At 38.3% G+C, this 288,358-nt stretch overlaps 1 protein-coding gene and 1 long non-coding RNA gene across 3 annotated transcripts; both read left to right on the top strand.

Annotated features, from left to right (window-relative positions):
* The first annotated feature begins 61,934 nt into the window (after nucleotides 1-61,934).
* On the top strand, nucleotides 61,935-283,795 carry LOC109429072 (uncharacterized). 2 transcript variants are annotated; one of them, XM_019704909.3, is made up of 5 exons: nucleotides 61,940-62,685; nucleotides 244,134-244,189; nucleotides 271,422-271,858; nucleotides 271,930-272,157; nucleotides 282,350-283,795. In XM_019704909.3, exons 1-5 carry the CDS (start codon nucleotides 62,668-62,670, stop codon nucleotides 283,201-283,203), a joined length of 1,593 nt encoding a protein of 530 aa, XP_019560454.3. In that variant the 5' UTR covers nucleotides 61,940-62,667; the 3' UTR covers nucleotides 283,204-283,795. The 2 variants fall into 2 exon arrangements, with proteins under 2 accessions (XP_062710118.1, XP_019560454.3); XM_062854134.1 differs by lacking the exons at nucleotides 271,422-271,858; nucleotides 271,930-272,157; nucleotides 282,350-283,795 and adding an exon at nucleotides 267,960-269,574 and having other exon boundaries at nucleotides 61,935-62,685.
* Nucleotides 165,783-166,404, top strand: LOC134288659 (uncharacterized). The gene is made up of 2 exons (XR_009998085.1): nucleotides 165,783-166,002; nucleotides 166,068-166,404. It is a non-coding gene; the product is annotated as an uncharacterized LOC134288659 (long non-coding RNA).
* Nucleotides 283,796-288,358: the final 4,563 nt, after the last annotated feature.

Genomic DNA, 288,358 nt, shown 5'->3' with positions numbered 1-288,358 from the left:
CTAGCCGACGGAGTCAATATTGCCACCAGCAACACACAAAAAAAATTTTTGATAAAAAAAATAATTGCACCTGGAATCAAACAACGAGCCTCTAGATTACCAATCCAGCACTCTTACCAACTTAGCTAATGAGGTTTCACACCAACGTAAGTGCCGAAACGCCAATAAAAGCTATTCCCAGTTGGCGTTCGCTTGGCTCGTCGTCGCTCGTTTTCAGGCAACAAAGAGGACGGCGAAAAAGTTGGTGGGTGACTATTCTTCATTACACCAACAAAGTTAGCCATGAAAATGATTGACAATTCTCAGGTCATTTTGACAGACCACACGCATGCACGAGAAAGACGGATAATATATTCTACTTTATCGATCTTGTTGCCGTCCTTTTCATGCTCATGTTACATCTGTCAAAATGACCTCAGAATTGTCAGTCATTTTGAGGTTAGGTTCGTTGGTGTAACAAAGAATTTATGATTGAGCTTCGTCGTGAAGCCCGCAGTCGGCGACGAAAAGGCTAATCGTCACCGTTGTTCTTTCGGACGAAGATTGTTTTGTTGTTATCTTCACGCAGTGGTGACGAGAAGGACGATTGTCAACCCTGCTCAAATTTTTCCTGCCAGTTGCACAACTTTACATGAAATTGGAGCAACTCTAATAAAGTAGTTCATATTTGAGTGTTCTTCGTTTAATTGCTATATCTCTGGATCAAGTGAACCGAATGAAATGAAATGTCGCACAATTATGACTAATACATTGCTCTTTGAAAAACCCTTGTCTTGACATAGACACGTTCAAAGAAAACAAACTTACAGCTTGTTGATTGCTTCACGAAAAAAAATTCAATCATTTGAATGATTTTGCAAATGTGGAACTAGCGCCGCCTAGTGACGAAATTTCGAAACAAGTGGACCATTAACTGTAAGCCCTTGACTCACTTAACAACGTTGTCGAAGACACCAACTTTCTAAGTGGTGAGAGTCCTGAGATATATGAAATTTAAAATTTACTTGACCTCTGGCGCCGCTTATTGGTGGAATTTCTAATTAAACGATCCATCACCATCCATCATGAAATAGCAAATAAAATTATTAGAAAGCAGATTTTTGAATTAGTTTAACCAGACGAACCACCCCAACAAACAATTATGAGAATAGGGTCAACAATGGATCACTAAAATAACTAAAACGGCCGCTATGAAATGAACAGATACCGCCACCGTAGCGTTGTGTGTTTGACGTAACTCGACTGCTGTCACTGTGTTATAGTTCATATACGGTGGCGCTTTTGTTTTGATGCGGTGAGTAGCGGAAAAGTTGGCTTCAATGATCCATTGAACATAAACTTTCTAAAACACAATATGTGTCTAAAAACTTCAAGCTTAAGCTTAAACAGTTTTGTCTTCGCAAATACGGCTCTGGACCCATTCTTCATTACACCAACAAAGCTAGCCATGAAAATGTTTGACAATAGGGCACCGCACTGTTTTGAATTTGTATGGGATTTTGACGTTTCTTGGCCTTGTTGTTTACAAAATTTCTGTTAGAGTGAAAGAGAAGGAGAGAATTTCATGCAGTGCCCTATTCACAGGTCATTTTGACAGACCACACACATGCATGAAAAAGACGGATAACATATTCTACTTTATCGATCTTGTAGCCGTCCTTTTCATGCTCATGTTGCATCTGTCAAAATGACCTGAGATTTGTCAGTCATTTTGAGGTTAGGTTCGTTGGTGTAATGAAGAATTGTGCAGTGTGGCGGCTGTATCACTTCCATCACCAAGCCACGTTTGTGTTGATGCTGATGGCTTTCAGCCTCTCTTCCATTCATGTGCAGTTATAGCCGTGCTGGTTAGAGCGCAGGATACCATCTATAACTATGATGGTATCTCGGTTCGATTCCCGCCGCCGCCCGTATTTCTTTTTAAACATGTATTGGTATTTGATGCCGCCGCTGCTGCCATGATCAGTCTAAAAATAGAACAAATAATGAGAAACCTGTGCGACAGAGCGAGAGAGCACACGTGCGAAATTTTCCTTTTCCAGATTCTAGGAAGCCAATACAATTTTTGGTATACTGCCACCTACCAATTTTTGTATTTGCATGGCCCTAATACAATATTTGTATATGTTTCATACCACATTGTATTGGAATCTGCCAATCTCTGGTTGCGTGCATGGTTTCCCCTGTTGTCTTTCTCAGTACTCTCTACCAGAATTGGTATAGTCATCGGATCTGAAGAAGAATCACTGACGAGAACAGATAATAAAAAGTTTGCGTCACTTAAGGCCCCTTAGCGTGTCAGCTCAAATTTTGCTCTTCTTATTTGATTCTTATTCCAAACAATCATCAAGCACGGTAGTAGTTGTGTAGCCTTTCTATACCAATTCCATAAACAAACAAACAAAAATAGCACCTCTTTGTCTCGGTACCTCCAATGTAAACATTTCGAGAATATGAATCATTTGAAAGCAACTCAAGCAGTAAACTACTCTACTTCAATGAATAACAAGGAAACATATCCAAATGTCACGAAAAATGTTAGATTTTTTGTGTAACAAGCTAGAAATGATCGAATTATTTTAGTACGCTCTCTCACTGTTTATGTTTGCTGCAACAGCAGTGCTAGCGGACCGCTTGGTGAAGATTTCGTAAATTATAATGCTTTGCTTATTTCACTAACAATTGTGGTAAAAAAGTAAAAAAATAATAACCCCACAAATTATTTTTGATTTTATAACACATAACCAATGTGTTTGATTGGATTTTTTAATTGATTTCGATCAATTTCATTGATGCTTTGGCCAGCAGGATCGACATCACTGCGTGCAATGATCGATGATTGTGCGCGCCAAAAGACATCACCGCGCTGCCGTCGTCGTCGTCGGTACTGCGGTGGGTGGTAAACACCGCCAACCACATTTTAGTGCGGTCGAAACAAATCGTTAAAAATGTCTACTTTCGAGTGAACTAATGCTTAGTAATCGTGATTACTTGGAAAGAGGCTTGTATTTGAAGTAGTGTGAATACATTTTTATGCCGAATATCTCGCGTGAAATTGATTGTTTTATAGAATAAGATAAGTGTCGATTTTTTACAAACATGTATTGGTGCAATGTTGTGTAAAGTTAATTTCGGTCAATGATTTTGAAGAAGCCATTTTGCGATGACACGCTAAGGGGCCTTAACCAGCAGCGCTTGAATATTTTCGTTCCTACATCGTCAGTCAGTTTGCTAGACGCGACGAAAAAGTTTTGCAGTTTCACTTTGTCAGCATCACGAGAATGGCTAACCGAAAAAAGAAAATGCAAAAAGAAACCCTCTGCTTGATTCGGAATCGAATCCAAAACTTTCGGATTGGCAACGCACCAAGCATATCAGCAGAGCTAATTCAGCAAATCGTATATCGAAGGCTGAATCACCAATAAAAGGCGTGACTGGTTCGTCTTTTGTCTGCAGTCAGATGCCATGTGACGATTACATGTTCAGTTTTTTGTGGCACGAATGCACTCCGGTGTAAAGTGCCGTAAATAAAATAAAAAAAATTACATGTTCAGTTTTCGTCATTCTTTGTTACACCAACGAACCTAACCTCAAAATGACTGACAATTCTGAGGTCATTTTGACAGATGTAACATGAGCATGAAAAGGACGGCAACAAGATCGATAAAGTAGAATATATTATCCGTCTTTCTCGTGCATGCGTGTGGTCTGTCAAAATGACCTGAGAATTGTCAATCATTTTCATGGCTAACTTTGTTGGTGTAATGAAGAAGTGACGGAGTTTTATTTGTTGACGAACCTTTTTAGTTTTTCGTCGTTGGTCAGTGACGAAACTGATGGTTACCAACCCTGCTCTCTGCAGCAGCCAAAGCAGGTCGGCAATTCGTTCGTTATGGTAGAAGCAGTTTCATTTTGACTGCATATTTTCGAACAAGCTGAGACAGCCGAGAGTACTCGGGCGTGCTATTCATACGCAAAGGATCAGATATGGATTCTCGCTTGGAGCTCAATTTTACTTTATATTTTCTATCAGATATCTGCAATGTAATTTTGATTTTGAGATCGCACCAAAATTCCCATCCATATAGGGTAAAAGTGTATAATACGCCCCACCGGGGCAAAACGCCCCCTTTCATTTTCTAGCGATTCAAGTGCTTTTTGCATGCGTGATCGATTGGAAATCTTAAATATTAATGATTAATTGCCGTTAGTTGATTGGTACAGAAAAGCAATAAAAATTTCAAAAATACTGAAATCGAGGCTTTTGGCGTAATATTTTACCTCTTGCAAGCTGGCTTCATTGTAAACGAAGCTAGTTCCGTTCGCTTATGTTATTTTGCAATTTTTATGCAGTAAAACAGTTGTTAAAAGGCCCTCCTAGGATAAGCATGTGGTAGAATTATCCCATGGTACAGTTTTATCACGAGACTGGACGTTTTTCGTTCAAACCGGTTATTCCATGCACCACCCAAATAGTGTAACCGACGCTTAAAATTTCTATCAGCGAAACGAACCAATGTATGCTGAAACTGGTGGGAACATATTGTGGTGTGACATAAAATATCTGCAGTTGGTCGAATACGGTGCAAAAAATGCAATATATCTGGAGCAACATTTGAAAAGGGCATACAAGCATTGGTAAACAATGACTTCACACGTCGCTCCTGAGCCCCCCTGAGCTTATTAGCAAAAACTAAGACCGTTATCAGATAGAGCAAACATCGAACTTTCAGATAACGGTGTTCATTTGCGTGGGCGGGCTGCTGTTATGCCCTACGGAGCGTTTTAGAAAAAAGACACAAGACCTCTTGGGCCCTTTTCAAATGTTGCTCCAGATATGATTGAAATTTTTGTGCGATCTTAAAATTACATTGCAGATATCTGTTAGAAAATATAAAGAAAAATAGAGCTCCGAGCGAGAATTGAACTCAGACCCTTGGGGTGTGAGTAGCACGCCTGAGCTCTCTCGACTATCTCAACTTGTTGGTTAATAGACAGTCAAAGTTAAACTGCTTCTACCATAACGCACGCATTTCCGACATGCTCCGGCTGCTGCAGAGAGTACTGAGAGAGACAACGGGGAAACCGCCACAGCTGCGAGCAGCCGTTCGTTTAGCTGATGACGGAGAGTGGCTGGCATGATTTATAGTAGATGCATGTAAATTTAAAGCGGATTATGCTTTAAAATCTGTAAACAAGCCGTCTGACCAGCAGTGGGCTGCTCGCCTGACGTTAAATGTTGGTGATTTACATTTTTCTGCCGCAAATTTCAGTTGATCTTCAATTTATGTGCTGTTTAACCACAGAGAAACAGACGTAACTCTTAGAACAAATTTCATTAAAAAACATCGTCACGATCAACTGAAATTTGCGACAGAAAAATGTAAATCGCCAACATTCAACGTCAGCCGAGCAGTCCACTGCTGGTCAGACGGCTTGTTTACAGATTTTAAAGCATATTCGCTTTAAATTTACATGCATCTGCTATTCTTCATTACACCAACAAAGTTAGCCATGAAAATGATTGACAATTCTCAGGTCATTTTGACAGACCACACGCATGCACGAGAAAGACGGATAATATATTCTACTTTATCGATCTTGTTGCCGTTCTTTTCATGCTCATGTTACATCTGTCAAAATGACCTCAGAATTGTCAGTCATTTTGAGGTTAGGTTCGTTGGTGTAACAAAGAATAAACCATGCTAGCCAATCTCCGTCGTCATCAGCTAAAGAACGGCTGCTCGCAGCTGTTGCGGTTCCCCCGTTGTCTCTCTCAGTACTCTTTGCAGCAGTCGGAGCATGTCGGGAATGCGTGCATTATGGTAGAAGCAGTTTAACTTTGACTGTCTTCTGTTCAACAAGCTGAGATAACCAAGATAGCTCGGGCGTGCTACTCTCACTCCAAGGATGTGGGTTCAATTGGATCTCAAATTTTTATTTTTTCTAACAGATATCTGCAATATAATTTTAAGATCGCACAAAAATTTCCGGGGTCCTTTTGTTACATTCGATCCGTCTTAATTTACAGGTTTTTTTCGAACTGTGTAGTCCATCCAGGATTTTTTTCTTCAATAATTCCTCCAGGCAATCCTTCAGGCACCAGTGCGTCTTCAAGAAAATTCTCCCATTATGGATTACTGCACGAATTTATACTGGCCTGCTTACTCTCACACGAAATTTGACGTTTGAGAGGTGTCGGCACCGCTCAAACGTCAAATTTTCTGTGAGAGTAAGCAGGCCAGAATAAATTCGTGCAGTGGACCATTATTCTTCATTACACCAACAAAGCCTGCCATGAAAATGTTTGACAATTCACAGGTCATTTTGACAGACCATTCACATGCACGAAAAAGACGGATAACATATTCTACTTTATCGATCTTGTTGCCGTCCTTTTCATGCTCATGTTACAACTGTCAAAATGACCTGAGATTTGTCAGTCATTTTTAGGTTAGGTTCGTTGGTGTAATTAAGAATTGCACACACTGAACGGCGTCTTGCGGTGAAAATTACTATTCTGAGGGTCAATTTAAATACACAACACCACTAAATTTGTGCAGACTGAGTTTCGTTTCAATACAGAATTATGTTTTCAATTTTACCATGGACTCGATTTTCAATTAAAAAAATATTCTGTTCGCAACCGGATTCGAACCAAGAACCTTAACATCACCAGGCCCGCACGCTACCACTCGGCTATCGAACCGGTTGATGTGAGAAGAAACAAAACGCACCCAAGAAGCGTTAGTGGGTCGATGATCATGTTTTGCCATGGAGGAATTCCACGGAGTCATGTCAGTCGATCCTGAGCGACCATTTCAAAAATATCTGAAACTTTGCACGGTTTTTAATTTCATATAAATCGCCATTTTTTGATATTAAACCTTCATATTCACTCACGACTAACTTTTCAAAAGGGTGTATGCGAAAATAGTTCTAAAATATTCTAAAAGCTGTACAGCAAAAACGGATTGTTCGATTGTTATAAATTGTTCAGCAAAGTTAGATAACTAAATGATGATTCCTTAAAAAATATACACTGTAAAAAATTTCTTTTTCTACTTTGAAAAAATATGATATTTGTCACAAAAACTCAAATATCTCAAAACCCTATCTTTTTACCAACTTCAATTTTTTAGGGGAAATGGCCCATTATATCAGCTATCTACCATAAAATTTTGGTGATGGTAAACTGATAAACAAAAAAGTTATGACATTTCAAACATTTCACAATTTTTACATTTAGTAACAAAAAAAAATTTTTTTCTGTGTAAATTATTTCGAGAATTATATTTTGATGCTGATTTTATTGTAAAGGCTACCGCCTGAATTAAACAAGTTGTTTTCATGATACTTTAGTTTGATTATTCGTAATTACTATAGTATCTATTTGAAACTTAGACGCGATCCAGTGTTGTGATCAAAAATATTGAGATTGTCATACTTTTTATTGTACGTGACTGGTGAAAAAATCCTTTGATAGTGTTGAAAAGCTGTTGATTATAAGAAAAATGGAATTGAATTTATTTTTAAGACAAAAGCTGTATAATAAAAGTTTTTTTATACGCGTATACGTCTAGTTTATCCGCAAAAAAATCCCTCTTACACACTTATTTCTGAATTGCCTGTTCGGTACTTTTTTGACGAGATTATAACAGCAGTACGATCTCGGTAGTTTCGGTAATCGATTTTACTGAGGCTCAGTAAAACAACTGTCAAAATCGTATGGAAAAGGTAAACAATGCATTTTTGCTGAATGAGTTCGGTGCTCAGCAGTTTTAATCTCGTCAAAAAATTACCGAACTCGGTACACGGTGTGTGTATGGGAAAGGTTTATAACAAAAAATTGGGCATCGCCAAATTTTTCGCTATTCAAAAATAGAGACTTCCAGCTTTCATTTGCACGGTCCCTCAAAAAAATCCACCGAGGGATCTCGAACAACTTTTTCAGAATACTGTTTTTCCCCATACAAAATGAACGGTTCCAAATTAATCCCTATTTCTACTTAACAAACATACCCAATTTTTGTATGAAAAAGTTCCCCCGATGGAATATTTCGATGTTGGGCTTGAATGAAAGCTAGTAGCGTCAACTTTCACGTAACGTAAAAATTAGCGATGCCTATTTTTTTGTAATAAATTTCTTATACCAGACACACCGTGCGGTAATCAAAATTAAGTGTGTAGAGAACAGACTTTATGATCGGAAGAATGCGAGTAACTTCAACAACAACAAATGCATAAGAGGTACATACCACAGACAAACAGACGAAACGCCTAGAACAATTTTAGTGAAAATTCATCGCCCAGTTCACACTATCACCACCTGGTGGAAATGTTTCACGAAACACTGAGTTGTGCAATATCGTCATCAGAAGGCGCTAGTGTGAAACGTCAAACGCAAAGAAAAACGATGGGCGCTCTTCTTGTTATGAAAGCCACAACCAAGATTCAAAATGATCGTTGAAGGCGTGGTCAATGAAAATTTCGCCAGTGTTACGTTTGTTTGTCTGTATACATACCTGACAATGCTCACGAAAAAAACAAAAAAATACTACCGCTATGAATATTAAAAATTGTATAGTATTTTTTTTCTTCAGCCACCAACACCAAACAAGTAAGTTAAAATTAATAAGTGATTTTGTTTATTATAATCTAACGAACAAGATGAACAGTCGCTTTCTCAAAGGTCTTCAACTCAACGCTCTCTTGTAGACCGTTTGATGAAAAAAAATGTTCAAAAGAGTTACGAAATCTCACCGAAAGCACCATAGATAAACTGAAAGAGACTGGTTATGCCCAAATGTCCACATTGTGTACAAAATTACGCATTTGCACGTCCTGCCGTCTAGAATTTGACAAACGAGCCATCTGTATATCATCGGTAAAGCAGGGCGCAGGAAGTTCGAAAACGACAACAACTGAGAAATTGCCATCAGCGACATCTGTTTAAACAATTTAATTACGCCCCTTTTCAAAAATGCCCTGTAATATTCTTCAACATCTATACCCATTTCAATATTTTTAACGTTACAAAACACGCTTTCAACATTCATCTTGAAGAAGAGGGAAAACACTTGTCCTCAAATGTAACAGCAAATTAATGAATAAACGACTAATGCGCGGAGGGCGTGATAAAATCGGAACATTACGGTACATAGTATATTATATTATATGTATATATAATATATAATAAAAACAACTTGTTTTACTCACGCAAGGCCATTAACAATAAAATCAGCATCAAACTTCAATTTCCGGCCGAAATAATTTACACTAAAAAAAATTATTACTAAATGTGAAAATTGTGAAATGTTTGAATTGTCATAACTTTTTTGTTTATTTTCATGGTAGATTGCTAATACAATGGACCGTTTTCTCTAAAAAATTACGTTGGTAAAAAGATAGGGTTTTGAGATATTTGAGTTTTTGTGACAAAAATGATATTTTTTAATGTTAAAAAAGATTTTTTTCACAGTGTATATTTTCTTAGGAATCGCCATTTAGTTATCTAACTTTGCTGAACAATAAAATCAGCATCAAATCGCGATTCCCGGCCGAAATAATTTACACAGAAAATTTTTTTTTACTAAATGTAAAAATTGTGAAATTTTTGAAATGTTATAACTTGTTTGTTTATAAGTTTACCATCACCAAATTTTTATGGTAGATTGCTAATACAATGGACCGTTTTCCCTAAAAAATTCAAGTTGGTAAAAAGATAGGGTTTTGAGATATTTGAGTTTTTGTGACAAAAATGATGTTTTTCAATGATAAAATAGATTTTTTTTCACAGTGTATATTTTCTTAGAAATCACCATTTAGCTATCTAACTTTGCTGAAAAATTCATAACAATCGAACAATCCGTTTTTGCTGTGCATATTTTTGAATATTTTTGAACCATTTTCACATACACCCTTTTGAAAAGTTAGTCGTGACTCTAAATAAAAATTTGATATCGAAAAATGGCGATTTAGATGGAACTGAAAAACTGTGCAAAGTTTCAGTTCAATAGAAAATCATGAATTAAAAATTTTCCTTAATTTTGATGCTGTTGCTTGGAATCGCTCCATGGTAAATTTAAAAACATTTTTATGCTTGTCATTCTCATTACTGTAAGCCGCCTTTCAGTGGCACAGTTCGAAAAAAAAACCTGTAAAATTAAGACGGATCGAATGTAACAAAAGGACCCCGTCATAATGATGGAAATTTTTGTGCGATCTTAAAATTATATTCTTCATAACACCAACAAAGCTAGCCATGAAAATGTTTGACAATTCACAGGTCATTTTGACAGTCCACACTAATGCACGAAAAAGACAGATAATATATTCTACTTTATCGATCTTATTGCCGTCCTTTTCATCCTCAAGTTACATCTGTCAAAATGACCTGAGAATTGTCAGTCATTTTGAGGTAAGGTTCGTTGGTGTAATGAAGAATAGCAGATGCATGTAAATTTAAAGCGAATATGCTTTAAAATCTGTAAACAAGCCGTCTCACCAGCAGCGGGCTGCTCGGTTGACGTTAAATGTTGGTGATTTACATTTTTCTGCCGCAAATTTCAGTTGATCTTCAATTTATGTGCTGTTTAACTTTTTTTTTGCTTTTTTGCCGTGATATAAGGATCTTTCTCCAGAACTTCCTCCACGGATTCCCCAAGAATTTCACCAGGAGACTCCTTAAAGAAATTCTCCAGGAGTTTCTACAGGGATGCCACCAGGGATTCATTTACTCAGTTCTCCAGGGATACCTCCGGGAGTTCGTGTAAGAATTAATACAGAATCTCTACCGGCATTCCCAAAAGAATTACTCCGGGAATTATTTCAGGAATTTCTCCACAATTTACTTCAGAACTCCTTCGGAAATTATTTTACGGATTCCTCCAGAAATTTCTCCAGGTACTCCTCCAGGACTTCCTCAGCAATTTCATCCAGAAATATCTCCGGGGATAGCTCCAGGGAATCTTCCGAAAAATCCTCCAGGAATCGCTCAAGCAATAATTCCAGAAATTCCACCAGAATTCCTACCGGGATTACTCCAAGAATTTCCACAGGGTTTCCTGAAAGAATTTTTCCAGGAATTACTGTTTAAATTGCTCCGAGAATTCTTCTAAGGATTCCTCCAGAAATTCCACGGGGATTTCCTCAAGGAATTGCTCTAGCAAATCCTCCAGAAATCCTGCCGGAAATTATTCTAGAAATTCCTCCAGGAATTCCTCCCAGAAATCCTCCAGAAATTTCTGCAAAAATTCTTCAATAAATTGATTCACGATTCCCTCCGGAAATTTTTCTAGGGATTCCTCAAAAGAATTCACAAGAAGGTCCTCCAGGAATTCTTTCGAGAATTCTCCATGAATTCTTTCAAAGATTCCTCCGGAGATTTTTCCAGAAATTCCTCCAATAGTCCGTCCAAGGAATCGGACAGAAATTTTTCCAATTATTTCTCCAGGAATTCTTCCACAAATTTCTCCAGAAGTTTTACAAATAATTCCTTCAGGAATATCTACGAGAATTCCATCAGGAATTTCTCTAGAATAACCTCCAAGAATTCCTTTACAAAATTCTCCGAGAATACCTCCATAATTTTTTCCATCTTTTTTTCTAAATCATAATAATCTTCCGGAAAATCCTTAAGAAATTCCTTTAACAATTTTTCCAGGAATTCCATCAAGCATTTCTTAAGGAGTACCTCCAAGAATTTTTCGAGGAATTTCTCCATGAAATTCTCCAAGAATTCCTCCAGGACTTTCTCCAGGATTTTACCATAATTTTCAACGGATGTGGATGCTCCCACACATGACGCAGCATTTTTTGGACAACTTTCAATACCCTCCTTTCTCGTGGTCTACTTTCATGGCTAGTAGAAATTTCAGAGACTCCTCCCTCTTATAATGCTAAGTCATTTATGAATGGTCCCCAAGAAAATCCTGTAGAAATTGTTACAGGATTTTTTCCAAGAATATCTCCATGAATCTCCATGAAAACTTTAAGTTCCACCAGGAATTCATCCAGGAATTTCTCCAAAAATGCCTCCAAGAACTCCTGAAGGAATTGTTCAAGGTGTTTTTGCAGGAATTCATGCAGGACTTACTCCAGAAGTTCCAGAGTTTTTTTTTTTCAGAAATTCTTTCAGGATCTCCTACAGGATCGATTCCTCCAAGAATTTTTCTTAAAATTCCTTCAGGATTTCCTCCAGGGAATCTTCCCCATTTCCCCATTTCAACAAGGAATCACTGGAAGAACGCAGGGAAATCTGAAGGGTTGTTTTTAAATGAGGCCGATACAAATTAAATTTTGACTTTTTGTCTCCCCCTGCCCTTCAACAAATTTTGGCTGAATTTTGCATTTTGAGGGGGCAGCTAAAAAATATTTATCAAAATATCTAGTTTTGCTAAAAATTCTTTAACAAATCCAATAAGTTTGTAATAAGTTTCAGATTGTATACTTTTTCATTTTTATCCCCCCCCCCCTCGACCAATCAGTGAATCAAGTATAAGTAACGGCCTAACTGCTCCTAAAAAGAATTCCTGAAATACGTGGAGGAATTATTGGACGAATCCCCTAGATGAATGGAGAGGATGAATGGAGAATTCCTAGAGGAATTCATTTAAATTTTTCTGGAGGAATTCCTGGCGAAAAACCAAGAGAAATTAGAGAAGCAATCTATGGAGGAATTCGTGGTAAGAAATCTCTGTAGAATCCTAGGAGGAATCTCCAGAGGAGTGCTTGGCTCTCGTGAGAGATTTCTGGACCAAATTCATGGAGAAAACTCAGAGAAATTTGAAAGGCATCTCTGCAGAAATTCCTTATGGAATTCTTCGAGGAAGTCTGGGAAAAACTCTTAGACGCTTTCCCAGATTTATTGATTTTATTTTGTTGAAGAATTTCTGAAGTAATTTCTGCAGAAAATTCTGGTGGAATTTCCTGCCATTTTTACCCTTCTTATACCCATAAGAAGGGTATATAAGTCGCTCGAAAAACCGACTTTCGATTCGAGGCCCGGAGGGCCGAGTCTTATATACCAATGGACTCAGCTCGACGAACTGAGCAAATGTCTGTATGTGTGTATGTGTGTGTATGTGCGTTACAAAAAAGTCACACACGTTTCTCAGTCGTCTGTCAACTGATTTGAGTTCTCTTGGAAGCAGATGAAAGCTACTACATCCTAGTGGAACGCTATTGAATTTTTTTTTCGATTGGACGTTTGGTTACCGAGATATCTCTCGAAGAGTACTTATGAGTCATACATCTAAACTTTTTAAGATTTTTGACCAAGTGTATCATAATAAATATTTCGGCCGTTTGTCAATCGATTTGGGTTCTCCTGGCACCAAATGAAAGCTACAGCATCCTAGTAGATCGCACATTGGTCGGGCTCCATACAAAGGAGCGGCCAAAACTTTCAAAAAACGAAATTGATATTTTTAAACTTTAATTCACCTTATAACAAAGATAATGTATTGTAGTTTTATGATTCTTAATTAAAAGCATACCAGCTTTTGTATTTCAATGACATTTTCACTGCCAAAGTGGCCTAAGTCATAAAATTGAAAAATGAATTATTCGAAAAAAGTAAAATAATAATATTTTGAGAATGGAATATATGTTTTATGTTATCCAGCATATGAAAGTTTGTTATTGGACTGTTTGAATGCACTTATGGTGCAAAATTAATATGTCACAAAACCTTTCAAACTTTCATATATTGTACCTTGGGAATTTTGGTAATTTTTAAGTTAAAAAACGGCTCGTGTCGTCACGTGTCGCCGCAATTTCGAATAGTACATCTTAAACATCATGCTTAGGGCTGCATAAAAACGTTTAAATATTTCGCAGAAATTTGCAGTTTTTCAAATTAGAGCTATTTAAAAAAAAGCAGGCATCAAATTTTTCACTCACTCACGCGAGCAACGATCTATCACACAGTGGTATTATCCGGATAAAGCAGCCCGCGATATTTTCCATGCACTCATAGATGATTGAAAAGGCACTCACTCCGGTTCCTTTGCGTGATTAAAGTATGCTCTCTCCAACCAGCGCTCGTTCACTCTCGCAGGGAGAAAAGGATTGCTCAGTCTGCATCAATCTACGTTTTCACCCGGTTGACGTCTGAGCATGGCCGTGTTATCTAGATGGCCTTGAAAATAAGTAGATTTTATGTAAACACGGCACCACTAAACGTCAAATAATTAATCTCGCGCATCGGAGGAGACGTTATGTGGCTCGCGGACGGAGTGAAAATTTGGATGCTTTGTTGTTTATCCGTGAGTTGTGCATGGAGAGAAAGAGAATTATCGTGAGCGCTGGAGTGAGAGACTTTTATTTTTCATCCCATGCAGTGAATAATCATGATCGCGGAGGCGAATAAATCCGGGGATTCTGATCGCCTGAGTGAAAAATTTGATGCCTGAAAAAAAGTCATGTTTTTTTATATATTTTACGTTATTTTTCCATTTTTGACTGAAACAAAATATATCTTCCCACATTTTTCACACGTTTTGAACAAACCTAATTGGATTTGATCAAAAGATGATCATTTAATGTAATTCAAATTGATTTTCTAACAAAAAACGCAAAAAATGTGAGGTTTACTGATTTTCACCGTATTTGAAAATATTGAAGTAACGTAGTTTTTTAATACTCTTTTTTAAACACTGAAAATACTATATAACATATCTAGACAACCTATAACTTCGATCAAACACATAAAAAGAGTTTTGGCCGAACTTTATTTTTTTCCGACCATTGTGGATCGCTCAGAAATTTCATTTCGATTAGACATTTGGTTACAGAGATATCTTTCGAAGAGTACTTAGGATTTATACAACTAAACCTTTCGAGATTTTTGACCAAGTGTATCGTAATAAATATTTCAGCCTGTCAACCGATTTCGGTTCTCCTGGCACCAAATGAAAGCTACAACATTCTAGTAGAACCCTATACAATTTCATCAGGATTTGACTTTCTGTTACCGAGATATCTTTCGAAGAGTACTTGGGAGTAATACAGGTTAACTTTTTGAGAGATTTTTGACCAAGGGTACCATAATAAATATCTCAGCCGTCTGTCAACCGATTTGGGTTCTCTAAGCACCAAATGAAAGCTACAATATCCTTGTACAAGGCCCTGAAATTTTATTTCGATTCGACATTTCATTACTGAGATATCTTACGAAGAGTATTTCAATAAATTATTTTTTATTATTATATTCACTTGTTATCTTGCATTAGTTTTTGACCAGTCTATGGGTAATTATTTTTCAATAAATAATGCTGACATCATACAAAGTGTATACTAGTAGGATATTGTTTTCAACAAAATTATGAATAACAAATTACAAATACCAGGAATTTTATAAAAACCAACAATATGTTAAATGAAAGCTTTGAATTATATATTGTGGAAAAAAAAGGAAGAACCGGACAGCCAAAATAACTAGCTAATGCAAAAACTGATTAACTTAGTAGATATATCATTTTTGTCCTTTTTACACCATAACCATGAATATCAAGTACTTTGAAGCTAATTTAACCCTCTAATGGATACCTGGGGTCCATTGGATCCCAGAGCCACTTTGAAGTGGTCGCAAAAAAGTTTGGATTGACATATCGGTTCCATTTTCACAGTACCTTCAAACTACACCGCGATGAGTCATTTGTGCAAAAATTGCAATAGTTTCATGGCGTACTATGGATTATTTTTTATGTCAAAGTTGAACCGGGCGATTTTGGTCCCCTGGGGTTCATTGGACCCCACGACACGAATGATTGTATCTTTTGATAGTTACTTCCTAGAATAATGCTGTCTTCGACAAAATTGTGTAATAGACTAAGGGCAATCTTATGACGGACAAATTGAATCGGGATTAGTTCAGTAGATGGCGCTAGTGTGTATTGAAATTATGGATTAAAAGTTATATTTAGCTTGAATATCTCGAGATTCTCAATGTACAGAAAGTTTGTGTTTTCGGCAAAAGTGTTCAATACATTAAGGGCTATTTGGTACAATGTGCAAATGATGTTATTATTATTAACATTATTATTAACATTTTTGTACAATTTCAACACCCCCTCCTCCCTCGTAACCTATTTTCCCATACCTAATACATGGCGCGTAGCCTTATCATGGACTCTCCCGTCACCCCCTAAAATGCTACGTCATTTATGGACGGACCCTAAAGAAAATTAATTTGTTTTTTTTTTTCTGCAAGATGTCGCTAATTGATGCATATCAGCCCAGCATACTAGATAACTCGAGCGACAAGCGTCCTCAAATAAGGACACTTCTTCTTTGTTACGTAATAATATTTATAACAGAATTTGATATAATTATGTTAGAATATTTTTCAACTGTCAGAGACTCATAACTAAATTGTATCATGATCAGTTACAAATATCTCAGTTTGTTACAATTTTGTTTTATTTTTGTTAGAATCCTCTAGATTATCAGCCCATCTATTGGCACAGTTGCGGATCAAATAGCTCATTCACTGTAAATTTTTGACCTACCGAACAACTATGCCGTAGACATAATCTTTTTAAGTAATCAGGATCCTGAGATATATGAGATATAAAATGTGTACGCTCACTAGCGCTGCCTAGTGGTGGAATATCTGTAAGTTCATCATCTGAAGGTTTTTGACTAACAAAACAACTTCGCCGAAGACCCCAACTCCACAAGTAATCAGGTTCTTGCAATATATGGGACGTTAATTTCATCAGTGTTACGTCTTTTTGTCTGTGCTGTCTCTTTGGGTTCATTCAAATAATATGTAATGCAAAATTTTACAATTTGAGAACTCCTCTTCACTCCACGCAATAACTTTTGTATGAGAAAATTTGAAATTTTGTATGAAGCGTAAGCGTGTCCGCTTGCTTAGATACGTTCCATCCTATTTATTAGGGACATTTTGGAATGCTCTCTGGCGCCACCTTGTGGAAATTTCCCGAACTAAATTGTTCATCACTAGATAGGCCTTGACTTGCTTAACATCTTTGCTGAAAACATCACACTTTTAAAAAGTAAGGATCACGAGATATGCGAGGATATATGTTGGGGTCCAATGGACCCCAGGGTTCCAAAACGGACCTTCATTTAAGGTATCCCTTTGAGGGTTAATCGACTGATCAAGAGATATTAGACAAAGTGTATCTCACTGATTTTCTTACCCATTTGTCAATCGATTCAAGATCTTTTGTCAGTTAACAAAAGATACAATATTCCAGAATATGTTAGCTATTTTTTAAGAATTCCATACAAGATTCTAGGAAGTGTCTGGCATTTCTGGTAGTTTAGTCCATGGTCCATGATGCTATTTTGGAAACCAATCCACTAGATGCCAAATCCACAATATTTTCTATAACTTTTGATCAATTACACAAAATAAATATGTTAAAAACAAATAATACAACAATAATTTTAATAAGTGTAGGGTAGGTAATCAAAAGTTGAACCAAATTGCGGCTTTCCGAAGTAGCGCAAATTTTGAGTGATTTTTTCTCCCACATGGAAATAATTTACTACGGCAAAATGAAAGCCACGGGTATACGCTTTCTGTTAAGTGGTAAAAAGTTTGTATTTGCACCGAATTTCATTGAAAAATTCGATTATTCGTCTCAGTGATTTTAATCTTAATTTGAACCAATTTTAATCTTAATTTAAACTACTGGCGGCAGCAGCTCGAGCATCTCCCACAACAGCCAATTTCGTGCTGAACAATAGAAAAAACACATGGAACTGCTGATTCCCATAACTAGTTTTCATTAGGCAATGGAATTGCAACTAATAATATTCTAAACTCTTCAGGAACTCGGAAACAAAATTTGGAATTTTTCAACCCCCAAGCGTAAACAAAACAACCACTAGCGCAGTCTGCCGGCCAACGCTGGAAGCTCGCCCCCATTTACTAGTTAAAATTTAGATTACAAATGGTTCAACTTAAGATGACATTCTCCAAGTAACCCTGGTAACCATTAGCACTATATGTCGCCACTTTTGGCTAACAGGGCTATTAAGTGGCCAATATAGAACGTGTCAGCACCTTAATAGCATTATATTCGCCTCCAGGTGAATTATAGTTCTTCGTGATTACTTGGGAAGAATTACTTATATTTGATAATTTTATGACAAATAATGCGGAATATTATTCGTTTGGTCAATTCTACGATAAATAAGCTTTCATTTGACGTATTCACATATTGCGTGTGATACAATGCATTAGCTGTACGAGTGCACCGAAAATGTGCTTTCTCTGGGGGGAATGGGTTAAAATCACAGTGATTTTTCAATTGTCTGTTTTCCATGACAAAAATGCTCTGTTCAATGCTAAGATTACAATTTGACTAGTTCAAAGTTTGATTTCTTATCCTAAGAAGGGTTCTGTTCACCATAGGTGGATTAAATCGGGTTTTATATGTAGAATTTAGTAAAAATATCAATGTTTTGATATAGAAATATCTATTTAATATATTGCACATGGTTTCTCTCATCATGTTCATACTCCTAAGAATTCCATATGTGATTGTTTTTTTTTTAAGATTCGATAGGTTTTTCAGGGGCCCATATAGCCGAGGCGGTAAACGCACGGGTATTCAGCATGACCATGCTGAGGGTGACGGGTTCGATTCCCGGTCGGTCCAGGATCTTTTCGTAAAAGGAAACTTCCTTGACTTCCTTGGGCATAGAGTATTTTCGTGCCTGCCACACGATATACACATGCAAAATGATCATTGGCAGAGGAAGCTCTCAGTTAAAAACTGTGGAAGTGCTCATTGAACACTAAGCTGAGAAGCAGGCTTTGTCTCAGTGAGGACGTTACGCCAAGAAGAGGAGAGGAGGTTTTTCAGGGAACTATCAAAGTCACCCCAAAATGAAAATCTGATTCTCGCTCATATGGAACCCTAAATAAAGTCACCCAGAATATTTAAGAGTCTAGAATCTTTTAATTGTATTTGATAACTGATATCCCAGTACTTGTTTTAAAAATATAAAATTAGGAGAAATACTGTTACATGGAAAAGTATTAGGAAAATTCGCTGAAAAACTATCAAACTTACCCCGTTTTACGGTAAATGAAATGCCTTTGTAAGTGCTGGAAATTACGTAAAATTTTTGCAATGTTTTAAAATTTTAAGTTTATTTTTGCCTTTCTCGTACACCAGGTGTACCGAAAGGCTATATGTTCACTCCAAAAACGAAAATTTGATAGAACCCCCGGAGGGGTCAAGTGTTATATACAAATCGACTCAGCTCGACGAGTTGAGATGATATCTGTGTGTATGTATGTGTGTGTGTGTGTGTGTGTGTGTGTGTGTGTGTGTGTGTGTGTGTATGTGTACAAAAAGGTCACTTCATTTTTTGATAGTAAATATGAACCGATTTCAACGACCGATGGTTCATTCGACGGGGTCCATTGTCCAATTGTTTCCTAAAAAAAAATGTCGAAATGTCTTGATAATGATCGGCATCCAGTGCTAGTGAAGGTGGTCAAACAGTCAATTGAGAGGTTTGATATTTTTCAGCTCTGCCTATACATTTAACATAGCGTCGGAATATGAGCCATCAATGAGTTTCCAAATTCGATTATGACTTTGATAAAATTCTTGCTTTTCTGAATAAGGCTGACAAAAATTTCGATTTTCTCTTAATTCCAGAGGGGCCCCCTTGGAAATTTTGGTCGGAATTCAACATTTTGTGGGAGGGCACAAATAAATAAAACAATAAATTTTTCAATGTTAAGGTGAAATTAGAGTCTTCCAGAAAATGTCTTATCAAATTCAATGAGTTTAGCGGTTTTGCTTAATTGTTTGAGAATTTTTTCATCAAATACATTTATTATTTATCAACTCACACCCCCCATTGACGAGTCAACGAGCACTGTGACAAAAGAAAAAAATGAGATTTATTCCGTTCTAGAGTATTCTCAGGATTCAGGAACACTTCGGCTAATGGCGACGGAAAAAAATGTTGAGTACATATTCGACGAGAAAGGCACTATCACCACTAGGTGGATTAATCTGGGTTTTTTAAGTTTGATAAATCCAAAGAAAACTCCAGAAGCTATGCAGTTGCCATACTGAACAAGAGATTACTTCCGGAAAAATACAAATTTATGAATAAATTTAGTTTTTTATAGAACTTTTGATAACGAAATCGGATTCAACGAATCCTTGCCAACTATACGGTAGTGGACGTATTTTGGCCCGGGCAGATATTTCTACAATATCTTCGTAATTTTTTACTGAAAGTTCCAATAATAATTTGCCGAGATTTCGTAGAGATTATATGATAATTGTAATAAAATTCTCAAGGTGGGCCAAAATATTTACCTGCTCTGAGCTAAAATATGTCTACTACCCTAAGAATTCATTTGAATATTTATTTCATGTGCGATACAACTACGGTAACAGTAGTTTGTAAGTGTCTTTGAAGTTCGCCTAACACGCAGTTTGGAAAAATATTGAATTTAATGTATGTGGCTAATTGGTTATAAAACATGTAAACTTGTCATCAATAACTCTTGAGACAGATGATCATCATTTTCCACAAATTGTGTTTAGTTTAAAGCGTTATTTTAAACAAACAAAAATGACCTTCACGTCGACCAATTTCACCACAAATCACGGTACCCCAATGAATTCTTCTAGGAATTTCTCCAGGCTACTTATTATCCAAGAAATTCTCCAGGAATTTCTCCAAGAATTTTTCTACAAAATTCCTACAGGACATCCTGCGAGTTTAAGAAATGTATGGTAAAAACCAGATAAGTCGACGTACCAAAATCTGAATGTTCAACTCAAACGTGAAACTTGTGCTGCTATACACCAGTGAAACCTGATGTGTATCAGTGGAGAACACTCAACGGCTGCAGGTCTTCATCAATAGATGCCTGCGGTATATAATTCGTGCATGGTGGCCTTACAATTGGATCTCCAACGTGGAGCTCCATCGCCGATGTCATCAAAAGCCGATAGCGACAGAAATTCGGGAGCGAAAGTGGAGGAGGGTCGGCCACACTCTACGCAGGGGCGGAAACGAAATCTGCAAACAAGCGTTAGATTGGAACCCAGCAAGTCTTCCAAGAATAGCTATGATAATTCCTTGTAAAATTCCTACAAAAATTACTTCAGAATCTCCCTCAGGAATTACTCTAAGAATTTCTCCAAGTTTTGATCTTGCTATTTTCCAGCCTGGTTTATTTAAATACAGGAACATTCCAGGATCAAGATTTGGTGTACTTTTTTACACTATTTATTTATTTATTTTTTTCTATTTATTTTTCATTGCTAATATACTATTTGTTTCAGAGAGATGGAGGTAAATTTAAACTATATATAAATAACAATTTACAAAAATATAACAGTGGAGAACGTATCACAATTTAATACTTTTTTCTATTTCAGATTTACAAGCAGGCAATCAGCGATCAAAACGGCGAAGTATCTCTTTCTTTAGAAAGGTCAAGATTACCGTACGATACAGTGACAAGTAGACCACGTTTTCCGCGTCGATTTATTCGTGCCGAGTTCCATAATTTCGATATCTTTTTCGAACATTTACGATAATGTATTTCTGTTCATCACACCTTCAACTTATATTACGCGTTGCGAACATTCGCGGATAATAAATATGTACAACGGTTTTATTATCCCCAATCTTATTAACACGGGAACGCCAAAAAAAAGTAATACAAAAACATAGATAAAACTCAAAAGCAACGATTCTAGTTGTTTAGTTGTCCAGTTTACTCGTAAAGCTACGGCGCGGGTTTTGGTTTTTCAGCATTGGCAGTAACACTAAACGGAGTTGCATACAGTTTATTTTCTGACTGAGAAACGATAAGCTTAAAACGTGCGTTATTACGAGTGGATCCGACATAAGCGTGGTTTATAAAATATTCATACCCGGTATACAATTAAATTTAATACACAAACATACAATAAAATTATTGTATTCTTCCGACAGCCGGCTGGCGGAAGACTAAACCATATCAAGGGTTGCATAGCTCACATCATTTACCAATGTGAATCCAGATCTATGTAACTTTCTATCCCTTCCCTTCCTTTGTAACAAACTTCCTTCCTGTGACAACCGTGGGGATGCGGAGGTACACACGGTCTCTAGTAGCAACGGATGTCACACCAACATTCCTTCCCTTCCCCGATGACCGTAAGGACGTGGCCGGCGCCGGTACTGACAATATAAAGTTTTGAACCTTCAAAATTGCACATTGAGGATGGAAAGCTACACCCAGGCCCCATCCATTTGGTTCCCTGTGCAATGTTGACTGTTCTGGTCAGTAACGGAGTAGCAACTACGAATTGTACGGTCATCTCATGCTCATGCTCATGCTCATGCAATTTTTCCAATATTTTTTCATAAATTTCTCCAAGAATTGTTCCAGGAATTTCTACAAGATTTCCTGTAGGCTAATATAAATTTAATTTGGACTTTTTGTCATCCCTGGCGTATTTTTGTAAGGAATTTCCGGAAAATTTTTTGTAGAAATTCATGGAAAAGATTGCTCCTATCCTTTGACAGATCCAGTGGATAACTGACACTGAGGAAGATTATAAGTGTTAGTAGAAATACGCGTATCTGTCAAAAACTAAGCAAAAGAGGGCGGAATTAAGAGGTACTGAAGGTATTTGTGATTTCGTTGAATTTTTGGAGGTACTGCTAGAGAAATTCTGGGAGGAGTTCCTGGAGCATACTTGGAGGGAGTCTTGGTGGAAATTGCTGGAGGAATTGCTGCAGGCATTTCTAAAGGATTTCCTGAAGAAATTATTGGAGAAGTTTTTGAAGAAATTCTTAGAGAAAATCTTACAGAACTTCTTGGAAAAAATTTTTGGAAAATTCCTGGGCAATACTTGGAGAAATTCCTGGAGAAGTTTTTGGAAAACTTCTGGATGAATTCTCGGAGAAATTTCTTAAGGAATTATTGGATGAACTCTTAGAAGACTTCTTAAAAGAAATCCTGGAGAAATTCCTGAAGGTACTTCAGGAAAAATCTCTGGAGAAATTCATGGAGGGATCCCTGATTGATTTTCCGGATAAATCTTTGGAGATATCCTTGCAGAAATACTTGAGGGAATTCCTGCAGGATTTTTTGGAGGTGTTCCTGCAGGAATCCCTGGAGGAATTCCTGTAGGAATACATAGACGACTTCTTAGAGGTATCAAAACCTAGAGAAACGTTCAAAGGAATTTCTGGATGAATGCCCGCAAAAACACCCGGAGGAGTTTATACAAAATCATGGCATGAAATCACTTTCATACATTACATTGTTATAATGATATACTTTGCGAACATTTGATATGAGATCCCATTTCCGATTCCCATTATGAGAGGCGCAGCAGTTTTAACCTTTTGTATCAAATTTTGATGAGAGCAATTTTCTCATTCTATTTTTGAAATATGTCAAGGGCATTTCCTTCTTCTGAAATGCTAAATGCAACTCATTGAAGAATGCAGGAATTTTTACATTGTTATTAATTTACGATGAGGACTGTTTTAGAATCTGAGATCGCCACTTTCTATCATGGGATGCCGAAAAAATATTACACTATGATGAGCGCAATTTTTCCATCTATGATTAACATTTTTTTGTGAGCGGGAAAGTTGTTTTATTTGCTTTATTTTGGGAAACCGTAAAATCGTCATATTGAGCGCAATGTTTGATTTATTTATATGGGGGGCGTAGCATCATAGGGGGCGCAGCTATTTTCAAATCTTGGGTAACCAGCTCTGATTTTACCATGACAGCACTGGTATTGAGTCGTAATTTTGTTCTATTTAGTCTACCATGTGCCATGTGCACCCGTAAAACAACCCCCATCTTGGCAGCACTTCCGATCATGCTGACTGAATTTATCATCATAAACGTTCCAATTCGACGCGGATCCAACAAAAGAGCAGAAAACCATTCATTCGTTCAAGTTCATCTCGCCGGCGCACTCCGCGTCGTTGTTGCCGTGCGTCTGCTTCACTGAAGACGTGAAGACATCGTCAGTCCAGCAGTACGGCTTGTTTTGGCATCAGCTATTATCGCACCAACAACAGCCCCAACAATCTCGCGGTTCGCGCACATTTTGCTTCGTCTTTCATTACACTTTCTTCGCTCGCGATCGCCACCGATCCGACCGGCGATCGGGTGTCATGTCACGCGTCGATCGTTGCGTCGCATCCTCAGCAGCATGTCACGCGACAGTTCGTCGCTTCTGCTGTCACAGCTGATGACGGGTTTTCAGTCCGTAATGTCACGTCACATTGCATTTTTCGTCATGCGATTGATAACCGACTCCCATGCGATCCGGACAAACTCCCAATGGTTGGTGGAAGTTGTTTGACTAGTTCAAGTTCATGATGCTTTTTTTTTTCTCTGACTGACCTCGATTGTAGTAACCATCCTCGGACGGACCTCGCCAGAGGTCTCATCGCTCATCAACTGCAGACGCGCTTGGGCTTGGGTCTTTGTTTTTGCTTCAACAACGCGCGCCCCTATCGATTTGATGAGGTTTCTGGTTTTCATCCGACCGATCATCTCCCGGACGCCAGCCAGTCAGATAAACAAAACACAATTCGGTGGTCTGTGATCGGTGGTGGCCGGCGCCGGACGCTGACTTTCTTGTTAAGGCCAAGCGTGAATAAACGTTGACCGCCCGGCTCGGCTCGACGGAACGCCGCGCTGCCGCGGTACGGGAAACTTTGCACTCGATCGATGGATGACGATGCGCCGCCACACTACTGATGAGATATGATGGGAATCAACTGCGCGTGCGTTGCGGAAGAAAAAGTGCCAAAAGAGGCTTTCGGTAAAGGTTACGACCGCAATGGCCAATAGCCTCAGATCGATCAAGGGGGTACCTTCCTATACATTGGAAACACGAGAAAGCTTTTGTGAAGTCCACCGTCCATCGCATCGGTGTCTTTCACGGTTTGTTGCGCTCTAGCTTGATTCCGGGCCGCTGTCGGTGCGCGGTTCTGATGGAAAAATGGATTGAGTTTGACTTTCGGGAGGAGGGCGAATGGCTCTATTTGAGTAGCGGAGACCGGTCGTCGGTATAGCTGATCATCAGGGCGGATCCCTGGGAATAGAACCTATAAAGTGGAGCCAGCTACGTGTTGTTGAAGGTGGAAATGGTGTTGTTTATTCATAAGTAGCTTGCGGTGCTACGCTCAAACGCGCGTTTGAAGTGCTGCCGAATAAATTCGTCAAGTCAATATAGGGAGAAATGAAGAATTTCAGAACTTGCTCTATCCGTATGAGTTGCAGGATGGATTGTTTACATTTAGAGATGGTAGGATCCGTTAATTGATTAAGGTTAGGTCTTGTGAACGGAATTGAAATAATTAAGATCTTCAGTTTCACGGAAGCCTTATTAAGAATTCAAACATTGGATCATTGCTCTTTTGACATTCAGATTTGATGAGAATATCTGATTCATGTTCGTGATGAACATAGCAAAACGGTTTTCATTGTAATAAATAAGAAAACCTGCAGAAGGTTGAGTTGATTACTTGGAAGGATCGTCCAACATAGGTTAGATCCTAAACATTTCCTACCTTATGCTGCCTTGGGTTGGTTTCTGTAGTGTTTGAGCATCGCCGGAATCTAATTCCGAACCCAGAAACACGGCACAACTCGAGATCCGGATCCTCAAATTCAAACATCCACAATCACTCTACTGACAACACTCCCCCTCCACGTTCCTCTTCCATCCCTCTCTCTAGTCAACTCTCTACCAATGTCTCTTTCCTTACAGGTCCGCTTATTGCACCTGCATGTTAGTATTTGTAAATAGGGGATAAGACCCTACAGTTTGCGTTTTTTAAACTAGTTTGAAAAACCATCCCGAGTATCTACCAAGGAAATGTGGTTCAAACATAACTAAGTAATGAAGCATCCGCAGCTAGCTAAAAAAGCTGCTCAAGAATCCAGGGCACAATTATTGAACCTCTGGGAGATTTGAAAATATTATTATTATAACTAGTTTATTAAAGACACTTTAAGGTTTATAAATATATTAAGGTCAACCGAATGAAAAACATCATTTTCCAATTATAATACTCAAAGAAACTTTGATTGACCGGAGTAATCGAAGTGACATATAGAGAACCAATGAATAGGGCTTGAGACTAACGAATAATTTTCAATATGCACAGTTCGATAACTCTCAACTTTATTAAGTCCACTGACGGCGCTGGACACTTCTTTACGGTCATAGATGAGTGTTAAAACTACAAGTAGCTTTACTTCTGTTAGCAGTTGACACGCTGAGCTTCAGATCAGTTCAAGCTAAAATTTAGACGAATTCAGTAACATTCATATGTTACTTATTCAATTATGGTTGTGATTCATTCGCAAATAACGTAACGCAACATTTCCCAATTTTAGACCCCCTCTCTCAAGTAACAACTTTTGTATGAGGAATTACTAATTTTGGTATGGATCGTAACACAGTGATAGATCCCTCCCCTATTAGCGTTACGTATAATATGCGAACGAACCCTTTGGTTCAGTGTGGGTAGAGTTATAACATAGAAAAAGTATTTACAATAATGTTCGCTATTTTTCACTAGTTCAATCCACTCACGTGTTCACAACTATTTAAGTATTTGAGGTTTAACCTACTGGATGGGATCAACAAGTTATCATTAAACTTGTAGTTGTATATGTATATTAGACTGGGTCAACAAAGTCGATTTTTTGGAACAAAGCTTCCTTTTAGCGTCCAAAACAACTGTGCAAAATTTGGGAGCGATTGGTTGCTTCCCCGTATTCCGCATTGCGATTGAAATTTGTATGGAATTTAGTATGGGAAAACATGTTTTTTTTTTGCATTTTTCTCGTAAATTGAAATTTTTCGTCTGAAACAATCTAACTAATGACGTTGAAGTATAGCCCTGGATGTGCCGGGAAACTTTGCCGAAGACTGCAAAGTGATCCGACACTTGTGAAAAAAGTTATAACGTACAGATTGCCCGGTGGTGCTTGTGTGGTACCCCTAAGATGATCGAGTGCAAGTGATAACGAACACCCCTATAGGAGCTGTCACTTGAATGAACTGCATAACCAAGAATGTTCATTCACCTGCTTGTCGCACACATACCTGTTGGCGCCGTTGGCGCGAACACATCTCGGTGCTCTCAGTGCTCGGTCGATAATGGAGCAGGAACAGCTTCAGTGCCACTGCGTTCTGGGTGATTCGCCCCCAAAACGACGATTCGACCGCTTGGGAGTGTTGTCGTCGTCGTGATGATGCTTCCCGAAAGCAATGTCAAATTCGTTCGGGGTTTCAAAACATTGGAAAGAAATTCATTATTTTTACAATCAGATTAAGATTTACGAGTAAATGAGTGTGATCCGAAGGTATAACTGTTTATTCTGAGCATAACAGTATTTTTGCATAACATTGCACAGCATTGAGCATAACAGTATTGTTTGGAGAATATCTGGATTCACACAGTGCTTAACGTTTAACATGTAAAGGAATAACATCAATAATAAAATATCAATTTTTGGCCTAAGTTACCAGGTGAATAACTTTTTTCACAAGGGTCGGATCACTTTGCGGTCTTCAGCAAAGTTTTTCGGCATATCCTAGGCTATACTTTAACGTCATTAGTTACATGGTAGTGGACAAAAGAATTCAACTTATGAGTAAAATGCAAAAAAGTATGTTTTCCCATACTAACATCCACACAAATTTCAATCGCAATGCGGAATACGGGGACGCAACCAATCGCACCCAAATTTTGCACAGTTGTTTTGGACGCTAATATAGATTGAAAAAGCTTTGTTCCGGGTTGATACGATCAAATTTATAGTTTCTCCATACAACGTTGACCCACTCTAAGTATATGTAGTATTATATAATAGTATGAAGTTCACAGTTTTGGAGAAGATACACAGTAGACGTTCGGTCGTTGCAAATGGTTTAACTGCAATGCTTTTTAACTGCATGTCCGGTAAGTGCAACACATTTGCAGTTATCGCACCGCTATCCGTCAAAACGGTGCGTCACGTTAGCCCAAATGAACATTTGAATGAATTTCGCGTTCATTCAACGTCAATTGATGGGTTGTTGACGCCTGTCTGACGTTGCAGTTATCGAATTTTGTTCGCTAAATGAAACGTAAACATGTTGCAGTTATCGAACGTGTACTGTATCAAAATTGTTAATTAACCCGGGAGCGGTCACGTCGTGCACAGATCGTTTTTTCGTGTAGTAACATTCGAGGGTAACATTCTGTGACATATGATGCACATGATTGGAGCGTGGGATATCACAGAAGTTTACATGACATATCATGTAAAAGTCACAAAATATCATGTAAACTTCCATTATATGTCATGTAATTCAACATGACTCTGAGTGTTAACATGACATATAACACAAATTTACATAATATATCATGTAAACCATCATAACACTAAGTTTACATGACAAAAATGAAATTTGCATGTCGTGTAAATCTCATTATTTTTATCTGTGTGTACTGAGTACACGCACCATGAAAAATGCTCGCATGTGGTACACAGCGTGAGCGGGGCGTCGCTGCAGGTAGTCAAAGACGCGACTGCTGGAGGGTTAAGAGCACATTTAGATCGCAACCTTTCAGGTTTATGGCTGGTTTCCACCTGATAAGTACTGTGTAAAAGGATAGGACAAGTAATGCTCACGTAAAACTTTTGCAATCAAAATTACTTAGGCGTTCGCAGTTGATAAGTAATTCACAGCCAGAAAGATTTGCCAACAGATGGCACTGTCGTGCGATGCTGTCAGTCATGTTGTTGATTTTCCGTACGGAATAATATGTCGATGTATTATTCCGTGAGTAAAAGGGACATTTCTCTTTCTTTGTGTTTCTTCTTTCGCGCCTGCGCGTTCACAGTGTGCATTAGTATTTAGCCGTTGCGCTCTATAATGTGTGCTCCGTCGTCTCTCAGCATGGCTGCATCTGAACACGAGATTGAATTTCTTGAGGTTGAATAATTTGCCGTTACGTAGTTCAAAAATTTATAAAGACACCCCAAAACTGAATTGTTTATAAATAGTTCGACTATTGAAAAAAGTAAATAGCATTTGAGTTTAGCTGATGAGGAAACAATGATTCTAAAAACTGTTGCATCATAATCATTTCATTTCGTTTGTTGAATAAAATGTTCTATGGTGCACTAGAACCATGAGAAGTAAAGATTGTATTCGATGAAATTTGGACACAGAAAATAATGTATAGCTTTTGATTGCGTTCACAAAATCAAATATTTTTTTGATCAGGAATAATATATAATGTGTAGCTAATACCATAACAATGACAACAAATTCAGTTTGGTATTGGCGCAGATATTGTTAATATCATAAAATAAGATTTTAGCAATTTTTTTCATCCGTTTTAAAAATTGTAAAGGCTATAATTTTGATGTAACTCGTCAAGACGTCTGAAAATTTGACTCGAAGGCATATTTTAGGTACATTTTAACCATTTTATTCCGTGTGTACTATTTTGTTTGTACAACTGTCATGACCGTTCCGATTTTTATTAGCATTTGAAACTGTAAAACCATAAAAACTGTTCTTAGCCAAATTGCTTGAAAACTTTTCAAGTTATAACTGTGTGAATGTCACGATACAAAAAAAAAACATTTTTGATTATTGTGACTTTGTGCCACATATACGGCTATAACTTTATTACGGCTAGATCAAATTGAATGAAATTTTTACACAATATTTCTACATGTATACTTTACATACAGAACAGTTTTGATTGAAATCGGTTCAGTATTTTTGAATCTAGAGCTATAACGGTGAAGAAACTTCTCAAATGGGAAAATTCTTGTTTCAACGATATCTCCCCCAATATTCAACCGATTTTGATGAAATTTGTATAGTAATACGTAATACATGTGTAGTATTACATGTATAGTATACGTAATACACTATTCCTGGTATTAGTCATTTACCATTTTATTATGAAATCTTTCTGAATTCCAATAATTCGTTCCGAGATCCCTACGAGAATTGCTCTGGGATTCCCTCAGAATTTCTGCTTGGGATTCCTCCAGAAATTCCATCCTAGATCTCTCTCGAAATTAATTCAGGATTGCTCCAGGAGCTCTTTCTGGGATACCTAAGGGAGTTCCCTCAGATATTATTCCAGCAATTTGTTTAGGATTTGTTCAGAACTTCCAGGAGTTCTCTCCAGGATTACTCCTGTAACTCCATACGGGATTCCTTCAGAGGTTCCTTCATGGAATTCTCTAGAAATTCCTTCCGAGATTCCTCCAGAAGATTCATATGAAATTATTCTAGAAGTTCTTTCAGGGATTCTTTCACGAGTTTTTTTATGATTTCTCCAGAACCTTTTGGAATGTCTTCAGATTTTTATCTGGGAAGAAACTATTGAAAGAATCTCAGAAATCGCTCGTGTAGATATTCCCTGCAAAACTGCTGGAGATATTCCTTAAGAAGCTGTTGGAGGAATTTTATAAGGAACTCTAGAGCAAGTCTTGGAGTACTTCCATGAAGAATAAAAAAAACTTCTGGAGTATTTCCATGAGCAAAATTTAAGAAACTTCCAGAATGAAGTCCAAATTATGTAATCTGCAAGGAATCCCAGTAGAATTTCTTGGAGGAATCCCGGAAGGATATCCTGGATAAATTATTGGACAAATCTTAGAAGGAACTCATGGAAGAACCTTGACTTATTTTCCAGGAGTCTGGAAGTTCTGAAGAAATTCCGGAAAGAACTTTTGAAAATTCCAGGAAGATACCCCGGGTTAAATTTCTGGAGAGGTCCCTGATGCCACCCCTGGTGTAATCTTAGAAGAAAATCCTGGAAAAATACCAGAAGAAACTATGAGAGGAACCCATAAACTTACTCCTAGAGGAAACCTAGCAGGAGTTCCTGGAGAAATCCCGGAAGAAGCTAGAGGAATTACAAAAGGAATTCTTTGAGGATTCACATGAGAAACGTCCAGAGAAAACCTAGATGAATCTCAAAAAGTTGTATCTTAGAAAGAAATCCTGGAAGAATCACTGAAAGAACTCCAGGACGAATCTAAGAATGAATTCCTATAGAAATCCTAGAAGGAATTCCTGAAATGATCCCGGAAGGAATTCCTGCGGCAATCGCCGAATAAATATCTGAGTGAACCCCGGATAAAAAATGCTTAAGAAATCCCGGATGAAATTATTGTAGAAGAGTTCGAAAAAACTCCTGGTAGAATCTTAGAAAACACCTCTGGAGAAAACCCTGAAGGAACTCCTACCGTGCCATGCCCTAATACCGTGACCTTAAGGATGCTCTTCACTTCAAAGAGCCCTGTAAAAATCAATTATCCGTGTTTCTTGATTTTTCAAACGCTATATTATTGGTTATTCTGTGTATTATGTATAATAAATATAATTAATGGCATTCCAAATGTTTAAACCATTGTTAAAAACAAAATGGTAAAACATAGCATTATGCCTAATACCGTGTATGTGACCCGCGTACATTGGTGGTCCTTTGAATCATCACTATATCAATCATACTAAGTTCATACTTAAAAGAATCTGTGCGTTAAACGTTGCCTAGAGGTTTGTACAATTGATTCATAAAGTAAAAAAGTATCAATAATATTTTCAGCTTGCAGTTTTAGCCGAAACACGGTATTTGGAACACAAAAGGAACCATGCCCTAATACCGTGTATTGGTACTTCGCACTCACATTTTGTGAATATTTTTAATTGCTTGTTTTTGTAAATATGTGCCAAATTTATTACGCCTAACTTAAGAAGGTTTAATATGCTAATGACTGAATTAGTTACTTAGTTAAAAAAAATAATACACTTAGTAAAATATTTGAGTTTTTTGTCAAATACACGGTATTAGGAGGCACACGCTATTAGGACATGGCACGGTAGAAGATCCCAACATAAAAAAAAAACTAAATAAATAAATCATGAATTAGAAGGAACTCACGGAGGGATTTTTTGTAGAACTTCTAATGAAAATCTCAGAGACATTTTATAAGAATCCCCTGCAAACTTCAGGTGGATTTTTCGGTGGAACATTTGGAAGAAATTCAAGAGGACTTTCTGTGAAACCCCAAAGAAAAACCTTCGTACGGAATGCCAAAAGATTCATCACAAAGAATCTTTCGTGGATCTTCATTAAATTCCCCGTGAAGCTTTGTCCTACCTCGTATTTCATCTAAAACTCCACTAGGTAACCGCCAGAGTCCCAGCCGAATTCCTCCCACCGTAGTCCGAACTCCAATATTGCAGAATTTATAATTAGTATCCAACCATAGTTCTCGCTGTAATACCATTAAAAGTTTTTTTTTAATTTCTTTTTATTTGTGAATTTTAACTTAGGCTTATTCTTCACACACCCATTAAAAGTTCCCTCAGAATCCCAGCGTCTCTCATTAGCATTTCCCTTGGAACTCCGTTGCACGGTGTCAAAATTTCGATTATTATCGAACTTCCATGCACCTCGGATCTTTCTTCACAGAAAGTCAGCATTTTGGCTATACTTTATAATTGGAAAGTTTTAAAATATTCCATCGGGGAAATTTTGATTTATCTAAGTTTTTGGATATTTTCCATACTAAAATTAATTAAATACTGATTTTAACCTAAAAACGTCCCATACAAAATGTATGGGAAAATTTTCACCGATAAAATATTTTCTCGTCTTCCGATTATGAATATATAGCCCAAATACTAACAATTTCCGAAGAAAAATCCGAGGTACATGAAAGTTCTATAAAAATCGAGATTTTGACACAGTTGCGTTTAAATCTCACTATCTGGATTTTCCCCATACGCGCGCAAAAATTAAATTTAAATTTCAATCACACTTCCTGAGGAAACGAACAAAATTGCTCTAAGTCCAAATCGTAAACAACAAGGTCACGAAACGCCACACGAACAACGAACAATTTATCTAGCAACCGCCGTATGCAGTGCCCTTTTCTTCACATCCTTCTTACAGCATCGTTTCGTAAAAATGCTGTCGGTTAAACAAATGTCAAAATTACTTACGGAAAAAGGAGGAATTTTACTTGAGCGCTCTACTTGGGAACTGGAAACTTACCATTAGCATTCGCTGCATGCCGTCGCCGGTTGGTGTAAAATAAATGATTCTCGTAGGTCTGAAGTATGAGACCGTCAGCGTTGCCAGTTGACTTAATAACAATTCCGCCTCCGTAAGACTGAGCGTTGGGAGCTGTTTTACCAGGATCTCTCACACCAAGCAGGGTCAATTTATAAACTGTCCTTCTCATAAAACTCGAACATGTTTGTACTATAGCCTGTTGTATGTACACATCCGTCGGGACCTTGTTATGCATATGTTCGTTACTCGTCCGCGTGTTCAGATGTTGCAAACTGCTTCCCATTGATTGGTACACGGTGTCAAAATTTCGATTATTATCGAACTTTCATGTACCTCGGATGTTTCTTCATAGAATGATAGAATTTCGGCTATAATGTATAAATGCAAAATTTGAAAATATTCTATCGGGGAAAATTTGAGTTAGCTGAGTTTTTGGCTATTTTCCATACTAAAAATCAATAATTACTATTTTAGCCCAAAAAACGTCCCATACAAAATGTATGGAAAAATTTTCGCCGATGAAATATTTTCTAGTTTTCCGATTATGAATTTAAATCCCAAATACTAATCATTTTCGAAGAAAAATCCGAGGTACATGAAAGTTCGATACAAATCGAGATTTTGACACCGTGTGGTAGGGTTCGCAGGTGGTTCGGTGTCAAAGCTTCTTGATCTTTCGAGTCCAGTGGTAAAAAGGTTCATGGTCTGGAGCTAACGATGTCCTCCACCTCTGTAAGAAGAGTCAGAAGTCCTTTGTCGTTAAATGTCCGCCCAATGCCGATGACCTATTCAGAGGTGTGTGGACTTCCAACACACTACTGTGCCCTCACCTAGACTTTACATTTGCAATAGATGCGTAGTGTGAATGGACATCTTATTCATCTGAAAGAAGCGCTGTCTGTGGAAAAGATAACCTCAGAATTTCGAGCTGAACTTCAATTCAGGTTAATGACTACATCTTCTAGTCTTCTCGTGGTGTAGTGGCAACGCGTCTGTCTAGTGAGTAGGAGTCATGAGTTCGAGTCTCACTGAGATGACGCGTAATTTTTTCGCAAATTCCACACCAATTTGTCCACTTCCCACTCACGCCAGTATTTGTAACGTCTAGCTTTTTGAGTTAAGTATGCTCTTGTCGTTTTCTGTACTGCTGTGCGGAGTTTTGGGATGTAGAAGTTTTACCTTATTTCGTTCGCCACACCCAAGTAACAATTCTATTGCTGATTGGCTTTGTTTGATTTTTATTATGGTTTTAATTATGCAATAATTAAAACTCACAGTTTTATGACTACTTTTATTAAAACCATTGATGAAATATTTTATAGTATACTTGATGATAAAGCCAGATTATAAGAGTAAACAAAACTCTCCACAATAAAACTGATTTTGCTAGGATAATCCTACTTTGGATGTCGAACCGATACGACCATTCTGCCGCAAAATTCGGAGTTCGTCGAAATAGGGCGACAAATTGAAGATAGGTGATGATTTGGCTGGTTCATGTTTTCCTGCTTTTAATTGCGATTAACGCAGTACCGACCACTTTCGATGAGTACCGGTATTTCGGTACTGGGGCTTACAGTACCGTTGTAAGTACCGATAAAAAACCGGTACTTGGAAATTTTTAACTGAGTGTTGCACAGACAATCTACAATTTAGCAGGCATTAGTGAATTCCGGTTTTCAGGGATGTCATAAATGCTAATCAGAAAATACTAAATTAAACACAAAAAAATAGTTAAAAAAACACACGGGTAAAAGATCCTCTGCCGATGGAAAACCGGCACAACGTGATATACCGTCTGATGTGTGTAGACTGCGAGAGCAGCTACACGCACACCAAACGCTTTCAGCAATATTTTGCTGAATTTTGCCGAGCTGAAGGGTTCAGCAAAAAATTTTGCTGAACTTTCGGCAAAGTTTGCTAAATTTCAGCAAAACGTTACTGGTGATCAGCAGTGTTTACTGAACAAATCAGCAAAATTTTGCTGAATTTCAGCTAAATGTTTACTGAAACCTTCAGCTCAGCAAAATTCCGCAAAATTTTGCTGAAACCCTCAATCGATTTTTGGTGTGCAGGGATGACGAGTAATCTGTTAAAAACAAGAATGAGCGGTCACCGAAGTGACCAAAACAAACTTGAAAGTTTACTCGCAGCTGGACACTCATTCACAGACGAAACGGTTAGAGCTCTCAGAGAGAAAACAGCACTAATCGCTCACTGTGTAGACCACGAACACCGATTTGACCTTACCAAACCAACAAGCACATTACCATTTCTCGAGATGATATGGTGGATACGGGTCATTCCACACCAAGTGTACACACCGCGTGTTATCGACCATCACGGATTTTAACCAAATTTTGTTGGAATGTTTGTTTAAATGGAGGAAGAGAAAATCCAAATTTTGGTACCGATCGGATCACCCCTCGGCCCGTGGCAACACCCCTCGTCTTTGCCAATACAAGAAAAATCCAAGTTTTCCCTTCCTTTTCTTAATTTATAGCTTTGAAACTATAACATATACACATTTGTGACCTTCGGCTTATTTTGAAGAAAATTGTTGGAGGAATCCAGGAAAAATATTATTTTTTCGATACAGTGTTGCCAAACATGTTATTTTTCAATTTTTAAATTTAAAATCGATTTTTCGTCGAATGAGTATATTTTTATTTCAAAAATTTTGATTCCATCGTGTTTATCAGACATTTTCCAATCGAAAAAGCTTAACTCCCCGAGGTCTTTTTGGCCGTTCCAAAGATACAGCGTTTTTAAGCTTGAAAACCGTTTTTCTCTAAGATATAAAATAAGTCCAATGTACAAGTTTCGCTAAGAAAACATTATTCGACGCAATTTAAAGGTGATTTGGGCTGATTTAGACCTAGGAGAATAGAAAATTATGTAAAAATAATAATATGGCAGTGTTGCCAGTTTATCAAATATGGATTTATTTGAATGGATAACAATAAATTGATAAAATTTAAAATTTATGTATTACAATCCTTATTTAAATTGAAATTCTACCTATGTAAACATTGAGGTTGACGAAAGTGTTGCCAGACATTTTAATTTTATTGTAAAAATCTACATGAGAACTTTTGTACCAAATCAAACTATCAAGCAAGAATCATATTTTCCTTTTTTACAATTTTATTACTATTGGCAACACTGAACCTTGATAGTTTTCGTTTGGTGTGCAACTTTTTATTCTTCGAACAAACCTTTAATAAGGGCAGTGGTGAATTCAAATGTTCACTGAAATTTATTCATGGTTCAGTATTACGCTAATTGATTTCGACTGTTCTTGGTGTATTTTGAGGATTTTTTTAGCTTTTCAGTCTGATTGTGAGATCAAAAATAACCTTATTTTCTCTTACTCCGACGCTTCGTATCGAATCTTGAGGAAGGTCCGATACGGATCGAAACGTCGGAGTAAGAGAACATGAGGTTGTTTTTGATCTCACAATCGGACTGAAAAGCCAAAAAAATGTTCAGAATTACGAGAAACCTTTCTGGATGACATGTTATGCCTTAGCGTATAAGTTGCTATTAATTTTTTTATTTATCCATTGTTTTGAACTTGTACGGGGAAAGGAAAGTTCCCAAAAGTGAGTTCAGTTAACTCTATTAACTCGCATACAGACAGAGTACATAGAGTAGAAGTTCTTTTTACCCAACCGCCAGTTCAAATTACTCAACTATCAATGCTATGTGACTTACTCATTTTTGGCTTCCCGCATCGAATTTCCAAAATTGAGTTGTTTTGTACTCATTTTTTGACAACAATAAAGAGAGCGAATCAGAGAGGATGCAAAAAGAGCACCAAACATTCCAACAAAATTTGGTCAACATCCGTGATGGTCGATAGCACGTTTCCACTTTTTCTCGGTCACTTCATATGGAATGACCCATATACAACGAAGGAACTAGTGTAAACAAACGGACTGACACAGAAGGGCTAAACACAAACTACTCAGAAATTATAAACAAATTACACACACAAACTAAAAATAGGCTTAGACAAACCGACAGAAACCAACAGTAAACAGTTAAGAGTGCACCAAACAAGAACAGTGACAGACCAACGAATATAGAAATTTGATAATTGACATGTTAGTATAAAAAATTGTAAACTTTTAGTAAATTTCAATTTTAATTCCATTTTATAATATTACTATAGTGATACGAAACAAACTCAAAGACGGACATATGTTACGACAGACAATTTTGACAGAAAACAGACAACTATGTAGTCAGTAATTTAACAAACCACTATGTAAAACAATAAGATACAACAAACAAACAATTTTAGTTCTCCCATTGATGAAGGCAAAATACAGTTGCCGAAACGTCGGACAGTAGAAAATTAATCTGTTTTGACTGAGGATATAAGACTGAACGCCAAGAAATATTCCCCAAATTAACATCACAGTCGGTCCTAGCCTATTATTGAAGATGCTAGATATATACCCTGCATAGATTGTGTTCGCATACAATCCGAACGATGCATGACGAGATTTACCACAGCGAACAGTGTGGGCTGACCAGGTCGAAAGTGAATAGGACATATCGGTGAAGTACTAGATTTGTAGTAATGAGCTGAATTTTAGTATGGTGAGATGGTAAATTCTCCGTTTCTGCAGTGAAATGATGCAAAAAGCGTGGGTATTATGATTCCTTGCCTAATTTAATGCTGTTTGAGCAAAACTTTGGGCAACACTGTTGTTGTTTTCTCCATTTCTTGTAACATAAACAACATAGTTATCCAAAGTTTTGCTCAAACAGCATCAAATTAGGCAAGAAATCATAATACCCACGCTTTTTGCACCATTTTATTGCAGAAACGGAGAATTTACCTTCTCACCATACTAAAATTCAGCTCATTACTACAAATCTAGTACTACACCGAACGTACCCCATTGGCAAGCTTAGGACGTTCACGCATTTCAAGAGCTGCAGCAGCGAATCGAAATTTTCTGCATAGGATAGCCGAAAAAGTGTTCCAATTATGGTTATAGTACCAATTATTCGCCATAGTTGATTTTCACCCTTTAACGATGTAAACAAACAGGAAAAAATTTGTGAACAACAGATCACGTTCACAAAAGATGGTTGCACTCATTTACCACATTTTGTTCAAATAATGGTAGAAATTAATCGATTTTCCTTAAAATGTCGGCTTCCTTGCACCCTTTTTCGCCATAGTGTACCATTAATGGCTAATCCCATTAGGAATGCATGCCAATAGTGCGAAAAAGAACCGAAGTTGAAAAATGTAACCATAACTAGCACAGGGTTCCTATCATTGACACACATTGTAATAAATACTAAAAGTAGTGTTGGCTCCGTTTCTATATTTTTCCTGTAAGTATGGAAACTAAGCTATCTTTTACAATTTGATGGAATTCGTTGATCTTCTCGTTATTTTTGTACAAATATTTTTCCTTAGGTAGTACCATAATTGGTACAGCCACCCTATATAAGTTAATATTCAAATTATGCGAAAACAATACGATAATGATTCAATTTTTGGAAGATATTATAAAGAAAGTTCTAATTGGGTTGCTGGGCGCATTTTTTTGAGGTTAAATGAAATGACTGACTTTATTTCAGATTGCTATACGTATAAATGTTTTTCAGTTATTGAATAATTGGTCGGTGTTAAGTCAGAGGGGACCAACTAACAAAATTGACGAAAATTAGATTTTTAGGGCATTTGATTGAGAATTACATAAGCTACTTGGAACATTCACCCAATTTTCTTAATGTTTCAATTAACGAGAGTTATTGCACAATTTTCTTTTGAATGAACTGCAAAAATCGATAATAATGTGCAGTCAGAGTGGACCATATGCTTGATGTCAAGAAAGTTAAAAAAATATGTATTGGGTAAAATCCAATAAATGAAATAGTATATCATCAAAATGTGATACGTTTCCAAATCGTATGTCTCTCTAACGCATTTTCTGATGATTATTGATCATGAAAGCACGTGAAATTCCATTTTATTATGGTCAATATCGTATTTTACAGATCATCGTGTTGAAGCAGATTGTGGCATTTTGCGTGCAGACAGAGTGGACCATGTGTCTCTAAGAAAAATAGTTGAAATTACCATATTCTTCGTAATCCTTTCCAAATCAAAATATGTTTGTTTAGTAGCTGTTGGGAATCATATTGGAATGCACCAATACCCGTTTCATGAAGAAATTGATTTTACCGATTATTTAAGAAATGTGTACTTGGTTCACTCTGTCTGGACGAATTTTTGAAAAATGCCAGTCCTCTGAATAAATTATTATGAACTATGTAACTACAATATTTCAAAAACGTGTCGAACAATGAAAATACATTCAAGTTGTTAGATATTAAATGTTAAAGTTAAGAATTCTTAAATAGTTCATTAATTGACTACCCTTTATGTGATATTGAACTGTTGTACTTGGTCTACTCTGGCTGAACATAAAAATTGAAAATGGTAATCAACAGTGTAATAACAGTAATATCAAACTTAAAACTTCCTGCTTACATTATACACTACTCCTATTAACTGTTGTCCTACTTGTGCATTATTTTTCCATCAAATATGTAAAAAATTGAGTGTAAACAGTAGTTGATTAAAGATTTTCCAAAAACCGTTCAGTCAGAGTGGACTAAGTACAATCAATGAATTAGTAATTTCTCGGTTTCAAGCTTTATTTTACGTTTTTTCGCGATCAATACAGAGCGATGCTGTGATGAACAGTCATTAAGTTTTATGGCAAAAATTCAAGAACATTTGTTGAAAAACTCAAAACTTATAGAGTTGCAAACTTTAAAGTCGTTTTTCTAGAAATTAAGTAAAAGACACATAGTCCTCTCTGACTTAACGCCGACCAATTATGGTGAAAATTGGAGAGAAATTTCTCACTGATCTTTGCACGCGCAAGGTGTGTTTATGTGCATGTGTTCATACAAATTACAAATAAACTAATTGTGCCACCATGAACGCAAGTAAGTTTCTAAACAAACGGGAATCATGCAAAAAATCGACATAGATAGGAACATGAAATACGGTGCATAAACTAAAGCATAAACCCAACATGCAAAACTGTACAATGGCAAATGACGCGTGGAATCGTTTTTTGGCGGTCCGCAAAATAACACGAATCAAGCTAATTCCCGCATACAAAAAGCATCCCGGCATGTATACTTACGTAATGAATAAACCTCCGGTTCTGCATAGACAAACAAACAAAAAAACATAGAAAATAAGACCCATCGAAAGGCCAAACTAAACACTCAGCCAAATAATAACTTTATTACCGTTCTTATACCTACGCGACGCTGACGTCAACCGCGCCGCGCCAGGCCGGGCGGGACTCGAACAAAGAGGCTGCACGAAACTTACTATGAAGAAAATTGAACTGAAACATAGTCTTCCCGAAAGCGCATATATCCAGTCCAGTCCAGACAGATAGACGCGCCCGGACTATGATTATTGCCTTTCTGGGCGTACAACCTAGATTCTCAGCCGAGCATTTTCCGGCCAGCTACATGCACGGAGGTACCCGAATTAGCGTGTATGCAAATTTTCCCCATCATAATTATTTTGCTCCCTCCTCCGCATGCTCTTATTGGTTTCTAGGTAGCATACGGGCGGAGGTGGTGAAATGCATCTTGGATGGAAAGGATCATAACAGCCTTATAAAATATTGAATAATCATTTCCAAATTTTCCCTCAAACGATGATTTATTATTGATTTTAATTTAATTTAATGAAACAATTAAATTTAATGTATACGAACTTCTTTGAATTTCCATATTTGGGTAAAATATTCAATTCTGCTTTTGGTAACTGGGATAGAATTTAATAATGATATTCTTTATAAATTGGTGATGGGATTATTGGGGAAGTAGTTTTGGAATTCCATCGTAAAACTCGTAATGATCTCTTGATGAAGGTCTGTATCTACATGATGGAATATAGCAAACTTTTAATGAAAATCAATTATCAATTAAAATTGTCTTTTTAAATGAAAAATCAGTTTTGTTCTTATTGGAATATTTAGAAAAATCTTGAATAGAACCATGGGAAATATACTAAATTAAGTCTTAAAAATGTTTGAATAGTAATTACCAGATTTCAATTGAAAAGAGGAACAGAAATATGACTAGAAACTCAAATAATAAAATTCGTTACAAATACAAACATTTAAGATTATCATTTCGAGATTTTTGTTCTTAGAAACTTTTTAAGAACTTCCAGAAGTTTGCAGAAAAGTTGCCTGCATCTTCAGGGAAAAAAAGGTTTTATCTAATATGTACTTTGTTTAATATAGGTTTTCGATTGACGTGAAGTGCGTTGTACGCCGATACCCCTCATCCCTCCTTCTCACGTGCGCTCCGCCTTTAATTACCGGTGCTTAGCACCTTTTGAAACAATTAAAATAAAGCATCCAACCAGTAGTAGCGATGGAAACAGCACTAGCGGAGCGGCAAAACCCTTTTTCTAGACCAAACGGACGCGGCTTCCCAGCTTCGCGGTTGGATCAGTAACATAAGAATCATCTTAGCCGTCTGCTTTCATCATCGCTCATCATCTAATGCTGGTTGTGGTGTGGCTTGTAGCGTGCCGTTCTTCCCGTTAGAGCAATCATTTGGATTCGGGTGCGAACTTTCAACCGTAACCTCATCAAATGTGGTTTAAGCGAATGGAGTAAGTGCGTTGGTTGCTGCATGGCCATTAGATGCAGTATAACTTACATAACTTGAAATGAGAACGACTGGGTGTGATGAACTCTGCGCAACTTTTTGTGTTAGGAGGGGATCGGAAGATTGCAATTTAAGTACCCAATGCTGTTTGAATCAAGGAGTTTGAGAGGCTCTTGTTTTTTTTCTTCTCTAAGCAATGGCGTCTAGGTAGTCTGGGGTTTGGGCGTACCCTTCTTCAGGCAAAGTAAATGACAAGACTAAATTTCCGAACCACTAAACACATTCCCATTACCGCCAATCTCACGTCTCTCTGGAGCCACCAAGAAGGCATTATTTCAGAGAGGAGCTAATGCCCATCGCATCATCAAGGTTATGGGTTATCAACCCCCCTGGATTGATACCACGCCTGCTTCCAACTGCTCAGCAATTATCAAGAGCTGATACAGCGTGCAGATTCCCGCAAGTAAGAAGGCCCTATCAGCCAGTACACAGAAGGACGTACCAACATGGGACTTTCACCTGTCCTGACCTTGCCAGTGAATACCGAATACCATTGATGACGCAGAGCGCATCGTGTGACACGGTACGGAACGCGTTCTCAACCCCCAGATACATTAGCCTATAAGTACTTTCCAGGTTACTACGGTAGCTTATTATATTCAGTGCCGTACTCCACGTCGGCCTGCCATATCTTAGTATGGACGAGGCTATACTAACCAGAAGCTTGCTAGCATACACCGCAGAGCTATTGGTCCTCAACGCCTCGTCGTACATGACATTCCATAACACCGGACCCAGAATGGAACCTTGTGGGACTCCTGAGGTTATGTGAAAGCACTTCCGACCCACCTCTGTTGCGTCAACTAGTACTCGATTCTGGAAGTAACTTCTGAGGTTCTTGTACAGGTACCCGGGCATCCCCAGACGTAGGAGCGCATTGGCGAGAGCCGCCCAACTAGCGTTACTAAACACGTTCTTACTTCCAGGGTCACTACTACGCAGCAGCGAATCCCTCTCCTCTTACGCTGGAGCGCTATCTCGACTGTCTTTGTAATCGACAAGATAGCGTATACGACCGATCTTCACTTCCGGAAGCCGAACTGATTGCTGGAGAGACCATTTAGGCAGCGTCCACTTATTGCGTAACGCTAAAATCGCTAAAATTGCGTAACGTTGAGACCCCTTTTATTCCCCTGGAACTCTCTGAGAATCCTTAAAACGTGCCCCGGATCACTTGAAAAACACTCCAGAGACCTCCCGCAACTTCCCCTCTGAGAACCCTCTGAGACCGCTTGCAACGTCCCTGAGACCCACTGGAACCCACCTAAATCCCATTCAACCTCTAAAACGCCCTTTAGACTCTCTGGAACCCTCCTGTAACCCTATTAGACCCCTTAACCTTCCTTTTGCAGCACGCTGGCAGCAGCTCGCTGACGTAGTGTACGGATTGGGTAAAGAATGGGCTTAATGCCAAAGGAGGGTAAAATGCCCCTGAGACCTTCTGGAACCACCCTCAATCCACCGGAGACCTCCTGAAACGCTTTTGGGACCACCTGGAACTCCTCTGAGGTCCTATAGAATCCCTGAGACTCCTTAAAACGTCCATGAGACCCCCAGAAACACCCTTAAGACCCCTGTTATTGCCCTAGAACACTCTGAGACCCCTCCAAAACGTTTCTAGGATACCTTGAAAACCGTTCAACCCCTTTGAAAGCCCCTGAGGCCAGTCTGAGTGTCCAACCCAAAAAATTACCAAAACATGATTTTTTTAAATATCTTGGAATCTAGGGTAATATTCCAATTGTTGCACGGCTAAAAATTCACCAATTATTGCACACCTCATAAGAATAACATGGAGTGTGCAATAATATGCGAGTTTTTAGCCGTGCAACAATTGGAAAATTACTCTAGTAGAAATACCTATCGTAATTCGAGGTCAAATTTTGTCCGACTGGGTTCTAGAATCACCGATTTAGTCTAGAAAAATAAGTTTGGAAATTTAGTTTGAAATGTTTTTTCAATGTTTGCTGTAGCATAATTTCCACTTAAACCCTTTGTGCTACCCCTAAATATCAACCGAAATCGCTCATTTTTGCTCAGCTCACATATTTCGACTAGTAAATCACTTCCCACCTAAGATATCATATCCCTGGGAGAGATTTTTCAAAATTAGCTCCACCCTTCCCTGAAACCCACCTCGAACTTCCCTGAGACCCTGTTTAACTCTCATGGAACTTTCTGAGATCTCCTAAAACGCCCCTTCTGGGACTATTCAGAATCCATCTGAGCTTTCTGAAACGCCCTTGAGACTCCTGCAACTCTCCTGAGGCTCCCTTAGAACGATCAATAATTAAATAACTATTTTAATCAGGGATGTTCGATCAAACGATAACGACCAAATCTGTCTATTCATGTCAATTTTTGCTCCTCCGTGATTGATCTGAGCTGGTACCAATTGCACTGAGATCCAAATGAATAAGGGCTGGGATACTCCACTTATTCTCAAAGTGCAATTCTGGCAGCTCATACATTTTGGATCAATAACGGCGCCGGCCACGTCCTTATAGTCAGTTGGGAAGGGAAAGGAATGTTAGAGTGTGCTGGTTGTTGCTACTAAAGACCGAGAGAACCTCTGCATCCCCACAACCAGCACGGACTGGGGTATTTGTAAGACGGATGGGAGATCTGGGAGTCACCGTTGGGTCGGTGATGCGATCCATGGATAGGGGATATTTATAGTGTTCGTAAGGTGATAGATTGTGTGGTGAATACTATGAAGATCAAGCGGCACAGCTCGCTTTGGTTGCATAACTTGTAGGCGTGTGGAAGTTGGAAGGAAGGGAAACGAGTTTTTTCAATTCGTTTCTGGTTCTAGCGATGGCTATGAACATATGAATATACATGATACATATATACATGGGAAAGTGGATAGAAAGTAACAAAGTAGGATGAAAGGGACGGGCCAGGGATTGAACCCATGATCTTCTGCATACGAATCAGAAGCGGTAGCCACTAGACCACCAAGCCCGTCTCCTGAGGCTCCCTTAGAACCCCTAAAAAGTTTCTAAGGCCATCTTGGACGCCCTAGGACGCCCTCTGAGATCTTCTACACCCTGAGATCTTTTGGGAAAACCCTGAATCCATCTGAGATTCCTGAAATACCCCTAAGATCCCATGAAACGCCCTTGAGAACCCCCCAAAAGGCCTTAAAGACCGCCTGAAACGTACCTCTAACCCTAACTGGGTGTCCAGTTAGCCTGGTGGTTAAGGCTATGGATCGCCAATCCGGAGACGGCGGGTTCGATTCCCGTTCCGGTCGGGAAAATTTTCTCGACTCCCTGGGCATAGTGTTGTATCATTGTACTTGCCTCACAATATACAAATTCATGCAATGGCAGGCAAAGGAAGCCCCCCCCCCTTCAATTAAAACCTGTGGAAATGCTCAAAGAACACTAAGTTGAAGCGAGGCAGGCCCAGTCCCAGTGGGGACGTAAAGCCATAAAGAAGAAGAAGAACCCTCCGAAATTCTCTTGAGCCCCTTTGGAACTCAAATGGCCAGACACCCGGGAACCACTCTGCAACTCCCTGAAACGCCCCAGCAGCTTCCCTGTTTGATATAAATGACCCCCTCCTCCCAGGTCCCGATGTCATAGTTTTTGTCATTATTATATTTTCTTTTGCTCAATATTGGTAATGAATAGTCCTCTATTTTTTATGCAGAACATGAAAAAGTGCATAAATTAAATCTGCATAAAAAAATCGCATATAAAGAGGATTTAGTGTACTAAAAATGAAAATTTGACAAAATGTTATATATTGGAACCTCTTTTTATGCACATAGCTGGGGGTGCATAAATTAAAAATGTGCATACATTAAAAAGGCATAAAAAGAGGAAAATTTGTGCAAAAATTAAGTTTCGGATTCAATTAGGGAATCTACTTTGCGAGAAGAGGTCTTGCTCCTGGACATTTGAGGTGTGGCTAAGAAGGTTTCCAGAAAATTTCCAGCGAGCCCACACAAGGGGCTTCAGGGGATTGTTTCAGGGGATCTCATGAGCCTTTAAATCAGAGTTTGATATTTTCATTGTCAATGAATACAATCAACGTGAATTTTGAAAATTTTACACTGAGGGAACAACATAAAGTTCAATTTGGTGAATGAATTTTCTCACTGAATGAATGATTTTTCTGTCACTGAGAATTTTTACTGAGAAACATAACTAGGCCGTAACGACCGATTATTCTTCCAATCTCCAAAAGACTGGGGAAAGGTAAGGAATTGGAATCCTAGCTATCTGCTTCATTTTTCATTAAGTCGAATTGTACATCTGTTATCTAAAATGGGACATTTCACGATGTGTAAGAAAATATCCATGACAGAGAATTGAATGAAAATAGAGAAGCATTCAGCTGACAATGAATGTGGCGAATCACGAATGAAAAATTGAGAATGTAAATCTTCACTTTGGATCTTCGAATTTTTGACACACTGTTTGACATTTCAGTAAGTTTCAGGAATCTTCAGGAACACTTTAAGGACGTTCCTAGAGGTTTTAGGGACGTTTGATAGTTTCAAGGGGTTTTCAGGTGCGTTTCAGGGGGATTCTGGAGCTTATAAAAAGCGTCCAAAGGGGGTTCCATCATTGGCGTAGCTAGGATTTTTTTTCTGGAGGGGGCCCAGGGGGGGCCTGACTTGTAATGACTTTTAAGCGGGATGGGCGCCCGATATGTGAATATGCAAATCGGCATTGCAGTTTTGAAGAATCAAGATGACTGTTTTAGATTTGTTCCTAGTTTCGTAAACTATATGAGTATAAATAATTCCTCCGGGATTTTTTTTCCATAGCTTGTGCATCATGGATTCCTCAAGAAATTCCTTCAAGAATTCACCCACAAATATCTTCGAGGATTTGTCCTGGGATATCTTTAGTGGTTCCTCCTCTTTGAGGTTTCCTTCAGGAATTTTTCCAGAGATCCTTCAAGGTATTTCTGCAGGTATTCCTTCAGAGATATCTACAGGGATTTCTTCATATATTCCTTCCAGAATTCCACTACAGATTGCTCCAATAATTCCATCTGGAATGATTCGAAGTATTTTTGCAGCAATTTATTGAAAAAAATCTTTCAAAAAGTTATACTAGCGATTATTTAACCCTTCAGGGCGCGCGCTGTTGTAAAAAGTACAACATTACCAAAAAACCTCGCTCGCCGTATACAGCGCGAGCGCGGTGCAGTTTCGGTCGCTTGATGGCGCGCGTCCTGAAAGGGTAAAAATAATCCAGGAATTGCTTAATACATTTGTACAAAACATCCTTTAGGGGTCCATACAAGTATTCCTTTAATAAATCTTCAAAAAAATACTACAGACACGGATTTCTTCAGATTTTTTTTCCGGGGATTCCTACAAAAATGCTTCCAGGAATTCGCTAAGAAAGCTTTCCTGAAATTCCCTAAGGAATTCCTCATGGAGTTTCTTCAGAAATTTCTCCAAGAATTCCTGCAGGGAATCACCCGCGAATTCCTTCTATAATTCTTTCAGGAACAACTTCCGGGATTATTTAAAAAATGCCTGCAAGAACTTTTTTTGGGATTTCTTCAGAAACTCCTCCAGAAATTAATACAGGATTTCAGGATTTCTCAGGAATTTCAGCAATTTCTTTAATACTGAGATTTCCACAGAAACTCCTCCTCCTCCTCCTCCTCCTCCTCCTCCTCCTCCTCCTCCTCCTCCTCCTCCTCCTCCTCCTCCTCCTCCTCCTCCTCCTCCTCCTCCTCCTCCTCCTCCTCCTCCTCCTCCTCCTCCTCCTCCTCCTCCTCCTCCTCCTCCTCCTCCTCCTCCTCCTCCTCCTCCTCCTCCTCCTCCTCCTCCTCCTCCTCCTCCTCCTCCTCCTCCTCCTCCTCCTCCTCCTCCTCCTCCTCCTCCTCCTCCTCCTCCTCCTCCTCCTCCTCCTCCTCCTCCTCCTCCTCCTCCTCCTCCTCCTCCTCCTCCTCCTCCTCCTCCTCCTCCTCCTCCTCCTCCTCCTCCTCCTCCTCCTCCTCCTCCTCCTCCTCCTCCTCCTCCTCCTCCTCCTCCTCCTCCTCCTCCTCCTCCACCAGATTTCTCCAGGGATTTCTCCAGGGATTCCTCCAGGAATTCCACCAGGAATTCCTCCTGCAATTGTTCCAGTGATTCTTTAAGGAAATTCTCCACGAATTCCTTCAGGAATTGCTCATGGAATTTATGCAAGTCCTCCAGGAACCCCTCTAGAAATTTCTCAAGGAATTTCTCTAGAGATTCCTCCAGATATTCCTACAGGCATGTCTCCTGGCATTGTCCCAGGAGTTTCTCCAGGTATTCCTCCAGAATTGTCCCAGAATTTCTATAGGAATTCCTTCAGAAATAGCTATCGCAGTCCCTCCAGGAATTTCACCAGGAAATCCTAGGGATTCCTTGAGAAACTCCCCCAGGAATTCCTTACAGAGTTAGTCCAGAAATTATTCTAAGAATTCCTCCAGGGATTCCTGCATAAACTCCTCCTAAAATTCCTCTAGACATTTCTTCAGGGAATTCTTCAGGAATCCTTCAGGGATTCCTTCCAAAATTTCCCCAGAAATTCCTCCGGGAATTTATCCAGGTATTCATCCAGGCATTGCTTTAGGATTTCTTCCAAGCATTTCTCCGTGAACTTCTCCAAGAATTCCACCAAGAACTCCTCCAGGAATTACCCCAGGTAAATTCAGGAATTCCTTCAGGAATTTTTCAAGGAATTCATCCGGGAATTTTACTAGAACTTTCTCCTCCAGGGATTCCTCTGAGGATTCTTCCAAAGATTCCTCCAGGAATTCCTCCGATGATTCCTCTAGTGTTCCTCCAGAAATTCCTCCAAGAATTCCTCCTGGAATTCCTCCAAAAATTGCTCAAGCAATTCCTTCTGGAATTCCTCGGGAAATTCCTCCTGGAATTCCTCCAGATATTCATCTGGGAATTCCTCTAGAAATTTCTTCAGAATTTTCTCCAAGGATTCCTTCCAAAATTCCTGCAGAGATTCCTCCAGGAATTAATTCAAGGATTCCTCCAGGAAGTCTCCCAGGGATAGTTCCACGGTATTGCCCCAAGAATTCCTCTTGGGATTTCTGTTCAGAAATTATTCCAGAAATTCTTCCTGGGTTTCCAACAGAAATCTGTCCAGAAGTTGCTCCAGGCATTCCTGCTGAGGTGTCTTCAAAAATTGCTTCACAGATTCCTCCAGGGTTTTTTTTCCCAAGAATTCCCCCAGGGATTCTTCGAGAATTTCTCTAGAAATTTCTCTGAAGATTGCTCCATGAATTCATCAGGAGGTTTCTTCAGAAGTACCCCAGCAATTCCTTCAAAAATTCCTCCAGATATTGATTTCCTTCAGAATTTTCCCCAGAAATTCCTCCCTGATTCCAAGAATTACTCCAAGAATTCTTTGAACTCCTCCTGAGATTTCTCTAGAAATTCTTTCAAGGATTTCTTCAGGAATCCTCCAGGAAATCCTCCAGGGATTCGTTCAGAAATTACCCCAGAAATTTCTCCCGGAATTTATCCTGGAATTATTTCAGATATTCCTCCAGGCATTTCTCGAGGGACTTTACCAGGAAGTCCACCAAGAATTCCTTCAGGAATCACCATAGGTATTTCATCAGGATTTCATCCAGGAATTTCTTCAGGAATTGGTCCAAGAATTCCTCCGTGATTTTTTTTTCAGAAAATCCTACAGCAATTCATCCAGGAATTTCTGCAGGAAATTCTCCAAGAAATGCCTCCAGGAATTCCTTCAGGTATTGATTCAGGAATATCTTCGGAAATTCCTACAGCAATTCCTGCGGGAATTTCCCCAAGAATTCCAGGAATTCTTTCTTGGTTTCCGACAACAATTTGTCCAGAAGTTCCGTCAGGTATTTCTTCTGAGGTTCCTCCAAAAAAATTCTTCTGGGATTTTTCCAAGAATTCCCAAAGGGATTCTTCCAAGAATTTCTGTAGAAATATCTCTAAGGATTCCTTCTGGAACTCCCCAAAAGGTTTCTTCTGAAATTTCTCCAGAGAGTCCTCCTAGAATTTCTCTAGGGAATCCTCCAGGAATTCAACCAGGGATTCCTTCAGGATATCTTCAAGGGTTTGCTCCAGGAATTCATACAGGAATTTCTCCAAGGAGTCCTCAAGGAATTTCTCCTGGAATTCTTCCAGGGATTCCTCCAGATATTCCTGCATGAATTCTTCCATGGATTTATCCAGGAATTCTTCCAGGGATTGCAATAGGAAATCATCTAGGGATTGCTCCGGAATTTTTCCTAGAGGTCCCTCCAAGAAATCCTTCAATTATTCCTTCAGAAATTCCTCCAGGAATTTCTCCAGGGGATTTTCCGCCAAGGAATTTGTCCAGAAGATTTTCCAGGATTTCCTCCAGAGATTCATCTAGGAATTGCTTTAGGGATTTCTCCAGGAATTCCATCTGTGATTTCTCAAAGAATTTCTCTAGGGATTCCTCCAGGAATTCGTCCAGAAATTCCGCAAAGCATCTATCCAGAAATTCTTCTAGGAATTCTTACAGGGATTCCTGATGCGGTTTCTTCAGAATTTTTCCAGGAATTCCTCCCATAATTGCTCTTAGGTTTCCTCCAGGAATTCATCCAGAAATTCCTCGAGGTATACTTTAAGAAAATCCTCCAGGGATTCCAACAGTATTTACTCCAGGCATACCTACAGGAATTCCTCTAGGGATTTATCCAAGAGTTCCTTCAGGGATTACTCCTTGAATTCCTGTAGTGATTCCTTCAGAAATTCCTATCAGGATCTTTTCAAAAAATTATTCAGGGGTTCGTTCAAAAATTTCAGTAACCCGTCAATCATCTTTTCCAGGGAATCACCCAAATTTGTTTTTCCAGGATTACATGAAGATTTTTTGAATTACTTGAAGGATTTCTAGAGGAGTTGCTTCAGCGATTTGTATTGGAATTCTTTAATGTAATTTTAGAGGTATACAATAGCAAGGAAATTCTCCAAGAAGTCATCCAGATATTCTTTCAAAATTATCTACGAGAAATCTTTAAGGAGTTCATCTAGATTTATTCCGGAATCTATCCATGATTTTTTTCAATAATACTCCCTGAAGTTCCTGCAAAATAGTTTCTTCATTAAGTCGTCCTGAGATTATTTCGAAAATATATCCTGTGATTTTAACAGTCACTGTAACTTACTTTAAACATATAAGTACTTACATGCTAGAAGTGGTTTCGGACATTTCTCCATGTAATCCTTCAGGAATTCATCCAGAGAAGATTCTTTCGGAATTGTCCAGGAATTCCTCCAGGGGAATTCCAGGATTTTTCTCCGGAAATACTTCAAAGAAATTCTTCAAGAATTTCACCATAGATGTCCTGCAGAGATTCTTACTAGGACACCCCCTGCTGGCCCCCAGGCCCCCCCTCTAGCTACGCCAATGCGTTCCAGAGGCATTATGAATTGATTATGATGATTTCAAGGGCATTTCAATGGGATTACCAATATTTTAGGGGCATTTCGAGGCATTTAAGGTCAAGGCTGTACTAGGGGGTTTCAAGAACACTTTGTAACGTTCCAATCTGTTATAGCAGTCTGCGACTTAAGCGCCACCTTCTAAAGTTAGAAGAGCCGAAGACTGTGATCTAATCCCGGCATGAAAATCCTCTACTCAAGACAGGTTATAGTTATTCTTGATGGCAAAGTTACTAATTTGAACGAACCAACTAAGCCAACTCAATCACGTTCCAAACTTACCAACTCAATACGCCTGCTTCACAGTCGAGGAGAGCATGTGTCTTGGCTAAAATAAAACCTCTAATGTGGCTTTATGTGAAGACCACGTGTGAAGTAATGAAATAACTCGTTGATTAAGCCAAGCCCTTCAACGAGGGCAGCCAGTGTGGGTCAGTTCGTGCCGGTGAAGCAGTAGTGGCCAATATCTAAGCCCGTGAGGCCAAGCAGACACTAGTCGACGTTGCGTCAACCCGAGCACGTGTTTTGCCACCGTACTTAGATCGCAGTCTTCGGCCCTTCTAACTTTAGTGCCCTCGTTGAAGGGCTTTCCTTAAAATTTCGGCTTCTTTGCACCCTTTTTCGCTGTAGTGTACCAGTCATGGTAAATCCCATAAAGAATGCATGCAAATAGTGCGAAAAGGAACCGAAGTTAACAAATGTAGCCATAACTGGTACAGGGTTCCTATCATTGGCACACGCTTTAATAAATATTAAAGGTAGTTTTGGCTCCGTTTCTATATTTTTCCTGTAAAGTATGCTAGCACAGCTATCTTTTAACATATTGGTGACATTCGTTGCGACTTCTTGATATTTTTATACAAATAGTTTTCCTTAGGTAGTGCCATAATTGGTACAGGCACCCTACCTTATAAAAGAGAAAGAGAAAAAACGCACAATAAAATGTACATAATTTCTCTCACGCAGAGATTTTGTGCGGGTGATTAGGGGCTGTCCATAAACCACGTGGTCATTTTTTGGGACTTTTCAACCCCCCCCCCCCGCGTGGTCATTTGTCCATACAAATTTTTTTATTTGTCCATACAAAATGGTCATTGGCCGACCCCCCCCCCTCCCCCCCTCCATGACCACGTGGTTTATGGACAGCCCTTTAGTTAGAGTGCTGCGTGAGAGCAATGAGAGCCCGCAAGTCATAATCCCAGTGTGCAATTTCTGCGCGCACGCAGAAAAAACAGACCTCAGTGCACACGCAGTGTGTTCAAAGGGGTCAGTGTTGTATGAACATTTGGTGAACCGAAAGCATGCCAGTGAGTCTAAAACCCGCTAAGGGGTATCAAATCCTGTGATATCAGAGACAAGCAGACGTCTTAAGCTGGTCAAGAACTTACAGTTGATGGATATTTTGGTTCCAAATTCCACCAAAAGGCGGTTCTAGTGAGCTAACTAATTTTGTTTTTCATATATATCAGGAAAATTTGCAAAAAAAAATGCAACAAGCGCCGCCTAGCTGCAGAAACTTGAACCAAACGATAATTATTCTGAAAGCCCTTGATCTACCAAACAATATTGCCGAAGACACCATCTTTCTAAAGAATCAGAATGCTGAGATATGTGAAATGTAAAATTTGAATGCTCTCTAGCGCCGCCTAGCGGTGAAATCACGAATCGTACGACCCATATTCTGAAAGCCCTTGACCAGCTGAACAACTTTGCCGAAGAAACGAACTCTCTAAGTAATCAGGATTCTGAGATATATGGGATGGAAATTTTGTCAGTGTTGCATCTGCTTGTCTAAGATTTCACATAAATCACAGACAAATAGATGTGACACTAACGAAATTTCAATCTAATATATCTCATGATCCTGATTACTTAGAGAGTTGGTGTCTTCGGCAAAATTGTTTGGCTGGTCAAGGACTAACTGATAATAAGACTTAAGATTCAAAATTCCACCGCTAGGCGGCGCTAGAGAGCAAACAAATTTTAAATTTCGCATATCTCAGCATCCCGATTTTGTAGAAAGATGGTGTCTTCGGCAATATTGTTTGGTAGATCAAGGGCTTTTAGGATAATTTCCGTTTGGTTCAAGTTTCTGCAGCTAGGCGGCGCTAGTTGCATTTTTTTTGCAAATTTTCCTGATATATATGAAAAACAAAATTTGTTAGCTCAATAGCACCGCCTAGCGGTGGAATTTTGAATTAATTAAGTTTGATTCCGAAACCGTTCTTCAGAAAATTTAAAGTAGAACAGTTTTTGAGTATTAGCTCAATATCGAGTTTTACAACTTTTTAAAATATGGAATTTAATAAAATTCAAATATCTTGCGTTTTGTTCAACCAATTTTAAATCTTTTCCATAAATTAAAAGCTGAATATAATACCATTCGGTCATCTGAATGCAAGTTTTACGTCAGATTGACAAAATTCATGATATTGGCGAGTTTTGGGAACAATCTCCTTAAATTTGAGCAAAATTTCCAAATATATATGAAGAAATGTATTTTTTTTTCAATAAGAAAAAAAAACAATTTTAAAATTCTTTCTCAACGTTTTTTTGACATATCATATGTAGGCGAGATACAGTAAAAAATTCAGCTCAATCGGAGCATTGATTACGGAGAATGAGGTGTGTGAAGTGAGCGACTTTGCTTAAAAATAGAACAGAAATCGATTTCAAATCATCAACCTTGTATGGAAAGTCGAAAAAAAAATTCCGCTCTACTGTAAATTTTTTCCTTCGCGTTTTCGAACTCAGGGCATGATTCTACACCAAAAACGATCATCAGCTTACCAAGTTCAAAAATGCTGTAAACCAGTGTTATCAGTTAGTCCTTGACCAGCCAAACAACTTTGCCGAAGACACCAACTCTCTAAGTAATCAGGATCATGAGATATATGAGATTGAAATTTCGTTAGGGTCACATCTATTTGTCTGTGATTTATGTGATATCTTAGACAAGCAGATGCAACACTGACAAAATTTCCATCCCACAATTCTCAGCACGCTAAGGTCAGTTTACCTATTTTTTCCAAATATGGGTAAATTTTACTCAAATTTGCGTAAACTTTACGCAAATATGGGTAAATAAAACTCATATTTTGCAAAAGTGCACATTCGCATTTATGGGCAATATTTACCCATATTTGGGTTACAATTAGGTACACATTACCCATATTTGAGTCTTGTTTACCTATATTTGAGTATCATTTACGCATATTTGCGATTGTGCACTATTTGGAAAAACGGTAAACTGACCTTAGAGTGAGGATCCTGATTACTTATAGAGTTGGTTTCTTAATAATCTTAAAAATTTTCAATTAGTTGTAATTTTTTATAAAGTTTACCTAAAATCCTCAAATTTTGAATGCTAGTGAATACTAGCTAGTAGTTCTCAGTTAGTTAGCTATAAGTGGTACAAATTTGGGCTTGATTGCTTAACTCTACACAAAGTTAGAGCGTTTCTTGTAAAACACTTCTTATTTTACTGTCATTTATATGCTTTCAATATTCTGTAACTAGCGCCATCCCGTGGTAGAATTTTACAATAAACTTCCCATCACATGTAAGCCCTTGACCTACCAAACAACTTTGCCGAAGAAACCATCTTTGTAAGTAAGCAGGATCCTGAGATATAAAGTTATAAAATTAGCATTCTTATTACGCCGTCTAGTAGTAAGTTCTTGGAAAAAAATGGCCCATCAACTGTAAGCCCTTGGATTTCCAAAAAACTTTGCCGAAAAAACCATCTAAGTACTTTCATACTCCTGTGGTACACACAGTATTGCACTGGAAGCACGACTGAGTGCGCTCTCAAATCTAATTTTTGTGTGCACGTTTTCTGCGCGCACAAAATGTGTACGCAGAAACTGAGAAAACATGTTTATTCTAACATTTGTTTGAGCACTCATTTTGAGAGTGCCGCTGATGGATGCCAGAGTGTGAGCGGCTGGTTTGTGTGTGAAAAAAGTTGCGTAGTTCCCTCACGCTCTCGTTGGAAGTCGTGTGTAGAGTGTATGTTTTCTTTTCTCACGTTTCGCACTGAGGAGCTGCCATCTCTGCTGTTGAGTAATAAGGCCGGAACAAATCTCATTTTCTTCTTTTGTCACTTTGCACTCTGACTCGTCAAAGGGGGGGGGGGGGATGATAAATAATAAATGTATTTCTAGATTGAGTTTAAATAAGGGCGAAAGTAACATGAGAGAGTTCTCTTCATCGACTCTCTCTTCTTCAAATTAAAGTGACAAGAAGCAAGTATGGTTAAACTTTTTGGTCATGAATCGCTAGGTTGCGATGCAATCTAGCGTCTAAGTGTTAAAAAGTTCGATTGAATTTGCATCTTGTCACTTTAATTTTCAGAAGAGAGAGTCGATGAAGAGAACTCTCTCATGTTACTTTCGCCCTTATTTAAACTCAATCTAGATTTGATGGAAAATTACCTAAACAATTGGGCGAAATCATCAAACTCATCGGATTTGTTAAGAAATTTTCTCGATGACTCTAATTTCACTTTAAAATTTTTAAATTTCCTTAATAATTTATTTGTGTCCCTCCTCAAAATGTGGAATTCCAACAAAAATTTTCCGAGTTTTTGTTTGTTCTTCGTGGCGAAGAATGAACAAAAATTTCTGAGTGAAATGGATTAGCGGCATTTGCTCCCTAGAGCCTACTTTTCTTAGGCTTTTTTTTTTGCATGGAGAAGAGATCGGTTGTACGCGATGGTTAATTCCGATAAATCAAATCGATTGTTCGATCAATTATAGGAGACTCCCAGATCGACAATGTATAGTATCATATTAAGGATCGGTATATTCGCCTCACTCCATTCATATTCACTCCTCTTTGCTGAATCGAATCGAGAAAGATGCAGCAAACGGATTGTCGTGATCAAGCATGCAACCCCATCACCAGTGAAAAGCCATGCGCAAGTTGCTTGACATGGATATTCGTTGCCGTTCGTCGCAGTTTTGATCGCAAGCGAATGAATGAGTGGCGAATGGTGAAGAATGCTGGTGAGTGATCGAAGTGGCTGCTGTCGTCGCTGATAAGCAAACACACAAACTAAAGCGACAATCGTTCGCTGCGATTAACCATGGAGTAGCAATTATGAATTGTGTTGCCATCTATACTCATACTCATGCAGTGTTGCCAAATGTGCTCGTTATGTATAAAAAACAGAAATCATTTGTTTTTATTTGGTGTTATCTATTTACGAAAGCTTTCGTGTAAATTAGATGTTTACAATAAAAATGACATGTGGCAACACTTCCATCTACAACATCGTTGAAATGAATAAAATGACAATTGAAATGAATTTCACAATAGATACATTTTATATTTTAACAATTTATCCTCATCTTTTCCAATAAACCAATTTTTTTATTGCTAACTATCAAACTAACAATAACTGTCAATTATCTTTTTAAACCTTTTTAGTTGTAGCTTTCACAACCAGAGGTGCGCACATCATTTTTCTAAGCGTTAGACGTTTCACCTAGTGTGAACTAGGCGATGGATTTTCGCGAAAATTTTCTAGGTATTACGTCTGTTTGTCTGTGAAGAAAAGGTCAACAACAGGGTCATTAGAGAAGATGTGTATTGTTTTTATCTTGCTCATACATCTTGCAACACACTTGGTGCGATTTTTCAGAATAACCTGTACATTGTCAAACACTTAAAGGTTAGGTTTCATGGTATAATAAAAAAGGTAAACTGGCAACACTGTCACAATTTTTTAATCCTTTTTATACTCCATATTGTTCAAATCAGCACAAAACGTGATTATATGGCATCGAACAATGTTTTTTTTACGAAATTTATAAACTGCACCTGATTTTATATGATACTTTATATGAAAAAAAATAATATTTTTTCTTAAAATCGCTATATTTCAGGAACGACGCAAATTACCTCGGGGAGTTAAGCTTTTTCGATAGAAAAACGTCTGATAAACACGATGGAATCAAAATTTTTAAAATCAAAATATACGTATTTTGATAAAAATCGATTTTTAGATTTATGTAAAATTGAAAAATATGATATCTGGCAACACTGTATCAAAAAAATAATATTTTTCTGGATTCCCTGAACGATTTCCTTTAAAAAAGCTGCAATGAAAAAAATAAAAGAGAGCGATTCCAAGCAACAGCATCAAAATTAAGGAAATTTTTTAATTCATGATTTTCTATTGAACTGAAACATTGCACAGTTTTTCAGTTCCATCTAAATAGCCATTTTTCGATATCAAATTTTTATTTTGAATCACGACTAACTTTTCAACAGGGTGTATGTGAAAATGGTTCAAAAATATTCAAAAATCTGCACAGCCAAAACGGTTCGTTCGATTGCTATGAATTTTTCAGCAAAGTTAGATAACTAAATGGTGATTCCTAAGAAAATATACACTGTGAAAAAAAATCTTTTTTAACATGAAAAAATATAATTTTTGGCACAAAAATTCAAATATCTCAAAACCCTATCTTTTTACCAACGTAATTTTTTTAGGGAAGACGGTCCATTGTATAAGCAATCTACCATAAAAATTTGGTGATGGTAAACTCATAAACAAAAAAGTTATAGCATTTCAAACATTTCACAATTTTCACATTTGGTAAATATTTTTTTCTGTGTAAATTATTTCGGTCAGAAATCGCAGTTTGATGCTAATTTTATTGTTCAGCAAAGTTAGATAACTAAATGGTGATTCCTATGAAAATTTACACTGTGAAAAAAAATCTTTTTTCACATTAAAAAATATCATTTTTGTCACAAAAACTCAAATATCTCAAAACCCTATCTTTTTACCAACGTATTTTTTTAGGGAAAACGGTCCATTGTATTATAAAAATTTGGTGATCATAAAAATTTGGTGATGATAAACTAATAAACAAAAAAGTTATGACAATTCAAACATTTCACAATTTTCACATTTAGTAATATTTTTTTTAGTGTAAATTATTTCGGCCGGAAATCGCAGTTTGATGCTCATTTTATTGTTAATGGCCTTGCGTGAGTAAAACAAGCTGTTTTTATTATGTATTATGTATATTATATAGGGCCCATATAGCCAAGGCGGTAAACGCACGGGTATTCAGCATGACCATGCTGAGGGTGACGGGTTCGATTCCCGGTCGGTCCAGGATCTCTTCGTAAAGGAAATTTCCTTGACTTCCTTGGGCATAGAGTATCTTCGTGCCTGCCACACGATATACGCATGCAAAATGGTCATTGGCAGAGGGAGCTCTCAGTTAATAACTGTGGAAGTGCTCATAGAACACTAAGCTGAGAAGCAGGCTTTGTCCCAATGAGGACGTTACGCCAAGAAGAGAGAGAGTATATTATATGTACAGTAATGTTCCGATTTCATCACGCCCTCCGCGCATTAGTCGTTTATTCATTAATTTGCTGTTACATTTGAGGACAACTGTTTTCCCTCTTCTTCAAGATGGGTATTCAGCGTGTTTTGCAACGTTAAAAATATTGAAATGGGTATAGATGTTGAAGGATATTTCAAAGCATTATTGAAAAGGGGCGTGATTAAATTGTTTAAACAGATGTCGCTGATGGTACGGTGGCATGACTCTCTGCACTTAGCACTTCTGGCAATTTCTCAGTTGTTGTCGTTTTCGAACTTCCTGCGCTCTGCTTTACCGATGATATACAGTTGGTTCGTTTGTCAAAGTCTAGACGGCAGGACGTGCGAATGCGTAAATTTGTATTCAATGTGGACATTTGGGCATAACCAGTCTCTTTCAGTTTATCTATGGTGCTTTCGGTGAGATTTCGTAACGCTTTTGAACATTTTTTTTTCATCAAACGGTCTACAAGAGAGCGTTGAGTTGAAGACCTTTGGAAAAGCGACTGTTCATGTTGTTCGTTAGATTATAATAAACAAAATCACTTATTAGTTTTTATTGACTAGTTTGGTGTTGTTTGCTTGGCTGAAAAAAAAATACTATAAAATTTTTAATATCCATAGCGGTAGTATTTTTTTGCTTTTTCGTGAGCATTGTCATGGTATGTATACAGACAAACAAACGTAACACTGACGAAATTTTCATTGACCACGCCTTTAACGATCACTTTGAATCTTGGTTGTGGCTTTCATAGCCAGAAGAGCGCCCATCGTTTTTCTTTGCGTTTGACGCTTCACACTAGCGCCTTCTGATGACGATATTGCAGTGTTTCGTGAAACATTTCCACCAGGTGGTGGTAGTGTGAACTGGGCGATGGATTTTCACGAAAATTGTTCTAGGCGTTTCGTCTGTTTGTCTGTGGTATGTACCTCTCATGCATTTGTTGTTGTTGAAGTTACTCGCATTCTTCCGATCATAAAGTATGTTCTCTAAGAGGTATTTTTTTTTGCAGATAAACTAGACGTATACGCGTATTTTTGATCACAAGACTGGATCGCGTCTAAGTTTCAAATAGTAATTATGAATAATCAAACAAAAATATCATGAAAACAACTTGTTTAATTCAGGCGGTAGCTTTTACAATAAAATCAGCATCAAAATATAATTCTCGAAATAATTTACACAGAAAAAAATTTTTTTTTTGTTACTAAATGTTGAAATTGTGAAGTGTTTGAAATGTCATAACTTTTTTGTTTATCAGTTTACCATCACCAAAATTTTATGGTAGATAGCTGATATAATGGGCCATTTCCCCTAAAAAATTGACGTTGGTAAAAAGATAGGGTTTTGAGATATTTTAGTTTTTGTGACAAAGATCATATTTTTTAAAGTAAAAAAAATAAATTTTTTACAGTGTATATTTTCTAAGGAATCATCATTTAGTTATCTAACTTTGCTGAAAAATTTATAACAATCGAACAATCCGTTTTTGCTGTACAGCTTTTAGAATATTTTTGAACTATTTTCGCATACACCCTTTTGAAAAGTTAGTCGTGAGAGAATATGAAGGTTTAATATCGAAAAATGGCGATTTAGATGAAATTGAAAAACTGTGCAAAGTTTCAGATATTTTTGAAATGGTCGCTCAGGATCGACTGACATGACCCCGTGGAATTCCTCAAGAAAGAGAGGATAATTTTTATATCGGCCAAAACGAGGGGTGCTGCCACGGGCCGAGGGGTGATCCGATCGGCACCAAAATTTGGATTTTTCCTTTTTCCATCTAAACAAATGTTTCAACCAAATTTGGTTCAAATCCGTGATGGTCGATTGCAAGCGGTCGGTCACTTGGCGTGGAATGACCCTTAACATGAAAGATCGTTAATCTAGATGTGTTGAAGTGTCTGTATTTTTAGCATTTTTATTTGACTTCCTAAGAAGGTTTCTTCCGTTGCACTGTTTGTTGCCGATTCGCTCGCTGACGTTCCTATGGTTGCTTTTATGTGACTTTTCAAGCTAGTCCTGCAAAAGTTAATGAGCTGATAGCCAGAATTCTGAATGAGCTGCGTTGTAGAACAACTGATTTTTCTGCTCATTTAGTTGCTTGTTATCTGAGCATACATTACACTTTGCAAGCTGCTTCATTGTTGGGGCGATATCAGTCATGAACCGTTTAAATGGCGCAATGATTTATGAGGCGATCGCTGCACATCAACGAACGGCGACTGACTTCCGACAGAGCAACACACATGTGCTGTGCATCTGAATGAAAGACGCGTCTCAAATTCGTCACATTCCAGCTACCGTGTAGTGTACCCATCAAATCAAATTGATCCGATTTCGAATTTAGAATTCAATTGGAGTGTTGAACACTTGGCAATCACGTGGTGCGTCCAAAATATGCACAAATAGAATAAATGATGTCCTCAACTCGCTGTTACCATCGCACCATGGAAGCTTGGAAGCCAGAAGTTTGCCAAGCGCACAAAGAACCGAAAAAGATGTTCCTCGTGAGCCGCGCGCACGGCTTTGGTTCACGCCATGAACCGGACCAGTGTTCATGCTTTGAAGTTTGAATTGGATTCACTCGACGCCTCGCGCGATCGCGATCGCGCAACATCGACTTCGTCGTGGCGCATGTTGCACGACAAGTCCCGAGCAACGTCTTTCTCCAGTGGTGCGATGTGGTGATCGGTCAGCCCCAACGGACCAAAACCGAACGAACGAAAGAAACTCCAGCCTTAGGGTGGTTCAAGGTTATGCGAGAATCCAATAAAGGTGGTAATTTTAAACTTTCATAAAAACTCGTGAAGTCAAATACGATCCTCTGAAATTTTAATTTACTTGGTGCACGGGAAGATCTACTGTCAGAATCAATGTTCGTGTGGGGAAAACTGACAGTCTGTAAAGATCGGAAGTTAACACATTTGGAAATTATTCAGTGATTTTGATCCTTTTGCACATTTATAAAGTTTAAAAAGTTTTGTGTCCTAACAAATCATTTTAGATTCATATAAAACATGTTATCACAAACCGTCATGACATTTTCTTTTTGGCTATTTTTTCACAAAAAAAAACTAAATTACTAAGAAAAACAAAATGCATGCTGAAGTTTCTAAAAACCATATAGCACTTACACTCAAGTCTAAAGGTATGATATAATATTCTTAATGCAGCCGCTCCGGTCCACCCTAACGCAACACTCATCCTCGCAGTCTCTGCTCCGCGCACTGCTCCCCAAATGCACGCGACTCTTCCGATGGCTTGCTGTTGGCCACATTGTGTCTTCTATGTTGTGTGTGGATAGTTGGGCGGATGTTAAAACCAGATTGCGGGGCCACTCGAACGCACAGTCCGATTTCAACAGTTGTCAGGGAACGACAGCGACGACTACGGTTCGACCGACGACTACCGAAGAAGATCCTCTCCGTTCCGTTCAGTGTACTCTTCCTCAATCACCCTTGGGAGCAGAAAAAAAAGTGCGCGGCCTTTGGAATTCTGACTTTTTCCGCGGTGGTTTTTTGTTTCTTTCCTCAAGTGCTTCTGGTTGCTTTGTAGAGAACGGAAAAGAAGGTGCAATTTTCTGAGCAAAGATAACCTGAAGAATCTGGACCAGTACGGTGCGGGAAAGAAGAGCGATCGGTGCAAAATTGCCTTTTCTGGCGGTTGGCTGTTTTTCTGTCGGAAGACTCTGTTCTTGTTGGAGAGCTGATTGAATGCTGCAGAACCGCAGTGACAGTGTGTCCCTGAAGTGTGCCTAGTGGTGGACCTGAGAAGTTCTGAGTTCTACGAGTGATCTCCATACCGTACATAACGAAAAGTGCAGTGCAATCTCCTGTCTCTGTGTGCCGAGTGAAGTTTTGACCTACTGAAAGAGAAGTACAATCTAAAGCAACAGCAGGAGCCAGCTGTCCAACGCAGCCGAAGAAAGAGATTGAGACACACTCACTACACTGGTGGGAGCTAGCGAGCAGAGCAGAGCAGAAGTTCAAGTTCAAGTTCGGAACGGGCTGATCGAGTCGAGAGGAGGCGAAAATGAAGTTGATTTTAGTGGTAAGTGTCGGGATTGGGTCGGGCTGTTCGCTTCTTGTGCGATCGAACAAGTCATTTTTAAGATAGGATGGAATGAGTTGAGTGGGCGATGGAATCTCTGAAGTGCAAAGTAGCTTAATTGAATGTGGTGTTAATGCACCTTTTGCAGTTTCGTATCTACTAGAGATAAATCGAATTATTGTAATACAATTTACCTCTTGCGTTCACAGTTTTATAAATAGATATAGAAATAGAAATAAATATTTACTTACAATGATATTCACGTTGAGTTCGAACAAACAAAAACTTATTTTCAAGGATCTACTTTGAGTATGATCAATTTTGAAGCCTCTTGATTCCTTCATTGTTTTTTACCATGAAAAAACGCATATTTTGGAAACTACTTACAGTCTTTCTTAGTGTCAATTAGAGAATAACTAGCAGTTAGGAAGAAACCAGTTTAAATATTCCACTCGTAAATTTTCAAATTGCTGTGAATATTTTTTCAAACTTTTAAGTCAAAGTACAAGAGGATCTGATGCGGACCCTTAATTTTGCAAGACATACAACAATATTGTCCAAAACAAAGTAGCATATCCCGTTCAAAACATTTTTGTTTTTTTTTTTCTTTTTTTGTAATCACGCACGTAATCTTTCACGGCTAGACAAAAACAAAATTTCTATGCAAACTATGAAAATCAAAATGTTTCATAAATTATCACAAAATATCAAAGTGTTTATATTTAAAAAAAATTGGTTGCTCAAATAGGCCTCAAGGGAAAATATAAAAGTGTTTTGATGTTTGAAAATAAAGGTTAAAATTTACTTCAATCGTGTCTCAATAATACAGGTTTATAAGATGGGGCAATCTGTTGAATCCCTGGAAGAGGTAACCTATTTGGTGAAGTTTTCAAAATTTATAAAAATATAGAATCAAACATTTTCAATAGAAGTCTTTGACAAATAACAAAAAAAAACTCAACTATATTTTTTTTGAAAGCAATTCGAAACTTTTGAAACTCAGATAGGTACAATTTTTGTAAGTATTTATTTGCTAGCACTGTTAGTAAAGCGAAATGTAACCGTTCATTTTCCCTCCAAATGATAGTGTGGTTTATTATGGCTATACTATCAGTTTTGAACTCAAAGTTTTCGAAAAGTTAACATAAAAATATTAAAAATTATGCCCCTGCAAAATTGATAAAGATGTCTTAAGATGTTTGTTAGAAAGTGTACAATAAGGCCTAAATAAATACTTTTTTTCTTACACTCATTTATTCTGCTTAATTTTAACATTATGAAAGGAGGTGGGAGCCAAATATTATTTATTAAAAAAACAGGAACTGAAAATTAATGTTTATATTGATAAATCAAAGAAAAAAAAATAATATATATTTGTCGACGTTTTATATTATTAGAAGAACCCTAAAGCCTTTGGATGTTTTTCAATATTTTTCAGTAATAATTAAATATTGATCGGTAAAAGTAAAAATTTATTTTGCATGATTATTTTAACGTCATCGTCAAGTTATTTTTCAAAAATGCATGCTTGCACTTTATTGATGGCGTCATCCAGCATTACGTATAAAGTCCAGGTGATCAATAGGAATAAACTCGTTTTGGCCTTTACACCAAATATTTTTCAGAAAACGGCAGCTTAGCTTCTTTCGAAGATGTGAATCGTATTTTATGCTTCCCACATAACTCGCAGGTACTATCAGACAGAGAAATTGCTTATTTTTCGATACTTAGTATCGGTGGATTGCGTGGGAACAATCAAATACGATTCACAGCTGTGGAAGAAAGTTTTGTTTCAATAAGCAGTTAAGGGCTTTTGAAATGTTGATACATACCCAATCCTATAAAAATCCAAGAAATCTTATAAAGTCTCCTTCAGACTGAATCTCCGAAATTCCTCTGAGAATCTTTTCCGACATCCATTTAGAGATCCTCGTGAATAGATTTTCATCTTTTTTTTTGGGTTTTCCCGTAATTCATCTCTCACATTTTCAAGAGACTTCGTTTAAACCTTTGAATGTTTTTTTATTAAAATTATCTGTGAAAATTTTGCTGGACAAAATTCAGAGAAGCGTGGCAAACAATCGGATTTTTTCAACTTAATTCCAATGTAAATCATTGTTGGATTGCTGGAGGAAAATCTTCAAAATAATTTACAGAGAATAATCTGAAATACTTCCATAACTACTAATCTTTCAAGAATTATCTAGATTATCGTATTCAATTTGATGCTCATTTTATAAGTTCTACTAAATGTTTTTCTCCAAAATTTTTCAGAAATTCTTCAAGAAAGTCGGTTTTGTTTCATTCGAAGTTTTTCTAGACATACCTAATACATCTTCAATAAATATTTTTGAAAAAAAAAGAACCAAAGTTCTGGCGAAACGTCTTCGGATTCACTTGCAAAGAGCTTTTGAAAAGCAACCAAAAAAAAATCCGCGATGATTAATGAATCAAAAGTTTATTTTGCACTCAGTACTCAATTAGTCAATTCCTATGTAGAGTGCGAATTCAATAATGTAGAGTAGAAAAAACGCAAGTGAAGCTTCAGATTTCATTTCAAATTTCTCGCGAGTTTGTCGTGAATGTATGTCCAGCATCGCGCGGAGATTTTTTTTTTTTATTTTTATTTTATTTTTTTTTTATTTATTTTTTTTTGACTGCTCAGATTTTTTTTTTTTTTTTTTTTTTTTTTTTTTTTTGACTGCTCATTTTCGTACGGGGTGATTTAGTGAGTTTTTGGTGGCAAAGTGTACAGGCCGCGTTTTCATTCGGTCGTCGTCGTCGTCTATTTGACTGCTCATCTTCGTACCGGGCGATGTAGTGAGTTTTTGGAGGCAAAGTGTACAGGCCGCGTTTTCATTCGGTCGTCGTCGTCTATTTGAAGGCTCATCTTCGTACGGGGTGATTTAGTGAGTTTTTGGAGGAAAAGTTTACAGGCCGCGTTTTCATTCGGTCGTCGTCATCGTCTATTTGACTGCTCATCTTCGTACGGGGCGATTTATGATACGATAAATGCAACAAACAACCTTTTTTGCGATTTTAGTCAACAGACATTGAAATGTTCGTCACGTCAAGTGTCGGCCCAAGTTCCAAAGCCACGTTGGTTCAAATCACTTTATTTTCTCTTTCGTTAATTTTCGCACTTCGAAAACTATCTGAATGGTTCGTCATCTTCGATGTCGGCATGTTTTGTTTTAGTCCAAATGAAAATAAGTGGTTTGATATTAATAGGGTTGCATGAATCACTCCACCTACCAAAGTGAACTCATATCATGCGCCCTTTCCCCTCCCCACTAACAAAAAGTCCTTCCCATGACAGACGTGGAGACGCAGAGGTGATCTCGGTCTTTAGTAAGCAACGCACGTCATAATAACATTCCTTTCCTTCCTCGATGACCGTAAGGACGTGGCCGGCGCCGTTATTGACCTAATAAAGTTTGGAATTCTCGAAGATGCACATTGAGGACGGTAAGCTACTCCCAAGCTCCGTCTGTTGGTTCCTTGTGCAACTTCGATTGTTCTGGTCAATCACGGAGTAGCAACTACGAATAGTACGGTCATCTATGCTCATGCTCATGCTCATGTATGTCCAGCATCGCGCGGATTCAGGTTTTGCCTGATTTGTAGATTTGGCGTAATTTGTTTCCACCCTTCTCGTACAACCCTCCATGTCAGAACTAAAAACTACTTCAAACCTGGTTTAGTTTTTCTTTATTTAGATTTTTCTAAAGATTGCTTTCATGAGGAACAGAAGCAGTTGAACATCGGTACCAACATTTCAAAAGGGCGTAACTACATATTGAAATAAAACCCTCTTTAACAGCTGTGGATCGTATTGCATGGTTTCCACGCTATCCACTGCCACTGTCGGAAAGAGGAAAAATTCATCTGTCTAGTAATGTTTGTGAATTACGTGGAAAAAAAATATAAAATAATTTGAAATATTCTGAACCCAAAAGCAGTTACCCTGTATTGAAATGTTGGTGCTGGTCAAGAAAAAATATTTTAGCGAATGTTGAAATCCAGGACAATGCGGGAAGATTAGCATGAATCCGGGACTGTCTCGTGCAATCCAGGATGTCTGGCCACTTTACTCTAAATGAGTGGTACGTCGCAGGTCGCAAAGTATCTGCTGAGAGTTAAAAAAAAACATTTTACCAGAATTTTTCAATTTGCTTTGGTGTTTTCCCACAAAGCTTTTCAAAACGACTGCAACAGCCTTCTTACTTTAAATATCAGAAAGTGCGTGTACTATTCATTGAGGATATCTAAACGTGATTTTTTTTTAAATTAAATTTTGTTAAAGAGTTGTACCTAAATATGGATGAATTCCCCGTAATTTTCAACGACATTTATCTTATTATTTATATGTGATTGAAGAACCAGCTTTGGGTTCAGATTTATGTAAATCATCATCAGCTTGTTGTCAAAGTTGCTGTCCAAAATGTTTAAGAATGAATCTCTCTTGAGAAGAAAAAAATTCAGAAATACATCCACACTGTTAAAAAGCATGATTAGCATTAAGTCTTTTCTGTGAAATTGCTTAAAATATAAATTAATTTCTGAGGGGATAGCTGACACTTGGGAAGATGAAAGGTGGTACTCGAAATACGCATATCTGTCAAAGGATAAGCATAATAGGGCGGAAGTACAAGGTACAAAACTGATAACACTCATTCCAAGAGGGTATTTTGCTCAAAGGTCGGTTTTGACTTGAAACCAAACGGCATTAAATATAACTGTTTTACACAAAAAAAAACGAAATTTCCCAAAAATGGAGGAAGAAATTTGGAAAACGTTAAAAGCTTCAATTAATACTAACAATAAAACAGCATTGTCTTTATTGTGAACCATGCACTGATTACTTTGAAAGAAGTAGATCTTTACTACATCGTTCGTGGTTAATCTTTGACAACCGTCAACCGATTTTACTGAAGCAGTTTATTGAGATAGTTCTTGTAGGAACAATAACTGAAAAAAATAGGCATTTGGTGAACGGAAAATTTAAAGATGTAATTTTTCATGAAAAATATTCCCTCGTAACATGAAAACAAAAACATAAATGCATAATAAATCATGGAATAATCACTGGCGATACTACCAAACTGAAGTTAATGAGGATATTGCAGACATGACCTGAAAGCATATTTTTAAAAATATATTTGAAAATGGTTAGCACTATATGAATGATGTTTCACAAGTATTTCTGTTGCAATCCATGACATAATTTCTACGGATCTTTATAGGAGTTTGTGGCTCACACATAGAGGAATTCATAACAGAATTTCTGATAGCCTTCCATTATTTTTTTTTCAATTTCTTTTTATTCGTGAATTTTAACTAATGCCAATTCTCCACGTACCCTCCAATAACGTCTTGAAAATAATTTCTGAATTAATGATTGAAAATAAAGTCTTTTCGACAATGCAATACATATAGAAAGTTACCCCAAAAGGCCTTCGCTCCCATATTCTTCCTTTATGAAATTAAACCTTAGTCCGACCATACAAACTGAACATATAATAGATGCCTCATTTTTTGTTCAATTGTTTGAGAAACTTATAAAAATATAAACTCTCAACTCACTTCAAATCTTGTTTTATATTCGTTGTTAAACTTGTGCATGGAAAACCTCCCAAGTAATTAGTAAGCATTTAAAATAGCATTCCTGCATCATTATATTTGTCCTTATGATAAAGCATTAAATGCTAATTGGCCGTATAAACGCCAGTAGTGCTACCCAAAAGCGTGTTCTGGAAAAAAAAACGGGATGCCTGAGTGCAAACACCTTCAGGAAGGTCATATCAAAAGGTGTCAGGCCATTCGGCCGAAGGTCATTAGGCCGAAGGTCATTAGGCCGAAGGTCATTAGGCCGAATGGTCATTAGGCCGAATGGTCATCAGGCCGAATGATCATTGGGTCTTCTTCTTGCCGTTACGTCCCCACTGAGACAAAGCCTGCTTCTCAGCTTAGTGTTCTATGAACACTTCCACAGTTATTAACTGAGAGCTTCCTCGGCAAATGACCATTTTGCATGTGTATATCGTGTGACAGGCACGAAGATACTTTATTGATGCTGAATCTACTGATATTTTACCCATGAATTTTTCCTTCTTTTAAACATAGGCTGTTCTTTCTAGTATCATTGCTAAAATAGTTTTTGGCGCAGAAACTGCTGATATTCAATTCATAAATTTTTCCTTCTTTAAAACATAGGCTATTCTTTCTAGTTTCATTGTCAAAGTAGTTTTCGGCAAAAAATTTTTGGAAAAAGTAAAAACAACAGATCTCTTTACAGGCTCATAACGGCTGATTTTCAATTCGTCCTGATGACCATTCGGCCTAATGACCATTCGGCCTAGTGACCATTCGGCCTAATGACCATTCGGCCTAATGACCTTCGGCCTAATGACCTTCGACCTAATGGCCTTCGGCCTAATGACCTTCGGCCTAATGACCCAGCATCATATCAAAATGTCAAAGAGGTGTAACGCCTGGTCGATCGAAACAAAACAAAATAGATTTTCGTCTGCTTCTCGCTCTCTCGACGATCTCGCTTCCTCCACACACGAAACTGATTTAGGTGCTACTTTTTCGGTTGTTTTGGTGTTATCGGGTTTTGAACTTACGGGTACGGTGATTATTCAATCTCGTTTTCTGTTCAAACTGTTGCTCCACGCTCCAGGATACGCTACCTTTGGGCCGATGACTTGCGCTAATTTTATCTCCAATATGAAGAATGGTTGGAAAACAGCTTCAGTTCCGTCACCCAAAACATTTTTATTTGAAAACATGTTTCCAAAGAGCATCGCCACGGGAGTCCTCATCGCTATCCCTATTATACCACTCCTTGTCGGGTGCTATTTAAAGATAGCACCCCACCTTCCCACCAGTGGTTTCTATTTTGGGTTTAGGGACTTGAAAATCATACTGATTTTCCACCGTGCGTTGCTAAAAGTGGTCCTTACTTTTTATCGGACGTAGTACAAACTGAAACAAATAAAATATGTCCTTATGGCTTTTGATGAATCTTGCATAAAATCACAAAGGCAAAAGGGTCACAGACAAACACACGCAACACTTCTAACATTTCGTCACAGACAAGCAGACGTCTGGACGTCTCTAGTCTCCCTCTACACTGAAATAAATTTTGTTGTGGAAACTACCGATTCCATAGTAAAATTAAGAACTGTACCTATGATTCTCAACCGACAGCTATTTCCTGTTAATTCCACTAAAACACTGTCAATTTAACTAGCAGTGCTGTTAACATTACCAAAAATAATCTGTTGTAAGATGCGTGTCCAGGAAAAAATTACAATGTTTTGTTGTTGAAGCGACTACGCTTTCAGTCAAATTTACTGCAATGCAATGTAATTTCAATCATATTTAAGTGAACATAACAGATTATGCGGTTAGTAATTTTACTATTTTTATTGTTTCCACAACAAAATTTATTTCAGTGTAGCCATTTCTTATCGTTTTATTTTTTAAAGAATATTTAAATCAAATATTCTGTAGTATGCAAATTGTTCGCAGACGGCGCTCACATAATTTTTGCTCCTGTTTGACGTTCGCTCACTACCGGCACCTACTGAGCGTTTTGTGAAATAGGGTGTTTGGCATTGGGGATTATGTTTACATGACGATGATTTGATTAACAATTTCTTTCAAGTGATACGTTTGCTATTCAAAATCATAGTCGCGGAAACATATTCACCCAATCTAAAAGGACTGAGTTTGGCCAATAGAGTGGCCAATCATAAACTAGGTGACAATAGTGAGCGAATGTAAAACTTGAACAAAAACGCTGCGTGCGCCACAGATGGACAGTTGGCCAACTATTACATTTTTAAATATACCGTTGAATCGGTGTACGTGGGAATTATTAGTGTTGCGTCTGTTTGTTTGTGATAGGGTTCTGGAAAACATCTATAGTCACGTAAGACAAAGTGCATCAATATTCACCTCATGCTTTATTGATCCACTGCTGTTCATTTTCCATACCACTACTCAGCTCACTTCACCGCAAAATATGAATAAAGAAAGTGACGTCACACAAACCATCGGAATAGCAACTCAGTGCAAGATTTGAGTGGGTCCCCAAATGTGGAAACCCATCGCTAATCCCATGTCGGGTCCTTATTTTTCATTCCCGTTTAGATACCACCGGTGTGAACATGGATCCCTATTCAGGGCCCGGAAATAGGGATAGGGACCCAGATAGGGACGCCCGTGGCGGTGCTCTTATAGTGTGCTCTGATAGTGTTTTCATAGTGTTTTCATTCCCTCTTCCATCAATAACATATGATTCCCTCTTTCGAATCATTGTATGATCTGCCAAAAATCCACTTGGTACACATTTTCCGACAAAATAATGTGTGATAATTTCTCGATGGCAATATTCCTAAACCAAACAAGCTGCAGCAATGTTTGCTTAGTAGCTCTCAGGGGACAGTTATGGTCTTCTTATTTTCTTACCCCGCATTAAAACTATGCTGCTGTGTTGACAGATAGGTTGTCAGCTTGAACCCTACACTTGAGCCACAACTATGCATAACATATCTCCCACACTCTTTGTTCTTAGCATTTGTATTGCCAGTTTGCGCCATGTTACATTTTACTTGGATGCTTTCGACTGCTGGGAGTTTGTACCGGGAAACTTTTTTGGCTTTGAAGCGGTCAGAACTAGAGCATTTTTTCTACGCCCGACGTTTGGATTGTTTATTCAATCTTTCTCAAGGGTTCTATAATAGAATTGGACTTAGTTACATTAACGAAGATACACACAATTACATTGACTTACAGAAAAGTTTTGTTCTTCGTCTGGTGGTTCGAACACATTAAACATCTCTCAATATTCAAAATATAACATTCACTGACTATTTTACTGGACAAAACGGAAAAACTAGGCAACGATTCACTACTCAGTCTTGATTTCAACTATTCTGTGTCTTTCAACCGTCATTTTGTACAATTATTCGACAGTAGTGGGTTCAATGTTGCATGCAAGTCTAGTGAGTTAAAGGTCTATTGGGTGTCATTGTCGTTGTCAGTAGTGTTCGTCTGATTATTACTTGTCTGTCTATCTACATGATTTGTTTTGATTTTTGTCTTAAGTGTATGTAAAATTCCTGCATATGTTGTACATATGTACTTAAACTATCACAGTCGCATCGTTTGTTTACTGTTTTTTTCTGTGTTGATGATATGGCACACTTCTAAAACAGGGAGAGCGAAGCACCGTCGATGCGAATCTAGTATCTCCGTATGGTCCAAAGCGAAGCGATGGTTGTTGTCGGCTGAAAACTGTGATAATTTAGGTACAACATATGCAGGAATTTTACCTATACTTAAGACAAAAATCAAAAATCCAGTAAAATAGTCAGTGAATGTTGTTACATTTTGAATATTGTGAGATGTTTAATGTGTTCGTTTGAAAACTATTTTTTAGGAAATTGATGAAAACCAAAAGCCTGACAAAAATTAACAAAAACAAACCACCAGACGAAAAACAAAACTTTTCTGTAAGTCAATTTAATTGTGTGTATCTTCGTTAATGTAACTAAGTCCAATTCTGTTATAGAACCCTTGGGAAAGATTGAATAAACAATAGAAACGTCGGGCGTAGAAAACATGCTCTAATTCTGACCGCTTCAAAGACTTAGCATTTGTAGAGCGGTTGAAAAGCATTCTGATTGCTTCCCAGCGAAAACACCTCAAGCAGTCGAAATGCTAATTAACAGCCGAGAGCTTTTGAATAGCATAGCTTATGCTGATTCAAGGCAGCTGTGCATTCGAACGGCAAGCAGTTCAAATGCTGAATAAGCTCTGCTGTACGGCTTATTCAAATGCTTATAGGTTACCTGGGCTATCTTTGTCATGTTGATTGAAACTTCAAAAACCGTAATCTACAATGGGAAATACTCGTTGATATATTGCGTTTCCCGAATTCAGACAATCAATTTGCACATGTTATGTAGTTTTTGACCGTGTTAGACGTACTTTTATGCGGTAAAGTTACATCGCTTAAGATGCGGTAAAAATGGAGGCGATAGGTGACAACAAATATTGCAGGGGAAGAAAATGTATCGCTAAGTCATCTACCTAATGACAGCTAAGAGTGCTAAGAGGAAAATGTTTTATTGGGGGGTCTAGAGTAATTTTTATTTTATTTTTGTGATTTCTAGAATAAATTTCCTTGATATACCCTATTTTTGGGTACTTCTCACTCAAAATTTATGTGGGAAAATTACCACCTATAGTACAGGACCAAATAAAAGAATAGACATATTGCTTTCATTTGGTGGGTGACTCAGCGATACTGATTTTTTTCTCACAATATTCTTCTATCATAGACAGCAATAACGCTATACGATCTGAAGTGATATTTCATGTGATTTACGGTGTGCACTATTGCAATGAAATATAGCATCTTATGCGACTAAATACTGAGCATAAATGGAGTTATGGCCATTTAGGTGTTCCGGACCGGTACCCCAGGAAGGGGCCAGATATGAACATGTTACAAACCTATGCTTGCGACCCATCAAACCGCGGCATTTAACCTGATGAACGGTAAGCAGCAAAATAGTTTCAGACTATATCTGAACCGGTAATGTTCAGGAACCGGTTCCTGGTGCCCTCCGGAAGTGAACTAAACTCATACATGCGACACATCAAATAGCGGCTTTTTCGATAAACAGATGAACGGCAGGCTGGAAAATAGTTTCAGACCATATCTGAACCAGTAGTGTTCCGGAACCGGTTCCGCGTGTCCCGCTGGAAATGGCGAATTAGAAAAGTGAACCAAACCCAGGCATGCGACACATCTAATAGCCTCTTTTTCGATAGCCAGATGAACGGTAAGCAGGAAAATAGTATCAGACCATTTCTGAACCGGTTGTGTTCCGGAACCGGGTTCAGGTGTCCCACCGAAACTGTCCAATTAAAAAACTGAACCTAACCTAGACATGCGGCACATCAAATAGCGGGTTTTTCGATAATCAGGTGAATGGTTAGCAGGAAAACAGTTTCAGACCATATCTGAACCGATTGTATTCGGGAACCGGTTGCAGGGGTCCCGCCGGAAGCGGCACATTAAAAAAGTGAACTAAACCCATGCATGAGACATATCAAATAGCGGATTTTTCGATAACCAGATGAACGGTAAGCAGAAAAATAGTTTCAGACAGTATCTGAAACGGTAGTGTTCGGGAACCGGTACCAGGTGTCCCACCGGAAGTGGCCAATTAAATAACTGATCCCAACTCATGCATGTGAGACATCAAATAGCGACTTTTTCGATAACCGGATGAACGGTAAAGGCTGTTTGCAGTTCAGCCTGTCTTGATGCATGAGAAATTCCTAGCCTAAGCCGCTCAAGGAACTGATTTTTCTTGGATCGCAGTACGCACTTGCGAAGAAATGACAGTTCAAATGGAAGTCACCGTAGAAAGTTTCTCCGAACATGAAACTGGGCTTTAAGCAGGAAAATAGTTTCAGACCATATCTGAACCGCTTTTATATAAAACTGACGAAGTTGAAGGGGTGAATCCAGCTGAATGCATCTGATGATGACCGAAGAATAGTAGGTCGAAACGCGTTACGCTAAACACGCTGTTTCCTCTATTTGTCACCGATAATTGCCAATAAATCCACATAATAACATATCTGAACCGGTTGTGTTTCGGAACCGGCTCCAGATGTCCCGCACTTCCGGCTGCATTCGAAATATCAAATCATCAAACATTTTCGATAACCAGATAAACGGTCAGCAAGAAAAAAGTCTTCGACCACACCTAAGATTACCGGCAGTGTCGCAGAATCCTGATTGCTTCGCTGAAATTACGAATGTACAAATTTTAATTTTATCGCATCTTTTGCGTCTGAAATTACTGCGCACAATTTTGATGCAACTGGTTGAGCTCTCGCGCTCTGTAAAATGGTTGACATTTGAGGGTTACATTATGGGAAATTTCACTTGCTTGCAATTTTTTTTGGCAAATTTTACCTGAATCTTCCCAAAAATAATAAAATATAGGCTAAAGTGTGCAGAAAAACAAATTGTCGGATTGTCTTGATAATGATTGGCATCCAGTGCTCTTGCAGGCGGTCGAGCAGTCAACTGAGAGCTTCGATGTTTTTCAGCTCTGAAAAATACGTTTTACATAACATTGGAATATAAGCCATCAATAAGTTTCCAAATTTGATTATGGCTTTGATGAAATGCTTGCTTTTCTGAATAAGGCAGACACAAATTTCGATTTTCTCCTATGTTAACTCTCTCCCCCCTTTGAAAATTTTGGTCGGAATTCAACATTTTAAGGAAGGGCACAAATAAATAAATGAAGAAATTTCTAAATTTTAAGGTAAAATAAGAGTCCTCTAGATAATTTCTTAGCAAATCCGTTGAGTTGAGCGATTTTGCTTAAATGATTGGATATTTTTTCATCAAATACATTTATTGTTTATCACCTCCCCATTGACGAGTCAACGAGCACTGTGACAAAAGAAAAACAAAAAACGAGATTTGTTCCGTTCTAGAGTATCCTCAGGATTCAGGAATACTTTAGCTTACGTCGACGGAAAAATCTTGAGTACTTCAACGACAAAGCCACTATCACCACTAGGTGGATTAATCTGTTTTTTTTTTTTTTTTTCAATCCGATTCTGGTTCTAGTGATAGCTTTAATGGAACATATGAATGTGCATGTGTTGTATCATGTAAAAGTCATAAAATATCATGTAAACTTCCATTATATGTCATGTATTTCAGCATGACTCTGTGTGTTTACATGACATATAACACAAATTTACATGAAATTTCATGTAAACCATCATAACACTAAGTTTACATGACGTGTAAATCTCATCATTTTTATCTGTGCAGTAGTTAGAAATGAGCACGAATGATAACAAAAAGCACTGAATCAATTGCTGCCGTAATCGCTTTGTTTCCGATTGGGATACATTTACTCTTCCATTGTTATCATATACCAAATCGCATTATGTCAAGCTTATGTGTGTTTGTATGCACATTTTGATGAGTTTATTTCTACATTTATGCGATTTCATTCGTACACCAGTACGAGTTAAAATAACATAGCGCATCCCGGCCTAAGATGGGATAAAATGGCGCAACTCATAAAAATGAGGAACGAATGAAGGGGCATGATTGTTGATGCCTACGCTATTCAAGCTAGGGGTCATAAAAATATGACGACCATCGTTTAGAGGGAGGGCAGGAGATCTATGAAAGTGTAACACTCTATCGTGAGAATGTAACAGAGGGGGGGTGGGGAGGTGATCTGAAATGCCCGCAAAATGATAGACATAATTTTTGAATGTCGTCATTGAGTGGCATCTTACCTCATGGCTGGTGGCCTTTTTGCACTATTTCCGTTTTACGAACCAACTTTGGAAATCATTAAAAATCGAGGAAAATGCGCTACTTTAGTGAATATTTTTGCTGAAGTATCGAGCAAATATTGTCAACCTACCGGTATCACTTTGAATGCCTAACAAATAAGGCTGAAAATTACGAAAGTTTGAAAAAATGACATCTTACCACACCTTACTCTAATAAGATTTGACAGGCCCAGATGCAAAGGGGTGTAAGTGACCATTTTGCCGATTTTGATCTGAGCAGATCAAAGAATTCTTCATATTTTAGAAACTTTTTCAATGATTAGAAAAATCGGGATTGTAACATAAGGCTGAATTTCATAAAGCTGAATGCACAAAAGGCTGAATACGAAAGGCTGAAATCAAGAAAGTGTAACATAAGGCTGAAAATACAAAGAGCTTAAAATTCAAAAGGCTGAAAATTCGAAAATACATATTTAAGTCATAGCACGTCTTCCTTTTCTTGGAGTAACGTCCGAACTGAAATCGAGCCTGCTTCTCAGCTTATCGTGTAACAGGCACGAAGATACTCAATGTCAAAGGGAGTCAAGAAAATTTTCATAATGAAAAGTTCTTGGTCCGAACGTGAGTCGTACGCGTAGCCCTCAGCATGGGCCCTAGTTTCGAAACTGAGCTCATAGTGAAAAGGCTAATAGTGCATACCAACGAACACAAAAAGGAACTGATAATATTCATATCGTTAATTTATCCTTATTTAAATATGAGCTATTCTTTTGAGTCAAGTTGTTTTGGAGATGGTTGTCAATACGGCTACTAAAAAAAAATCATCAGAGATTTTCCCTTCTTTGAAATATATGCTATTCGTTTGAAATATACTGTGTTAGTATAAGTCGTAAAACGCTAGGACGCTAGGACGGTCAATCGTCAAGCTCAAGCAAAATCAATACAAGTGCCATGGCTGGGTAATCAACCAACAAGCAAATTTTCAAATAGATCGTAAAATCAATGAATGAATGTATGTGATTATTCCCAATTGGCGTGATTTGCTTGTCTGAGTTGTTAGTGTTGAGATTAGCCTTTAGGTTGGTGCGTTTGAAAACTAGTCGAATCACGGTTTCAGCCTTATGTTATTTCAGCCTTTCGTGTTTCAGCCTTTTGTTATTTCAGCCTTCTGTACGTAACCCGAAAAATCACAATATACAGGGTGTTAGGTTCCTGAGTGCAAACTTTTTAAAGGATGATAGAGGACCATAAATGGTGAAAAAATTGTTCTACGCATATGGTCAAATCTCAACCGTTACGTAGTTATTGAACTTTCCATGTTTTTGATTATTATTGCCTTAACTGGCTATAACTTTAAAATGGCCAAACTTATCGCAGTTTTTTTACCCTTATTCGAAAGATTATTGAATTTTCTATCAAATGACTTCTTTGAATCGATTGGTTTAGTTAAATAACTAAGTTTTCTAGAGCAAATAGCTCAAAAGTAGTGTGTTTTAATTTGTTTTTGTCAATTATCTTTGAAACAAGCGTAATAAATTAAATTCCTTTCTTCGGCAAAGTTGTGGCCCCTGTTCTACTCTACAATTCGTTCTTTGATACCAAACTTATAGCTCTTTTTGTTTTCTTGCAATTTCGATTTAAATGTGCGGCACAGTGCGCAAAAAAGTGCTTACCTTGACAGTTGCACATTTATGATCTGAAATGCGATGTTTAAATCGAAATTGCAAGAAAACGATAAGAGATAGAAGTTTGATGTCAAAGAACGAATTGTAGAGTAAAACAGGGGGCACAACTTTGCCCAAGAAGAAATTTTAATTTATTACGCATTTTTCAAAGATAATTGACCTAAACAAATTAAAACACACTACTTTTGAGCTATTTGCCCTAGAAAACTTAGTTATTTAACTAATCCAATCGATTCAAAGATGCCATGTGGTTGAAAATTCAATAATCTTTCGAATAAGAGCCAAAAAATTGCGATAAATTTGACCATTTTCAAGTTATAGCCAGTTAAGGCAATAAGAGTCATAAACATGGGAAGTTCAATAACTACATAACGGTTGAGATTTGACCATATGCGTAGAACAATTTTTTTCACCATTTATGGTCCTCTATCACCCTTTAAAAAGTTTGCACTCACAAACCTAACAACCTGTATTGGAGAAAATTGAGTCTATTTTGAAACTCCATACATTTTATATGGGTTGAAAAATTGGTGAAAAACTTTAAACTTCATTTACTGGAAAGTTTGCTTCCACCCGCTCATTCGAGAGTGGATGTCAGGGCGCTGACTCAACCGTACTTTCAAAGCCAATTTCAAACCCCAAAGAAAGTTCGTTTCTTATGTGGACGAACAAATCTTTCCATCCAGAACGCATTCAGCGTGATAAGGTGCTGCTGGCACCTGCAGAACAACCAACTGCTGGCTGCCGCCAGTCAACAATGTGAAAGTATTGCCCCGCCGCGCCGTGAGCAAAAAGTGTGCTAGCGGGGGGTTCTCAAGCACTTCCCCACAATCCTCCACCAGCCTCTTCGGATCTTAATCGAAGACGTCTTCGGGCCCGCTCCAAAAAGGGGTCTACGTACGTACGTTAGCTCGCCTCGCACACAAGCTGTTTACAGTTATGCCTTCCTTGGCTTCGCTTATATGGTGGCGCGGCGCGGTCTACCGGTGAAGTGTGTAGTATATGCTAAAATGTAATTATAACTTGTGGAAGAAAGGCACAGTCTGGTTGGTTGCTCGAACAGCTGACTGGGGTGCGGCGGAGTCGATAAATAGAATTGTAATGAAAACGGACGGCTGTAAATCAATAATTACATCCAAGTAATTATGCCACAAAAGTTCAGCCTATTGGACGCAGTGGCTTAATTTCCCCAACAGGGGAGAAAAAAAAAAAAAAAACCCAGATTAATCCACCTAGTGGTGATAGTGCCTTTCTCGTCGAATATGTACTCAAAATTTTTCCGTCGCCATAACCCGTAGACCCGAAGTGTTCCTGAATCCTGAGAATTCTCTAGAACGGAATAAACCTCATTTTCTTCTTTTGTCACAGTGCTCGTTGACTCTTCAATTAAGGGGGGGGGGGGGGGGGGGTTGGTAGTTGAGAAATAGTACATGTATTTGATGAAAAAATACTCAAACAATTAAGCAAAACCGCTTAACTCGTCGGATTTGATTAGAAATCTTCCGGAAGACTATAATTTCATCTTAACATTAATAAAATATTGGTTTATTTAATTGTGCCCTTCCTCCAAATGTTAAATTCCGACTAAAATTTCCAAGGGGGGGGCCCTTTTGACTTGAGAGAAAATCGAAACTTGTGTCAGCCTTATACAGAAATGCAAGAATTTTATCAAATCCATAATCGAATTTGGAAACATATTGATGGCTCATAATCCGACGCTATGTTAAACTTATAGGCAGAGCTGAAAAATATCAAACCTCTCAGTTGACTGCTTGTCCAGCTTCACTCACGGAGAAAAAACACTGTACATAGTTTGAAACAACAAACATGTTTGTTGAATGATGATCTAACAAAAAAGCTAGCTAGCACTGGATGCCGATCATTATCGACGATTTTTTTTCTGCACACTTTTGCCCATATTTTATTATCATTGATATAAGATTCATGTTAAAATTGCCAAAAAAAAGTGCAAGCAAGCGAAATTTCCCATACCCATTCAAATTTCAACCGTGTTACAGAGCGCGAGGGCTTAATCAGTTGCATCAAAATTGTTCTCAGTAATTTTAGACGCAAAAGGGGATTGGTGCTATAAAATTTAAATTGTATGTAAAAACGTTGATCCATCCTACTGTATAATGACGCCTCCGGAATCTAAAATGGTGTGATTTGACAAGATCGCTTAAATGTTCATCATGATTTTGTTCTTTTACGCATGTTAATTGCTTGCATCGATTTTGTTCATCTTAGTAATTTCAGCGATGCATCCAATCCTGATTCTGCAACACTGCCGGTTATCTTAGATGTGGTCAGAGTTTATTTTCTTGCTGCCCGTTTAGCTGGTTATCGAACATTTTTGATGATAAGATGTTTCGCATGCACGGGTTTGGTTCACTTTTTTAATTGGTCACTTCCGGCGGGACACCTGGAACCGGTTTCGGAACACAACCGGTTCATATACGGTCTGATACTATTTTCCTACTTACCGTTCATCTGGTTATCGAAAAAGCCGCTCTTTGATGTGTCACATGCCTGGGTTTGGTCCACTTTTTTAATTGGCCACTTCCGGCAGGACATCCGGAACCGGTTCCGGAACACAACCGGTACAGATACGGTCTGATACTATTTTCCTGCTTACCGTTCATCTGGTTATCGAAAAAGCCGCTCTTTAATGTGTCGCATGCCAGGGTTTGGTTCACTTTTTTTATTGGCCACTTCCGGCGGGACACCTGGAACCGGTTTCGGAACACAACCGGTTCATATACGGTCTGATACTATTTTCCTGCTTACCGTTCATCTGGTTATCGAAAAAGCCGCTCTTTAATGTGTCGCTTGCCAGGGTTTGGTCCACTTTTTTAATTGGTCACTTCCGGCAGGACATCCGGAACCGGTTCCGGAACACTACCGGTTCAAACATGGTCTGGAACTATATTCCTGCTTACCATTCATCTGATTATCGAAAAAGCCGCTATTTGACGTATCGCATGCATAGGTTATGTTCACTTTCTTATTTGGCCTCTTCCGGCGGGACACCCGGAACCGGTTCCGGAACACTACCGGTTCAGATATAGTCTGAAACTATTTTCCTACTTCCCGTTCATCAGAAAATCAGAAATGCCGTGGTTTGATGGGTCGCATGCATGGGTTTGTTGCATTTTCATATCTGGCCCCTTCCTGGGGTACTGGTCCGGAACACCTGAATGGCCATAACTCCGGAACGGCTGGACCGATCTGAACCATTTTCAATAGGAAACAATGGGACAATGTACCCCGTCGAATGAACCATCGGTCGTTGAAATCGGTTCATATTTACTATCTAAAAATGAGGTGACCTTTTTGTACACATACACACACACACACATACATACACACACACACACACACATACATACACACAGACATCATCTCAACTCGTCAAGCTGAGTCGATTGGTATATAACACTTGACCCCTCCGGGGGCTCTATCAACTTTTCGTTTTTGGAGTGAACATATAGCCTTTCGGTACACCTTGGTGTACGAGAAAGGCAAAAAGTAATGATATGAAAGAAATAAAAACCAATCGAATGCCACGGTAGAATGGGCAACCGATCGATGGTGGTGCCAAGTCACGGATGCTACACGCTTCGGTCTAGAACAATTTATTGTTGCCGACTGGAGAACGGACCCGGCGGTGGCGCGATGGGCGGACTTTCCCGCGATCTTCTCAAGATCATTTTTTGATAGAAGTGTTTACCGATCTATTGAACTCGTGCTTCTAGCTGCAATGATCAGCGTACACGTGAACGATGGATTTACTGGAGCTGCATCCCGTTAAAGTGGTAACCTCCTTCGATCAAATACTCCATCGATTAATTCTGTTTAATTTTAATGTTATTAAAATTGTATGTTTATAGCCAAGGCGATAAATGCAAAAGTATGCAACACGACCACGTATGGGTGCGATTTTAAGGATGTTTAAAAAACGCAAGATTCAAACAAAGTTGTTAGTTGATAACTAATGTTGATTATTTAAGAGAGTCAGTGGCAGGAGGCTGCTTTATTCACGTCGATTATTCCGATGGACATTTGAATAGGTATTTATAGGTGAGCTTGTTCCTTATTATTCCAGAAAGTTAACAGTGTGTGATTATCATAAGTTTGGGTGTTATCGGCTGTGAAAACTTGTATTGTAATGGCTATCGGATTTTGTAATCAGAAAACTAGCTAAAATGTTGTTTTTTTTTTATCCGACGTTTTTGGGCCTTTATTGATCAATTTTTTGAGGGTTAGAATGAGCTTATTTTTATCATTACGAGTACATCATAACAGTATTCATGTTTCTTTCTACGCCTGCACGAACTCACTGTGCATCGAAGTGTATCATTTCCTCTGTAGTTTTTCTCCTGGAGAGTACGTGATGTTGATTCCATTCGTGATAGCATCACAAGCCCGGAGAAAGGGGTTCCGCGCACATCTGCGCATAATTAAGCCATAATTAAATCAATAGCGCCCTCTCTTCTCATTCACAACGTCAATCTTAATCTTCACCTGGGGCTACGACGGCATGGCGTTGTTGATCCCATTCTTCATCGATCAATCCGCGTGTAACTCAATATACGTAAACTCAAACTTACGCCTCCCCTTCTGTTTTACGGCTGACCAAGTCTACACCCCATCAGGATAAGTGTCATTAGAGAGCTGACCGACGCGACGCGACGACGACGACGTCCGCCTCGCTTGCTAAGGCAGCAGATTAGATCGTCTCTCACAGGTCTGAGCGAGTGCAGAACTGGGTTGATTGGTGCGGAGAAGTGGCGATTGAAAGAGGCCTTTTATTTTCTATCGGAAGAGGGCATCCACATAAATTAAAAGCTAATGATGGGTGGCATAAATTGTATTAACCCGTTCTCGCGGTTTGCATGATACCACAGAGATGATGCACAGTGGTACCACAAACCGAATAAAAAAATTAAAAATATGTATTATATCAAGTTGAAGCATCATAGATTCCGTATTTATACAAAGCGTTTTATACAAAGCGAGTTGGCATGTGTTACAAAATTACGTGATTCAAACGCATTGTCCCATGTTAACCAGTATTCCAAAATATACAAATTTATTTATTTATTTATTTATTTATTTGTAAACATCAACAGGCATTATTGCCCCAATGATGTGACTTAATACTAAAATCGAAACAACTACAATCACATACATTTTGAAATCAAAACATCAACCGATATGACAAATCCAAAACAACACAATCAATCACAATACATTTCAGAGTACAAAATACATAATTCAGACTAGAAGGCTACATAAGAAAACATCGGCACATATTACGAAATCTACCTAATCATGGCTAACAATCTTGCGTTTTACATTTCGGTATCCAAACAACAGATCGATTTTCAAATTCGCGATATCTAATTCCTACAGGCCAAGTTGATGGCGCCATAGCTAACTCTTTCAGTTTTACATTCATCATAACCTTGACTGAAATAAAATCTAATTCATCAATCGATCGACCCTTTGGTATCAATTTTCTAATCCTAATCGTTTTTCTATCCGTTATATCAAGGCATTCACAAACTAATTGATTTAAATCTTCTTCGGTGGCACGGCGATCTACGTTAGTGAGAAATAGTGAGAATGTATTATCACTAATAGAATCGTGCGAACGCATATCAGAGCTCGTATTATCGTCTCGGGTGACTTTTGTTCCATTGAACAGATGAGTACTCGAAAACGACGGCGACGGAATAGATGATGAGTGTGCGTTCTCACAAAACTGGTGATACGGCACGATTGAAGCAAGCGTGTCGGCGATCTCCGCAATTTGTAGTCTCAGGTCATCAATATCGGATTCAACTGTATTTGTTTGAGCAATAATCCTCCGTCCACTGTCGATCGTCACTTCCGGAAATCAAACCAGTTGTCCAAAAGTCCGGAGTCATGGTCGCGTCTCGTGATGCGGGAATAGTGTTACCATGATCCTCGGCAGCAGCATGGAGGAGCGCTTCGGGGGTGCCGTCGAGCCTCTCGTCTTGGCCATGACTTGACTACCTTGTAGGTATCGCCCCAGTGATTCGTATTGGCAGAGATTATCCAAGTTTGTCCGCTTACGAGCCTTAATCTTCTTGTTCAGAGCCAGTTCAGCCGCCTTGTAGTACGAGCTCTTTGTATTCTTGTCTTACCTTTTAGGCAGGATGCGCCGAGGTCCCGCAATGTCCGGACATTGCCAGTACACTGGTGAGCATCCGTTCCTGGGTATGGACACGTGTTCCAGGATTTCGACTAGGTCGTCGGTTTCAGCCTCCATGAGCATTCACTTCACAAATGCCAGCTTAATGAAGCACGAGGCCATCCATCCGCGATGGCTACTGATGACTTTAGACTGCGCCTGCCATCCTCCATACTTGATATTGTACCGAATTACCAATGATCATGTGAGTGCCCATCTTCAACCCTTCAATCTGAGGTAGAGTTTAGACTCCGGAACCAAAAGGTCACGTCGATGCTGAACTCCACGTTTCTCGTTCAGCCTTACAACTGATTTGAACATAGCGTAGCCTTAAGTATTGGTCAAGTGGTTGTCCCATTCGATCGCTTGGGCACCTGGGAGGGGCATAGCACCTACAGTTGTTCACCTCGTTGATCTTAGCAATTGCGAAGCACTTGTTAGACATGGAAACGACCTCTTTGACGGGAAACCAGTCAGTACTGGTTGTCGCTGGCTTGGCGTTATGCGTCACCCAGTTCCCGTTGTCGGTGGTTATGCTGTGTGGGTCTGTTAGCAGACCGGTATCTCCGAGAGTGACTGCCACAGTAACTGTTGATTAAGGTTCAGCAACTCCACTCTTTCCTGAGCACCATAATCATTTCTCCAGCCCAGGTGCGCCTGATGAAAGAGCGCTGGTACGTCGAGAGTCCCTTTCCGCCCCTCAGGACCCTCGGAACGTCAGCGTACTCGAACGTCAAAGACTTGCTTTACCTCTGTCGCGCTTGCTAAGGACTGTTTTGGCTTAGGGCTTGGCCTTATTTGTCGATTTTTTTTTCTTATCACTCACTGTAATCCAGAGATTCTCGTTTCCCTAACCTGACTGGTTTCTTGGCTGCTGTGTAGAGTCGCTAGCTTTCCTCGTGAAGTCGCCCTTTTCGGGCATCCGAACGTCACTTACACTTACATCATTGTTCAACCAACGGGCTGAAACCACGTCACCCTTCACTGACCCTGCTACTATTCAAAGAGGGACGTAATTTATGGACGTTCCCTTAGCTCGTCGAGTCAGTCCATTACTACCATAATTTTTGGTAGGTACACTGATACCTCCATAATGCGTGCACTGCCTCATACAACTACGTCTTGAAACGCACCTGAAGCCCCTCTAAAACCACCCTGAAGCTCTCCTGAAAGCCTGTGTAGCTCTCTAAAACCCCTCTGAAACTTCCTGTAACTCTCTGAAACGCCTTGAAATGCCTTGAAACCCCCTGAAACCGGCCTGAAGATACCCGGAAAGCCTATGAAGCCCCCTAAATCCCCTATAAAACCTTCTGGAATCCAATGAAACGCCTTGAAATGCCTTGTGAAGCCCCCGAAAACACCTCTGAAACCTTCTGAAACCTTCTGAAACGTCTCTGAAACGCATCTGAAATACCTCTGAAACCAACTGAAATCCCCGTGAAAATCACCAGACAGCATGATACGATATTCCACTCTGGTTGCGATTCATCACCCGTGTGAGATCTACTTTACTCATCTACGCTTCCTCCGCTGGCTGGTACTCCTCTACTACGTGCACCCATCTGGTTGGTCGCTGGTGGGTTCCACAGCTTCCGATGACCCCTAGGGGTAGGTTGGCTCCCGATGACCCTACAAGGCCTAGTAAATTGAAAGAGTTTCAACTTGCGCGTGGAGAGTCATCTGGAAGGCCAAGGAGGGCACGTGGACGAACTTCACAGCTACGATCACTGAGACCACTAGTTCAGCGGAACTATGAAGGAAAGTCAAAGCTGTCAGTGGTAAGAACAGGCACGCGGAAAAAGTGATACGAGTAGAGGACAGCTTCACCAATGATCCAGGTACGGTCGCTGAGGCCTATGCTGCTCAATTTGCCAAGGTGTTGGCAAATAGCAATTTCAGTGAATCATTCCTGCACGGCAAATCATTGGCAGAGGCCGAGTTCTGCTACTCACTTGAAGACGAAGGCGACCTTAGTCTAGTAATAGAGACTACAATAAGGATTTCAGCTTGAACGAGCTCAACTGGGCCCTCAGCCATGGCACTGGAAAGGCTGCGGGTCCGGATGATATTGGATATCCTATCCTTAGGAAGCATCCACTTATCGGCCGATTGGCCCTTCTGGACACAATGAATCAGGTATGGCACGCTGGGGCTATACCTGATGAGTGGAAAGAAGGGTTTGTTATTCCTATCCCTAAAGAGGGAAAGGACAAGACGCTGACGGAGGGTTATAGACCAATAACTCTACTTAGTTGCATGGGAAAAACACTCGAGCGGATGGTTAACCGTCGTCTGTCAACAGAGCTGGAAAGGCATGAGCGAATCCACCCACAGCAGCACGCATTCCGATGCAGTTATGGTGCGGAGACGTTCTTTTCCGAGCTAGATCATCTGTTGGAGAAAGCGTCGAGTGAGGGCCTACATGTAGATGTCATATCACTCGACCTCTCCAAGGCCTATGACATTACATGGACACTCTCTATCTCGACTACCTTCAAGAGATGGGATATTCGAGGGCGCATGTTTAACTACGTAGCTAACTTCCTACGTAACCGCAGTTTTCGAATTTTGAACGCAGGAGCAATCTCATCCCCGAGGTTGCTTGACAAAGCCATCCCGCAAGGGTCTGTCATCTCAGTCACGCTGTTTGTCATCTCAGTCACAAGCATGTCAAGCAAGTGAAGGAGAAACTCAATACGAAGTTGAATATCCTTCGGGTCTTGAGTGGACGCTTCTCTGAAGCCTCTCGTGGTACTTTGATTAAAGTAGCTAGGGCAATGTGTGTCCCATGCATACTTTATGGATCCGAATTGTGGAGCAGAGGTAGCACTGCGGTAGCAAACATTTTAGAGCCTTAGTAAAATGAGATTTTTAGAATCTGCTCAGGCGCTTTCAAGACTTCACCGGTAGCTTCTCTTCTGGTGGAGTGTGGAAGGCTACCACAGGTACATCTGGTAGCGGAGGACCTGGCTACTAAGGCTGCGCGGGCCCTGGAAAGGGATCACCTATCAAGTGGGATACCGGTAGTCCAACGTACCTCGAGTCAGTGGCACGATATTACGTCGACGAACCTCCCAACGGGCATGGGACGCTCTAAGATCAACTGGCGAGTGAGGAAAGCGTGCGGAGCTGGTGCCAGCCCCGCGGTAGCTCAGGCTACCTTCAGAGAGGTTGCAGCTTCGTATGCGGATAGGCTACACTATTTCACCGATGGCTCATTAGTACAAGAGGAAGTAGGTTATGGAGTGTCTGGGGAGGCCATAAGCCGCTGCGGCCGGCTATCCGGTCTCTGTGGTATCTTCTCAGCTGAGGCCTATGCACTACTGCAAGCTTGCAGGCATGCAAACGGGTCTCAGGCTGTTGTTTTCTCAGACTCCGAGAGTTGTCTCTCTGCCCTAGAGCATGGGAAAGTCGGACAGTCGTGGCTGATTGAGGTACAACAGTACACGAACATAACCTTTGGCTTGGTGTCTGTGGACACGCAGGCATCCCAGGCAATGAGGCTGCTGATGTTCTAGCAAACCAGGATCGTCATGCTCCGCAGGAGGTAACTTCGGTGCCCATCTATGACGTAACTCGCTGGATCAGGCGGACCTCGAGGGAAATGTGGAACTCGGCCTGGCATCATGATACGCAAGAGTGGGGAGATGTGCCTAGTTCTCGAGATCAGAAGATTCTGACTCAGCTGAGAATCGGGCACACTCGGTTCACTCACATGGGTCAAGATTCGGTGGCAATACGGCCTATTGTTAGGGATGCGGACAAATACTAGACGTAACGCATATACTAGTAGAATGTCTAGCACGTGGAGAATTGAGGACGGAACACGGCGTAAGCGGTTCAATACTGGAAGTATTGGCAAACGACCGTAACGCTGAGAAGGCGGTTATAAATCTGATTAGGGCATTAGGGCTCCATGACCCTATCTAGTGGATTAGGGCTCTGGTGCTCTATGACGCTGGAGGTAGAGAGATAAGAGTTAAAGAGGGGTCGTTAGCTACGATACGCGAGATATCGTACTTCGTCAAAGTACTGGGTAAGGCAGTACCAGGTTGGCTCACTAAGCATTGAAGTTGAGAAAGTAAATGACAATGGTGTCCGTCAACATGAGCGGAAAGTTCAACTAAAGGAAATGACTCGCGCATAACTCTTGTTCTCGGGAGAGAGGAACACCAGCCTGAGGTATCTATGCAATCGAAGGAACGAGTGAAAGAGACCAAGAGGGAGGAGGGCGTCTAGTGCAATGTGAACGTTAACACGATTCGCCGACCAAAGGATAACCTGTCCAGCAGGATATGAGGATAAAGTTCGCTTAGGAAAGAATCTTGGGCTCCTACTCCAGTCGGCCTAGGTCCAATCCTAGTCCACGCCGTCGGTTTTTCTATGACAAAAATATCTTAAATACCATGTCTTCCTTCGGATTTCTAGTGATGGAAGAAATTAAAATTAAAATACTGCCATGCTCAGAATTCAGTACGCTATAATATAGCAAAAGAGTATAACACGTTTTTGATAAATTAATAAAAAAAACTAAAATTGCGAAAACGTCTATTATCTCAAATGTGCGTAGAGAAAAAAATTTTTTTTTTTTAATCACTTAACCTAACTTACAGCTCTATTGTCCACTAGGGCACTACGTGAGCGACTTCAATTGACAGCTGCACCTACAGTATTGTACAGCGCCTAGATATATTCTATTTTACTTTATTGAACTGGCTGCCTTTCTGCTGCTTTCACTTTTCTACTACATGGTAGAATGATGAGCACAAGGATGATGGATGGCTGTTGTTCCTTTCCAGTCCGATTGGGGTTCCATTATGAGTAGCAGTTCGCCGATTTCCAGGTATCCGGGTCCGTTTGAGCCATGCGGCTCAGAAGAGGGTCAGTGTCAGCCGCTCCGGCGAAGAGCAACTGACGAAAAATTGCAAGTGCCGGGGCTGGGAATCAAACCCATGACCATCCGCATATGAAGCGAACGTGTGTGGCTCCGACTCTAGAGAAAAAAATTATCAAAAGTTTTTTTTTTCTTCTAAAAAACCATAGCTCTAATCTATCAGTCCGAAATTTTCCGCACATTTACGGACATTTTACTGATAAACTCAATAATAACACTAGTTTACAGCATTTTTGAACTAGGTAAGATGATGATCATTTTTCGAAAACATGAAAGATTTAAATTACAGTAGAACGACATTCTTTTAGACTTTCCATTTAAATCTGACGATTTGAAGTCGAATTATGATCAATTTTCAAGCCAATTTGACTGTTACTCGCTTACATCCAATATATTAAATGTTCGTTAAAAATAATTTTCAAATTGATTTTTCCTATAAAAAATGCAAATCTTCATTATTTATCAAATATTTTGCTTAAATTTCCGAATCCCGAACTGCATCAATCTCACGCAAAAATTGTGTTCAGATGATCGAAACATATTATATTTTGATTTCTATGTATGCAAAAAGATTGAAAATTGGTTGACTGCAACGCACGATAATTGAACTTTAGTAAACTGAATATTTTTAAAAACTATAGGCCTTGATTTTCAAGTAAAATTCAAAAACTGCCGCAATCTAATTTTCTTGAAACACGGTCTCAAAATCACCACGTAATTATGCATCAATCATTGTGATCGTTGATAGAAGTTCACGACTTTCGCTTTATTTTGTAAACTAGCGCGACATAGTTTAAAAAAATCTTACGTATTAACTGTTTTCAGAAGAAAAAAACAAGAGAAAACACTGTGCTGGTTCTCGATGGGCGCCTGGCATGAGATTAACTGGAGCAGAATCGGGACACAGGATGGGCCGTGTCTCGCTTCCAGATTCCAGCTCGGGAGGCGCCCTTAATTGGCTCAATTTTATTAATCAATTTTATGAATATTCATTGCACATTTTCTCCAAGGCAGACCCCCATAGAGAGCCGGTTTGTTCTGGTAAAAGTGTGAACTAACAAGCGAGTAATTTAATCGAGAAAATGATTCTTCACTCTGGGTCCGGCGTGGCGGAAACGATTCGCGACGGCGTGGCGGTTGGCGCAACGAGCAATGTCTGCGTGAATTAAAATAATTCATCCGCAATGGCGGTTTGCTATTTTTTGCCGAAGTTGTTGCACCGCTCTTCAAAACCGTTAATTTTGCGCTGCTGCAAACAAGCAGACAGTTGCCGTTTTGTACGGTGTTCGTCGTCGTGACGCATAAATTACTTCCCTGCCAATCCCTGTGCGCAGTCATCATGATGCTCTAGGTACTTTTCTCGCAACATCAAACCACAGCTGTTGGTGCAACTCGCGTCATCTCTAGCGCAGGCCATCACCAGCTACCTCCACAAATCATCGACGGTTCGGTAGGTGGGCTATAAGCAGTAACTTGATCGACATGTGTCGAAGCCACCTTCTCATCTTCAGCTCTTCGTTGTCCTGTAATTTTTTTAAGTCATCCCTCTGTTTTCAAAAATTTCAAACTTCCACCAGATCAACTTTTTGAATTAAAAATCCTTGCTCAACTTCACACAAGTATCTATCCAACGAAGAAAGCCTTTCTTTGTTTTATTTCTTTTTACTAATAATTGAGCCACAGTTACGTATTACGTTGAGCTTTTTGCATAAATCTCTACTCAAATACATTGCCTTTTTATCTGCAAATGCACTACTACTTGATATTACTACTCAGAAATCGATGCTCAACCTATGTTCGCTTTGCTACCAAAGCTATTTTTTTTGCTTCTGTTGACCAGTATTATTCTGAACTGAGCAGTATACATACATTACAATTAATGGTATGGTTTGATTCTTGCATATTTTAACAGCCCTTCTTTTATTTTTCTCGTTTCAGGTACGTATTGAACTAGATGTTACGATGTTATAAACTATGTAATACTATTCGCGAAAACGTGAGTTGCACTTGATCTGTTTATGGAAATAATATCCCCAAGCCTTGTTCTGTATACGTTGCTTACCTATGCGGCTATTAGAGTACATCATCACTCTTCCACCTCAGCACTTCTTATTTTTACCGACAGTCCAAGCTCTCTGGAGGCTGTTCGGTCAATAAAACCAGTGAAGCACTCAGCGTACGCCTGAATGGAATATGAAAAGTCTTGAGTTCTTTGTACAATCACCACCACCATAGCTTGAATCCCTTCACATTACTCGATTCCGGGTAATGAGAAAGCGGACTCTCTGGCTTAGGCATCAAAGTTCCTTAATGTCTACCTATCCAACTTTATTTTTTTATCCCTAACAACAGCCACGAGTACTACAGCAATACAAATTTAAAAGAAAAATGTGAAGTCTATGTAAACAAATGTACATATGTTTTCGACTCTGTTATGCCCAAGATGTAGCTGATAGAGTATCCCAAGTAACAATTCCATTGCTGATTGGTTTTGTTTGATTTGTATTAGGGTTTTATTACAGCAGTAATTAAAACTCACAGTCTAATGACTACTTTTATGAAAACCATTGGTGACATGTTTTATAGTATACTTGAAGATATTCATAAAGCCAGATTTTAAGAGTAAACAAAACTCTCCGATGTGTAAACCTTCTGGCATTCATTATTACCACAATAAAACTGTTCAAACTCTCAACAGATGGCGATCCGTTCGATTAGTAACGACATCTGTTGGTGGAAAAGCAGAAACTACGACACTGCTAGGTTTATTGCGGTCATCATAACAGTAAACTTGCTTTCGCTTTATTTTCGCTAATTATGGCCGTTGCCATATTGAAGAATTAGTTGACGTGAATGGAAAATAGTTAATTTTGCTCAAATTAGCAATGAATTGGTAGTTTGCTGCCATTTCCATAACATGCTCACATAAATAAACTCTCTCAGCTAGGTTTCTTGTGATTCGAGATAGTTTTACTAAATAAACAAATTGATTTATTTCATTCCAATATGATAATATTCACCATTTTCGAAGCGCATTAATTTAATGTTTCTGCAAACCCAATATTCACGGTAAAATTGAATGCGCATAAGCCTACCAACACAATAACTACTAAAATATTACTTTGGAATGATCGCTTTGTACTTACGAATAATGTATTTTCCTGAACTCTACGTGCCATCGAAGAAGCTTCTCTGCATCTTGAGCTCTCATAGTTTTTGTTGAAAAAAAAAAAAAAAACAACAACAATAATAATTATAACCTCTTTTCGAGAATGGAAAATTTTTCCACTAGGTTTTAAAACAGTTCTATTGCTGCTCTTAATGTGGTTTGCAAAACCTCTCCGAGAGTGGTCCACTTAGCCAGAAGATGCTCTTAAAGAGGTTATCAAGAGGTTTTGATGTATAAATCAGTCTTATTGCAAGTTTTATAAAATTGGTCATGAAGATCTCTTATAGAGCTGAACAAAACTTGAAATGTTACTTGGGTAGTCTAGGAGTACCAAGGGTCAACCAACCCTCCAGGGCACTTGGGATAATTCTATGCTCGATTGAATGAAAAACATCGTTTTCCAATAGTAATTGCCATACAAACAATGAAGGGCTTGTTCAGTCTCAATTTTCAACCAAATGAGCTCAAATTTTGGGAGAAGGCATAGAATTTGATAACGAATCGAATAAGCGGTGTGGAGCAAAAATGGTTTTTTGAAACACACTAGTAGGGGAATTGCGGGTAAAATGAACAGGGTAGTGTTTTACTACAATTAGCGCATTTCCGCATGTTTTAACAATTGGGTTCTGTGTGATAACGTAAATCATTATACTTTTGCTGATCAAGAACTTGAAAATTCAATAAATCACTTGATTATAACGAAAACATCAAAATCCACGTAAAAAATACTCTGATGTAAAAGTGAGCTCATCTAAATTAGGGTTAATTCGTATATTTTTCGCAAATTATGGCATGTGGTATACCATATTCCAATAATGTACTCCCAAAAGATAATATTCAGCTGAAACAAAATTAGGAATAAAATTTCTGGAACAACTTTAAAACCAGCACGACTTGGGGGCAAAATGAACAGCTGGTTCAAACTTCATCCATTTTTATTAACTTTTTTGTTAAATCGGCGTATCAAAATTTTTAACACATATTATGACACAACTAGAGCAAAAAGTTAAGAAAAAAAAAAACATTTTACGCTTATAAGGCTGACACAAATTTAGATTTTCTATTATGTCAGCCCCCCTCGGAAAATTTTGGTCAGAATTCGACATTTTGAAGGGAGACATAAATAATTTATTCAAAAAATTTAAAATTTATTGTGAAATCATAGTCGCCGAGAAAATTTCTTAAAAAATCTGATGAGTTTGACGATGTTGCCTAATTGTTTGGGTAAATTTTCATCAAATACATTTATTTTTTATCATAAAACCCCACCCCCCCTTGACGAGTCAACGAGCAAAGTGACAAAAGAAGAAAATGAGATTTGTTTCGGCCTAAATTAAGAATTTTATCCGAAAAACCGCTTGTTCAAGTACATTTTTTATAAATAATTATTCCAGCACATTTCAAATAATACATCAACAGTTTTAAAAGTGTGGCATATAAAGTTTATATTACAATTGTTGGCTTACACTTGAATATATCGAAATTCAACATTTCAACTAGTTTTTGAAGACATGTTCATTTTACTGACACTATTTTTCTTGCCTTTTTTTGTGTAAGAAGAAAAATGTATTTTTAATCAATACTTTCTTCCAGAACTCTTAGAATATACTACCATCTACGATATAACAGGGCAAAAAGAAGGTTTTTGTCATATTTCTATTAAAAACGACGACAAATGCTTAGGGTGTTCATATTACCCCCAAGTCCCCTATAACATTTTTTTTATTCTTCAATCACTTAACCTAATTTACAGCTCTTTTGTCCACTGTACTTACAATTTGTACAGCGCCTAAATGGTTTCTATTCTAATTCTACTATATCCAACTGTTTGCCGTTGCGCTCCTATCACTTTCTACCCTATCATGGTAGAATGATGAGCACGAGGAAGCTGATGTGTGGCTGTTGGTTGTTCCTGTTTCCAGTCCGATCGGGGGTCCATTATGAGTTGCCGTTCGCCGATGTCCAAGTATCCGGGTCCTTTTGAACCATTATTGGCTCAGAAGAGGGTCAGTGTCGGCTGCTTTCAGGGGGAAAGAGCACCTGACGAAAGTGCCGGGGCTGGGATCGAACCCATGACCATCTGCTTATGGAGCAAACGTGTAGCGACTATGCCACGGGCCCCGGCGCCCTATAACACGTTATGCATGAGTTTTTTCAAAAACTTTGCTCTAGCTACACAGTTTGGAGACGTTGAGAATGCTGTGGGATTTTCTGATGCTTTCGCTGGAATTGAGGATTTTTTTTAAATAGACGCAATGCTTCTTGTTTTTTTCTATCGACTAAAATGAGAAAAAATAGATTAAATACGTTGTATGTACAGGGCCACGCTGTCTGACAAAAAAATATTATAGAAAAAAAACCTTAATTAATCCACCTAGCGGTGATGGCGCCTTTCTCATGCTTTCGAAAATCCATTTCAATAAAACTCAACTAAGATGTTGATGAATATTGCACTTTCATGCGTTAAAAAAACCATTTCATAACTGTCAATTTCTTGATTTTGCTTTGGCTGACCAAGCCATGTGGGAGTCGTGAGTTCGAGTCTCACCAGAGTACGTGGATTTCTGTTCATGGTTCAAATCTCAATTTGTTCATTGCGCACATGTTCTGTTGTGCACATGGATGTCAAAGCATTTTCAACAGTGGCATTTCATAACACCAGATATCATATCGTTTATCTGGCTTTTGATTTTTGAGCCATAAACTCCATTTTGAATTGCCGTATTTGGACTCCAGAAATTTTCTCCATACCAAATATACTCAAAACTCAAATAAACAGCCGCCATCTTGAATTTTGAGTCACCGTCTTGGATTTTAAACAGCCACCTTGAATATTATTGTCACCAGTTTCGAACTCCACATATCTTCGCCATACCAAATATACCCATATTGCATGGTTTTAGGGCCTTAAACTTCATTAAACAGCCACCATCTTGAATCGTGGGCCACTATCTTGGATTTTAGACCGCCAACTTGAATATTCTGCAAGCCTCTTTAGGACTCCAGACATGTTCTTCATACCAGATATACCCATACTGCACAAAAGCCATCTTGAATTATGAGCTACCATCATGGATATTAGATCGCCATCTTGGATATTATGGTCACCATTTTTGGACATTTTTGGAAAGTTATAATCTCCAATGTTGATTTTCGCCCAAAACTAGCCAGCCATGCTGAAGGTTGCAAAAATCGGCACAGTTTGATGGTTCAATTTTATATACGACCACGTTCTGCCGGTGCTGGTCCGGATCACTAAATTGGCCATAACTCCGGAACGCCTTGGCCGATCCGGACCATTTTTAATAGCAAACAATGCGGTAAAATTACGGTTCGATTCGTGCTAAAATCCGAAAAATCGGTCAATGGGTAGTGCCTTGAAAGTGAGCGTCCTTTTTTGTACACAGACATACATACATACATACATACATACAGGCATCACCTCAATTCGTCGATCTGAGTTGACCCTCCGAGCCTTCTATCGAAAACTCGTTTTTTAGTGAACTTATAGCCTTTCAGTACCCTTTGGTGTACGACGAAGGCAAACATCAGTATCGCTAAGTCACCCATCAAGTGAAAGCTAAGGGGTTCTTCTTTTATTTGGTGTGAAAAGCGAAATGTTCTATCGGGGGTTATTTTCCCATATATATTTTGAGTAAATGTACCCAATAATGGGTATTTCTCGGAAATTTGTTCTAGAAACCACGAAAAAAAAAATTGTTCTATACCCCCCCGATAGAACATTGCACTCTTAAGTAGCACCAAATAATAGAGGAGACACTTAGCTTTCATTTGGTGGGTGACTTAGCGATACTGATTTTTTTTCTACAATATTTTTTGTCACAGACAGCGTGCCTCTGAAAATACAACGATATAATTTTTCACGGTATTTGATACCATGAAAAGTGATGGCGTTATGAAGGAGAGCCACTTTATGCGAGCAAACTGATATTTTTGTGCGATTTTTCTTGTAGGCTTTTGCGGAGTAATTTGTGCAAATCAAACGGATTTGACAGATAATTCGTAGCAACCTAATTTTTCAGGGAAGAAAAACAAAACACATGCAAATTGCTATTCTCCGGACACCATATACTATAGATGGAATACTATTGAAAGAAATATGTGTGTACACATACAGTTCCTAATCATGAAAACCGCAAAACCGCGCATCCCACTTACTGCCCGATCAAATCAAATCACCGTTGTTGCTCTCCAAAGAACTCGTTCAGCTACGACCGACCGACCGACCGTGAGGCACACGTTTGTTTGCATAGATTGCTCATTATTACCGGTTAACCGAAGCCATTGAAAAGACCTGCATCAACAATCCAGCTCAGTGCAGCGCCCAGCACAAAGCAAAGAAAATTCGCACTTTGGCGGGCCAATCAATGCACAATGGTCCACGAACCAAATTTACGATGAAAGATGCATGTAGCGCCTTCAAATGATGTTTTAGACAAATATGGTCTTCTACAAAGTTGTTGCTAATAATATGGCCTATTTTCCAATAAACATGAAAATTAGGGTGGTCCATATTTTCACAGAAATTGGAAACCAAACTTTTTTATTTGCAAGAATAACCATACACATTCTTCGGCAAAGTTGGAGACCTATCAATTTTGAGCAAGTTTGCTGAAGACAGTTTTTTTGTAGCTTTAAAATTGACCGATCTAGAGATATATTTCTGAATTAGCTTAGGGTGATTCAGGAAAAACAGGTTTTCTGGCTATAACTTTTTCAGTTTCAATTTCTCATCAAAGTCGCCCAAGAAACACTTATAGAGCATTTGAAAACGCGTCGTTTCGTGCGCTGAAACGATCGTTATCTCTTTTGGTTCAAAAATTATGAGCGTTTTTCTTCAAAAAATCATAATTTATTCAAAAAGCGATATTAAGGGTTGGGGCAAAGATAAAAAATATCTTTTTCCAGCATTCAAAAGAAGAAATATTGTTATAAAACATATCAAAAAATTAGAGAGGTGTTATTTTTGTAACTCAAGAAAAAAATAGTTGAAAAGTGCCTATATTTTCTAGAAAATCATCAATATCTTTTGAACGGAATGACGTAGCAACATTCTCAGCGCACGAAAATGTGCGTTTTTGGAAGCTCTAAAAGTGGTTCTTTGACGACTTTGATGAGAAAATTGAAATTAAAAAGATAAAACGAAAAAACTATTTTGCCCAAATTTTGAGCATTTTCCCATAGTTTTCATAGGGTGACGCTAGAACAAATCGTTTTATCGCTCTAACTTTTTTGTTTCAATTTTCTCATCAAAGTCGTCAAAGAACCACTTTTAGAGCTTCCAAAAACGCGCATTTTTGTGCGCTGAGAATTTTGCTACGTCATTCCGTTCAAAAGATATTGATGATTTTCTAGAAAATATAGGCACTTTTCAACTATTTTTTTCTTGAGTTACAAAAATAACACCTCTCTAATTTTTTGATATGTTTTATAACAATATTTCTTCTTTTGAATGCTGGAAAAAGATATTTTTTATTCTTGCCCCAACCCTTAATATCGCTTTTTGAATAAATTATGATTTTTTGAAGAAAAACGCTCATATTTTTGAACCAAAAGAGATAACGATCGTTTCAGCGCACGAAACGACGCGTTTTCAAATGCTCTATAAGTGTTTCTTGGGCGACTTTGATGAGAAATTGAAACTGAAAAAGTTAAAGCCAGAAAACCTGTTTTTTCCTGAACCACCCTAAGCTAATTCAGAAATATATCTCTAGATCGGTCAATTTTAAAGCTACAAAAAAACTGTCTTCAGCAAACTTGCTCAAAATTGATGGGTCTCCAACTTTGCCGAAGAATGTGGATGGTTATTCTTGCAAATAAAAAAATTGGTTTCCAATTTCTGTGAAAATATGGACCACCCTAATTTTCATATACATTGGAAAGAGGGCCTTATTTTGAGGAACAACCAAGGGGTCGGACAGCCTGATCTGGGATCGAAATATCAAAAAATATTAAAAATATTAATCCAAATATCACAAAAATGATCAAGTGTGCCGTGATGGTTATTTTTGTTTGTTATCATGTCAAACAAGAATGCCACAGAAGTTAGTACAGATCTTATTTTGTGAACAGCCTGATGTTGTACATAAAAAACCGCTGGCCATTTCCGTACTCCTCGGTCCTCGCTACCATACAGCTTCATCTTGTGCACAGGGTATATTCAAAATTTATGTTAGCCTGGGTTTTTGTTAGAACAACCGTTTGTTTATCAATGAGATGCTGCTTAATGTATGCTGGTACTGCCAGCTTAGTTTGTGGCATCAAGCGGCCTGAATATGAAACTATCCTGCCTCGGAAGCGATACCCAAATCATACCAATAACATACTGTTTTCGAAACATAACAAATCATCAAAGAAACCGAAACCCTGGCTAAAGTTTTACCCTCCCAAGCTCTATGGTTCTCATTTCGTAATTATTTTCCCCTGAAATACTTCACTACTTTTATAGACACGTAGATTCTGAGAGCCTTCTACGTGTCGGTACATAATTTAATAAATAATCTCTTATGATAATATATACCCCAGAGTTTGATTTACCAAACCTCCCTCAGCTACGTGGAAATCGAGCATGATACACATACGCTTGTTGAATATATTTGCATGGAATCTGCCTTAAAGGAATTAGGTTTTATTGAAAGATTATATGTAAGAGATCTTGGTATTTGATTTGTTATCTCAAGGAACATCAAGTAGAGCTGATTTCGTCTTCAGCAAAGGATCCTCTTTGGTGTGGGTCTTTGTATCGTCAGCTCCTGAAACTGTAAAAATTGTGTGTGATGTACTACAAATAGAAAAATGAAATATGATTTCAAATACTTCAATTCTTTGCCAATGTTTGACCATTAAGGGTCTGTTCCAATTTGTGAATTAAAATTGATTTTAACTTAAATTTGACAGTTCGACACTTACACTTGACAGTTTTCCTAAGGAAATAATTATCGATCTGCTAAGTTTAAGTGAAAATTAATTTCAATTCTCCAATTGGAACAGACCCTAAGTCTACGGTTTGACTTTCGTTGACTTCAACATCCTGGTTTATGACAGATGTTCATTGAAAAGAAAACCAAAGCTACTTTGATGAAATTATGGATTTTAATAAATATTAAAAATATCAACCAATATTAATCCCAGTATCAATGAGCTGTCCGACCCCTTGGGAACAACTTTGTAGAAGACCATATTTGTCTAAAAAGTCATTTGAAGGCGCTGAAGGCATCTTTCCTCATAAATCTGGTTCGTGGACCACTGTGCAATGCTCTCGCCATACAGATCTTGTTGTTGCCGTGAACGGTTTCTTCAGGTGGAGTCGCATTTTCTTCTCACCTTTCTTTCCCGAGGTGGAAGACTTCCACCGGGGAAACCGGAGAATGGGCGCTGGAGCAAAATGATATCTATGATTGTACCACATCTCGCGCATTGTGATCTACCTACTACAGTCGGCCGGGAACATGATGATGACTGGTGAATGTGGTTGTGGGATAGATATGGATATTTACCGACAGTTTGTGCGTTTGACGAAGCATAGTTCAACATCATTAGTGTCGAGCAGCTACAGCTGATAGAAAGTTGTGACCTAATTAAGGACCGGTCATGCGTTTGGTCGTTTGTTCGTTAGTACGGGATCAAACTGTATCACTTTTGTTAGTAAGATTTTAGTGTCTGCTGCTTCGTGTTTTACATATACTATTAATTACTGGCAGTTTCTCGATCTATACCATCATGATTCGAAACTTCTTATGTTAGGCAGATTTTTCTTCCGATTAGAGTTTTACAAATATTTTCGAGTTACTTTATGTTATACACTGAGTGTTCTTAAGGGGGGGGGGGGGTGGTGTGGTTTGGTAGGGGTGACATAAGAGAAAATCGAAATTTGTAGCAACCTCATCACAAATACATAATCACATTTGATTCCAGATTGGGACTACACACATTTTTGAGTGGACATTTTTTTAAACTGGTCGCCATTTACATTAGGTTTGGGATTTTAAAATTTTCTTCCTTGATTTTTTTTTGACCGTCTTGTCCCAAGTAACATTTAAAGTTTTGTTCGGCTCTTTAAGAGACCATCATGACCAATTTTATAAAATTTGCAATAAAACTGATTTATACGTCAAAACCTCTTGATAACCTCTTTAAAAGCATCTTCCGGCTAAGTGGACCACTCTCAGAGTTGTTTTGCAAACCACATTAAGAGTAGCAATAAAACAGTTTTAAAACCTAGTTGAAATTTCTACATTCTCGAAAAGAGGTTATGATGATTGTTGTTGTTTTTTTCAACAAAAACTATGACAGCTCAAGATGCAGAGAAGCTTCTTCGATGGCACGTAAAGTTCAGGAGGAACTATTTTCCATTTACGCCAGCTAATTTTTCAATATGGCGACGACCATAATTATCAAAAATAAAACGAAAGCAAGTTTACTTTTATGGTGACCGCAATAAACCTAGCAGTGTCGTAGTTTCTGCTTTTCCACCAACAGATGTCGTTACTAATCGAACGGATCGCCATCTGCTGAGAGTTTGAACAGTTTTATTGTGGTAATAATGAATGCCAGAAGGTTTACATTTCGGGGAGTTTTGTTTACACTTAAAATCTGGCTTTATGAATATCTTCAAGTATACTATAAAACATTTCATCACTGGTTTTCATAAAAGTAGTCATAAAACTGTAAGTTTTAATTATTGCTGTAATAAACCCCTGATAAAAATCAAAGGAAACCAATCAGCAATGGAATTTTTATACTTGGGGTGTTTACCCGCCGGCTGTGTCCACCCGCATCCTTACCTTACCTTACCGATCAGGCTAAGGGCGGGGTGGCCTCTGCTGTACATAGTAGCCGCCTCCATTCCACTCGGTCCATGGCTGCTTATCTCCAGTTCCGCACTCTGCGTAGGGTCCGCAGATCGTCCTCCACTTGGTCGACCTACCAGGCTCGCTGCGCTCCACGTCTTCTTGTACCGGTCGGATGACTCTCGAGAACCATTTTAGTCGGGTTGCTATCCGACATCCTGATGACGTGACCCGCCCACCGTAGCCTCCCGATTTTCGCGGTATGGACGATGGTTGGTTCTCTCAGCAGCTGATGCAGCTCGTGGTTCATTCGCCTTCTCCAAGTCCCGTCTTCCATCTACACTCCGCCGTAGATGGTACGCAACACCTTCCGTTCGAAAACTCCAAGAGCGCGTTGGTCCTCTGCACGTAGGGTCCATGTTTCGTGCCCATAGAGGACGACCGGTCTAATCAGCGTTTTGTAGATGGTTAACTTCGTGTTACGGCGAACTTTATTCGATCGTAGAGTTCTGCGGAGTCCAAAGTAAGCACGATTTCCTGCCACAATGCGCCTCTGAATTTCTCTGCTGGTGTCGTTGTCGGCGGTCACCAGTGAGCCCAAGTACACGAATTCTTCAACCGCCTCGATTTCATCACCGTCGATATAAATTCGGGGTGGCGGGCGCGCTGATTCCTCCCTGGAGCCCTTTGCCATCATGTACTTTGTCTTCGATACATTAATGACTAATCCGATTCGTCTGGCTTCACTCTTTAGTCGGATGTACGTTTCCGTCATCGTCTCAAATTGACGAGCAATAATATCAATATCATCAGCGAAACCAAGCAGTTGAACGGACTTCGTGAAAATCGTACCACTCGTGTTAATCTCCGCTCTCCTTATTACACCCTCTAACGCAATGTTGAACAGCAAGCACGAAAGACCATCACCTTGCCGTAACCCTCTGCGAGATTCGAAGGGACTCGAGAGTGTCCCTGATACTCGAACTACGCACATCACTCGATCCATCGTCGTCTTCATCAATCGTATCAGTTTATCCGGGAATCCGTATTCGTGCATAATCTGCCATGGCCATAGCTGTTCTCGATCGATTGTATCATACGCCGATTTGAAATCGATGAACAAGTGGTGTGTGGGCACGTTGTATTCGCGGCATTTCTGCAACACCTGGCGGATGGCGAACATCTGGTCCGTTGTGGCGCGTTCACCCATAAATCCAGCCTGATATTGCCCCACGAACTCTCTTGCAGTCGGTGATAGACGGCGGCATAAAATTTGAGAGAGTATCTTGTAGGCAGCGCTCAGTAATGTGATCGCGCGGTAGTTCCCGCAATCCAACTTGTCGCCCTTTATGTAGATGGGACACACGAAACCTTCCATCCATTCCTCCACCCGCATCCACCGACTTTAAATCTAAACTCACCATTATAAGTCTCGGCTTCTCAAAACATAAAAAATAAGTGAGCATTGACCGCGACAACAATACATCGTTGAAGTCAAACATATTGCTGCTCGGTTGTTTTTATTTCCGCAGCGTTTTCGGACCTGATTTTTTCAACACTAAAATAACCATCAGCTCAACAAGTACAAAAGAGTGTCCGGATATTTAGCCGAATGTCCTTTGACAGAACGCCGTTTGGCCGAATGCCATCTGGCCGAACAGGGCTGTTGGCCGAATGCAGTTTGACCGAATGATTAACAAAAGAATTCAAAGGAACTTTTTGACATTCTAGCTGCCAATATCATCATCAGAAATAGTTTCTTCTTTTATTCATTCTTCCTAGTTTTACCATTCAGGGAAAAGTTGGTGCTGAAATTACCAATATTTCATTTAAAATTTCTCCTTCTTTTAATATTTCTTTCTTTTATTATATGTTTTTTTTCGAGTTATACTGATGTGCAGAACAGTGGCGTGATCACTTGAGTGCATCATTCATTTTTCAAACGTCAATCGGCCAAATTACCCTTTCATCTAAATGGCGTTCAGCCAAACACAAATGGCGTTCGGCATTTTTCACTAAATCGGTCATAACTCAACAATAGAAAATGCATCTTGAAAATCTTTAAAAAAAATCAAAGTATTTGTTTGGAAGTTTTTCATGAGTGTTTTTGTGGAAAACTGTTTGGAGTTTAGCTGAGATGCAATACACTAAAAATATGTTTCCGCTACAATTTGTTCTAAAGAATTTATTTTTCACAGAACTGACTTTACATATGGCACATGTGATTTTTTTTTACACAATTGACCATAACTAAGGAACGAAGGAAAAGTACATCATAAAGGTTCCAAGGAATAAAACTAAATAAACGGATTTCGATAATTTATCAGATGTTGCGCGGAATTCGTTTTGGTATTCCATCATGAAAAAATTTGCTGAGTGCACAAGATTTTATTCTAATTTGTATCATTGGAGTTTTTTTTGTGTGGTATAGCTTTTTTATATAGGTACCAAAGATCGACGACATTCTCGTTCTGAGAATATTACGTGTGATAATGCTGTACAATTCTCGGGCAGAAGATATTAACAAAAGGAGATCAAATTTTGTCATTAAAAATGAATAGCTAAATGGCAAAATTTATTATTGGTTTGTTGGGAATCAGAGCTAAAAGGTCAAAAATAATAACTGACTTTGTACCGGAGAATAACTCAATAATAAACTGATTTTATCATTATAATAACAACCAAGGACAAACAAATGTAGAATTACTGAATCTGTTATTATCGAGTTTATTAAGAACAAAGTAAGTACAGAATAAGTTATTGAAGAAAGATCATAACTGTAAATATCCCAAGTAACAATTTTGATTTTATCGAAGTTTTTTAGCGATTCAAAAACCCTAACCATGAAACCATTGATGCCGGCTCGAAAGTCCTCTCGAGCTCTTATATGCCGCCTACGGCCCACGTTCTGGCTAGTTGGCCCAATCTTATTATGATCTACAGGACTTCGTATGCAAACCGGCTTAGGATTTCGGGTTGTATCATAGTTTTATCGTTACCCCGATACAACCTTCTAAATAAAATCATCTTCTCAAACTCTTCCCAAACTGCATCATCATTTAGAAGGTTGTATCGGGGTAACGATAAAACTATGATACAATCCGAAATCCTAAGCCGGTTTGCATACGAAGTCCTGTAGATCATAATAAGATTGGGCCAACTAGCCAGAACGTGGGCCATAGGCGGCATATAAGAGCTCGAGAGGACTTTCAAGTCGGCATCAATGGTTTTATGGTTAGGGTTTTTGAATCACTAAAAAACTTCGATAACATCAAAGTTGTTACTTGGACGGCTAGGCGACATATTTTTTCTGATAAAACTCTGTGTTCCTGATGATTTCCCAAGTAACACAACATGTTATATAATGAGCATGAGCATGAGCATAGATGACCGCACAATTCGTAGTTGCTACTCCGTGATTGACCAGAGCAATCGAAATTGCACAAGGAACCAATGAATAGGGCTTGGGACTAGCTTACTATTCTCAATGTACACAGGTCGAGAGCTCTCAACTTTAATAAGGTCAATAACGGCGCCGGCCACGTCCTTACGGTCATCGAGGATGGAAGGGAATGTTAGTAAGACAAACGTTGTTATAAAGACCGCGAATCGCTGCATCTCCACGTTTGTCTCAGGAAGGATTTTTTTGTTAGTAGGGTAAGGTACATTGTCAGTCCGGGAGTCACCTATGGTTGGTGATATGATTTGACAATGGATCAATATACACAAACCGCCGTTAACAACCGACCACTTTTCGACGCAAGACTAGCCAAAAAGAAAATTCTATCGCGCGTCTCCACTCCACTAGGGAGCAGAAACCTTTAGTCTATTCCACACAGAAATACACTGAACGCGAATCACTTGTCGGCGCCCGGATTTTTTCTCGACCGGCGAACCCGAAGTAACATTTTTCACTCTTTTGTGTAAATGCAAAAAATGAAAGAAAATATTTATTATCAACTAAAAGTGTATTCGAAACTAGCGCCGAAGGGAAGCGAAAAATTCGGAACCGACTCGAACCACGGCGCGCGCACACTCGTCCCGTCGTCGGAGCCCCGCAGAGAGAAGAGGAAAAAAAAATCGCAAAAATCTAGCAAAGCGAGCGCGCGAAACTTTGCTGCTGCCGAACTACCGCACACTACTCAGTAACACAACATGTTATATAATAGTTTAAAATTCACTTTTCGTACAAAATGAAGTGTATTTCTCTTGCATTATTAACATGATTTTGAACACTTATATCATCAAAACAGCGCAAAAAATGGCGGCTTATAAAACATCTTACAAGTATTATAAGATGTATCCCAGAACATTTATAATACTAAACTTTATGCTCAAAACAAATTCCATTCACATCCCAAATATATTTCGAGCTGTCAGTCGATAATAATACTTGCAAAATACTTATATAATACGATCTCATTTAAACGTTTGAATGAAACATTTTCTTCCGTCATATAACTAGCAGAAAACACTTTTCAAACACATCAAATACATAGGTTGGAAATAGGCTTTTTAAAAGTCAAATAACTGACAGAAAACATTTATAATACAACATTCAAATACTGTATGTAAACATCAGCAACTGGCCAAGAAAAACAATCAAAATAAATTTCATTTAAAAACATTTTGCCATAACAAGCTCAAAAAAAAAACAAATGGGACTCGTGAATGTAATGAAGTCAGTGATCATAAAGTATTCGGATAATTTATTAGGACACATGTTATTCCCACTTTCGAGAGGGGCTTATTTTACATGCGCTTCAAGATTTTTGGTGAAACACATGATTTTACTCATCCATATTGCAAGCGCTTCTGAATATGTATATTTAAAATTCTAAACAAAAGTCAACCAAATTTTGCTGATTTTGCTGTTATGGCCGACTTTTTTCAATCCACGCGAAGAACCAACATGGCAGATTTTCAATGTAGATTAAAGTTCCGTCCAAAAAATTTTTAACTACTATGTAATATTTAATAATGCTTGTTGTAATTATCATTATTTATAATTCGGCTGAGATTAGAGTATGCTAAGCTGAACAAATTGCAGTTTTTAGAATGAGCAGCAAATTAAAGGAAAATGAAATATAAATTTGTTGCATGTTTTAATTGTGATTGCATACTTTTGCTAGGCAGTGTAACGTGAAAAAATATTCTATGATAAAAATAAGAAATAAGTTAGATTTATGTTACGAATACGTATTCAAAACATCTTTCACTAAAGATTATGGAAGATATTGTTAAAACTAATATAAGACGTTTTGGTAACACATTTTCAACAAACAAAATTGGTAAGCTATAATAATGCGCTCAGATAGTAATTGAACCACAGAAATAACTAAACTACAACTTGTTTTCAGCCGAGTTCAATCTGTCAAAACATAAATGTAAATATTGTCATAAGTAGTCGCACTTCACACACTGATGCTAGTCCAGAAACTTGGTGAAATATTATAATATCTGCACAGTGCACATTGACATCAGAATAATATCAATCGCCTGCGGATTCCGAACAATTTAAGCTACTGCCGAATGGAATTCCGAAGGAAGCTTCGCTACGCCCGGGTTTCTCTAATAAGGCTATCCCTCATGAGGTGGTCATAACTGTGCTCATGATAGAACTAACGGTTTTATCACAGCATTTCTTGGTCTATGTTACGGCTACGAAATCTTTTTGTTGGTTTTAAGCATTGCTTCACAGTTTTGTATATTTGTTTACAAAAGAAAACTCTCTCTGACAACAACCGCAAATCAAGTTTTCATTAAATGGTATATAATAAGTAATAAAACCAATTCATGAATACTTGCAAGTCATTAACTGAAGATGTGTATAGCAGAAGTTATATGATAGTTTTATGGAATGCCAAAGGTGCAAAATAAAAAAACTACCACATAAAACTAATATAGAACAACTAGCTTTTTCACATGTTCGTATAAAACCAGGATAAAACATGAAGAAACCTTCAAGGCATGCTGATTGTTACTTGGGTTGTATTGTTCTTATGATTGGAGAAACTGTAAGTATTTTAAGTTAAAAATTGTTAGGTCCCTACGTTGATCTTATAATAACAAAATTAGTTGTAATTTTCTAATTTTCTGGAACAAAGTCAGTTATTATTTTTGTACTTTTTGCTCTTTATTTCCAACAAACCAATAATGAAAATTACTCTTCATTAATATTCTATTTTTGAAGGAAAATTTGATTTTCTCATGTTGTTCTCTCTGACAAAATAAAACAAAACAAAACAACCCATCAATAACAAAATAATTTATGATTGCAAAAATGCCATTGAGATGTTATTTTACATGGGATGCTCATAAGAACTTGTTTTGCTAAGATTTCATATTTTGTTATTATTCATGTTATTATTTTGTTATATGATAAGAACTCAGAAATAACAAACTTTGCAATGATATTATATTTTATTCTAAGCGAGTTATTTGGTGTTATTTATAAATAACATAAGAATGATAAAATGACAAAACTTGTTATTATTTTGTTCTTTGTCTCTACCCGGGTTTAGCTAAACCGAGATCAATTTAATTCGGTTCATCGGAGATAAGTCTATGGGCTTACTCACCGATGAACTGATTTCACTCGGTTTGAGAATTTTGACCCTAGAGCGGGGTCGTTCCCAATCAGAATTTGACGATTCTGATTGGAAATGGATTCGCTCTAGTGTCAAAATTCGCGGACGGAATGAGTTTTGTTCATCGGTGGATAAGTCCATAGGACAGAGGGGACAGAGCAATTGGATGAATGTGGATGAATGTAACGATGAGAAAAAGTAGTTGCTTCATCCTCATTCAAGCTAGTTGAACCAGTTCCCCTGGCATTTGAACTTATCCACCGGTGAACCAAATTCACTTGGTCCGAGAATAGACGAGTGCACCGATGCACTTAATTTATCGCGGTCCGAGAATTTCGACACTAGAGCGGGGTCGCTTCCAATCAGAAGTGAACGATTTCCAATCAGAATTGAACGATTCTGATTGGGAATGGCCCCGCTCTAGTGTCAAAATTCTCGGACCGCGATGAATTCAGTTCATCGGTGCGCTCGTCTATATCGACACTAGAGCGGGGCCGTATCCAATCAGAATTGGACAGGGTAGGGTAAATCGCTAATTCTTGCACGGCTAAAAACAATTGGCGATTTACCCTATTTGAGTATTTTTGCATTCATTTTCAAGAAGCTCATAGCGGAGCTGAAAATGAATGCCAAAAACATTCGGTTCAGCAAAATTTCAGTCAATTGTCTAAAGATTCCCTCACGAATCTCTCACAGGAGTTTTTCAGGCATAACTAAACAATTTTTCAAAGCAATCTTTCCATAGTATCCTACACAATCTCAAGGCCATTTATTTAGGAATTATTCTACAAATTTCGATCGACTGTAAAGTTTAATCATATGATTTTCGGCTACAGAATCTTTACTAAATCAAACGATATTTAATGAAGACTGCGTAGCCAAAAATCATAATAAAAAAAGTTTTTTCCAAGTTTTTTTTTCAGAGATGCCTTTTTGGATTTTCCAGTACCCTGTATTATTCCTCATGATTTCTGACAGATATTCCAAATCCGTTTTTGGTTCTAGCGATGGCCATCAATTTGATATGCAATGAGTTGTGTGTATAGGGAAGCAGAGAAAAGTGAATAGAAAATTATGTACAAGTGTTGCATTATCTGCACACGCCTATGCGTACACACCCCTTGGCACACCCTTGAGGGGTTCATTCATCCAATCATTCACTATCTTTTTTCTACCTACATGAATGGCTGAGTCAGAACTCGGTAGCGTGTGCTAGAGTACAGTTCGCTGGTTAATAAAGTTGTTGAGTTTATAATAAATTCTAGTGTGTTTTACTAGAGAAAGAACAACAAGGTTTGAGAAAAAGGGGCTGATCAGTGATTGAACCCCGGATCTTAGATTGTTGGAATTTTAGTGCAGGTCGGACTCGATTATGCGGAGACTTGATTATCCGGAGACTCGATTATCTAAAGACTCGATTATCCGGAATTTTAGACTCCGTTTACCTGGAGTATTTTTATTGTGATATTTTTTTTTTAATTTTGATGTGGAAATGTTTAATATTTAAGTATTATAAAACAATGGTGGTCCAGTATTGTAATACAGTGGGGACCAGGGATAGGGTGCGACTCAAAACTCTTTGCGTGCCGCACACTCTGCTACGAGACAGCACAACAAACTAGAAGGAGACGAGTACGCGCAATCGGTTGTGTGTTGCTCGCTTACTTTGCCGCGCGCTGGAGCTCTCCTGTCTCTCACGCTCTGTCGTATGCACTCTCTCGGTGCTTGTCTCCGTGCTTGGCACTTGGCTTGATACTACGCACGATTGGAAAAATTTCGAATCAAACGATCCATCACTTGTCAACCCTTGACAAGCTTAACAACTTTGCCGAAAACACAAACTCTTCAATTAATTTATTAATTGATGTTTTCTGTTTGGAGACAAGCGCAGTCCCAAGCACCGTGCATTACTCCCTGCGCCGTAGAGCTAGTGCTGCGATTGTCTCTCGCACAATTATGAAAGCTCTCACTCATACGTCTCTTGTCTCTCGGCAAAACGGGAGACGAGCACTTGCGATTGTGTGAAGCACACGCTTTTTTCGCACCGCACGGTGCATGCCGCCAATCCCTGGTGGGGACCCAATTAAGTCTTCTCTCGATTTTGTCGACTTTTTAACCGGATTATCATTTTTTGATCATAAATAAAAAGTGCTTTAAATTTTGCTTTCCTTTTTTTTTAATGAATTTTAATTACAGTTGATATCTTGTAGCATTATATTTAAATGACGTGACGAACGCGTTATTTTTAAAAAGGGTTAAATAATTAAGAATTTCAACAATAAACAAAATGTTAAATTTGCAAAATGCAGTGAATCCTCCAGGAGTTTCTCAAGGATTGCCTGCTGTTATTCATCCAAAAATTTCAACATAGATTTCTCCTAGGAAAAATTGTCCGGTGATTTTCTCTAACAATGAAATCCTTTTGTTCCTTGGTAATCCATCAATAAATCCCCCGGACATTTTTCCAGGAATTCCTGCTGCGATCCCTCAAGCAATTCCTCCAGATATTTTCTGATGATTTTTCACAAAAAATGTTGGTATTCCATCAGGAATTTCTACTAGTACTAATCCGCGGAATCTTCCTCCGGGAAATCTCGAGGGAGTCCTCCTAGGTTTTATCGTGGAATATCATCTAAAATTACCTCTAGGGGTTTTTATAGGAATTATTCGTGGGGTTGTTGTATGGATTTCTACAGGAAGTTAACGATTCCTCCAGAATTTTCCATTTATATACCACCACAAGTACTTGGTGGTATATCCTCCAAATATTGCTTCAAGATTTTTCCATGCATTCCTCTAGGGTTTTCTCAAGAAATCCTCTATGGACTACAGTGAATTCTATAGGGATTCTTCCAATAGTTTCTCCAAAGAAAAATCTAAGAATACCTTTCGAGATCATTACGAGGATTAAGGTGATAGCTATTGCAAGAAGCCTGCTTTTGCGATATTGGCATCGCCGTTCCCAGTATCACGTGTGGGTCATAGACACAGTGCAAAGGCTGTTTTGGCTAACAGCCAAAGAATTTTCTGATAAACATATAAAAACAGGGTTATCTCGGTAGCGAACCCATGAAATCATGATATACTAATATATTGACATTTTTTTCCACCTAAACACAATTAAACTGTGTAAACATTCTGCTTCTTTATGGCTCTACATTTCCACTGCAACTTGAAGGACTTTTTGTGCTTGCCATTGCATGAATTCGTATATTGTGAGGCAAGCACAATGGTACACTATACCCAGGGAGTCGACAAAATTTTCCCGACCGTAACAGCAATCGATGCCGCCGTCTCCGGATTGACGATTAACCAGTAGGCTAACTGGAGATTCCAAACGTATTTTTCCTTAAAACCACCACTCAATATCTTTTAAACGGCAAAAAAAAATCAAATCGGCTGACTGGTTCCAAACTTATGATTTTTATGAAAATTTGGTTTTGAAAACCTTTGATTTTTGGACCGCCCTATTTTAGAATGATTACCCTAATGATGGCATTAAAAACAAATACGGGTCAAATTATAATGAACTACAAACCCGCCAAATTTCATGGCATTCGGAGATTCAGTATATCGATTTTCTAAGGAATGGCTGTAAGCTTTTGATTTTACTATATTGTCCAAAATGTTGATTTCAAGAACCTTATTTAAATTCTTTTCAGAATAATGACAAGGTCTTCGGAGCAGCTTAACGCTAAGCGGCATGCAAATTTGCCGTTTTTAACCTTTTTGAACCAGACTGTTTCATCAGTACTGCCGCAACCTCGCTGAAGTCGATCAAGTTTGTTATGCTCAGTTTCTTCACCGGGGTTATATATGGACACTCCAGCCTCAAAGAGTTGAGTTGAAATTTATAAAAATAAAAAGTTCAATCAAAGCCCATCTAGCAGGTTCTTTACAATCTCTTGATGCGTGTTTGTTTGCTGAAATTTTCCTAAATAAATAAAAGTGTTTGAATGTGTTGCTTTGCAATTTCCACAAAAAAATGAAACAGGTCAAGTTCTGTGAAGCCATTTTAATTCAATTAGAATTCTTTAATTATTGCAAACGCTTTAGAATTGTTAACTGAATTATTTAAAACAGCAGCTTGTTTCATCTCACATTTGAGTTTTTTTTTTCTTGTTTATAAAGCTTCTATAATAAAATCAACGTGATTTTTGAAATCTTACAAATATTTTTTTCTTTGAGAAAATATATTTAAAATATAGTTAGTTTTCCAAGTTTTCTCTAAATAAAAAAAAAACCTGATATAAGAAGTGTTTTACGATTTTGCCTTTAACATTTTAAAGTTAATGTTGTTTAAAATTTAAAAAAAAACCTTGTTAAAAACTTTGGTGCGCCGCGACATTTTGGAAAATTTCAACGGGCGCCCCGATAACAAAAAGTTTGGGAACCTCTGAATTAAGAGATAAATTTGTGGAAAAAATTACCACTTGTTTTGGTGGGATTCGTACCGACGACTCCGTATCGCCAGTCCGGCGCTTTAACCAACTAAGCCACAGAACATGTTACGATTCTGTGAAATAGAAAGTCAAACTAGATTCGAAGAATCGTAATTTGTTCTGTGGCTTAGTTGGTTAAAGCGCCGGACTAGCGATACGGAGCCGTGGGTTCAAATCCCACCAAAACAAGTGAAAATTTCAGTAACCTGAAACTCAAAAAATAATTTTCAAAATTGCATTTTGTGCAGGTTTTTATTCCGTGAGGTGCATTTATTTATGTTTTCATTAATATTAATATGTTTTCCAAATTTATCCAAGCTATTCTTAACTTGAATATATTGTGAAGATTTGATAGAAGAACCGACCAACAAATACCAACTCAGCTTCGAGATAGAACTTCCTAATTATTGCCAATTGTTTTTCGATACAGACCTCATCCGGAGTGAAATAAAAATCGATACTCTGGATAATCGAGTCCGACTTCTATATAATTTTAGCTATAACTTTCATGATAGAGTCCCAAGAGAAATTTCTAGAAAAAACGAGCAAACGCTGGAAACGTTTCTGTGAAAGCTCTAAGAGAATATCTAGTGGAATACTTGAAGAAATATTTGAAAAATTTTGAAAACTGTAGAAGATATTTTAGCGAAGATCCTCGATAATTGCCCATTGGCATCATTTCAGAGCGAATTTCCTCTGTTTTTAAAAACTTTCAGATGAAAAGTCCGGACGAAATAAGGCTGATATTTACATGCTTTATTCCTCAAAACTCTTTAAATGCTCTCAAGATCTGTTATACTTCCTCCACAAATTTTAAGGGATATCTGCAACGATCCGTGGAATTATATTCTGTAATCCAGTAAAAGAGCCTCACAAGAACTCAACCATATTTCTCTAAAGAAATTCGGATCAAAAGTCTTATAAGAAAAAAGCTCAAATTATAATTCCTTAAATCCTAAAATAAAATTAGAATATAAAAAGACTGAAAACGAGGGTCCCTTATACCATTTTGCAATTTCCATGCCGATGATCAATTGTTGAACGATCCTCTCATGGCAAGCATGTGGTGCAATTACCGCCTGGGACTATTTTCATACACTGCTGAACACTTTTCCCGGGTGTTTTAAAACGGTAAGATTTTGAATGCTTTCGAGGTTTTTTTGAAGCTTGTATAGCCGTCTTTCCTAAAGCAAAGTTTACATGCAGCACTGCACGTACTTTAAAAACAACTATTTGAAGTGGATAATAGGTGGAATCACTAACTTTTTTTTTGTTTTATTTCTTTACAGGTATGTTTTCAACTTCCTCAAAACAATGCAAATGTTTCTCCTTTGGACAACTTTGAGTGAACTCTTGTGAAAGAGTTGGTAATACTAAGTGAGCTTGCAAACAAGTATATGTATAGGAATTCATGCTAATGAAATAGGAAAATCATTTATTCCGTTCAGCAGAGTGCACTTACATATTTCCATAATACGCCATAGAAAGAATTAAAATGCCGTTTGTGTTGTAGTAAATTTTGTTTGAGGTTGTTATATGTGCAGAACAAAAAAGCGAACTTAATATGTGGCAAAATCTTTTGTTTCAATTGTGATAAATGTAGGAGCGTAGAGATACTTTCTACTTTGAAATGTAACATTCCACGCACTTCTATACCGCGGTTTTTGAACTTCGTTGAACGATATTTCAGTGCTCCAGCTGTCCATTTTGATTCTTTTTGCAACAAAATGAAGATAATTACTTATATTATTCCAATGGTACTTAAAACTTTGAAAAACGTTTCGAGAAAGTAGCTAATCTCTTGGAGTTATGTCAAAATTTGTCATTTTTTGCGATGGTGTCCCGTTACGCTCTATTTCTCGATATTTCTTGAAGTAATAAGTTCCAATTTTTATTTACAAAGCATGAAATGAATCTTCTAATAAAATCTGAACGTTTGATGTACTGGTTGGCATGTATTAAACAACATAATGATTTTGGAAGCAAAAGTATGATTCTCGCGCAAAACGTAACGCGTGGAATGTGTCAAATGCATTTTGGGATTATTATAAATTGAGGAAATACCTACATTCTATGGCGTACACATGGACAACTTATTGGCATGCTTGAACTCAATTTCTAACATTAGCATGAAATTGCAAATTTCACTCTCTAATAAGAGATGTTAGGTTCGAACAACTGGACGCCCTCCCTCCGTTGAAAGTGTGAAATTGGATGTCATAGAAACTGAAAGTAACGCTTCTGTGCGCCTTCAGCCACATGTTCCCAAAAACCCCCAGAAAGCGAAAGTCACCTGACGGCAATTAAGCACCAGAAAAAAAATAAACCCACCAACTATCCGAATGTTGCCAATCATTTTCCACTTTCGATTTCCCGGTTGGTGTTCGCGCCAAACACCGGCTAATCTCTGCTCAAGACAGCTAGACACAGTGCAGTCAGTAGTGGTCAGAGTCTGACGTCAGTCGTGCCAATTTTGAGAAGCGTAAAATTTTCTGATCGGAAGCATCCCAAATTATAAGCCAATCGACCGGACTCGATGCTAATTGCGGTTTTGACCGGGTCCCGGACCAAGATCGTTGGAAGATGGTCGAGCCCCTCCACCAGCACACCAGCCCACCCTGGAAATATAATCATCTCGCCGCGATTGTAAGCTTTCCGGTGTCATTTCCCTTTCCCTTCATAAACGGGGCGTGTGCGGTGGTGCTGTGGCTGTACACTAGGTGAAATAAAAATATCTTCATCCTGTTTTTATGACGTTTATTCTTGAAACATTTTGACTAATCGCTTTGACATCCTCCTATGCTTGAACGCGCTTCATGTTGAGCTAGATTGGAGAAATGTTGCTCTCGCTTTCAACATCCTTCACATTGTAGACCCAATTCTTGGGGTCAATAGTATGTGTTTCGAAAGCTTTCCCGTACAGCCACTGCACTGTATTGTTTAATGTCCTTTCAATCTTTTTTTTTTGTATTAGATTTTTGGCCCAATGTGCTAGTTGATCTCGGGACCCACGTCTTACTTCCCTTCCGAAGGAAGAACTCATAATTTGTAAAATTGTCGGGAGTGGGAATCGATCCCAGGTCCTCGGCGTGATAACTTTAACCATCACACCAGGTCCGCTCCACAACTTTTCAATCTTATTGAACAGGATTAATTATCATAAACACTCTTAGGGTCTGTTCCAATTGGCGTATTAAAATTAATTTTCACTTAAATTTGACAGTTCGACACTCAAACTTGACAGTTCTTCTAAGGAAATAATTATCGAACTGTCAAGTTTTAGTGAAAATTATTTTTAATTCACCAATTGGAACAGACCCTTAGAATATCAGTATATAAACAAGTTGGTTCAATTTTGCATTCGCGCAGTACATACCCGAGCAAAGGCGGATAACAAAATGATAACAAGCTCTGTTACCTGGTTATCATTCGTTTGATAATTGAGTTTGTTATCATTTAGGTTGAATTTAGAGCCAACATAACAAACATGGTAACTTAAATTTACTTCTCGAATACCAAAATGATAAGAAGTTAAGTTATCATTGAGTTCAAGTTGATAACTAGTTGTGTTATACAATATTTTGTTCAACATTACATTTAGTTATCAACATGAAAAATACAGCTGATTAATAACTGGTTTTGTTATCAATTAGTTATCATTCAGTGCTACTTTATCGACCAAAATAGTAAAAATCTACTTTACCGACATCGCCACCTATTGAAAAAAGTTTCTTAATTTACAACCAATGTTATCAACTATTCGCCCAGGCGGGTCTCGAACCCTGATCGAGTGATTGTCGGTCGCAGCCGTAAGCCCCTATACCAACGGGACTCATTGAGAGTCAGAGTAATAAAAGGCTACGCTTTCGTACTACAGTCGCATTCAAGCGCAATCTATTTTTAGAATCGAGCTTCATCAGACTCTCTGTTTTGGGAAAGCTTTGAAATATGCGTTTGGAAACAGATAACATATTTTGTTATCGTTTAGTGCTTTTAGGTTACCACGACAGACCAAAATTATCGATAATTAAATTTGCTATCATTTGGTTATCGTCAATTGAAAAGGATGATAACAAAAATAACAAAATGATAACACCGATAAAACAGTTTATTATCAAAGTGATATCACTTTATTATCCGCCTTTTCTCGGATAGTCTGTGCTGTTTATCTTGGAATTGGAAATGACCAGAGACGTAATGCAACAAGCAAATCTAGTCGGTGGTCAGCAACCTTGCAGGCGGGTGGCCTTCACAGACACAGACCGCATACTAAAATAGAGCAAATTACCTCTCAGAGGAATTGAAGCTGTGCCCAACCCTGCAAGTCCATACCGATCTGTTGCTCTTTATTTTTACTACCTCGTAAAATGTGGATCATAGCGGCACCGACCATGAAGATTGCTGCCTACATACTGCTATATGTCCTTTTTATATATGAAATCTTGTAGAGCATGCGAGAATTATGAGTAGAACCGTGGGGCAGGATCGGATATTCGCCAATCGTCACCTCTTCGGGTATAGAGTTTATGTGCACATATATTCCAGGATATAAGCTGGAGATTGTCAAGGGATATCATTAGTTGTTCAGTTCAGTGATACACTCTCTCGTTCGGTGATGCCAGACAATCTTGTAATTTAATAACAACCAGATAATTATCAATACGTATAGTTTTCACGAACACCGAAACTACTAGTGAACTTCAACAAGATGATTCTGATTCGTAGGTACTAAGGCGGAAACTCAGCGCCTCTGCCAATGAGATCACTTAAAATATCGTGAAAATTTGAAACATAGACTCTCCCGTGGTAACTGTTAAATTAATCGTAATTAGGTATGGGAAGGTATAATTTCAAATACCAGTCGATATAATTGAGTTAGCGTAAGTAATAACCGCTAATAGCTGGTGCTCCAGTATCGCTTACTTACACAAGGAACCTATAAGATAACTGCGTGTGACTAGCAGACATCCAGAGTGTATAAGTGCGGGTGGTCCTGGATTTTCAGGCGAAAATGATGCCTCTCTCGTCTAAATACTTATCAAGGAAGGGAGAGGGGAGGTTTTTTAAATCTCTTTATTTGATAGGCCCATGTGCCTAGCATTCAACGGGGCCGATTTTACTATTCACAAATTTCAGTAGACAAGTTAAGATCGAACCACAGCCAATCAGATCCCTGAGTTGCACATAACCTTTTTGCCTTTCTCGTGCACCAAGGTGTACCGAAAGGTTCACTCCAAATACGAAAATTTAATAGAGCCTCCGGAGGGGTCAAGTCTTATATGGTCGGGGTTCTGCTTAAACGAACCAAAGACCATTTTTTGAAAAAATGAGTTTTCTTAACCATTGGATGAAGAATAAGATGATCTTCCTTCCGTATAAAAATCCAGAAATTCTGACAGCTCTCCGTGGAGTAAATTCAAAATTTCTGTTTGGTAGAACATACAAAAAATAAAACTGCATCCAACCAAAGTGAACTGTAAACCATTCCATAGAATCAGCGATATATTTTAGTTTTCGTCCAGATGATTAACATTTCAAGTTCTCCTCATCGTCGTCAGATTTCTAACTTGTAACCGACTCATAGTAACAATATGTGATAGAATTGAACACGTAATTAGAAATATGGGTGTTGGAGGATCCACTTATGTTTCGATGGCGCTGATCGCCATTTTTCAAAATCACAGACCGAACCAAATCTACATCATTTTAGAATCAATTTATTCTCAACAATACAAAAATCAAGTGGTTTTGAATATCTGCATTATGTCGACACTCCTCATACTGATAGTTTAACACAGGATCCGTCATTGAACAACAAGGCTAATTAGAATAATTGAGCTTGAAAAAAATCAAACACTTGGTTTGCTTTGGCTGATTGAAAAATGGCGTTTTCACAAAAACCATCCTTGAGAAGAACGTTAAGAACTTGATTCAGACTTAACGACTGACCTTTAGCTAGGTAAATGACCTAGAGGTATTGCGCTTGGTTATCACTTAAATCAGTGGTGCTCAGCACTTTTCGCATTTTATCAACAAAATTGCTTTTAAACTTATCAAAAACCACTTAAATGATAAGCAAATTTGTATTCAAACTGAAGCTTGGTATCGAGGCTATCAGTACAAGGTAACTGCACTTAAGTTAGTTTCGTAAATTTTCGTAATTGATGATTTTCGGCAAAAATAAGTGCTCAATCAATAATTTTTTGCTCAATCGGGCAAATTTCGAAATATTGTCAATATGACAAAAAAATTTCTTCATAAATATTTAGCTACAACACCAAGCTTTGGATTAAGCATAAATTTGTTAAACATCTTTTCAATCAAATGTTGTGCAAAAATGCGGAAAGTGCTAAGCACCACTGACTTAAATGATTGAACTTCGAATCGCTTACATATTTTCGATTTTTTTAAATCTTAGTTCACTTTGGCAGAACATTTTTATGGTTTTCTTCGACCAGCATTAATTTGAAGTACACAAATTGCTCCACTTTCACATCTCAGGACCTCAGGACATGTATGGACATCATTTCACAAGAGTGATTGCTCTGTGCCTGGCACATGCACTGCCTATGGAAAAAAAACATGGGTGGGAAGGGCTGAGCTGGGTGGGCTTCATATTTCAAACCCCCCAGCCCCCACCCCCCCATTACCGACGCTTCATACACTAGGCGCCCCTCCGCCTTTTGCCGAAATTGGGAAAAACCCCTCCCTTGGCGCCACTCCTGTGCACGGGCCGGCGGACCGGTACCCCAGGAAGGGGGATATGAAAATACAAAAATACAATAAACCCATGCATGCGACCCATCAAGCCACGGCATTTTCGATTATCTTTTGAACGGTAAGCAGGTAGCCGCAGATTATATCTGAACCAGTAATGTTCCGGAATCGGTTCCAGGTGTCCCGCCGGAAGTGGCCAAATATAACAGTTAAGTTAACTATAAGAACTAAACTATAATTAACTATAATAAATATAACAGTTAAGTTAACAGTCTTCCCACGAACTTAACACATGTTCAACTTTTGTACGTTTTCTCGCACTTGTGTTGAACATCAAACGCCAAACATCCGGTTGTCCCTCCGGAAGTGGTCAAATGCAGAAGGGAACCAAACCGATGCGTGCGAGACATCAATTCGCGACTTTTTCGATAAATTGATGAACGATTAAAAAAAAATAGCTTCAGATTTCGTTAGAGACCATCGGTAGTGTTCCACAACCGGTTCCGGGTGTCCCGCCGGAAGTGGCCAAACATAAAAATGAACCAAACCCATGCTTGCGATATATCATATCGCTTTTTTGTCAGTGATCTGATGCACGGATAATAAGAAAATAGACACAGTCCACATTAACTACCAGTAGTGTTACTAGTTCCGGTGTTCCGCCAGAAGTGGTCAAATGTCAAAGTGAACCAAACTCATACATGCGATACATTAATCCGCGGCTTTTTTAGCATCCTGATGAACATTAAGCATGAACATAGGGTCAGACCACATTTAAAACTACTTGTAGTGCTCCGGAATCGTTTCCGGGCGTCCCGTCGAAAGTGGCCAAATATAAAGTAACATTGACATTTTGATAACCTAATGAACGGTAAGCAAGAAAAAAGGCTCAGACTACATAAAAGGCAACCGGTGGTGTAGCAGAAGCAGCGTTGGGTGCTTCGGCGGAATTACGAAAGTGAACAAAATCAATGCAAGCGATAGATATGTGCAAGGGAATCAAAAACCTGAATAAACTAAAGCGATCTCATCAAATCTCACCATTTTAGTTTCCTGAGGTGTAAATATACCGTAGAATGGGTCAACGTTGTATGAGAGTATTAAAATTTAAGCGCATCAGCCCCGATCGAATTTTTTTCAATCCTCTTTTGCGTTTAAAATTACTGCGCAAAATTTTGATGCGACTGGAGGACGTGCTCTGTAATGGGGTTGAAATTTGAATGCAATGAATAGTACAGTCCGGATTCGCTGGTTGGGTCACGACTGCGCCCTGATTAGCGAATTGTGTTCGTTCGTTGGGGCAACTGACAACTGATCAAAACGCTCTAGACACACGCAAGTGACGAGAAATACGTCACGAAACACTCACATACTTGCGCAAACGTTCTGTATACAGGAGCTGTAATGCGACGGCGGTCAGACGTCAAACGCGTTTTGTCATCTATTTTGACATTGACAGTGCTTTTTAGTTGGGTTTTGCCCCAACCAGTGAACATTCAACCATCGAGACAGCCCATCTAACGAGCTCTCAACGAGCGAATCGTCACTGTACATATAGACAATTCAAAATGCTTGCATTTTTTGGCAAATTTTACATGAATCCTGTAACCAATGATAATGAAAGCCTAAAGTGTGCAGAAACAACTTTATTAAAGACCGCAAAGTGATCTGTGAAAAGTTATATCCTAGTTTGTAATTGTCATCTTGATATGGATCGGCCGCCAGTGATAGTGAAGGTTCTCAAGCAGTCAACTGAGAGGTCTGATATTTTCAGCTCTGCCTATACGTTGAACATGACGTCGGAATAAGTGCCATCAATAAGTTTCCCATTTCGATGATGACTTCCATAAAATTCTTGCTTTTCTAAATAAAGTAGTCTCAGGATTCAAAAACTTTTTGACCTGCGTTGACGGAAAGATCATTAACATTGGCATTGAGCAAGTCGCACAAATTTGTAGGTGGTACAGTCCCAGACCTCTGTTTCCACCTTTCCACCTTTCCGTCCGTTACCAATGCACAGAGATTTGGGGCTGATCACTGACTCTAAGACAAGATTGATTGCGTCAGCGGAAAGATCATGAGTGCATATTTGACGTGAAAGGCACTATCATCACTGGGTGGATCAATCTGGGTTTTTGAGTGAGCAGACAGCCTTTCCAGTACACTTAGTGTACGAGAAAGGCAAAACACCAAGTTTTCGTAAATCCAGTCAGTCCCCGTAAGAAATCGGAATTAGTTTCTAACACAAAATGGGAATATTTCCGTAGTGTACCAAAGGATGTCAACAACCAAGCAAAATTTAACGTTTATATGTTGCAAGATATTTCCGAAAATTGCAACGCGCTTCGATAATGAAGCAATAGCAACATCTATAAAATTATTGTTTCAAGTCACGAGAGCATTATCCATGAGTTTTCTCAACATGGCTTCCGATGAAATCCACGTCATTAATTTTCGCTGGTTTTCATCAACATCACCACAAGACCGTCTTAAATTCCTTTCAACTCAAGCAAGAGTGAAAAGCGTAACTCAACAGTACTCAGATTTATAACGTTCTTTATCAAAAACGCCAAAAACGCCCTAAGATCAATGATCAAACCTACCTTCTCTTGGATGCTGAAACCGAAGGAGTTTGGCAATGTGCCGCTCCAGGGTCGGGTTTCGGGACGGATGTTCTTGGTTGGATCGACGACAGTCGGAATCTGATGCTGGAGTTTTTTTTACCAAACTGTTCTCACTCGAGAACAGTTACTCTTGCTCAAGAATGATTAAATTGAAGATAACTAAGAGAATCTCCTAAAACTTACATTGAGGTCAATAGTTCTTATTGTGTAGGTGGTTTTCTGCACTATTTCACAAGTATTTTTGGAGATAATTTAAAAACCACAGATTGATGAAGAATAGCTGTGCACAGCAGAAACATTTATTAGACTAATTAGACTATGCAATGCTGTGATAAAACTATCATAAAAACAAATAAAACCAAATAGAATCAAGATTATTACTTGTGTTACCCAGATTTTCAATGAAGCTCTGGCAAGGCATATGACAGAGATCTTGATATATTCTTAGAAAATGGCTAGCCTAAAGTGACCAGACGTCCCGGATTGTGCGGGACAGTTCCGTATTGAGGCTAGCCGTCCCGCATTTTAAAGTGTCCCGGAAATGTCCCGGATTTCAACAATCGCTAAAATATTTTTTTCTTGACTAATATATCTGACTACCGTCGGGGCCCGTAGCGTAGTGGCTACACGTTCACTTCATAAGTGGATGGTCATGGTCATGGGTTTGAACCCAGCCCCGGCACTTCGTCAGTTGCTCTTCCCCCCGAGAGCGGCTGGCACCTGACCCTCTTCTGAGCTCCATAGCTCAAATGGACCCGAATAATTGGATATCGGCGAAACGGCAACTCATAATGCACCCCCAATCGGACTGGAAAAGGAACAAGAGCCACACATCAACATCCTCGTGCTCATCATTCTACCATGGACAGGGTAGAAATTGACAGCAGCGCAAAGGCTGCCAGTTTGATATAGTAGAATAAGAATGAAATACATTTAGGCGATGCACAAAAGTTCATGTGCAGCTGCCAATTGGAATCGCTCACGCAGTGCCCAAGTGGACAAAAGAGCTGTAAATTAGGTTAAGTGGTTGAAGAATATAAAAATATATATCTGACTTAAGTATATGCTGAACTGCTTCTGTTCATCTTAAATGCAAACGTCGGAAAATCTAAACAGTAAAAAAATAAAAAATGCACTTTTCATTCAAGAATAAACGTGGCTCATTTGCTTGATTTTTTCTATTTCTTTTTATTCGTGAATTCCAACCTAATGCTGATTTTTCACGCATATTGCTTGATTCTTGTAAGCTCTCTGCAAGTGAATTTGAAGACTTTTTGCCAGAATTTTCGTTCAACTTTTTTCAAAAAAATAAAAAATATTGAAGTATTCCCAGAGATTTCGATACATACACCCACACTACAGAACGACCCGTGGGTTCTTTGAGTAATACAGATCCCGTCAGATAAAATCCCAGGAGAAGCATTCCAAAGGCTACTGGATTCCTGGAAAAAATAGTAGAACCTTCATAGCGAGCATGAATTTTAGTTGGAAAATCTAAATGAATTATAAAAAGATTATTTTTAGAAATTGTTGAGTAATTCCTGTAAAGCTCCAATGAACAAAATGCAATTGCGTTAGATACGAATCTTCCAGCGAAATACTGAAAAAATGCCTCAGTAACCTCATAGGAAAAATTCTTGAGGGTCATTGTTGGAATTTTTCTAAATTTTGTTGCTACAGTTCCTTCAAGATTTTCTTAAGCAGAGGAGTTTGAAATTCCCACAGGATTTTCCCTGTTTTTTAAGGGTTTCTTCGAGAACTCATCCAGATTTTTATCTAGGAAAACCTGCAAAGAATCCTCATTATTTTTTTTCCGAAGTTTTCACTAGCCATTCTTTTAAAGTGATTTTTATGCATTTTTAAGGTTTCTCCAGAATTTTTGTCAACAGTGTCCCAGGGGATTTTAGAAATGATCAAAGGATTTCTATAAAAGTTATAGTTTTGTCAAAAACTCTTCCCTAAATTTTCTCCAATAATTTCTGTCAATGTTTGAAAATAAATTTTCATAAAAAATATTCGAGCGTTTCGAAAGAATTCTCTTGAAATTTTTAGAGATAAATTTCAGAAAAACCAAAAAAGATGTAAATTCATTCTCAAGAATCTCTTAAATAATACCAAAAGAGATCTTCAGAGGAATTTTGATTGTACACATTCTACCTAACATTTTAAGGCACAAATTTCCCGAATGGAGGAGAACGTGCCTCTAGAGCCGACCTACTGAACATTTTAAGGACAAACGACTTGAGATCTAGAAAAGTAATTGTCTTCCGACAGTATACCTATTTTATATTTGGCCCTTGTTCACTTGAAAAATTGAAGCGTTTTGAAGAAGAGAGAGATTAATCTCGTGAAAAGCACAGCCAGGCTTTTCACGAGATTTGTGTACCTGAAATCGTGAGTAGATACGAAAGTTGGCCATTGTGGGAGCCATGTTGTGATTCTAACAAGCTTGTCCTTAATTCATCCTTATAAACTATGCAGGGGCGTCATTTTTCAATATCGTTATATTAACTTTCTGGATACTTTGAATTTAAAACGTATTGTTTTTGTTTGGCTTTGTTTTGCATTACAGGTCGGACTCGATTATCCGGAGACTCGATTATCCGGGATTCAATTATCCGGAATTTTAGACTCGATTATCCGGAGTATTTTTATTGAGACTTTTTTAATATTTTAATGCAGAAATTCGAAATCGTTTAATGTTATAATACTGTGCTGACCCGATTTTGGGAGACCTCGATTGCGTATTCTCCAGATATTGTCGGTTTTTTGATCCGATTGTGTTAGCTTTTTTTTAACAAGAAAAAGTGTTTTACATTCGGCATACCCCTTTACAATCAATCTTAATATCAGCTGATATATTTTGGAATCATATATAAATTAGGTAACAAACAAATCTTCCGTTATATTTGAAAAGGGCCAAACAATTTAAAATTTCGTTTCAGCGAAAACAAAAATGCTAAATTTGCAACTGTTTTCAAAATATACATCGTGTCCAATAAGTTTTCATACAAAAACAAATTAAATTTATTTCACATCTGTAATTAGCATTTTCAAAGTAAATTTATTTATTGAAAGGCCATCTAATATTGACCAACAAACAGCTTATGTTTTGGAATTAATTGTGCTTTATCCTCTGCTGATCGCATATGTGTCGTAAGTGCATTTCGTCTGGCACGCAAGCATTTCATTGATATTTCGTCTCATTTCAACGAGTAATGGATTTAAGTTGAAACAAATTAGGTTTCTGTCCTCACCATTGCTAGTAGCAACTATGACCCGAAGAGAGAGAGAAAAAAAAACGAGAGTATGTATTGGTGAAGTACAAAGTCGTTTTATCACCGACGAACCGACGTGACAGTGGTGTTTCAAAACTGTCCCCCCTAAATTTAACGGTCGGCCAGCGAAGCGAGCGAACGCTTCTGTCAAATCAGCACAGACGCGAACCAGTTCCAGAACACACGGGGGTTTGGGGTGAAGCTATCAAATCATCGCGAATCGTTATAGAGGTGGCGGCAGTGTTCGCCTATTTTTCATCATGGCGTCGGGGACAATAAATTTGAATTTATTTGTTCTAGCTGTCACGTCGGTTCGTCGGTGGTTTTATGTTGTACAAAATAAAACGTAAATCAAACAAAAATGTCCATTTACCGTTATAATGAGATTTGTTGTGTCAAAGAAGCATATCTGCATTTTATCTGTTTGATTCACACCATTCTCACTTCTAAAACATGCTTGTATCCCTATTGTGGTAAATGTTGCCTAAAATTTACGTTTTATGATGTTTATCTTGAATATAACGGTTATTTTCAAGATAATCTGCCCAAGTTGAGCTTACTTTCAAATTTCTTACCATATCATCATTAAAGTTATATTGTTTTAGCATTAGTATATCCATTTGGTACAATACTTGGGATAAAAACTCAAAATTTATCCTTATGGACTCTATTTAGCTACCGTAGAATGAAAAACTTTTCGATCATTTTTCTTATGTGCCGGAGCAAACGACTTTCAGAAAACGGAAGTGTACTGCTAGGCTAATAAAAACAAATAGAAAATAACGTTATTCTAAATCATATGCTTTATTTAATCAGTATTATGTGGCCCTTCAATACATGCATTTATTTTGAAAATATGAATCACAGATGTGAAATAAAATTATATTTTCCAAATTTGTATTTTGTATGAGAACTTATTGGACACGGGTGTAATTTACGGTATCCTTCGAAAACATACGCTAATCCAGGAATTCCCCAAACAATGCCTGTAGAGATTCCTTCGAATATTACTACTGGGATTCCTCTAGAATGTCCAAGGTAAAATCCTCCAGAGATTTTTTTTAAATGATGAATTCCCGGTACAGACTTCCAGCAGTTGGAAGAATTCAAATAAGATGGATTCCTGTTGCTATCAATTGGTATTCCTCTTAGAATTCCGTATGGAATCCTTCAATCTACCTGGGATTTCTTCAGGAATTACTGCTGCAGATTCTTCCTTACCTTTCTTTACCTACAATACCACCAGGGTTTCCTCTATAAATTTCCTAAGAATTATTCTTGCGATTTCTCCAAGGATTTTTCTAAAGTTTCTTCCAGAATTTTCTGTTGGTGGAGCATAAGAAGTCCTTTAGGGAGGAATTCCCAAAAGAACTGCTGGAATTTCTCCAAGGATTATTCCAGGAGCTCCTTACCTTGAATTTCTGTAGAAACTCGTGCTTGGATTTTTCAGATTCAGTTTTTTTCAGATATTCCTCAGGATATTTATTGGGATTTCTCCAAGAACTTCCAGATGCCCGAGCAGGGAGAATAGGTGTAGAATATTAAACTAAGGTATGCAAAACCTAAAACAATAAAAGGTGCGTGTTCTATAATTTAATAATACCTCAAGCAATCCGCAATACCAAACCAATAATTCATTGAGGTTTTTTTTGTCGATGACTCAATACCTTATCTTGGTATGATATCTAATTCGTTCCTGCTCGGGTATAGACTTCCAGGATGTTGTTCATGGATTCCTCTGGGGATTTTTCAAGAAATTTTCACATAAATCTTCTATGAATTACAGTAATTTCCGTAGTGATTCAGAAACTTCTTTCAAACTTCTCTAAAGATTGCTCCAGTGATTTTTCCAGGGGAAAATCAAGAAATTCGTTTAAAGATTTCTATAATGATTCCTTCAGCGAGATTGTTTTGTATTGACCGTGTTTTTGCGAAATTGACATCACCGCTCTCATGTGTATCATAGACTTAGCGCAGAAGCTCTTTCTGGGTTACAATACTTTATATTATAACCCGGAAAGGCAACGAAAACGGATCCACTCGTTGATATGAAATGGGAAATGTTATTTGTGATGGTTATTTTTATTTGCCGCTCAATTATGATTTATGATTCAAGCTGTCTACACCTGTTCAACTTCACCTATCGTCTTCTGTCTCCTGTTTGCCAGGACATGATTGGGTTTTTAAATTTAAGAAAATGTTTTGATTTTTATTTATTTTATACGAAAGAGAACCATTTTCTGAGCCACTTATATTTTTTTTTTCAAAGTGTTTAGAACTTTATTTTGGTTGGTACCTAAAATCATGTTTTTTAAATCACCTTTTGACAGCAGGGTAACTGTTTGACAGATTCGCCCAGTACAAACTGCGACGAGGGGTGGTTCGACAAATCGCTCCCATACAAACTTCCAATTGATCTTTAAATAGGTTCCCAGGCACCAACATCGTTCAAGAAGCCGATTATTACAAGCTCCGAGAAGACTGTGTTACAGTAGGCATATCATGCCAACAAAAAAATAGAAGATAAAATTGTTCCGCTACAAATCGCAAAAGTACATTTCTAATACTACAGCCCTATTCATTACATTTTTTTCTCGTTCATCAAAACTGACAAAAATTATCATAAACCACACTCCTTCACCATTCCCCATTAACTGTATTGTTACATTTGATAGAATCAGAACCTTTTTATGGAGTTCAAAATTCACGAAAAAAACTATGCCGATAATGTCAGCCTAAAATACAATCAAGGTCCCACTGTATACAATATTCTAAAGGAACGCCTATAACTTACGTCACCCTTTACGAGGAGATGGGGAACTCAACATAGTGTGATGACCAATACAAAAACTTCAGGGGTCTCATTAAAGCAGTATGATTAGGAGGAAATAAAAAAAATGTGTTACGTAATTTATGGACATCCCTTAATTCAAATTTCTGACTACGTCACAGATTCATGCACATAAAATAACAAAAACATATACTTTTCCATACATTTTTAAATTATTTTTTTTTTTGTGATTCGATTATCCGGAGAATTCGATTATCCGGAGTGAAATAAAAATCAATACTCCGGATAATCGAGTCCGACCTGTATATCTATGACAAACATGTCAATCAAGTTCATAAAAAATTCAACATTTTTCGAAAATTTAACAATTATTTCAATTTTTCTATTTGTTACGCCTGCAACTGTATTTTTATAATTTTAAGTTTTTTTTTTTTGAAAAATAGGATTATTACTGAAAATCTAACAATTTGATTTATGTAAAACTGCGTCCCGCATCAGTGCAAAATATATCTGGTCACTTTGCTAGCCATATCATTGACGGATTCATGAGACAACTATTTTAGTGGAGATTTTTGTCACGTTCCTGGTGCTGCTTATTAATTTTAGTTAATCTTGTATTTGTCGCGATAGTAAGTAGAATTGAAGAAGAAATATGAATTATTTGTTTTTTCAATAAATAAAACGAGATTTTGTTACCATGGATGTTACATAATCTCTTTATTGAATGTATGTATCTCATTAATGATTGTTGAAAGATTTCAATAAATAACGATTCCATTAAGAGTCAATGCAAATAAGCTTCACCAGGCATCCCTGCTCCCGTTGGCAATTTGTGCGGTCCGCCGAATGGTCTATGATTATGTCGTTACTCGTCTCGATGATCGTAGCGACTCAATGAAATATGATAACCGAAGATTAATGAGCTGACCAATTTGTTAATGAACTTCTGGGGCGGGAAAATCAGGTTTGATTCAATCGTAACAATCGTGACTTGGGGACCCATTCGAGCGGACAAGGTCGGTCGTCTTGCAGGCCAGGCCCCGATTGAATGCATAATGGTAGTAATTAAAACTTGTGTGACGACGGTAGTCAACCACGGTTATTATTGGAATCTTTTCGAAATCTTGCACGGTGGTGATTAGCATGGAACGATGAGGAGGGGGGGGGGGAGGCATTCAAGTTCTGTTAATTAAAGCACACTTTGTACTCGGGAATTCATTGCTGGCTGCGATGTTTATCAGACTTTAATCTTGAGAGCAGCTTGCGGTGGTCGTTGAACTCGCTGAGCAATTCAAGAAACGCTTATGCCTTCTTTCCGTCTGCGTTGCTCTGATCGCCGCGTCGAAGAAGTTCTCATCATGCAAATCTCATGGGGAGAAAATTATGCAAATCTTTTTCGAATTAGTTGATGAATGCCGGGGAGAGAGCGAGAGAGTTGGGTGGCGTGGTGGTGTTTCGGTTTCGGACGGATGCATTATGCTTCGCACATACACTCACATTCTTTTCCGGAGAGACCTCCGCGGCAGAAACCCGGCGTGGCGGTCCGATTTTCCCACTTTTCCCCCCGCAGTCAGTCATAGCTTTACTGATGGAGGCGGCGGGATGCCAGGAAGAGAAAACGCAGAAAGCGGCAAGTGCCATTTTTTTTGCCGTCCGGCTCCGTTGCCTCCCCCGATGAACGCTGCCGCCACCGCCGCCGCTGCTGGCTGCTGCACCTGGTGGTTGAGTTGAGGTAATAATGGCGCGCGAAAAAAAAAATAAAATAAAAGCATGCACACATGTCTGTTTAATAATGGCATTCGGGAAGAGGCGGTCCACACTCGGATGTGCTTTCTCAAATGCGATCCGGTTGGGCTAGGTTGGGATTATGAGGTTAGACTGCTAGAGGCCCACACGACGAATGGTTGTGGGAAACTTTGACTCGAATAATGCACTTGACGACGTTTGCATCGTTGCATTTACAAATATGATTGTGTGTAATTTGTCATAATTGGCTGTTCGGGATAGCAAGATGGAGCATGATTGCTGTTTTTCAATGAAATTATATCATAATTTGTTAACGTTAGAAGAAACATTGACAACTGTGGTAGTTACATGAAGTGCTTCCAGCTTGAACAGAATTTGATGAAAAGCGTACACCGTACGTTAAGTGATTTTTGAGAGGTAACTTCGACTAAGTAAATTGCGTTACTGTTGATGAATTGCCATCAAGTAATTTTGAATTTCGGTTTGTAATAATTGAATATTCAAATTAGCACTAGCATTAAGGACTTGTATAAGTCAACCCAAAGATGGCTGTCACAATGGCTGACCTGAAAATGCCAAAATCACGGAACTCGCCATCCATACAGCAGACAGAGCTAGAAATGCTAGTCATTTTTAAGTAAACATTGACTAGCATGTTCAGCTTCGTGGATTTAAAATTATAGTATACTTGCAATAACCTTAATCATCATAATCTTCTCGGAATCACATGTTTGTTTCCAGAGTTCTTAACACTACCCAAACACGGAATCACAAAAGAGGTAGTCAACTGATCAATATATCTTGTTTTGATATGACATCATACTTTGGTGTATTGCAGTTATTCGATCCAGTCGGGGCACGGAAGTGCGCCCAGTATAGTAAGTTATCGTTCCTGTTGGGAAGCGTATGATAGAATCTGTGGACTCTGGAATATGCTGACAATGTTTCAAAACTTTCCGTTTTAACTAGAGCAGTGAATCCCAAAGTGGCCCAAATCGCTCCCTAGGGGATGCGAAAATGAAGCCGAAAGGATCGAAAATTAGTAAAGGTATAAAGTATAATTGGAAGGGGGGGTTAAAATACCAAAAAAGGGGTTCAAAAATTGAGTTCAGGTTGTTAACTCAATGATAAAATTTCCAGATATTTCCATTTTTTGTGGGATTTTTGCAAAATCCTGTTGTGAAACATACTTTATGTACGAATCTGTTTGAATTCACAGATGGTATATGGAAACGATTATTAATGATCTCCAGCACGATGTTTTGAAAAATTAATAGGAACTGTTTCTAGGAAGACTAATTCAGGAGTTTCCGATGAAATTTATTTGAAATCTTGGGAACTGAAAAACAATCAGTAAGTTCATAATGCGTAGAGGCATGGAGGAAATTATGTAAGAAAGAGAGCTTCTTACTGGCCAGCTGAGAAAATAGAAAGTTTCAAACGAATTTAATGAACCAATTTTTATTTGTAGGAGATAATTGGAAATTCCACAAATTAAGTGAGGATTTCTTAGAAAATCTATTTCAAGGACGTTACTAAAAATCTTGTTTTTGTTTTTTTTTTCAAAAAATGCCGCCAAGAGGCGTTTTAATTCTTGTAAAAATCTTAATGTATGCAAAGCGAACGCTTACCATGTCACCGTTTCATTCCTGAACTAAATGGAACAATAAGTGGATCTTCTTCAGGGAATGGAATAAATTGTTATTTTTTCGCCTAGTAGGGTAGAAGCTTCAGTTTTGGCCATAGTGCGGTTTTCAGCCTGTTGCAATCTAAATCGGCATAAATTTATTTTTTACTAGTAGATCCTAATATAATATGATGAATACAGCTGTGGAAACCATACATTTTGATTAAAAACTGAGAGAGAAAAATAATTTTTCATGAAAAATCAGCTACCATATGTCTGTTTTGGCCAAGGTGCTTCTAATTTGGCCACATTCATATGAAATACAATTGTTTGGCCAAAATAACCAAAGTTGAGAATGTGGCCAAAACTGCGGCAATGCTTCTATTTTGGCCAGTGCCACTTTTATTACAAAAATGGGGAGGCAAGAAGGAGAACATCAAGGCCGCCCAGGACGAGCTTATCAAGCGTGCCAAGGCTAACGGATTGGCAAGCCAAGCAAAATACGTCGCCGGTTCGATTCACTCGTACGCCGCCAACGCCAGTTTGTTTGTGAAATCGCATGCTTACTAAAACATAAACGCTCACACAAACTCAAAGAATAAATAGAAAAACTGGTCACACTGCACTAAGTACCACCATGACGACCACAACTACAACACCCCTCGATTGGTTCAGAAGTGTAGGCCGCTCCTGCCTGCACGATTCTGTCGATAACGCACGCAAGAAAACAGCACCCACACACACACACACACACACACACACACACACACACACACACACACACACACACACACACACACACACACACACACACACACACACACACACACACACACACAAGCAAGGAGACAGCGAAGAACGAGCCTATTCACAACTACCAGCAGAAGGCGGCCACAGAACGACAACGATCGGGATCAGTTAGTTGTACGGCAGTGCGGTGGCAGAAGAACATTCCTATTGTTTCATAAACGAAATCGACCTAAACACACTTATGAACTACCTCCTCCGGAAACAAAACACCAATACAACTAGGAAACAGAGATTGATCAATGTGCTTATACGTAGTAAGCAATACGGACTGGGGTTGAACTGTGAAGAATCTTTCCGACAAATTGAGTTAATTTTAATGATTTTTTTTTCCTAGAGTAGAGTGTACCTATCCTGGAACAGTTTTCTGTTCGTTTTCTATTACTTTATTTCTATGTGTGTGTGTGTGTGTTCCCAATAATGATGATTTTTCAACTATATTGATATATGTTGCTTGTTTTAGAGCTAGACTAAAGTCGGACACAATTATGTTAATGGTTATGCTTGGCTATGTCAAACGAAACAAAATGAAGGTTTTGTGGAACAAACACATGATTGGCAAACAAATTAAAATCTCCATTATAATTATTATTTTTTTGGAAAGTAAAAAGTATTTGGGCAATATATTCATAATGGGAAGACTAGAAAATAATTCGCCGGCGAAAAATTTTCCATACATTTTGTATTAGACGTATTTTAGGCTAAAATAGTATTTACTGGGTTTTATTATGTAAAAAACCCATAAACTTAGCTACAGTCCCTTACCGATTTTTGCAACACCCGATTTTGGAAACACCCGTTTTTGGCAACATTTTCTTACCGATTTTGGCAACATTTTTTCCCCGTTGCAAATACATATGTTTAGCCATTACTTGTTTAAAAAAAGCAAAATTCATTCACTTTTCCAAAATCACCATTTTTACAAATCATGACGTAGTTTATGAACGTCACCTAAGGGGAGCGTTCACTAACTTGTGAATAGTTCATATTTATAATATAAGCCAAAATAACGCATAAAAGTTGAAAATAAACCACAATCTTTTTTTTACCGATTTTTGCAACACTTCATTTTGGCAACATAAAATTTATCTCGTGTTGCCAAAATCGGTAAGAGACTGTATTTTCAAACTTTTCGAATATAGCCGAAATTCTAGTAATCTGTGAAGAAAAATTCGAGGTGCATCAAAGTTCGATAATAATTGATATTTTGACACCGTGAACTACTAGACGATAAAACTGCAATTAATTTCATTCCCCGAAGAAGATTCAACCATTAAGGATCGAAACGTTGGAAACAGAAAACATATTGTTGTTTTTGATTCCCGAAAAGACTGAAACGCCACAAAAATAGACAAAATCGTCTTTCAAACATAGGTAATTGCAGGAGGCATGATTGTTCAAAATTTCATTTCATTCAGTTTATTAAGTCCGAAGATGCAAACGAAAACGATTTCGTTGTCGTAAGCAAATTGCATCATTTCACGAATGTTTTCATCGAATTTCCTGGAATCGCTATAACTTTATGTAGATTAGCCCTATCTTGCCAATTTGGACTATTGGAAGTCTAGTTAACTTAGTTTTTTTCATGTTGTCGTAGTTTTGGTCTCGAGCAGCAATCTGTTTCTGTTGTTAAAAAAAAATCAAAATTTTCGACGAAATATATAAGAAGCTTAGCAACGTATGTTTTTAAGTTTTTGGGATATCAATTTTTTATTATGTTTTAAATCCTTATCAAGCTATAGATACAATGATCGTCAGGGATTACTTAAATAAACAGGATCTCCTGAACTTCCTCTGATGATTCCTACAGGACTTTCACACGAAATATCTGCAATATTTGTTTTCTAATATTCCTTCATTTATTTCTCTAAGGATTCCGTCAGAAACTCCTTCTATGTTTATCAAGGGACTTCTCTGATGATTTTTTTCAGGAGTTTGACATAAAATTCTTCCAGAAATTCGACGAAATTCATTTCCATAAAGAACCCCAAAAAAATCTTCAGAAATTTCCCCGAGTGTTCTTTTACGGAATCTTTCTCGGATTTTCAAGGAGTTTTCTAGATATTCCTCCAGAATTCTGCATAGAATCCCTTCAAGGATTTCTTCAGAATTTCCTGTAATCATTTGTCCCGAAGTTCATCTCAAGTATTCGAGGAATTCTTTGGAGGAGTCGTTCAGAAATTTCCTTCTTAACTGAATACAAAAATGGAACAACACAAAGGGACACGTCATAATTGTCGAATGGTTGCCCTGATTTCAAAACTTGTTACTGTTGTGCTATTGTTAATAAGTTGATCAATAGTGCAACAATAAACTTGTACTTCAACAAAACATGTTATTGAAATGTAATTCAGTGAATGTATATCAATAGCTTGATAATAACAAAATGAGATTGTCCAACAAAATTTGTTATGGAAAAGCTATGCTTTGATAATTCAATAATAACAAAACAAGATATAAAAACAGGTTAAGTGATTTCGTAGTTATTAATTTGCTGTTCTACTCTGCTCGGGCAATAAATATGTCCAAGAAATATATACTTCTTCAAAGGTTTCTCCTAGAAATTGTCCAGAAATCAGTAAAGAAATTAGAGAATCTTTCAGACATTCGTCAGGGGTTCCAACAAGACTTTCATATGGGACACCACAATAATTTCTCCAAGGATTTCTGTATACATTTCAATATGAGTTTTTCATCATTATTCTAGGGTTCAGGATTTTCTCTAGAGATTTCCTGGGTATTTCGTGAAGATAGAAACTTCTAAAAAAAAATCCAAGAATTCGTCAATAAAACTATATTTAGTGAATTCCAAATTTTCAAAGAAAAAAAAAATACCTTTAATTTTTTTTTCTCATAAATCAACAGTAAATTATATATTAATGGAGGTCATTAGAGAATTGCCAAGTGCATTTTTAATTATTTCTTCAGGGTTTACGAAAGAAACCCACATCGATTTTTGTTTGAGAAGATCCAGCAAGGATCATGAGAATAATGCATTAGAAAATCATTAACAGAGATCTGGACATAAATCTACTAAGGATTTCGCCATAAATATGACGTAGTGCAATTAAGTGTATGTACCACCAAGTGCATTACAGCTCTTGGTAACGAAGCATTGACTTCGGGACATTTCTATATGATGTACAAATGTGTTTAATTATCATGCAAAATCTAGGGGTTTTTCAAAAACCTGAGATTTCAGCTTTCTTATGATGACCTGAGATTTGCAACTGGAGCTCCAACATGATGGAAAAATTGATTGACTGATAAAAAACGTCAGTTTAATCCAAGAAGGATGCCTTTCCCTTCAAATGAAAGTACTCTCTCTTTAACGAAACACAAAGTTTTTTATAGGATGCAGCATAATTCGAAATAAGAATTTACCAAAAACTTGTCTTTTGAGGCACCTTGACTAAAATGAGAACATCATACAACATCATTGTGTTTTTATCAAGACATAACACTATTAACCCTCTAATACCCAACCCCGCCTTTAGACGGGGTATAGTTTGAACATTTTTGTATTTTTTATTTCCTGGGTAATCAAAAATTTAATTTTTTTTGGCTGATATTTAGGACTATTTTGTGTATCTCGAAATGGTTTTTGGTTTCTTTTGAAGAGTATTTATATTTTTTTAACCCTCTAATACCCAATCCCGCCTTTAGACGGGGTATAGTTTGAGCATTTTTGTAATTTTTGTTTCGTGGAAAATCAAAATTTTTATATTTTTGGCTGATATTTAGGACTGTTTTGTATATCTCAAAATAAATTTTGGTGTATTTTGAAGCATACTTACATTTTTTAAAAATCATTGAAAAATTGATGTTTTAGTCACCTTTCAGAAGTCATTGTTTATTTTGCTTTGAATCGCTACAATTAACATATTTTAAATTTTTCCCAAATCATTCTATCCTAGTTTAATAGTTTAAGGGAATCGAATACCCTCTTAAATTATTTTCCTTAAAATTACACGGAAAATAAAATTTTCCATGAAAAAAAAATAAAAATATTTCAACAATAATCATAAAATCTCAAAATATTTTCATCTCAAAAAATCCGTACCCCAAATAGGCTTCCAGGAAAAATATAAAAGTATGGGAATGTTCAAAAATAAAAATTAAAAAAATCAAAAACTGAAATACACGAAATCGAGAATTAAAAAGAATAATCTTCCAAAGCATGTTTTAATCGATTTTAGATCAAAATAAAAAAATTGGGTATTAGAGGGTTAAATCATTGAAAAATTGAAGTTTTGATCACCCTTCAGATGACATTGTTTCTTTTGTATTGAAGCACAACAATTACAATATTTTAAAATTTTCCTCAATCATTATATTATATAAAAGAGTTTAAGGAAGTTCAATACACTTTAAAATTATTTTCCTTAAAGTTACACGGAAAATTAAATTTTCCGTGAAAATTTAAAATAAAAAATATTTAAACATTAATCATAAAATCTCAAAATGTTTTAAAAAAAATCGGTATCCCAAATATACTTCTAGGAAAAATATAAAAGTATTGGGATGTTCAAAAATAAAAATTAGAAAAAATCAAAAACCAAATTTCTCAAAATCGATTTTGGATGACTAAAAAATGATATTTAGATCCAAATAATAAATTTGGGTATTAGAGGGTTAATTAAGATAATACGTGACGCATATTTCCAGCATTTTTTCTAGAAAGTTGTTTTGTCCTATTTGAATATTTTCGACAAGCCAATCGTATGAATTTGGGATCATTACCTCCTCGGCAACCAGCAAAATAAAAAACAAAAACGGCAATCAATGAGCCCTAGTAACCTTCGTTGAGAAAGGGCCTACGCCGACGAAGATAATCGCTTCTTGTTACCGCGTCCGTAGGCCTACTCCGGCCGGACCGCGTCGAATCTCCTGTAGATAATTGTGGAACAGCGAGTATCCCTCAGGCGTTTGAGCTTAAAGCCAAACAGAAGCAACCCAATAAAATAACAAGTTAATTGCTCGGTTGTAGGTAAACCTAGTGCAAGCGAACGAGAGGAGCAGCAGCCGGATGCATCTAGATCGCGGGTATAACAAGCTCAGTATGTAGTCAATATTTGGCGGAAATCTCTTACTTTCCATTGTTACCCCGAAGAAGTGTGCAACGAGTACGCGTGGAGCGACTTAAGCATAAAAATAAAAAATCAGGCGCAATTTCACCGTTTACTCAGTCAATTGGAAGCTACACGCTCAGAAAACCGTTCTGATAAACGTGAACAAACAAACGCAAATATGAGAACAAGCAAATATACACCGTGAACTGGAACTAGTTCCAGCTGTCAATATGGGAGTTCTGGAAAACGTGATCTCTAGTTCACGGTGTACATTTCTTATTGTTGTTATCGTTGCTATGCATAGTTCCCGTTTGTTCCCGTTGCCGTGACTGGGAGTGCACGTATATCGGAACGGATTTTTTTGCGTGTATGCTTGGCAAGATAACGAATTTGATCGAAACGAAACGTTGAATTGTTTCGGTGCACCTTAACGTAATCGTTCCATGCATGGAACGAACCGGTTTCTAAAATTGATTGTGGACCCGTAGGGTCAGTGGTAATCAAAGTATTTACACAGTTCAAGTTATTTATGGGGTATTCGGTCGATCGGTTATACTCGTTATAGAAGGTCAACGAACTTGCACACATTCATCGATTCATTCATAAAAACCAACATCAGAAATTCTTAACAAAGCACCAATTTTCGCCACGCTTGGGAACCGTACCGAACCCGATTTAATCGCGAATGAAACGTACAGCGAAGCGTTGGACAAGTTTGCGAGCTTTGGGGAACCACGTATGTATCTATTTGATGGATTTTCCATCGAATTCGAACACAATCGGGTGGAAATTATATGGGTGAGCGGATAGAATCGGTCCTGCCCATCCCATTATGAACGGTTCGGGATCGTAAATAGAATATAAATATATGCTAAAGACGGGTAGACGAGTGCTTTAAAACTGGGGAGTTTGCTTACTGTACTTCTAATCACCATTATTATTGTTATGGCCAAGCGATTGGAGCAAGATATTGACGTCAATGTCTGTACTGTGTATCGCTTGTCCGATCTCTTTTTACTATCATAAAAACAATCCCCTTGTTTGATCGATCTGGGGACTACCAGTTGTCGGACTAATGAACTATTCTTAAAGTACATGCTTTTGAACACTACAAATTAGCTTTGTGAAATAACGTGTATTTCTTATCCGCAGCTACAAAGAAAGTCGTTACGAAGGAGGTCGATTTTCTTTTTATTTAAGGAATGTACATTTTATAGACTTTCCTGTGAGATGTTGTTTAAAAAATCACACACTGGATTTTTCTGGAATCAATAACGCTGCACATAGTTATTTATGCAGCAAGTTGCAAAATGATGATTTTTTTAGCATCTACAGGAATCCTTAAGGTCAAGAAACCATCATTCAGTCATCAGCAATCATCAACTATTCAAAAGCAGTTTTTTGCTCAAAACCAAAAAGCAGTGTTCGACAATAATTTTACTGTTTTCCACATAGGATGGGGATTTTTTTTATTATCGTACAAATTGGTACCAAGCTTCTCAGAATTCAATGAAATTTTTTTCACAGGTAGGGTTCATAAATATATATATATATATATGAACATAAACAAAATTGAAAAAAAAAACCGGGTCGCCTAGTTTTTCGGAAAACTCCAATGGAAAACCAACATTTTCCACAGACACCACCTACTTTAAAAAATCATAACTCAAGAACGAAGCATCGTAGACACAATAATGTTTTTTAGTGAAATCATTAGCAAATTTTCTCAGCAATTGGAAAAAAATACAAAATGAAAATAGTTTTCCACAAAATTTTCCACTGTTGAGGAAAATCCGTTGGAAAAGTCGGAAAAACTATTATTGCACTCCGAGAAAATTCTAAAAAAAATATTTTTGGAAGGGAATTACATAAGCTATATTCTGAGAATCTTTCAAGATGTGGGTTTTCTCCGTTCCTGAGTTATGACCAATTTTGTGTAAATTTTGTAGATGTGCTATATGAGCCGTTTTTTTTTTAAATCATAACTTAAGAACGAAGCAAGACAATGTTTTCTTGTGAAATCGTAAGAAAATTTTCTCAGCAATCCAAAAAAAAATTCAAAATGATAATTGTTTTCCACTAAATTTTCTACTGTTGAGGAAAATCGGTTGGAAAAGTCGGAAAAACTATTATTGCACTCCTGGAAAATTCTAAAAAAAATATTTTTGGAAGGGAATTACATAAGCTATATTCTGAGAAATTTTCAAGATGTGGGTTTTCTCCGTTCCTGAGTTATGACCAATTTTGTGTAAATTTTGTAGATGTGCTATATGAGCCGTTTTTTTTTTTAAATCATAACTTAAGAACGAAGCAAGACAATGTTTTCTTGTGAAATCGTAAGAAAATTTTCTCAGCAATCCAAAAAAAAAATTCAAAATGAAAATTGTTTTCCACTTAATTTTCCACTGTTGAGGAAAATCGGTTGGAAAAGTCGAAAAAACTATTTTTGAAGTCCGGAAAAATTCTAAAAAAAATTTTTTTTGGGAGGGAATAACATAAGCTTTATTCTGTAAAATTTTCAAGATGTGGTTTTTCTCCGTTCCTGAGTTATGACCAATTTTGTGGAAATGGTCCAGAAGTTGGTTGATTTTCGACCGTCTTGGTTATTAATTTGCACAAAATTGGTCATAACTCAGGAACGGAGGAAAACTACATCTTGAAAATTTTACAGAATATAGCTTATGTAATTCCCTTCCCAAAATATTTTTTTATAGAATTTTCCCGGAGTGCGAAAATAGTTTTTCCGACTTTTTCAACGGATTTTCCTCAACAGTGGAAAATTTTGTGGAAAACAATTTTCATTTTGTATTTTTTTCAACTACCGTCGTGCGGGGTGTCATTGGGCCAAAGTGGGGTAACATTGGGCCACTATTCCGTACGTTTAGAATACGGCGGGAATACATATTGTGTGCTGAACTACTAGAATACATAATTCTAAGATACTTTGCATCCACCGTCGGATTCTCTGACTTATATTGAATCCGTGGGATCGATGGACCAATGTTACCCTCTAGGCCCAATGTCACCCCGTACGACGGTACTGAGAAAATTTGCTTATGATTTCTCAAAAAAACATTGTGTCTACGATGCTTCGTTCTTGAGTTATGATTTTTCAAAGTAGGTGGTCTCTGTAGAAAATGTTGGTTTTCCACTGAAGTTTTCCGGAAAATTAGGCGACCCTGATTTATTTCAATTTTGTTTTTGTTCATTAAGCCTGTACCCGCAATAATCGGGTCACAGAAGTACGACTGTAGTGCTGTAATGAATCGATAAAATTCGCCCAATAATTGACTAAGAACGCTTTGGTGTATGTTTATTGTTTGTGAAAAATTTCATAAAAATCGATGCATTACTTTTAACTGTGGATGAAAATCAAACAGACGTGTTTTAAGCATTTTGTACAATCATGACCAATTTTCATTCGCATAATAGATGGTTCTTTTACGCTAAAGTTCAAAGTTCCGTGATGATAATTATGAAAGCAGTTATGGTACTTATAGAGACACTTTCTTGCAAAATTTCATCAACTTTGATCAATTGGTTTGAAACCTACTGGTGTTAATAGGGGTGAGTGTTAGTGTAAATGTTTCGTGTTTTTCATGTGCGATGTTTGCCTACTCATAACTTTTGAATTTCTCCGTAAATTTTCGTGAAATTTTCACAGAACGTAGTTGATTATGTGTATATTATGCCTGCAAAATTGCAAGATTATTGGTATAGTACTTTCAATAGTACAATCGAAACAATGAAGGGTGCTGTCTAATTGCTGACTGAGAGGCTATAATCACGTTCAGTCCCAATACACGTTTCGACTACAGAATTATTGAGGGAGTATCGATTTTTTTTTTTGAAATTTTGCCTATGCAACAAATGTAGATTGAGAGGTTTGTGTTCAAAATCTCAGCCATTTCCTTTGTTAAATTCAAAAGTTACAGCGCTGACAAGCTAAACTGAGGACTGTACAAAATTCAAAAGCACACATTCTACTCTTTCATTGCTACATCAAAAAGTACTGCACCGATTCACATGAACTATTATTTATTTATCTGTATTAACGAGATTTTGAGCCCTAGGCTAGTTCATCTCGGGACCCACGCTTTACTTCCCTTCCGAAGGAAGAACTCACATTTTGCAAGTTTGTCGGGAGTGGGATTCGATCCCAAGTCCTCGGCGTGATAGCCAAGTGTTCTAACCATCATACACTGAAACCTCCATTTAAGTCGATGCATGGCTGATCGAAAATAATTTTTACCGTACAGGCAATGACAAAAATATACAGTTTTATATTTTTTGACAAAACTCCTTTGTCATGCGAAGTGTTAAAAATATAAAAGTCTATAGTTTTGTCATTGCCTGCATGGTAAAAATTATTTTCGATCAGCCATGCATCGACTTAAATGGAGGTTTCAGTGTACCAGGTTCGCTCCACGATTCACATGAAGTTTTGTAGGTGAAATGAACACATCTTAAAATGTTTTTAGACCAAATTCGAACAATTTTAATGTATCTATTGCAGAGTAACAGCTGTATTTCTGTGTCCCATTGGTTGGGTTTTGAGTGAAAAATCTGTATTTGAGTTTTTGCAATACAATGATGGTTTGTTTCCTCATAAAAGAATTGGGTAAACATTGTTTTGAGCTCTAAAGTTAAAATACATGTTAAGGACAAACGGAAAAGTGGCGGAAAAGTACGCTTATCACAATAAAAAACTAAATTTCCTGGAGAAATTAACGGAGGAAACCTAGGGAAATCTATAGGCCTTATCCTAGAGAAACCCCCTGAGGAATTCCTGGATACATTATTTGAGTAATTTCTGGAGAGGCACCAATAGAGTTTTATAAAACAAATCCCCGGTAGAATTTTTAGGGAAATCCCAGCAAAAAATCCTGAAACTATCATTAAAGAATATTCTGAAAGAATCCCTAGGAAAATCTCAATGTACATTTCTGGATTAATCTGCGGAGTAATTTAAGGAAAAATGTTTGATTCCTGGAGGAATCACAGCAAGAATTTCTGGAGAAATCCACGGATTCCTGAGGGGTTTTCAATAGGAATTCTAAGAGAATTACTAAGAAGTACTTATGGCGCAATCTCTAAAACCATTTTGAAGAAATCCTGGAAGAAACGGTGGCACTTCTGAGGTCATCCCAGCAGAAAATGTACTGCATAAATTTACTTACCGTAAAATGTGGTATCTTTGATAATGCGGGTAAATTTGATAGTGCGACAGGCATTGTATAGTTTTTCTTATAACTATGATTCCTTAAATCAGTTAAGAAAAAGGGAAACGTAGATCAAAACTATACATATCAAAGTCCATCTTAAACATATTTTCGAATTTCGTATTAACGTATTTTTAAAACCGAGTTTATATTCAACTTTTTGGGTAAAAAATAAAAACTGTTGATATTTTTGTCATTTGTCAATCCCTTCAAACAATCTGCTGTACGACTTCGTTTAAACTATTTTTTCAATGAATGGCCTCTTATTCTGAATAGATCCATCATAGTAGATTCCAATTCTGGCCTTGAATCTCTTAACGAAGTCTGCTTTTACGAACTGGAACCAATTTTGAAAATTGGGACATTAGTCACCATACATCGATAAACGCCCAAAAGTATGCAATGCCCTTGTAATTTCATGTATTTAAATCTGTTGTGTTCAATTTTTTTTTATAAAACATTCAAAAACAACCCATATAAAGAGAACTACCATGAAAAGTATGTACACCGTGTCCAATAAGTTCTCATACAAAATACAGATTTAGAAAATATAATTTTATTTCACATCTGTGATTTTTATTTTCAAAATAAATGCATGTATTGAAGGGCCACATAATACTGAATAAATAAAGCATACGATTTAGAATAACCTTATTTTCTATTTGTTTTTAGAAGCCTAGCAATTCACTTCCGTTTTCTGAAATCTGTTTGCTCCGGCACGCAAGGAAACTGTTAGACAAGTTTTTGATTCTACGATAGCTAAATAAAGTCCATAAGGTTAAATTTTGAGTTTTTATTCCAAGTATTGTACCAAGTGGATATACTAAGGCTAAAATAATACAATTTTAGTGATGATGTGGTAAGAAATTTGTAAGTAAGCTCAACTTGGGCAAATTTCTTTGAAAATGATCGTTATATTTAAATATAAACATCATAGAACGTAATTTCTGCCCAAAATTTACCACAGTAGGAATATAGCATGTCTTAGAAGTAAGAATAGTATGAATCAACAAGACAAGATGCAGCCAGCCTTCTTTAACACAACAAAACTCATTGAAACAGGTAGATGGACATTTTTGTTTAATTTACGTTTTATTTTGCTCAAAATAAAACGGCTTCGTACTTCACCATAACAGAACCTTATATTTTTTCTCTTCTGTTCATAGTTGCTACTAGCAATGTTGATGACAGGATCCTAATTTGTTTTAACTTAATACCATTACTCATTGAAATGAGACGAAATTTCCATGAAATGGCGTGCGTGCCAGCTGAAATGAACTTACGACACATAAGCGATCAGCAGAGAGGATAAAGGACAATTAGTTCCAAAACATATGCTGTATTTGATCAGTATTAGATGGCCTTTCAAAAAATAGATTTATTTTAAAAATCCCAATTACAGATGGGAAATGAATTGAGTTTGATTTTGTATGAGAACTTGGACACGGTGTAATCATATGTTGATGTACCGATAAAAATATATTTTTTGCAAAGATAATGATTTTTGATAGCTAAACCCACTGTGTTTCTCACTCAGTACTCCAAAAACTAATTTTTGTATGTAGAAATTTGTAAAAAAAATCCATATTTTCATATGAAAATTCAATTTAATATATTCCATAAGGATTCTTTCATCATGTTCTGACTCCTACGCTTTCAATAAGTGATTATTTTTTAAGATTTGTTGTGTTTTTCAGGGTACTATCAAAATTACCCCAAAATGAAAATATGATTCTCACTCATATGAAAAATTAAGAGTCATCCAAAATATTTAAAATCATCGGATCTTTCGATTGTAATTGATAACTGGTACTCCAGTACTTGTTTTAAAAATATAAAACTAGGGGAAATACTGTAACATGGAAAAATATTAAGGAAATTTGCTGAAAAACTATCAAAGTTACCCCGTTGTACGGTACTTTCAGTCCTGAGCACTTATGGCGGTTCAGAGAGTCGAATTGAATGATCTCCATCCTTAGCAAATGCCCGCCATCATCGCCTTGACCTGTGGCGAGGTAAAATTTCTGTCGACTTCCTTGTTTTCCGCAATGAGCCTCTGCTGCGATATCCTACTGGGTACCAATCTAACGCTTGCTTGCAGATATCGCTTCTGCTCCTGCGTAGAGTGTGGTCTACGCTCCACTTCCACTTGTGCAGATACTATGGGGCCAGCTTTAAGCATCTCGTATGAAATGCGATCGACCCCCGGGGCTCTGTTCATGCTACGGATGGCTGTTTCTATCTCCTGCAATGAGAGTCTGCCCACGCTCTTCTGTCCCGCCTACATGGGCGTTTCACTTCCTTCTCGAGAGCCGAATGGCGCTGACGGGCTACGGCTTTGACCCCTCGTGTTTTCGCTCGCTCTATCGCAGCTTTGGCGTTCCTTCGTTCTTCTATCTTCCACTGGTGTTGATGAATGCGTTCTTGATGACGCTCCATTGCAATGCGTTGCATTGCAATGCATTGATCTTCTATGCTTCCACCTTCCGGAATCTCCGCAGCACGGTTCTCTAGGTCCTCGACGAAGACCTTTTCACCGCAGCGTCTTCCACTCGGCGTGCGTTGAACCGGCGCCCAATTTTCTCCTTCTGTCGATGGATTCTAGCAATGCGCAGTCGGATCTCGCCGATTAGGAGATGATGGTCGGACGCAATGTCGGCGCTACATTTCTTCCGCACATCAAGAAGGCTCCGTCTCCATTTTCGGCTGATGCAGATGTGGTCGATTTGATTTTCCGTGACGCTATCACGGGAAACCCATGTCTCATTGAAAGGTTCCCACTTCAGCGTGGGCGTGAGCGCTGAGCAGGAAACCAACTCCACGGTGACGAGGACCGTATTCGCCTCGTAGACCAGAGTATAGTAGAATTTGACCCGATGCGAATCTGTGTTGTCTAAAGTTCGGCCGCATAAACCTCAGCATAATTTCCTGGAACAATCCCAGCAAAATAATAAATCACGTAGACCTCGTAGACTTTTGTTCCTACAAAAATTTGAAACTTTGTTTGGAGCGTAGACTTTGACCAGATCCCTTCCCCTCTACGTGGTTTATGGATGGTTGCCTGACTTATAATAACATCAACAGGCAGCGCTTGACGTTTACTCTGTTCCAGAGGCAATGAAGAAGAAGAAGAGAAATTTGAAGCCATATTGGTTTGAAAGGTTGGATAGGGTTAGGCCACGATAGGCACTAAAGGAGCAGGAATGTGTTAGTTTGCGAAAATATTTGGCCTTTTTCAAAAGTTAGGCGTGATTTGTTCGTTACGTCATTAACATATGATGCCGAAAGACATCATGTGAATTCAGTGGCATTGCCAGGGGGAGGAAGTGTTAGGGTTAAACCCCACCCGCCAGAGCCAAAATTTGTGGAAGAAATTTTCAGAATAAAACCCTTTTCTGACAAAAAAAATTGCTATTTGGTTGAGGTGACAGCCGTATTTCTGTGCCCAGAATATTGGAAATGCAGCTCTCAAAAAAAAAAATATATATTAAAACAAAAATGGTTGTAGGTTCCCCGTGCTTCCCTTTTCATCCTACTGAATTGATGCGTTGCTTGTTTTATTTCACATTTTTTGTATTTTTTGTTAGAAGTGAGCACGTATAAAAACAAAAAGAACGGAATCAATTAGGTAGGTAGTGCAGTGCCGTAATCGCTTGTTCTCGAACAGTAAGATTGACCTTACGATAGATAAAACTTTTTCACAAATATCTACAATTTATACAAAGTCAACGGGGGGGGGGAGGAGGGGGTCTGGGATGGCCAAAAATGAGTCTACGTCTAGGTCTACGTAGCTTATGGACAGCGCCTAAGCAATGACTCGATTAATAAAATAATTTACATCACATAAATCGTAGGCCCCCCATGGCCACAGCTGTAAAGGTGAGGGTAGCTATTCAGCATCCTTGACTTCCTTGAACATAGATTATCTTCGTGCCTGTCACACGATACACAAATGCAAAATGGTCATTGGCAGAGGTAGGTCTCAGTTAATAACTGTGGTAGTGATCACAGAACACTACGATGAGAAGCAGGCTTTGTCCCAGTGAGGAAGTCATGCCAAGAAGAAGAACATTACATAAAACAAAGAATTTACATATGAAAGTATTATGCAGAACTTTATTGCTCAACAGCACAAATGTCCTGGTTTGTCACGACAGGGTTAATCTACAAACATTTTGGTAGCTTTTCCACAATCGTTGTCCAATCATACTTCATGATTTTCAATTCTCCATTTGAGCATTATTTCACACGGTTGAAAAATTGCCTATACACGAGACAATCTCCAAGACCTCATCCACGACGAGCCAAACGGTGATCATAATCTCAGATCGGAAATCAGATACCCGCCATCAATTGGTCTTAAACGACTCAATCATCTTTCCGCGCTAAAGCTGCAGGAACAGTTCTCCATCAATCCAATGTTTCTTGTTACTTGCTGGGTCAAACCGCACACGGCATATGCGCGGTTAGGCCCGATCCGTTCCGATCAATGACACCGAGTAGCAAATGGGTTGACCCAGTTTGCGAAAACTGAAACAACAAACGGGCCTTTAATTGGGCAAAGCTTTCATCGGATTTCCTGCGACCGACGACCAGCCGATCGACCGACCGATTGAATCATGTCGGCGAACTGTCGAAAGTCCACCACCCGAAACGGAGCGAGCGGCCGGGCCAGGCCGCCGGGCGGGCACACCACACAGCAATTAAATTTGACCATGGCCGATCGTAACCCGAGCGATCCGATCCGATCCGATCGTTTCGGAGGCGTGTGACCGCGGAGTGTTTACGCGTGGTGATACAACGAAGTGAGGCGACAGTGCGACGATGACCAGTGTGGCGCGCGGCGCTGAGGCGCCACTAAACAATTCGCGCATACCGTTTATCGCGTAATCGCTTGTCCGCTCGCCATTCACGGGAGGAGAATCCGATTCGATCCGCGAGCGATGACACGCGCGAACCGATTCTGGTCACATAACCCCAATTAAGATAATGGAATGGTGCACGCGCTACCAACCCACAATGGTGGTCGTCCGTCAATAGAAAGCACCGCACCGGGGGTTTGCATGGTTTGTCACGGCGGCGTCTGTGGCCATCGAAACTTTCGACTATGACTGATTGGTATTTCGAGGTCAGTTTGTGCCAAGGCACGCGGCCGAATGTCTTCTTGCATTTGGAATGTATCTCACGAGGTAGGTAATCGCCCAATTTGAAGATCATTACCCCGGCGAAGCGTGGCCAAGCGGAGTCCAGATATTTTCGAATTGATTCCTTACGATCGTGATTGAAAAAGGACACAGCTACGGCGATTTGTTGCCTTTATTCTTTTTGATGTAACGTGCCAACTCGGATAAAGCCTGCTTCTATGAGCACTTCCACAGTTATTAACTGAGAGCTTCCTCTGCCAATCACCATTTTGCATGTGTATGGCAAGCACGAAGCCTACTCTATGCCCAAGGAAGTCAAGGAAATTTCCATTAAGAAAAGTTCCTGGACAGACCGGGATTCGAACCCGTCTTCTTGAGCATGGTCATACTGAATACTCATGCCTGTTTTTAGAACAGGAAATAATTAGTAAATTAGGAATGACAATTTTTCAAGAAATAAGTTGTAAAACTGAGTCAAGAAATATTATTTGTATTTTTATTATGAAATACATCTTAAATTTCGCAGCCAATGCTTCCAAAACTGGATGCCATTTTTTGGAATGAGTATAACAAATTTTATGATTCTCCCAATTACGACAAATGGGCCATCCCTTATTTTGCAAAACATGGAAATGTTCAAAGTTCGTTATTGGAAAATGGTCGTTTCAGCTAAAAAATGATCGTGTTTAAATTTGAAGTCCGTATCTCATTGAAGCCCTAAGTGGTCCCAGCCAATTGCGATATCCGTACTTGTTTTTGAGTTATTGACAAAAAAGCTTAGAGATATCGCAATTCTAAGTACATTCGGTACGGACTTCAAATTTTGACACGATCATTGTTTAGCTAAAACGAATTTTTAACATTTCCAATTTTTGTAAAATTATGAACGGCCTAGTATACAAGTTCTTTAAAATATCCATAAGCTACCAACTAGTGGATACTCCCTGAAATAACTTTTCATATTGTTTCCTGTTTTCCTCAAATATACCTAATAAGTCCTTAGGAGCATTTATAAATGGTGAAAATGTGGCTGTTCTTTTTCACCGGCACACGGGTAAAAATGCGGAACCCGGATCTGGCAAAATGCATCATGATTGGGCGATTAGTGTTTTTTTATGTTATAGAAATACGCCATAAAAAATCGGCATGATATCATGATGAGTTTTGCTTCAACATAGTTTTTTTTTTATATTTGGTGCTTGAAATCTACTCTGGATCAAGACCAAAATTTATGACATCATAAGCCTTATTCATGGAACTTGTACTTAACGTTTATGATTTTGCTTCCATCGGCAAAAAAGCCATAATACCATGCCGCATGTACTCCAGAAACATGACGAAAATATATGAAATCATGAGCCTCTTTTGTGATATTTTGAACTTGTCATTTATGATTTCGGTTCCATCGGCAAAAATTTGGAAACCACTTCCAATCAAATGCAAACTAGCTACAAATGTTAAATTAAATTAACTTTGCTCTGTAACCGCTTCTAGTTCCAATTACTTTTTGGTATGTAGTTCATTACTTCGGCAGCATAATTTATGTTGAATGATGTGAAAGGGGTCTCCAGTTAGCCTAGTGGTTGAGGCTATGGATCGCCAATCTGGAGACGGCGGGTTCGATTCTCGTTCCAGTCGGGAAACTTTTCTCGACTCCCTGGGCATAGTGTATCATTGTACTTGCCATACAATGTACAAATTCTTATGGTAGTTTTGATCACCGTTTACGTTATCCTTTTCTATTACGATTGGTGTTTTTCGGTGACGATTGAAAACTCCTTCTTTATTCTTCTTTACGTTTCAACCTACTTTATTAACTTTCGGTCATCTTGAGAACTGTCAAATAACATAATACGAAAAGAAAAACACCAATCGTAATAGAAAAGAAAAAAGAATGTACAAATCCATGCAATGGCAGGAAAAGAAAGCCCTTCAATTAATAACTGTGAAATGCTCTAAGAACACTAAGTTGAAGAGAGGCAGGCCAAGTTCCAATGTGAACGTCGAGCTACAAAGAAGAAGAAGAAGAAGAAGATGTGAAATGAATTTTGTTCCTCAAATTAGTGATTTGAATTAAGCGCCGTTATAGCTAATGCACTGGCGTAGCAACGGGGGGGGGGGGGGGCGGCTTTAGGATCCTTCCCCCCCCAAGCCAAAATTTGTGGAACAAATTTTCAGTATAAAACGCTTTTTGACACTACGACAGAATCTCATTATACATTGTTGTTTTCGAAATGTGATGGTCAAAAAAACAAAAAAAGTATCATTGATCGTCAAAAACCCGTCCAAGAGCAAATTTCTGGCTACGTCACTGAGTTAATGATGAAACATATTTTTTCTGGGAGGCTTCAATTCTACATGCGAACAAAAGCCTTTTCCTTTAATCGCCGCGCCTTCTTTGTTGCTTTGTTCTTGTGGGGTGTGAATATAGTTTAGTGTTATTCCCCTTGCGTGTCTTTCCCCTAGTAAGCATCATTGACAGCCAGCACCATGACGAGGTTGGCAGTGTGAAGCTACCTCATGGGAGCTTGCACAGTGACGTCACGATTATCTCCTTCTCTTTCTCTCCTTCGGCGTCGGTCCATATAGCCGTTCTTCTTGCCCTCAAAAAAAAAAAAAAAATAAGGGCAATGTTTACAAATCGTATGAGAATTTGTTCAGGCTAGGTTTTTGCTGCAAGCCTCTATTGAGGAGGGGAGCTCTGGCGGAGCAAGTCGCTTTCATCGTGTGAATCCGTATTATGCCAACTTATTCTACTGTACAGGGGGTGGCCAAAATGTTTGGGATAGGCAACTTTTTTTCATCTCACAAAAAGTTCTACATGCTGTAACTTTTCATAGAATGCATCAAAAATTCTCAAATTTTGACTGTTTAAAAGGTTTAAAAAGTGCCTATGTTTTGAAGACTTTTTATGCAATAATATATTGTTGATAATCGCTCAAAATTTCATTCAACTCGGTTCACTGGTTTCCGAGATATGACAGCTCAAAAATTAGTTGTCTAAAATATAGTGTTTTACGAGAACGGTTCTAGCTTCGCGATAGATTAACCAATCGAGCTCAAGTTTGTACCAATGATGCACATATAATAGGTTGACAAACTGTTAAAATTTGAGAATTTTTTATGTACCGTCGTGCGGGGTGTCATTGGGCCAAAGTGGGGTGACATTGGGCCTCTATTCCGCCCATTTAGAGTACGACGGGAATGTCCTAATCCCATCCGATGGATATTTGGACTGTTAAAAAAGTAAACTATGTACTATATTTGAATCGAGTTCAATTTTACGCCAGATGTAGGCTAGTGGTACCGTACCTTGGAGGAATATGTCGATTCCGAGAGGAGCACACAGATTTCGCAATTTCAATCTCAATTTGTTCATCAAACATGTTTTTCAGTTGTGTAAATACGTGAAAATCAAAGGATTTCAATACAGTACTAATACTAGTTATCGTATCCACCTGCGAGATCAATGTCTCTCGTAATATTTTGAATAACTAATCTGAAACCCTCTGATTTCCTTGAAACTCCCCTGAAACATCTCTTGAACTTCTTTCTGAAAGCCTTTCTCTGACACCCCCTGTACATTCTGAACCTACTCCTTCTAAAAGCCTCGGGAAGCTTTCCTGAATCGTCCCTCTTTTTCTCTGTTCGGGACATACGCAACTGTGATCAATATTTGATCTGTTGAGGTATATTCGCATCTTTTGTATAATGCATGTCGTTTTCGCTTTTTACACGCTCTCGTTTGTCAGTCAAAATCGAATCTATATTTAACATGCAACTGAACTTAAGTTCTTGCTGGGGCAAATCGGAGAACACTGAATAGACGATTAGGAATACTTGATTCCAAATATTATACTTTGCAAATACTGGAGTGAGTGAGAAATGAACAAATTGAAGTGAAAGTGGCGAAAAAATCACTCGTCCTCTCGGTAAGACTCGAACTCAAGACTCGTACCGGCAAATTTTACTTCAATTTTTCTATTTCTCACTTACGCCACTTTTTGTTAGTCTAAGTTTTGGAATCAAACAAAACTTCAATAAAAAGTAATAAAAAAACTCGCTTTAACCTTCCTAAAATGCATATCAAACTTCCAAACTTTGAATTCCGTTGAAACCTTCCATGGGTTTTCTTCAAGAACTGCTTGCCACCATCTGCCCGAAACACTCTTAAAATTTTCTTCAAACTCCAACACATGCCACCCACACATCCTTCATTTTAACTCCACACCCTCCCAAAACCGCCTGAAACGCCCGCTGCTCATCTCCCAGCAACCCTTCTGGTACTTCCTTTTCACCCCTTATCCACTAAAACAGTGGTCACCAAACTGCGGCCCGCGGGCCGCATGCGGCCCTCGACCAGGTTTTGTGCGGCCCGCGAACTGATTTTGAAATGTATTAGAAAGTGGCCCACTTATAGATTCCATAATGAAATCAGAAATTTCACTGTGTTTTAAAACTTTAATGAGAATGAATATTTTGCCAATATTATGGAGAGTTTTTCTAAAGAAGTAAGAATTTTCAAAAGTTTCACAAGCTGTAAAGGACTACTTTACGGGTCACGTCATCAGGATGTCGGATAGCAACCCGACTAAAATGGTTCTCGAGAGTCATCCGACCGGTACAAGAAGACGTGGAGCGCAGCGAGCTAGGTGGGTCGACCAAGTGGAGGACGATCTGCGGACCCTACGCAAAGTGCGGAACTGGAGACAAACAGCCATGGACCGAGTGGAATGGAGGCGGCTACTATGTACAGCAGAGGCCACCCCGGCCTTAGCCTGACCGGTAAGGTAAGTAAAGGACTACTTTTCGAATTTTGTTCCGAAAATACTCAAAACCATATTCGGAACTGTTGTTGGGAACGGTGTATTTCGCAAAAAAAAAAGAGTTTAGGCTAAATTCCATAGGTTCTCAACCATAGATTTTGGGTAGCAGAACTCGGCATTGATAATTTGATTGATTTAACAAAAATGAAATTAAAATGATTTTGTTTTTATCGGCGAAAAAATCCTTATATTCGAATTCTTTATATTCGATATATGTACTTTACATTCAGCACTTGTACCAAGAAACTATTGAAAAATATTTGCTTTACAATCTTTTTTAAAAGGAAATGGGCCCAAACTTTCGGAGTTTCGCTAAAAACTTCAGGGATTGGGTAAGATACTCTTCATTCCCCTAGCAATACTTTTGGGAATTCCTCTTAAATATTTATTCAAATCGGCTACAAAAACTTGCACACTTGCAGAAAAACTTTTGAAAAATCATCATGAATTTCGAAAAAGTATCTCCAGGCAGTTTTTCGGAATTTCTTCCGAAAACCCTGAAATTCCTACAAATCATTCTGAAATTTCTCAATATCCACGGAAAGTCCCAAAAAATCTCATAGGTTTTTTTAAATACAGGGTTGGAAATACTTTTCAGTAAATCCCTAAGCTACAGTAAGAAACTCCATTTGCTCAATATTATTAATACGAAGAAATAGAAAACTTAAATATTGCGGTGCTGATAACGCTGTTTTCAATTTCCTATGATTTTAAGGATTTTTCTTATAGTGAAATAAAATCTCCTGATTACTTTTTTGCTCTTGTTCAATATTTTCAAAAAATCAAACAAATTATTTTTTTGCAATTTCTCATCGTAATAGGCTGTTTTACCTCACGCAAATTTGCCAGGAAAAGGCCTACTTTCCCACACCAAATTAGCAGTGCTGTAATAGTTCATTACAGTACTGATTTGCGTTGCGTAATGAACCATTACAGCACTGTTTTCAGTTTTGAGCAACTTCTTGATGATTTCTAGACGCAGTTTTGAAAAGTTGTGGCAACTGCACAGTATAACCTGCTATGATCAGACTTTCTTAAACATGGCTATGAATATCAGTGTTCAGTTTGATGGAAAATTTTTGTTAAAAACTATCCTCAAGCGGTATTTTATGAAATTGCAAAAAAAACGTTGTACGCAACTCGGTGCAGAACTCGATTTTTACAGCACTCGTCGTAATTATCCGACTCGGCAAGCCTCGTTGGATAAATGTACGACTCGTGCTGTAAAAATCCTCATTCTGCACCTTGTTGCGTAAACTACTATTATGCAATTCAGTATCATAATTTCTATTTTATACTACTCATTTCAGTATCATAATGGCCTACATTTCCGTACTGGTTCATTATGCAACTGAAATGAGTTGCATAATGAAAAATAGTTGCATAATGTTCATTATGCAACTCATTTGGGTTGCATTATGAACATTATGCAACTCAAATGAGTTGCATTATGAAAAAAACATTGCAAACGACTCGTGCTGAAAAAATCAACTTATTTGCGGCCCGCAGTCTCTTTTCAAAATTCAATTTTGGCCCGCAAAGACAGTTAGGCTGAGGATCACTGCCCTAAAATATTTGTTGATTTTCCCACAAAAAAAAAATAAATGAAAATTCTTAAACCCTCGTGGAACCCCCGTGATGGAACTCCACTAAACCAACTTACAGGGTGTCCATCTACCCGGGAAATACGGGAAAACCGGGAAAAACCCGGGAATTCGAATTCACCGAGAAAATTACGGGAAAAACATGGGAAATTGAAAAAGGCACCGAGAAGATTATTTATGGTGTATGTCAGTACTTCACGTACTGCATAAGTGACAAGCAAGTATTGAAAAAAATGGTAGCAATTTACATCATTAAAAGAGTTGTCGGTTTACTAGCTGTTCGAGTGTTGGACTGCATCGAAGAACCCCTGGGCGATGCATCGCCCATGAGAGACCCAAGGAAACTGAAGCCTCAGTGCGAATTAAGTCAGCGAGACACTCAGACGTAGTCTAGTGAACCAAAATTACGACCATGAACCAATTATATAGTTATTAGATAGAATAAATGTTTAGTTTGTATGTTGAATAAAGTGTTTGTGTTATGGACTATGAATAAAGTGTTAATTGTAAATGTTGAGCGTGGATAAATCTCGAGGGTCCCAATCAATTATGCCCGAAATCGGTCAGCCAACAGTCCAATCCGATCAACGATCACGTCCGCATAAATCATCCCAAAGAATCGCATTCAAGCACAAAATACAGTCCACACTAGAAGCAAGGTAAGGACCAGCACCCAAACATTGGTCCTTCGAGCCGGATAAATCGGAATTTAGGAAGGAACACCAAGGAAACTATGCACAACGGACACCACCAATAATCGCCATAGCAAAATACCATATAGGTGGTAATGCACTCACCGTGAGAAAAAGATTGTAGGAGCGACCAACTTGCCATACATTCAGCCCAACTGCCAACTGGACCAGCCGATTCTAATTGGAAACCTCTGATCGACTATCATTATTATCTAGTGATATTAGCACCGAAAGAAACACTGAATCAGGCTTATTGCCTTGGTTCGTCCAGGTAATTAAATAAACTTCACAGTATATGTCCTGCCGTTGCGGACCACTTTCAGTGTCTACATCACTTTTCTTTTTCTACAAACAAAATATCATTGCACTACCGGCGGACTGCGAGCGATCGAAACGTAAACAAACCGTGATCAACACACAAACACGACGATAGACGAATTCATTCACAATTCGATCGTCGTCAATTCGATCGAATTTCATCCGATTCACTACGAAGGATTCACCGCACTTGGATCGCATTTTGGATTGACCTACCGTTGCACTTTATCTCCAACCACAAGAAATCCATCCGAAATTACCCCGTGATTACCGCGACGAACTAAGGAACGTAAACGATACACCACCGAACTGACGACAACCAAACCGATACTACATTTCAACTGAAACCGACCGACGACAACCGTGACCGAACACTGACTGGTGATAGAGTCAGATAGACAACAACAACGATGACGGCACACATGTGAGACTATTGGTGACGACGAACTACAAGGCGAACTACTTGTTTCTACAGGTTAGTGTTTGATGTACTACACCAATGTATATGTCTTGCCGAAGCGGGAGTAGATAGATAACTACATTCGAATATTCTCTCTCGTGACTGTGGACGTGGTTGATTCAACATATTTTCGTGGAGCATAACCAAGGGGCACGCAAATGCGACAAAACGGTTGATCTTTCCACTATTTCGGATAAGCAGTTTGTGGACCGTGATATTCCGGCACACTGTCTCTTTGATTACTGGATGCGCAGATACTGATTTCTCAGGTTAGTTAGAACAGTATATGCCTAGCCGAAGTTGGACACCACGGATATTACATGAAAATTTCATTCGTTCTTGTGCCATGCCTGGACTTTTCGGGAGTTACTTTGACGAGTACGTTTGAGTAACATTCAATCGAGTTGAATCTGCTGAGGAAACATACCTGTAGAGAGGGTGATAATTTCTGTTTCTTCAGGTAAATATATAATAGCTCTACAGTGTATGTCTAGCCGAGGCTAGGAATCAGCAAGGTATTACACCTGTCACTTTCTGTGTTCGAAACTCTCTGCCAAGCATAACCGTGACGATGACAGCGGCGACTCCAACCCTGAGGACGCTGCGGACAACTCTCCGATCACTTCTCAACATGTTCGAAGATATTTGTAGTTTTGTCGACCGATTAGGTGAGGTGACGAGTGCAAGCCAGGTGAATGTACGCATAGACAAACTAGACGAGTTGTGGGAGAAGGTCAACGATGTGATCCTGAACATCGAGATTCACGAAGAGTCAACCGAGGAGGAGGAGGAGGAGGTCTACTCGAAGAAACGATCCGAGTTTTGCAACCAGTACTACGACGTGAAGTCGTTAATGTTAGACAAGGCCAAAGAGTTGGAGATGCCAGTCATGAATCTACCTACCCACAGTCTCAGCATGTCACAACAACCAACCATCGAACACGTACGACTTCCACAAATCAAGTTGCAGTCCTTCGACGGCAACATTGATGAGTGGTTGAGCTTCCGCGAATTATATACTTCCTTGATTCATTTGAAGGAGGACTTACCCGACGTGGAAAAGTTCTACTACTTAAAGGGATGCTTGGCAGGTGAGGCCAAGGCATTGGTAAACTCGCTAGCGATAACCCGAGCGAATTATCAAATCGCCTGGGACATTTTGACGAAGCACTACGATGACAGCAAGCAGCTGAAGCGGCGGCAAGTACAGGCACTGTTCAGACTTCCAAGGCTAGCCCAAGAATCAGCAACTAAACTACAATCGTTGCTCCAGGGATTCGAACGTATCACAGAGACGCTGGATCAGCTGGTACAGCCAGCGGATTACAAGGACTTGCTGTTGATAGACATCCTGTGCAGTCGTTTAGATCCAACGACGAGAAGGAGTTGGGAGGAACTCTCGTCAACGAAGGAGCAAGATACTACCAAGGAATTGTTGGAATTTCTTCGGCGTAGAGTAAAACTACTAGAGTCTTTGCCTGTTATCTCTTTCCATCCGAAGAAGCAGTTCGATTCTCGTTCAAGCTACACCCCTGTCTATACAACAACGGGCTGTTGTGTACTATGCTCCAAAGACCACCTTCTATACCAATGTCCGACTTTCCAAGAGATGGGTATACCGGATCGTGACATGGTGTTGCGGAAACATGGACTCTGTCATAACTGCTTCAAGCGTGGACATCGAGCGAGGGAATGTCTCTCCCCATCATCATGCCGAAGATGCAAGGGCAAGCACCATTCCTTGATTTGTGCTCGATCATCTGTCAACATAGGTAGAAATGGATCTTACGTATCTTGTTGGACTACAACAGGCAGAAATACCGAATCACCAGGAATACCGGAAAATATCTATGGGACATCCAATGTTTCCGGACGTACAACAACAGTAGTACGATCAGCAGCTGGCCGCAGTACCCAGTCACCAGGAAGATCAAGGATTCCCCAAGCAACGTCTATTCGGGTACCACTCAATGATTCCAGTTCCAGAACATCTTTTGTGAAAAGAACCCAGCCAAGCACGATAACGCAACAGTTTCAAATGGACAAGCGAATACCCCACCCAGCAGTATTGAAGACTGCAACCGAATGTTCGTATGGACGATATACAAGATGAGCGGCGCAATGTTGAATCGGATGTTCAAATGAACGATTTCCCAGTTTGCCAATACTGCCGTACCAGAACCAATTCCAAGAGAGGAGCAATAGAAGGTGCATAGGACCACCCCTGGAAATGGTGGCTATCCAACCGAAGGAGTGATCAACCAAAACCCACCAAACCCGTTGTCTGAGAGAAACAAGAAGACAATCAAATGACGGTCTGGGTACAACAAGCCGTCCAGGTTAACCAAACCCAAACTATGGCCAACACTCAACTCGTCCACATGTGCACAAGAGATTCTGCTCTTTTTTATTTTCAGAAATCCCAGATATTTCAGGGCGGGCGAGAATGTTCGAGTGTTGGACTGCATCGAAGAACCCCTGGGCGATGCATCGCCCATGAGAGACCCAAGGAAACTGAAGCCTCAGTGCGAATTAAGTCAGCGAGACACTCAGACGTAGTCTAGTGAACCAAAATTACGACCATGAACCAATTATATAGTTATTAGATAGAATAAATGTTTAGTTTGTATGTTGAATAAAGTGTTTGTGTTATGGACTATGAATAAAGTGTTAATTGTAAATGTTGAGCGTGGATAAATCTCGAGGGTCCCAATCAATTATGCCCGAAATCGGTCAGCCAACAGTCCAATCCGATCAACGATCACGTCCGCATAAATCATCCCAAAGAATCGCATTCAAGCACAAAATACAGTCCACACTAGAAGCAAGGTAAGGACCAGCACCCAAACACTAGCCTCTCAGGAATTTTAGTAGTTTCTCGATAAATAAATTGATTTATTATTATTATTATTATTTTGTTCAAGCGGTTAATTTATGTAAAAGAAACCTGAATACTTGTTAGGCGAAATTATCAGATTTCTGGATTTTCTGGAAGATTTCCCGAAGGACTTTTTGAGTCTTACTAGGAAAATCTTGACAGCAGGATTCTTGCGGAAATACCGAAGAAGTCCATGAAGGCCCTCTAGGTGTTCCTGGAGAACTCGGTTCCTGAAGGAATTCTGGTGACATTCTTAGTGGAACTCTTCATAATTTCTGCCAGATCCCTTAAATTTGATCCCTTTGGCAGAGGTTATGGAGACAATTCTTGAAAAATGTCTGACAAAACTCAAAACGAAATTGCCCCTTACCGCTTCTGTTTCGGAGAAGCTTTAGGCAAAATTCAAATAAAAATCTGAAGAGTAAGTATAACACTGGAAATAACAGCGAATTTTCCAAAAAAAGCTACCGCCATTTCGGGTGAAATTTTTATTTGTCAAAACTAACGCTCTGAACTTAAAACAATATTTGGAAAATGGCCATCGTCTTGCTCAAGGGTTATTGAATGATGAGTTAACATGTTTTATGGTCAATGAATCACATATTTCTGTATTAAATTCGTTATTTTCCAAAACTACGTTTAAGGCGAACGACAAAGATACTTTTTCAAACTTTTATTACCGTAGCTTAGCAGTATAGCTCATGTAATGAATATTCGATTCAGGCCCGTGCACAGAAGTGGCGCCAAGGGAGGGGTTTTTCCCCATTTTCGCAAAAGGCGGAGGGGCGCCTAGTGTATGAAGCGTCGGTAATGGTAGGGGTTTAACACCCAAAACCCCCCCCCTTGTGCACGGGCTTGATTCGATTTAATGTTTCTAGCTGCCAAGTGTTCGCTAAACCTGATTTCGTCATTAAAAATTCCATAAATATCAAACTTTGTGCATAAAATTATAGTTTAGTAAGAATATTTCATATTTTCAGGCGTTTCAATAGGATTTATTGAACTTCATACGTAAATAATTGAAAACTATGAAAACTGGTAATAGCTTTGCAAAGCTTTTTGAATTCTGGGCTGCTTAATTTTAATGATTTTTTTTTTCAGCACTTACAAAGGCATTTCACTGACAATCAATATCACTCCAAAAGTAATGTTACTTAATTATTTTTATTTTATTTTGAGGGATTATTACAATAAGATGATATGCGGTAAAAGTTTTAAAATCGTTGGCTGATGAAAGCCACGGCTGTATTTGTTCTACAGCATTGAGTTTAACCATATCGATAAATATACAAAAAACAGGCACCAAAACTGCGGAAAGTGATCAATTTCACCCGATATCACGGTACTCCTGAAAGACTCTCTGAAGGAATCCCCTAAGAAATTTCTGAAAGATTTCTTGAGAATTCACAGCAGAATCTTTAACGCAATCAGTGAAAAAATGTGTGAAAGTTTACCGAAAATACCCAAGCAACCAAAAGTTCCGCTTCCCATGACAAAATGCACTTTCAAGTTCCGCGAAGTTCAGATAACGTTCCAAATGGAACTTTCTGGCTGCTTAAGAGGCTAACGATGAGCCTTGCTGGAACTTCGGTCACAAGTTCCGGCAAGGCTCATTGTTAGCCTCTTAAGCAGCCACAAAGTTCCATTCGGAACTTTATCTGAACTTCGCGGAACTTTAAGGCTGCTTAAGATGCTACTCGGATCTTTGTCGGAACTTTCAAGTTCATAGAAGTTCAGTTCAGTAGCATTGTGTTTCAATGAAGATTAAATTTATTTCTTTTACAGAAAACAACTGTTTAAGCATACACGAATAAAAGACAAATATGAATATATCAAATCAATGAATACTAGGCTTGAGCAAAAAACAAAAATTGCCGCCCATCGGATACAAACCGATAGTCGCTGCGTGAGAACCCTACGCTCTACCCCAGTACTACAGTTGTGACTGAGTTAACAGCAGGTAAAGTCTGACTTGAATCGATTTTCTGTCGGCAGCTAGTTTTGCACATTTGTACAGTAATGAAGTTAGCTTGACTTTGTCAAATGTCTTCAGCAGCGCAGCAGTAAGTCGGCAGGCTATCATGCATCTAGTTCAAATCTACATAGCAGTGACATGTGTGAAAATATAGTTTTTTGGAAGCAATTTCCAGACATGAATCACAACCCACCAACAGGGTTATGGTTGTGATTCTGATAAACACATTTTTGTTTCTGCATGAATTTTGTCAAAGTTCTGTCAGAAGCTGCTTAGAAGGCTATCCAGCGTACTTATGTGAACTTTCAAGTTCCAAAATTACTTAAAAATGAAGCTGCTCAGAAGGCTAATGAGCAACCTCGAACAAGCTGCTTAGCTTATAAAGTACCCTTTTATCTGAACTTTTGGTTACTTGGGTATGTGACTTTCTGGAAGCATTACTCGAATCCCCGGAAGAGAATCCTATACCAATAGAACCCCTGATATTTTCACGGCAATTATTAGGCAAACACATCAGCTATTTCAAATATCTTTTGGGAGATTTTTTTGGCAAAACACACGGAGTACTTCTTGGAGGAAGAAATGTTGATTGTCCTCGAGATATTATTGAAGAAGAACTCAAAAAAAAAATGTTCGATGAAATTCGGAGAAAATTGGTGCCAACAGATTTTGGATTCAGCAAGTAAATTGCATAAAATGACGATGGAAACAGAACAAAAATTTCCTTGGAGATTTTCACAAAATGTAACAAATAATTGATGCATGGGAAATTAACGTCGGTGATTGTAGAGTTAGTTAGTTTTTTTTAAATCATAATTCTTGATGTTAGGAAATCTTTAAAATTCATATCATAATATATACCAAATTTAAACTCTGTATAAAAAATGCATTGAGTAGTGTCCTACTAGAACAATAATTTGCGTTTGTTCATACCCGGGAAAAATCCGGGAATAGAAAAACTGAATTCGAATGGAAACCCTGCAACTTAAACCTCTCTGAGTTGCTTTAAAATCACAAGAAGAGCAGATGGGAGCAGTCCTCGCGACAAACGCATTGATACGATGGGAACTCCCACCAAATCTCCTGAGCAGCTCAAAACATCGGTCGCTCCGACGCAAACATTGTGACACTCCTTGCTAGATGATCGTCGCTTTGCTTGGTCCGATGATGGTCAATAGCTTTGGTGTTAGTGGACGGCACTACAAACACAAATATAGTACCTCGGATTGATATGAACGTGAGACGTTGAACAAAAAAAAATGAACAGTCTGAGTTTCGTGTTTCATCGTGGATTGAAATAAAAGAAGGAAAATCGGTGTTGTTGGATGTTGTAACTGTCTTGAACGAGGGTTAAGTTGAGTTGCCTTGGTGACCATTGTTTGGATCAGATAGGATTAAGAAATCCAGTGCTTTCGGCTCCAAAGATTGCTCAAAGCTTGGAGACCATCCATAGATGGCGTATCACTTTGGGGTAGAGGGAGAGTCTGTGATAGACTAGCGTGCCATGTATTCCTCCTGTTCTCTTTTTTGCGTAACGTTCCAACTGGGACAAGGCATGCTTCATAGCTTAGTGTTCCATGAGCACTTCCACAGTTGTAGACGGAAAGCACGAAGATACTCTATGCCCAAGGAGGCAAAGAAAATATTCATTATGAAAAGATCCTGAACAGACCGCGAAACAGACTATTCATGAACTTGCGCGGGTATTCAGCGCGTATATCGCTTCGGCTATATCTATGCCTGCTGAAATAAAAATGTGAAAATGTCCTCCTCGGTTTATTCATGAACTATTATGGTAAACGGTAAACTTATAGATTTCTTTTTTTTCTTTCGTTTCAGGTAAGCAATGTTAGAACTATGGATCTTTGATTGGTGAAGAAAAGTACTTATTCATTCTAGGGAAAAGGTAACAAATTGTATCGTATTTCACAAATCTAGTAATGATACAGTGTCTACCTACCAAGCGAGTAAGTCTGTTTTAGCTTACACACACACCAGCTCGACCTTTGAGAAAAGGGAACCATCAGTATAACATACAATGTTGTCTGAAATTCACATACCCTGATAGTCAGATGCCTATGTACTTAGCTAAGCTTGACTGTGGTTTCAAATGAAATGACGTGTTAGCTAAAAGAATATCAGGAATCTGATGTACGACTATGTGTTTTAACGGTGAGAACTCGTTACACGGGATCGGACTGGGTCGCGACGGTAACATATATGGTGTTGGGACTGATGGCGGCGCAGTTCTTGGAATTCTATACGACAGAGAGGCCAGATTATTAATTCAGATTTTTCTGTATCGCCGTATTTGAGGATAAAGCACACTCCGAGAGTCCTAGATTTTAATAGAAACAAATAAAAGTGTACTATTTTTTGACGGTTTTTAATTTTTACTGGTATTTTTTTTTTTTTGAGACATGTGTGATAATGCACAAATTTACACAAATTCTTCAAAGTTAAGCAGCAATTTATTATTATTATTTCTTTATTATAGAGATTTTCAGCCCTAGGCTGGTTAGAAAGCAGCAATTTATAAAGTTTATAATAAATTTATTGAAATTAACTACAAATTTTATGCTTTCTGGAGAAATCTGTTTCACGTTTTAAAAACCTGTATTTCTCTGTACTCGGTATCTTGTCTGTATAGAAGGTCAAAAATCTGTATAATGCAGAACAATCTGTATATCTGGCATCTCTGCTATACGCATCCAGAAGAACATCTAGAGGCAGTGCTGACTGCGGCCTGCTGAGCACCGCCACGACAGCGCAACCTAGATGGTAAGATAAGTGTAGCATCGATTGCGTTATTGACATGAAAACATGCTCAAGGCATAACATACGAGTTTGCCATTTCATTTTTACTGACAGTAGCAGGCATCGGGTTCACAAGGTAACCTAGATAGAGACCTGCTTTTCAAAGTGAGGTTTTTGAGTTAATGTTAGTAATGCTTCCGAAGCAGAATCTTCAAATGTAAGCGATTAAGGGTTTTTAAGTGAAACAACATCAACTGATACAGTATTATTCTGCTCCAAGTTCTGCTCTAATAATGATAATTTTAGGTTTATATTAGAATGAGTCGTTTATCCTCATCAACGTCTTCTATCAAAACTTTTCCTCATGGATTTACCTTAGTAAGATACTTTAATTGAAAACGATCTGAAGATTACTATGGGAATTCGATATGGTATAAAATCAATTTTCTATCTGCCTTTAATTAATGGCGATTGCTTGTGTTTGATGATGCTATCTCACAACATGTAGTTCGTACAGTGTTTAAGTTAGATTTCGCCCGGTTTGATTTGCTTCATGTTTCCTAATTAAAAAGATAATCTGATACTGTTTCAATCAATTAACCATCAAATCATCCATCGGTAGGTATCTCCACCGGCCGTGTTTTTCCCACCCTTTCAACACCGGTCAGCGAACCTGTTCCAGAAACACACATTGACAGATCATTAATTAGAAAAGACACACAACGAGTTCATATCTTTTCCCGAACCAATCTATCAACATTCCGCCCATTTTTTTCCGCAATCCGAGCCAAGAACATAGAGCAGAGAGCGAGAAAAAAAAAACTGAGCACTGCGTGCTTATAATTGATTCAATTTTCCGGCCACAGCTTGTCCCTAAAATTAATTGCAACTGTTTCCCAGTGATGAGCAGCGTTCGTTGGGCAGGTGCAGGTGGCATGGTGGTGCCGTTAGGACGCTCCAGTGCACATCGCACGCGCAAAGAGTGATCCATCAGGTACCTACCTACCAGGTATGTCGTGATTGGCGAAAAAACTGTAACATTGCATTGAGGGTATTACATCGTCGTCACCCGACCACTGACTGCATGGCACTGACCGATAGCATGGTGGCAACGGGACCCTCATGGGCTCCGGTTGCGCTGGAAGCGAAATGAAAAATTGCCCATTAGGCAATCACTTTCCGATCATCGGGTTCGATCGGAGGGACTGGTCACATCGTTTGCTCTCGGTGTGCAGTGCCAATCCGAGTCAATGTTTGTTTTTTTTTTTCTTTACATGAACGGTGCATTACATGGGATGGCCTACATCGGCCCATGGAACATGAACTAGATCAAAGCCCCGGTTGATCATTAACGATCAATGTGGTATTGTTATACACACTTGAAGAAACACTGGAACAGTGGTGTAACTAGATCGAATAATTATCTTTTTTTTTATCCGTTATCAACTAGGTATTCAGCCCTAGGCTATTTCATTTTGGAACTCACGGTTTTAATTCCCTTCCGAAGGGTACTCTATGCCCTAGCAAGTCAAGGAAATTTCCTCAACGATCAATTCCTGGACGAGAATCGAATCTAATACTCTCAGCATGGTCTTGCTTATTACTCGTGTGCTTACCGGAAACGTCATTTTCAAATGTCTCAAGCTTTCCAAGATAAACAAATTCTTCAACAACACATTCCCATCAATCACTACCACAGCACTTACACCAATACACCACTAGGCCTGCCTTTGTCTCTACCCGCAATCATCCCAAGCAGCACCTGCAACATCATGCAGATTGTGGCTTTCTATGCTTTGGTCTAAATGAGTTGCACTAGAAGCACACGAAACTTCCATCTTGTCAGTTGAGTTGCATTTAAACTTCGAAATCCGTAAAGTTGCGGCTTTGTTTCATAGAAATCACAAATTACCACGTGTTTGACATCGATCTGTGGAGGCGGAGCTTACATATTACTCGCAAGTGATAATACAGTCAGCTTACATTAAATGTGTTATGTAACATGCATGAAACATCTAACTCTGGTTTGTTTGTTCAGATTAGGTTCCATATGCGTAACAGAAAACTTGACCGTCTATTCATTTTGACAGTTCTCTAACTTGTGACAAAGAAGGTGCAATAAAGTAACAAGTAACTTCAGTAGCTTTTATGGTGTGTTGAGCATCGATTCTCTCACAGAGCTTTTGGTGTAATATGTAAGGTGAGTAGATAATACTCCTGGTGTCCATGGTTCGAGTCTGGACAAAATCGTTTCCCAACTTTTTTTATCATTCCTCCTCGTTTATGTTGCATAAGAATTCAGAATCTGCGCTTTTTGGGTTTAAAAGAAGAAGCAATTGTGTTCTGTCGTCCGTAATACGGACAGTGAATAAATTGCACTAAGGTTGCTGTTACTGGATTAGCAACAAGTCGTGTTGCTTGGGATGTGTACATATTTCGTCTTGGTCGAGTTAATTGGCTCTGACGGCAGCAAAAATGCACTCACTCACTCCAATGGGAAATCCCATTTGTATCTGTCATCGTGTGCGTGAAGAAGTATAAACAAACGTGTTTTGTCTCGTTTTTTCTCACTTTTGCCATACGACTCCCGCCAGGTGGCAGCACTGCGGCGCCGACAAGGCCTATCGTCAAGCCACTTCCTCCACTTCTCTATGATCGATGCCGATGAGATCCACCGAGTACAATGTTGAACAAAGCTTTTTTATTTGCACTTAATCGCTGCACTTCAATGAACAGATGGTGAGTTTGTTAGTTCTTCTTCCGAGATTTGTCGAGGATCATCTACAGGTTAAACATTTGATCCGACGTTGATACAACATCAGAAAACTAACAGGACATGCGACAATATCTTATTTATAAGAATCTGCTGAACTGGGTGATGTAGCTGCTCGCTTAAAAAGTTCGACCGGGATCTCGTCCTTCCCAACTCAGAATTCTTAACTCCATCCAGTGTTGGTGTTTCCACTGCTTGGCCATGATCCACTGTGTAAATCCTGTTCCTGGGTGCTACCATTCAACAAATCTTCAAAGTGCTTCCTCCACCTGGCTGCCACCATTATTGTTTTGTTTGTCAGGAAAATTCCTTACCGGTTATGGCAAATGGCTTGCACTGGCGCAGCCTCATGCCACGCGCCAATGACAGTTGTATGAAACCTCCGCATATCGTTACGATCCATGCTTTTCTGTGCTTCCCGGGCAGAAGAAAATAACAAAAGAAGAACAAATTTTGCCATTCAAAATGAATAGTTGAATGGCAAAATTTGTTATTGGTTTGTTGGGAATAAGAGCTAAAAGAACAAAAATAATATCTGACTTTGTACCGGAAAATGACTCAATAATAACTCATTTTATCATTATAAGAACATACAAGGACAAGGGGCCTGCAACTCTAATCTTTTTCTAAACTCTACTAATAATGTAGCAATAGTATTTGTAGTATTCCTAGTATTTTACAATCAAAGCAACGTTGCCAACGACGGTTGTCAAGCATCGTCAATCATTGAGTTGTTTATCTGGTGTCACTTCAGCCACTGCAGTCAGATAAAAAATGGTAGAGAAAAGTTGTTTCCTTTGGTGTCCATCTAGATTTGGAAGTTGTGTAAGTTACAGGTAAATGGTATAAATGATAGTAATTTTCTAACAGTTTGCGTCATCCCGTTTCAGGAAAAAAAAAATACCGGAAAGGATTTTTTTGGCTGGGGAAAAAATGTTTAGAGGCAATGGTTCCAGTAGATGGAAAATTTCCGTTTTCAACAGGAAGTGATCCAGAGAGCCTATCGAGGTTTCACTAAACATCCATGAGGCCATGGGTGTAATGGAGAAAATGGTTAAACGGTTGAAAGTGCTTCAACTACTCGGTAAATTTAGAAAACAGCGAAGCGATGCACAGTTGACAAATCTCTTCCCGTGCTCTTCCTAAGATGCTATCCTAAGGACGCGTTTGAAACCAGATCCGGAGTATTTTGATGTTATTTGTGTAAAATAAATGACTTAATACATATGTGAACCACTTTTTCTGATTGATTTTTTAATTTATCAGAGGGTTTTCTGCCGTGGGCAGGATCATCTCGGGCGACATTTTTTCATTGGCGAGAAATCGAACTCATTTGAAGTTTGTTGAGGCAAAAGTCAATTAGTTCAGTGTAGCTGAACATTGAAAAGTGAGTTGAATCCTCGAATCTTCGGAGATCATGGTGCAGAAATTCTCTCTTTGGTATTGATGTTTGAGGTGAACTAATCGACAAAATCTAGATAAAGTTTGTTCTTTGACACACATCCTAAACTATGAAACGACCCTGGTCTGGGATTGATTCTTGCTATGTCTATAGAACTATCTTCATTGAAATGTAAGTCTGAGGCTATTATTACGAGTGGCACTTCACAGTGAAAATCGATCACGGTGGCACATTGCAAATCCACGGTGAAAAAGTTGTGGGTTAATCAAATGGAAATCACTTTCACCATCCTTATTACCAGGTGTCACTTTTTTGTTTTCACCGTGAAGTGACAATCGTAATAAGGCCCTGAATGTGGACCGGTCAGGTTTCACCTGGAATATGCCATTGAACTTCAATGATTGAAGTTAAGCTTGTAAGCTCCTTTGACTTCGGTGACATTTGCCCTAGCATTTGTCTTTTTTCGGAATCGCATCACAGCAAGCTGCTTGCTTTGATGCCTATATTCAGATAGTATTTGCTAGTATTTTCTAGTATTTATCAAGATCTTTCAAAGTTTAGAGTTGCAGGCCCCTTGTACAAGGACAACATATTTGGAAATGTAGAATAACTGAATCAGTTATTATCGAGTTATTGAAAACAAAGTTAGTACAAAACAAGTTATTTCAAAAAAAGATCATCATAATTGTAAATTTTGTTCTTTTGATTGAAAAAAAAAAACTATATTTTGATTCCAGAAATGTTTTGTTCTTGGTTTAATTTTATGATAACAAAATTAGTTATTTTTTACTTATTTTCTGGAACAAAGTCAGTTATCGTTTTTGAATTTTTAGCTCTTATTCCCAACAAACCAATAACACAATTTGCTCTTCATCAATATTCTATTTTTAATCGAAAATTTGATCTTTTCATGTTATTCTCTTTGACAAAAAAATACAAAATAACTCATCAATAATAAAATATGTTATGATTGCAAAATATGTCATTGGGATGTTATTTTACTTGGATGCTAAGAAGAGCTTATTTTGCTATGATTGCATATTTTATTATTATTCAGTTATTTAGTGTTATTAATTAATAACATATGAATGATAAAATGAGTTATGATGGCAAAATTTGTCCTTGGTTTGTTCTTTGCCTCTACCCGGATTCAGCAATCACACTATCTTCAGCTTTCCTTTTTCTTATTGAGGTTGATTCGTTTTTCTTTTGCTTTTGCAACCCTGTACCACCCCTTGTTGAACCAGGAACCGGCCAATGGCATTCGACTTCTGGCGGCATTCTTTTCGTGCGTCACTCGTTGGCATTCCCAGTCCACTTGCGCTGTAGTTGCCACTGTTTCATGGATACACTCCCACAAACTGTTGACATTACCAGATCCGTTGATCTCTTCTATCCACTTGTCAAGCTTCTGACGGTACTGTGCAGCAACCCATTTCGCTGGATCGCTTCCGAATTTCTGCGACTACAGCTTCCATACTGTATAGAAAAAAAATGTAAATACCAGTGCTGTCGTGATAAAATCAGAGTTGGCTACTCAAGGTTTCCAAATTTAATCGCTCCATATACTGGTACGCCCCCACGAAAATGACTTCACTATATCGTCTAATTCAGAATTATTCAGGGAAAACTCTTCATGCATTATTTTTCACAATTTTCATCTGTAAATATTGCGTACGGCGCATTCTTGTAGGAATTCCTTTTAGAAGTTTTGCAAATATTTTCCTAAAATTTCTAGAAAATTCTTCAGTATTACACCGCCTGAAATTCCTTTACTGCCGTAATTCTGCAAAGTGACGTAAGCGCCATTCAAAATGTCGATATTTGTTGGTATATTATATGTAATATCTGGTGTAAAAATAACACTGTGGTATGCCTGTTGTATTAGAATGCAAGATCTAGTCGTAATCTATCATCTATGGAAAGAAACTTAGAGGATGAGCAAGAGTTTTATGCAAAATAACCAAAAAATGGGCCAAAATTATCAATGTCGCTTACGTCACTTTGCAGAATTTGGGCAGTTTAGGGATTGCTTTGAGGATTTATCAAAACATTTTTGGAATGTTTCCTGCAAAATGCCAGAGATTCTTTTAGGATTTTTTTCTAGGCACATCTTCAGGAGTTTCTCAAGAAATTTCTCAAAATATTCATCTTGAAACTGGTGCACGGGTTTCCTCAGAAATTTCCTCAGAAATCCAAAATTCCTCCTGGGATTCCTTAAGGGACTGTATAGGAAATTCCTTCACGGATTGCTCCATAAGTTCATGCTTGTATTTTTTTTTCATGTATTTCTTCAAACATTTTTGAAGGAATTCCTCCAGCAATATTTTCAGAATTTTTTCCCGGATTTTTTCTTTGAAATTTGTTTGAAACATTTTCGTTAAGTTTCTCAATGAAATCTTCTAGGATTTGCTCCAGGAATTCCTCCAAACATGTTCCCGTAAGATGCAATTCCAGGAGAAATTTTCTCACAAAGATTCGATGGTTCTTTCAGAAATTTCTTTAGAATTTTAGATTATTTTTCAAAAACCAGAAATTATTGTTTGAATTTCTCCAGAGTTTCCTTCAGGTATTACTCCATTTATTCAGGGACTGTCTCGGGCATTTATTTGGAAACTCTGAAGAGATTCTTCTGGAAGTTCCTCTAGGGGTTCTCCAATAATTCCTACAGGTATTCCTCCAGGCATTGCTTTGGATTGATTGAGACCATCGTTCAGGGAATCTTCCAGATATTTTTTTTTCTTATTTTTACCCTAGCATTTCCCAAGGAAATTAAAAAAAAAGCTATGACTACCTGCAGAGGGTTCTCCAGTTCTTCCAGGTTCTATTTTAAAGATTCCCACAAAACATTTTTTTTTTGTTTCCTCAGCAGTTTTCCAACAAGTTCCTCCAGTATTTTTTTAATTGTTTTTGCAGAATTTCCTTCAGAAATTTCTCCAGTAGTTTAGGAATTATGTATACAAATCTCTTCATGAGGGTGACGAGTTAGATTCCAGGTCGGAACATTTTGTAAAGGAAAATTCATTGACTTTTTTGTGTATAGAGTATCCTCACGCCTGTCACACGATATACCTACACATGCAAAATGGTCATTGGCAGAGGAAACTCTCAGTTAATAACTATGGAAGTGCTCATCCACTGAACTGAGAGGCAAGCTTAGTCCCGGTGAGGACGTCACGACAAGAAGAAGAAGAAGAAGAAGAAGAAGTGGAAGAAGAAGAATAAGAAGAAAAAGAATCATATTTTTTCTGAGAATTCCTTCAGATGTATCTCCAGTAGCTTTTTCAAGGATTCCTTCGGAAAATCCTTTCCCTTAGAAATTTATTTAAGAATTTCTTCAAGAATCTCACCGGAACCTTTGTTTGCAATTTCTGTTGACATTTTTGAGAGATTCCTACAGAATTTCCTCCTTAGATTTTTCCATGAATCCCAACAGCGGTTTTTCAAGCATTTTTTCGTTGGAATTACTCGCAGAGTTCCTCCATAAGTCTCTCATGTGTTTTTTTCTGAGAACAAAGGAGATATCTCAAGGTGTTTCTCTTCTCGAAGATTCTCAGGAAATATTAAAAAAAAAAATCCTGAAGCTTCCGTGGATGAATTATTGGAGTTACCCTTAGAAAAAAAATTTCTGGGGTAGTGCATCGAGGAATATCTGGATGAAATACTGAAGGATTTTTTTCTGAGAATTGCTTTAGAAGTATCTCCAGGAGCTCTTCCAAGGATTCCTACGGAAAATCCTTCAGGGATCCCTTAGAAATTTATTTAAGAATTTCTTCAAGAATCTCACCGGAACCTTTGTTTGCAATTTCTGTTGACATTTTTGAGAGATTCCTACAGAATTTCCTCTTTAGATTTTTCCATGAATCCCAATAGAGGTTTTTCAAGCATTTTTTCGTTGGAATTACTTGCAGAGTTCCTCCATAAGTCTCTCATGTTTTTTTTTTTGAGAATAAAGGGGATGTCTTACGGTGTTTCTTCTTTCGAAGATTCCCAGGAAATATTTTTGAATCAATTTCCTGAAGAATCCGTGGAGGAATTATTGGAGTTTTCCTTAGAGAGAGAAAATGCCGGAAAAATTTCGGGGATATTGCATCGAGGAATATCTGGAGGAAATGCTGAAGGAATATCTGGAGAAACTTCTGCCAAAATCACTGTAGGTAATAATGTCTGAATCTCTGAATGAATTTCGAATTTTTTGGATGAATATCTGCAGAAATTTCTGGACACACTCATGCGGGAATTTTCAATGGAATTCCTGAACAAATATCTGGTGAAATTCTCGAAGAAATACCTAGACGAATTTCTGAAGGAAAATCTGAAAATTTTCCAGAACCACTGGAAGAATTTGTTGAAAAATCTTTGAAAGAATTTTTAAAGAAACCCTTGTAGAAAATCCTAAAGGAATCTCTGGAGAAATTTCCGATGATTTTTTTAAACGAATCTCTAAAAGAATTTCTAAAGTAATTCCTGGGTGAATTTACATTTTTATGACACGTTGCTTCGACGAGGTTATAAGAAACATCATTAATCCAATATAAAATCATCTGGGTTTAACTTTTGAAAGCAAATTCGTCATCAACTTTTTGCCTGGGAAATCTACCTAAAATAATTCCTGGTGAAGACACGGTGTCTATGGTAGAAGAACAATATTAGAAAAAAAAAATCAGTATCCCTAAGTCACCCACCAAATGAAAGCTAACGGTCTATGCTTTCATTTGGTGCTAAGAGCAAAATGTCCTATCGGAGGTCATTTTCCCATACAAATTTTGGGTAAAAAGTACCAAAAAAATGGGTACTTTTCGGAAATTTGTTCTAGAAATCATGAAAAAAATAAAAATTGTTCTAGACCCCCCGATAGAACATTTGGCTCTAAGCCTCAAATGAAAGAGGGCACCCTTAGCTTTCATTTGGTGGGTCACTTAGCGATACTTATTTTTTTTTCCGATATTATGTTTTGCTACAGACACCGTGAAGTAATTTCTGAAAATAAAATAACTGTAGGAGAGTTTCTGTACCTTGGTAGATTTTCAGACAAAATTCCTGGAGTATTTTCTGAAGGAATCCATGGATTAGTTTTGGAAGAATTCCCTAGAAGATTTCCTTAGGCTTGGAAACCTTGGACACATTTATGAAGGAATCTCATAAAGAATTTTTAATGAGTCTCCAGGAAAGTATCTGAAAGAATCCCTGTAAGAATTTCTGAAGATCATTGAAGAAATTTCTTGAGAAACCTTTCTTTTTTTTTTTTAAATCGCTGAATGCATTTCTGAAGGAATCCATGGATGATTTTCTGAAGGAATTCTCATACGGATTCCTGAAAAAATCTATGGAGGATTTTTTTTTGAGGAAACCTATGGAAGCTTTTCTAGAGGAATATCTGGAGAAATTTCTGGAGGATCGCACGACGAAAATTCCGAAGGAAATTCTTGGGGAAATTGTTCTAAAATTTCTACTTCAATTCCCAATATATCTCTTATAAGATATATTAGAGCCTATTTGGAATAAAGGAAGAACACATTTAGTAATTTTTGTCTGGTATTGTAAATTTGACTTATTTTCCTCAATATGGGTAAAAATGTCCAACCGGTAAAACTTTATTCGTCGTGAGAAAATATTACATTTAATAACGTCGCATCAAGTATCAATATATTGTTGATAAACGTTAAAAATTTCATTCATTTCGCTTCACTGGTTTCCGAGATATGACAGTTAAAAAAATAGTGTTTACCAGAATGGTTCTAGCTTCGTGAATATAATGGGTTGACAAACAGTCAAAATTTGTTTTTTTTTATGCACTCTAAGTATGAAAAGTTGCAGCTTGTTGAACTTTTTTATGAGAGAAAAAAAGTTGCCTATCCCAAACATTTTGGTCATCCCCTGTAGATGCCTCAATGATAATCCATCGAATCCACTAAATGTGCAATGTTGACTAGAGTAGTCCCCAGGTAACATTTTAGTGTTGTACAAACGTTACTCCAATTATTTTAAATCAGTCATCATTTGAACAAAAGCTGAGTACAAGAGGTACAATCCTTTATACAGCTCCTAAACATCTAATTTTGGTGATTTTATTCAACCTTTATCTGATTTGAGGTTCATTGGAAGGCTGATTTAAGGCTTAATATGCGCTTAATTAGTTATCAATTAAATTTAATAATTGTGTAAAAATAAAATTAAAACACTTTCGTGAGTCTATTTTTACCATTAGCTGCGTCTATTTCCAGAAGAGATTTTTAGAAATGTATAAATCTGTGGGAAAACTTGGAATTGAACTTGGACCTCCTGATTTATAGTCACTCACCTTAGCACCTACACCATACACAATTGTATACATATCCTCGAAATCAAGAGCATTACTTGTTGTGTCTGAATAGTCAAGAACATATGTTGAACTAAGTCTGTATTGAGGCTGAAGAAGCGATGTGGACTTCACGAAAACCATGCTTGGGTCAGCTGTCAAAAAGTATTTGGTTAAAAGTTGAACAACAGATGATTAATTCTGCATGTTGGTGTATATTTTTAAGCTCGTTACCCAGATTGAATAATATTCTATTCAACTTGATATTCAGCCATCTATGTATTGCTGATTGATGAGGTTGAACAAGCCATATTTCAGACCAATATTCAGCTGTCATTGTGTTCAGCCATTGACACCATTAACCAGCTATTGTTCAGCTAATACTCTCACTGTTCGGCATTCATTGTTAGTTGGGTCGGTATTTCAATGCCGTAGGTCCCTCATTCTGATGATTGATTGGCAGCTTTGTCACGTCATCACTGATCTACTTTTTCCACTTCCTGGATCCAGATTTCACTGGAAAAGAAGAGAAAAACCCTAACCACAGCTGCCCTTCTTAACGAACGCATGTACGGCTCGTTAATGAACGAATAATGGCCGGCCACGTTACAAGACCATTAACGTCGAAATTAATTACAATTTCAAGCCCATTCTGTTATCATCGCCAACCAATGCAATGTAACGTAGGTAGGTATGTGGTACGATCGTCACCGTCATCACACTTTCTGCCACCAGAGACGCAAACGTCTCACGGAAGAAACCCTGTTCATGATCTAATTAACAGAGTTTGCGCACCTTGTCAGCAACAGCAGAACCACTTGCTTGGGCTACCTTCCTACCTGTTACCCCTATCGACAACCAACCGGACCGGACACCGAACGAACGGTTCATTCACCGATCACCACCAACCAGCAACGCCAACAACGCCAACGGTGCAATGGTTGTCCACTTGGCGGCGATGGCGTTCGTTGGTTGGTTGGGGAAAAAGTTGCGTGCCCTTGACATTGCATCGCGTTCCCCCCATGGCACAGTGGTTCCGCCATAGGTAATTGTGTGATATCATTGCGGTAACACAGATTTTAATGCTTTAATAGCTAGGGTCAATCATCACTTTTATCAAATGTATGCCGAAACTTTTCCGCAGAACTCATGAAAGTAGGATGTTCTTGAGGAGACATTTTATTTGAATTTTTCTAATTTCAGTCCTATGCATTCACCACTCTGTTAAAAAGTCTCATCCATTCGACATGTGTTTGGTTGATTGTATACGATTCTTACATAGTTAAAATCGATGTTTATCACAAATTTAGATGCCATTCTTCATCATTTTATTTTAATAAATGTCACTAAATTAGACGCTTTTTCCACAAAGTATAAAAAACTGAAAATTTTCAGCCTTACAAAATATTTGCCCTCCCGACCCCTTCGGACGTTCTTCCACAGAGAAGAGACATCCAAGTCCAGTTCTGAAACTGTGTAAGGAATTTAACGACCATTTGAAATAGGCAACACAAGTGGCGATAGCGTGGCGCTGCAATCGGTTAATTTCCCATGCTAATTAAATTCACCACTTGAAATGTTTCAATTCACCACTGGCTGTGGCAATATGGTGTTTGGTGGCGTTAATGTTGTCATCGTGTATTGGTTTGCAACATTACTCAAGTAAAGATTCAAATCCTTACACAACTTTCCGAATGAAATTTGTTCCAGCCTGGGTGTCTGTTCTCTGTGGTTCTTCTATAAAACTTCCCTATAATCTTAAACAATGATGTACTGGTGAATTTAGCTGCGACCGTTTGCGGCCAGATTGGTGGTAGTCACTTAAGTGTCGTACCTTCAATATACTTAAAAACTAACTAATACCTCCCGCAATGCATTACAGGGACCACTTTTTACCAACTTTTACCCTCTCTCTCCATCACATTTTGTGTGTTACACTATTCTTGAGCAGTTTTGACTACCGTGGACCGCCTAAGCCAATATTAGTATATCCAAATCAGTTGGTAACCGAATCTGCAAAATAATGAATTTCGGCTCCGTACAGCCAAAAACTCGATTGAGCCCATTTTACAACAATACAAAAACGCATTTGGAATGCAAATATGCATCAAATTTAGCGGTTTCATCACAAAACTCGAGCAATTCATATTTATGACCGCTTTCATATGGGGCTGGAACCAGTGTGCATCTTGTACTTACTGTTTAAGTGCCGCCAGTTGGCAGTGCAGCCGTGGCAACCAACAGGTTCCACAAAGTGGTCCGAATCGTGTGTTCTTTGTCATACTTTTTGCTGACATCGACTGCGTGACACTGAGGATGGCACAACATGGTTTTGATATAGTTTGGAGATCGCCACAGATTGAGGTTTCTGCAGTTGTCAAGACAACGCGAGCTCGAGATAGTCAACGTTCTGCAAGATCGGGAATCAGGACTGATGACATTTCTCAATACGTAGTCTTTGGAATTGCAATAGCCTATAGGGTAAGTCTAGTACTTCGCCCTCCCCCCAAAATTCTGATCTAATCTTCGCCAGTTCATACATAAAAAATGAAATTTGTATGGAAGGGTCGAAGACTAGAGCAGTGGCGAAGTCTAGTGCTTTTACCCTAGTCCTATAGTCACTAAATGAGCACATTATCCCATGATGTACAACGTGGACCAAACGCCAGCCGTTGGACTTCCTACAATGCAGTGGATTGTAAGTTTATTGATTTTATGGGATCGGAAAACTGCTGACTTGAATGTCTGGATAAAAGGTGAACCATACGTTTGGAACACGTTTCTTTGTCATATTTTTTAATGGGGATCAAAGCATGTCCATAGTGAATGCCACACGACATACCAGTCGTGAGTATTCCTTGGAGCAATGTGTGCTGGCTCTCGCCCTTCACACAGAAAACAGACATCCATGCTAAAACAAATTTTGCTCATGAAAGCATTCTAGAAAGTTGAATTATTTTAGCGTTGACAACACTAGCGCCGCTATACAACTTGTTGCGTCAATCCGTGGTGGATAATATGTCTAGATATATGTATGTTTTATATTCACCACTGACAAGAGCATGGAAACTTTGCGATAGCAGCGCCACCACGATGTAACTACATACGTCGCCATATCAAATGACCATTAACCGTCGAGCACACGCGTCTTCACCTACCTTCAGCGACATCACGCTTCCGCTGTGTACCACAAGCACAGAGAACAGGCATCCAAGCTAGAACAAATTTTCTTTGAACGCTGTGTAGGGAGTCAAATATTTTTAGCGTGGAGAACACTAGCGACACCTAAGCAGCAAGTTGCTACAGTCAGTGGTGAATAAGCATATCTAGATAAGTTTCATATTCACCACTGACAACAGCGTGGAAACTTTGTGATAGCAGCGCCATCACGATGTTGCCACTTGTGTTGCCATTTCAAATGATCATCAAATTCCTTACGCAGTTTAGGAACTGGACTTGGATGTCTGCTCTCTGTGCCTTTGGATAAGTTCCTGGAGGGATTTCTTGTCACTGCCCACGCTAATGATCACAGCTGAGATACCTCTAAACATTTCTGCTATGATAACTTCAAAAAATTTTACGAGGATTACTTTTTAAGAAATGTTGTTAGAAGGTTCCCAGTAATTCGTGTTGGAAATCGCTTTGAGATTCCTTCAGGTTATCTCGCTAGGATTGCTCCTGGAATGCTGCTGTAAGTTATACAGAAATGTATGGTAGAATCTACCAGGAAGTATTGCTGTGGTTTCTCCGACAATTCCTACTGGTAATTCTCGAGGAATTCTTGGAGCACTCTCAAAAGGAATTAATGAAGAAATCCCATCTGCAAATGCTTGAGACATCTCAGCAAGATTTTCTGAAGAAATCCTAGTAGGAATATCTGCTGATACTCGAAGATAAATAAGATAAAGAAAGCCTTGAGAAAATCTCTGGAAGAATCGTGAGGGAAAGCTCTGGACGAGCCCTTGGAGGAATCACAGGAAGGATATGTATCTATGGTATCCTTGGAGAAACCTCTGAAGCAATCCTAACAATTATTTTTAGAAGAATCTTATCAGGCAACTGTGGAGAAATTCCAAAGGAATGCCTCGAACGATTTCTCTAGAAATACCTCTAGGAATGCCTGATGAAATTCTTTAGAAATTTTATCTAGAATTTCTGAAAAAAAAATAGGAATCCACTCAGGATTCCTCCAGGAATTCCTCCTGTAACTTGTTCAGGAATTTCTCCAAGAAATTGTTCATGAACTCTTCCAGGTATGCCTGCTGAGATTCCTCGAGGAATTCTTTTTGAGACACTTAAGGGATTTCTCCAGAAATTCCTGCTGTGGTTCCTCCAGAAATTTTTCCAAGAATTCTTCTTTGCATTCTTTCAGTAAGGAATCGTCTAAGAATTCTTTTGGCATTATCAGTGGAAATTTTTGCGATAATTTATTCATAGATTTCTCATAAATTTAAATTTGTTTCAGGAACTACTACTGGGATTGCTCCAGGACTGCTACTGGTTATTTCTCTAGGCATATCGGGTAGAAATCCTCCAGGATTTTCTCCGGGTTTCCCATACAATCCTCCAGGAATTCCTATACGACTCTCAAGAGCAATAATTGGAGATATTCTGCCGAAAATGTATGAGAGATCTCAGCAGAAATTCACGAGAATAATCTAACAGTACAGAAATCTTTACAGAAATCTCGGAAGAAATCGTAGCAGGAATTCCTGGAAGAACTTCAAGAGGAGTTTCTTGAGGAATCCCAACAGGAAATACTGGACGGATTCTAGAAGGATTTACGGAGGAACCCTAGAGCAATTCCAAGAGGAATTGCGGGAGAAATCTTTTGAGAAATCCTCTTGGGATTTCTCCAGGATTGCGTGATGGTATTTTGTTAAAAAGTTCTGCTAGTATTCCTCCATGGATTCCTCCACGGATTCCTCCAGCAATTGTTTGATGATTCCTTAAACGATTACTTCAAGAATTCCCATAAGAATTCCTTCTGGAACCCCTACCAGGAGTTCTCCAAGCATGGTTGCTGAGATTTTTTTTAGAATTTCCAATGGTATTTATGTAATTATTTCTCTTAGGAGTCCTCCAGGACTTTCTGGAATATTTCCAGCAGGAATTGCTTCAGTAATCCCAGTACGGTTTCTTAGAGGATTTCCCACCACGAATTGCTGGAGAAATCCCATGAGCACTCCAGGAGCGATTTCAACAGAAATTCTGAAAGGAATCTGAAGATGATTTCCAGTATGAATACAAAGAGGTATATCTGAAAGAATCTCTAAAGGTATTCTGAAGCATTCCCTGGGAAAAAATCTCAGGTGAAATTTCTGGAGTAATTCAAAGAGAAGACAGCAGGGAGTGCCGGATCAATCCCATCATGAATAATTGGAGGTATCTCAGCAAGGAAAGGGAATCCCATAGGAATTCTCGGATAAATTCCCTGGGAAAATCTCTAGAGGAGCCACATGAAGCATTCCTGGAGGAAGCCCAGCAAGCATTTTTGGGGATATTCCACGAGAATTTGTGAAGGATTTTTTTTTTCAAAAATCCCTGTAGAAATCACCAAACGAACTTCTACAGGTATTCCAGTGAGCATTCCTAGAGGATTTTTTTAAGGAATTCCCGGAGGAACTCTTCGAGAAATCTGCGGAAAAGTGCCAATAAAAACTCTTGGAGGAATCCATGGAGAAATATATGAAAAAACAACTTCTTGGAATTCCTCCTGATACCTGATGAGATTTTTTCTAGAAATGTTCCATGATGAGATTGTTCCAGAGGTTTCTTCGAGTATTTCTATGCAAATTCTTACTGAAATTCCTTCAAATATTGCTTTAGAAATTCTTCTTGTGTTTTCTCCAGCGATTTCTATCTTTTGGAATTTCTCTTAAAATACCAACAGAAAATCCTGCTAGGATGCCTCTAGGTATTCCTGCCAAGATGTCTTCAGGAATTTGTGCTGGGATTCCTCAAACAATATCAGCAGGGAATTCTCCAGCAATTGCCATTAGAAGTCCACCAAGTATGTCTGGAGGATTGCTGGCAGGAACTGTCTGAGGAATTCCAGCAAGACTTCCTGGTGGATTCTACCAGAAATTACTGAATGTATTCCAGCAGCATTCCTGAAGCAATCCTAGCAAGAATTTCTGGAAGAATCGGAGGTGGATTTCCAGCAAGAATTACTGAGTCAATTCTTAGAAAAATTTCTGGAGGAATGCTTGTAGAAATCACTGAAGGAATCACAAATGAAAATTTTAAGGAAATATCTGGAGGAATCACAGCAGGTGTTTTTGGAGGAATCTCGTTGTAATTGCAAAAAAAAGAAATCCAACAACTATTTATTGAGGAGCCCTAGCGTCACTCCAGGAATACCACTAAAGTTCCTCCTGTGATTTCTCCAGGGATTACTCCCACGACTCCACCGGGAAATCTTTTGAAGATGTTGAATTGCAGTTGAGATGCAGGCTCTGTTCCACTTGGAGCATTATGCCAATAAGGTAAAAGCAAAAGGAAGTGTATTCCATCACAAAGAACATCTTGGCAGAACACAAGAAAATTCCCAAAATTCCCTTGAAACAATGTATAACTAAAAATGGCTCTTTTTAGATGATGTCTACGGCAAAGTAACACTGTTTTGTTTTCTCTCCCTGGATTCTGAAAAAAAAAAATATCCTGGAACAATCACTAAATGAACCCACAGGAAATTTTCTCCTGGAACTTCTTTAGCTTTTCATGGATATCTTCAGAAATTCATCCAAAAATCCACTAGGTATTTCTTCAGAAATTTCTCCAGTGATTCCTTCAGAAAATCTTCCAAGGATTTTTTAAAACATTCTACCATGAATACCATCGGAGATTCCTCTTAGAAATTCTTCGGGAATTATTCCAAAAAATACTAGTTTTTTTATTTTTTTTTTCCAAAGTTTTCCCCAAGAGTTTCCCCAGATTTCTTTAGAAAGTTCGTTAGAAAATCTTTCATGGATCGCTTCAGATTTTCGTCTGGAGTTTCCTTCGGAGTTTTCATCCATGATCGTTTAGAAGTTTCTCCAAAAATTGTCCTAGAAAACCTTCCATGAATTTCCGTAAAAAATCCTCCATAGAATTGATCAGGAATCCGTAGTTTTTTTTTTCAGATTCTTTCAGAAATTCAAAAATTCCTTCAGAAATTTGTCCAAGGATTTCTGTAGAAAAACTTCCACGGATTATGTTAGAAAACCTTACAGAGATTCCTACAGAAATTCTTCAAGGGCGTCTTATAAAAATTTCTGCCGAGATTTTTTTCAAAAATCCAATATGAGATTCCAAGTCCAAGAAAATCTTCTATGGACTTCTTCTAAAAATAATCCATGGATTCCTTCGGATATTACTTCAAGAATTCGGCCAAAAAATCTACCAAAGTTTCTAATAGTAACTTCTCTGGCGATTTTTTTTTTCAGAAACTCTTCCAGAGGTTCTTTAAGATCAAAAGGCTCCTTCAGATATTCTCTCATGAATTTCTCAAAAAAAAAAAAAAAATTAAGCTTGATTTCTAAGGGGTCCTTGTGAAACTCTACAAGGAATTACATTATAAATTCTTCTTGGGATTCATTTAGAAAAGCATGTGGAAATTTCTTCAGGTATAACTTTAGAATTTTCTACAGGAATTTCTATGGAAATTCTTCCATAGATTCTTCAATAAATTCTCTCAGTGGTTTCTTCAGAAAATGTCCCATATATTCCTTCAGAAGTTTGTTCAGGTAGTCCACCAAAGATTTGTTTAGAAATTGCTATAGGAATTCAATTAAAAAATTGCTCATGTCCAGAAACTTCTGCAGAAAATTCCTCAAAAGATTCAAGCAGGAGTCCACACAGAGATGTCGTCAGGATTTCCTTCAGATATTCCTACTTGTATTATCTCAGAAATTTATCCGGAATTTTCCCTTGGAATTATCCCAATTATTTATACATGGACTCTTTAAGATATTTTTTCAAAAATTCAGTCTAGAAATGTCTACAAAAACTTCTTTAGAAATATCTCAATAGTCTTTTTAAAAGGATCTTTGCAGACGTTTAACTATGCGTTTCTCTAAGAATTCAGGATTTTTTCAAAAATTCATTCACAAAGTTCTCTAAGAATACTTTAAAAAAATCTGTTAAGAAATTATTTATGTGATTCCTCCGGGAATTTTCCTCTAAATTCCTCAGTGTTCTTTTTGTAGAAAATCCACCAAAGGTTTCCCGAGAAATTTCTCCAAGAAGTACTTAAAAAATCCTCCTGGGGTTTCTTTCAAGAATGTTCCTGGGATTTCTTCGGATATTCCTGCAGAGATTTATTCTAAAGAATATTCTTAAATTGCTACAGGGATTTTTACAGAAGATTTCTTCAAAAAATCCTTCACGAAGTATCTCAGAAATTCCTGCAGTGATTCCTTCTGAAATTCTTTTGAGGAGTTATTTTGCTCTTCAGATACTTTCTTCAGAATATTAGGGATTGCTTTAGAAATTTCAGAATGGAATTTCTTCAAAAATTCATCTATTGAGTTTTTTGCAAATTCGTCCAAAAATTTATTTACTAATCTTACAGGGATTGCTTCGGAACTTTTTCCCAGGGTTTATTCAAGTTTTTTTTTTGAAAATTTTTTCAGTGATTTCTACTGAAATTCCACAAGGATATGATAAAAAGTTGCTCCTACAGAAATCCCTGCAGAATTTGTACAAAAATTTCTTCAGGGATGTCTCCGAAGTTTTTCCAGAAAATCGCACAAACAATACTGGAAAATTATTCAAGAAATTCCTGAAGGATTTTTTTAGAAATACCTGAAGGAATATCTCAGAGATCCCTGAAGGAATTTGTAAGAAATCCTGTAAGGGTTGCCTAAAGAAATCCCTTAAAAATCTCCGGGAGATATCTTTGGAAACTCCTAGAAGATGCTCTTGATTTTTTTAACCTTTCAGGACGCGTGTCATCAAGCAGCTGAAACTGCACCGCGCTTGCACTGTATACGACGATCGAGCTTTTTTGGGAGTGTTATACTTTCAACAACAGCGCGCTTTCCTGAAAGGTTAAGGAATTTCTGAAAAAAAAATACCTGCAGCAATTTCCAAAGTTATCACTTGAACAATTCCTGGATGAATGCCATGGATAAATACCAAGGATAATTTTTTGAAGAAATACTATAAATTACTTTCTTATATGATAAAAAAAAACATGAGAGACTAATGGAGGACCTCTGCAAGGGAAAAATGCTTGAGGGAGATCTGGAAGGATTACTGGAAAAATCCGTAGGAATCTGCAAATGTGTGCTGAAATCACAGACAAATTAATTCTTGAAGAATTCCCTCAATTTATTTCTGATGGATCCCTGGAGGAGTTTCCAAAGGAATCCTTGTGAGAACTCCTAGAGACATCTCAGAAAAATTTTTGATACAATTTCTGAAAGGTTCTGTGCACAAAAATCTCTGAACAATTTGAAGAAAATCCCGCAAAACATTAAAAGAAAAACTTGGAGGCATTCTTTAGTGATTCACTGAAGAAATAGAAAAAAATAGTTATTGATGAAAACACCCTCGAAGAACTGGATTACCTTCTGCAGGTATTTATAGAAAAAAAATCGAAAAAAACCTTTTAAAATTTAGTTATTTCTGCAGGAATCATTGAGATAATCTTTGGAAAAAAAAATCTGAAAAAAATCTATGAATGTCTGCATAAGTCCAAAGCTGCCTGGAGAAATAACTGAAGGATCTATTATAGAAACATCTGGAAGAACTTCCAGGAAAATCTGTTGAGAATTTCTTGAGAAATTTCCGTATAAATACTCGAGAAAATTCCTGAATAAATCGAGACAACTCCTGGAGAAATTGAAGCAATAATTTCTGAAAAAAAACCGGCTTTAAATCTTAATTACTAAAGGAAAACCCTTGAAAGAATCTCCATATCATTGTAAAACATCCCCTGGAATTGATCTTTTGAAGAATCGTTTGGAGGAATTCCCGGAAAACCCCTGGAGATTTTATTGGAGAAATTCTTAAGAATTTTTTAAAAGCATTTTTGAAGAAATCTCAAAAATAAACTTCTGCAAAAAATCTATCAATATTTCTCGAGCATTTCCTTCACAAAAATTTGAAGAAATGCATGAAGGAATACAAGTATGAGCTTATGTAGCAATCTTTTGAGGAACATTTTATAGAATCCCTTAAAAAATCCCAAGAAGAATTTCGGAAGAAATTTTTGAGAAAACCCGTTGATCAGTTTCAAGGTTAATCTTTTGATAAATTTCTAGAGAAACCCATGAAAAAATGCCAAGGGATACTCAGAGTAATCTTTAGAGGAATTCTTGCTAAAATCATTCTAAGAATTCCTGCGAGAATATTATTTCTGTAAACATTCCAGAAAATGATTTATAAATCCTCAAAAAATCCTCAAAGGTATTCTGGCGATGTCCGTGAAGGTGCTCCAGGAAAATTGTCTTGATTTTTGAATGAGAGCTCTTGCAAACTCATAAAAGGAATTTTAGCAAGCATATCCCTTTCCCGATAATTACAGAAAAAAACCGTTAAATAATAATAGATGGAGGAGTTTTCCCGGAATAATTCTTATTTAGGCGAAAACGTTAAGTCATTTCTATGGCGCGTATCAGCATAGGGGGTGCTGAAATTTGGAAACATTGAGTAACCAGCTCTAATGTTACCACGACAGTACTGTAGAACAGGCTTTGTTTTGGTATGGCTGTAAAAAGCTTGAAACTGTTAACTTGAAGCTGTTTTTGGTGACCGAAGAAATGAAAGAAGTTATGGCATGATTTGAGATATAAGTACCTGAATTATAAATGAATATCGTTATGAGGTCACGCGAGGAAAACTATTAATTGAGAACAGATAATGAAAACATTTTTTTTATTTTAGTTTATCAACATGCTCGATCAATTATTTGTTTCTTCTCCTTAACTTCCAAAATAATACATAGAATCCACACTTATCAGTTACGCATGTTTCCATTGCATGCTTCATACACCTTTTGTGAAAAATATGACATTTGCTAGGATTTTTTGATGATAATATGTAAATATCCAAAATATTAACTTAAATCTCAACAGCATGATCGTTTAACGAACTGTTTTGCTTATTCGGCAATGAATAACATGCATACATTTTTGGAGCGTTTTAACTCAAATCGATTATTTTCTAAAGATTTTTGAGGGAATTTAAAGTTCGGTGGCGTGATGAGTTTTAGCCTGGCGGCGTTCTGGTAAATCAAAATATCCGGCGGCGTGAAGTCAAAAATAGATGAATATAGGTTCTAGGATAAAGAAGGGGGCTTTTACCCTACAAGTTGATTTCCTATATGAAGTCCTTGAGAAACATCGGCAGAAATTACTGGAAAAAAATCTCTGTATTCATTCCTAAATGTGCTAAATTTCAGGTAAATTGATAAGAAATTGTCTTAATTGTGAATGTAAATTGCCCAAAATAGGATCTCCTGCCGAAGCGAATTTGTTTAAAAATTGAAAAATTGAAACCGATGTCAAATCGCCGGCATTAAATGAAAAATTTTGGCTTCACGACATGTTTCCGCACTGAAGATGACTATAAGCTCAATAATGCGTTCAAAAAGCCAATAACTATGTATTCAAAGTGACATAAATTTTTGTTCATACGCCTTTTTCAAAAGTTAGGTGAAGAATATTTCAAAACAAATAACAATTACATGAATATCAAATAGAAGCTCATTCATGAGCACAATTTCATTTGAACTGAAAAAGGTCGTGTCTACCCCAGACAACCAGTAATCGCATAAGGATGTACGCTGTACATCGTATAAAGTTCTATTTTTACTCACTATCGCATATATGTACGGCTGAGGGACAATTTTCATCGCATATGATGTTATTTTTTGAACTTATTGCGATGTATCTGGTGAAACCATATAAGAGTGCAAATATACTTTCATGATGTATAACTACATCGTAGTAGACGATATTCTGATGTTTTATTGCGACGAACTTTACTTATTCGCAAAAGAGTTCGAGCGGACTCGAAAAGTGTCAATTGAATTCGTATAATTGCACACTGCGATGAATATACGACGTCGCTTGGTACTTTTCTTATTATGTCAGTTAAACTCGCATTGGTGTACAAACTAAATCGCAGAAAAGTACAAATAAACTCGTTAAAATGTGCATACAAACTCGCATAAGCTAGAATCGTTAACGTTGGTATATTGCGATGTGATATGTGATAACAATGAAAGAGGTGCTATTGGAGTGCCAAAAAGCTACAAAAAAGTTAACATTATGGTTACAAAACAAGTTATAAAGTCATCATTTTTGTTTTGTTGACCTGATAATTAACAATGAGTGGTGCTAGCAGGAGAGGGGTAGTGATAACTGTGTCGGAAATCACGCTTCGTCTTTTTGAGCTCCAGATAGCCTATCGAACACGTACAGCGCAGGGAAACCAAGTGCATTCCACCAAACACTGAGGTGAGTTAGAACGTCATGGCAATTAATCAGTGTGTTTAATAAGTGGTGTTTGGTTTTAAGTGTGAAGTGACAAGAATTGTTTTTTTTTCGAATATTATAAAATCGCATGATGTGCTATATTGCGTCGCAATAGTGCACACCGTGCATCGCATAAGATATCTCCTAAAGTCATAAAGCGTTATTTTTTCCGTCAATGCACGTATAGCGCCTCCACTTTTGTACGCATAAGCCACTTTTACTGCATCTTATGCGATGTAACTTTACCGCATAAAAGTACGTAAAAAATGCACATAAACTTCATTATACGTGCAAATTGGCTGTCTGGGACGGTATTCGTGCGATAAACTGGAAATGCTCCATGCAGGCTTTCTATATCTGATTTCCTTTTTTCGCACAAGAAATTTCCTGCCAACTTTAATTTGTTTGTGCATCGATCATTACCAATCGGAACGCCCCATGTGGATGTGGCGATCATTTTTTCTCCACAAAATGATTAACCATTTTGTAGTGCTGTCATTTCCAACTGACGTTATGTTGCGATGCACAAATCATCCATCCGGATGGAGGTTAATTGATTCAGCAATACGGTTGGCATGGCTTCTTCGTACGAAGCCCGGTTTGTGAACGTCGTCGTCGCTTGGACGTGTTAACAGTTTATCACTGGCTCCGGCATAGAATCACACATACGTCGCATTCAATCATCTCCAATTACTCCCCAGTCTGGGGCCGTTCGATCTTACTCCATGTGGATGTTCTTGTTGTTTGTTGCGCTCGGCTCGTAAGGCATTCCAAAGATTTGCTCGTACGTCTCAAACCGGGAGAATGTGGAAACCCGAGATAATTTCTTCCATTCTAGCGCCATCGCCACCAGTAGTGCGGTCACACAACAGCCGATCAACCAACCAAGACGACGATAATGAGTCTTCGGACGTCCCACAGTTTTGCTGGCCACGGTTACGGCGCGGCAGTCGCATTTTCGCACAGTGATATGAAGTTATCAAGTGACGGCGACATGATCCGGCCCCGCGCTGGAAGGCAATCCGCCGGACAGTACGGTTCATTTTCCTGTATTATGTCCCGTACAGCTAGCTCGGGTCGTTGATCTGTTCGCATAGCTACTTGGCTGGAGCTTCACCGTTCTGGATGAGAAATTGTCAGCATAAAAATTTATGATTATGTCTTACTTTGAACCTTTGCTTCAGGCTATACTTTCCAGCTCAGATGCGTACCCAAGTAAATGAGAAAAACTCAATCATTGCATATTTTTATAAAGAGACCAAAAAACGATATTGATTTGATTGATTGAAGAGATAAAAGACTTCGAATGTTAATAACACTAGTTTACAGCATTTTTGAACTCGGTAAGCTGATGATCGTTTTTGGTGTAGAATCATGCCCTGAGTTCGAAAACGCGAAGGAAAAAAATTACAGTAGAGCGGATTTTTTTTCGACTTTCCATACAAGAAGGTTGATGATTTGAAATCGATTTTTGTTCTATTTTTAAGCAAAGTCGCTCACTTCACACATCTCATTTTCCGTAATCAATGATCCGATTGAGCTGAATTTTTTACTGTAACTCGCCTACATATGATATGTCAAATAAACGTCGAGAAAGAATTTTTAAATTGTTGTTTTCTTATTGAAAAAAATACATTTCTTCATATATTTTTGGAAGTTTGCTAAAATTTGAGGAGATCGTCCCCAAAACTCGCAAATATCTTGAATTTCATCAATCTGACGCAAAACCTTCATTCAAGTGATCGAATTCTATTATATTCAGCTTTTAATTTATGGAAAAAGATTTAAATTTGGTTGAACAAAACGCAAGACTTTTGAATTTTATTGAATTCCATATTTTAAAAAGTTGTAAAACTCGATATTGAGCTAAAACTCAAAAACTGTTCTACTTTAAATTTTTTGGAGCACGGTTTCGAAATCAGCGCTAAATTGTGCTTCAAAAATTTTGGTCGTTGACGGAAGTTCACGACTTTCGTTTTATTTTGTAAACTAGTGTAATAAATAAATATTGAAAAAAGTCTAAATTAATTCAACCAAATTAAACCGTTAACGATGGGGGTGACTCACAATTAGATTTTTAAGTTTTGAAAAAACAAAATGATTTAAGAATTTTATACAAAAGAGCACTTTTTTCTGAGACACCATGATTTTTCAAAGATTTAGAGAACATGATTTTGTTACCTAAAATTAACATCAAAGAGATTTTTGGATACCCCCTTTTGACAGATGGGCGACTGTTTAACAGCTCCGCCCAATGCAAAATCGGTTGACAAGTGATTCTATAATTCGCTCCCATATGAACTTCACATTAATTTTTAAATAAGTTCCCGGGCATCAAAATTCATGAAAATTAGGATTTCGGCCCAGTATCTCTTTCGTGACGAACCAACACAATTGTGCTGTTGAGCAATAAGAAGTTTGCATGTTTTTTTTCATCTGTTTAGTCTTTGTTTTATGTGATGTAAACTGTTTTAGTAAAATAAACGCAAGCAAAATAAAACGAAAGTCGCGAACTTTTGTCAATGACCAACATTTTTGAAGCATAATTTAGTGCTGATTTCGAAACCGTGCTTCAAAAAATTTAAAGTAGAACAGTTTTTGAGTTTTAGATCAATATCGAGTTTTACAACTTTTTAAAATATTGAATTTAATAAAATTCAAATATCTTGCGTTTTGTTCAGCCAATTTTAAATCTTTTTCCATAAATTAAAAGCTACATATAATACCATTCGTTCATCTGAATGCAGGTTTTGCGTCAGATTGATGATATTCAAGATATTGGCGAGTTTTTGGGACGATCTCCTTAAATTTCAGCAAAATTTCCAAAAATATATGAAGAAATGTATTTTTTTCAATAAGTAAACAACAATTTAAATTTTTTTTTGTCAACGTTTCTTTGACATATCATATGCAGGCGAGTTACAGTAAAAAATCAGCTCAATCGGAGCATTGATTACGAAGAATAAGATGTGTGAAGTGAGCGACTTTGCTTAAAAATAGAACAAAAATCGATTTTAAATCATAAACCTTGTATGGAAAGTCGAAAAAATGTCCGCTCTACTGTAATTTACATGATTCTACACCAACACGATTATCAGCTTACCGAGTTCAAAAATGCTGTAAACTAGTGTAATCGAACTATTACTTATACTTGCATGTGCGCAAACATACTTTTGTTTACGTTGCATGCGAAATTTACCACAATAAATTGAACAAAAAGTGGACAAAAACCGTAAAACATGAAAAAGTTTTATCTGTCGCATATTTTTTATTTATCAAAGCTTAAAATCGAAAGATGAAGAGTAGTTCTACCAAATGAGGGACAACAATTGTTGTTTTGTTGGAAAATCGAAATCTGAAGTGCTGAAGTGGAGCTATTTGTATAGAGATTTCACTTTTTTGTGCTCCATTCCGAAAGAGGTATGGTGGGCAGTTTCAGAATATGAAAATTTATTTCATTCAAATAATTTTGTTATCAATTGAGGATTTTTGCCTTTCTTTTACACCAAAGTGTATTGAAAGGCTATATGTTCACTCAAAAAACGAATTTTCGATAGAAGGCTCGGAGGGTCAAGTCACATATACCAATCAACTCAGTTCGACGAATTGAGATGGTGTCTGTATGTGTGTATGTGTGTATGTATGTCTGTGTACAAAAAAGGTCACTCACTTTTAAGGCACTTCCCATTGACCGATTTTACGGATTTTAGCACGAATCGAACCGGAATTTTACCGCATTGTTTGGACCAGGTGGACCGGTGGAACTGGTCATATATAAAACTGAGCCAAGCCCCATCATGCGACACATCAAGCTGCGCCGATTTTTGTAACCTTTAGCATGGTTGACAAATTTGGTGCGGAAATTAATACTGAAGACCAGAAAATCCCCAATATCAGCCCAATATTCAAGATGGTGACCAGAATATCCAAGATGGCGGTCTAAAATCCAAGATGGCGGCTCCAAATTCAAGATGGCGGTTGTTTAATGGAGTGTATGACCCTAAAACCATGCAATATGGGTATAATTGGTGTGGGGAAGGTGTCCGGAGTTCAAAAATGGCGGTCAGAATATCCAAGATGGCGGTCTAGAATCCATGATGGCGGCTCAACATTCAAGATGGTGGTTGTTTAATGGAGTTTAAGGCCCTAAAACCATGCAACATGGGTATATTTGGTATGGGGAAGATATCCGGAGTCCAAAAATGGCGTCCACAATATCCAAGATGGCGGTCTAATATCCAAGATGGCGGCTATTCATGTAGTTTAAGGCCCTAAAACCATGCAATATGGATATATTTGGTATGAGAAAGATGTCGGGAGTCCAAAAATGGAGACCAGAATATCCAAGATGGCGGTTTAAAATCCAAGATGGCGGTCTAAAATCCAAGATGGCGGTCTAAAATCCAAGATGGCGGCTATTTAATGTAGTTTATGACCCCAACACCATGCAATATGGGTTTATTTGGTATGGGGAAGATGCCAGGAGGCCAAAAATGACAGTCAGAATATCCAAGATGGCAGTCTAAAATCAAAGATAGCGGCTCAACATTCAAGATGGCGGTTGTTTGGTGGAGTTTAAGATTCATGATGGCGGTCTAATATCTCTAATATCCAAGATGGCGGCTATTTAATGTAGTTTTATGCCCTAAAACAATGCAATATGGATATATTTGGTATGAGGAAGATGTCGGGAGTCCAAAAAAGGCGTCCAGAATATCCAAGATGGCGGTCTAAAATATAAGATGGCGGCTCAAAATTCAAGATGGCGGCATTTTAATGGAGTTTAAGGCCCTAAACCCATGCAACATGGGTATATTTGGTATGGGGAAGATGTCCGGAGTCCAAACATTACGACCAGAATATCCAAGATGGCGGTCTACAATTCAATATGGCGGCTATTTCATGGAGTTTTCGGCTCCAAAACCATGCAATATGGGTATATTTGGTATGGGGAAGATGTCTGGACTCCAAAAATTACGACCAGTGTATCCAAGATGGCAGCTCAAAATTCAAGATGACGGCTGTTCAATGGGGGTTTAAGCCCTAAAACCATGCAATATGGGTATATATGGTATGGGGAAGATGTCCTTAGTCCAAAAATGGCGATCGGAATATCCAAGATGGCGGTCTAAAACCCAAGTAGCACTTGAAACTTACGGAATATTTTAGAAAAATTATAAAGATTGCATAGCCGTTTCACTTCAGACTACTCGTAACTGTTCTATATTTGCTGTATACATCTTGGTTGCTCTAACATCGCAATGCAACCTTAAGTTTGCAGAAGCTACATTTATGTCACATGGTAGTTTCCGTGTAACATGCTCGTGAACTGTCAAATGCAGAAAGTTACATTCTTGACTTTATTTTGTTACATCGAAACCAAAAACCAAAACAAATGACCAGACCAGTTGCTGCGAAGTCAATGTTTAGTTGCCATGTATCATGTTACCGAAAGTCGTTTCCAAATGACGACAGTGTAACTTTTTGTTGTTTCATTGTGAATGATATGAGACGCACAAAAACAAATGACTACTTGGTCACAAATGTGCAACCTAGCTGCTACTAGTAGGTGAAGATCAACACTGCATGTCAAAAGTATTTAGTAATTAGATATGTTTGTATGCTGGAACTTAACAAATACGATGTTTAGAGCTTATTATGTTAAAGTAGCTCACGGAAAATCCGAACTACCTATATTTTGGGAGAATTTTACCAAAAAATAGAGTATATCGAATAAACTAGTTTCCCAAAAAAAAAAAAATAAAAAAACAAAAAGAGATGCATCGACCCAAGGGGAGATCTTGTGCCAAATAAGTCAATTTCGGGAAAATGTAGTTTTACTCAAATTTGGGTTGTTTGCTTAAGGGGAGCGGGGGTCTTGGGTTGAATTTGCCTACATTTGAGTATATTTTTTATGGAGGAAAGGCAATTTATCTAGTGCGATTAACTTAAAGTTATCTTATTGGGTCGAAATACGGGCTTACGTTAAAATACTTAAGTATGACGGTTCCGTGAATTAAAAAAAAAATTCTTTCGAACTTATAGTTCTGTATGAAGTAATGTTTGATGTGGATATTGATATCTTCAGACATCCAACCGGCAATGTAGGCTCTGCGCAATCATCACAATGGCGATTATTTGTACCAGTTAACCAGTAACCAGTTAAGAAAACTGACCTAATATATCTTTCAATTATGATTATGGAGTCGTAAGCAAACAAAATAGAAAAGAAAACTCATCAGAATTGACGAATAAATTGGCCTTACAAACCTAGTATCTTTTTTTCCGTTCAAAAATCGTACAACGAATCAGTGCGATGTGCAAATGTATATGCTAAAATTCTCGAATTTCGCAAGCGCACGTGTTTTCCATTAGTAAAATTGACAATTTCACCAGAAAAATATAATTGCCAGTCATTTTTAGGACGGTGCACCGACGAAACACATTTCCATTTCCCTTGAGAGATACTTTTTCCAATCGTCATTGCCATGTTTTTGATCCACCGTTTATCATTTTCCATAATTGTTATGACGAAACAAGCAATGTAACTTTGAGTTTATGTTTCTTCTGATGTGTAAACAAACTATATTACATATTGGTTACCATCTAATCTCTTATGCGACGAACGACATGTTGCACAAAGGCTCCACCTCCTGCGCTTTTTCGATGACATAGCTGTAGAAATCGACGTTGCAGTAATTTAAAATCGATTTTTGAATTTGTCGCGTAGAAAATATTGTGATTTAGTTGTAACAAAGTGTGCTGCTTGGGAATCCAAGATTTCGGCTCAAAATTCAAGATAGCGGTTTTTCTTAAGATTTTGAGGCTCAAACATCAAAAGCCATATAAACGATATGTTTTCTGGTGCCATAAAATGGATTTTTGTTAAACATATGAAAGTGCTATACAGTTTCTTACTGACTTTGGCAACACCCGTTTTTGTCTACTCCCGATTTTAGCAACACCCGTTTTTTGGAAACATTTTCGTCTCGATTTTGGCAACACCCGTTTTAGCAACATTTTTTAACCGATTTTGGCAACACCCGATTTTGGCAACAATTTTTTTACCGATTTTGGCAACAAATTTTATAATCGCAAAATCATCTTAAATACATGTTTTTAGCTTTACTTTTATTAAAAAAGTATAAATTCATTAAGTTTTCAAAAACGAAAATTTTTTAAATCATGACGTAATTTATGAACGTCACCTAAGGGGAGCGTTTTGTAACATGTGAATAGTCCATATTGATAATATAAGTCAAAATAACGCATAAAAGTTGTAAATCACAATTTTTTACCGATTTATGGCAACACCCCCATTTTGGCAACATAAAATTCACCTCGCGCTGCCAAAATCCGTAAGAAATTGTATTCATCATCATGTCACTTGAGTTTTGTTGAAATGGGTTTTCGAAGGCACGAGAAAGGCGCCAGCACCGCTAGGTGGATTATCCAGGGTTTTTTTTCATATGGTTCCTTTAGGATTTCTTCACGAACTCCTCTAGAGATTACTACGGAAATTTATCCAAGGTTTCCGTTGAAAATATCAGCAGCGATTCATCCAGAAATCCCAGCAAGTATTTCTCCAGGTGTTCTTGCAATATTACTTAGCACTAGGAAGTATTCTCCCAAAAATTCCCGCAAAACTTCATACAGAGATTCTTTCAGGAGTAGAAATTACTCCATTTTCTCCTAGGATACCTCTAGGATTTTTTCCACGGATTCAAAAATTTCTCCAGAAATAATTACAAGGAATTTTTACAGCAATTCCATTGGAATTTTCGAAGAGATTTTTCGTAGTCCTCCAGGATTTAAAAAAATATCCTCCAGGTCAAACAAGATGTCAAGGAAATGTCATTTCATTTTTTATTTCCACCACTTGCGGTGTAAATTTTCGCCCGTTTACATCACCAATTCATAATGGTCATTAGTTATGGAAAACTAATCATATCGTCGATAAATAGTTCATACTAGCGACAGAGAAATAAGCAAATCAAAAAATTACATTTGTATGACATTTCCTATCTCTTCAGATGCTCTTACGGAGGATTTATCCAGGACCTCTTCTGAAGTTTTTCAATGAATTCCCTTGGATTTCCTCCAAGCGCTTCCCAAGAAGTTTCCCCTGCCATTCCTTCTGGAATTTCGTCAGAAATTCCTCCTGAGATTTCTTCAGGAATTTCCTTGGAATTCTTTCAAAAATTCCTTCAGGCATTCAAACAGGAATTAGACTGATGATTTCTTAAAAATTCCCTTACGGAATCTTTTAGTTATTCCTCTATGGATTCCCTCTACAATTTCTTCAGGGATTTCTTCCGAAATATCTCCAGGGACTGTTTCAGTGTTTCAAGGATTTTATAGGAATTTTAGCAAGGGGTTTCTTCAGAAGTTCTTTCATAGATTTTTTTTTTTCATAAAATTCCCTCATAGAAAACCATGTGGAAATGCCTTCAAGAGCTCCCTCCAGGAATCCCTTGGGAAATTCTTTTAGCGATTTCTGCACTAATTCCTACACAGATTCTTTTTGAAATTGATCTTGCGATTCTGTCAGAATTATCTGCTGGGATTCCTTCAAAGATTCCTCCAGTGATTTTCAGCAGTTCTTCCAGAAGATACCTGTGAAGATTCCGCGAAGAAATTCTTGAGAAATTGCTGAAAGGATTCCTGGACTAAAATTCCTCAAAACAATTTCTGAAGTAATATCTGGAGGAATTCCTGGAATAGTCCATGGGGAAATACCTGATAGAATGCCATGAGATATTTCTGTAAGAATTTCAGAATTTCATGAGAAACTTCTAGAGGAATTCTGGAAATTATCCCAAGAAAATCTCCTGGAGGAATTTTTGAAGTCATTTCTGAAAAAAAAAACTATTAAGGAACTTCTGGAGAAATTTCCAAGGAAATCTCATTGGAGATTTCTAAACCATTTCGAGCGATAACCGACGATGAAACCGAGCATAACAAACGTGTTCCGCACCAGCGAAGTTGCGGCAGCAGTGGCAAAACAATCCGGCTCCAAAGGGTTAATCAATTCCTAAAAGAACGCCTGGAGATACCTTAGGAAATATGCTTCGTAGAGTTTCTTGAACTATTTCACAAGATAAGAGAGGAAGTCCTGGAGGAATTCTGAAAATCGGAACGAATTTATGAAGCAGTCCTTGGAGGAGTATCTGGAGGACCATCTGCAGGAACGTTTGGAGAAATCCCTAGAGGAACTTTTAGAAGAATCTCTTGAGAATTTTCTAGAGGAATTTCTGGTTGAATGCCAAGGAATAATTCGTGGAGGAGATTTGGAGATATGCCTGAGAAGCTGTCTGGAGCAGTTATTGGTGGTATCCCAGAAGAATAAATAGAGGAATACCTGAAAGAACCTCTGGAAAAAATCCATCAAGAATTTCTGAAACAATTCCTGGGAAAAATCTGAAGGCATCCCTTGAGGAATTCTTGCAAGAATCACTAAAGGAACTCCTGCGGATTTTTTTACACTGATATTTTTTAAAGAATCGCTGGAGGAGCACCTGCAGGAATTTCTTGGGAAACCCCTAGGCAGCTTCCATTTATTACGTTACGCTAAAATCGACATTTTTTACCCCCTCCTCCCTCCGTAAGGCTTTTTTGTATGAAAGTCCTATCATTTTCGTATGGGTCGTATCGCTTGACCGTCCTCCCCTCTTCCCCTAGAGCGTTACGTAACTTGTGGACGGCGCCCAAGAAGAATTCCAACAAGAATTTATCGAAACGTTTCTGAAGAAATTCCTTGAAAAATGCTCAAAAAAAATGCTGATGATTTTTTTTAAGAAATCCTGAAATAATATATTTCTGCAGCAGAACATGTATAAATATCTGAAGCAATCTATGAAGAAATTTTTGAAAGTTCCCCGAAAGTATTCTTGGAGGAATACCTGCGGAATATCTCCAAGAGATTCTTTTGAGAACATTGTTGAGAAGCTCCTGAAGAGATCGCAAGGGAAGTTCCTGGAATTATTCGACTAATTTATAGAGCAATACATGGACAGTAGGCCTGTTCACATGTTCAGGTACATCAAATCAACTTTGTGTTTTTCGAGTACATTGGCACTTCAAAATATCATAACCAAAAAGTTTACTTTTTTTCGTACTAGAACACCAGAAGCTAAACATGAAGATATTTTTCTTCTTATTTTTCTATTATTTTATAGTTTTGGGAATCAGGTCAATTTTTTCTTCATGAGATATTTTTTTGTCTATAACGATCACCCGGTATTTGAGTTGCATTTGAGAGTAATAAGTTTCGCTAGGTAGATTTTTACTCCTTTCAAAATACAGGGGGTGGTCAAAATGTTTGGGATAGACAAGTTTTGTTTCTCTCACAAAAAAGTTCAACATGCTGTAACTTTTCATAGAGTGCATCAAAAATCCTCAAACTTTAACTGTTGAGTGTTGGTCAACCTATTATATGCGCCTCATTGGTACAATTATGAGCTCGATTGATTGATATTTCGCGAAGTTAGAACCGTTCTCGTAAAACACTATTTTTTTAGACAACTTATATTTGAGCTGTCATATCTCGGAAATCAGTGAACCGAATTGAAAGAGATTTTGAACGTTTATTAACATTATATTAATGCTTCAAAAGTTATTTAAACATAGGTAGAACGTTGAAAAAAGTTATCATGGATTGACACTTTTTGGATTTTTCTCGAAAAAATGTAATTTTTTCTACATAAATGTCAATAAATTTTAGTTTTGATATCCAAAGATTTTCCACGTCTGTTTTCAAGTTATCTCTAATAAGATATATGAGAGCCTATTTGGATTAAAGAAAGAACACATTTAGTAAATTGTGTGGTATTGTGAATTTGACTTATTTTCCTCTATATGGGTAAAAATTTCAACCCGGTATAACTTAATTCGTCGAGTGAAAATATTACATTTTATATCGTTGTTTCAAGCATCTTTATATTGTTGATAAACTTTAAAAATTTCATTCAATTCGGTTCACTGGTTTCCGAAATATTACAGTTCAAAAATTGTGTAAAAAATAGTGTTTTACCAGAACGGTTCTAACTTCGCGAAAGATTAATCACTCTCCTCTTCTTGGCGTAACGTCCTCACTGGGACAAAGCCTGCTTCTCAGCTTAGTGTTCTATGAGCACTTCCACAGTTATTAACTGAGAGCTTCCTCTGCCAATGACCATTTTGCATGCGTATATCGTGTGGCAGGCACGAAGATACTCTATGCCCAAGGAAGTCGAGGAAATTTCCTTTACGAAAAGATCCTGGACCGAGCGGGAATCGAACCCGTCACCCTCAGCATGGTCATGCTGAATACCCGTGCGTTTACCGCCTCGGCTATATGGGCCGAGATTAATCAATCGAGCCCAAATTTGTATCAATGATGCACATACAGGGGATAGACAAAATGATCGGGACAGGCAAAATTTTCACTTTTCAAAAAATGTTCAACTAGCTGTAACTTTTCGAAAAGCGCATCAAATATTCTCAAATTTTTACTGTAAGTTCAATAACTAGTTGTGTATCACTGGTCCAAATTTGGGAAACATCAGGTCATTCTCCACGAAATTATAAAGATTTTTTGAAAAGGTAAAATTATCCGATAGCCAACTTTGAGCTGTTATATCTCCGGATTGAATGAACCGAATGCAATGAAATGTTGACCATTTATGACGTATATAATGAGCTATGGAAAACCGTTGACATAACTTAAAATTCTTAACACGGAAGAAAATTATATCGATTAGATTATTTTTCTAATAAAACACCAAATTATCCGAAATTTCAACCTCCTTTCAAAATTCAAGATGCAAATTATAGTATATTTATTTTCCCTCTAATTGACTAATATATAGATGTGTTTTGAAGGAAAGTAACAACATAGTCGCCAACAAATTGAAAAATTAATGGAAAACATATTAAGAATAGACCAATTTGCTAAAAAAATAGAGAAGAAAATAAAACCGCTATAACTTTTTCTCTTGTTGAAAATTCCAAGTTAAGTCAAATGTTTTCGAGAGTTCATTATATAAGTCATGTATGGTCAAAATTTCATTGCAATCGGTTTATTGATTCCGGAGATATAATGGCTCAAAGTTGACAATCGGATAATTCTACCTTTCTCAAGAATCTTTATGACTGCGTGGAAAATGGCCCGATCTTTCCCAAATTTGGACCACTGATACATAACTAGTTGATGCACTTACAGTAAAAATTTGAGAATAATCGATGCACTTTTCGAAAAGTTACAGCTAGTTGAAAATTTTATGAGAAGTGAAAATTTTGCCTGTCCCGATCATTTTGTCTATCCCCTGTATAATACAGGTGGATAAACAGTCTAAATTTGAGATTTTTTGATGCACTCTATAAAAAGTTACAGCTTGTTGAACTTTTTTTGTGAGAGAAAAAATGTTGCCTTTCCCAAACATTTTGGCCACCCCCACCGCACAGATTATGGAAAACCTTCCAAATAATGTGCATAACGTGCAATACGAGAACGTATCAGTATTGGGGACGCTGAAATTTGGAAACCATGAGTAGCTATCCTGACCCTCCTTCTCATGGAGTAATCTATGCTTAAATCCTGGAAAATATCTGGAGGAATCCAGTCGTAGGAATCTTGGGAGAAATCTATAAACGAAACCTGGGAAAATTCAATGAAAAAATCCTGAGACGAATTTTTGAAGGAATCCCGGAAAAAAATCCCAGAAGGAAGTGCAGGGGAAATCCCTGAAAGAATCTCTGAAGTAAACCGAGGAAGAATCCTGATGGAATCCTTGATTTATTCTCGGAATAATGTAGGAATCCCGCTAGTATGATGAATGTGGACCATTTTTTAACTAAGTTTCAAAACAGTTTAATTGCTACTTCAAATACGGTTTTCAATGCAATGGTGACCAACATCGTCGAGATTGGTCGTTTAGCCGGTTGACGTTCTTCAGTTTTATAAAACAGGTTGCGAAAATCTCTTATAGAATAGAACAAAACTTAAAACGTTACTTGGGAATCTCGCATGGCAATCCTCCACCCTTTAGGAGTATTTCAGTCCAAAACCCAAATTTTAATACAAATAATAAATTTATTTCATTGAGGATTTCATTCAATTCAGGTAAAAATTCAGTTTGTGTACTATCGACCCATTCCTCTCAAGGAGGGTTTTGTGGAATAAATGATCAATATGTTTCAAATTTTCATAAAGTTCGTTACTAATATCATCCTTTTTCTTTTTATATTTTCAGGTAAGCAGCAATCCGTTCGGTTGAAGTTTAGCCATATGAGTTGTAAAGTGAACAGAAGGTATCATAGAGTTATTAAAAACTGAGTGCAATTTGATTGCCAATGTGAATGTGTTTGGAATTATGAATTCATTGACTTTGACATGTCAATGATTGCTCCTCCGTGATTGATCTGAACTGGTATGAATTGTACTGAAATCCAACTGACTAAGGGGCTGGGACACTCCACTTATTCTCAAAGTGCAATTTAAGCAGCTCACATATTTTTGGATCAATACCGGCGCCGGCCACGTCCTTACAGTCAGAGGGAAGGGAAAGGAATGTTAGGAATCGACCGAGAGCACTTTGTGTCCCCACAACCAGCACGGATGGGGTATTTTTTAGTAAGGTAGGATGTGGGATCTGGGAGTCACCTTTGGTCGGTGACGCGATCCATGGATAGAGGCCACATTTTTAGATGATAGATTGTGTGTAGATTACTCTGATGTGCGTCTTGGACCGAATCGGTCCAGAAACATAGAATCAAGTATGTAATGGACAATTCTTGGAATTTTTAGGGTACTCTTGGGTAATTTTGATTCTGCTACGCGGCATATGAAACAAAAAACGGTCATTTGGCAAAAATCTCTCAGTTCATAGATGTGGAAGTGTAATAAATGAAGCGCCAAAGAAGTATGGTTTGTCTTACGCCAAGAAGACTGACTTGCTTGCAACATAACTCTATGACTCTTTGACTACCTCTATACCGTTCTGACGACGTTCCAAGGTCGTCCAACGTTCATGCTGTTTGCGAGAAAATTGACCGGATCTGTTGAAAATCGTGCCCTGGCTACTACACCTGTCCCGTTGAATAACATGGTGATCGGGTGTGTGAGACTTACACAAATTTAAAATCAGCTCGTGCACCCACGTATGCATCTGATTCTAATGTCACCACTAGGACAAAGCCTGCTTCTCAGCTTAGAAGCACTTCCACACTTATTAACTGAGAGCTTCCTCTGACAATGACCATTTTGCATGCGCATATTGTATGGCAGGTACAAAGATACTCTATGGAAAAGGAAGTCACGCAAACTTCCATTACGAAAAGTTGCTGGACCTACCGAGAATCAAACCTTTACAGGTGTGGCTATATGGGGCCACGTATGAATGTATTTTTGGTCTACCAAAAATATTGAATTTCTGCATAAATGTGTTAAAGTTTATATTCACGTAAATTTGAATCATTTTATTACCGCATGGATTTTTTTTTAATAAGTAGCTCTCCGTGTTCTGCATTTGTTATTGATTTTCATTGCTGTGTATCCACATTCCCTGCATTAATCCCAGTTGAACCGGTGAACCTTACACAATTTTTATTTTGTGGATGTGTACCTCTCGGCCTACATTCAACCGAAATTACTCAACGCAGAAACGCATGGAAAGGTACAAAACGATAACATGCTGGCTGCATCCAAACAGAGTACCTACATGGAAGTTTGGACCATCATCCAGTTGCGATGCTTTCCTTTCAATTTCCAAAACTTATGCCATTTCACCCACTGCTCCACAGAGGCACTTATTCCGCCCATTATCGCAGCATCTCCTTTGCTGTGTACCAACATGACTGATTGCCACGCAATTCCGCTTCAATTTCACTGTTTGTTTTCCACGTTCTCGAATCCACATAATCCCCGCTCCTCCCTCGAAACCTCTCGAAACGTAATTTCCAATTTTCATCCAGTCAATCAGTGCACTGGCGGTCGGATTTCACCCGAACAAACAAGCGAAACCGCCGTGCCAATGAAGTAAACGTCCCAAAATGAAACGGAAATCGCGCGCGCGTTCACTTGGAGTTGCATAATCTGTTATAAATAACCATCGACCATCGTTAATAGCCATAGAGATCCCCTCACCAGAAGCCTCCCACAGGCAATGGGGCACTTTATTCCCTGCTTTTGGGCATTGGTTGCTTTTTTTTTCTTTACTGCTCCGCGCAAATTAACAAATTGTTTACGTTTCCAATTATCCGGGACCGGTTGTTCCTGTGCCTACCCACCCATATGTAGGTTTGATCTTCAAAAGTTCGGCGATTTTGCAAGATTTCATGCTTTATTCCATTACGTTGTCGAGCGTCGTTGCGAAACGGACATAAAAGTGTGGGCATTTTTTTTATTATTATCGTACAAATTGGGCCGAAGGATCTCAGATTTTCATGAAACTTTTTCCACAGACTGAGCTCATGGATAAATGAATAAAAAAAATAAGAAAAAATCAAGGTCGCCTATTTTCCCGGAAAACTCAGGTGGAAATTTCTTGTTTTCCCCTGACACTACTTACTTTGAAAAATCATAACTCAAGAACGAAGCATCGTAGAAAGAAAGTTTTTTTAGAAAATAAAAGCAAATTTTCTCAGAAATCAAAAAAAAAATTAGAACTGGAAAAAGTTTTCCTCAAAATTTTCCTCAGTTGAGAAAATTCGTAAAGAAAAGCCGGAAAAACAATTCCAGAACTCGTAAAAAAATATCAAAAAAATACTTTTAGAAGGTTATTCCATAAGCTTTAAACGCTGAAATTTTTGGAATGCACTTTTTTTTCGTTTTTGAGTAATGGCCAATTTTGTTGAAAAATGTCCAAATGTGCCATATAGGACTTTTTTTGAAAAATCATAACGCAAGAACGAAGCATCGTAGAAACAAAGTTTTTTTTAGAAAATGAAAGCAAATTTTCTCAGAAATCAAAAAAAAAAAATGACGTGGAAAAAGTTTTCCACAAAATTTTCCACCGTTGAGAAAATTTATAAAGAAAAGCCGGAAAAACTATGCCCTAATTCGTGGAAAATTTTCATAAACATATTTTTGAGAAGGTGGTTTTATAAGCTTTGATCGCTGAAATTTTTGGAATGCACTTTTTTTTCTTTCCTGAGTTATGGCCAATTTTGTGAAAAATGACCATGTAAGCCTATATTATATGGTAATTTTTCACAAAATTGGCCATAACTCAGGAACGAAAGAAAAGTGCATTCCAAAAATTTCAGCAATCAAAGCTTATGAAATTACCTTCTGAAAAATATTTTTTCGAAAATTTTCCGCTAGTTCGGACATAGTTTTCCCGGGTTTTCTTTATGAATTTTCTCAACGGTGGAAAATTTTGTGGAAAACTTTTTCCACTTTATATTTTTTTTTTGGATTCCTGAGAAAATTTGCTGTTATTCTCAGTAAAAAACTTTGTTTTTACTATGCTTCGTTCTAGAGTTATGATTTTTCGAAAAAAGGCTGATATGGCACATTTGAATAGTTTTCAACAAAATTGGCCATTACTGAAAAAACGAAAAAGAGTTCATTCCAAAAATTTCAGCGAATAAAGCTTATGGAATAACCTTCTAAAAATATTTTTTTGAAAATTTTTCACGAGTTTGGGCATGGTTTTTCCGGTTTTTCTTCTTTACGAATTCTCTCAACTGTGGAAAGATTTGTGGAAAACTTTGTTCAGTTCATATTTTTTTTACACGGAGAAATCAAACTGCCTAATTTTTGGGTCGATTTTACTCAAAGCTGAGTATATCGAATAAACTAGTTACCCAAAATTAGGTTGTTTTCCCTCTTTCCCTCACCGATGTTGTCTAAAACAAACAGAGATGCACCTACCCAACGGGGGTCCTTGAGCCCAATAAGCCAATTTTGGGTAAATGCAGGTTTACTCAAATTTGGGTTGAATGAGGGGGGGTCTTGGGTTGAATTTACCTACTCTTAAGTAAATGTTTTTGCTGGAGGTGAAGGCAATTTACCTAGTGTGAGTTTAATCGATTTACTCAAATTTGGCTTATTGGGCCGAACTATGGGATTACGTCAAAAGAACTCAATTTTGGGTAGTTTGGCGGCTCCGTGTAGATTTCTGAGAAAATTTGCTTTCATTTCTTAAGAAACACTTTGTTTCTACGATGCTTCGTTCTTCAGTTATGATTTTTCAAAGTAAGCAGTATCAGGGGAAAACAAGAAATTTCCACCTGAGTTTTTCGGGAAAATAGGCGACTCTGAATTTTTCTCAATTTTTGTTTTTCATATATCAATGAGCCCTGCCTGTGGAAAAAGTTTCATGAAAATCTGAGAGCCTTCGGCCCAAACGCATGCGGTAATAAAATAAATCCCCGTTTGTGAAAATAGTATGCGTACGATATTATGCACAATCAAAAAATAAGCTTGTTTGGAGGTTGATAATCTCTGAAACAAATCTGATACGAAACATCGGGAGGAATTCATGGTTTCAAAAAGATAGTTCTGAAGGAATCGACTTTTATAGTGCAAACCCTGAATGAATGGAAAAGTTCCAACAAATTATTTTTTGAAGGAATCTTAAAGAGCATGGGCATTAAGATGGCCAACATTTAAATGAAAAACAAAAATTTCGAAAAATGCCAAGTCTTACCTCTTAAATCAGTTGTTTTGGACTCCCAGAATCTACGTTCAAAATTTGAGCAAAATCGATTGAGTCTAAGGGGGCGCTCAAAACGCTTGAAGTTTGTATGGGAAAACTTGGTCAAATGTATGCATAAATCTTAAGTTTTCGAATTTTGCCGCTAGGTGGCGGCAAAACAACTGATTTAGGAGATAAGACTTGGCATTTTCGAAATTTGTGTTCTTTTTTCATAAAATCGAAGCATTTCTTTTTAATTTTTTTTTATTTAAATTGAATACCAAAATGTAGCAAAACATATAAAAACTGCATGAAAACTGAGTTTTCGATTAAAGGCTCGGAGTGTTTGGTATGCATTTGTAATTCTCACTAAAGACATTCACCCAGGGATTACTTCAAACATTCCTCTGGATATTCAGGCATTTCTTTAGAAAATCTACCAAAAATCTCTTTCAAATCATTTCTTCTTCTAAAAAATTTTTCTAGAAAAATTCTTTCAGAAATTTGTACGAGTATTCAGCCAAAAAATCCCTCAAGCATTCTTTCAAAAAATCTTCCATGGATTCATTCGGAAATTTTCTTCAGGGATTTGTTTAGAAATTCCAAATAGTCTACAATTTCCACAAAGAATTCTTTCAAAGCATCTAGCATGATTTACTTCTTAAATTCCACCATTTTTTCTTTCCAAAAATTCTTCCATTAATTTGAGCAGAAATTCCTCCAGGGATTCTTTCAAAAATTCGTTCAGAGATTCCTTCAGGTATTTCTTTAGTCATTTATTCAGAAATTTCTCCAGAGATTCGTTTATTAAAACTTTCAGCGATGCCTTCAGAAACTATTCCAGAGTTTTTCTGAAAATCTTTCAATAGTTCCTTCTAAAATTTGTACTGGGGTTACTTTGGAAAATCTTCCAAGGATTTCACCAGAAATTCCCACAGCAACTTTCAATTTCTCTAGAAATTCCACTAGGGATTCCTCCAGAAGTTCCGCAAAGAGTTGTGTAAGAAAGTTGTGTATTAGTTTCTGCAGAAATTCCTCCAGAAATTTCTTTAGAAAATCCTTCAGAGATTTACCTTATTTTTTGGAACTTTCTCCTGGATTTTCTTTAGAAATTGCTCCAGGTTTTTTTTTTTTTGAAAATCTGTATTTCTGTCAGAAAATCTTCCTGGGATTCCTTTAGAAATTCCTTCAGGGACTCTTTAAAAACAAATGTGACATCCATTCGGGAATTTTCTGCAGGGATTCCTATAGAAGCTCCCTTAGGGGTTTCTGCACGAATTTTTCGAGGGATTCCTTCAGAAAATTTCCTTTTTTTATAAACCCGACTAATAATTTCTTCTGAAATCTCTGCAGATCTCCTCCTAAGTTTTTTTCAACTTTCTCTAAGGATTTCTTCGTAAAATCTTTCATAATTTTTTTTCGAAAATTCTGAAATCCATCCTAGCATTCATCTATAAAATCTTTTACGATTTTTTGAAAAAATCTCTAAAGGATTCTTAAAGAAATTCTTTCAGGGGCTCCTTTGGAAACTCCTCGTAGATTTACTGTAAAAAATCATTCAGGAAATCCTCAATAAATCAGTCAGAAATTCATTCACATAATCTTCCTGGGATTCTTTTAGACTTTAGAATGTCCTCCAGAAACTTCTCCAAGAACTCCTTAAGAAAGTTTTGCACGGATAGCTTCCAAAAATGTTGCATGGATTCCGTTAGAAAATACTCCAAGAATTCCTTTCAAAAAATCTGGCATAGATTGTTCCAGAAATTCAGCTACGAATTTCATCAGGTGGTTTTTTCATAGAAATATCTCCAGAAATTTCTCAAAGCATTTATCTAGAAAACTTTCTCAAAAATACTCCATGGGTTGTTTCTAGAAAATGATTCACGGATACATTAAGAATCAGAAATTCAGAACTCCTTCAAAGCTTCTCAGAAGCTTTCTGAGAAAAATTTTCTCCACCGATTGCTTTAGCAATTCAACAAGTGATTATTAAGGATACTTCCTAGATTTCCTCACATTCCATTACATATTCTTTCAAGTAGTTTCTCTTCCAGAAATTGCTCCAAGGATTTCTTAAGAAAGTCTTAGAAAACCCTCCAAGGATACCTTAAGAGTTTTTTCTACTGATTCTTTCAGAGATCCTTATAAGGATTCTTACGGAAAGGCTGGAAGACATTCTTGCAGAGATTTCTGCAGAAATTCACACAGAGACTTCATCAGAAATTCCGCCGGGTATTCCTCTATGAATATTCTCAAAAATACCTCCAGGATTTCCTCCTGGATCGTACCTTTAGGAATTTCTCCAAAGATTCCTTCGAAATTAATTAAAAAAATGTTTAGGATTTTTGATGAGGGATTTCTACAGGATTTTTTTTCCAAAAATATCTCAAAAGGTTTTGTTAGGTATTCCACCAGGGGTTTCCAGGTGTTTCCTCAGGTATTCCTCCTGGAATTTCTTCAAAAAACCCATCTATGGATTCTTAAAATATTCCTGTTTTTCTTTCAGAAATTATTTCAGGAGCTCATTTAGAATTTTCTTCAGGTTTTTCTTTTAAATTCTTTCTGAAATTTCTACAGTGATACTTTCGGAAATATCTTCAGAGATTTCCTCAATATTCCTAGAATTACTTCAGAAATTTCAGCAGGAATTTCTTCAAAAGTTGTTCCAGCAGTTCCTTCAGGAATTGCTCAAGCGGTTCCCTCAGAGATTCCTCCAGGAATTCATCCATGGCACAATGGGAAAAAACAGGTATAAAACGCGAATAAATTCAATATCCCTGCTCGGAGTGGACCGATTGGAATGAATGTTTGACACAAACTGCAAAAATCTCTACAGTTTCAGATAAGGAGGGTGTCATTCGCCGCACGATGCTGGAAATCAGTGTTTCGGGCCCGTTTCACTCCACTCTCTCTCTTTTACACCTTTTTAGAAAATAAGACATCCGTGTACCAAAAATATCACGAGTATATTTCAATTCTCGGTTAGGAAGTCATAAGAAAACTTGAAAGAAGTTTGTTAGAAAGCTTTGAGGTAAAGTCTGGCGAATGGGCAGTTTGCATGCATCCGCCAAAAATGTTTTTATTGTTAAGTGATCTGTAAAAACATATCGTCAGAGAAACACCCCATATACTCCGCTCATCGTGATCATCGACAAAGCGAGACATATTTAAAAAAAAAAATGAAGTCAGAAAGGGAAGTATGAGATTAATCTCATACTTCCCTTTCTGACTCCTTTTTTTAAATATGTCTCGCTTTGTCGATGATCACGATGAGCGGAGTATATGGGGTGTTTCTCTGACGATATTTTTTACAGATCACTTAACAATAAAAACATTTTTGGCGGATGCATGCAAACCGCCCATTTGCCCCCTGTCATGTATACATGAAAATTAGGGTGGTCCATATTTTTAAAGAAATTGGTAACCAAACTTTTTTATTTGCAAGAATAACTGTATACATTCTTTGGGAAAGTTGTAGATCAATGAATTTTGAGCAACTTTGCTGAAGACACTTTTTATGTAGCTTTAAAATTGACCGATCTAGAGGTATTTTTCTGAATAAGTTTAAGGCGGTTCAAGAAAAACCGGTTTTCTGGCGTTAACTTTATCAGTTTTGATTTTTCATCAAAGTCGCCCAAGAAACATTTGTAGAGCATTTGAAGACGCGTCGTTTTGTGCGCTGGGATGGTCGTTATCCCTCTTGGTGTAGCATACTATTGACTCAAGTATACGTAAATGGTTCAACAGGTACTGGCATTTTTCTTGAAAAATAATAGTTTTTTTTAAAAGGTGTTATGACGGGTTGGGGCAAACATAAAAAATATCCTTTGCCCGCATTCAAAAGAAGAAATGTTGTTATAAAACATATCAAAAAATTAGAGGGGTGTTATTTTTGTAACTCAAGTGAAAAATACTTGAAAAGTGCCTATTTCTTCTAGAAAATCATCAATATCTTTTGAACGGAATGACGTAGCAACATTCTCAGCGCACGAAAATGTGCGTTTTTGGAAGCTCTAAAAATGGTTCTTGGACAACTTTGATGAGAAATTTGAAACAAAAAAGATAAAGCGTTTAAACTGTTTTGACCAAATTAGGAGCATTTTTCCATAGTTTTCATAGGGTGACGCTAGAACAAATCGTTTTATTGCTTTATCTTTTTTGTTTCAAATTTCTCGTCAAAGTCGCCTAAAAACCACTGTTAGAGCTTCCAAAAACGCACATTTTCGTGCGCTGAGAATGTTGCTACGTCATTCCGTTCAAAAGATATTGATAATTTTCTAGGAAAAATAGGCACTTTTCAAGTATTTTTCACTTGAGTTACAAAAATAACACCTCTCTAATTTTTTGAGATGATTTATAACAGCATTTCTTCTTTTGAATGCGGGCAAAAGATATTTTTTGTGTTTGCCCCAACCCATCATAAACCCTTTTTAAAAAACTATGATTTTTTAAGAAAAACGCCTGTAACTTTTGAACCAAAAGAGATAACGACCATCTCAGCGCACGAAACGACGCATCTTCAAATGCTGTACAAGTGTTTCTTGGGCGACTTTCATGAAAAATCAAAACTGAAATAGTTAACGCCAGAAAACCGGTTTTTCTTGATCCACCCTAAGCTTATTCAGAAAAATACCTCTAGAGCGGTCAATTTTAAAGCTACATAAAAAGTGTCTTCAGCAAAGTTGCTCAAAATTCATAGATCTACAACTTTCCCAAAGAATGTATAAAAGTTTGGTTACCAATTTCTTTGAAAATATGGACCACCCTAATTTTCATGCACATTTTAAAGAGGACCTTATTATTAGGGACCACTTTGTAGAAGACCATATTTGCCTGAAAACTCATTTGAAGGCGTTGAATGCATCTTTCCTCATAAATCTGGTCCGTGGACCACTGTGCAGTGTATTGATATGAAGTGCTCCGCGTGTCAAAAGGCTGAAAACCCCTGCATTATAAGTCATCATAATACAAACTGCTAGCTTTTGAACTGATTGGATATTAAAAATTGCACAATTAAAAAAATGTACATAAAATCGAGGTAAAATGTACATAAAATCGAAGGGTCCACTAAATCGAGGTATACCTGTATAGAAAAAACGAGCGAAGAAGCCAGGGGTTTCGTTGTGTCCTTTCATGGTATCGTCAACGTCCATCGTTAGTCGCGTTGGACAAAGCTACTGAGGGTAACAGCATACGTAGTCAGATTTATCGACAATCGCAAACGCAAAGAAGCTGTCCAGCTGAGGCAATGAAGGCGCCAGATGACGGGCGCACAATGTCAGATGAAGTACTAATGACAGCCATAGCTGAATCAGAGGATATGATCATCGCTCGTCCGTCAACGTACATGCCACAGGATATATCCTACGAGGAAGTAATCACTCCGAAGTTCTGATATGTTAGTTAACGATATGGTGAACACGGCAGGTAGGCTACGTGGTGCCTACAAGCGTTCTCAACAACTACCTAATAAAATATGGAAAAGATGGTTGAAGGGGTGCTTTAAAAAGTGCCGAAAATCACTACTTTTCGAGACCGGGTGCTGAAAAGCAGCACTTGGCATGCCTCGTGGGATAAACGTTCGACTCATGCTGAAAAAATCATCATTTATTAACTTTTTGCATACCCAGCTATTTCCAGTCAGTTGAAATATTTATTTGGTACACTGTACCCTGATTTTCAAGTGTTCTGTACTGCACTGGGTGGGATGGCGAACACTCGCCTATAAAGAAGTAGATCACTTCCTGAGAGTGGTCGGAATTGGCTTGGTTGTTCTTGGCAATAATGAAGCTCTGGATTTAGATCGAGGTCGGCGGCATACTGCTGAATCACCACAGCCAGCGTCGTCACAAGCAGCAGGGAGCGATTACATTTCCTGTTCGGTTCTTTTCTTGGAAAGTAATTTATTCTGCTGGCTGAGAGAGGCCCTGGTCGGAAGATCACGGCACATGTAGTCCCATGGTGGGATAACACATCACTACTGGAGTGGACCAGTTTGTGTGGGACGTGGCAAGTGCGTGGAATAATTGCATTTTAATGGTTCGGTTCGGAGTTGTTTATTTTTGTACTTAAACTCTTGGAAAAATGAGAGTTTGCTTTATATTCAAGAATAATGATGTCCAACAGAAAAGGAGGAGTTAAGTTAATTGCTTATATTTATGCATATGACCATCTATGATGAAAACAGCTCTGGAATAATACCCATTAATACAGCTGATCCCAATGCCATCCCTATTGTAACTCAGATTGTCAATTGATTCCAAATTGATACTTCTTGCGTCGTGAATCTTGTTCCTGTTATTGAATTTCTTACTAAATAACCTAGAGTTTAAGAAACTAAATTCATACATCTGGACGTATTTAGCCGAAGCGTTTAATGTGCGGGTATTCAGCAAGTCTTTACTATGGATTACGGCTTCAAATCCCAGACGGTCTGGAACCATTTAGTAGCTGAAATATTCTTGACTTCCTTGGGCATACAGTATCATTGTACATTCTACACGATATACGAATGAAATTTGGTCATTGGTAAAGAAAGCTCTTAGTTATTAAATGTAGCAGTAAAGAACACTAAACTGAGAAGCAGACTTGTTCCAGTTTGGACGTTAGTCAAGATGAAGAAGATATTTATATTCTGAATAAGACTGATTCATGATTCGTTGATCTTTCAGTACAACATAAACACGTTTTATTTTATTCTTTAACAAGGATTTAATGACCATTTGTGGCCTGTTCTGTCCACCAAGGGGTGCCAATGGTATGAGCACCCACATCTACCACTATACAATTACGAAACCTACACCGATTGTTTTATAGTTTCCTTTACCACAATCAAATGCTGTATCAGTACTCAATCATCAAATTATATCTCCCAATCGTTACTTATCGACAAACATTAACCAATGAACAAGGGTAACAGTTGTAAATCGGTTTGTCCAAATGCCTATTCAAGAGATGAAACATCGTACTTAACGACCTGGAGCACACCCTCATACAGTACCGTCGTTAGGGGTGACATTGGGCCTAGAGAAATTCCATGAGATTACAGAAAAGATCCCGTAAAATCACGTAAAAAATTTCAAAAGAAATCCCATGACAAATTCCCACAAAAATGTATTTTGAAAGATAACCAAGTGAAATCCTTGAAATCACTCAAAAGGGATTATGCCTCTTTCAAACTTTTTGGTCAAAAATAAATAACAAATAACGAATTACAAAAAACAAGCGAGATCCTTCTTGCCGTAACTAGAAACATTCTTGGTGAAACTTCAAAAGAATTCCCAGTGGAATCCTCAAAGATTACCATAAGCTTCTTATGAGATTTGTTAAAGGTATCCCAGAAGAAACACTTGCAGGATTTTCAGTAGGAGTAGCTGAAGAAATTCCTGGAAGCATTCCCGAGGAACTCCAAGATGAATCTCTGGGAGAAATTGCCGAGGTTTTGTTATTTAGTTACAATGATTGTCGTTACAAGGCAGTTATTGAATAGGTACCGATAGTAGTCATCCATTATAACAAATTGAGATTAAATCCTAACAAGATATAAAACTTTGTTGGACTGCACTTGTTAAATACGTTTCGCATTCCTTACCGATCGTTTGAAGCAGCCGGTCGTGTGTACCGTGTCTGAATCGCAGTCAATCGCTTTGTAGCCGGTGGAGTTTTTTTGCCCACCTAGTGGTTTTTTATATCGCGAGTTTTTTATCCTACCGAGGACGAAGACGATTGTCTTGGGCGATCCGCGATCGCGGGAAGGAAGCAAGCATTGGAATAGTGCACTGTGCAACGGAAATTTAATTACCCACGCCATCAATAGCGGGCCCGACAACAACGGCGGCGCGCGGCGGCGGCGGTGACGAGTGTGACGGGTGATACAAAAGCAGCAGCAGCGTTTTGTCTGTGCATCCGAGGCATCACCAACAAACAGCTATCTATACACTCGATAAGTATAATCGATATTCGATCTCGCTTTGTGTTGTCCCATTCCTCCGCTCATCACGTCATCACGTGTTAGTTGTTTGTCCACTTTGCAATAACAGTAGGCTGAGGCTCTACAGTGGGCTGAGGCTCAACAGTGGGCTGAGGCCAGAGTGAGCAATTGTAAAATTTTTTTCTCTTTATATATATTTTTTTTCTCTTGTGAATTTTTTTTTGCCGGTTTTTTTTTTTCTTCTTATTAGCTAACGTTCCACACAGAGTGTGTTAAATTATAAACCAATTTTGTATTAATTCTTCTCCTGCGCATGGATGAATCCAATGGAGGCGAAACGCCTCCCAATGATATCATTGCTCGTACGCGGTTTTATCAGCCATCTTCGCCTGGGCCTTGGGTTGTCTATTTCCGGCGCAAATGCAAACCATTGAATATGCTTTCGATTTCTCGAGAGCTGACGCGTAAGTATCCTCGGACCGTTATTCACCAAGTGAAAGCATCCAAGCTGCGTGTTACCGCACCTAGCTACAAAGCAGCAAATGAAATTGCTCAACACGAAGCGTTTACTGTTGAATACGCGGTCTATGTGCCAGCACGAGAAGTGGAGGTGGAGGGGAAGATCCTCGACGAAATGCTGACATGTGAGGACATCAAGACCGGCTTTGGTCGATTCAAAAATAGGTCAATTCCTGATGTGGCTATCCTAGACTGTAAACGCTTATCTAAGGCTTCCATGGAAGGAAATAAAAAGGTGTACTCGCCTTCAGCGTTTTTTCGAGTGACTTTTCCAGGTTCCGTCCTCCCGGAATTTGTTGTAATCGATGGTGGTTTTTACCCAGTGCATCTTTTTAGGCCGAAGGTTTTTAATTGTACCAAATGCAAGCAGTTTGGTCACAGTGATAGCTTTTGCGACAACAAGCCCCGTTGTGGCAAATGCAACCAAGCTCATTTGGAGGACTCTTGCACACAGGAAGCGGAAAAATGTAGCTACTGTGGCGGAGATCCACACGACTTGCAAGTTTGCCCGGCTTACAAAAGACGCATTCGAAATGAGAGTCGCTCTATCATAAGGCGCTCCAAACAGACATATGCGGAGATGGTGAAATCTTTTAAAACACCAGATTCCGTGTCTGAATCAGCTGTCCCAGTTGAAAATCCCTATCAGGAGTTGTCTTCCGATGATCAGGACGATGGCGAAACTGATGAGGATGGATCTCTTTCGGAGGTACACGCACCTGGAAAAAGGAAGTCATCATCTTCCCCGGGATTCCGCCGAAAGGTCTTTTTAAAGTCTTCCCTCAAAAGTTTGCCTAATGTCAAAGGAGACGGGGTAAACTTAAAAACTCCGAAGAATCAGGTTCCTCTAGCTTCAGATCCATGTTGTAGTAAGAACCTGTCACCCCCGTCTCCGCCTGTTAAATACACTTCAAAGAAAAATAATCGACAAGGTAGCAAGAAAAAAGCTACCAAAGTTCCTTGCAGTTCAAGCAAGCCTCCTAGACCCAAGCGAGGACTGTTTACTTTTAGGGTTCTCGTGGATCGCTTATATGATGCCCTCAGCCTTCCAGAAACATTTAGAGGCATTATTGATATGATTATACCTACAGTAGAAGAATATCTTCGGAATCTGACACAATCATGGCCCCTCCTTGCTGCGATCATATCTTTCGATGGATAATTCATCAAGTGAGGTACAAGATATGATCACTGTGCTACAGTGGAACTGTCATAGTCTAAAACCTAAATTAGACCTGTTTAAGTTTTTGATTCACAACTCTGATTGTGATATATTTGCCCTTTGTGAAACATGGCTTTCTTCTGAAGATGAACTCAACTTCCACGATTTTAACATTATACGCCAGGATAGAGATGACCATTATGGGGGAGTTCTTTTGGGGATCAAAAAGACTTACTCATTTCATAGAATTCCAATCGCGACTCATCCTGGCGTAGAAATCGTCGCTTGCCAAATAAACGTAAAGGGTAAAGAACTTTGCGTAGCTTCCGTTTACATTCCTCCAAGAATTTCAATTAACCGCCGTCATCTTTGGAATGCGGTTTCTGCACTATCACATCCAGTTTTAATTCTGGGTGATATGAACGCACATGGTACAGGGTGGGGCGAACCATATGACGATAATAGAGCGGCCGTTTTCTATGATTTGTGCGACGATTTCAATTTGAACATTTTAAATACAGGTGAAGTGACACGTATTGCATCTGACGGCAAAGAAAGTCGTCTCGACCTATCACTGGGGTCAAGCTCACTATCATTCGATTGCTTGTGGAAGGTAATCGAGGATCCTCATGGTAGTGATCACTTACCCATTATAACCACCATAAAGCATAATAGTGAAAGGTCAGACCATCCAATTCAGGTTCCTTTTGACCTCACAAGGAATATCGATTGGCAAAAGTATGCAGAAGCGGTATCTTTTGGCATCGAATCATTCAATCCCCTCCCACCTTTGGATGAGTATCGATTCCTGTCCGAACTGATATATAAGAGTGCATTAGAATCACAAAAACGACGTGTTCCAAGTGCAACCTTCAAAAGAAGACCAGCCACACTAGGCTGGGATGATGATTGCACCCAGTTGTATCTTAAAAAATCTGATGCTTTCAAAACTTTTCGTAGGCACGGTACCTCAGATCTTTATCAAGAGTACGCAAAGCTCGAAAGACAGCTGAGAAACCTGCTGAAAGCGAAGAAGCGTAGTTATTGGCGACACTTCATTGAGGGTCTCTCAAGAGAAACTTCAATGACAACGCTTTGGAGAGTGGCTCGCAACATGCGAAACCGCTCTTCTTCTAATGAGAGTGACGAATACTCCAACCGTTGGATATTCAGCTTCGCGAAAAAGGTCTGCCCAGACTCAGTTCCAGCACAACCGATTTCTTGGGAAACATCCCCAAGAGACAGTTCTCTGGACAGACCCTTCACAATGCTGGAACTATCTATGACTCTTCTTTCATCAAACAATTCCGCTCCGGGACGCGATATGATCAAGTTCAATCTTCTTAAGAATCTCCCAGATATCGCGAAAAGACGATTACTGGACCTGTTCAACTCATTCATGGAGAACAACATCGTTCCGCTAGAATGGAGACAGGTCAAAGTAATAGCTATTCAAAAGCCTGGTAAACCAGCGTCTGATCATAATTCATACCGCCCAATTGCTATGTTATCATGTTTAAGGAAATTGTTGGAAAAAATGATACTATCGCGACTCGACCATTGGGTTGAATCGAATGATTTGCTTTCAAATACACAGTTCGGGTTTCGCAAGGGCAAAGGAACAAACGATTGTCTAGCGTTGCTTTCAACAGATATTCAACTGGCCTTTGCGGAAAAGGAGCAACTGGCTTCAGTTTTCTTGGATATTAAGGGCGCCTTTGACTCAGTTTCCATAGGCATATTGTCAGAAAAACTGCACAATAGTGGACTTCCAGGAATTTCAAATAATTTCTTGTATAATTTGTTGTCAGAAAAACATATGAGTTTCAATCTCGGACAACTGACAACTTCCAGAATTAGTTACATGGGTCTACCCCAAGGCTCATGTTTAATTTGCACAGCGAATCTTTAAAGCTCTTCTTTCGCTTTTTTCGTTCTGACCGGGTATTGTCGATGTTTTTTAGACCTTTTGTTCCTAAACTCAACAGGTTCTCTTTCGGTTGATACAATATTATGTTGGAATATTATTGGGATGCAATATTAAACTGAAAATATTAAGCTTTCGATTGGTAAAACATTTTTTTCAATTTTATATTCTCATGAGTCACTTCATCCCAACAGTTCATTTCACACAGATTCCCCATGTACGTGAATGGCACTCAAAACGGGCGTAGTGCCAAGAGCAAACAAATCATGCCACGCCATTGTAGCCGAGCTGCAAATTGCTTGCTTTTATGTCCATGTTTGCCAACAGTTCACAGCACCACTTAGTAGCTCCTGGAAATGACAATTCTCCTTTCTGGACGTCGTCTTCGCAGGTCGTATAACCGATCATCGGTTCCCATTTCCCGGTTCGCAAATGAGCGAGCCAGTTGAATGGTTCCACAGAGGTGATGGTTGTAACGAACCCCGCCGTACGAGCAGGAAACCGATCCCTATCTTTGGTCGTTGCTATCCACTTGTGCCTGATTATGGCTATAATTAGCCATTTCGCAAAAGAGTGAGATCCGCTCGTTCGTCCATCGAGAGTCCATAGAAGTGTTCAAAATTAAACCATTCGTGTTAATGGATACCTACGATAAGTTGCTGAAACACTGCTTTATTAGCATCGAGTTATGGGGTGCTACCCACTCTGGAAAATGATTCGAATTTTTGTTTTTCTTCTTAATTTTCTGTTGAAGCAAGTTAGGGTCGTTGGACGACCGGTTGATCTTGGGTTCACAAAACGGGCTATTGTAAGTGATTGACCCTTCAGTGGATACGTGAATCCATATTGCACAGAGCAACAAGCGGTCGTTCATAACTAACCGTAAGCATGGATCATGCCGGACCAAACATATCACAAAGAAGCAATATTTCTCAAGCTGTCATGTTTCCAGATGTTGTTGGTAAAGTTACAACTGTTGAACTGTTTTTGCTTACATTTTATCATCATACTTGACATGCGTATCGCGAATTCGCTAATTACCTATTCTCGATGGCAACGCTGTGCTGCGATAACTCCTACTTATCTCACCGGAATGATCTGCTCACAGAAGTCAACAGCCATGCGTTATAACGACCCAACCACATAAATTATCACTTACCGCAAGAGAGGAAATCTTTTTGAAGATATACCGTTAAATGCCAAAACTTTGGTTATGTTCTGCGGTGGCTCGTGCCAGATTTTCACATCATTTCAACCATTAGCAGGCAGAGGTAGACCGTTTGGAACAACCTGCCCGTAGATCTCGATGTGTCACTCGTAAATCTTCTCTCACACGACAGTCCCCCACAGCACGTTTGGTCTCAGCAGGCAGCCGCTCTTGCCGGTGTTCGGCTGCCCTCAGGTTTTCGGGCCCAACAGAGGGTTCGGAGGAAAACGATTACAATAAATAGCCCTCAGCATGGATGGGTCACACATGAGATGTGAGAATGGCATCATGATCATTCATTTTAAGGTGTTGGAATTTGCCGGTCGGCGAAATGATCCCCAATGGTGTGTGTGTCAAAAGTTATTCGACTGGGAAAATAAACTTGTATTAGCATAGGGCAGTTCTTTTTTGAAGTTACCGCAGTGAGTATGTTGGAGAATTGATGAGGTCTATGGTAGAAGAATGTAATTAGGAAAAAAGTCACTATCGCTAAGCCACCCACCAAATGACAACTTGAACCCTTAGTTTTTTCATTTGGTGTTAAGCGCGAAACGTTCTATCGGCGGTTATTTTCCCATGTAAAGTTTGGGTGAAAAGTGCCTAATAAATTTGTTTTTGTCCGAAATTTGTTCCAGAAATCACGAAAAAATAAATATTGTTCTAAACTCTCCGATAGAACATTATATAGAACATTTGGTAATATCTTCATCATATTTCGTTTAATTTTGATTCATCTGTTACAACGTAGAGTTCATTATGAAGTCAAAAACTGTTTCGATGACCTAGCACATCCAAAAACTGAATGATACCAAAATACAAATGTCAAATCTCACTAATAGTTTTCTATTTTTTCTCTACTTTCAGGTAAGACCATGTTTCAACATATCACACGTATCTTCTGGAAGGTCATGGGATGATTCACTTCTTCCGAAAGAAAACTGGTGTGCTGTCTTTGAGTATTCTAATAGAGAATATCGGAAGCCAGTAAATTAACTGATTGAAAGTAAAGTTTAGTAAACTTATCTACAAGCATATTTTTTTCGTAGAGCTTACTAGTAAGACCAGTGGTTCCAGTGGTATTATCGAGGTTATTCCAAGCTACGTGGAATAATAACTATTCTGAGCCCTCACAAACATAAATATTAAAATTTTTGTGCCTCCATACGTTAAAAATATCCTTTATGATACCGTCGTTGAGAATGGGTCAAAAATGCATACTTCCACATTCCTTGTTTAATAACATTTGCTTCTTTGTATGACAAGGTCCTTTGATAACTGGTATGTGATCTTTGGTAATACATGCACAAACGATGAACAAATATTTGGAGTTCGTCAATTTTCCTTAAAACTACAAATGCATGAAAATTGACCCATTCTTACTCTTTCGAGGAGGTGAGAATTGGTCAATGGAACCGAATTTATTTCGCATTGACAACAAAGCAAGTTAATAAAGTTCTGGTCAAGGTTGATGCTACTTACCAATCATATATATTATATGATGGATATGAGTTTGAAATTCTAAAACGTAACAATCCACCTAAAAATGTAAAGTGCCTTATTTCCAAGCTTTTTTCGATGATTTTTCAAAAATTAACTAATTACTCTAGAGACCTAATTTTTGACAGAAGCTGCTGACAACAACGAGGATAACATCATAAAATTTTTAATTCGATATTCGCAATATTTGATGAGATATTTCAGATAAAGTTTTTACCCAATCCCGCCCCTCTGACCCATTGTAACTCCAACGAAGGTAATAAAAATTATTCCTCCTGAATAATAAAAAGAATATAACAAAAATCTGCCGCAGTGACAAAGCCTATTTCTCAGCTTTGATTTCTATGAGCACTTCCACAGCTATTTAATTAGAGTTTCCTCTGCCAATGACCATTTTGCATGTGTATTTCGTGTGGCAGGCACGAATATACTCGACGACCAAGGTAGTCAATAAAATTTCAATTATGAAAAGTTCCTGGACCGACCGGGAATCGAATTTGAAATCCCCGGATTCTGAGGAAAATCCATAAGATGTTTTAATTTCATCAGAAATCGTTAAGGATTTTCTTCAAAAATTCTATGAGAGATTCCTCCAGAAATTTCACGAAGGATTAATTTAAAACCATTAACGGATTTATAAAAAAAATCTTCCATTGATTTCTTCAGGAAATTCTACAAAGATTTCTTTAGAAAGTCCTTAAGTGATTCCATTCCAAGTCTTCCATGAAGTCTTTAAAAGTTATGCCAAGGATTCCTTCGGAGATTTCTTTAAGAATTACTTTAAGAGTTATTCTTGGGATTCCTTTTGATAATTCATAGATTCGTTCATCATTTCCTCTGAAGTTCCCAAAGGGTTCATCCAGAAACTTAGAACTTAAAAACAAAGAACTTCAACATATTTTTTCCATGAATTTCTTTCAAAGTGGTTCTACGGATTCATTTAGAAAATACTCTATGGACTTTTTCCAGAAGATCTTGCACGGGTTCCTGTAGAAAGTTCTCCAGATCCTGATTCTTTTTAGGAATTTGCTCCATGGATTTTTTCGAAAAATCATCTACGGATTTCTTCAAAAACTCTTCAACCTTTTTATACAAAATTCTTTCAATAATTTCGCAAATGATTTCTTGACAACATTTTCCAAAGCTTTCTTCTAAAATTCTTTCAGAGATTCAGAGACCTTTAGAAATTCTTCCTGGAATTCCTTCAGAAGTTTCTCCAGAGATTTCTTCAAAAAATCTATAATAGATTCCCTCTAAAATTGCACTATGGATATCTACAGAAATTACTTCCGGAGATTATTGAGAAACATTTCCCGAGTTCCCTTCAAATGCGAACTTGAGAATTTCTTCGGAAATTTCTCCAAGAATTCGTTTAGGAAGTTTTTTTTGGATTTGTTCTGAAATTTCGCCTGGAATCACTACAAAATGTAGATCACTACATTTTAAGGTATCCTTTAGAAAATTACCCTGGAGGAATCCAGCGAAAAATTTCTACATAGATTGTTGCAGAAATTCATACAGAGATTCTTTTATTGTCTTCATTAACGAGATTTTTAACCCGGAGTTTATCTCGGAGCCCACGATTTACTTCCCTTCCGAATGAAAAACCCACAATTTGTGAGTTTACCGGGAGTGGGATTCGATCCCAGGTCCTCGGCGTGATAGACACGGGCTTTAGCCATTACCCCAGATCAGCTCCACAACAGTTATTTTGTCAAGAGTTCCTCCGTATTTTTCCCCAAAAATTCCTCCAGCATTGCCTCCGAGGATAGCTTTAGGTTTTTTTTTCACGAATTCAGAAATTTCTCTGAAATTTCTACACCGAATTCATTGGTTTTTTTTCTCTAAAGCTTGTTCGGATTCCTCCAGGATTTTTTTTTTTTCATAAAAAAAAGTCTTGCTGGTGCTCTAGATTTTTTTTCCAGCAATGCTTGTAAGTTCCACCAAGCGTTTCCAAAAAAGTTTGCCCCGGTGTTGCTGCAGGAATTCAGATTTTTTTTTGGGATTCCTTAAAAAATCTCTTCAGGGGTTTTTATTGGAACTAGACTATAGATTTCTTGAAATATTCCTTCAGGGTTTCTATTAGTAATTCTAAAATAGATAAACCAGTTGGAACGTGATCTAGCGTGCTTTAGTGGTTGAGGATGGATAGCGGCAACCGCCAACCGAGTATTTTGGCATAATGTACTTGACTATGTAGGAAAAATCTATAAAAAAACGTCACGTCAAAAAGCTCCTTTTTAAATACCGAATTTCTGAACCCGGCATTTTCTGATCAGCTGTTAGAAGCCTCTTCAGTTGAACAGTTAGGGGACCCCACTTGAAAAGTAGCGCAGAACAAGGTTAGAATATCATTATTTGTTTATTTGTTTATTTGTTTATTTATTTATACCTCATCTGACTTTACTCTTAATGAGGATTAAGATGGGGAAAAGCCCAAGGGCATAAAAACCCCATATCATTTCATAAAACTTAATACAATATAACATAAAAGATCACATACAATCGAATATAAAAAAGAAACACATAATATATAACAATAGTCAAAGGTCTAAAAAATAACTCAACTAATAAAATACTAATCAGCCAATTCTGATTGTAAATCTTATCTGCTCACACATATTCCGCATGTTCAGGTAGTTGTTTAAGTCGGCTTTTAAATGTTGATATCGAGATAGAGAAGTCGAACAGATGATACACGTTGTTGAACTCGCGACACATCGCAGTAATGGATTCGTTGAGTCCATAATCAGTTCTCCGAAATTCAGGCCTCAGCGGATCTCTTACACGCAAGCTAACTGATGGTGCATAAAAATCCAGCTTTTCCAGAATGTTCGGTGCATCAGTTATTCCCAATAACAGTTTACCAACAAATGATGCTCTGAATGAGTTCCGTCGACAACTGATATTATGTACATTGTACAGTCATACTTGGATACAATGTCACTCGATATAACGTAACTTTTACCTCGATATAACGTAACTTTTTTATGGTTCCAACTTTGTGCTATTAAAAAAATAAGCTTGATTTATAAAATATTAACCCTCTAATACCCAAATTTTTGATTTTGATCTAAATATCATTTTTCGTCATCTAAAATCGATTTAAACATGTTTTGGAAGATGATTCTTTTTAATTCTCGATTTCGTGAATTTCAGTTTTTGATTTTTCTAATTTTTATTTTTGAACATCCCCACACTTTTATATTTTTCCTGGAAGCCTATTTGGGGTACGGATTTTTTGGGATGAAAACATTTTGAGATTTTATGATTATTGTTGAAATATTTTTATTTTTATTTTTTTTCATATAAAATTTTATTTTTTTGTCGGGGCCCGTGGCGCAGTGGTCCACACGTTCGCTTCATAAGCGGATGGTCATGGGTTCGAACCCAGCCCCGGCACTTGCAGTTTTTCGTCAGTTGCTCTTCCCCCCGAGAGCAGCTGGCACCTGACCCTCTTCGGAGCATATAGCTCCAACGGACCCGGAATTTGGATATCGGCAAACCGCAACTCATAATGGACCCCCCAATCGGACTGGAAAAGGAACAGCAGCCAAACATCAGCATCATCGTGCTCATCATTCTACCGTGGACAGGGTAGAAAAGTTGAAGCAGCACAAGGCACCAGTTCGATATAGTTAAATTAGAATAGAATACATGTAGGCGTTGTACAAAAGTGCAGCGTCCAATTGGAATCGCTCACGTAGTGCCCGAGTGGACAAAAGAGCTGTAAATTAGGTTAAGTGAATAAGAATAAAAAAAAAAAATTTATTTTCCGTGTTATTTTAAGGAAAATAATTTTAGAGTGTATTCGATCCCCTTAAACTATTGAACAAGGATAGAATGGTTTGGGAAAAATTTAAAATATGTTGATTGTAGCGATTCAATACAAAATAAACAATGACTTTTTGTTGTTATCTGTATTAACGAGATTAAACAATGACTTCTAAAAGGTGACCAAAACATCAATTTTTTAATGATTTTTGAAAAATGTAAATACGCTTTAAAATACACCAAAAACCATTTTGAGATATACAAAACAGTCCTAAATATCAGCCAAAAATATAAAAATTTTGATTTCCCTCGAAACAAAAATTACAAAAATGCTCAAACTATACCCCGTCTAAAGGCGGGGTTGGGTATTAGTGGGTTAATATTCTATATGATATCACAACCTCCTTAACCCAAGCCCGATTCCAAGTTATGCGTTATACGACCAATTTCACAGTTTTATAGGAGTTTTCGGTGTCACCACAGTTGATAAAAAAATGTTATTTAGCTCTTTACAGCACAACCATTACATCTTCTACTTATTCTTGGCATTACATCCTTACTGGAACACAGCCCTTTAACTCCAAACGAGATGACAGTACACAGCAATGGAAGCGAATTTGATTTCATATGATACTGGGAGAAAGAAGGCCAGTAACGGAAAACTCCGTTTAGTCTTAGGGTAAATTTTGCAGAAAATCACTGGAGTAGTTCTCTGATAAATCCATTTAGGAACTTTTTGAGAAATCACTGGACAAATCCGCGAAGAAATTCTTGGAAGAACTCTTGAAGGAATCCCTAAAGGCATTCCTGGATAAATGGTGGAATTCCTGGAGGAATGCCTGAAAGAAATTCGTGAGTTATCCCCGTAGGAATTTCTACCGCAATAAGCACAGTTATTCTTGGTAAAATTCCTATAAAGTTTAAATAATTACATGAGGAACTTCTGTAGAATCTCAGCAGGAACATCTGGAGAAATTTCTAGCACTGGTGGGATCCTAATTGCAATTTCAAGAGGGGTCACAGTGAGAATCCACGGATAAAACTCAGGGAGAATCCCCGAACTTGGGTTAATCGCTAATTTCTGCACATTCCATGCTTTTCTTATCAGGTGTGCAACAATTGGTGATTTACCCTAAATATTGAAAAAAATCCTGGAGGCATTCCAGTAAGAATTCCTGGAAAAAATCAAGCAGGGATTCCTGTAAAAACAAAAACCGGGCATCTTTGGAGGAATCTTTGAAGAAATGCCTCGTGAAATTCCTGGTATTCCTAGCGAAATCCTTTAAATAGTTTTTGAAAGAATTACCTTTGTATCTCAAAAGGAAACTTCTTAGCATCTCTGGAGAAATCACTGAAGTTTTTCTAGAGGAATCTGAGGGGGAAATCCTTTGGAAAATCCATCAAAATCTGCTAGATGATTTCCAGCAGGAATACCTGGGTGAATCTTGACAAATGCCCCAAGTAACAAACTTGTCATAAAAAAGTCACAGTGGCGCATATGTTTGTTGCGCTGAAGTCACTTCTAGCAAGTTAGAATTTATTTGTTAGAAATAAGTCACAGTTATTCCTGCACCGCTGTGACTCTTCTGTGACAAATGTGTAACTTTGGACTCTTCGAGCAGGAACAGTTGAAATATTGAAGTTTTTTTTAGAGAATCCTTGCAGGATTGCTGGGAGGAATCCTAGTGAAGATTTATAGAGACACGAAAGAATTAATCCGTGGAAAAACTGGAAATCTTTAAAATCTAATTTATTTGGGGAATCCCACAGAAATTTTTAAAGAAACCTAAGGGGAAATTCCTGGAGGAACGAAAATGAAATTGCAGTTGCGTTATATCAATGACTGTAGAAATTATGGAAGAGGATTTTTCTATGTTAAGATGCATAATAAAATTTCAATTGGATTGTCATTATTTTAGTAACAGAATCACAGCGGAACTTGTTTATTTGAATATATTTATAACAGCATTAGTTACATTATGCATATTGATATAATTGTGCATAACATAATTTTGCACGACCTTTATTGTTGTAGGTACTTGCATATTTTTGCAACAGAATTACTACAAAGTGGTTTTTTGTATTGTTGCGAAAAAGTTTGATAATTTGTGTTATTTCGGTCACTCGAGCTAAAAGATTTTTAACAAAACTTACAACGAATTTATTCTGAAATACATACATACATTTATTTGTTCAACATCATTAAGACAAGACATAATCAACAATAGTACGTCACAATACTCGGTTTGTGGCTGCCGCTCTCCATCCTCGGTTATGCCCAATGCTCGCAAGGTCACGCTCCACCTGGACCGCTCATCGTGCTCTCTGCGCTCCATGCCTTCTTGGGCCAACCGGATCAGTTGCAAACACCAGCTTTGCAGGGTTGTTGTTCGGCATTCTTGCAGCATGCCCTGCCCACCGTATCCTTCCGGCCACCTTCTGGATGCTTGGTTCGCCGTAAAGTGCAGCGAGCTCGTGGTTCATCCTTCTCCGCCACACACCGTTCTCTTACACACCGCCATCCTTAGCACACGTCGCTCGAAAACTCTGAGTGCTTGCAGGTCCTCCTCGAGCATGGTCCATGTCTCGTGCCCGTAGAGGACTACCGGTCTCATTAGCGTTTTGTACATCGTGCATTTGGTGCGTGGGTGAATCTTTTTCGACCGCTGTTTTTTTCTGGATCCCGTAGTAGGACCGACTTCCGCTGATGATGCGCCTCCGAATTTCACGGCTCACGTTATTGTCAGCCGTCAGTAAGGATCCGAGGTAGACGAATTCCTCCACCACCTCGAAAGTATTCCCGTATATCGTAACATCACTACCCAGACGGATCCTGTCGTGTTCGGTTCCGCCTACCAGCATGTGCTTTATTTTTGAGGCATTCACCACCAGTCCGACCTTTGCTGCTTCTCGTTTCAGACGAGTGTACAGCTCTGCCACCGTTCCAAATGTTCTGGCAATAATGCCCATGTTGTCCGCAAAGCACACAAATTGACCGGATTTTGTGAAAATCGTACCCCGGCTGTTGAGCCCGGCTCGTCGCATCACACCTTCCAGAGCGATGTTGAAAAGTAGGCATGAGAGTCCATCACCTTGTCTCAGTCCCCGGCGAGATTCGAATGAACTGGATAGTTCACTCGAAACCCTTACGCAGTTTTGCAAACCGTCCCTCGTTGCTTTAATCAGTCTAGTCAGCTTCCCAGGAAAGCCGTTTTCGTTCATGATTCTCCATAGCTCTGCGCGGTCGATACTGTCGTATGCCGCCTTGAATGCCGTTGGGACCTGGTATTCACGGAATTTCTCGTGGATTTGCCGAACGGTGAAGATCTGATCCGTTGCCGACCGGCCGTTGATGATACCGGCTTGGTAAATTCCCACGAACTCATTTACTTTAGGTGGAAGACGACGGAAGATGATCTGGGATAGCACTTTGTCGACTCCATCCGACGTACCCGATAATGCTCTCGACTGTGTTGTTGATGGCTGATTTGACTGTATTCCAGCAATCCTCTACAGGGGCCACATCGAGCACACCCTCGTCCAGCAACGTTGCCTCGCAAATCTGCGCGTAGGCGGTGGCGACATTCAGTTGCTTTAGTCGCTCTAGATCGTACCGGGGCAGTCTCCGGTACTGTACATTGTTAATAACGGAGAGTTTTGGGCGCAGTTTAACCATCACCAGGTAGTGATCAGAGTCGATATAAGCGCCACGATAGGTCCTGACGTCGATAATGTCGGAGACGTGCCGTCCATCAACCAGAACGTGGTCGATTTGCGATTCCGTTTATTGTGGAGATCTCCAGATGAAACGATAAGGGAGGCTGTGCTTAAAGAAGGTGCTACGAATGGCGATGTTCTTGGAGGCGGCGAAATCGATGAGGCGTAGGTCATTTTCGTTCGTCAGCTGGTGGGCGCTGAACTTTCCAATCGTCGGTCTGAATTCCTCCTCCAGGCCTACCTGAGCGTTTAGGTCCCCTATGATGATCTTGACGTCGTGGTTTGGGCAGCTGTTGTACTCGCGTTCGAGCTGCGCGTAAAATGCGTCTTTGACACCATCAGGGAGGAAATCTCTGGGAGAAATTGCTGATGGAATCCCGGAAGGAATCACTGAAAGAAATTTGGAGTAATTCCTGGAAGAATCTTGTGAGAAATCTCTTTGGCAATAAGGGGACAAAATCCCGAAAGAATCCCAGGAGGAATTTCTGGATGAATCCTTAGAAGAGATCGCAGAATATCCTAAATGGAATACCGAGAGGAATTTCTGGAAAAATCCCGGGACGACTTGTTGAAAACGCCATCTTTATTCCTCTTTACTGAATTGAGATGTTGGAAACAGTGGTTTTTTACGCAAGTTCTAACTGTGTAAAGGTTATTGCATTGCCGGACTAGGTTCGGCAAAATGAAAACATATGAAGAAATCACAAAAAGTGTGTCTTTTTAAGCTATCTTTAAATCAGATGAATTATATTACAGTACCATCTAGTGAGATAATTACTTACTAGATATCATTTGAATACAAGGCTCAAATCCGTATGGACAACTCTGCTGTAGAAACCAATTTTGAATACGAATCCATGTTATTAATCCGATAACTGTGAGTAATTTGTGTCTTAGTTGGAAAGAATAATCAGGTAAGATCAAATTTTGATATAAAAATGGAATATTGATTGAGGGCAAATTTTGTTATTGGCTAGTTGGAAATACTTTTTTTCTTCAGAAACTCAGAAAATAATAACTTATTTTGTTTTTATAAGATCAAACCAAGGAAACATGATGATTTTCTTAGATATAACTAATTTTGAACTTACTTTACTCTCGTGGTCATGAGTCTAGTACCACCGAGCATTTAGTCGCATCGTGCTGAGGGAGCGAGGGTTCGATTCGCACCGCAGCTGTCAGGAAAAGTTGATTGATTGATTTATCTTTATTTGAGAGGCTTTCAGCCCTTGGCTGGTTTGTCTCTTGTCAGGAAAAGTTTTCGGCTGGGGCGTTGCATGCTCGTCCGTTGTCTGATGCCGTGCTTCCTTCTAAGTGCAAATAGTTCACTAAAAGCATTTACACTCCTAAGATGTTAGGATTTTCACACCACGATGGCGTAATACACGTTCAGCGTGCCTGTCTGGGTCATATTGACCCCAACATCTTACTAGAGTTAAACATGTTCGTATTTTTTTTTTTAATTACGCAATGATAACTGATTCAGTTATTTTATATTTGAAAATAATAGAGAGATTTACTGAACAGCGTCAACCGTTGATTCAATTTTAGCCAGATTAAAATTACGATCAACAAGGCAACTTTAGATTATTTCATTCGCAATTTCATTAAACATTTCAAATTAGTGATGAACCCTCCTACGGAGGAAAATCACTTTAATAAAGAATGAAAAAAAAAATTAAACATTTCAATAATAAGATAATTATGACTTACGCAATCATTTACTCTCTTAACTCTAGCTCTAGTAGGATGTTGGGGTCAATATGACTCAGACAGGCTCGCTAACCATGTACGACGCCGTCATGGTGCACTAAGGGGCTGCCCATAAACTACGTAGACTCGAAAGGGGGGAGGGAGGATTCTGGCTAAAGTCTACGGCCCACACGAATTTAAATAATTTTGTATGGACGAAAGCCTTCGGATCTGAGATGGCCAAGAATTAGTCTACGTAGTTTATGGACAGCGCCTTAGCGTAACATCTTAAGAAAGTTAAGTGAATCCCCTTAATTTAGCCTTAGTTTGTTCTTATAATGATAAAATTAAGAGGTTATATATGTTGAGGTCCAGCAAAAAATCGATTTTTTTTATTTGTTTATCTTAAAGTATGGGTTCCTAAGAATGTTGTGTCAAATTTTCATAGAGATCCAAGCAGTAAAAGCAAAGATATAGCGTTTTGCGCCTCGTTCCCTTACAAGCGCGTAGTGCATACTTGAAACTTTAAACGCGATTATCTCGGAAGTATGTTTTTCAAAACACGTCGATGCGGTGACTACGATTGCGGAAACAGTTCTCAACCGATTTCAACCAAAATTGTTTTGAGTGTTCGCTATTCATGTGTCGTGTTCTTGAACGATCAACATTTTTCATAAAAAAAAATCATATCGGTGTTATGATTTTTTTTTCAGACTTTATAAGAATAGTCAGCACTAGTGCAATGCATTCGTATATTTCAGATATGTTATTCTTTATTTCGAATATTTTGAAGCACTGACCTTCTATACTTTCCCACATTTAGGTAAACGACACATTGCAAAATGGTTTCAATCAAAAATCCCATTGAAATTTTGACTCACACCATCCGATCCCGCATGCATCTCATACAGAGAATCTCATGAATAATTCAAACCCCGTCAATCAAACGCTGATCCATGGTATGCCATTCGCGTCACCCAATTGATCACCTGGATGATTCTCACCCAAATCAAATCAAGTCCATCTTCGACTTGCCAACAAAGAACTTATACGGTGGCGGAGCATAAAAATTCGGCAATTCAACAGGTGACGAACCCCGGTTTATTTTATTACATGGCAATAAAATGCGCCCGCGCCCGCAAAGACGGCAGCAAATTTATTACCCATTCAACCATCGCACTTGTCCATCGCGACGCGTCAATCGACAATCGCTGCACGTGGCTCCCAACAACAACAACAACAACAACAACAACAACAACGCGCCTTGTTGTACGTTCCTACCTACCTACTTGTCGCTGATATTAGATTGGCGATTAGCCACATCATGTTCAGTCCACGCTGCTCGCCGAGCCAGCAACGTCACAACCAGAGTAGCATAAAACGGGCAACGATCGGCGTGCGTGGTGCGGTGCGGGCCGGGCAATAACTGTGTTTTCCATTCATATTAAACCACAATTCGAGGTGGATTGCCAAATTGGTGCCATGGCTTCTTTGTTGTTGCTTCTGACGACGACGGTGAGTGCGATTAGTTCAACTGTGTCATATTAAGGAGACACGGCGCGAGTGATGCGCGTGAGGAGAATAGGATTCCCAGCACTAGCTCTAGCACTAGGTGGTGATGGGTTGAAGGTGATCGTTAGGTTGATGGGAGTGAAAGTTGACGGTTCCAGCTGATTCATTGTGGAGCATTTTGGGTTCGGTCCCTTTTTTGTGGGGAGGAAGATCGCCGGTTGCCGATGGGGTTTCGGGTTTTGCGAATTTGGATCACTAGGTTGACGGCTGAGTTTAGCGGTGTAGTTCAGCTTCATTGACCTAAATTCATAACTGAAATCCCTTTCGAGCAGAATTGTGATTCGAATGAGTATAATCAATTTGGTTATTTTTGATTCTGCCGTGTTTTGCTTATCCTTTGACAGATACGCGTATTTCGACTACCACTTTTGATCTTCCTCAGTGTCAGTGGTAGTCGAAATACGCGTATCTGTCAAAGGATAAGCAAAACAAGGTGGAATTAAGGCATTCTGCTTGGACGGCTCGAAAAGTCGGTACAAGACGAGAATTGTCATGTTGAGTAATAACGATTTTGCAGATTTTTTTCTGAAAAGTTTTGAATTTGTTCTATGTGATGTAAACTGTTTCAAATGTGTATTGATAATTTCGTCTTCCCTTGTATTGATGACTACAAGGGATGACGAAATTGTCGGGACAGGCAGCATTTTCGCTTTTCAAAAAATGCTCAACTTTGTGTAACTATTCGTAAAATTTTGATGCACTGATATGTTTTGTTACTCAATAATATAATATAATAGAAGTCTATTATTGGTCCAAATTTGGGCAAGATTGAGCTATTCTACATGAAGTTAGAGCGGTTCTAGTAAAATGCATATGCCATTTCTAAACGGTTGTATCTTCAGATTCTATGAATCAAATGGAATGAAATTTTGAACAATTCTGGCTCATAATAATGATCTCTAGAAAACGCTTGAATGAACTTAACCCTTATGTTGCCGACAGGGTACCCGGGTACCCAACGCCCATTTAAAAAGCACGGTGTAGAAAAAAGCAAAAAGTTTGTCGGACACATAACGGTTAAAATTACAAGCAAGGAATAAACAATGGCAATCAGTTAGTTTTTATATTTTCTATCTATATTACAGCCATTCGAATAATTATAACTTCTGTAACAATTGACCGATTCTCAATCTTTTTATACGAATGAAAAGATTATTTGTTCTTTTTTAGAAAAAAATAATACTAGACTTTAATATGCAAAAAAGATGAACTTATCAGTCTTAATGATTTTCACAATGTTGGATCACAACGACTATACTTTTTTATATTTTTTAACGAAAGTTTAACTAATTTTACATAGCAAATCAAAAAATATAAATATTCTTCAAGTCGTTTTTGAGATGCATTTTGTTGAAAATTTCAAGTTTTGTGCTCATTTACGATCATGCGTCTCCATCACGTTAAAAATAACGTATAAATAATTTTTATTTTTTTTTATTTTTATACATACAGGTAGGACTCGATTATCCGGAGTAAGGATTTAAAGCTTTCAAAAAATATATCTGAGGAACGGAACGCTCTACAAAGCTGAAATTTTGACTGACAACTAATCAAGGTTGGCTCGATGAAATGTCCAAATTTCAGCTGTATACAGCTTTCCGTTCTCTAGATATGTTTGGGATGCTTCGGAAGCCGACGCCGGATAAACGAGTCCGACCAGTACACAGTCATGGGAACTTCAGTTATTACAAAAAATACCAATAAATTCGCCTGCTGCAGAGTGATAATCCTCCAAGAATTGCTTCAGGCATTCCTTCAGAAGTTCCTTCAAAATTTCTCCAGAAATTTCTCCTAAGTCTTATATTTCTCCAGAGGTTCTTTCGAGAGACTCAGGAGCAGGGCTGAAAATCGTCGCCGTACGACCAAAAAAGTCGACGACGAGAACGAAAACTAGAGCGTCATCGTTGCTCGTTCCACATCGGATGACTCATTCAAGCCAGCGAATCGTCGTGAAGGGCTTGCGTCGTGACGAAAACAAAATCTTCATTCGCTTTGTTTCGCTCTTCGTCCAAGTGCATCTAGCCGACGGAGTCAATGTTGCCACCAGCAACACACAAAAAAAAAGATTTTAATAAAAAAATATTTGCACCTGGAATCAAACAACGAACCTCCAGATTGCCAATCCAGCACTCTTACCAACTGAGCTAGTGAGGTTTCACATCGTCGTAAGTGCCGAAACGCCAATAAAAGCTATTCCCAGTTGGCGTTCGCTTGGCCCGTCGTCGCTCATTTCCAGGGAACAAAGAGGACGACGGAAAAGTTGGTGGGTGACTATTTATGATTGAGCTTCGTCGTGACGCCCGCAGTCGGCGACGAAAAGGCTAATCGTCACCGTTGTTCTTTCGGACGAAGATTGTTTTATTGTTATCTTCACGCAGTGGTGACGAGAAGGACGATTGTCAACCCTGCTCAGGAGTTACTCCAGCAGTTTCTTCTGGTGTTCTTCCAGCAATTAAATCTGGGAATCAACAAGAAGTTTCTGCTTGGATTCTTCAAGAAGATCCTCAGAATTCCCTGTTTTTTATTGTTCCAGTAGTTCCTTCTGGAAATGCTTCAGTAGTTTCTTCTGTGTTTTTTCAAGGAGTTCTTCTTTTCCTCCAGAAATTCTTTCGAGGATTCCCTCAGAAGTTCCCTTACGAATACCTCCTTAAGTTCCTTCTCGAAAATTTTCCAAGATTGACCAAACGTTGCTTCTGGGACTTATCCAAGAGCTCCTTCAAAAATCATCTTTCAGGGAATTCACTCCTTCCTTTGAGGATTTTTTCAAGATTTTTCTGTGATTTTCAAGGAGTTTTGTCTGAGATCCCTTCTTTGAAATTTCGAGATTTCTCCAGGATTTTTTCCTGGATTTCCTTTTCCCAGAAGGCTCTTGAAGAAATCATAAAAGGAAGGAGAACTCCGGAAGGAACTTCTGGAGAAATTAACTGTTTTTGGCTACGCAGTCATAAAATGAACAAACGACGTAATTTATTTGCCCAACGTTTCGACACGGGCTGGCAGAATGGCTGGCGGGATGGGAGGCTGGCGTGATGGTCGGCTTTGGGTGTTCTCGGTTATTTCGATCACAGTGGTGGTGGCCATTCTGCCAGCCGTACCCACATCCACACGGACCGAAACCGTCGAAAACACCGATCAAAGCCGATCAACACACAAGCCTTCCACCAGTCCAGCCACCGAATCTACACAACTCGAACCACTGCGCCTATCAATGACCCCCAGCCAGATGCAGCAACAGCACGAACCACTTTCCCACCATCGAAGTGCATCTTCTGGTGATAATCACGATCACCCAACATCACCTCCACAAAACACGATCTCCAATCAACCAAACACAACAAATCCTGCAGCAGAACAACCTGAAACTACAAATAATGTTAAAACATATAGGGCAACCCCGTACATACCTGCACTTTCCCAAAAAATCATCAACATACTAGCCAAAGATTATCCCAACTTGACAATAACAACGAAACAGAACCGAGTAAACAAATGCCTCCACACACAAGTCAAGCAACCTATAATCAGAGACGATGTTAGTAGAACAATATACAAAATACCATGTAGTAACTGCGAATGTTGTTACATTGGAATGACCACAAACACTCTTAGGAAAAGACTAGCAGGGCACAGATCAAATATAAACAGATTAGATAAGCTGATAAATGATAACAACACAAACACAGAAATAGCCAAGACTTCACTGATCGAGACCACCACAGCACTAATACAACATTGTGTGATTTTGCGATTCGATTTAGAACGCACACAAATTATTGACCACAGTTATAAACAATCCACACTTCCATTCCTTGAGATGTGTCACATCACTAACACAGACCACACAGTCAATAAACGAACGGACATAGATAGATTGAGTACGACATACGCAGCAGTGTTGCACGACATAAAAAGTAGAAGGGAACAAAATGCACCAAAGAGAAATGTTAGCGATGAGAGGGACTCAATTGTACCGATAGGGCACGCTAATCAATCCGAAAGATAGAAGAAAGTAGAGTAGAAAGTTTGCGCCATTGCCAGTACAAGTTGTGCGAGAAAAATCTGAAATTTTAAAGTCATGTACCAAAAACAGCGTGATCCGACAGTTATAGTTAGACGAAACATAGGACAAATAACGACACAAAGATTTACCCCCTGAGGAAGACACAAACCCCGTGTCGAAACGTTGGGCAAATAAATAACGTCGTTTGTTCATTTTATGACTGCGTAGCCAAAAACAGTTAATTGTACCATACAGTCGATTCAATCCCACTTCTGGAGTAATATTGAAAGAAATCACGGTTGAAATTCCCAGAAAGAGGAATCTTTGAAGGAACTCTTGGATAAATCCCAAAAGCAACATTTGGTCAATCTTGTGTGGCTTCGTGGTCGTGCAGCTAGTGTCACCTAGCATTTAGTCGCATCGTGCTAGGAGCGCGGGTTCGATTCCCGCCGCAGCTGTCAGGAAAAGTTTTTGGCTGTGCCACTGGGCACTTCAAAGAGCGAATAGCTCACTAGAAGTACTAAACGTGTCCGTGTTCTTTAAATCTTGGAAAATCTTGGAGGAATCCCAGAAGGACTCCAGGAGGTATTCGTACAGGAACTCCTGAGGGAATCCTCGAAGGAGTTTCGGGACGAATCCATAAAAGACTCTAAGAAGCTCCTTGAGGAATCTCAGAAAGAACTCTTTAAAAATCAGAAAAGAAACTTCTGAAGCATTACCAGAAGGAACTGCTGGATGAGTTGTCAAAAAAAAAATCTTAAGAAACTTGTCGACAAATTGAAGAAGAAACTTCTTGTGGATTCCAAAATTTAATTCCCGTAGGAACGCCAGAAGAAACGGTTGGATTAATTTCAGCAAAAACTCCTGGGGTTTCTCGAAGGAACCTCTGGAGAAATGTTAGAAAAAAAAACTGTTAGATGAATCTCTAAGGGCACTTCTGGAGGAATTCCAGAAGGAGCTGTTGAATGAATCTTAGAAAGAACTCAAGGAATCTGCGAGGATTACCCCGACAACTTCTTTTCAAAATGCTAGCATTTCGTCAATTCTCATCCGATTTTTTTGAAGTCGCCCTCAATCGATCATAAATTGGGGCTAGTTTATTATACTCAAGTGGCCATGCGATATCCGGAACCATTCCGGGGATATTCCGGATTGCGCTGGGGTCAGGGTGGTTGCCAAAATGGCTAAAAGTGATTGTTTCATGTGTTATTGTGTATGAACCATCGATTTTCAGCGAAATTTTTGTTGCGAATAGTGAAACACAACTGCAATAACCAGATTTGAATAAGTTGACCCTTCCGGATCACCGTGACAGGTTCCGCGGGGCCTCATTGGAGAAACTTCTGGTTTTCAATCTAAACATGCCGTGCGACATATCAATCTTCATGATTTCAAATGACTGAGTCAGGAACGATAGACTGAAGTCTGTATCAACTAACGTGGCCACCCGGAACGTCTAAGACAGGTTCTACAAGGGTGTCATCGGGGACATTTCTGATTTGCAAGTAAAACATGTCGTGCGACGTATGAATCTCCATGATTTCGAGAGAATATTGCAGAAAAAAATGACTGAAGTATGGTTAAACTGCTGCCGCCGCTCCGGAACAAGGAACAAGTTCCGCAGACGCCTCTCAAACACAATACCACACGAAACAATTAATTTTAACCATTTGGTAAAACAGACCCCTCCCCCACCTCCTGACCCCAGTACAATCCGGAATATCCCCGGAATGGTTCCGGATATTACATGACCGCTTCACTAAAATAAACTTGTACCAATTTATGCTAGATTGAGGGTGACTTCAAAAAAATCGGATGAAAATTGACGAAATGCCAGTATTTTGAAAATGGGTTGTCGGGGGTCGGGTACGTGAAGGTTAATAATACTAAGCATTTTCCATATTTCGAGAGGCTGTTCTAAATTTGACTATATTGTGAAAATTTCATAGAAGAACCGAAATAAAATTACCAATTCAGCTTAGAGATAGAGCATCCTGAAGATTTTCAACTACTTTTCGATACACTCCTTATTACATTCGCAATTTTATGAATCGCTGTTTAGTGAAGCGATTGCTCAAAGAATGCCTCCAAGATTTCCTCCAGAAATATCTCCAAGGACTTCAAATAATTTCTTGAATTCTTTTAAAGTTTTCTCTTTAAATTTATCCTAGTATTGTTCCAGGAGTTTCTTCAAAGATTTCCCCAGAAATTCCTCCAAGGATTTCTTCACGAATGCGTCCGGGAATTCCTTCAATAACACTAGTTTACAGCATTTTTGAACTCGGTAAGCTGATGATCATTTTTGGTGTAGAATCATGCCCTGAGTTCGAAAACGCGAAGGAAAAAAATTACAGTAGCATAGCATAGCATAGCATAGCATGAATACTTGCACAAATCTTGGATGAAGTTGCAAAGTTGAATATTTCCATTGACATTGCTGATGTCGCTACTATCTACAATGTCATAGATTCACTCAGCTCCACACACCTGGCCAAGTCCTTGCAAGCATTTATAAATCCCTTCATCAACTTAGAAAGAGCCCAGAACTGAAGCAGCTTCTAATAGATGAAAGGATGTTGAAAATAGCGAATTTTCAACTTATACGGAGTTATATAGCAAATATATACTGAAGTACACACTTAGAAAAAATGACGGATTACGGTAAAATTTTACCGTAATCTCAACAGCTGAACGTACGGTAAAAAGTTCGGTGATTTTTCAAACCACCGAACGTACTGTGAATCTCAGGAAAATGCATCTGTCAATATTACCGGAACGTTCGGTCCTTTTTACAAATTTACCGTAAAAATCGCAGAGCGTTCGGTATGTTTGTTTACAAATGAATTCTCAATATCACTGAACATACGGTAAATTTTACAAATTTACGGCGATTTTATGCGAGCACAAAAAAAACTATATTTTCATAAAAAACATCGATGATGGGATTGAATACATGACTTTCTGATCAGGAACCACACTTGCTGCCACTGTACAAGAGAGTCTTGCTTGGAGATGATGCGCCAATTCTAATAGAACTGATACTCGAAGCTGCCGGCGTGGCTGTCAAACGCATAATAAAGAACTACGGTAAAATAGTCCCATCACCGATCTGTTCGGTAAAATATTCACAGGTCTCCTGTAAATTTGTCTGATTTCACCGGTTCTTCGGTGATTTCTTAGATTTCACCGATTTTCTCCTGCAATTTCATCGATTTCGCCGTAATACTGTAGTTTGCTTGTTTACAGACCAGTTTCGGTGATTTTTTTCACCGAATACTGTAATTTATTCTAAGTGTGAAGAATTATTTATAAATAAATAATATTGGAAAGATCTCACCAATTGTTGTGGGGTTTTTGTGGTTCAATGCCGATCATCTAATTGTCTTGATTAATGTTCTTCTCTGTAAAGAACAACACAATACTCAGCAAAGAACAACACAATACTGACCACTAAACACCCGCGCATCTATTGTTTTGATTTTCACTCGAGACAATAGCGAACGCGATCGATTATGCTGCCATACTCACCCCTACAGGAGTGATGCATGCACAGCAAAGAACAACACAATACTCGCGAAGGAAAAAAAAATTACAGTAGAGCGAAATTTTTTTCGACTTTCCATACAAGCTTGATGATTTGAAATCGATTTTTGTTCTATTTTTTAAGCAAAGTCGCTCACTTCACATATCTCATTCTCCGCTATAAATGCTCCGATTGAGCTGAATTTTTTACTGTAACTTGCCTACATATGTCATGTCAAATGAACGTTGAGAAAGATTTTTTAAATTGTTTTTTTCTTATTGAAAAAAAATACATTTCTTCAAATATTTTTGGAAATTTTGCTAAAATTTAAGGAGATTGTCCCCAAAACTCGCCAATATCTTGAATTTCATCAATCTGACGCTAAACCTGCATTCAGATGTTCGAATGGTATTTTAATAAGCTTTTAATTTATGGATAAAGATTTAAAATTGGTTGTTTCGTTCACGATATTTGAATTTTATTAAATTCCATATTTTAGAAAGTTGTAGAACTCAATATTAAGCTAAAACTTAAAAACTGTTCTACTTTAAAAATTTTGAAGCACGGTTTCGAAATCAGTGCTAAATTATGCTTCAAAAATTTTGGTCGTTGACAGAAGTTCACGACTTTCATTTTATTTTGTAAACTAGTGTAATTTCTCCAGGAATTACTTTAAGGATTTCTTTAGCACTCTCTCTTAGGATTTCTGCAGGAATTCCTCCTCGAATTCCGTCGAGGATACTATCTGAAATTCCTCCGTATATTCTTGAAGGATTTCTCCTGGATTTTGTTTTAGAATTCAACCATGAATTCCTGCAAAGATGTCCCCAAGAACTACCTCATGGTTTTCTTCAGAACTTTCTTTCAAAAATCTTACAATGATTTCTTCAGGTAATCCTCCAGGAATTCCCCCAAAAATTCTTCAAAGGTATCCTTTAAAAACCTCTGAAGATTTCCTCAAGAACCTCTGAAATCTTTTACTATTTTTCTTCAGGAAACCCTCTTAAGTTTTCAATAACCAGTACTGCGGATCTCTTCAGCATTTTTCGTAGGATTTCTCTAAGAATTGTCATCCTTGAAGAAATTCTCGAAAAAGTTTTTGCTGTAATATTGAAACTATCCTTTTGGGATTCCTGTAACAACCCTTGAAGGGATTCCTGCGGGAACTTTTGAAAAAATCACGTAGAAATCTTTGAAGGAGTTGCTGAGGAGTTATCCACAGAGATAATGAAGCATTTCTTGAATGACTTTTTGGTAGAGCCCTTAGAAATCTTGAGGATTTCTATGGCACCTTGAATAAGTTTCGAGATGAATCTTGAAAAATCATGGATTTTACAGAGGAATTCCTCTGAATTCGCAATGCTTTGAAAAATTTCTTGAATAGAGAATGATGTGCGGGAATACTTGGTGTGATGATGGTACACTGGAACCTCTTTTTATGCACATGGCTAGGACTGCATAAATTAAAAATGTGCATAAATTAAAAAAGGCATAAAAAGAGGGAAATTTATGCATAAAGGAAAGGGGGATGGCTTTCTCAGTCTTTGATTCAAGAACGATTTTTATCTACATTCCCGACGTTTCGGCCTAGGGATTTGGCCTTTTTCACTACGACCCTTGAAAAAGTCCAAATCCCTAGGCCGAAACGTCGGGAATGTAGATAAAAATCGTTCTTGAATCAAAGACTGAGAAAGCCATCCCCCTTTCCATCAAGTTCCCATTCGTAAAATCCCATACTTTATGCATAAATTAAGATTGGGCTTTAATTAGAGAATTTATTGATGGAATAACGACCGTTTGGATGGTAATTAGCAATTACAGGCGCGTTTTCGGTCATCGGGTTACTTATAAAACAATTGGACTAACAAAACACAAACACAAAACAACAAGCTGGTGAACAAGCTCTTCGATCAGAAAATGATCGACCAACAAACCAGGGCGAGGTTGGTCTCCTACCACGCGACCTGTCCAAAAATCTATGGGCTCCCGAAAATACACAAACCGGACAGCCCCTTGAGACTCATACTATCGTGCATTAATTGCCCGACATATGATCTGTCCAAGTACCTTGCAGACATACTACATCGCTCGATCGACCACAACAAATACAATGTGCAAAGTTCGTACGAATTTTGCACATTCATAAACAATATAACCCTGCCTCAAGGCTACGTGTTGGTCTCGTTCGATGTGGTAAGCCTGTTTACGTGTATTCCACGGGACGTTGTGATAGAAGCGGTGCGAAATAACTGGAGTCTGATCGAGAAAAACACAACGATAAAAAACGTAGAAATGTTTATAGAACTTATAAAGTTCAATCTCTCCTCCAGTTATTTCGTCCACCGTGGCAACTTCTACCGTCAAAAGTCGGGAACGGCAATGGGCAATCCATTGTCACCGGCTCTTGCGGATTTAGTGATGGAAACATTGCTAGATCATGTGCTTGGGGGGATCGATATTCCCATTCCATTTTTAAAGAAGTACGTCGACGATTTGGTTACCGCTCTCCCAATCGACAAGATTGAATGTGTGAGAAATGCACTCAACGGGTTCAACTCACATATTCAATTTACGTGTGAGATGGAAAATAATAATCAGCTGCCGTACCTGGACATGTTGCTTATACGCACAGCGCAGCAGAAAATCGTTACCGATTGGTACAAAAAACCTGTCGCATCGGGACGCATTTTAAATTATTTTTCATTTCACCCTCTCACACAGAAACTGAACACGGCCACAGGCTTTATTGGGAGAGTGTTCAAGTTGTCGACGTGCAGATCAGAAGATGAGAAGAAGGAATTGGTTCGGGATTATTTGCTAAACAACAACTATCCAAGTTCATTGATAAATCGGTTGATAAACCGATATATCAACAAGAACACCAACACAGAAGTGAACAACAGCAACACAAATCCCGAACCTAAAGTATATCGGTCTCTCCACCATGTAGAAATGCTCACACCGGCTCTCGCAAAAGTTATAAACAGAAATTTTCCCAATGTTCAATTGGGCTTCAAATGCGTCAAAACCAACAGACTGTTGTTTTCGAAGCTCAAAGATGCAACGCCGCAGCTGGAGAAAAGAAATGTAATTTATCGCATTCCTTGCTCCGACTGCGACTGTGCATACATTGGGCTGACGACGCAGCAGTTGAAAAACCGTCTCTCTGGGCATAGGTCTCTCATAAACCGATACGCAGATTTGAAATCTTCCGACCCGAATAGAGCGACGGAAAGGGAGGAAGAATTCAAAAAGACGGCGCTGATGGTCCACGTGATTGAGTGCGAACACCGATTCGATTTGCCTGGAACAAAGATTCTTGACCAGGACAATCGTTTAAACGCACTTGAAATTCTTGAAATGTGTCACATTTTCTGTGACAACAAAACGGTTAACTATAGAACCGACACAAGCAATCTGAGTGTTGTTTACTCGGGTCTTCTGCACTTAATCACGCACGGAGAGAGATAGCAGAACATCGTCAAAGCACGCTGTGATGCTCTGTTTCTGTTAATGTCTTTTCTGTTCCATCGTTTCGTTTTGACGTCTCCACTCACAGATAGTTTGATTCAAACCTGTTTAGATGTGCCTAGGTGAAAGCTGTGTAAGTTTGTGCTCCGTTCAAAGTTTTGTTAATTGAAAATGAATCAATTCATTAGGTCCGAAATTTATATGTGTGATTATAATTTCAGTGTAATGTTGTCAGCCGTTCAAATTGTCCATGTTCAAACCCACTTGACCTAAAAACAACCTTTAATGTGAGTAATTTTATGTTTTATGTAACAAATGACTTGACTACTCAAACTTTGTATGTAAATTGTAGTTTGCCCTGAAGATGAGTGAATAAACGCTCGAAACGTCGGCTATAATTAAAACCGTTGTTTTATAAGTAACCCGATGACCGAAAACGCGCCTGTAATTGCTAATTAGAGAATTTAGTTCGCGCGAACAGGTCTTGCTCCTGGGCAGTTGAGGTGGGGCTAAGGGGGTTTCCAGAAAGTTCCCAGAGAGCCCAAAAATAGGGTTCCAAAGAGCTTCAGGGGTTGTTTCGGGAGATTTGAGGAGCCTTTTAAGGGTATTCTGTGAAGATTTTTTGGTGATTTCATGGAATTACGGGGAATTCTGGAGTATTTTAATAGTATGAAGTGGGTTTCAGGGGCGTTCCAAGGGGCTTTAGGAGCAATTCAAGGGATCTCAGGAGCCTTAAAAGGGCGTTGCAAGAGGTTTGAGGGGCGTTTTTCAGTATTTCAGAGTCTGCTCTGAAACTTCCTGAAATGCCTCATAAATCCCCCTTAAACCCCCGGGGATCCCATGTAACGCACCTGAGAGGCTTCGAAACGCCTGAGAACTCCTCCGTAACGCTTCCGTAACGCCTCTGAAACCCCCGAAAATGCTCTAAACGTCTTGAAATGTCTTCAAAATCCCCACTAAACCCCCTCGGACCCCATGTAACGCACCTGATGCTCCAAACCCCCCGAGAACTCCTCCGTAACGCTTTCATAACGCCTCTTAATCACGCCTAAAATGGTCTGAAACATCCTGAAATGCCTCCAAAATCCCCCTTAGACCCCCTCGGACCCCATGTAACGCATCTGAGACGCTTCAAACCTACCGAAAACTCCTCCGTAACGCTTTAGTAACGCCTCTTAATCACGCTGAAAATGCTCTGAAACGTCCTGAAATGCCTTCAAAATCCCCTTAAACCCCCTCGGACCCCATGTAACGAACCTGAGAGGTTCCAAACCCCCCGAACAATCTTGTTTGAACAACTTCTTAAAGAAATATTACATTTTTTCATATATTATACAGAAAAACTTGTAGTTAGAAGGCACAGAATGTTTCCAATTGACTAATTGAGAGATGAATTTGTGAAAAATATCGTGTTCTAGTGGAATTCGAACCCACGACCCCGTAATAACTAGTCCGGTGCTTTATACAGCATGTTGCTAATTGAAAAAAAGTAATGTTCATGGTGTGGGTTCATTTCACAGAATCATTACCTGTTCTATGGCTTAGTTGATTAAAGCACGGTCTAGCGAATACGGGGTCGTGAGTCCCAATCCCACCAGATCGCGACTATTTTCACAAACTCATCTCTCAATTTGTCAATTAGCAACATTCTGTGCCTTCTAACTACAAGTTTCTCTGTATGTTTATGATATACCAGCAAATCTGGTAAATGCCAGTAAAGGGTAATTCTTGGAAAATTCATGAAGATAAATGTCTGTACCTAAATATAAATGTCTTAGAAGGAGTTCGTAATAGGGCCCATATAGCCGAGGCGGTAAACGCACGGGTATTCAGCATGACCATGCTGAGGATGACGGGTTCGATTCCCGGTCGGTCCAGGATCTTTTCGTAAAGGAAATTTCCTTGACTTCCTTGGGCATAGAGTATCTTCGTGCCTGCCACACGATATACACATGCAAAATGGTCATTGGCAGAGGAAGCTCTCAGTTAAAAACTGTGGAAGTGCTCATAGAACACTAAGCTGAGAAGCAGGCTTTGTCCCAGTGAGGACGTTACGCCAAGAAGAGAGAGAGAAGGAGTTCGTGGTGGAATGCCTATTGAAATTTCTAGAGAATTCATTGCAGGAATATCTTAAACGTGGCAAAATCCCTGGAGCTGTTTAGTGTACGAATTATTGATGGAAACCCTTCGAGAAAACTGGAAAAATAAATTTTAGGTTTATATTTTGGAGGGATTTTGTTCTGAATTCATTGATGAATATTTTAAGAAATTCTTGAAAGAAAACGTGATTGAATTTCTGGTGACGAAGCTGAGTTTGTTTTTCTGCAATTTTGTTTTCACTTCACATTACTAGTGTGCGAAAATTTCCAATTTTAGCGTGACGTACTTAATGGATGCTCCCTAAGGTCGTCTTCAGTGTCTTGTACTTGACTCGACTCGACATAGAGAGTCGAGTCAAGTACAAGACACTGAAGACGACCTTACAGTTGAGGTCGAAATACGTATATGTCTAAGGATGCAAATTCTTAGTGGAATTCAAAGGAACAGTACTTAACGCGATTTTCTTTTTATTTACGATCATTAATGTTTTAAATCTAAAACACCATATTTAATGTTATCTAACAACGGAGTGGAAAGGACCCATATAGCCACAGCAATAAAAGCGGGGGTATTTAGCATGACCATGCTGAATTAGGATGACGGAATCGATTCCCGGTCGGTCCAGGAACTTTTCGTAATGTAAATTTCCTTGACGTTCTTGGGCATAGAGTATCTTCGTGCCTGCTACACGATATATGACAATACAAAATGATCATTTCCCAGCTAACACAAAGTCGTATATTATGTTGAATAGGATGCCATTTCACCACCTGTAAAGTGTGCGTATATCGCCTCCACTTTTGCACCCTATTCAACATCAAATGCGATCTTGTGTTGACTGCCCAAGACACAACATGTCTTATATAAATTATTTCGACTCCAATATGACCAGTTACAATGTTTTGGTTTGAAACAATAAAACCAATTTCCAGACTGCTATACGACTGAAAAAGCGCAGAAGGTGGAGCCTGCGCAACATCTTTGTGATGTCATATTCATGTTCTATATGAATCTGAGCATACTTGATTATGTATCTTGGTATGTTTTCCATTATATAACTATTTTCAACAAATTCTAGAAAACAGTGGCTTGGCAGTCAAGATGTTTTATTACTGTAAATAATTAAGTTTCAAAATGTCAATAATAAAAATCGACAACTGCAAAAATCAACATGCATCAATAATTCTACTAAGCCACTTTAATGCCTAATTGCCATACTGTGGTCATAAATTTAAATGCCAATCATTTTTTACGGTGAAATAGACTATTGTACTCCGATAAAATTAATGCGCCTTATAAATCAGTATTTTTAAAGAATTTTGCATCACAATAAATAAATAGTATTCATCTTATTTCAACACAAGCCAAGAAGAATTAAAATTGAACTGTAGATGACGAAGATATCACCAAATCACTTTTCCATGTTTTACGATAGTGACCCCAAACTTTTGGCCGATACATCATATTGAGGGGTGACCCCAAACTTTTGGTCGATGACATCAAGGATTAATTTACTTAATAACTTTTTTTCTAGATTTTTTAGCTAAGTTCTGTAAAAAGCATTTGGTCGACCCAACTTCCAGCGACACTGCCGTAAGTTTTTATTCATTTTTTAGAAAATTTGAAAATTTGGCAACTTTGGGTTAGGTTTACATACAAATTTTTTTGAAAAAGTTTCTTTTAAATCATGTTCAAAGTTTCTTTGACTTATTATCTTTTGAATGAAACCTAGGGTTTTGAAATCGGACGCAAATTGGCGGAGATATGGGCCTAAAAAAATGACATGTTTTTGAGGGGGTGACCCCAAACTTTTGATCGGGAGTGTACATATCACAAATTATTGAAACATAATAGAATATTTGATAAATATTCAATAATTTAGAAATAAAATTAAATGGCACTCTGTGACATGGCATGATGCATGTTTTGAGATATGATTCAAAATTGGCTTGATATTGTTTTTGTGAATAATTTTGTTGTGGTTGTTGTTGGTTCTTATGTTTGGTTTGGAATTTGAACGATTTGATATCTGTCACGATTTGGAAAGACAACAAATATCAAGTATCAAAAAATTATCACAGTTTACACATTGAAGCGGCTCAAAGAGCGTTATGCTCGGTATAATCGGCCCTCATAGATAATCATATATGTTGTGGTAACATATATTCCCGTCATTTTTTTTACATAGCTAAGATTCTGTTAGGAGTATATTGTTTTACGTAGGAAATAAAAATCGATTCAACTTTCTATGATCGGTAGTGTAGAATGTCCCTGTTCAGAAAAATGAATTAGGATTATGTTACACATGTTTTCTATCATACTGCAGAAAACCAAAATTCGACTAATTATAAACATACGAAACATACTATGTTTTGTCTAAACATGATTGAAAACAAGTCTTAAACAAGAAACTGCAAATGGTACTCTAATATGACATATAGAACATACTGAGCATGTATGGCAACAAACAAAGTGTACTTAAATAGAACATACCCAACATAATCGAAAACAACATGCAATATTTGTTTGAGAAAACAAAATATATTCTTTAATAAGACTTCTAAATAGAAGATCACTGTGTATAAGTTTTAGGTATCATGAAAACGACATATCCATGACATAATATGTTTCGAGAAACTTCATAACAACTGCTGTAGGACAAAGTAAATATTTTGCTATTTCGGATTATGTTTTCGGTGTTACTTGGGTGGGTTGCAGATGAAGCTCTCAGTTAATACCTTACATAGAACACTAAACTAGAAAAAGCAAGCTTTGTCTTAGTAGGTAAGTACGCCAAAAAGAAGAAGAAGAACAACGGAGTGGACCTGGTTTGATGGTTAGAACACGTGACTATCACGCCGGGAACCTGGGGTCGAATCCCATTACCGAAAAGCTCACAAAAATGTGAGCTCTTCTTTCGGTAGAGAAGTAAAGCCGTAGATCTCGAGATGAACTAACCCCGAGCTAAAAATCTCGTTAATAAAGATATAAAAAATAATTATAATCTAAAAATTACAACATAAGCTCTTATCCAAATCTTGTTTTTCACAATTTCCCCTTACACTTTTTCATTTCAGACGTGTATTCTATCGACGCTGATGCTAAGCATACAATGTCGCCCCCAGGCAGTGCAGTAAGTTCCAATCTTCCGTCCATCCACCTTACCCCTCATGTCGTTTGATTAACCAACAAAAAAAAAACAAAAAAAAACGCACACACAAAAAATAAAAAATCAAACTAGCAATTCTAATCAACCAGCACAGTAAATCGGTTGGAATAGCCGAAATTGACTTAAACGGCTTCGTTACCGCCTCGCGTATACCGGAAGCTTTCAACCCAAATTCTCGGTTCGCGAGCTATACCGAATTCCATGAGAATCGCTCTTGATTGGTTGGGCACATTGTAAATAACACAACGTGAATCATTGACCTCAGCGTTGAATTTTTGGTAAAATGTTTTTTAGTATGATACGCAATGCTTGACAATAGTTGTTGATCTCCTTTAAATAAGATTCAAAATTTCAGTAAATCGCTGTTAATCTGAATTTACCGAAAACGCAACGCCAAAGTCAGTGATTCCTTTTTTTTAGCGTGTTCAGTATTTGCGCGCAGCAAGAAATCAATCAAGCGATTTAAATTCTACGAAGAACTAGATTTTTTTTCCTGGTGCGAATTGCTCTGTGTGTGTTCTGAATGAAATTTTAATCGCGGAAAATCGGCATCCGACGCGCAGCAGACGAGAAGATGCGGAAAAAATGCTACAGTCATGTCACGATCAGCGGCTAGCCTCCCCATTACTGCACACTGTTCTCTGAATGGTTTCTTTTCGGACCGAATGGATTTTCGGTTTCAAATTTTATTGAGATCAATTGCTATTATGTGGTGCAATCTAGGAAGAGTTATCGAAATTTAATGGAATGGTTTTTGAAGTGGGCTTGGAATGGATAAGTAGATCTGCCGAGAGCGATGGCATCATGCGGTTGACGCAAATGCAAAGGAATGTATTTAAAATTTTAAATTCACTTCTAACTACTATCATTATCATGCACTTCATAAACATGTACGAAGTTTCGAAATGTTTTTGTTAGCTGTTTGTTGCGATCCTCTAACAGTTTTCAATAAGTTGTTCGATAATAATTCCTGCATAATTTTCTTCAAATTTTGGACAGATATTGGTTTAATACCTAGACAAGTCTGTTAATGTCGTCAAAGAACAACATTCTGAAAGAGCCCAAGTCAGATTTATGTTTCAGTTTCTCTTGTTTTATTACAGAAAATCTAATGCATCTTATGAGAAGATGTATACAGTTTTCGTAAACTATACCATTTGACCATGTTTGAAAATAATTTGTTAATTTAATTGAAGATACATTGAAATCGGATTAATTTTCAAAAATTAGTAAATATGTCATCCTTGTATCCAAGATCTTCAGATTTTTTTTTTATTATTTATCCTCCCAGGTTTATCATCATTTCTAATTCCGCAAGAAACTTAGTAACTATTCATAAATAATATTCAAATTTCTAAATTAAAAAAAAAACAACAACAACAAAAAAATTATAATAGTGGAAACATTTCTGAAATTGCAGGACATTTACAAACGTAAAAAAATCAATTCCGATGACATGTTTGAAAACGATAGTTTGGTATAAACATGCATCTAAAATAGTTTGGATTGTAGGACCACCAAAACAAACGAATTGCAATTAAGGCTTTCGCCTGATTTCGATCTGTTGACAAACGACTGTACGCATCGTTTCCGCAGCTTTCTCCACTTCCGTATTTGTTCATGTAACTCACATAATCGCTACGTTCGTTATCAGTGTTGAATGTTCAATGTTCTCTCACCCCATTCCACCGTCACTATTTCAAATAGAAATTATCTTATCAAAAAACTATCTTTTCAAAGCCCCACCGACATTTTTCTTTCGTCCGTCCGGAACCAATAGCACCTTCTGCACCTCCCTCACCACACTGCTCAAAACGCTTTCTAACCTTTCAATATCGTTTCCTCACACCACTGATTCATCCACAAACCACCGCCGGAAAGCTTTTTAACCACCAAAACCACTTACCCCAAACGCACAATTTCGTCGTCATTTCACCTGGCAACCATTCAGTCAGTCACCGCGAAGTCGCATCTTTGTCGGCCTCACTCCCATTGATGACCGATTCGATTGGTCCGCAAGACCAATTATTGTTACATTTACCAAAAAACGTTGTCCCCGGAGGTTATTGCCATCGTCGTCGCAGTCTTCGAAGATTGATCGTCGTTCGTTGTCACCGAGGAATGGGATGGTGAAAAAACCGCAACTAATCGGAAGAAAAGTGACAACCACGTGCCTCACGCTACAGACCTCTACGGACAATCGAAAACTTACAAATGGGGGAAAACGAGTGCTTTGCGGGGGATCTTCATTGAACTTTTTTATTAATTTTGCGTATGCTTTAACGAATAATTTATAAAAGTAAAAAACAAACAAAACAAAATCCATTTCAAAAAGCAATTTGATAAAACATTTCATTAGAAGACCGCTACCATTTTGTAACCTCATTGATAGCTCAACATCAGTTCAAATCTGGACATAGCCCGGAACCATCTATGTTAACTGATACATTACTTCGCACTTTTTGCTAATTTGCTCAATCAAGTTTCTTTACAACAACGGCTACGTGCGCGTAATCGAATTAGCGGCTCTCTTGAGATAAACCGCAATTAGAATTCGGTTGCGCGTCAAACAGAATTTGCACAAATTAGTCACAACTCTACTACGGTTGTAATATTCTCTAAAGACCGGACACAGAACACCAAGACAAGATAGATTAGATTAAATGCTCAGCCCAGCTAGCGGTTTTGGGTTGAAAAAATGACGAATTGCGCAATGTTTTGCGACCACCGGATGATGGTTGGCACGAGTTGCGGCCACATGGAAGACGACGACGATGATGAACGGTCCCAACGCAGTAATTCGGCGTAACGTTGATGGAAATTCTGGGAACAATGGCGCATAATCAGCCACCAACTGAACTGGGTCGTTGAACGTTAATGTGTTAATAGACACCCGAAAGGCACATTCCAAGATAAGATACTCAACTTGTTTTGATCCCGTGATTGATTAAATTCCATGCCAGAATTTCAAACAGTTGAATAGCTTGCTTAGAATCAGAAGTTTAAAATCATGCCAGTTGATGGCATGACTTTGGATGTTTTCTGCAGTTTTGTTTTCATTCCATTGCATGATATTTGAGCACATAAATAAGTTTTGTAGGAAAATTTTTAGGACTTGTTTGAGTTTAGCAAGATTTACTCAAGTTACATTGTTTAGTCAAATAGAATAGAAGAGGTTCATAGGGTTTCTACAGATAGCCTAGTAGTTAAGGTTATGGAGCGCCAATCCGGAGACGGCGGGTTTGATTCTCGTTCCGTCGGGAAAATTTTCTTGACTTCCTGCGCCTAGGGTATCATTGTACTTGTCTCACAATATACAAAAAAAAAATTCAATGGCAGGCAAAAAAAAAGCACTTCAATTAATAACTGTGGAAGTGCTCAAAAAACACTAAGTTGAAAAGTCGCAGACCATGTTCCAGTGTGAACGTAGAGCCATTTAGAGGAAGAAGAAGGTTCATCATAGAAATATCATAAAACTTACGTGAAATGTATAAAGTTTTATGGCGGTTACCCAAACCTCTACAAGACTAATTGGTCATCAAAACGTTACTTGCCAATCAAACACCCCATGATGAAGTGAACAAAGCTACTGAAAATAACAACCCGAAAACTAATACCTGCTTGAATGACGTTCTCAATATGAGGATATTCAGATTTCCTCGTGCTAATTTGCAAAAAAATGGTTTGAAGCAATATTTAAATAATTCATAAAGCAACACCCAATCAATAACTTGTTGAGGTAGTAATGGACCAATTTTTAATACCTCAATAATAACATTAAGGTATTTTCAATACCAGGATAACTAGTAGGCATCTTGAAGTATTTTCTAAACAAATCCATGTAACATTTTTGGTAGCTATCTATGCTAAGACTTTTTTAGGAGTTCTTGAAGATTTTTTTGGAGAACATTCTGTAGTCTTCAGAAACACCTAGACGATTTTATGAAAGAATATCTGACTGAATTTCTTTAGGATTTCCTGGATAATTTTTTAAACTGAATCTACGTGAAGTTTCCAAAAAAGTCCCTGAAAGATTTTTTTTAAAGATTCCTCAACTTTTTTTTGGGATCTCATGAAAGACTTTTTATAAAGAATCCGAAGATGAATTTCAGAAAGGGTTCATGAAAGAATAATCGAAAGTTGGAAGTTTTTTTTTTCAAAGTCATCCTTGGAGAAATTTGAAGAGAAACCTTTGAAGAAAATCTGGACTTCTGGAGATATTTCTGGAAAAATTGTTAATTGAATTTATAATAAAAGCCATGGGAGATTTTGAGAAAGAATTCCTCGAAAACCTCTATGAATCTCTGCAGAAAATCTCCAAACAGATCTCACATTTAAAAAAAAATGTCACTGGAGGAATTTCTTGAGAAATTCCAGGAAGATTTTCTGACGGAAATTCGGATTAAAAAAAATCCCTGGGGCAATTTGAAAAGCGAACCCCAGAGAAATTTTTGGAATAAATCCTTGGAAGATCGTTTGAATTTCTGCAGAAACTCATGCACAACTTCCTTACACAACTCTTCGTAAAACTTGGAAATTGAAGAAATTGAAAGTTGTTGTGGGAATTCCTGCTAAAACCTATGAAAGAATTTCTAAATTAACCCCAGCACAAAGTTTTGAAGAAACTTTTGAAATATTATTTGAAAAACTCTGAAATAGTTTCCGAAGGTGTCGCCGAAAGTTTTTTTTAAAGAAATTTTTTTTAAGTATCCGTGGGGGAGTATCTGCTCAAATTCACGGATATTTTTTTGGAAAATTATGGAGAAATTTCAGAAGTAAATCATGTCAGATTCTATGGAAGAAATCTTTGTGAAATTGGTAGAATAGGAAGATTTAAAAAAAAAAATCCGAATGAATCCATGGATAAATTTTTGAAAGAATTCGCGAGCGAATTTTTGGTCGAATGATCGGACAAATTTCCGAACGAAGTTCTTTAGAAAGATTTTTTAGAACAACGTCTGAAGAAATTTCTTGTAGATTTTCTAAAGGAATTTCAAAAAGATTCTCCAACCGAATGCTTAGAAAAATTCCTGAAAAAGTATCCAGCGTAATTTTTGAAGCAATCTGTGGGAGAATTTCTCTAACAATCTCTGAAATTATTTGTAAAAAATCATAGAGGAATTGGCGAAGCAATTAATGCCAGATTTCTTAAAATAATTCTTTGTGACACATCTGGAATATTTTCTGAAATAATCTGTTACATGATGATTTGATTTGGGAAGTTTTCTTCGGAGACCGTCGTTTGAAGTTTAAAATTTAGGGTTCACTTACTTTTATTTAACACCGCAGAATTTAACAAATGGTGACCGAGCGATCCTACACTACTCGTACAGAAAGATTGTTCAGCAAATATACCACCACCAGTGATCACGATCTATCAAGTGTAAGCAGAGATGCCAAATTATTTTGTCAAAAATCTGTATCAGTACAGATTTTTCTGTACCGCAGTATTTCAGGGCATAGCAGACACCAAGAGTCCTAGATTTCAAGAGAAATTTAAGAAAATGTACTTCTTTTTCACGGTTTTTAATATTTACTGGTATTTACTTTTCTATAACAAGTGTGAAAATGGACAAATTTTCATAAATTATTTTTTTAATTTAAGCAGCAATTCAAAAAGTTTTCATAAGATTTATTGAAAGTTCCTTCAAATTTTATGATTTCTGGAACAATCTGAATCACATTTTGATAATCTGTATTTTGTCTGTATAATACTTAAAAATCTGTATATCTGTCATCTTTGAGTGTAAATCACAAATGTCTAAAAAAATTTGCTTTGATTTTATGAAAATTTGAGTCAAACTTTCGGACGTTTTGACGAGTTAACAACAAAGTTATTGCCCAAGCATTTTTTTTCTAAAGGGTACCGACATTTTCTTAAATTTCATTTTATGATATCGAGAATTAATGCGTAACAAAAAAAATTTTTTGGTCTGTCTCAAGAGCAAACTTATGTATCTCTGACAGATTTTGGACCGCTGAATCCAAATCCGGGCTTAGATTTGCACCAGCACGTCACATTTTTGAGCTATACCTCAATTTATGGGGTAAAATATGCGTTTTTGGACTTTTTTGATTGCAAATAATTAAGCATGAAAATATTTTTTAGCAATCAAAAAGTAAATTGATCAGTCAACATCTAAATTAAACACTTATGCAAAATATTTCGTTTTACCAAATCGAATTTGACAGTTTCAAGCGATTTATGTTAGGTACGCTATTGGCATACAAATCACCCTCCAAAAGTTGTATGCAAGTTTCTTTACTAACATAAAATGCTCAAATCTATCGAATTTGATTTGGTAAAACGAAATATTTAACATGAGTCATTCAAATAGATGTCAATCAACCAATTTACCCTTTGTTTCCTTAAAAAAACCAAATCACATATTTTGCCCTAATTGAGGGATAGCACAAAATTATGTCGCGCTGGAGCAAATCTGAGAACGGATTCAGATTCCGTGGCTCAAAATCCGTCAGAGACACATAAGTAAGCTCTTGAGAAAAAAATGTAGCGCTGTGTATTCGAAGAAATTCCATGAAAATGTTTTTTAATAAATCTTTGACAAAACCCGTGGGGAAATCATCGGATATATCCTTAGAAAAATGCGGGATCAATTTCTGTGGTAATACAATAACAAATATCTGGAGAAAATCTTGAAGGAATCCCTATATAAACTCCAGCAGAAATCTCTGTAGGAATTTGTGCAGGCTTTTCTGGATGAGTCCTTGAAGAAATTTCGGAACACATCCATGAGGGAATTTTCAATGGAATCCACAGCACAGTTCCTGAACAAATCTCTGTTGAAATTCCTAAAGAAATATCTGAAGAAAATTTTACAGGAATATCTGTAAATGTTTCTGTAGAAGATTTTTTAGAGAATCTTTGAGAGTATGTCCAAAGACATCCTTGTAGAAAAGTCTGATGATTTGTTCAAACGAATCTACAGAAGGATTTCTTATGTAATTGCTGATGATGTTTCAGAAATAACCCATGGCAATCTGCCTAAAATAATTGTTGGTGAGGAAGCCCTAGAGAAATTTCTTGAGGAGATACAGAAAAAAATTCTGAAAAAATATCCGGAGGTGTTTCAGTAAGAAACCTTGGTAGATTTTAACACCAAATTCCCAAAGTAAATTCTGATAAAATTTATGCATATATTTTGGATGAAATCCATAGGAGTTTTCCTTGGACTTGTTATTGTACATGGACACATTTATGGAGGAATCTCATAATAAATTGTTAAAGGAATCTCAATTCAAATGAATCCCTGGACAAATTTTTGAAATAATCTTTATGAGAATTTCGAATGTAGTATGTGAAAGATTTTCAAAAGAAATCCTTGGAGGACTTTCTGGATCAACCTTTGATTTTCTTAAAGAATCGCCGAATGCATTTCTAGAGAATCCGTGGATGATTTCCTGAAAAAAAATGTAGGATTTCTTTGAAGGAAACCTATGAAAGCTTTTCCATAGGATTTTTAAGAAAAATTTCTGAAGGATTCCCTAACGATAATATCAATGGAAGTTGTAGAGGAAATTTTTTGAAGCGTTGCATCTAAGAAGTTAAATAAAACCATCTTTAAAAGAAATCCATGAAAGACTTGTCGAAAGCAATTCCTGGGGAATGATCTGAAGAAATCCATGGAGCAATATCAAAAGGAATCCAGGGAAGTTTTCCAAATTAATCTCTGGGGCAATCTCGAGAAATTTGAAATGCTTTGGAGAACATATTGAACGAATTTGAAAATTTTCTCTGCGAATGAATGGAAGAATTCCTGAAAGATTTTCTGAAGGGCTCGCTGGAAGAATTTCTGGCGATATGCGAAACTAAAGAAATTCCTGGAAAAATCGGAATGAAACTTTGAATAGATTTCTTTGAGGGCCCGTATAGGAAGTTTAAGAAGAATTCGTGAGATAATCCTTGAATAAATTTGTGAAGAAATTCCGTGACAAATTTCTGAAAGACTCCACGAAATATATCTCTTATTTGTGGGGAGTTCTGGAAGAATCTCTGGAAGAAGCCTTATCTTGAAGTTTTTAATTGCACGTGTGAGGGTGCAAAAACTGGAAATCTCACAAAAAAAAAAACTTTTTAAATATGTATGAGGCCACAACAAAATGTGTAAATAGTTTCTTGTACTTTAAAGCAGAAATTTTCTTGTAGTGATTTATGAGGCCAATTACGTAGAAAAAATCACACGTGTTCGTGTGATACAACAATCAGGCAATATAAGAGGCTCTTCCGCTCTTCCAAAATCACGGAGCCGCTTCATTTTTTACTACATATGGAATAAAATGTTTTCCTTTTGTGGGAGCAACAACACTGAAAAAATCAAATCTGGTCAAAGGTGATCTTGTTATACGCAAAGAAGTTGAAGAAAAATCCCTTCCATTCCATAAAAGAGCTTATTCCAAACCTTCATGGGCGCTAATTAGCTTTAAAGGTAGGGATATACCGTATGCGTGATAATGTTTGCACCATCGTTAATAATCGTTCCAGTTATACTTGTGAGTGTCGAAAAGTTTAAGTCACCGTGGGAGTGTCGCAGTCAAAAATTAAAATTTTTGAGATATTTTTTTATATTGACATTGCTTAATAATGTAGACATTAACACACAAACACATTGATTCTGGAATTCGCAACGGGATTGATAGAAAATATGCTTTCGTCGGAAAACGAAAAAAAAGCGGATGTTGCGTTCGGGCAAAATCAAGCCTTTCTTATATGGCGCGAGTCGTAGCTCCAGGATGCCATTGCAATTTATGTGAGTTTATTTACTATGGTCGAAGGATCACCAAGGCCACCATAATTTCCTCTTCGATCTGCCGTGCCGTTAAGTCACTGATTACACGTTTCTTCGCCATTTTTCTAATTGAGCGCACATAATTCGCCTAAATCTTCTTTAGGGAATAGTTGCCCTTGCTTTTTTTCGGTCTAGGACCGTTTTACGGTCCACAAGAATAATCCTGAAATGTCTTTTTTAACATTTGCGCGTGGACAAAACAAATCACAACTACCGCTACCATCTCTTCATGGTGCCAATTTTAAACTTAAGAAATATGATTTTTTTTACCCGCAGCCCACTTTGATATGGATTAGAGCTTACGTGCATGCAAAAAAAAACAAGACATTGTGTGTGCAGATGAAATGGGAACCTAATTTGAACGATGGTGCATACATTATCACGCAAACGGTATTTATAAGAATTTACGAAAAATTTCCCTTGCATTAAAGTGGGTAATTTATCGATATTTGTTAGAGCGCAAACATATGGAAAACCATATGGGAGATTTTCTCATACTTGGGAGAGCGGAAGAAAAAAATATCCAATATCGCAGTAATTTTGACATAGAATGACTTTTGGTATTATCGGCAGGTTTGTTCTCTTCGTCATGAAAGGTTTTTGTCGGATAAATAGCCTGAAGCTTAGTCGTTCTTTTCAGCAATTTCGCTGTGTCGTTGAACAATCCATGGAGAAGCTTGAGAAAAATCCATTAATTGTCAATTGTTGAAAGTATAAATTGAATTGAATATTTAAACAAATATTAATTAATGTTGAAAATAATAGTAAAATTTGTGTCTAATCCTATAAAAATATTCTTGGTGTACTCATAAGATCTCTTAAATAATGAATGTATAATTTTCCAAAAATCTCCAGGATATTTTTTTATATTTTTTTTTCGCGAATTTTAACTGGAGCTCCTTCACACAGTTCCAGGATACATTTTGTAGCTAATTTCCAGGGAGATGTTTACGTTGAGAATTTTTAAAGCATATATTTCAGATTTTTTGATTAAGTTCGTAAAGAGTTCGAAGAACAAAATTAAGGCAAAACTTCTTAAGCGTCTTTATTGATATTTGTGCAATCAGCAGAAATTTCAAAAGCATTTGAATTTTTAAAGAATTTCTGGAGGTAGATTTTTTTAAAGAATTTCGGCTTGCAGTCTGATAAATTGCGTTGATTAATTATTTATCATCACCGACGTTTCAGTCCGGCTATTGGACCATCTTCAGGACCTAAATATTTGATAAAAATTGGCACAAATTAACATTAAACACATAAAATTACATTACACAAACTCACTCGATACGCTAATGAACAAGTTACACAGTTTTGTACAAGTTTAAAACTGTCGGGTTGAAAAGGGTCACGCCGGTATTACTGAGCAAATCTGTGAAGACATTTTTGGAAAGTGTTGAACTTCTGTTAAAATCCATGGATAAAACTCATGATATCGGTTCAGAGATTGTGGAGTTAATTAAATAAAATTTTGCGAATAATAAATTAATTATTATAGGGAAGTACTGAGGGAATTCGAATATGTAGTTTTTTTTTGTCAGGTTTCTTAATTTCATTGTTCATATCCTGACTATTGTTGAACACTTTGAGCCTCAGAAAGATTTACTAGGAAACACTTATTTAAAATATTTGGAAGGATCGTCAAAAATTATAAAAATTCTTAAAGCATTGTCCAGTTAGAATCCGGACGCAGATAATCACTTATATCTCACAGGTGTAATAACAAACAGAAAAGCCCTCAAAACAAAGATAATTTACTGTAGTGTCATGGAAAAATATCATTAAAATTATTTAATTTAATTTTTAATACATTTTCTCCTTTTTTCCGTGATTACTTCCTTAAAAATCTGCACAATGCTAGTAAATTTTAACATCAACCCCTTCGGCGGATTTGTTTAACAATCAGGTTATCCCTGTAGTGTCCTGAGACCCTCTACCAATCTGATTAGGATTCCAAAGAAACTTTGCCAAATATTTCTCTTCTTGCGAAATTAAGGGCTATTCAGTGAATTCCAAAGAAGCGAAATTTGAGTTATGAAATTCAAATAACTCAACGTACATATGTACAGATGGGTAAATTATTGGTCAAATTGGGAAAAAATCCACAGCTCAGGTGAGATTTGAACTCACGACCCTTATTCGCTAGACAAGTGCTTTACCAACTAAGCTACCGAGCCAATTAATGACCCGGCAACTTAGTTGTCATAAGGTTCAATTCTAATCTCATCGATCTATATCATCTTCCCCTAAACCGCAAATATAACCATCTCTGTTGTACATATGTACGAAGAGCGAAAGCGATTTGTTTATTGTTTGAAACTGTTTGCCTATCGTACAGGCAACGCTTCCTCAACCACTTGTAGAGGAAGAACAATGCTACCTGGAAGGCGATCAAACGCGTCGTTCGCATTCTATTTGATACGACGGGTAACTACGTAGAGGTAGATGCTCGAAAACGACTCACTTGAAGTGCAAATTTTCGGTAATACCAATCCGTGTGGTCAAATTATGAAATTCAAATAACTCAACGTACATATGTACAGATGGGTAAATTATTGGTCAAATTGGGAAAAAATCCACAGCTCAGGTGAGATTTGAACTCACGACCCTTATTCGCTAGACAAGTGCTTTACCAACTAAGCTACCGAGTCGTTTTCGAGCATCTACCTCTACGTAGTTACCCGTCGTATCAAATAGAATGCGAACGACGCGTTTGATCGCCTTCCAGGTAGCATTGTTCTTCCTCTACAAGTGGTTGAGGAAGCGTTGCCTGTACGATAGGCAAACAGTTTCAAACAATAAACAAATCGCTTTCGCTCTTCGTACATATGTACAACAGAGATGGTTATATTTGCGGTTTAGGGGAAGATGATATAGATCGATGAGATTAGAATTGAACCTTATGACAACTAAGTTGCCGGGTCATTAATTGGCTCGGTAGCTTAGTTGGTAAAGCACTTGTCTAGCGAATAAGGGTCGTGAGTTCAAATCTCACCTGAGCTGTGGATTTTTTCCCAATTTGACCAATAATTTACCCATCTGTACATATGTACGTTGAGTTATTTGAATTTCATAATTTGACCACACGGATTGGTATTACCGAAAATTTGCACTTCAAGTGAGTCGAAATTTGAGTGTTTTTTCGTTAATAAACACTATCCAACAGTGATGACACCACTGCACATCTCAGGCTGTCGTGATAGCTCACCAAATTAGCTCAAACCTCTACAGATCCATTGTGTGCATTTTTGAAAAGCAGCAGGTTATCATCTTTGCACACATTTGGTGTCAAAATCGTGATGTGAGAAAACGATGTCCAGAGCTCGAACTTCCTGGCAAATCTTGGAATTCCAAGCAGATTTATCCATGAACATAAACTTCAATCTTCCTTGGGCACTTCCTCATGGCATGCTTAATAACATCTGTGCACATCACATATAATGGTTATGGAGACATTTCCATTTTTCGCGACTGTCGTACCTGACCACGCTTAATTTTCAGCGTGTTTGTGCAAGATTTTTTTCCTTCACTTGTCTTCAATCTGAAATAACTTTTTACTCATAGCAAGAAAATCGATGAAATTTTCACCATCAATAGAGGACTTGTTTATGATCAGACTGCTGTAAAAAAAATATGATTATGATCATTGAGAGCGTCACAATAAATTATCCTTTGCGTCCGGATTCTAACTGGACAATGCTTTAGTGTATTTCGATAGTAAATCAAACATTAAGTTGACGCTAATGCTAATTGATATTTTAGAGTACTTCCTATGAGCTACAAAGACTTGCTTGTATATCTATGACAGGAGCAATGAAAAGCAGTCCATCAGTTGCTTTGGATGCCCTTCTCAATTTACTGCCATTGCATCAATTTGTTAAACTACAAGCGGCAAAAAGTGCACTGCAGTTCATACATTACAGTAAAGTTCTAGACGGGGATCTTGCCGGACATTTGAGGATCATCAAAGACTTCAAATTAAACATGTTCCCTTCAAAGTGGTGAAACCATGACGCTATGTTTGGGATGCTGGTAGGCCAAGTTTACGTCCAGGTTCTATTGTATTTTATACTGATGGGTCCAAGGTGGGAGAAAATACTGGAGCCGGTGTTTTTGGCCCCGGTATCAGTAAGGCTATACCAATGGGATGCAGTGCCACTGTATTTCAAGCGGAAGTTCAAGCCATTCTAGAGTGTGCCACCATTTGTCTGAAAAGAAATTGTAGGTTTGCCAAGATCTGTATTTTTTCGGATAGACAGGCGGCTCTAAATACGCTAAAAGCTTTCACGTGTCAATCAAAGCTAGTGTGGGAATGCATTATTTCTCTGAAGCAATTGGCCAGTAGGAACGAGGTAACTTTATACTGGGTGCCCGATCATTGTGGAATTCTGGGAAATGAAAACGCCGACGATTTAGCTAGACAGGGTGCGGAATCAAGCTTTGTAGGCACTGAACCTTTCTGTGGAGTTCCCGAGTGTGCTCTTCGGATGAAACTAAAAACTTGGGAAATGTCCACGGTAGAATCTAAATAAGTTATTCTGCCTTTGAGTTAAAATTTTATGAATGTGCCTCCTGTACAACCAAAAACCTGCGCTGTCAACACGTCTTTGTGACTTGTGTGCTGCTTGGGATGAATTCTGCAGCTGAAAAAGAACAGTTCCTATATGTTTACGCAAGTCAAATACATACTTGCAACTTCTGTTCTCCCTGCACACGTTTCGAACACACATAACATAAACTTGTCGACTCTATCAACAGATTGACGACCCCATCGCGTCCGTCAATCGCCAATCAACCGCAAAGCACTCGGACCCCCTAAAGAACTGTGTGGGAGGCACCTGGCTGGTCCGGTCCGGACCGGGTCCGCAATCAAACCGGTCGGCGACGCCAAACCGTTCCCGAAGAAAAACTCGCGCACAGCTATCATTGCGCCACCGCGCCATACCCGACGACGTGACATGACGATCCCGTAGCCTATTTTCCCGGACTCCCCAAACGCGCGCGCTCGCGCGTTCAAAGGTTTTTCCCAGCAGTCCGTTTCTTGCGCTATCAATCAATCTGCGCTGTTTGTACGTGAAATGTAGTGGAAAGTTGTATATCGTCTCATTCCCGTTTTGGTTAACCCGTTGCTTTTTTGCTCTTTATGTGTTGTTATCTCCTATCTAACATGACTCTGTTTGAAACAAAAAGAATTGAAGAAAAAAAAAAACGGAAAAGATCGCAAACATTCGATGATTCTACTGCATTTTCGTGACTTCGTGATGTAACCTTATCTCCCGACGATTATGGCACATTGCCATTCGGCCAGTCAGTCAGTGTCGGCGAGGAAGCGGACCGAGAAAGAAATGATGGGCGTGCTGCTCTCTCCGGACCTTAATTCTTGAGCTTCCCGCAGCTTGCTTGATTAATTGTGAGAATTAATGCGAAGCATTAAGAAAAAGCAGCGCTGCTAAGTCCGTTCAACTTGTATTTATATAACAATATAAACCAAACGTGATTGTGTATTGTGCGACCTGTAAGTGTGTGCTATAAGAAGCTTTTGCCTTAATACCGAACGGAGGCTTCCACGCGAAAGTGCATAAATTACACTCTAATGTTGCAGGTATGTTTATTCAATTAATGTTTGACCTAAGAACTCTCTTCTCTTTCTCCCCCTTCTTTTCCCCCTGTTTTGTACATAAACCCGCCCTTAACTTCCCACCTATCCGTACGTGATGTGCTTTCTTCGTTCGTTCAAGTTTAACACCAATGATGAGCTGCCTGCTTAAGTGTTTTTGTGTTTGTATTTGTCCGCATTTTGTTTGTTCTTTTGTGTCGGCTAACAAAAATCTGTTGCTATAATTGTTGTTTGATGCTGTACGGGTGTTGCTGTTTAAATTGCGTGTGTACTTTTAAATTTGTCGGGTCGCTGCCGCACAAACCGTGCTTGTTTGAGGAACATTACCGGTTTCCCTCGTCAGCAAGTGTCGAATCATTTCGCGACCGTTTGTTTGGAACTCAGAATTCACGAAAAGCAGAGGCTCATCGTTTGTTTGAACTTGATCTTTCTACCGATGTAGTTGAATCTTACTTTTTTTTTCAGGAATTTCAGTACGTTTGAACATGATGGTCACGTCGATAAATCACATTTATTAACAGTTTTCACATTTTACAGGTTTTGAATAACTTATATTTGAACTAAAAAGAAAAGAGAAGGTTTTATTTTATTAACTTGCATTTCTTCCAAAACGTTTACGTCTTTTACACGCTCGAATATTTGTCAAGAAATCTGGGATAGGGTAAGTGCAATTATGGCTATAGTACCAATTATTCGCAATAGTTGATTTTCACCCTTTAACGATGTACATCAACAATAAAAAATGTGAACAACAGATCACGTTCACAAAAGATGGTTGCACTCATTTCAACTCCACATTTTGCCCAAATTATGGTAGAAATAAATCGTTTTCCTTAAAATTTCGGCTTCTTCGCATCCTTTTTCGCCATAGTGTACCAATTATGGCTAATCCCATAAGAAATACATGCAAATAGTGCGAAAAGGAACCGAAGTTAAAAAATGTAGCCATAACTGATATAGGGTTCCTATCATTGGCACACGCCGTAATAAATAATGGCTCTGTTTCTATATTTTTCCTGTAAAATGGAAACTAAGCTATCTTTTAACATATTGATGACATTCGTTGGTCTCTCGTTATTTTTGTACAAATAATTTTCTTTAGGTAGTGCCATATTTAATTGGTGCAGGCACCCTACTTCACTGTGACTACAGTGAAGCAGAAGCGAAGATACAAGTATGTGGATGAATGGAAGTCAACTGCTTGAAAGATAGAAGCAGCACTTCTACGAACATTTAAAATGCGTAAACGTACCGTTCAACCGCATAGATATATATTGAATACATAAATATAATCGAGAATGTAACTGGGATAAACCTAGAGAAATATCTGAAAACTCGTGCAGTAGTTCACAAAAAAAAAACAATATTAAACAGAGTGCATGATTTCGTTGTGTGGCGATACAAAATAACCATGAATTAACCATTAATCCATTATACTAGTTTACAGCATTTTTGAAATCGGTAAGCTGATGATCATTTTAAGTGTAAAATCATGCCCTCAGTTCGAAACATAAAAGAAAAAAAAATACAGTAGAGCGGATTTTGTTTTCGACTTTCCATACAAGGCTGACGATTTTTGTTCTTTTTTAAGCAAACTTACTCAAGATAAACTTTGGAACATTCACCGTATTAAATGTACTTTAGATAGTTCCAACAAAAGAATATAATAATAAAAAACTCATATCAAGGGAACTATCAGTTATTCCTCCAGGTCGTTGCAGAAGTGGCTGTCGCATTTTACTAAATATATATATACATTGAACTGCTACGTTATTGGCCTTAATTTTAAAAATGTTGCGAGGTGACATTCTAACCATTATTTAGAACAATCCTTGCAAGATTGCATAAGATTCGCATTAAGCATTTTCAGAAGTTTCAAAACTTCTGAAATAAAAAAAAAACACTACACCTTTTTCAACCAGGGAATCGAACCTACGATGATACATATTACCCTTTACTCGCATTTTATCAGATTTGATGGTATGTACAGGGGATAGACAAAATGATCGGGACAGGCAAAATTTTCCCTTCTCAAAAAAATTTCAAATAGTTGTAACTTTTTGAAAAGTGCATCAAATATTCTAAAATTTTTACTGTAAGTTCATCAACTATTTGACTATCAGTGGACAAAATTTGGGAAAGATCGAACTATTCTGCACGAAGTTATAAGGATTCTAAAAAAAGGTAGAATTAACCGATAGCCAATTTTGAGCTGTTATATCTCCGGATTCAATAAACCGAATGCAATGAAATTTTGACCATTTATGACTTATATAATGAGCTTTGAAAAACATTTGACATAATTTAAAATTTTTAACACGGAAGAAAATTATATCGATTAGATTATTTTTCTAATAAAATACCAAATTTTCTTAAATTTCAACATCGTTTCAAAATTTAAGATGCTAATTATAGTTCATTTCAATTTCCTCCGATTGTCTTGAATACTGATATATTTTGAAAGAAAATAACAACATAGGCCGCAATTCATTGAAAAAGTAATGGGAAGCATATTAAAAATAAACCAATTTACTAAAAAATCATAAAATTAATGAAATCGCTATAACTTTTTCTCTTGTTAATAATTTCAAGTTTAGTCAAACGTTTTTCAGAGCTCATTATATAAGTCATAAATGGACAAAATTTCATTGCATTCGGTTCATTGAATCCGGAGATATAACAGCTCAAAGTTGGCTATCGGATAATTCTACCTTTTTCTGAAATGCTTGTAACTTCGTGCAGAATAGCCCGATCTTTTCCAAATTTTGTCCACTGATACACAACTAGTTGAAGAACTTACAGCGAAAAATTGAGAATATTTGATGCACTTTTCGAAAAGTTACAGCTAATTGGACATTTTTTGAAAAGTGAAAATTTTGCCTGTCCCGATCATTTTGTCTATCCCCTGTATGTCTGAAACATTCTGAAAAAACTTGTAGTAGGAAGGTACGAAATGTTGCTAATCGACAAATTGAAATTTCTGAAAAAAAATCGCGTTCTGGTGGGATTCGAACCCACGACTCCGTATTCGCAAGACCGGCGCATTAACCAACTAAGCCACAGAGCAGGTAATGATTCTGCGAAATAAAAAGCCAAACTGACTCCCAAATGGTTCAGAACAATGAAAGCCATTGCATTTGAAACTATCGAGTTCAAAATTATCTCACTACTTGGAGCTACTGTTTAGCAGCTACATTCTACATAAAAAGAGCTCGCATTCTGGACCATTATATGGGATACTGTCTTGGGAAAAGTTGTTCAAAAAAAATTAAAGGTTTCACATAAGAAACAAAGTATTGTTTTGAGCTACCAGTTGAGCTGTCTCGTTTTCTGGATCATCTAAAATAAAACTGTCAAGGGGCTGTCCAATAATTATGTAAGGGTTTATGGGGGGAGGGAGGGTTTGAGAAATCTTACGCGCCATACAATTTATTTTTTGGTTCTCATACAAAAAATCTTACAAGGGGGGGAGGGGGTGGCGAAAAATCGCTAAAATTTCCTTTCGTAATAAATGAACAGCCCCCAAGAATGCTCAGAAGAATTAAAGCTTTTACACAAAAATAATTATGTTTGAAATTACAAGCAATTTGGAAGTTATGGTCTTTAAATCTAGCAGCATCTTATGTCTTTATAGGGTTGCATCAGAAATTTCATTCAGATATTTATTCGGTAATAGATTTTTTGAAAATTAGTTTTTATTGGGAATCTTTGCAGTGATTTTTTGCGAAAATCTTCGGGAATGTTTTTCAGAATCTCTTGGGCAATTGCACTTTTGAAAGAATATAGAAAGTGTCGAATTCTTTTGGAAACATTTTTTGACTATACCTTTGTAAACTTTATCGCAACTGCTTTGAAAACTGATTTTGCAATTCCTGTAAAATATTTTTAAGATTTCTTTCGGGAATTTCCTTAGTAATTGTTTCTTTGGCGGTGTTGAGATATTTCCATATTTTGAATCTACACGTCACACTAGGACAAAGTCCAAGTTTTTAAGAGTATTGATACCCAGAAGCTTATTTAAAAGTAGTTTGAAGTTTTTATGAGGGTTATTTGTCGCATTTTCCTATGTTGGATTTTGTACTGAACTGAGCTGTCGAGCTGGTAATATAAAAAAAATTCTTTGAATTGATCTACTTAATACCTAATGTTCTAAAAAAAATCAAGTGGCTCTGAGAAAGGTGCCTTTTTCCGTAGGAAATGCTTCGACACCTTTTTCGGCTTTGGGAAGTTTTTCGGAAATTTCTTTTGGAATTTTTACGGATTTTTTTTGGAAATTCTTAGGACACCCTTCAAATATGTTTTTGGGAACTCTTTCAGCAGTTTTTTTTCTGATTTCCTTTGATTGTTCCTGGAAATTTCTTCGACACTCCCCCGGAAACTTATTTGCAAATTCTTACGAGAATTGATTAGGAAATTCCTTCCAGAAATTCGTTGTGCTTTTTTCTGGTAATGTCTTTGAAATTTCCTTTGACGAAATGTTTACTTCTGGAAGTTTGTTTTGTAATTTCTATCAAATTGGATCCAGACAATTTTGTGGGATTTCTTTGTTAAAGTTACTCTGGCATTGTTTTTCAACGAACTACTGTAATACCTACGGCAAGTTGTGCTCTAGGTGATTGCTTTGGAAATTTATACGATAATTTCTTTGAAAGTTTCTTCAACAATTCTTTTGGAATTCCGTCTGATATAAATTTGGGAATGTCATCAGATATTTCTTTTAAATTCTGAAATAAAAAAAATAATGTACGATAAATTTTTTAAGAAATTCCCAAATAATCATCGAAAGAAATTCCATAGACTTTGCCAGAAAAATACCAAATGAATTTGCCAACGGAATTGCAGAAAGAATTCAATAACAATTCCCAAACACATTACAAAAAGAATTTAAAAACAAATTCCAACAAAATAAAAAATCTACTGAATGAATACTTAAAGCATTATTGATAGATGCTTAAAGAAGTAATAGAAAGAAAGAAAAGAGATAATAACCGAAAGAATTTCTGAAAAAAATGTCGAAAAAAGGGAATTGCAAGAAAAAATTACCAAAATTCAAAGGATAAGGTATCCCAAAAATCTTGTTCAAGAAACAAAAACATTCTCAGAGAAAATGATCCGTCTCACAACGATGTCGAAGTGATTGCCTGATCAATTCTCGATTGCTAAAGGAAGAGCTGCTTCAGAAATGTTCAATGAAGCTAATGCAGGTGTTTCAAAATAAATTACTGAAAAAAATTGATGGAGACTTTAAAAACAGTGCTGAAAAGTTGCATTTCCTTGGTGTTTATTCGGTACGTATCTCCACTTCTAGATGCATTTATTCATTTTGAGTTTACAATTTCTTTAAATTGGTTTTCAGTTAGAGGTTGGATCAAGTTATCTACTAATTTTTGGTTATCCTGGTGGACAATATTGATTGATTTGTCTTTATTATAGAGACTTTCAGCCAACATAGTGGACAACACTATTAGTTTAACAAAAACCATTCTTAAACAAAATTTCTCAAAAAATCGTTTTCTGGAAAACTTATAAACATGCTTAACTAAAGAAAAATCAAGAGATACTTTGATCTTTTATCTAGCACTAAATGAACACCGATTTAAAAAATATTGCTCTGTTATTGAAAAAAATCTGAAGCCATAATAAGAGCAAATGCGTCAAGTTTCGCCTTAACTGGCGATGTTTCTCATAGACTGGCCCGTGGAGATATGAGAACCCGGACGCTGCTTCCAGGTTGTACACTCACCACATTGCAGCCAAAATTTCTACTGAACTAAACTAAGAATAATTAAAAAAAAAAATTAAAAAAATAAAAAGAGTCTTGGCCATAACATAGAAACAAACAAAAGTGCATTCCAAAAATTTGCTTTTGAACATTTTCCACGAGTTCGGACATAGTTTTCTCGGCTTTTCTTTACAATTTTTCTCAACGGTGGAATGTTTTGTGGAAAACTTCTTCCAGTTTGTATATTTTTGGATTCCTGAGAAAATTTGCTTTCATTTTCATAAAAAATATTTCTACGATGCTTTGTTCTTGAGTTATGATTTTTCAAAATAAACAGTGCCAGGGGAAAACGAATAAAAACCTGAGTTTTCCAGGAAAATCGGCGACTCTGAATTTTTCCCATTTTTTAAACATCCATGAGCCCTGCATGTGGAAAAAGTTTCCTGACAAACTGAGATCCTTCGGCCCAATTTGTACGATAGAAAAGGTGAAGAAAACTATGTTGGATAAATTTTTAAAGGCATTTCATAACGAGTTTTCAAAAATATTTCTGAACGAATACTCAAAGAAATTATCGAAAGAAACTCCGAAGATGATGTTAGATAAATCACAAAGAATTTGCAAAGAAAGCTATCGAAGAATTTTTCAAAGGAATTGTCCAAGAAATTTTCAAGGAAACATTCTTACAGGCATTATCTGTTTATTTCTCAAAAGATTTGTAGAAAAAAAATAACAAAGGAACAACTGAAGGATTTTCAGTATTGAAGGTATTCCCGAAGAAAATGCTAAGGACCTTAGAAAAAGAACTACCTGAAATTCTTAAAGGTATTGCTGAAGTAGTAGTTGCAGAAGTACTTTTTGAAGTAATTTCTAGAAGGAATTATCAATGGAATTTTCAAAAAAATGCCGTAGGAAATCAGTTTAAATCTGAATAAATTCCCAAAGAAAATTCCTGATGAAATTTCCGGAAAAAAAACCAAAAAGAGCCACCATAAGAATGGCCAAAGAAAAATTAAAAGAAATTTCCGAAAAACAATTCCAAATTATTAGCTTGAATTAAGAAGAAAAGAATTGCTACAGACATTTATAACGACATTTCTGGTGGCTTCTCAAAGGAATTGCTGAAAATTTGTTCGAAGAAATTTTTGAAGCAATTGAAAGTAGAATTGCCGCCAAAAGTTTTATCAACAGCTCTTTTGAATCCAACTTGACACTAATTATAACTGCTACAATCCAGACAATAGTTACCACTGTAATTTCGAGAGTGATTCAAGAGTTCTATGAACTCTAGTACATATATAAGTTTTGTTATGCTTTTTTTCTATGAATTAGAATTTTAAATGAAAACCAGAATGAAAACCAGAATAAAATTTCCTGACATACATTTGAAAGAAAATTCCAAAAGGTTTTTTCTTAAATTTGGAAATCGGATTTGTTCCTTGTTCTTTAAAACAAATCCAAACATCTGACTGTAATCTCATCCGAGTTTTGATAATCCCAATATACTATATTCAGATCACAATTTTGTATGGAAAAAAGTCTACGAGAAGAGGAAGGGTTTCATGAACAGGGTATTTCAATTTATAAGAACTCTAGCACCTTGAAATTCAAAATTTCTGGAAAAATCTGTACTCTAAAACCAATTTAGGCCCTAAAACGGGGTCTCAGCGTAAACTAAATGTTGTTAGTACCCAATCTACGAAGTAAACCGTAACTGCGCTAACGCTAAAACGGGGTCTCAGCGTAAACTGACTTGTAGCGTAATTTGGGAGAGCGCTATTTGGGATTTAGTGTGAAAACGGGATTCAGTTTATGAAGACCGAAATTTCACAGTTTTGAAACTATGATAAGTTACTTCAGTTTGAGTTATTTACTTACAATCAATAATTTCGCATTTGCCAAGTTCTTTTTCTCAAGAAGCCAAGATGTGCGGATGAAGTGGAAAAGTTTTTCGGATTCTGCATCTCAGGGAGCACTTATTAAGTTGTAGTTCTGTTTCAAATATCAGTGGTTCACAATCTTGGGTCATGGATCACAAGATTATACCAAGAACCGAAAGTGCTAGGATGAGGTGCAAATGCTTTTCGAATTGGTCATCTTAAGTTGCAGTGTCTTCAATATAGTTGCTTTGCAAAGATCAGCGGTTTCCAATCCATGGTCACGGGTCATGCAAAATTCTCTAAAATCATATTTTTGAGGATGTTTTTCCGATAGTTGTATAACTCAGTGATTCCTAATGTGTAGCCAAAAGCCACAATAATTTTTCAACAACTGAAAGTTTCAGATCGAAATGAAACCGTTTTTATTTGGATTTTGTGCCTCAGGGAACACTTATATAGTTGTGTGTTAAAGCTCAGTAGTCACGAGCCGCGAGAGATTAAAAAAAAACAAAAGTGAAAGGATGAAGTGCAAATATTTTCTAGATTTTTACGTAGTAGCACCATTGCTTTCGGCCCTTTGCTCCATCATAGTGGCATATGATGTATGTGCCTATTGAGATATACAATACGACAAACATTTCCACTTTATGCTCACACTTCAGATTCTTCAGGAATCATCATGGCCCATGACCTCAGACTGGGAGCCATTTAGCTTTGCTACACAAATATATTGTAATAAGTGATCCTTAAAACCAACAATCTGAAAAACATTCACGCCTTTTCCTAGGACTTTCGATTCTTGCGAAATAAGCATGGTCTTTACTTGAGCTTTGCAACGCCATTATGTAAAAATTAATGAACCTTAAGACGTAGAATCGAAAAGATATCATTCACTTATGGCACTTCAGACTCTCGAGAAATTTTCATGGGCCGTAACTCCAGATTGTAAACCCCTGAGATTTTCAACACCACTATATCATGGTCATCAGCATAGCCTGTGACACCAGCTTGGAAAAAAACTGAGTTTTGAAGTGTCCCTATATTGTAATGAATGCTTCTTGAGACACAGAATATCAACAATTTTTTAACTTCCTAATCACACTTTCGGTTCTTGCGAAATTAGCATGGCCCATGACCTTTGCTTAGGAACCACTAATCTGTGCAATATCACTATTTTTTATACATAATGCATATGCTCCTTGAGATGCAGAATCAGAAAAAAAAAACTCCACCCTGTAGACCTTTCGGATCTTTATACACAAATAACCCAAAACTGGGAACCACTAAATTTTGCAACCTTCGGTGCAAGTACTCATTAAGACGGAAAATTTGGAAAACAACTTTATATGTCCATTATATGTACCACAAGTTAGTTGTACCAGAACGCCCCGAACCCCAATTCAGCGTTAATTGAAGGGTCGCTATTTGAAATTTGGAGAGCAAATGAGGGATTATGATTTGGGAATTAGTGTGAAAATGGTGGAGGGGGAGGGGCGAGAATTGAGTCTAGCGCAAATTAAGTGAGCGTTAATTGGGTGTATCATTGGCAAGATTTTGCTTATTCTCGGCAAATGTTAATTCCAGTTTTCATCGAACTGATCAACCATCATGAAAAACGTACTGAATTCCTCCAAATACAATCTTTCTCTCAATTACTCCAGCAAATCCATCAACCACCAACCTCTAACGCCATTTTCTCCTCCCCCCTCAGGATCGAACGGCAGCTGATGCGAATGCTGCCGCAGCAACGCGCCCTGGAACCGCTGATCGAGCAGCGAGGTTCCATCGAGGAAACCCAACGGATCCTGCAGGAAATCGACCGCATCAACATCGCCCTCGGCTACAAGAAGAAACAGGAGGTGGCATTTCCGCGAACGTCCAACTTCAACGAGGGCTATTTTTTCCCTAGGCCGGTATACCAACCGCTAAACTTTCGAACGACCGCCAGTCCGACGGCGATGTTCAAACAGTTTGACCCTCCGCAGGTGGTAAGCACGGTGGACCCTTTTAGGGCGCAGGTCTACTACTATCCGGCTCCGTACATGCATCTGCCGCTGCCGGACGAAGCGCGCTCGTTCGAGATAAAGAAGAGTCGCGACCTTCCGGTGACTTCGCCGCAGATCTACGTTCTGCCAATTGCGGTTCCTGCCGCCAATGGGAGGGGAACGGAAATCCGGTACGTGCCTAGTACGATCGATTTCGGTACACTGAGGTCTTTCCACGGGCGGGGACGGTCACTGAATGGCGGGGCTACTGAGGCGGAAGGGGAAGCTAGACAGGGTAAGGGCGTAGTAGATGAAGTAGCCAGTGTGGTGACGGATGAAAAGATCGAAGAGGATCTGCTAGAGGAAGTGCTGGAAGCGGTAGACTACGGTTTGGAAGACGACGAAGATGCGAAGAAAAAGAAGCAGGGAACTACATCGAATCCTCCACTGCAGAACGACAAATTCATGAACAGCAAGCTGTCTTCTGGGGAAAGCGATGAGAAAGACGATGACTTGAAACCAGAGCTGCAGATGATGATCATGAACAGGGGTAGAAATCGCAGTTTCAACCTTACGGCAACGTTCCAGAACTTTACCAACCGGTTCAACATGCAGTCAACGACTACCCCGACAACAGTTCTTCCATCGGAGATCAAGGATTTGAAGGAGATTCCGGACGGTTCGGATAATGAAATTACTGCGGAAGAGAAGGGACCATTCGGGGGATTGTTCAACAGGCAGACGGAGCCATCGAGCGGAGGCTTGGTTATTCAGCGGTTGAGAGTTCGTCAGGGAGGTATTGCGATTGCTGGACCGGGTGGAGTTGCGACGGCCGGAAGTGGTGGAACTGCGATTGTTGGTCCGAACGGAACGGCCATTACCCATCCGAGAAGCTTGACGATTGCCGGTCCTGGCGCGAAGATCTATGCCGTCCCGGAGAGTGTCGATCTGGGTAGGACAATCAATGCGACGAAACGTAGTCTACCGCTCGATGCGGTGCTTGTGGCTAGCGGTCCTGTTGTCTACTATCGGGATTAGGGGCAGCTTTGGGGTGGGCAACCATTCAGTGGCCATTATGTGTAAATAGATTTTGTACAAATTTCTTAGTAAAGACTTGCCATTATTGGGGGAAGATGGTTTTAAAGCAACGAGACACGAGAGGATCCAAGAAGAGGAAGTGTCCTCTGTGGTGTTCTGTGGAGACTCCGAGAGAGTTTACGACAGCAATTGTTCCTGCATTTGGATTTCCCGCAAGTATAGAGAAACGCATTTTAACGATTTCACTAATGTATTTTAGCACGTAAGATAGTAGACAATAAAGCTGAAATTAATATTTAAAAACGAAAACCTGTAGTTTTATTTCGTAGCCTAGGGTTTGCATGCCATACTGTAAGGAATTGATGGTAACTAGCACTCATCTTCAAATAAAACTAATAAAACCTATCGATGAGTTGTCGGTACGTAGATCCGTATGTAACAGCAAGCAGCTTAGATGAAGCCTGGTTTTGGTAAATCTAACCCGAAGAGCCCCAGCGATCAGCACAGTAATCCGATGTTCTTTTCTTCCCTTCTTTCCTTTGCAAAGCTTTTATCCCTTCCAGCCACAGCCACAGTTCCTCTCACCTTACCTGTATGCACCGAACCCTAACTATCCACAGCCTTCTCCACTGGTTCCGTATGGAGGAGGCGCCGGACCGGCTGGATTCTTTGGAGATGGAACCATCCAGTTTATCCCCGCCGAAGCCTTTGCACCTCATCCTTTCAGTAGAGTCCCGAAGATGATGGATGCCGAACTGGTCCCAACTCAATCCACGACGACTGGAGGACCGATCAAGCTGACCGCTGCAAACGAACAGTTCAAGCCGATTCGGGCTGCAAAGCTTAAACAGCCTAAGATGGTTATGAATGCTCCGTTCATACAAGCTGTTCAGCAATCGAACGACAAATTCAAAATCCAGAAGCTGGAACTGGTACATCTGAAGAACTCAGCCGCAGTCAAAGCGAAACCTTATACCGTTCTGAAAATCCAACCTGCTCCGGCGAAAACCGTTTTGAAACTTCAGCCTTCAGCTCCAGTGAAGGAACAGCTGAAGATGGCTTCTCTGAAAATGGTTCCACTCAAGTTGGCCCAAAAGCCTCAATCGACTCCTGCGAAGTACCGAGTTCCAGCCCCTGAAAAGCAGGTCATGGTAACGGCGACGAGCAAGACGGCCGCAGATCAACCGATCTCTCTACCGTCTGGAGATCCAACCTACGCTTACTTCGGAGCTCCTTCCACGGGAAATCGCGAAGAATCGACCCTTATTCTCGAACCCAGTTCCAAAGCCATCTCCGGAAATGGAGGCACTGCGATCTCCACGCCAGTATCCCATGCCGTCCTTAAACAGGGTAGTTCAACGAAAATCCTTTTCCGACCACAGTCGGTCGCCATAGTGGGTGCCAACGGGCTTGCCCACGCTCAGGCCGATTTAATTGTAGACTACATCGATTAGGTTAAGATTGCGAACAAAGACGCACACACAAACACAAATGCATACCAGTGAAATACAACTAGTGATAGTCTTAGTACACGATTCCGATTAGTAATAAATGCCAATATTTGGATGTAAATAGTGTAAAACAAGGTGGTTTTCTTGGCTCTAACCTCGCCCTTCATTCAATCACAAAATACACACACAAACTCGCACACCCTCCCACGAAAGCATTGACCAGATGACCCGCTTGCGCAGACGTGACCTGCACGCCATTCCTATTTTCTAGGTCTCACCGCTCGTTAACTGTAAATAGAATCTTCACTCCGGTCGTACTTCACCTCTGCGCGTGCTCGAGAGACTAATTAAGGATGCATGTCTCGTAGCACATCCGCACTGCCTACAAATCCGTCTGCAAACCACCTACAACCACTACGTGCTACTCACTTTCCTTTGCACTTCTATCGTACCCCTCTGTCACCTCACCAACTCACCTCTATCCACCACCACCTCCTGGAGTTCCTACACCAGCCACCAGTTATTCTGCAATTAGGTAATTAAGTCACTCAATATACGAAAAACCCCCAAAAATGTCACCGAACAATAGAAGCCACGAACCCTCCTCAAGGTCACAGAGTTGACGCCGTTATTCTGTTTTCTCTTTTTCCTGCCACCTTTCGACGACAACCCGTCCTCGTCTTTGGTTCTACTCCACAGACCGGTCGAGCATCGTACCACGGCGGACGTCCTGAAGCTGCCCTTCTACGGTGGTGCCCGCGGTCAGATCCTGGAGATTCGCAAAAATTCCGACGGCACTGTGGTGAGCAAGATCCTGCGCGGTGAAGACGATGAAGACATGGAACTCAAGGTGCACCAGATCGTGGACGATCTGAAGAACAACGAGGAAATCCTGGCCGAGGATGACGAGATCAAGGCCGCCGATCAGTCGTTCGGGGACTACCTGACGAACATCCAGAAGGCCGCCGCCTCGTTGGTGACCCTGCAGGAACAGGTCAAGAAGACGGGCAAACTGTCGACCGATCAGAAGCGAATCTACGCCGACAACCTGGAACGACTGGGCGTGGCAGCGCAGAAGCTGGCACATATCCAGCAGCAGGACGGTGATCACGATGCGATCAAGTTTTTGTTCAACAGTGAGATTGATTATTTTGTTTTGTTTTTACTGACCTCACCGTACTCATCCACATCCATTTTCTCATTTTAGCCGATTACGATGCGAGCGTTGCCGATGCGCAGAAGAAGAAGACCTCCTACAAGGTCACGTCGTTCCCCGGCTACAAGGGCAAGGAGGAAGAGGAGAAGCTGAAGAAGCAGGAAAAGAAGAAGGAGGAGGAGGAAAATGTCGGAGAGGAGGAAACCGCGCAGGGAAATGATAGCGTTCAGGTCAACTCGCCCGAACAGGAGGCCTCGATTGCGGAAGCGAAACCAGTCGGTGAGTAGAAGACGGGGGAATTAGGGTGACGCAGTTCATAACCCTAGCAGACTAAATGTTGAGTTCTAACGCTCTTGGACAAAAATTTGAAAAATTGTACATCCTTAGACTTTTGTTGCCCTGCTCCTTTCTCCAGTAAAAGTCCACTTGGTTGATGGACCGTTCATTAGTCATTCATCTAGTAATTACTAGATCTTAACATTTCGATTGGGAAGGAAAATAATATATGGGGCTGTCCATAAACCACGTGGTCATTTTTTTTGGGACTTTTCAACCCCCCCCCCCCCCCTCCGCGTGGTCATAAGTCCATACAATTTTTTTTATTTGTCCATACAAAATGGTCATCATTTATAGCCCACAAAATCATAAAAGCATTTCTTATACAAATTAGATAGATCTCCCAAAATATGTATTCACATGCAACGTCCGGTATTCGTAATAACTGAAAAAATCGTAATGGCAGGCACACTTTTTTTCGTTTGTAAGTGAAAGTGTTGAGCAAAGAATCTCAGCTATCAGGAACATTACACACATTGTTTTTCATTAACGAACGTTTTCAATTATCTCTAGTAGCCTATCTACAAATTCACATTTTCCATTACATTTCAATAAGCTAGGAAACTGCACTGCTCATGGCAAACGCATCAAATATTTGGTTTAATTTTTGCCGGCCGAATCAATCATACAAAATCGAAAAAAAATCGTGACACTTTAGGAAAACGCAAACACCCGCCCGCACAGCACATTGCAATCCATCTTCCTCATTTCTGCCGTTCAATTTATTGGCAAATACTTGATGCCAAATTTAATTTGCTTCAATGTTTCTATTCCTATAATATTATTGAACATTATAATGTGGGCCATAAAGGATATTTTGATTTATTCAAGTTGGATGATTTTATTGCATATTTTTCGGCTATTCTTTAAAATCCAACGACCTTATAGAAAAATTATATAAGAATATTTTTACCTTTTTGTTTCATGATCAACAATTAAAATATTCCAAATAAAATGACAGGGCTTGTACTTCTTTTGTTTCGTATCGCTTTGATTGTTTTCATAGAATATTCAGCATTCATGTTCCTAACTAAGGAAGCACGTTGTGGTGGCTCTTCCTCAGTACTGCGATATAAACCTTTTTATTCCTTGCAAAACGTCTTGTGTAACATTATACATACTTTAACGTCCATTTTGAAGTTTTTTCAACGTACAGATTTGTTTTGGGATCCAAGATTGTTTTTTTTTTATTTTAGAAATGTTCCAAGAATATTTTAGAAAAATCACAAATCAGGTTTTTTTAGTTGAAGTTTCAGAATAATTCTGGCAAAACTCAAGTAATAAAAAAAAACCAGCAGGATGTTTTCTAGATTCTATTCTGTCTTGCGTTAGGGCCTACGTGTTTGACATTTTCAACATTTCCCAAGTAAGGAGTGTATCGGAAATTAACTATAAACATTCAGGATGCTCTATCTCGAAGCATGTTTGGTCTTATCATTTCGGTTCTTCTATCAAATCTTCACAATACAGTCAAGTTTAGAACAGCCTGAAAAAAATTGAAAAATGTTTAGCATTATTGAAAATATTGTAGAATGAATACATCTCACAAATTAAAGTTTTGGACAAATTGTTGTTTTTTAAAGATTTTTCAGCGTTTCAATAACCTGTAGCGAATAAAACTTGTACGGCGAAAAATCAAAAAATATTAATTATTGTTAGCAGTTATGTACACATAACATATCACCGAACACCAACTTAAAAAAATATTTATGATCGAAAAACCCTCAACATTTAAAAAATGGCCTATCCTAAAAAAAAACACTAATTTTTTGTCGAACTTTGACAATCTGTTTTAAATATCTTCAAAGGTTATACAATTCCGTTCTCTACTAAAGCTACCTCGTCGTTAAGTTTAAATACATTTCCAATTAAAAAAAATTGAATCATCAATTTGATGTATTTTTTATTTGCGTAATCGTGCTTTGAATGAGCATCAAAAAATTGGGTCCCTGAAAAATGACCTTTTTTCATTTTTAAGAATTGCGCTAAAATGGAGTCGAATTTTTTTCTTGAAAATAATTTTTTACCTATATTATGAGCAATCTGGGAAAGAATATATTTGCGCTAAAATATTTTAAAAAATCAAAAAAATTTCCATTTTTTCCGCAATTTCAAATTTTTAAGAGGTGTCCAAAATTTCAAGATCATGCGTTTATACTTTGAGATTGATGACCATGTAAAATAATTATTTTTACAAAAGCAAAAGTGCCATTCCTTTTTCTGAGGATTTATATAGTACCTCCAAAAATAAAATTATTTATAACTTGAATAAATTATTTTTTAGGATGTTTTGAACATATATAGTTTATTTCCGATACAGTCCAATACAGATTTCAATAGATTCCTGTTAACTATCCTAGAGCCACACTGAAAAAACAAATCTTTTTTATAATTCAGCGTAAAAGGAAATACTCAGTGTATGCTTACATCAATGGCATGTAAAATAATTTGATCGACGTTTAAGTAGAAAGTTAGAACCGTTCGAGTAAAACACTGTTATTTAGACATCTAATTTTTGAACTGTCATATCTCGGAAACCAGTGAACCGAAATAAATGATTTTTTTAACGCTTATCAACAATATATTGATACTTGATACAACGTTTAAATGTAATATTTTCTCGCGGTAAATTATGTTATACTGGGTTGAAATTTTCACCCATATAGAGGAAAGTAAGGCAAATTTACAATACCACACAAAAATTACCAAATGTGTTCTTCCTTTAATCTTAACAGGCTCTAATATATCTGGTTAGAGATATCTTGTAAGCAGAAGTGGTAAATCTTTGGATATCAACGCTAAAATTTATTGATATTGATGTAAAAAATTTACATTTTTTCGAGAAAAATCCAAAAAGTGTCTATCCATGATAACTTTTTTCAACGTTTAAAAGTACCTATGTTTTAATTATTTTTTAAGCATTAATACACACTTAGCAAAAATCACCGACTTCGGTAATATTTTACCGAAATCTCAGCCGTTAAGTTTTCTACCGGAGAAATTCGGTGACGTTTACCGAACTTCGTTAAAATTTGACAGATAAACGATAACATTTTACCGAAATTTGGTAAGTTTTACAGAATTGCGGTAAAAAACCATTACCGAACGATCAGCTGTTGAGATTTTGGTAAAAATTACCGAACGCGGCTAGCTGTGTATATTGTTATTGTGCGCTCTAAATTTCATTCAATTCGGTTCACTGGTTTGCGAGACATGATAGCTCAAAAATTAGTTGTCTAAATAATAGTGTTTTACCCGAAAGGTTCTAACTTTGCGAAAGATTTATCAATCAAGCCCAAATTTGTACCAACGATGTACATATAATAGGTTGACACACAATCGAAATTCGAGATATTTTGATGCACTCTATGAAAAGTTATAGCATGCTGGACTTTTTTGTGAAAGAAAAAAAAGTTGCCTATCCCAAACATTTTGGCCACCCCCTGTATCTGCCATTAATCGTGCAACGGAACTGGTTGGAGTCCATGATGAATTACGCGATGTTGGTGGAATCTTAAATTACATTAATTGAATTTTACATGTGATGCTATGTAATTCTGCACTAAATCTAGCATTATCTTTATGGTCACGATCATTTAATACTGAATTTCACTTAAACATTTTGATTAGCACCCGATTTGACAGTTCAGTAGGGCAGATTTTCCTTCACTTTTTGCAGGGCTTTGAAATAATCATAAGCATTGTAAAATAGGGCTCCGCACTGAATTATTTGCCTCTCTTTCAAATATCAGTGAAACCATGATTTTGCCAGTAAATGCCACACAAAATCAATCCAGTGTACTGCCCCACTGTTTACTTAAGCCATAAGTGGCTATTTCGAGAACTGTTTGCCACATTTGCCACATTTTTCCTGGATCTTCCCCACACGTCAGAAAATTCATGTGGAACAGCTTAAAAAATGAGTAAATTGCATTTCCAGCGCTAGTGCTAAAATCTCATCAATTTACGCCGGTAATGTTCTTGATATAATCAGGAATATTATACGGCTCAAACTGATTTCTTTCAATTCTTCGGCCAGCACTGGCGTAGGAAATGCGATTCACTCATTTTTTTTTTGAGCTGTTAGTTTAGATCCGGTTTGTGTGAACATTGCTCATTTTAGAGTAACTTTAATTTGATTTAATTCTCGGGGATTTCGGCTTTCAGTCAAAGAAAAGCGTTGATTTTCTTATCTCATCGCCAACGTACAGTCATAATGCATCTGGATGACTACGACAGCAAGATGGTTTACATCCGAGGTGGAGGTTAACTGCCAACTACCATTCCTGGATTTGTTGGTAATTAGACTACCAGATGGCACCATCAAAACGGACTGGTATACCAAGCCTATCGCATCCGGTAGAATGCTTAACTTTTTCTCGTTCCACTCCATGGATCAAAAACTTTCGGTGGCCAGGAATTTTATCGACCGGGTCCGTAGCTTGAGCACCACTCGCAGTTCGGAACAACAAGAACAGCTGATACATACACACCTCAGAAAGAATGATTATCCCTCAGCTCTCATCAATCGTCTATTGCGTCAGACACAGCGTATAGACACACCGGAGAAACCAACCATCTATCGATCGATCCCATACATCCAAGGCCTGACACCATCCCTAAAACGGATAATACACAGCAGTGGACTCGCTGTTGGGATTTCACACAGCAACAACAACACAGTGGGGAAGCTGTATCGTAATGCTAAAGATCCGGTACCGGACATGAGCAAAAGCAACGTTATATACAGGATCGACTGTCAAAACTGCCCCGGCAAATACATTGGCATGACGGCGAATAAACTCCGCAATCGCATGTATGGACACCAAACCCATGTCAACACACTGGAACAGCATCTAGCGCAAGGGCAGCAATATACCGATCTTCCAGTACAACAACTACGGGAAAAATCAGCATTGATCAACCATTGCATCACCCACCAACACCGGTTCAACATTAGCAATCCCACTATCGTCGATATAACGTACAAGAAGCAAGCTCTGCAAGTGTTGGAAATGTGCCAGATCGCGACTACATCCAACACGGTCAACCATCGGACAGACACCGATAATCTCAGCTGTGCGTACGCACATTTACTCTCCTCTATCAAAACCCGAAGAGAGGAGAGTCGTGCGTCGTCTACAAATAGTTATAATCGACCCGAATCCAACGACTACCCATCCCAACTAACACAGACAGACACAACCACCCAAACACCACACAATATACAAATCCCTCAGTAATGTTCGATCAGCTGTTAGCTCTGGCAGTGTTGGCAAGTGTCGTGGATCCTCCTGGTGTAGACCTCCCATTTTGTACCACCCACCCACTACCTTCAGGGGTGCTGGCAGTAAAGTATGTACCCTTATATTCCGTGTTCCCAAAACTACTTCTCTGACGGCTTTAAATCCACAGTGAGACTTGTGCAGTGCAAATTCAAAACGAGACAATCAACCGTGAGATGTACACGGGATTGGACAAAATTGATTAATTTCGAGTAAGTGTAGTCTTTATGTAGTCTGTTAACCATCCTAATTAAACGAATAAACCGCAGGCCCTGAAGAAGATCCCAACATCTGGATCGAAACGTTGGCGATGAGATAAGAAAATCAACGCTTTTCTTTGACTGAAAGCCGAAATCCCCGAGAATTAAGTCATCTTCCCAGTCGAACCTCTACAAGTATTTAATTTGATTTCAATTTAGTTATATCTTGGTTTGTGACTTCTCAAATTTCATCCAACAAAAAGATATTGGAGGATATTTCGATAATTTTTTGTTACGTTCTTCTGGTATTCATCCTGGATTTTATAAATTTTTTGTAATGTTCAAGATTTTTCTGAGTTTCGTGTAAAATATCCGCTGAGATTGCTCCAGAAGATTCTAAGTCTCCACAAGAAATTCTGTTGGGCATTCTCCTTTTTTCTGTTTTGTCCTTCTGTTACTTCAGTGATTTTCCCAGGAATTCTTTCTAGGATTCATCCAGTTAGTCCTCCAAAAGATACTGAGGTTCTTTCTGGGATTCCTCCCGGTTTTTCTTCTAGTATTTCTAATGGAGCTCCTTCCTGTACACTTTTCATGTGTTCTGCCTGTATAATTCCAAAAGTAACTTTATAAGAAATTCCAGGGTGCACTATTGAAGTAATTTCAGAAGGATCTCGAAGAAAAATCCTGGAAAAATTTTCTCAGAGAATCTAAGGAAGAACTTCTTGAAAAATTTCATATTTTTTTTTCAAGGGTTCCCAGAACTCCAGAAGGGAATCCTAAAAATATCTCATACAACATTCTAGGAGGAATAGTACAAGAAGGTCTTGGTCACCTTGTTGAAGAATCACAGAATAAATATCTGGATGAATATCATAAGCGATTGCTGCACAAATTTCACAGAGAACTACTGAAGAAATTCCAGAATGATCCTCGGGATGAAACCCTTCTCCTCAGGAATTCTTTCAGTAATTGCTTCATAATTATCTACGATCCATCCAGAGGATTCTTCTGAGATTCTTCAAAGATTTCTTTCTGTGGTTTCCCCTGGAATTCCTTCTGTTATTCCTAATGGAAGCAACTCAATTTCATTTTTTACAAATTCTTCTAGGGCCTCTTTAGAAGTTTCTTCTGAAATTCCAGAAAGATCTCCAGTCGAACCACCAATATGATCTTTAAGCGGTATCCTAGAACTCCTTGACAAATACAGGAAGGAACTACTTGCGAAATCTCTGAAGAAACTTTTCTTGCAATTCTTGAAAATATCTCACAGGAAACTCCTACTTGTATAGCACAATAAATATTCAGAAACATACTTTTTCAATTTTTAATTTGTAATTCCATTTGTGACATACCGATTTTTCAAGTCAAGAAAAAGCAATGGTTTTAAAGCTGAGAAACATTAGGAAAATCAATGCACTACACTTAAGGTAGATCTCAGAAGAACCTTCTTGCGAACTTCTAGTGGAGACACCTGCAGAAATAAAAAAAAATCACAGGAATAACTGCTGGAGGAAAGGGCTTTTCCCTCTTTCAAAATTTTTGGCTACAAGTAAATAACAATAACTACTGGAAGATTTATTCAATGATCACCATAACAGACCTTTCAAGGATCTTTCCTTGTGGCATCATTTAAGAAACTCTATGAGCACACTCAGATTTGATTACCAAACTCGGTAAAATTTTAGAGGGTTTTTGAACAGCAGAGAAAACTCAGTAATTTTCTGTTGCTACTGAAAACTCAGTAATGGGAAAAAAATCTGATCTGTCAAAATATAAATGTTCGCGCCAAAACTGTTACTGTCTTTTTCGGTAAAGCGTTTGTTTACTTCTGAATTGCTGAGTTTTTTAGTTTTTAAAGCGGAACTCGGTTTTCCAGAATACAAATGAAATTTTCATTTTTTAAATTTTATTTAGCATTGCTAGATTATACCATATTATCGGAACAACGCTGCTTTGTGGTTCAACCACTTTCTTGCAGGACTCTTCCCATTTTGAGTGTTTTATTTAAGCGCCTTGGTCAGCTTTTGATTGAAAATTCTGCTTAATGAGACATGAGAAGGAATCGAAACTATACAACTAGCTTGTTGCAAGAAATGGATCATCTTTCTAATTGCATGGATCTTTGTTACCGATTATCTAGCTATTGCCTTAGTTGGAATTGAAGTTGCAGGAGAACATAGCCCGAACTCTGATCTAGCAAATCTGCATTTTGACTAATTGACTATCTTCACCTGCAATTAGACCCCGACTGTAAAACCGATCCTCATAACTAGATTAATAGTCTCGTCGAACTATTCCGAAGGAAGACCTACCTTTAGCAGCTGAATTTTTGTATGGACAAAAGTCTACGAGGGGAAGGGGGGGGGGGTCTGAGATGGCCAAATTTTGGTCTACGTGGTTTATGAACAGCCCCTTTCACTGTTTACGACCGGTAAAGTCTCAGCTTTACGGTGTGTTCAGTACTAACAATTACCGTTGTCAGTTAAAAGTGAAATCGTTTACTGATCATCAGCAAAATTCAGTGTGGAAAGCTGAAAACTCAGTATTTTTGCCGTTTTAAGGTTCAAGAATCGTATAATAAATTACCGAACAGGGAAGAGGTGATTGAGTGTGAGGAGTATGAGAGAAGTTTATATGTACGAAACTCAGATGATATAGGTATCTGGAAGAATCTCAGAAGAAACTACTCGTTACGATAAATTCTTCAGTGGAAACTTTTTTGACACAAACTTCCCTAGTGGAGGAGAACGTGCCTCTTGAGCCGATCTTCTAATAGCTAATATCAGAGGACACATATTGGCAGAACCGTTAGTGGATCTACTTTCTTTAACATGTTTTTTGTTTTTAGTTCTTCTACATATTTCGTGCTAGATTTTTTTTTTTTCAAATTTCATACATGTTCCTTAGAAGTATTCTTATTGATAAGCATGATGGATTATTGATAAACTTGAGCAGATTTATTGGCAAATTCCTCATGCATCCTAGGATAGGATAAGACAACTAACCAGCTGTTCTTTCGTCATTTTCATGTTTGGATAGCTCTGTGACAGACTTTAAAACTATGACTGACACATTCTACCGTGACGTTACAACGTTATGGCACCTTTTCTGTCAGATTTCCCACTATAACTCGTAAATTCGACCGTGAACCCTCAAATATTTTTGCATATTCGGATTCCTTGTAAAATTTCCAATAAGGATTGTGCTGGATGAGTACGACTGGAATATATTGATTCCGGAATGCTGGCTTTCTTAGTCTTGGATAAATCAAAACGGCAAGTTTTGCTTTTCCCTACGTTTCGGCTCACTCCTTGAAAAAGGCTTAATAAAAAGCCGAAACGTCGGGAAAAGCAAAATGAAAGCAAAGCAAATGGTTGGTTTTCGGTTTTAACTTTCCGGAAAACAAGTTTTAGAATAAAAATCGGAATCCGTTATAATCCAAGCAAAAACACAGATAGAGACAACTGAATGCCAACCGTCATTATGAAACTATATCAGTGCGTAGAACAGTGGAATGGATTCTAATTTTTATTCTAAAACTAGTTTTCCGGAAAGTTAAAACCGAAAACCAACCACTAAATGACGGTTAGACGTTCAAAGTCTCTTGGTTTCAATTATTATGTTGTGCCAAAAACAGCTATTATTCCAGCTTGGAGGTTACGGTACGATTAAGGCCGCACGGGACGACGTGTATTTTTTCCTATCTTCCCTCTCTTTCTAACAATTTGCCTCACGATTTTGAAGAAGCAAATATCAATTTCCACTGCACTGACGTAGCTGAAACTTTAGTCGATTGTGCACCACATGTGAGCAAATGAACGATTAAATTTCTAGTCAATAATATGAAGTAGAAGTTGAGATTTGCATCTTACTAGCAACAGAGCAATGGCGGACGATTCAACCACCGTCCCGTCCGGCCTTAACAGGCATATTTGCTATATACTTACTAATTTTTTTATCCCCGATTTTTTTTCGTCAAAAGTGTATTATAAGTCGATCATTTAAGGTGTCTTACTGCATCACTAAGTTTTCAAACGAATCATTGACTTTTTGCTTTTTTTTTTTTGAAACAATTGAAAATGATTGTTTGCCTCGCATTTTTGAAGTGATAAAAAACTGTCAATTCTGCAGCAACGCAGCAGACAAGGTATCATCGCAATCACTGCGAGTGAGCATATAGGATGATACTTTTTCATACGAATATTCGCTTTGGTGGCAGAGAATTATCACTGTGAAATTTTGAGGCTAATATCCAACATGGCTGCCGATGCTCATGATGCCGTAAAAAGTCTTAAATCAAAATCATCAGCTTCAGGATTTTCAAAATGATCACATTGTTCATGTACTGACTTTTCGAATCTTCTAAGCAGAATACCCTCTTCGAATGAGTGTAATCAGCTTTGTTTCTTTTAATTTCGTCCTATTTTGCTTATCCTTTGACAGATACGAGTATTTCGTTTACGGAAGATTACAAGTGGTAGTCGAAATACGCGTATCTGTTAACAGATAAGCAAAATAGGGCAGAATTAAATGGTACAAAACTGATAACACTCATTCGAAGATCACAGTGTTTTTAATGTTTATACTTAACGGCAGTTTAAAAAAATTCAATCATCGATTCGAACTCATCACCGTTCCTCAAAATTTCAGGTCTCGCCATTGCCGGTGAAGGAGGTGTCGCTTCGTCCAAACCCATCGCCACTGCCGTCGTCGGAGATGGAGGTCTTGCCGTTGCCCGTCCCGTTGCCACCGCCATTGCCGGAATCAAGCCTAGCGAAATCGGATCACTAGGTCTGCCCATCTCGGTCAACAAGAAGCTGGTCACCAAAGGAAAGTACGGTCTCGTTGCCGCCGATCAGGACCTCCCAGCCGGACTTCTAGTGGGACCAGGATTCCAGGAAGCTCGCGTTTCGCAGAACGAAATTGAAGCCGAAATCGACGACGCTCGACAGCAGGTCATTGGACAATCCGGAACGCTGGCTCCCCACTTTGACACCGAAAAGTTCCTGGCCAGTTTGAGACTGAAGGCCAAGCAGCAGCAACAGCAAGCCGAACAACTCCGGGAACAACAGCAACAACAGCAATATGGTGCAGTTAACTCTCCTACCATTGCTTTCCAGCAACAGCCCTTCATCCCACAGTCCTATCCATTCGCCACTGCCGCTGATTACATGAACAGCGCTCAGTATCCTATCTACACCCCTAGTTATACCCCTTACTACTACAACCCCTACGCCGCTTATCAGAATCCCCTCGCCCTTCTTGCCTACCAGTATCAGCAACAGCAGCTGGCATTTCAGTCCCAATACAATCCCTACCTGGTCGGTACCAATCCCCTTCAGCATTCCTTTCAGCAGTATGAGTATCCACAACGAACTTACTATTCCGCTGCCATCGCCGCCGCCGCCCCATCGACCGCCGCCACTCCGGCCGCTGCCTACCCAAGCTATTACAATTATCCATCCTTCTCAACCCCGTCGCCATACAGATTTTTCTACTATTAGTTTCCTGATCAACAGCGGAGGAAGTGAACCGTACGTTCTAAGTATCAGCTCAAATGGGAAGTAAAACAAACAAGACTTGAAACTCGTTCCAGCAAACCTCGCCGGAGTGGGGGACCTCTCGGTCTGGGCATTTTGGGGACCCAAAAATAAATCATATAAAAATATAATGCGAGAAAATTAAAACTTCGGTGGAACAATTTTGTAGATCTTCCTGTCCGGGTGGCGGAACTCGGGCTACTCGTCCCGGGAACGGGTGCCCCTCCAAGCCAGCTCCTAGCCTACCGAGACGGTGAAGATCTACGAGACCCCGAGACCCATTCCGTGGGATGCCAGTCAACCAGCAGCAGAGGTGGATCCCCCTGCCGGACGAGTGGAACTCAAATCGATACAAATAGGTTAAGGTTATACTTTCCCATGTTAGGCGAGTAGGCAATAGTGAAACAATTTCTAGGAGTGATCGGAGGGAGCGAAAGCGTAAACGTCGAGTCGTGTAGCGAGCTGTGTAAGCACAAAAAAACACTAAGATACAAAAATAGCGTTCTAGTTTGTAAGGTCGGAATAAAACTTTAGTGAAATAAACGAATAAAAATTAGTCGGAAGGAGTGGCTTTTCAGTACAATGGAAAATGCAAGAAAGAAATCGTTTTGAATTGGTCGAGGGTGCAATGCAGGCTTAACAGGAACACTTCGGTGGCGAGTTATTGAGAAGCCAATTTCTGCGATTTTTTGAGGAGTAAAAATAATATTCAGAAACCGCAACACAATCTAGTCAAGTAGCGAGGAATTCATAAAAAATGATAATCGCATGTTCACTCACACTCTACAAGAACTTGCAAGCTCCAACATCGTTCAGAAAAAGGCTTACGAGGCTCAAACCGCACTCCTCAACTCGAAATCAGCTCCCTGCGTAAGGTATAAATTTGGCACAAATTTCCCAAATGGAGGAGAACGTGCCTCTGGAGCCGACCTACTGAAGGTGTAAATTTGCCGGTAGAACACTGTTTTTCGAGAACACTGTTGCTAGGTTTGGATCTTGTCTAGTTGTATCCTTAGCAGCCCTGGGGATACATAGGCCCAAGATCTTCATCCTGAACAAATCCCAGTCTTCTTGATCGGTTCTCCTGTGTCGATCTTAGTACCGCTGTCTAACGCTATCTGGCTGCCAAGATATTACATAGTTGCCAAGCTTCTGTAAAGTTAGAGGGGTTACCCGTGCTACCATCCAACGATTTGGTCTTACTAACGTTGATAGTTGGATCCACCGCAGCGGAGCGTTCATCCCGGTCGTTAAGCTTACTCTGTATGTCAGAGCGCCGTTGGGCTAGTAGGACCTCACAGTCGGCCAAATCGATATTCCACAATGATGTGCTGCCTAAGTAACCCACGATTTGGTGCACGGCCAATCGCTCTACCAAGATCTAAAGTATAATATGCATCCCTGTCTCACACCAGCGACTACCCAGATAAGGTTGGACAAAACTTCGTTGCAGGACACTACATATCTAATCCTCGTATTGCGGTTCGATGAGCTTGACAATTTTATCCGAAACTCCCTTGCGTCTCAGGGCGTCCCCCAGATTTTCGTGGTTCAGATGATCGAAAGCTTTTTCGTATTTAATGAATGCCAAAGAAAGGGACTTTTGGAATTCATTGAACTGCTCCAGGATGATACTACTTACTAACTTTCAGTCCTGAGCGCCCATGGTGGTGCAGAGGACCGAATTGAATTATCTCCTTTTGATGACATCGACGACGGAGCTGATACACTGATACACACCAAGGTTCACTGGCGTACAACAGCACAGATTTCATCGTTCGAGTTGAAAATTCGGATTTTGGTTCGTCGACTAATATAATTGTTTTTCCATACATTTCTTAAACTCGCAAAGGCAGCCCTCGTCTTCCTGATCCGTGCACCTATGTCGATCTTGGTGCTACCATCGGCCGCCATTTGGCTACCAAGGTATTGGAACAACATTCTCCACTGCTTCCCCAGCTACCGTAAAGCTAGAAGGGTTGACCGTGTTTACATTCAACGATTTGGTCTTGTTGACGTTGATGGTGAGACCTGCCGCCGAGGAGCGATAGGCAAGATCATCGAGCTTACTCTGCATATCAGAGCGCCGTTGTGCTAGGAGAGCAACGGCATCAGCCAGTTCGAAGTCATTTAGGTGCGCCATGGTTATGTGCTGTCACAGCAATTCACGATTTGGTTCACTCACGGTCAATCGCACCTACCAGGATCTCGTCGATTACGATGAGGAACAGTAGCGATGCTAGTATACATCATTGCCTCACTCCAGCAACGACCCGGATGGGATCGGACAAAACACCATTGTGCAGTACTCTGCACGAAAATGCCCTGTACTGTGCTTCAATGAGGCCGATGATTTTCTCAGGGAGACCCTTGCGCCTGATGGCTTTCCACATGTTTCCGAGATTGAGACGGTCGAAAGCTTTTTTGTAATCAATGAACACCAGGTAGAGAGACTCTTGGAATTCATTAATTTGCTCCAGAATGATACGGAGCGTGACAATATGGTCCACACAGGATCGTCCGGCACGGAATCCTGCTTGCTGCCATAGGAGAGTTGCGACAATCTTCTCCTGTATTCGGCTAAGGATCACTTTGCAGAGGTATTTGAGAACGATGCACAGCAATATGGCACCCCACCAATTATCGCATTTAGTCAGGTCACCCTTTCTGAGCACCTTTACTAAGACGCCTTACATTCAGTCGGCCGGAATTGACGCGGTTTCCCATATGTTGCAGAATAATGGATGCTACGGATACTACGATACTACGGGGTCAGCTTTGAGCATCTCGGCTGATTATCCATCTACCCCCGGGGATCTGTTCCATATCATGCTACGGTTGGCTGTTTCTATCTCCTGCAATGATAGAGCTTTGGGATTGACGCGGATAATGCGTCGAGCCTTTGGCGGACCATGCAGAGGTGTTGATGGCGTGACCGACACTTGAAAAAGGTTTTCAAAGCGCTCGAACCAGCGCAGCGTTTCACCTGGTCAGCCGGGTCGGTCAGTAACTGTCCAGACGTGTCTTTCACGGGCATCATAGCATTCTACGGCGACTAAGGCGACGTAAAACATCGTAGAGGTGACGGATGTCGCCGGAGTTTGCAGCTTTCTCGTCGGCTAGGGAGTTCGCCCACGCTCTTTTCTCCTATTTATATGAGCGTTTAACTTCCTTCTCGAGAACCGAATAGCGCTATAGGCTACGGTTTTGGCTCCTCGTGTTTTCGCTCGCTCTACCGCGGCTATGACGTTCCTTCGTTTTTCTATCATTCTGCAGGTGAGATCTGTGATGTCATCTGTGATCCACCCAAATTATTCTCTCCGGTGGCGATGAAGGCATTCTTCATGGTGCTCCATTGATGTTCTACACTTCCACCTTCCGAAATAACCGCAGCACGATTCTCCAGCTCCTCGACGAAGGACCTTTTCACCACGGCGCCTTCCAGTCGGCGTGTGTTGAACCGGCGCCCGATTTTCTCCTCTTGTCGATGGATCCTAGCAATGCGCTGTCGGATCTCGCCAATTAGGAGATGATGGTCGGCACTATTAGGAGCACCGATTAGGAGCAATGTCGGCACTTCGTTTGTGACACATATCAAGAGGGCTTAAGCTACATTTTTGGCCCATGCAGATGTGGTCGATTTGATTTTCCGTGACGCCATCACGTGAAACCCATATCACTTTGTGCACTGGTCGATGAGGAAAGAGCGATCCCCAATCACCCCCAATGTCATTGTTGCCACAAAACTCTGCAACCACCGTGGGTGCCCAGGACTGAAAGTTAGTAAAGTATGGCGTCCCATGGCGTGCTCATAGTGCGAGTTATCGGAACCAACCTTGGCGTTGAAGTCGCCCATGAAGATCTTGCAATCTTATCCACAACAACATTCAGCTGACTGTAAAAGTTCTCTTTGTCTTGCAATTCGGCAGCATTGGTTGGCGCGCAACATTGGACCATGATAAGGTTTCGAACCCGTGTTCTTAGTATGGCTACAATTATCCTCTCATTAATAGGTTCCCACTTCATGAGTACAGTGTTGGTGTGAGCGCTGAGCAGAAAACCAACTCCACGGCGGCAAGGAGCATGTTCACTAGCCTGGTACACGGTTTATATGGGAAAATACAAAAAATGGAAAAACTCAAGTTCCTGTATACTTTTTGAGTTCCACTTTGGTCCCATATCAACTGTGCAAAATTTCAGATCGATCGGAAAAACTATATTTTAGCGCCCGCCATTCTTAGTTTTTCATACGATTTACTATGGGGAAATTTTCCTCCTGCAAAGAAAAATCGGTAGGAGTCACCCCTAGATCCCTAAAAATAAGTCGACGAATGATTTCTGTAGAATACTTTACTAAGAATCAGACCTCCGAACACAGCAAATCGATGCGGCGTTCGTGGAAAAAGTTATTAGGCCTCACCCGGTCGATAAAATAACGAGATTTTATTATTTATTGTTATTCCTTACATGTTAAACAGCGTTTGCATGCCATTCGATTTTCAGTCAATAACTTTTTCCACATGCCTCAGATCGCTTTGCGGTCTTCGGAGGGTTGGTTCCTCGTAGAATTTCCAACAGAAATCATTCATCGATTTATTTTTAGGGGCTAAGGGGCAACCTGTGGCGATTTTTCTTTGAAAAAGTGATTTTCCCCATACTAAATCGTATGAAAACTTAAAATGGCTGGCGCTAAAATATAGTTTCTCCGATCGATCTGAAATTTTGCACAGTTGATATGGGTCCAAAATGGAACTCAAAAAGTGTACAGGAGTAAAATGTCTTTTTGTGTCCCACGCTAATGTTCACTTCGTAGACCAGAGTATAGCAGAATTTGACTCAACGCTAATTTGTGTTCTCCAAAGTTCGGCCAACGGACTTCGCTCAGTCCTAGGATTTCAAGCTTAATACGGCATACCTACCTTATTGGCTAGTTGTGTCAGTTTACCTTGTTGGGGCTAGGGTTACTACATTCCAAGTTCCAATTCTTGTGCGTTGTTTCACGCTGAAAGTCGTTTCCGTTGAATCAGATCGTAGTCTTTCATTTTCGGTTCTGTAACGGTTTTTGGGATTCGAGAACAGTAGGTTGTAGGCCAAAGGACCCCTATCCACCGTGGGGCTC

The sequence above is a fragment of the Aedes albopictus genome, chromosome 2 (assembly GCF_035046485.1).
Source record: "Aedes albopictus strain Foshan chromosome 2, AalbF5, whole genome shotgun sequence".
Classification (NCBI taxonomy): Eukaryota; Metazoa; Arthropoda; class Insecta; order Diptera; family Culicidae; genus Aedes; species Aedes albopictus.
This window is presented reverse-complemented; position numbering and strand designations above follow the sequence as displayed.

Excerpts from the sequence above, each read along its gene's own strand:
- LOC109429072 (XM_019704909.3), top strand. Across the intron at positions 271,859-271,929 it reads GATCAAGTTTTTGTTCAACA|CCGATTACGATGCGAGCGTT; the intron begins GTGAGATTGATT and ends TTCTCATTTTAG. Across the intron at positions 272,158-282,349 it reads TGCGGAAGCGAAACCAGTCG|GTCTCGCCATTGCCGGTGAA; the intron begins GTGAGTAGAAGA and ends TCAAAATTTCAG.